We start from the raw sequence: 258,196 nt of genomic DNA on the forward strand, positions 1-258,196 counted from the left end.
ACACTAGTGTCGTGCTAGTGAAAATATCATTTGCTACTTTACTAAAAAACAGGCCAATACAGTAAAGTTCACAGCCATTGTCCTGGCTCTCAGTCAGGGTCAGCTCTTCAAAGCACCATTCTCAATGTGCCAGATGCAGCCCACTTTCAGATCTCTTCCTTACAAACAGGTCGATACTGTAAGACCGCGGGAGAGCGGACGAACGCCCGCTCTCCCGGCGCGCGCACCGGCCCCTCGCCGGTGCGGGCGATTCAGTATTTAAATGAGGTGACGCGGGAAAAACGGGGAAAAGGAGGCGCTAGGGACACTAGCGCATCCCTAGCGCCTCCTTTTTGTCAGGAGCGGCGGCTGTCAGCGGGTTTGACAGCCGACGCTCAATTTTGCCGGCGTCGGTTCTCGAGCCCGCTGACAGCCACGGGCTCGGAAACCGGACGCCGGCAAAATTGAGCGTCCGGTTTTCAACCCGACAGCCGCGGGCCGAATTCAATTTTTTTATTTTTTTTTTACTTTTTTTTACTTTTGGGGACCTCCGACTTAATATCGCCATGATATTAAGTCGGAGGGTGCACAGAAAAGCAGTTTTTACTGCTTTTCTGTGCACTTTCCTGGCGCCGGAAGAAATTAGCGCCGACCTTTGGGTCGGCGCTAATTTCTTAGAGTAAAATGTGTGGCTTGGCTGCACATTTTACTTACTGAATCGCATGCGAATACCTAATAGGGCCATCAACATGCATTTGCATGTTGAGGGCGCTATTAGGTGCCGCGGGTGGGCCGCGTGTTTTCCTCCCCTTACTGAATAAGGGGTAAGGGAAAACACGCGTCCAGAGCAGGCTGACAGTGCGCTCCGACGGAGCACACTTTACTGTATCGACCTGTAAGTATTGCATTTATATATAAATATTTGTTTGTTTTGGCCTTGCAGTTTCCTCCTGCTGCTTTGAGCTTCCAGCTCCGTCTGGCCTTTGTTGGGTTACAGCTACACACCTCCCCTGGGGATTTTCCTCCTATTTTCATATCCCCTCCCAACGCACCCAGCCCAGTCCTTGCAGGGACAGTTCTGAGCCAGGGGCCATTCAGCAGGGCTCCTTCCACAACCCTTCGATCATGGGCCCTGAATCTGGCCACTAGGTGTCGATGTTGAGCAATGACCAGGATTCCCAGCGCCTGTGGGCGCTGCCTCTGCACCATCCCCAGACGCAGCTGGCCTAGGGATTGGAAGCTGGACCTGGGGGGGGGGGGAGTCACACCTCGGTCATTCATATGGCAGTGCACAGCACACACATATTTCTTAAGCATTTTTCCATCTCATCATATATTGGCAAGGCATATTTATATACCCTTGCCGACTGCTATAATGTTGAGATTCCCATACAACGTATTTGTAGTTCAGATCCGGCAACGCTAAGGTGCTAAGGGGTGATTCTCCTCACCGTCCTGGAGATCTGAAATCTTTTTAGTGCATGAGAGCCTGCTGGGGAGAGGTGACAGGGAACGAGCAGGTGGGGTAGGAGGAGAGAAACGTATAGAGGAGGGAGCACAGGAGGAAGGAAAAGAACCAGTGCAGAACAAAGCTTTACCCCTTATTCAGTAAGGGGTAATAGCGTGTCGAAAACACGCGTCCAACCCCCCGAAACTAATAGCGCCTGCAATATGCAAATGCATGTTGATGGCCCTATTAGTTATTCCCGCGCGATACAGTAAGTAAAATGTGCAGCCAAGCTGCACATTTTACTTTCAGAAATTAGCACCTACCCAAAGGTAAGTGTTAATTTCTGCCGGCATCGGGAAAGTGCACAGAAAAGCAGTAAAAATTGCTTTTCTGTGCACCCTCCAACTTAATATCATGGCAATATTAAGTCGGAGGTCCCAAAAGTTAAAAATAATCAAAAATTAAAAAAAAATAAAAATTTAAAATCGGCCCGCAGCTCGCAGGTTGAAACCGGACACTCGATTTTGCTTGCATCCTTTTTCTGAACCTGCGGCTGTCAGAGGGTTTGAGAACCGACGCTGGCAAAATTGAGCGTCAGCTGTCAAAACTCGCTGACAGCCGCCATTCCTGTCCAAAAAGAGGTGCTAGGGACGCGCTAGTGTCCCTAGCACCTCTTTTTACCGCGGGCCCTAATTTAAATATTTTGTTTTAGTGAATCGCATGCACAGGAGAGCGGGCGCTTGCCCGCTCTCCCGCGAACTTTACTGTATCGGCCTGATAGTGAGAAACAGACAGACCGGACGTTTTCCCAATTTGTGCCTAAGGAAAAGCTCTTTGTAGAATACGGCCCAAATAATGGGGTGGAAGAGTCCCAGGTGCTGGGTCACCCGCGTGCGTAAAGTCTGACCCTCGCTGCCTGTTGCTGGCCCGGGTTCACAAAGAGCTGGCGCTAGGGTGGCAGGGCCCAGGCCCAGCAGGAGAAGCTACCACCGCTTCCGCGCACCCAGACCCAAAGGAAGGAGCCACCTCCTCCACGGTGGACGTGAAAGAAGCAGCCAGTGCGGCTGCGGACTGGGACTGCTTCTTACCCGCACAGGAAGGGGGAGAAATAAAATCCAAACCCAGCTGAAAAGGAGAATCAAATATTAGACAAAACAAAACAAACACATTCATAAGGAAACCGAAAAGCAAAACAGACAAGCGCAAAAATTAAAAAAAAGAAATCCAAAATACAGGCAAAAAAACTCCTTAAGAGAAACAACAAACAAAACAAAAAGAAAGATTAAAAAGTGACAGTACCAACAATTGTTGTGCCCTGGCTCCTAAAAGGTTTGGGTGGAGGCCACGTTTTCTACTTATATTTCAACCCCTGACCAAACTGAAATGGATTAAAAAAAAAAAAAAAAAGCTGAAATGAAACCAGAGAGAAGGCAGAAATAAAAGAGACAGAAGAGGAACAGAGAAGTGCAGCAGAAAATCAAGTCAGAAACACCAGTGGTGGAAACATTATTCTATTTTCAGAAAGAGAATTAACCAGTCAATGGCAAATACGCTCCAAGCCACTTCCAGATACTGAGGTCTACTTCTTATATGCTGGAAGAGGATGAAAGTGATTGGCAGTTTTGGCTTTTTCTGAGGGTTTGTGCCCGCCTCTTCCACCCTTCCTAATGGCCTGAACTAGATCACTAATATTTTGCAGTAGGAAGCCGTACAATTATGGTTCTTGGACATTGCAACATTCCAGATTTTGAGAGAGGGTTGGTAAACGTTTTCCCAGAAGAAGCACTCCCAGAAACTTAGACATTGCTCACTGGCCGTTAGTATCTCAGGGACAAGGGTCCTGGACGTTGCCACCACAAATCTGGTAACCTCAACCTGTGCAAGCATGAACTTGGGCATATATGTCCGCACATCTGCATACTGAAACACACGTGCGTGCATGGGAGTTCAGCGCGTGCACAGAATCCTCCCTCGGTGTTGGCGATTAAAACCACTCAGGAGCAACAGCTCCTAATTATTCTGTGTTCTGCCTGCAGTAATGTGCATACACAACTAAAGGAAAAAAAACAAGTGCTTTTAATTAGTAAGATAGGCAATGAGACATTGCTGTCACTGCCATTGCCACGGCAACAATTTAAGACATCTCCCCTCCATTTATTTTAGTTTTTGCTCTGCATTAATGGGTAAAGCAAGATTCCCCTCCCCCCCCCTACACAGACCCAATGGGATGTGCCAAATTCATGCAAGTGTCTGTTTGTCCTATGCAAAGAAATCTGGGGAAAATGTTCCTGGTGGGATTGCTCCCTCACCCCAGATTGTTTATGTGGGTCTGGATGTGTCCTGCGAGGCTCAGGGAGAAATCTGGACCATCTGCAAGGGGAGGGGCAGGGGGGGGCGAAGAGTCTATTCCCCCCGGTGGTGTCCCCGGTGCTGCTTTCAGAGTGCCTGGCCGTGCCCTAAACGGAGCCACATTCTGGTGTGAGTCCAGTTCCTCTCAGCAGGAGCTCTTTAAGACTCGGTCCCTGTCTTGCAAAAACCTTACCTGAAATCCTAAAGCAGAGAAGCTGCTGCAGAGAATAGAACTTTGGCATTTTCCTGGGGTTTTTTGGATGTCGAATCCTCCACCTTTTCCTTGCTGTACAACCATATCATGCAAAATCTCAAACAAGAGAGAAGTAAAACACAGAGGTCAATCTTTTCCTAGAAATACTGAGAGGTGGCAGGCTTTCAAACAAAGACCAAGCTTTCCCCGGGGAGCGACTCAACATAGCTGGGTGGGTGGGCAGATATGGGCTTCAAAAGCACCCTGTTTAAATTTCCATCGGGTTTTGTGCAGGATAGATCCAGAAGATGAAAGCTGATCGCAGGACAGGAGCGGCAGTTGTCAGCGGGTTTGACAGCCGACGCTCAATTTTGCCGGCGTCGGTTCTCAAACCCGCTGACAGCCACGGGTTCGGAAACCGGACGCCGGCAAAATTGAGCGTCTGTTTTCCGACCTGCGGGCCGATTTTAAATATATTATTTTTACTTTTTTTTTTACTTTTGGGGCCTCCGACTTAATATCGCTATGATATTAAGTCGGAGGGTATACAGAAAAGCAGTTTTACTGCTTTTCTGTGCACTTCCCCGGTGCCGGCTGAAATTAACGCCAGCCTTTGGGCAGGCGTTAATTTCTGAAAGTAAAATGTACGGCTTGGCTGCACAGTTTACTTTCTGTATCGCGCGGGAATACCTAATAGGGCCATCAACATGCATTTGCATGTTGTGGGTGCTATTAGTTTCGGGGGGGTTAGACGCGTGTTTTCGACGCGCTATTACCCCTTACTGTATAAGGGATAAAAAGCTAGCACGTCGAAAACGCTTGTCCAAACCTGGGCTAACAGTGCGCTGTTTGGGCCTTATTCACTAAGGCATTCCTCCCATTCTGTGTCTATGGGGAAAATGCCTTGATGAACCAGTCTGGTTTTCTGGATAGCCATAATGAATATGCATGAGGTAAATTTGCATGTACCAAGTCTCCATTGTATGCAGATTTATCCCATGCATATTCATTGTGGATATCCTGAAAACCCGACTGGCTGTGATTTCCCCCCCCCCCCCCCCCCCCCGGGACAGATTTGGGAAGCCCTGCCCTATCTTATGACATGGTCCCCTTGAGTTTCTGTGAGTGGCAAGGCCTGAGGTGCAATAAGAGGGTTTCTTCCCTGCACATACAGGGATGCACTCTATGCCAGAACAGCCCCAGATAAAACTTCCAGCTGCTAGCAAGATTTGACGGCAAGGGCCAGATTACCTGGTGTGAAACAAAGCCTCACATACCGTGTGCCGTTCCGGTTGCTGCATCTCAAAATAGATACGGCAGAACTAGAAGAGGGCAACAAACATGATAAAGGGGATGGACTGGCTTCTCTGTGAAAAGGGGCTACACGGGTCAGGGCTTTACAACTTGGAGAAGGGATGACGGAAAGGAGACGTAGTAGAGTTTTACAAAATGATGAGTGGTGTGGAACCAGTTGATAGGCAGTGGCTATTTACTCTTCCCAGCAGCAGTACTAGGAATAGGCAGGGCTTAATCTGTGAGGGAACAGGGTTGGACAGCGGTTTCCGCCCTTCTTTTCAGGCTTAAGAGGCAGAGCAGGAGGGGTTGTTCTGCTCCAGCCCCCTCCCCTCCAGGCAGCCTGCAGGGCAGAGGAGAGGAGGGGGAGAGCTGGGGCGGGCAAAGCAGAGAACAGCCACTATGCTCCCTTGCGGGCCGATACAGTACAGTAAGGGGTAATAGCGCGTCCAAAACGCATGTCCAACCCCCCCCAAACCTAATAGCGCCCGCAACATGCAAATGCATGTTGATGGCCCTATTAGGTATTCCCGCGCAATTCAGAAAGCAAAATGTGCAGCCAAGCCACACATTTTGCTTTCAGAAATTAGCGCCTAGCCAAAGGTAGGCGCTAGTTTCTGCTGGCACCAGGAAAGTGCACAGAAAAGCAGTAAAAACTGCTTTTCTGTGCACCCTCCGACTTAATATCATGGCGATATTAAGTCGGAGGCCCCAAAAATTAAAGTAAAAAATAAAAAATTTAAAATGGGCCCGCGGCTGGCGGGTCAAAAACCGGACGCTCAATTTTGCCAGCGTCCGGTTTCCGAACCCATGGCTGTCAGTGGGCTTGAGAACCGACGCCGGCAAAATTGAGCGTCGGCTGTCAAACCTGCTGACAGCCACCGCTCCTGTCAAAAAAGAGGACTTGGGACGCGCTAGTGTCCCTAGCGCCTCTTTTTACCGCCGGCCCTAATTAAAATAAATTAAAATACTGAATCACGTGCACAGGAGAGTGGGCTGTGCCCGCGATTTTACTGTATCGGCCCGTAATTCAGGCCCTCTCCTCCTATTCTGCAAGGCACAGGAGAGGAATGGGCGTTTGAATTAGCAGACTTCCGAAACGTACGGGCAATAAACAGTGCCAGCCATAAAAGCTTCATCCCTGGCCTTGATGACGGGCATTACAGCTCACAAGCTTCAGGCTCAGGCTAATTCAACCCCCCTTGTAGTGTCTGTTGCCCAGGGCTTAATTTCCGGTGATCAACCCAGGACGGCGTTCTGCCACCTTTTTTTCTGGGACCCAAGGAAGCGGAGTAGAGCCAGTGGTGTAAATCAGTTCCAACATCCCTGCAGAAATGGAGCAGAGCCGGTGGCATCATTTCTTACCCTCCAGGCAGCAAAGCAGACTGTGTTGGAGCTACTTACCCTGAGAGGGGGCAGCCGCATGGCCTTTTTTTCCTGCTATTTCCTCCTACAATTGACAATGACTTGTCAGCCCCCACTGCTTCTGCTGCTCCTGGGTGTGTGGTGTCATCTTTCTGACCAGGTTGCTGTTTACCTTGCTGGCCTTCCCGGGATCTCCTTGCCGCTGCCTGCTGGTGAGAGGGGGAAGGGCCAAGAGAGTGAGTGAGGCGACAGTGAGGAGTGAATGAAGGGGTCAGAGGAAAGCAGAATGAGGGTGGGGAAAGAGAAAGACAATGAGTGAGAGGATGAGAAGGGGGCAAGAGTGAGTAAGGAGATTGGAGGGAGGAGAGGAAATGGGGGATGCTAAAAAGAGTGAGCGAGGGGATTGATGCGGCTGTGAGAAATTGGGGGGGAAGAGTGAACGAGGGGATCAAAGTTGTGGAGTGTGAGTGAGGGGATTGGAGGGATTGTGAGATATGAGCGAGATAAGAATGGGGGGGGCAGTCTGTGAGTGAGGTAACTGGAAGGGGAAGGGAGAGAGTGAATAAGGGAAGGGAAAAGGGTAGGAGGGTGTGTGATGGAGGGGGAGGGAAAGAGTGAAGAGAGTACATGGTGATCTTCCCTTATTTCTTCCCTCGAGGCAAAAGAACAGGGTGCACTTTTGAATTCCAGCTCCTCCGCTCCCCTTCTGAGGAAGCTGAGAAGAGCGGGTGGTGCACGCCAGTCTGCCTCCATCCCCAAGGCAGAGGATAGCCAGCGGATTCAGGCTCACAGTGGAGGAGGTCCGGGCCTTACTGGCTAAGGAAGGAGAGGACGAAAGTTGCTGGAAAGGATAATTTTCCAGGATGGGGGAATTAGTGATCATCGGGGGAGAACTCAAGAACCGCTACGGACTGGGGGGGGGGGGTGAGGTGGAGGCTTTAGGACCACTGGGGAGGGAGATAAGGACCACTGGAGGAATCATGAGGAGATTGATGGGGGTGTGCTTGAGATGGCGAACCAAGATCTACTGGGCAGAGATGAGGAGGAGGGAAAGAGAAAAGGCCCTTCAGGCGAGGAACAAGTGTGTGCCCCCAACCCGGTGCAGGTCAAATCAGCGAGAAAGTAAAAAAGGGGGAATCCCCTTTGGCGAATATCCCTTTTGGCTATTTGAAATGCTAGGGAAGGGAGGATGCGGGATCAGGACTCCCAGAAGAGTGGCTGATAAGAGTACTAATGATATTTCGAGGAAGCAGGCAGGAACCCTACCACCTGCCTCCCAAATTCCCCGGCATTTACCCCCTAGGGAAATTGGAGATGAGTGAATGATGTGGCTCTGTGTCTGACTCTCAGGGCTGGTGCAAGGGTTATTAGGTGCCCCGGGTGAACCTTACAGCCCTGCACACAAACCCTGCCCCCACCCCTTGGCCCTCCCCATATACAATTAAAAATTATGCAACAGATATTCAAAAGCTACTAAGTAGGACTTATCCGGCTAAGTGGCAGCTGCTGAATATCCAGCTATGTGCAGTGGCCGCCATTTAGCAGGATAAGTATTTATCCAGTTAGGTAGATAGCCGGATATCTTGGGGGCAGGCAATGGGCAGATCAGGGCAGGACAACTTATCTGGTTATCAGAACCGGATAAGTGCCTATATTCAGACTTATCTGGTTAAATTAACCGAATAAGTTAGCCCAGCTCGACACACGTCTAACATTATCCGGATATAACTTATCCGGTTAACTGGCGCTTACCGGTTATATTCAGCAGCATGCTGCTGAATATCAATTCTAAATTAACCGTATAATTACTATCCGGATAACTTAGGTAACCGGATATCTTTGAATGTTGGGCCCTATGCATTTATAATAACAGATTTTACATGAAACAGGACAAAGTACAGTCCCTGAGGTAAAAACATCACTTACAATATATAGACAAAAAAGACACATGGAACCCATATGCTATTAGGCCTGTTGTGATATGTAATTGGTGTAGGCTTGGCCTTCAGAAAGCCATGAGAAAACAATTACAATATAGTATGCCTCCCATACCAAAACAGCACTAAATGCCAGCACTCAAACTACAACTACCAATGAAAAGGCAACACTGCAAAGATTACATCAGACTTTAAAATACCAATATGCCTCCTATTTAGAAAACTGAACAAACCAGGCTGCCTAAAATACCTGTAAAATACAAGTATCTAAAAATATTGTGCAAAAGCTACATAAACTACATAAGTCCCTTCTTCAGATGTCAGCTTAGAGACAGTCACATCTAAAGATGGGTCCTATACTGTCTCAATATCTCATATACATTAGTTTTGGGTAATACTTACATAGCATCAATAAAAACTATCGCAGCCTGCAAAGAATCCAGTTTATCCCAAAAGACAAATCTGCCATATCAAAACAATACTAACTCCCGAAACTCAAACAGTAAGAACCCCACCCAGGAAAAGCAGCATTGCAAATATGACATCAGGCCTTAGAAGACCAATATACCTCCTATTGAAAATAGAACAAGACAGACTGCTAACGACCCCTACACATAAACTATACACAGCAAAATCCCTCAACTCAAACCACACATGCCAAACACAGACCTTTACCAAAGGCAAAATAACACCAACAAATGGTAATTAATAAGCAATAGTAGTTTGTGATCTATCTCATGTTTGGGTACTTGCCAGGTACTTGTGACTTGGATTGGTCACTGTTGGAAACAGGATGCTGGGCTTGATGGACCCTCAGTTTGACCCAGTATGGCATGTTCTTATGTTCTTATGTTCTAAAATAAAGAAATATAATGTATCAATCATAAAAGTAAAACCATACTAATATACAGAATAAATATTAAAAAAAACTGATGAGTACAACATCCAATAATTAAAACCTCATAAAAATGTTTATAACATTTCTCAAAATACTGTTATACTATTTCAAAACAGAAGACATACCAATTAACATCCAATGATAAAACTAATAAGGATTTTTAAAACATCCTGTTCTTCATACCTGGGATGTTTTGATTTCCATTCACTCTGAGATTGTTGTGGATTGGGGGAGGGAGAAGATGTACAAACTTTATCCTCTCTCACGCACACGCAGGCTCTCACTCCCTTGCAAACATGCACCCACACACAGGCTCTCCTCCACATACACCCACTGGCTCTCACCCACACCCACACAATAGCAGTCACACATACACACACATCCACACATACAGGCTTTCACCCACGCACACACAGATTCTCAACCCCCCCACGCACACACAGCCTCTTGCCCCTCATCCCCACACAGAGCTTCTCTCCATACACACAGACACATACACAGAATCTAACTCACCTGCCCACGTAGTCATCCACATGCCCATATAGATTCTCCCCTCCCCTCACACAAACACAGGCAGTCACAAATACACACACTCCTACACTCAGGCTCTTATCCAGCCACCCACTCATATACACATACACAGACTCCCACCCACCTATCCCCATTACACAGAACCTCTCAAACCCACCCCCATAGAGCTCTCACCCACCCACCCAAGAAGTCATCCACTTACAGGCAGTCAGCAACCCATAAACAATTACACATACACACATAGGCAGTCACACATACACACACACAGCCTCTCCCACCCACCCACCCACTGACATACACACAGGCTTTCACCCCCACACACACTCACTCACCCCCCACACAGGCTCTCACCCCCCCCCCCACACACACACACACATATGGCCCCTCACCACACACACACACACACACACACACACACACACACACTCAAATACAAAGGTTCTCACCCCCCCAAGCAGTCACCCACCCATCCAAGCAAGCAGTCAGTCACCAACTCACACACCCATAGGCATACATATACACACACCCACACAGCCAGTCACCCACACTCATCTATAGGGCCTGGGCCTATTCTTCAGCTGTCAGCAGAATGGGGTCCGCTGGGGACCTCTGTGTCCTCCTCTCTTGCCTCCAGCGGGATAGGGTCCACTGGTGGCCGCCAGCAGGATGGGGTCTACTGATGACCTCTGCATCATCTCTCTCTTTCTTTTGCCGCCAGCAGGATGGGGTCCGCTGGTGGCCTCTGCATCCTCTTTTTTTCTTTGGCGCCAGCAGGATGGGATCCGCTGGCAGCCTCTGTGTCCTTCTTCTCTCTTCTTCCGCCAGCAGGATGGGGTCCACTGGTGGCCATCACATCCTTCTTGTCTCTTAGGCTGCCAGCAGGATGGGCTCCATGGCAGCCTGCCAGGTGGTGGGGTAGGTGGCTGCAGGAGTCCCATTTATCCCAACGTCATCTCCTGCTGCCACAGGGCCAGTCTTGCAGTAAAAATAGCTGCCCGGGGTTAGGGCTGTGTGTTGCCTCTGAGCACTGTTGGGCAGAGAATAGTAAGGGTTGAGCACTGTTGCAGGCTCATTGGAATGAGGAGGAGAGGTGTGAAGAGGTTGCATATACATGAGTGAGTGTCTGTGTGTCTAGGAGAACGAGCGAGTTCTCACCAGCCCTGGTCCTAGTCCCAGCCACCACCTCCCATTTTGCCCCCTGCTCTACAGTTCCACTTCCTTTTTCTCTACAAATTAAGTCCTGGGAACAAGAGACACTCCATAAAACTAAACTAGTAGCAGATTTAAAACAAATTCTAAAAATAATTTTTTTTCATTCAAAGCATAATTATGGAATTTGCTGCCAGAAAATGTAATAAAGGTTGGTAATATGGCTGAGTTAAAAAAAAAAAAAAAAAGCTTTGGAGGGCAGCTCTCCATTAACCAGATAGCCTTAGATTTCTCCATCGCCCGCTTCCGGGAAGGAGCAACATAGAAAGGACCTTCCTGTTTGGAATTTGATGGGCACTTCCAAGTGATCCAGATTGTCCACTCTTGGTGACAGGCTGCTGGGCTCGAAGGACTATTGGCCTGACCCATCATTGGCACTTCTTATGTTCAAGAGAAATGTCAGTCGGAGCTGGTTCCTGACCAAGTCCTCCAGGTGGTGCCAAAGGATAATAAACCAACCATCATCACAGCCTGTCAGAGAGCTTTCCAACTGAATGCTTTAAACATATGTTACATCTTACTTTATTTTTCACATTTTCATTCTCATCTATATGCGCTCTAAACCTGCTCATACAGAGCTTCTGAAGACCTGCATTCCATATGCCTGGAGTATCACGACCTCCTGCTCCTTGGTGAGACTCGCCTGGAATACTGTGTTCAGTTCTAGAGACCACATCTCAAAAGGGACAGAGACAGGATGGAGGCGGTCCAGAGAAGGGAGGCCAAAATGGTGTGGGAGTCTACATGGGAAGGCTTATGAGGAGAGGCTGAAGGAGATTGGCCTGTAATTGGACATGATGTTAGAGCAAGCCTCAAAAACGAGTCTTTGGACCCTAACTCTAGCATTTTTTTCAACTGATTTGGGAAATAACTTGTGGAAAGTGAGGTATTAACGATTTGAGGAATTGGCTCTAACAGTGAGAGGGGTTGGATTTTTTAAAAGCTTAGAGGGAAAAGGGTCTAATTTTGAAGTGGTAAGATGTAAGGTCTTCCAGAGAGGTCTTCCAGTATTGTTGGTCAAACTGAATGAAGCAAACTGTGAGACAGCAGAAAAACTGGGAGAAACTGGTGAAGAGTTACAGGACAATGATTTGCCAATAGTTTTCGCTTTGTCTGAAAAAAAAAGAAGCAAATGAGTTAGCAGAGAAGTTAGAATGATCAGGAAGTATTAAAGAAGGTTGACTTGATAGTCGGGCTTAGGTTGATTCTCAGCAGATTGAATGCTGTTGGAAAAGAACTTCATTTTAGCAGAGATTACACTCAGCATAATAGTGTTTGTAAGCATCTGACAATTTCTTTTTATTGACTAATATCTTAACCTTCCGCCATATGCGTTCATGATGGCGAATCTGCCTTTTTAGGGTCCTAACACCCAGATGATACCATGGATGGAAAGAAATATGGTGGTTTTTACAATAACTAAGTGAAGCGGTATAGTCAATTGCAGACTACATAATGTTATTCCAGATATCTACCTTTCTTCCGGGTATCACATCTCTGTGACAGCCACTACTTCCAGGTCAGTTTCTTCCAGTCCTGGTTTTGGCTTCATGGCATGCAAGGAGTTGAAGTTTTGATTTTTTTTCATTATGAAAAGCAAGAGAGATCTACATCTTCCTGAAAGCCATGCACATAACTGGAGCTGGGTGCAGCCTGAACGGCAGCCATGCAGCCAGCTGGCAAGCCAAATATACACAGAGGGGTAGCCATGTTAGCAGGTGATAGTATAAATGTCACTGCAGCATTTACTGAACCCTATATCCTCCAGAAGAAAAGTCCAGATGTACTTTGTAAGTTGTGTCTGACAAAGTGCATCTGGTCCTCGAGCAGGCAACATCCAGGCTGGGGCGAAGACCCCATGCAGCTTTGCCATTTTCAAAGCAAAACTTGCCACGGTTAGAAACTGCGCACTGGTCCCTTCCACCTGCTCTTCCTGCGGGGAGAATGATGTGGGGAAAAAGTGCACGTGAAGATTAAAAAAATGCCACCCTATCAGTCTACTTTTCCTTCCCTTAAGCTAACCAGGCTCCTCCTGGAACAGCTCCTCCCAGTGTGGCCCAAAGCAACTATTAGCTGCATGGAGGAATGGTGATTTTCAGACAGCTGACTACTGAGGGTAAAACACTTTAAAAAGCTTGTGCCTGGCTAAATCTGTTCAACAGTGAGGGACCCACCAGCCTCTGTCATTATTCAAACACACACACACTCTCCTCTGCCTTCTGGCTAATCACATTATGTAACAGAGGGTAATAAAGCGGTATTAATTCCAGCTCTATCAGTGGCAATTTTCGAACTATAAAAACTATATTCAGCGGCAGCTTCCACCTTTCAATTTTTCCAAATGGGACAAAGGAAGCGAGATCAAAAAGATTTCGGGTTGGTAATCTGGCTTGACCTAGCAGGAAATCATCAGTGGTCTCTATTCATCATTTCTCTCCCTCTCACACACACACACGCACACACACACACACACAGACATTAATACTATTTCCACCTCCCTTCATTCTTCTGTCCCTTGCAGGTCAGTCTCTTTATCGTCTCACCTCCTACCTCTCTCTCTCTCTCCCTCTCTTTCCGCAGCCCCTCCAGCCATTTTTATCCCACCACAGCAGTGGCAGCTGGGCCCGTCTCTAGGAGAAAAACTATGTCAGGGCCCAGGACTGCCAGGAGAGAGAGCTGGCATCCGAAACATTATCCAAGACCCCCTTCCATCCCCACCCTCTCTCAGAATAGCATCCCCGCCACCGCATTCCTGCAAAGAGAGAGCGGCACAAACAGAGAGAGAGAGAGAAACAACTGGACTGACAGGAAGGGGAAAAAGCAGAAAGGAGGACGTGAATGAAAAGTTAGCGAGCAGCAGGGACGGCCAGGTGGGGAAGGGGAGAGTCAAAACTCTGTTTCAACTACTCCCTCCCTTTCCTTTCTTCCTCGCATTTGGGATTCACCTCCCCTGGTTGGGGGCCACGCTCACTACCTCAACCCACACCCCTGAGCACCCTCAGGATGATTGGCGATGACTACCTGACTGAGTGCAAGATTGACCCTGGGACCTTCCCTCCATACCAGGCGGATGCCCCGCTGAAGCTGGACCTCAGGGACCCCAGGGGCATTAACAGCCATCTCAAGGTAAGATCACCAGAAAGGGAGGGGCGCAGCAGCAAAAACACAGAGAATACGACCTGTGTACTGGGGCCAACAAAATGATCATTATAGCCTGTCCTTAATATAAAGTAGTTATCAAGGGCATAGAATGTCTTGGGGTGCTTCTGTCTCCTGCCCTGAGGTCTCTTTTCAGCTAAGCTCACACTTTGGATTGAGGACTTTCTTCTTTATACTAGTGCTAAGAGCACATTAAAGTCTGCCTTCTGTCCACGCCACTTATCTGAGACTGTGCGCCTGCTTCCTTTTAAAACATTTTCACCCAGGCATGGCCTCTCACCAAGCCACCCTTCTCATTCTGCTCAGTCCATCAGCCGCCTTCGAAACTGTGCAATCCCGCATTCTTTTAACCGCCCTTGGCTCTATTGGCTTCTGCAGCTCTGCCCTTACCTGGTCCACCTCCTTTTGTCCAATCGTTCCTCTACTATCCTCCTCTCTTCATACTCTTCTCCATTCTGAGTCCTTCACGATCCTCAGTCTACACTTAGTCTCTGGGTGCTCTCATCACTCTGATATTGATAATATTCAAATCTGTTTCTCTTTCTGTAGTCTAATCTGTCTCCTGCAGTCTCCTTACAACTCCCATCCTGCCTTTTGGCAGTATCTGACTGGATGTGCTCACACTATCAACTGCTTAGGGGGTAATTTTCAAAAGGAGTTACATGCGTAAATGTAGCTACTATTGTAGCAATTTTCAAAAGCCATTTACTCAAGTAAAGTGCACTTATGTGAGTAAATCCTATAGACAAGTCAATGGCATATATTGAAGCAATTTTCAAAAACCCACTTACTCAAGTAAAGTGAATTTACTCCAGTAAACCTGGTTTTTACTCCAGTAAATGCTTTTTAAAATCAGGCCCTTAATTTATTTATATTCTGCCTTTCAGGCACTTTCAAAGTGCACTATATTCAAGTACTATAGGTATTTTCCTATCCCCAGAGCGCTCACAACCAGAGATGGTAACTTTCAAAGGCGTGAATGGGCACACATTTGTTGCATGTGTGTCGGTGCGTGCCCAGGGATGCGACGATTTTATAACATATGTGCACCTATGCACATACTGTTGCGGATGACGTGAGCGGGAGCCCCTCTTGTCGTAGCTCAATTGGCTCATCCTCGTGGGCAGGGCCCTAAGGTGTGTGCCGATGGCGGGCAAGCGAGTCTTGCATGGGCCGGGTTTTGACAAAGTCCAAGAGTTTATACGATGACAAGGCTAAGGCTGGAGAATTGGCTTGAGACAAGGCTGATGACCTGCAAGGTGCGAGGTAGAAGGCTGAAGTGGAGCTGAAGACTGAAACAGGCTGAAGACTGGAGCAAGACTGCAACTGGAACCAGGACAAGACAGGAACCAGGACACCTTGCTAAGGCAAAGCTAAAGATTCAGAAGAGCCCTTTTATAGGGAAACCTGCAGGAACATCATCCAGGGCCCTTCAAGAGAAGCGCTGTCGCGTGCCTAGGGAGGCACTGAGCAGGATCGGCGGCATCCGCTGCAAGTTGGCAGCATTTCCATGCCGCGAAGACAGCAGTGGCAGCATTGGGGTGACTGAAGCCGCAAATGGTGAACATAACACACACGTTAATAAAATAGCCTTGGCGCGTGTATGTGTGTGCAAATCCTGTTTCCGCCACGTTAAGTCAGGGAATTTTATAACCGGCACATGTCCACACCAAGACCAGTTTCACCAGTTGGTCCACCAGTTTCTCTAGTGTAGCGCTAGCTCCTCCAAACCCACCTGGTTTAATAGCCGCACTCCCCCCAGTTACCCCACACTCATTAAACACCTCAGGAATAGCTTTTTTTGTTGTTTTTTTACACTTACACCACCTCCACAGCAGAAGTAAAGTTCCACGGCACTAGATCTGAGTGTGCACCCAGGCACGTAAGTATTTGCACGCCCATCTCTTCGCCCGTGCCCCATTCACACCACACCTCTTTTCATTTCTGAGATGCGTATGTAGCAGGAGACATATGCACACACAGGCAGCTTTTAAGATATGGTGGGTGCGTGTAAGCCCTACATGTGCACCCATCTCCCGATTTTGGTGCGCACCGGGCTTTTGAAATTCACCTTTAAGTTTGTACCTGAGGCAATGGAAGGACCATCTAAAACTGCCCACCCTGACTAGGGTTGCCCAACTTTCAACTATGAAAATTCCGAACACTTGGACGCACGGAGTAAAATTTTCACCTTTGTCCTTTTATACGACTATTTTATTAAAAAGAAAAACTTATTACTTGCCTTATTACTAGAAAACTGTGTATAACTTAAGGTACAGACCCCAAATATAAAACCACCAATAACATTCCATTAGAATAGTCATGAAAATTACAATTACTTAATAACTGCAACCCCCACCATTAGGAAAAACATGCACTTGATTTGAAAAAGAATCACAAGTACTTGTTATTTATCAGGTCTCACAAACTTTCTAATAACTCATTAAATCTATTTTGCCCCATTACGGTTGCTTATCCCTTGAGGCAGCATTCAGTCTCACAGTAAGATACAGATGATGGCAGATAAAGTCCAAACTGGTCCATCCAGTCTGCCCAGCTACGATTCCTCTGCTTTGGGTAGATGAGCATACATTCTCCCACATGCAACTCAACATCAACTTCCCCCACTCTCTCATCTTTTTCACCTATCACACCCATTCATCCACCATTGCCATCACAGGGCTGGTACAAGGGCATTAGGTGCCCTAGGTCGGGACACACCTGACAGATAGTGTTCACATGCATGACACACTGTGCACATGAGCGCCACAGGGCTAAATGTAAGCATATACTCTGCACCCACAGGAACCCCTCCCAACCATCAACAATGGGTGCACAGCAGAACTAGAATATTTCCCCATATAACTTGCCATACAAAAAAAGATATCCTGATTCATCTCAGTAGCAGCAACATAAACTCCCTCTCCTTCCAGTTTCATTGTAAAATACAAAACCTGAAAAAAAAACAACATTCAGCACGTGTGTAGCAAACCTGCCACACCATAGCAGCACTAACTCCAAAAACTCAAACAGCAAGAGCCCTACTTATGAAAAGGCAGCAGTGAACCACCAATGCTTGTCCTATTGAGAAAACAACAAAGACTGTTACAAATTCCTACATGCTAGTAAAATACCTCACCTTGGTCACACACAAAACTAACCTTCCCCAAATATAGAATAAGAGAACACAAATTACAAATGTGGAGACAAAAACTGGAATGGAAATCCCAAAAAGGTACTCTGCATGCAGTGCAAAACTGGAGAACTAGAAACAGAAATACACTATGGAAAGTACAAAGATAGAAGAAATGCACGTTCCCAAAGCTGACATATAAAGGTTCTTAACACTCTCTTTCCATGCCCCCATCATCCCTCATTTCTCCCAGTTGCTCCTTTTAAATCATCCCCTCACGCTTGCATCTCTGCCCAGCATTCCCGACATGTCCTCCCCGCATCCTCTTCCCTGTGCTCCATCTTTCCCCTGCTCGACTCTTCCTGCCCCCTTTCTGCCCTCTCCCCTCCCTGCTCAGATACCCCTGACTCCCTCGTTCCTTCTCCTTTCTGCTCAGCATCTACCACACTCGTTCTCTCATCCACCTCTCCCTGCCCAGCAGCCCAATCTCCTTCCCCCCCCCACCTCCTCCCCACAGCATCACTTCCAGGCCCAGCAGGGGAAGATAAAGTTGGTGTCCCCTCAGGCTCAGAAGAGCAGGAGTTGGCGATGTCTTGCTCTGATCTGGTGAAGAAGGAAACAGCCTCCCACTGAGCTAGAAAGAGAAGAAGGAAGCAGGATTAGCTTTCTGCCAGGCCTGATAAATGAGAAGTCAGCTGACTCCCACCCGGACTGATGAGAAGGCAGCAGCCTCTTGTTGGCCCTGCGACATCACCCAGGACCTCGCAGCAGACCAGTGTGTCCTGACGCACCTGTTGAGAACCACTGCCCTAGGCAAAGCTTGCAGCCTTGTGCGACCCCACCTCCCTCACACACAATTAAAAATTATGCAATTATATCAGATTTTTCCATGGAAAAGGACATTCAACGTACAGTCTTCGGAGGTAAAAATATAATGTACAACATGTATAATATATTTGCATGTACTGCTATGGTGCCTAACAGAAAAACCTGCGAAAAAGGTACTTGGAATCCATATGGTATTAAGCCTATTGTAACAATACAAAAAGAGCATGAACCTCTACTCCAAGCTACAGAGAACAATACAAAGGTTCCAAAAAATCTAATGCTTCTTAAAAATTCAATCTGCATATTCAAGCACACACACACACACACACACACTCAGATGTATATACAGGTGCCTTGAATGCAATCTACCGTCTCTTGCCACACAATGGACTGCAAACGGTGTCAAAAACATGCACCAAAATTTAATTCATTTGCTGGTTCCAATGCTTAGCTTCAAAAACTGTCCATCATAGTAAGCTAATTCAGAACTACTGTGCTCAAAACATAACGCCCCAACCAACACAGGCCCATGTTTCGGCATCTCAACGCCTACCTCAGGGATTCAAATTACCCCTCTATCAAACAGACACGCTCACAAAAAAATGAGCTAGCCACCATTTTTAAATAAAATCTTCTTGTGAAGTGTTAAGTAGTAGTAATAATAGTAAAACAGCAGATATATCAAATAAAACCCAATAATTACAAATAATAAGGATTTTAAAAACTACTGCTCTCCATGTCATCTTGAGGTTGATGTGGACTGGGGGGTGCACACATACATATTCACAGGTGGATTTTCAAAGGAGTTATGCATATAAACGTAACATACTATCGTAGCAATTTTCAAAAGTCCACTCTCACAGGTAAAATGAGAGACATAGGGCATATAAATGGACTTTACCTTTGAAAATTCACCTGAGAATAATCACATCTATGTATGTGTATGCTTCCTATCTCTTTCATACACACTTATCTCTCTCACATACACATGCATGCTTCTTCTGTCTATCTCAAACCCACATACTTCCTCTGCCTCTTTCATACATGCATACACATGCTTCCTGTTTCTCTCACTTACGCACACATGCTTCCTGTCTGTCTTTTTATAAATACACTTCCTGTCTCTCTCACATACACATACATACATACTTCCTCTGTCTCTCACATACACACACACGCTTCTTGTTTCTCTCACATACATACACACCCTTCCTCTTTCTCTCATACACACTTCCTGTCTTTCTCAAATACACTCACATACATACTTCCTCTTTCTCTCATACACACTTCCTGTCTTTCTCAAATACACTCACATACACCCTTCCTCTTTCTCTTATACACACTTCCTGTCTTTCTCAAATACACACACATACATACTTCCTCTGTGTCTCTCACATACATACACATGCTTTCTCCATCTCTAATGCACACATACACTCTCGGGCGCTTCCTCCGTCTTTCACACAAACACATGCTTCCTGTCTCTCTCACATACACACATGCTTCCTCTATCTCACATACACACATGCTTCTTCCTCTGTCTCACTCACACACACACACACACACACACACACACACACTCCCATGGCTTTCTCTGTCATTCACACACGCATTTACCCTTCCTCTGTCTCTGTCTCTCTCTCTCTCATTTTACAGGGCCCCACGGGACCGAAATAGTTTGAGGAGGGAGGCAGGCATTTTGAAGCCACAGCCGGCAGCACTAGAAAACACATAATATTTTACCAAGGCTGGACACATGCAAAAACTAGCAACCTTAGTTTTTGAGCGCTGCACCGGCAGCACCGCCTGCGTGGGACTTAGGGATAGCTGGAAACAGGGGAGAAGTGGACGCAGAGAGATGGCCGAGCCAGCCCAAGAGCCACCCCACCCAGGAGCTAAGGAGAAAAACTGATCCCAGCAAGGGCAGGCAGTGAAGCAGGATTGAGGCCCAACTTAAGGGAGGGGATGGAAGGAGGATGGTTAAGTGAGGGAGAGTTGGAAATGCTCCTAGCTGCAGCAGGAAACACAGTCCTCTCACTTCTGTGGCTCAGCCGCCAAAAAGGAAACAGCAAGCAGCCGATTGGTGCAAAGACACTACTTCTGATTGGCTACTGGCCTGAGAGCTACCATAGGGGGCACTTCACAACGTGGCAGTGCCTCCTTGCGTGTCTCTTCACAGATCCTCCCGGCGCAACGCTGCAACTTTTTCTAACTGCTGCTGGCAGCCCACTGGAAGCTCATTCGTGCCCCCCCGTTTGTGCACTCCTGTGTTAGGAGATGTGAAAGAGAAAACAGCTGCGCCCGATGGAGGGTTAAAATCCTGACAATTTCAAGACATTTTAGCCCTCTGTCTAGTTTCCAGACAGTACCTTGAAATGCCGTATTGTCTGGAGAAAATCCAGACAGTTGGCAACCCTATCCCTGACTGTTTCTTCTTCGATCCCCTTTATGAACCTACTACCTACCTCCTCTGTGGCCCTCACACCAAGCATGCTATTGTCAGGGTCTTCTCCTTCCTGGGCCTCTCTCTGTGCTACCAGCTTCCTGTAAAGTTCCAAGATGCCCTCTTTCTCACTACTTCCAGGTCCAAACAGGGGAACATGATTTGCACATATGCTCCGAAATCATTTGTTCCAGTCACCTCTTAAGTTATACTGTTGCAGGGCTTCCCAAACCTGTCCTGGGGACCCCACAGCCAATCTGGTTTCAGGATATCTGCAATGAACATGCATGAAATAAATTCACATTTACTAGGTTTCCAATGCATGCAAATTTATCCATAGAGACGATAATTTTAAAATGAGCACGCGGGCGCCCATACACCTGCATATCGACGAGCAAGCGAAGGTACGCTGGAATTTTAAATCATGAGCGCACTTATGCTCATAGGTTTTTAAATATAGCAACCATGCATGTGTCTTCCATAAGACTCTGGCAACTTTTATGTTGCCAGAGTCTTATGGAAGACACATGCATGGTTGTATGTATGCGGATTTTAAAACATGCTCATGTGAGGCACTTTCCCAGTTTTCCAACTAGTCCACCAGTTTGTCCAGTTAATATCGAGGTCTTTCAGCCCCTTCAGTTCTTCATTCTGTACACTACCCAGTTGACCCAGACCCCTCATCCTGTTCTATAAGCCCTAAAACTCAAGATCTACAGACGTGCTTCTAATCAAGAGCAGCAGTAAAGTTACGCAGATATCTAGCCTATGCATTCTGCTGTTTTTGTTTTTAAAATATGGAGTTACATGTGTGTTAGCCCTGCCCCGGAATGCCCATGCCCTACCCATACCCTGTCCCTTTACTACCCCTTTATTTTTCACGCACACACAGGTACATACACTCGTAATTTGTGGCTTTTTAAAATTCACGTTGCTCGCACGTGGCGCACATATGCGTGTCTGTGAGTATTTTTGCACAAGCAACACTTTTAAAATCGACTTCAGAACAGGAAATAAACAAATACTTTGTGAATTTGCTGTTCCCTCTTTCTGAGATTTTTCCTCAGCTCGCAATACTACATTTGAGAATCTTAGGTGCTCATGGTTACCACTGGCTCCAGTTTATGGAGGCCAGTTAGATCCATTCCTGATTTTATCCCATTGCCTGCATGGACGTCTCTTCTCATTTCCTGGGACAGTAATGTAAAAATAAGAACAAGTTCATGCAAGCAATGGGATAAAATCAGAACTGGATCAACCTGTCTTCCACAAATAAAGCCAGATTCTAACCCTTCTCTATACGGTCTATGTTGGATTTAAAGTGATGATTCAGAGGAACTGAAGCAAATAACTATGAAACTGGAAGGTGTAATAGAACAACTTGACAAACTAAAGACTAACAAATCACTAGGCCCGGATGGTATTCATCCTAGAGTTCTAAAACAACTCAAATTTGAAATTAGAGTCCTGTAACCTGTCATTAAAATCAGACACTGTACCTAAAGACTCAAGGATGGCCAATATAACACCAGTTTTTAAAAAGGGCTTCATGAGTGATCTGGGAAACTATAGACCAGTAAGCTTGGCACTGATGCCAAACAAAATTGTAGAAGTTATTGTTAAGAACATAATTACTAGTCAAATGGCTACACATGGCCTAATGGAAAAGAGCCAACACCGATTCAGCAAAAGGATGTCTTGCCTTACCAATCTGTTAGAATTTTTTGAAGATGTAAATAAACATGTATATTAAAGCCTGGATTTTCAGAAGGCATTTGATAAAGTCCCTCATAAGAGGCTCCTAAAGAAATTAAAAAGTCACGGGCTTGGAGGCAATGTCCTTCTGTGTTTTGGTATCTGGTTAAAAAGATTGGAAACAGAGAATTGGACTAAATGGTCAGTTTTTCCAATGGAGAGAATAGAGAGAAGTGAGAGAAGCAGAGTAACTTAGGGATCTGTACTGGGATTGATGCTGTTTAATATTTGCATAAATAACCTGGAAAAGGGAGCTATGAATGAGGCAGTCAAAAACATTTGTCAATAAAGCAAAATTATTTAAAGTTGTTAAAACAGGAGCAAACAGTGAGAAACTGCAGAAGGACCTTGCTGGACTGGGGTTAATGAGCATCTAAATAATACTATATTTTTACTTCAGAAGACTGTGAGTTTCATGAAATTTAATGTGGAGAAGTGCACATAGGGAATAACAATCCTAATTACAAGTAACACAAAGCTGGATTTCATATTAGGAGGCACCATCCAAGAACAGGACCATGGAGTCCTTGTGGAGAATACCCTGAAATCTTCAGTGTGCAGCTGTGGTCAAAAAGCATTTCATTTCATTTATAACCCGCTTTCACATGCAGCACTAAGCAAAGTATATAAAACACTCAAACTCGTTAGAAATGAACAGATAAGACAAGACATTACAGCATTTAAAAGGCGATACAATCAGTAGATATCTAGTGTACAGGTAAAACTATTATAAATGAATATAAAACTGTTAATAAGATTCAATAAAAACTATAAAAGCATATAGGATGTTAGGAGTTATTCAAAAAGGAATGTAAAATAAAATGGAGTCCATCATACTATCTCTGTATCGCTCCATGGCACCACTGCATCTTGAGTATTGTGTGCAGGTCTGGTCGTCCTCATCTCAAAAATGATACTAGAAAAATGTTTGAAGAGCTCTCCTGTGATTAGAGAGGCTATGAAGATTAGGGGTCTTCAGCTTGGAGAAGAGATGACTGAGAGGGGACATGATAGAGCGTCATAAAATCTTGAGTGGAGTAGAACAGGTAAATAGGGAACAATTATTTACCCTTTCAAACAGTGCTAGGAGTAGGGGACATTCCATGAAACTCACATATAGCTAGGGTCCTTCGTTTTCAGTTTAAACCGATTTTTACCCACAAATTCCCGGATTTTTCCAAAGGTGACAATCGGTTTATACCGATATTCACCCTAATTTTAGGCTGATTAAAAAGCTGCTCCAGATGCAGCATTTCAAGGCCTCCCGCCACTGCTGGAAACCAGTGTGGATCAAAGCACGTGCTGTGTTTCAAGTGTTACCCCTCCCCACCCCCCCGACCAGTGAAAGCAGTCACCCTCCAACGCTGCCCATGCTGTATTGTAGGTCCCACTTCTCCACACCCCCCCCCCCCCCCCCCACCTTGGTGCCTCAAATGCATTTGAAGCAGGCCCCGTCCACCAGAAGCACTTCCCGGCTCTGGACAAAAGCAGAAGTGCAGTGCTACAGAGCATGGGAGTAAGCAGGCTGCTGAAGGAGAGGGGAAAAGCCTGGAGCCACTACCAGCAAGGATTAATGCTCTTGCAGTGCAGGGGAATGCGTGGGAAAGGGAGATTCTTGGCAGGGGAGGAGGGTTGAGATGCTGCTGAGTAGATGGGAGGGAGAATATGCTTAATATTGTTTTTATGGTCCTGGCTTCTGTTCACCAAAATAAGCTCTGATATTTACCCAGAAAAATAATGGGTCACATTTTTCCACTGATTTTCTCCTGGTTTTGTTCTTGCATAATAATCCCTGATAAATTCCCGAGAAAAATAAAGAAAAAGAGAAATAAAAAATGAAGGTCCCTTCACATAGATTTCAAATAAATCGGAGATACCGTAGTATTTTTTCACTCAAAACTCAATCAACCTGTGGATTTTGTTGCCGCAGAATGTGGTCCAGGCATCTAGCATACCAGGGTTTGTAAGGCTACAGAACAACTTCCTGAAGGAAAAGTCCATAAACAATTATTAGCCAGGTAGACTTGGGAAAAACCACTGCTTATCTCTGGGGCTGAGAAACAAGGAATGGATCAACTCCTTGGGATTTGCTGCGTACTTCCTAGTGACCCAAACTGACCGCTGTTGGGCAGGATGCTAGGCTTGATGGAACTTTGGTCTGATCCAGCATGGCATATCTCATGATTTTATGTTCTTAACCTTTTTTATGCCTGTGGTTTTAGATGGATTTCTCTGATGTGCTGGCTGAGCCTTCCTCCTTTCACAGCTTTGACAAAGTCTGGACTTGGAGTGATATTCTATTCGAGTCATCTAAACTCTGGTGCTATAGAATCATCTCACTACTCTGTGCTGTTCCTGTCTCCCTCATCACTGGATTCCTCTTTGCCTGCCTTGGCTGCCTGCACATCTGGTATGCATCTGTTTTCCATCCGCATCAGACAACCGATGCCCCTGTCCCTGTGTCACCTGTACAGTCCCCTTTCACATACCCAAAGTCTCTGCTCCCAATTTTATGTCGTTCTGTAGCTTGATATCCTGTTTCTGTGTCACCTTCAATGTTCTCCTCTCTGACCTGATGCCCCTTCTCCCAGATTAATGTGCTCTGTAGACTGATCCCCTGTCTCTGTGTCACCTGAACAGTCCCTCTCTCACAAACCCAATGTCCCTGCTCCCATATTAATGTACCTCTGTAGACTGATCCACATTAACTAAACCAAACTAAAGATTAACAAATCATCAGGCCCAGATGGTACTCATCTTAGAGTTCTAAAAAAGCTGAAATTTGAAATTGCAGGCCTGTTACTAGCAGTCAGTAACACATCATTAATATCAGCCTCTGTGCCTGAACACTCGAGGGTGGCCAACATAACCTGTTTTTAAAAAGGACTGTCACCAGCATGTGAGACCTTATTTGGTATTCCTTTTACAGTTCTGGATACCGCATCTTCAAAAGGATATAAACCAAATGGAGTCAGTCCAAAAGGCGGCTGCTAAAATGATCTGCACTCTTTGTTATAAAAGCATTGCCAGGGGTGGGCACTGTCTCCATTGTATGCAAATCTGTCTAATGCATATTCATTGTGGATATTCTGAAAACCAGGCCAATTTGTGGCTCTTGAGGACCGGAGTTGTTTACCACTGGCATATGGGGACGGACTTAAAGATTTAAACATGTCTACCCTAGAAGAAGTGTGGGATAGGGGAAATATGATAGAGACATTTAAATACCTCCAAGGTTTCCATGCACAGGAGGTGAGCCTCTTTCAAAGGAAAGGAGGCTCTAGAATGAGGGGGCCATTGAATGAGGGTGAAAGGGGTTAGACTGACTCAAGAGTAATCTAAGGAAATATTTCTTTAACGAGAGGGTACTGACTGCATGGGACAGCCTTCCCGTGGAGGTGGTGGAGACAAGGACAGTATCTGAATTCAAGAAATCATGGGATAAACACAAAGAATCCGAGAGAGTGGTAGGGATTACAAAGCTGAATTGTTGTGGATGGGCAGACTAGATAGACCATATGGTCTTTTTGTGCCTTCATGTTTCTATGATCCCCTCTCCCTATGTCCCTGCTCCCAGATTAATGTCACTCTGTAGAATGATCCCCCCTGTCCCTGTGTGTCACCTGCAGAGTTTCTCTCGGACATCCAGTGCCCCAGATTACATGTTCTCAGTTGTCTGATGGTTCTTTCCTCAGGTGTGTGATGCCCTGCTCCCAGTTCTGTACTCTGTGTATGCCCCCCATCCGTACTCTCTGGGCCAGCATCCTGGACATCCTTCTGGCCCCTCTCTGTTCCAGCATTGGCCGCTGCTGTGGCTCCATCTACCTCACCGTCTCCCGAAAGTGAGCAGTCGCCCTTATTTTCCCCGGGAGAGGAAACCACCCATGCTCCGGCCTCCATCTGGCAATACAACTCTTGTAAATTCTGTCCGTCCTTTCTTTGTGTTTATAATTAAACCTGTGACACAGGCAGAAATAGCTTTGAGTGTTGTCTGTGTGTGTGTATAAGTGTGCATGCGTGTGTGTGTGTGTGTATGTATGTGTGTGTGTGTGAGAGAGAGAGAGATGTGTGCGTGCTGAGGCACAGGGGAGGGGAGGGATGAACCTGTCTCTGGGAGATGGGGGGGTATATTTGTCACTGAAACATCCCAGGGAGGTGCAGGAGAACAGTTGTAGCTCCTGCGGTGGAGCGGTGTTGCCTTTAGAGGGTGACGGTGCACTCTGAGGCAATTCCCTGGACATCAGCCACCGGGACAAAAATGTCAAGTAGACACCCTCATGACTGTTGCGGCCGGGTTCTGCGGCTGAATAGTGGACCCTTGGGCCAACCCACCCCGAGGGGCGGAGCAGGTTGGGAGGCAGAGCCAAGACTCAGAGGGCGAGGTGTAGCGGCAGGAGTCTGAATAAGCTCTTCACCCGGGTACACAGAACCCCCCAGGTGGAGCCCGTAGGGTTCTGGCACCTTGGGAATTGGGCCCCAGTGAGAGAGTCCAGCAACAGAGAACTAGATAATCCACAGACGACAGGGACAGGCACAAGCTCTTCACCCGGGCACCCGAGAACCCCCAGGAGGAGCCCGTAGGGTTCTGGTACCTTGGGACTTGGGCCCCAGAGAAGCGAGAGTCCAGTAACAATGAGGCAGGTACCCCTGGGAGTACTAGCACAAGCTCTTCACCCGGACACCTAGCAACCCCCCAGGAGGAGCCCGTAGGGTTCTGGCACCTTGGGACTTGGGTGCTAGAGAGGAAAGCCAGCAGTTCGAGGCTAGATAGTTCAGGAGACTAGAGTATAAACCAAGAGCTTCACCCGGACGCCTGGAACCCCCCAGGAGGAGCCCGTAGGGTTCCGACGCCTTGGGACTTAGGAGAACAGCGAACACTCTATCTCTCAGAAGGGGTACAGGATACCTGGCGTAGGGTCCGGAGTAATGGCAAGGCAAGGCGAAGCAGGCACTCGGGTAGGCCAACCTGGACGCAGGACCAGAAGCAGGCTGGGCGCGCTCCGGAGAATCGGAATCAAGGCAGGTAGCCAAGGAAGCATGGTCTGGCAGTCCGAGGTCAAGGCAGGCGGCAGGCAAAGCGTGGTCAGGCAATCCGAGGTCAAGACAGGCGGCAGGCGAAGCGTGGTCAGGCAATCCGAGGTCAAGGCAGGCGGCAGGCGAAGCGTGGTCAGGCAATCCGAGGTCAAGGCAGGCGGCAGGCGAAGCGTGGTCAGGCAATCCGAGGTCAAGACAGGCGGCAGGCGAAGCGTGGTCAGGCAATCCGAGGTCAAGGCAGGCGGCAGGCGAAGCGTGGTCAGGCAATCCGAGGTCAAGGCAGGCGGCAGGCGAAGCGTGGTCAGGCAATCCGAGGTCAAGGCAGGCGGCAGGCGAAGCGTGGTCAGGCAATCCGAGGTCAAGGCAGGCGGCAAGCAAAGCGTGGTCAGGCAATCCGAGGTCAAGGCAGGAATCAGGCAAGGCGTAGTCAGGCAAACCGGAGTCAGGCAGGAAGCAGGCAAGCAAGGAACGCAACTCAGAGCTACAAGACTGTAGTGAACCTCGTTGCAAGGCGAAGAGGAACACTCTGAGCGCCGGTTATATTGGGATGGCGGGTGACGTCATCAGTGCGGGCGGAGCCGGACCTCCGGGGTCTGGGCGCACAAGACATCCGCACTCGCGGGCGCGCGAGGCTGCAGGAATCAGAGCGTGGAAATGGCGGAGGCCACATGGGCCTATGCGCGGCCCCGGAGGCTGGAAGGTGGAACCCATGGCGTTTGTTGAGCTGAAGGTAGGCGCTATTCACTGGAAAAAGAGGGGAAGCGGCACAGACCGCAACACATGACCACAGAAAAGTAGAGTTGAAGCAGTTGAAGAACAAACAGAAGGAGATCTCTGTTACTGAGGCCTGTAGGAAGACTGATATCCTGGAGATAAATCAAAAACTGTTACTGGAGAAAGCTCATGACCTGGAGAACAGAAGCAGATGAAACAACATCAGGATTGCGGGTGCAACCCTTAGTGGGGTGTTTTAAGTCCCAGGGGCACACAATCCAATTTATATCTTCTGGGGCTGCTCCAGCTAACCATTCACTCCCACGCTGACTCTTAATCCCTGGGGGGACTCTTTTTACAGGAGGGAAGCTCTCGCTTATGGCCCAGACGATGAAAGAAGGTCGTCAGTGTGAGTGCTGTTCTTTAGGTGAGAGGCTTTAAGAATTGGACAGGACCAGGTCTGGGTGTTAAAATAAAGTTTACTGATTCAGAGTTAAAGTCCATTGTCCAAAATGCTGAGTGTACATCTGACTGTACTTACAGGGTCTCTTTCGGCGTAGGTAGGTGTCCTTATTACAGACATCTGGGTAGAGCCCGTGGTGATTATAAATGCGCAGACTCTCCCAGTGTGCGTCCCGTGGAATCCTAGTGAGGGGTCCCCTTTACATTGCAAAAATCCTACCTTTAGACCTCTTCCTCCCCTTAGACACCCAGCCTGTCCTGCTTCCTTGATGTGCACAGATCCAGATGGAGTCTCCTCCTCTTGCTCTTTCTTCCTTTGGCTATGCTGTCCTTTATTCCTTATCTGTTACTTCAGGTGATTTCTCTGGTGGAAAAATCTGTGGCCCAGTAGGGAAGGGGGATCCAAAAATCTCCCCACTTCTCTTAAGTTCGAAAAAATACTTTAACTCAGCGGTGGATTCATGATGTTGGACCGGCCCGGGTATTCGCCGCCCAGACCGGCCCAGGACACATCACGTGGTCTGCCGAGCGCGGCTCTGTCACGGCCACGCACGGCAGACCACGTGACTGGAGCGATCAGCCCACCGAGGGATGCCCGATCCCCCGACAGGCCAATCTGCCCCTGCTTTAACTCCTAACCTAGATACCTTCTCTGGCCTCACTGTCTCTCGCAGCAGGATCCATCACTGGTGCTTGCCTCCCTAGTGAGTAGAGTAGGCTCACAGGTCTTTGGTCCTCTGAAGAGAGCCCCTTGCCCCAAAGGGGCATCAGGTTTAAAAGTTTATCTCACTGTAAATTGTAAGCAGGTCCCTCTGGCAGGGAGTGCACGGTGAGGTATCTCTTCTAAAAGAAAACTCCTTTGGGCAAGGCTGGGAGGCCCAACCAGAGTGTGGAAAAATACAAGTTTACTCTGCAGCTGCTCTCTCTAACTTTAACCCATGAGGGTTAAAATGACCGGGCTATATAGGACTGAGTCACCCAATCCAGAGCCTCCAGGTGGGAGGGTCTGAAGGGTATGGATGGCTCCCACTGTGTTCTAAGTACAGGGATAGTGACATCTAGTGGTCAGACCAGGAGGGTCTGCCACATGGGTTTTCCTGAAAAAAATGAAAAGAACAGACTGGTTGACATTTTTTCTTCAGATGGCTGCCTGACTTATCTCACTACTGGGCCCGATGGGATCAAAACTGATCGTATGTACATGACTCTGGTGCCCAAACCAGGAGGCAATGAGAAACCAAGAACAATTATTCTAAAAGTCCATAAGTTGGGTGATAAGGTAAAAAAAATGGCGGCAACAAGGAAAAGGAGCATGTCTTCTTTCAGAATACCCAAATTTATATATTTCAGGATTTTTCTGCAGAGCTGCAGCAGTAGAGACAAGGCTTTAATGCCATTTAAAAAGAACTAAAAGCCCTGAACATTCATTATACTGTGCTATATCCGACCAGGCTTAGCGTTACCAATAAGGGACAACTATACATTTCCTCTTCATCCAGTCAGACCAATCCAGATGAATGGGTTATGCCCACCAACCAGCAGGTGGAGACAGAGATCAATGGGCTTTCTGATATCACTCCTTATAGGCACCCGTGCTGACATCAGCCTGACAGTATCTCTGTCTCCAGCAGATGGTAGGCGAGCAACCCTTGCTGTAAGTTAAGACCTGGTTAGGCTGGGTGAACGGAAAGAAATTTTTGTTGGTTGATCCTGAGGTGGAAGACTAGTTTTCCCTCTCTCAGCTGAGCATAGCCCTGGATCAGTGTTGACTAGAGTTTGGGAGAAGTTCCTGAGGTGATAACTTAAGGCTGCCTCCCTCAGTTGAGCACTGCAGGGGACTACTAGTCAGTCTCAGTACTTGGTTACTTCTTTGTCAACTCCTGCCGCTTTAAGAAAAAAAAATAGAAAGAGCAGCAAAGCAGCCTTGTCTGAGTCATAAATGTAACTCCTTGTTCGGCTGTACCGGAATGCAGGGGCCACACAAAGTGCCCAGGACCAATATCAGTGTCCTGGATCTCTCAACTTTCTTTCCATTCACCCACTGAGAGCCACCGGAGTACCAGGGCTCCACATGTAGGGAGGAGGACAAGCCTCTGGGGCCCTAAGGTCTTGGGGAGGGTACTCTGTACAATCTCTTTCTTATTCCAGTCACTCTGTTAAAAGTACTACCTTGTGTGGTTCTCAGCAGGCTGGATCTCAGTTAGAAAAAAAACAGGCAGAGAGTTGGAGTGGTGTTCAGCTAAAAATTTACTGTAACTTAAAATAATAGAATCCAGGCCAAAGCAGCAAAAATCACGAGGATACATAGCAAAATGAAAACTCCAAGTGCCACAAACTCCTTCACCATCTTCAGCCTCTGAGTCAATAACTCAAATCCCTTCCTGGGAGATGGTGGAGGGAAAAAATAACTCCTTCCTTCCAATGGGTAAAGAAAATCTTCTCAAAACCCAGTTCTCACTCTTATGCAACCACAGTCCCCCACGGTTAACTGGACACAAGACAAATGTAGTTCCCAATCCCCTTAGGCAGGGGGTGTTTGTCCTCCTGAGCGGAGAGCAGGGCAAGAAAATAGCAAACTCCCTTAAAAGACAAAAAAAAATCTTCTCTTCTTGTCTTCTCAAACTGGACAGTCCCTGTTCTAGGTCTGTGAAGGCCAAGAGCAGCAGAGCCAATTCCTTTCCCCTGAGGTACAGGCTTGTGGCTGCCATGGGGGGGGATCCATAGAAATCACTCCTATCCTTCCCAAAAAGCAAACTACATCCAACCACACTGCTTATACTCAGCCGACAATTTTATAGCCTGAACTGGACCAAATCCAGCACCCAGGGTGGGAAAACGAAAATCTTAGGGATGGTCTCCAATGACGGAAAAGATCCCCTAATGTTAACCAGAGGAAATTTAATAAGAGATGCAAAGTCCCCCTTGCATAAAGTTTAAAAAAAAAAAAAGATAACAGGCTCCTGAGAGTGAAGTGGTTGATTTTCAGTGCAAGAATCAAGGCAGCAGCTGCAGGTGCCTGGGAGTAACAAGGGGCAGAATTTGGGTGAGTTTTCTTGGACCCGGGGATTGGCTTTGACTGTTGCAGTAGGATTTCTGTTCAGCAATGGGAGGATGGCTGCTCCTGTAGTGGGCAGGAAAAAGCCACCCTCTGCATTTCCTGTGGAGTTCATAAGCAGCTCCTGCAGGGAGGACAGTAAAGTTGTGCCACGTTTGTGAAGAGGCAGTGGAGCAAGGCGTTCCGTTTGCAGTCCTCCGAAGAGCAACGTGTCTGTGGGGCCATTTAAGTTGCCGGCTCCTATCATGGAGGACAGTTCCGTGGTGAGAACAGTGATCATCTTGGGACTGCAGGAAGCCAACAGGAGATCAGGATTCACGTCGCTCAGTCCCGCAGACCTGGAAATCTGCAGGGCTGCAGGAATGCAAGCTAATTGGGTAGCAAATTTGTTTTCTTCTCCCTTGGAAGTCTCTTTCTTGGTATGGGATTCCATGTCCAAGGAATTTGCTAAATGCGTGCAGTAAGCTCTTCCATGGGGCAGAGTTCGGTCCAGAAATCCGCCCCAGATTTTGTCTCTCCAAAGGCCTCTGACAGGAAGAGATTTAAGTAGATGAGGATGTTACTGAGGATTTTTTTTCAGGGTCCTTAAGGGCCACAAACAGGCAAGCTTTTTAGGCTTTTCACAATGAATATATATGAGATAGATTTGCATGCACTGCCTCCATTGTATGCAAATATATCTCATGCATATTCATTGTGGATAGCCTGAAAATCTGGCTCTCCAGGACTGAATTTGGTCACCCCTGCCCTAGGGGTATTCAGGGACTTGAAGGATTCTGACCTGTTATGAAAAAAAAAAAGTTACAAACAGCACAACAAGCAAGAGACTGGAATTTCTTTTACTGTTAACCCTTTATTGATTCATGTGCGCTTGGAGAGCCAGTAAGCAATACCTACCTACTGATTCCGAATTAACATGGCATATGCAAGATTTAAGTAAACTTTCTTACCAAGATAAGATGTTAAAAAAAAAGACTTTTAATTAAAGATGAAAAGGGTGAAGACGTGCACATTCCTAATCCCCTCTCTGGGAAAACTAAACTAACCTTGAAAACATTTGCAGGGAGGCTAGGTTCACAGCCTTCCTTAATCACACAGAGGAAACGAAACATTTGTTCGTATCTTTGTACCATGCTTCTCGCCGTTTCCTGGGCTCCACAATTTGTAAATGCTCGAGTCAACATTATATTTTACCCTGGCATCCTTTATACAAAGAGGATCTTAACCATTTTAACTATTTCAGTCTCTCCTTGGAGCCCAGAATAGCAAGAAGAGACCTGAGGACTAAGGGGTATCTAAGATTATGGTCACTCATAGCACATAATTTACCAAATTCGTCATCTAGGGAGGTGTCCTGAGGCGCTGCAAGGGTTGCTGAGAGCATTATTTTAGGGATGCTTGTTTTACATAGCACTAATATAAACTGAACTGATACACACAGCATGAGAAGAAATACAATCACAGTAATAAGCATCATTAATAACCTTTGACCCCAGATTCCCAAGAGTTTCCCTAAGTCCTAGGAGGAGTTTTCAGTGTGAGTTAAACGAGACAGTAAAGAATCTATGGCCTGCATGTGGCTTCTAATGTTCTCATCATTATTATGTTTAACAATTTTTATTGCTTTTTCCAAAATAACACCGATAACAGCACATCATGTTGAACACAGTGTTCCTTATGCATTCAACATATTAATGCAATAACATGTAAGGTTACTTAGCAACATACCTCTGAACACAGACCCGATCGCTCTGCCCGATCCCCACCCCCAACCAGGATAATGCCATGCTGTGACTATGAGTGTCTGAGCATCCAAGACGAATCATAATGATGCCCTTTGAAGTTCAATCATTCAGTCATTCAGAATCTGACTGCGTGCTGTATGTGGTAGAGCTTGAATATAAGGGTCCCATCTCTGCAGGAACTTTCGTCGAAGTCATGGGGAAGCACGAGCCGTCAAATTCTCCATTTGCATCATGTGATGCAAGTGGTTTCGCCAAGCCCAAAAGGAGGGTGCTGTTGGTTCCTTCCAATTAAGGAGTATTCATTTTTTTCCCCACAAAGCAGGCTTTCATAAACAATAGGTGGGGGCCCGCTTCACGAATTCGCAGGGGGGGGGGGGGAATACATTCAAAGAGAAGCAATAAAGGTGACGCTTGTAAAGGGACGCCCAACAGACCAGCTAGGTAGCATACGATGCGCCCCCAAAACCGCTTAATTAAGAAGCATCCCCAGAACAAATGTGAGAGGGTGCCAACTTCACGTTTACATTTCTCACACGTTGCCACCGGTACCAAGGTAGCATGAAATGCCACTTGCGTGGAAATGTACGCTCTCCAGAGGAATTTGTATTGCATTTCTCGATAATATGAATTGGGGGAGACCACCGCTATACACCTAAAGCAGGCACCCAGTTGGGCTTCTGTAACCCAGAATACTCCATCCTTGTTCCATCGTTCCGCTAATACAGAATACGGATTCTGATAGGCAGCGTTCCTTAACTTTTTATAGTAGTGCGAAAGTGAAAGCATTGTCACCTTCTCCAAAAGGAAAAAGTCTGCCATGGCTTGGAACACGGTTGGTAGTATACTGGCCCTTGGTACCGATTTAACACAGTGTAGGATTTGGAGGTATGAAAACACTGAAAAGTTCTGCAGACCATAGAGTCCTGACATCCTTTGAGGAGTAGTAACTGCCCTGTGTCATCTAAGATATGTCCCAATTGTGTGATACCCTTTACCGCCCATGTTCTAAAAAGTGCAGAAAAGGAGCCCAGAGAAAAGTCTAAATTGCCTCTCAGAGGCAGAAAATATGCACACACCTTGGGTAACAACAGCAATTTAGTAAACTGAAGCCATGCTTGTTGGATCGGAGAGACCAGGCCAGCTAAATGCTCAGGTAAGTTCAGTTTATCCATCGTGGTCTGTAAGGCAAAGCACAAGTCCAGGGAGCCAAGAAGGATACGCTCAACCTGAAGGCTGGTGTAAAAAGCTTCCCCCACCAGCCATTCCTTCACCAGCCTTAGATTACTAGCCAGATTGTATAAACGAAAATCCGGGACGCTAAGACCTCCTACTCCCCATTTTTCCTTCAGCCTTCGGAACGCCATTCTAGATTTTTTACCCTTCCAAAAGAACCTCCACATCCCCTATTCCAGTTTTTTAACATCCATGTTCTCATCATTATTAATATAGGAGCAGCAAGAAGAGTTAAGAAATTGACAGACCCCCTCCTTTGTCAGCAAGTAACATATCTAAAGCCATATTACCTAAAACTACTTAGTGACTTCCACAGGGGCAGAAAGATTTTTAAAAGTACAAAAAAGTACAAAAAGTACAAAAACTCCTAAACCAGGAAAAAAGTCCTTAAAATACAATGAAAGGGGTTCATTATCCAATTGAAAGTCCAGCAAAGCCCGCCGTCTTCTCTTAGAAGTAAGCCAGTTCTGATGATTTTGGTCAGGGAAAACAGAGGAACAACATATTCAGAGGAAAGTTAAGCAGTAGTATTAAAGGAAATAGTCTTTACTGCTCCCCAGTGTTATAAACTAGAGATGTGAATCGGTTGCAGAATCGTTTCCAGAATCGTGTTCGTAGAACCATGGGAAATCTTCGTTTCCCGCGGTTCTGACCGCTTTTTTTTTTCGGCTGTCCCGAGCTGAAAAAACAAACAAACCACCTCGACCCTTTAAATCTAATTATTTAGAATCCCCCACCCTCCTGACCCCCCAAAACTTTCCTAAAGTACCTGGTGGTCCAGCAGGGTTCCCGGGAGCGATCTCCCACTCTCGGGCCATCGGCTGCCAGTAAACAAAATGGCGCAGATGGCCCTTTGCCCTTACCATGTGACAGGGGCCGGCCAATGGCACCGATAGCCCCTGTCACATGGTAGGAGCAATGGACGGCCGGCGCCATCTTAAAAAATGGCGCAGGTCATCCATTGCTCCTGCCATATGACAGGGGCCGGCCAATGGCACCAATAGCACCTGTCACATGGTAAGGGCAAAGGGCCATCTGCCCCATTTTGTTTACTGGCAGCCGATGGCCCGAGAGCGGGAGATCACTCCCGGGAACCCCGCTGGACCACCAGGTAATTTAGGAAAGTTTTGGGGGGGTGGGGAGGGTGGGGGATTCTAAATAATTAGATTTAAAGGGCCGGGGTGGGTTTGGGTTTTTCTGTGTGCCCTTTCTTCCCGCCACCGCCCCCCAAAATGATAAGAAAACCGCACAAAACTTTTGTGGGGTTTTCCTATCGCTTTCGGGGACCCCAGATACTTGACGGATTAGAAAATATCGTACAATATTTTCATCTGACAGAAAAACAATGCACAATCCTATTATAAACAGATAACTTGCTGTTATTTACTTCCCTCCCCTCTGCCCGCCCACCACCGAGGGAAAAGAAGAAGTGAGGCAGAAACGCTGGAGGAACAAGCAGCCGGCTCTCTCCTTGCCAGACCCAACAACTGCTCCTCCAGCCCAGCAGAGAGATACCAACAGGGCAAGCATGTGAGGAGCGTGCTCCCTCCCCCCGCCGGTTAGAGGAATCAGCAACACTGGCGCCAGCTGGCCTGCACCCACCAAAGGCCACCCCTCTGCCTGCCCACCACTGAGGGAGGAGAAGGAGCGAGGTAGCAACGCCCGAGGCGCTTGTGCCGAGGGGCACGCGCCCTTGGCATGCGCACAAAGGATCACAACAAAGGAGCCTGTCCCTTTATGTGCCCCTTTGTGCGCGCCTGAAGTGTAGGATGATTAAAGATTCTATCGCTCTGATTTATCACTCCCTCACCAAAGGACTCCATCTGATTACATCGCCTGAAGACACCACCACCACCTGAGGAAACCACTCCCTGCACCGAGAGACAACAACCAGAGGAGACTACCCACGGTAACAACACTCCCTACCCTGAGAGTCACCACCCACAATCCCCATCGTATACCCAGTACCGAGAGACAGCTGAGATCTCCCACCTCACCACCTCCGAAACTAACCCACGAACCTCCTCCAGACCTTACCACCTGCGGATCTCACCCCTCCACTTGCAGCCCATTTCCCACCTGAGACAGCCAGCAGAGACCGCTGACCTTACCGCCTGATGTCTGTACAACCTGCTGTCCTTACCACCTGCGGACCGTACCTCTTGCAAACTTCACCTACTGCGGAACTGCAGTCCTTTCACCTGCCATCCTCACAACCTAAAGACACTACTACTTCAAGCAACTAATCACAGTTAGACATGGAATTAGAAAGCAAGATTCAACCAATAACAGGTCAAAAGAAAAAAGTTGACATAATGAGCAACAAAAACAAAAATCCTGCCACAACTAATACATCTATACAGCATTCTATAAACAACAAATGCCAAAACATCAGAACAGACCTTTTGTTCACCCTTCTACTACTAAACACGCTATTTCAAGAAAAATCCCGCTAATAAATTATATCATTAATGACCAATAACCAACTAAACGACAAGGACAACTATCACATCCAAACTACAATCTATTCCACATACCAAGACAAAAAAGAAAAGGTGGAGGCTTACTAATAATCTGCAAAAAGAATTCAATTTAACACTAAAGGAAACTGATATCTTCTCGTCATATGAAGTAGCCTTCTCCTTAAAGACTGCTCATCTATAATCGAACTTTTCACAAAAGAATTCCCTAACCCTGAGACAACAATAATCTTAGGAGATTTTAATCTTCATATAAATGAGTCACCAAGATCCGTCTCATGCGACATGTTCCTAGAAACAATGGAAACCTTAGGATGGACCCAACATGTCTCTGAAGCCACCCACAAAGCTGTCAATACACTCGATCTCATTTTCGCAAATCCCACTAATTAATGTATAAAGACTAAACAAACATACCAAGTCCCCTCTGTGTCCTCACTGCCTGCTCCAAGGAGGCTGGTGTGATTCACGACATTTTTATTAATGTAGGCATGCCATGAACTTGAAATAGTTGGGTAAAACTGCCCTGGATTAGCTTCCTTGAATATCTGGTACCAGGTTGTTTGCTTAATGAAACCTGTTCGCTGAGACACAAAATGGATGGTTCTGCCCATCCATTTTGTGAATGGAGGAGTACAGTAACCTTGGAGCAATGAAGCATGGTTAAAGTATCTGAAGAGCACAAGACAAACTCAGTTGTGTTCTGATAGTTTTTAAATTTTAACCTTTACTTACTGGGTCAGGAGAAGTAAACTTGGAAAAGGGGAAGGGATGGAGAGGGAGGGGGGTATGTTGTTATTGGGTTGGAGTGGGGTTAGATAAGCTTTGTAGGAGAAAATTCTTTTTCACTCAACGCACAATAAAGCTCTGGAATTTGTTGCCAGAGGATGTGGTTAGTGCAGTTAGAGTAGCTGTGTTTAAAAAAGGTTTGGATAAGTTCTTGGAGGAGAAGTCCATTAACGGCTATTAATCAAGTTTACTTAGGGAATAGCCACTGCTATTAATTGCATCAGTAGCAGGGGATCTTCTTAGTGTTTGGGTAATTGCCAGGTTCTTGTGGCCTGGTTTGGCCTCTGTTGGAAACAGGATGCTGGGCTTGATGGACCCTTGGTCTGACCCAGCATGGCAATTTCTTATGTTCTTATCAATGCAGTCGGGGCTAGGGTATTAAATTCTGTGCTGCTTGAGACTGGGAATGGGGTGAGGAGTTTGCTGCTGTATGGGGATGACAGGGGGAAGGCATTTCATTTTATGTAATCAGTTTGGAGAGAGATGGTGGAACTGTTTTTTCTTGGTTGGTTGTGGCATTATGGGGGCGAGTTATCCAGGTTGTGATTTTTCTCCCACCCAGAACTCACTGGGGTGGTGGTTGATTAGGGAAGTTGGCAGTGGCTTTTTGTTTGTTTCTGTTTTTGTTGATCACTGTCAGGGATTGGGGGTTATTTGAGCTTAATCTGAGATAGCCGAAACAAATTTGTTCTCTAGGTTGATAAGGGATGAAGCATTATCAGGCGGGTTCCCTTGTTGGGCATTTAGGAAGGACTTCATTTGGAGTTTGGGGGAAAAGAACGACAACCTCACAGTTATTAATAGTTATTTTACGAGACATACTAGTGTAAAGAAGGTGAAGGAATGACAGTGCTACGAATTTAATCACACGGGCTGCAATCCGGTCATGAAATGGATATGCGTATGAGGAACACAGGACAGCAGCATCTATCCCACAGACACACCTGATACATGTTCTCCAAGTATCAGGTGTGTCTGTGGGATAGATGTAACTTTTGATAATATGACCACCATCATATTATCAAAAGTTATAATGTAAACCGATGTGATACCCATGGGTGAACGTCGGTATATAAAAGCAAATAAATAAATGAAAATAAATAAATATGCTTTTAATACACATCCCTATGGACATGCGTTCTACACTCTTTCTGCATACAAATGCATTTAACATGCATCCAAAAATGACACACATCTCATGCATGCAGTGTACATTGCATACAGCTATATGCACACAACATTGATATACTAATGGGTTTTTCCTCTTTCATACCTTGGGGGAAAATGCTCAGTGCGTAGTTCCAAACTGCATGGATGCAACATACATTTTGCACAACCACATGCATGCAACCACAAGCATGCAACATGCATGTCACAACTAATCTACATGTGGTGTTTGTCACCAGTGCAGTTATATTTCTGGATATTGGGGGAAAAATCCATAAATTAGAGATTATTGTCTCCCAGCTACTCCTATACTGAAGAAATAAATCTCTTACTGCCTGCAACATGCAGCCCTGGTGACTCCTTATAAACCCTAGTGCATGAAACATGCTAAGCCCCATGACCTCTGAATCCCAAACCTAGTACTTCAGAGCATCTCAGAGTTGGAAAAATGGCATCTACGGTTTCCCCTTCTCCCCTGCACCTTCCCTGCCCCCATCCCCCATCATCAACTATAACTCATCTCAATGAAAGCAAGAAGCTAGCCTGGTGGTCCCTTAGACAAGCTGGCAGCTGGTGATATAGATGGTCATGCTCGGAGCTCCCCTAGGACATCCTCTCTCCCCTCACGCCCCCAGAGTGTATCAGCTCACCAGAGTCATTCTCCTGTCCCACTACCCCGCCCCCAAACATCCTATCCCTCCTAACATACAGGTCGATACAGTTATGCCGCGTTAGAAAGAGTGTGGCAGTGCCAGGCGCACCCTCGTTCCCCGCACGCACAGTTCTCTTCACCTACCGCTCGATACTCTCTTCAAATTGCATGCAAATGCATGCCACGGCTGCAAAGCGTTAGGCGAAGGTTAGGCCCGCGCAACCCATTTTACTGTATAGAGCGCCTATACAGTATCCTGGGTGCGCTGGCCTAACGCTTCACGGCCACGCTGGTATCTGTCATTTCAAATGTCATTTCAAATGACATTTGAAATGACAGGTACCACGAAGTGGACAGTTATGTTCTCCGATGCTCGGCAAACTTTCCCCCAGCCCCCGCTCACCTGCCCTGGCTGCGTCCGGTCTCCGGTGCAGCCCCAGTCCTGTCCCCTCCTCCCGAAGCAAAAAAAACAAAACCGAAAAAGTAGCAAGAGAGCGAGGGGAGAGACGGGCAATCCTAGGCTCGGGCCTGCTAGTCCCTTCTCCTCTCCTCCCGAAGCAGGGTGCGAAAAGCAGCCTTGCTCCGGGAGGAGGGGGGGGCAGTTTAAAGCGACGAAGCGACTTACTTTTGCAGCCCCCCTCCGGACATCGGCGACGACCGCGGCTCCTGTCTCCAGCCTCCAGCTGTCAGACAGACGCATCACACGTGGGAAAGCGGCCCCTATGCGTGCAATTGGCTGCTCAAGACGTGACGCCACATGCCGTGACGCCAAACGTCGTGACGTCACGTCTTGAGCAGCCAATTGCACGCATAGGGGCCGCTTTCTCACGTGCGATGCGTCTGTCTGACAGCTGGAGGCTGGAGCCGCGGTCGTCGCCGATGTCCGGAGGGGGGGGGGGGGGGGGGGCTGCGGCGCAAGGAGAGAAGACACAACTTACTCCAGCCAGCCCCCACTTCGGCAGCCCCCCTACGGCGGAGACGGCAGTGTAAAGCGAGACGGACCTTCGGCAGAGATGGCACTGTAAAGCGAGACAGACCGCGGCGCAAGGAGAGGAGAAGAGAGAAGATGCAACTTACTCCAGCCAGCCCTCCTCCGGATAGCGGCTCCTCTGCCTCCCAGCTGCCGGCGAAGATAGACACCCGAACGGGTAGGCCGCGGTCGTCGCCGATGTCTGGAGGGGTAGGCCCCTCGTGCAATTTGACCTCAAGGCGTGACGTTGCATGCCGTGACGCCAAACGTCATGACGTCACGCCTTGAGGTCAAATTGCACGAGGGGCCTACCCATTCAGGCGTCTATCTTCGCCGGCAGCTGGGAGGCAGAGGAGCCGCTGTCCGGAGGAGGGCTGGCTGGAGTAAGTTGCATCTTCTCTCTCCTCGCGCCGCGGTCTATCTCGCTTTACAGTGCCGTCTCCGCCGAAGGTCCGCCGTGGTCCATCTCGCTTTACACTGCCGTCTCCGCCGAAGGGGGGCTGCCGAAGGGGAGCTGCCGAAGTGGGGCCGCATTGGATTTTTTTTTTTCGCTTTTTTTTTTGCTTCGGGAGGAGGGAGAGGACTGGGGCTACCCCGGAGACCGGCACCCATGGACGCGACCAGGGCAGGTGAGCGGGGGCTGGGGGGAAAGTTTGCCGCTTACCCTTACTCCTGCCTCTAACGCAGGGGTAGGGGGTAGGCGGTAAACTAACAGGTTAAACGCGCGGCAAATCGGCAGGGAAAAAAAGCGATAGTCGGAGCGCGCGTCACAGTATCGGAGGGAATAGCTAATTCGTTCATTAAATAGCTAATTCGTTCATTTACATATCATTTACATGCTGCGTGCGGGAAAGGTTACGGGCCGGTTTCAAGAAGCGCTAAGGACGCGTGAAACTGGAGACTGTATCGCAGGATCGCCTTACGCGTCCCAATTGTGCGCCCACAGCGAGTTAATCTCCAACCGCACCTTACAGTATCGAGCTGATAGACAGATCGATACTCTAAGGCCGCGGTGGAAAGAGTGCGGCAGTGTCAGGCGCACCCTCGTTCCCCGCACGCACAGTTCTCTTCACTTACCGCTCGTAACTGGAAGATATCAGATTCGCTTGATGTCCTTCTCCCCCCACCCCATTTCTCCCTTTTTCCCCCATTTCCCCTTCACAAATGACAGGAATCTTTGTTTGGAACAATAAAGGCCGCACTTTATTAACCTTACCCGAGCCCTCAACCAATTCATACAATACTTAACCCCCTTTTCCATATCTCCATAATGCCCCCCAGCTCTTCCAGTGGTAGAGCTTAATTGATACAATCCTCTGAGCATCGGCCCCCCTCCTGCTCATTGTCAATCACCACACGAGATTCCCCCCTTTCTGCCAACTTTTAACCATTACATAAATTCAGAACCTTATGGGCTCGGGTATTACCGCCACTGCAACAACATCTCTTCTACAAACGAACAACCCTAGAACGCTGCCCTCTTATCGGGTGGGAGGGAGGAAAAGCCTCTGCCCGCTGCCTCAGCCATTCCTCTCAGACTGAGGCGCAAAACCGTTTTCCCTTTATATCCTCCCCCTTCCACCAATCGCTGTCTCTCCATTCAAAATATTCTTCTTCTATTGGCTAACTTCACCCTTCCCCCTTTTGTCCCTTCATTGACCTTTTCATCTCCTCTTTTAACCCCTACCGCTCACTTTACTTCCGTTACCAGCGTGGAGCTAGGCAAGCTAACTCCACTTCATATACTCTCTTCTAATCGCATGCAAATGCATGCCCCACGGCTGCGAAGCCTTAGGCAAGCGTTAGGCCCGCGCAACCCATTTTACTGGATAGAGCGCCTATACAGTATCCTGGGTTTGCGGGCCTAACGCTTCACGGCCGCACTGGTATCTGTCATTTCAAATGACATTTGAAATGACAGGTACCAGGAAGTGGACAGTTATGTTCCCCGATGCTCGGCAAACTTTCCCCCAGCCCCCGCTCACCTGCCCTGGCCCCGTCCGGTCTCCGGTGCAGCCCCAGTCCTGTCCCCTCCTCCCGAAGCAAAAAAAAAACAAAAAACGAAAAAGTAGCAAGGCTCGGGCCCTGCTACGGTAGTCCCTTCTCCCTTCCTCCCGATTTCGGCGCTCAAGGTGGGCCGTGCATTCATCAGGCAGAGGGGAGCGGAGGCCGCTTTCGCCGCCGGCTCTCTCTGCCTGGATGAATGCACGGCCCACCCGGCCGCGGCCTGGATCCAACGCGCGCCCACCCGCTCGCCGGCTCCCGCCGCCGCCGCCTGGATGAACAGGCGCCCATCCGCCTGGCTCCCGCCGCCGCCTCGATGACCGCACGCCTGGGGGATTCGGAAAGTAACAAGTATTTATACATATATATAAACAACTTACGCTGCAATGTTTTTTACACTTTACTCCCTTTGGTTTTACCCCCATTTTTTACACTTTATTCCTGTTTTAATTTTCGAACACCACACTAACACCAAGTAGAGGGTAGGCGGTAAACTAACTGGTTAAGGACGCAGCAAAATAGCGGGTTACAAAGGAGATAATCTGAGCGCGCGTCACAGTATCGGAGGGGAATAGCTAATTCCTTCAATAAACAGCTAATTCGTTCATTTACATATCATATACATGCTGCGTGCGGAAAGGGTTATGCGTCTGTTTTAAGAAGCGCTAAGGACGCGTGAAACTGGAGACTGTATCGCTGGATCGCCTTATGCGTCCGAATTGTGCGCTCCCAGCACGTTACAGACGGGAAATCTTCAACCGCACGTTACAGTATCGACCTGAGAGAGAGGAATCCTGGGGCTTCTGTGAGCTGCGGAGAGTAGACAGAAGGAACGGGGAGTAGGGAGCGGGTATTTGATTTCACATTCTTTAAGGGCTTGAGATAACTGAGGTGCTATTTAGAGTACATGCAGCGAAAATAGAAAGGCACAGGGATTAAAAGAATAGCTTTCTGCAACAGAAGGGTGTGGCCTGCACAGTTAAAATGTTTGATGTCCTAGATTATTTTTCTAATATTTTTCTAGTGCTGAACTTTCATCTGCCTGGTACAGACGGGAGCCATTCTACCTGCGCAGCTGTAACATTGTCACTGACTTCAGTGCCTTTTACTCAAAGCACCAGCTTTTTAGCTTCCTTCCTTTGCTCATGGTGCCTATTTTCCCCGTTTTGTTTTTTGTTTTGAGGGGGGGGGGGGGGGGAGATGGAAGGGTGCTGGGAAGGAGGTAGTTGTGTCATTTCACCCATCACATCTACTACAATCAGGTTAAACACATACTTAGCTTTGTAATCCATGTTCTTTATGCAGTAGCTGTATGTGTGCCAAAAACACCCAAAAAATGTAACCAGTGAATTGTACAGATATGAACATGGAAACCCAGGACAAGCAGATTATGTGGCCCTGGGAAAATACTGAATGGAGTTCTATATATTAATCCAGGGGTGGATGCATGCATGTTCATCCATAATGAACATGCATGCAGAAAATTTGCATGCATATTCTATATGGATATCTTGAAAACCAAGCCTGTTTGTGGTTTTTGAGGATCAGAGTTGGCCACCCTTGTATTAATGCATTTGGGTACATTTGTGTTTTTAATGGAATGGGGGGGGGCCTCAAATATTCTTTGTATTCAGTGTCCCATTAAATCTTAATCTCCTCTGAGCGACACGCTCCCTTCTCTATGCTAATCTCCACCTCACAGACAACACATGCCTTTTTTTTTATTGCCATTTGTTCCCGAGACTGAGATCCCTCACGGCACATGGGACTTGCCCCTCTCCTGTGCTGATCACCACCACATAACTAAATAAGCACGGCTGCCTCTCCCAGCACGGGGCTCCATGTCTGGAAATAACTGCTCATATCTTGGAGCCTGCCACCCCCCCCCCCCCCCCCCGGGCCCTCAGAGGGCGGGACTCTGGATAGGAGAAGCGAGTGGGTGTGAATCCTTTGATGGGGCACAGGGAAAGGCTTAAACTGGGGGGGGGGGGGGGGGAGGAAACTTTGCCATGTCTGGAAGCAGCAGCTTGACAATCAGATCCGAGTCGTGTAGAGAAACCAGTCCAGCAGATAAGTCCAGAAGTGGGACAAGAGGCAGCCCCCCCCTCCTCCTCCTCCCTCCACCCCAGGGGGAACACAGTGAGAGCCATGGCCCAGCAGGAACAGCCCCCGGTAATTGGCAAGAGCTTCCAGGAGTTGCTGACCAAAGAGATTGACCTGGTGGACAGAGACCCCAAGAAGATCAATGAGGAGGTGGTGCAGGTAAGGAGGGGATGGACCTTAATGCTTAGCCCCCCCCCCTCCCCCACTCTAATCCCTGGCAACCAGACAGGGGGGGGGGGCGAGGTATCACAGAGAATGAATGTGTGTGAGGGTGGGCGAGCTCCAAAGGGAATGTTTGTGAGAGAATCAATGTGCCTACGTGACTTGTGTGTGTGTGTGTGTGTGTGTGTGTGTGTTTATGTAAGCATCTTTGTGTATGTGGGAGTCAGTGAGTTTGTGTGTGAAGGGGTGAGAGCGAACAGGATCTGGAACTGCATGCCCGCCCTCTCGGGTCAGTGATTATTGGGTATCGCACCGCTGTACCCTCAGGCTAGTCTGAGAAGTTGGTAGCCAGGTCAGTTTTAAATTTGCCAGAGGCCACCAGAAGTGAGGCGGTGGTGGCCTGGTGTAGCACTTCATTCCTTCCCATCCTTACAGGCTCGGGGGGGATGGGGGTGGGGGAAAGCTACCAGCCTCTCCACATTTGCAAGGAAAGCAGGGGGGAGGGGGTTACAAGTTACAAAAAAATTGCAGAGCTGATGCCTTACCCTCGGAGACTTCACTGTACATCCTTCCTAGACTGTTAGCAAGGGAAGCCCAGGCCAGTTATATAAATAACATGCACACAAGGGGGTGCAGAGCTAGCAGGGCACAGCTGTGTGGATCATGGCAGGGATGGAAAGAGAGAGGAAGGACAGGGGCTATATTTAACTTTACTATATTGCTCCTGCCCCCAGAAGAAGCAACACACCCTTTAACCCCTTCCTGCTCCAGTGCCGGCGCAGTGCTGGCAGAGCTTTTCCCTCCGGAGTGGAGGAGGGGCAGGAGCATGAAGGCTGGACAGGTAGCAGCTGGGAGGGGGCATCCTAACCCATCACCACATTTATCCTCTGGCTTTACCCGTATTGATATCACCAAGCTGAAAGTACAACCCCACTTTTGTTTGTCTAAGTCCACAAACTTCTCCTGGGCACATTTTCATCAACATAGAAACGATGGCAGAAAAAGACCAAATGGCCCATCCAGTCTGCCCAGCAAGCTCCCACACTTATTTTCCCATACTTATCTGCTCAGGGCCCTTGTTGGTAACTGTTTGATTCGAATTTCCTGCCACCCACTGCCGTTGATGCAGAGAGTAATGTTGGAGTTGCATCAAAGGTGAAGCATAAGGCTTAATGGTATAGGGCCGGATTTTTAAATCTACATGCGCGGGGTACATTTGTGTGCGCTACCCGGCGCGCACAAATGTACGCCTGATTTTATATCATGCGCACGCAGCCGCACGCATGTTATAAAATCCAGGGTCGGCGCGCGCGCAAGGAGGTGCACGCCAAGCCCTAGGGAAGCCAAGATGCTTTCCCCATTCCCTCCAAGGCTGTTCCGAAATCGGAGCGACCTCAGAGGGAACTTTCCTTCGGCCCCCCCCCCCCCCCCACCTTCCCCTCCCTTCCCCTACCTAACCATCCCCCAGCCCGAAAATAAAAATAACCCTTATCTTTGTTGCAGAAGCCTCTGGTCACGCCTCCGCCCCACCCCTGCCCCTTTTTTCGAGCCCCTGGGGCTTGCGTGCGTCACCAGGCCTATGCAAAATAGGTTCGGCGTGCGCAGGAGCGGGTTTAAAAGGGTTACGCACATATATTACGTGTGTAACCCTTTTAAAATCCGCCCCTAAAGGTAGTAACCACCGCATCAAGCAAGTTACCCCGATGCTTGTTTACCCAGACTGCACAGATCAATGCCTTGTTGGATGTTGTCTGAATGTAAATCCTCTTTTCCACATTTCCCCCTGCCGTTGAAGCAAAGAGCAGTGCTGTGTATGCATTCAAATTGCAGTATCAGGCTTAGGGGCAGATTTTAATACCTATGCGCGGGCATAGATTTGTGCACGCAACCCAGCGCACACAAATCTATGCCCAATTTTATAACATGCGCACACTTGTGCACGCCGAGCTCTAGGGGTGCCCCGATGGCTTTCCCTGTTCCCTCTGAGGCCGCTCCGAAGGCGAAGCATAAGGATTAATGGTACATGACCAGAGGCCTCCATAAGGCCTCTAGGCCGGAGGATCACTCGGCGCAACTTGCAAAACAAAGATAAGGGGGGGGGGGGGTTAGGTAGGGCACAAGCCCCAGGACGTGTGCACCCCCTTGCGCGCGCCGACCCCAGATTTTATAACATGTGCGCGGCTGCGTGTGCATGTTATAAAATCGAGCGTACATTTGTGCGCGCCGGGTAGTGCACACAAATGTACCCCGCGCACGTAGATTTAAAAATCCGGCCCTATACCATTAAGCCTTATGCTTCACCTTTGGAGTGGCCTCGGAGGGAACTTTCCTTCCGCCCCCCACCTTCCCTTCCCCTACCTAACCCGCCCTACCTAAAACCCCCCCTTACCTTTGTTTTGCAAGTTGCGCCTGACTCTGGGCAGGCGTAGGTTTGCGTGTGCTGGCCGAGTGCCGGCGCGCAATCCCCTGGCCTAGAAGCCCTACGGAGGCCTCTGGCCACGCCCACTCCCCGCCCCTTTTTTCAAGCCCCGGGACATACGCGCGTCGCCAGGCCTATCCAAAATAAACTCAGCACGTGTACAGCTTTTAAAATCTGTTCCTTAATTGGTTTAGGGTAGTAACCACCGCAACAAGCAAGTTACCCCCCATCTCAAGGGAGATGTCAAAGGAAAGTTCAGAGCAAGGAAATGTTAGCAAACGGGTCTCAAATCAAACAAAAACATACTTTGATTTTTGTTTGGAAGGGATGAAGTTTATTTCCTCAGCAGATAGCTTTAGTTTGGCTACACTTGTATGCCTGGGAGGCTGTGCTATATTTTCAGGAATGCCATGCTGTGTCTCATTTCTACAGGGTGTTGCAATTCTGCATTTACATAATTTCCACTTTTCTTTACTCTCAGACACTGCCCCAGGAACATCGGTGCATAAGTCTAGATCAGGGCTTCCCAAACCTGTCCTGGGGACCTCCCCTCCTTGGGTTTTCAGGACATCCCTAATAAATGTGCAGGAGATTCATTTATTTCCCGCCTGCTACCTTCCTTCTCTTGAATATTCATGGTGGATATCTTGAAACCCCACTTAGCTGTGAGGTCACCAGGATAGGCATGGGAAGCCCTGCACCAATATTCAAACTTGCAGCTACCACCTGGGTGCATCCTCAGCCACACTGAAGGGGCGGCGGGGGGGGGGGAACCGATATAATTAGTTGAGTGTTAAACCTTTACACCGAAATTCAGTGCACAGTTTCTTAATATACAAGCTAATGTTTGGGGGGGTTTTTGCCTCCCGCTGCAATAAGCTAGTAGGGAGTTTAAAAAAAGCACCCATACCAGAAAATGTGCACAAAGAAAAGGCTTAGTGCACAGAAAAACATAATTTATATAATTAAATACTATTTTATGAACATAATTTTTTTTTTTTTAATGCACAAAGCATATTTTTCTGTGCATAAAATACTGACCAAAGCTCCTGGCACTGGATCTCTTGCTTCTGCCCATAGACTAACATTAAAACTTCCAGCATTAGGATAATATGAGTTAAGCCAGAGCACCTTTCTGCACTGGGGAGAGGGGGTAGTAGCTAAAGTCTTCATTTGCATGGGATTTCCATGCGAGGGTGCTAAGCGGTGCCTGCAGTCCCACACACACATCCTTTGTGCGCAAAACTCCTTGCTGCATGGGGAGCAAAGTTTGCCCTCAAAAACTGTGCACACAACTGCGGGTAAAACCGTGCGCACTGCTGAGCTTATTACATCCGTCCCTGGGGAAAGTAGATTTAGCAACACCGAGCCATTCATTCTCCCACCCCAGCCCCACCACACTGCACATTTAGAGCATTCTGTCAAAAATAGTTTGCTTTTTTTTTTAAGTGGTGTGATTACTGAGTTTGTCCACTTCAAGAGGGCAAAATAAAGATCCACAAATAAGCTGTAGGTGACATCTTTTTATTGCACTCACTTAATAATCTGTAGCTCGTTCTGCTCTATTTAAAGGCAGCAATGCATGGTGTGGGCCCCCCCGAAGGCAGCCTCTGCCACTTGAGATGGCTGTGGATTCTCTTCCGCCCCCCTCACAGAAGGGACGGGCCAAAAAGAAACTTTAAATTAGGGTCAGACATTCAACTGAGGGGCCGATGTAATAAAAGTGCATATACAACGGGCGCTCGTATTGAGCGCCTGTTTTCCTAACGCGCGCCCATCCACCTCTCCTGGGCAGGCGATGCAGTATGGTAATGAGGTGCCGCTCTAAAAAGGATACACTAGGGATCAATTGTGCAAGCCTAGCGCATATTTGGCATCGAGTGCCCAGGGGTGGCTTTTTTTTTCATGTTGCTGCTTTCTGTGCTTCCTCCTACTTAGTATTCGAGATGACGTTAAATCAGAGGAACCACAGAAAAGCAGTATTTTTTGCATTTTTGTTGATGGCTTGGGGCACATCAAGACTTAACTCCAGTTCTGGGGCTGGTGTTAAGTTTTGCAGGTTAAAACGTGCACGTCGAGCACTCGGTGTTTCGGTTTTTTTTTTTTTTTGCAATGCGGGAATTCGCTAGTAGCCTCATTAACATAGCGCTCATCACCTGTAAATGCCATTAGCTAAGTGCTGCTTGGATGCGCACTTTGGACAGGCTAATCCCATTATTGCATTGGGAGTTGTTCAAGGGCATCCAAAACACGCGCCCAACCGCATGTCAAGCTGTACGATTCGCTGAGCACACTATATTGCATCGGCCTGCATGTGAGGTGCCAGAAACTTAGGAAGGATTCACGGCGCCATAAACAAAGTAAAGGAAGAGGATACTATCATCCTGGCAAGGAGGGCTTTGCCAAGTTGTCACCCCCCTCCAGGCTAGCAGCAGAGGGTGGAAATGTCTCACTTCTCCTGTTCAGACCTGTCAGGCTTGCCCACTGCCCAAAGAAAGGGGCAAGGAAAACCCAAGAGTGATGAGAATCAAGTGGAGCTCTCTGTCCAGTACCCTCCTGACCGCAGACTCCTGAAGGGAACCAAAGCACACAGCGTGATAGTGATTTGCTTGAATAGAAACATGTGTCATTGCCCTAAACCGGGTCCTACAGGCCAGTGGCCTTTCCCCAGTCAGTTTCTGCCAGGAGTGATCAGCCAAAAAGGTGTTGTTTCAATTTTTTTTGGGGAGGGGGGGAGGGGTTGTTTCTTTAACATTTTGGGGCTTATGCAATAAAGTGTGCTCAGCTTAGCGCATAACTTAACGAGAGATTGGACGCACGTTTTGGACATGCTAGGCTAACCCCCGATGCAATAAGGTGATTAGTGCATCCAAAACACGTGTCCAAACTCACGCATAACTAATAGTGCTCATCACATATAAATGCCACGTAGATGAGGTTATTACCCCCAATGCAGAAAATCACCGCTCTCTAACTCACCCTTGTTAACGCGGCAAATTTAACACCATCCCCTGAGCTGGTCTTAAGTCATGCCAAGAGTCAAGGACCAGTTAGCTGAGCGACAATTTTCTGCTTCCTCCTATTGGCTGCCTGCCTGGTTGGTAAAACCCAAGACCAGATTACCCCAGTACTGCTTGAACTGCATTGGCTTCCTGCTGTAAAAATGTTTACGTTTTGTGAGGTTGCCCGGCTGCTCTTTGCATTGCAGGGGATTTCACAGGCCAGCTTTTCTTTTGTGGGGCAAGAAAACGGACACTCATATTGAGCATCCGTCTTCTGGGTGCCGAATGCAGAGCGCTAGGGTATCGCATAATTGATCCCCAGCACATCCTTTTTAACATGGCAGCTCATTATAATACTGCATTGGGTGCCTAGGAGAGGTGTTTGTGTGCCCGTTCAGAAAACGGGCACTCAATAGGAGAACCCATTTTACCATGCATCATATTGCATTGTCCCCTTTGTGTTTCATTTTACGTTGCATGCTAGCACTCACTAAGGGCCGGATTTTAAATGCCCTGCGCGCGTAAATCCAGCCGGATTTACGCACGCAGGGCCCTCGCACACCGGCGCGCCTATTTTGCATAGACCGCCGGCACGCGCACAGCCCCGGGACGCGCGTAAGTCCCGGGGCTTCGTAAAAGGGGCGGGGAGGGGGCATGTCTGGGGCGGAACCGGGGGCATGGCGCCAGCCCGGGGGCGTGGTCGAGGCCTCCGTTCCAGCCTCCGGGTCGGGTGATGGCGCGCCAGCAGCCCGCTGGCGCGCGCAGATTTACGCCTGCTGAAAGCAGGCGTAAATCTGGCAACAAAGGTAGGTGGGGGGAGGGCGAAGGAAAGTTCCCTCCGAGGCTGCTCCGATTTCGGAAAGACCTCGGAGGGAACTTTACTTTAATTATGTATGTTCATTTGTAAACCGCTTAGACGGTTAAGGTCCTGCCCAGTTTGTGGTATATAAAAACTTTTAAATAAATAAATACCCTGCTAAGCATACTGGGGGTTCTTGATAAGGGTTTTTTGACACTAAAACCCACATTCAGAGTTAGGATAGTGCTGAAAAACCTATGCTAAAACCGGAGTAAGAACCCGTGGTAGGCTCAGCATGGCTTATTACATTGACACATAGTGAAGTAACACAAATCCCTGTAAAACAAAAGCCATTCAGAAGCTATTGTATGTAGCAAACCTGCCATACCAAAACAGCACTAACTGCTGGAACTCAAACAGCAACAATCTTACCTATGAAAAGGCAGCAATGCAAATATTATACCAGGCCTTAGAACAGCACCACTATTCTTCCCAGCAGGGAAAAGGAGTGGCCTAATGGTTAGACGAGCAATGGGCTGGAAAACCAGGGTAACCACTTCCACTACTGACACCCCTTGTAACCCTGAGCAAGTCGTTTTGTCTCCTGTTGCCTCAGGTACCTATTTAGCTGCACACTTTATGAAATACCGTATCTCTCTGCCCTGAAAGTATGCAGGTATATTTCAGTACGCACTCATTTTTTGAATGCATGGAGACCCCTCCTTTCTATGCCTATTTTATAAAAGTACAGACATATATTTTACAAGCAAAATAATTGAAACGTGCACATATTTACCGCAGAGAATGCACAGAGGCCAGCAGTTTATAAAGTATGCACACACTCCACTTATACACATACTTGAGGGCATACTTTTAATCGCCAGTCCCTGACATCTCCACCAGTTCACCCAGACTGCCACCAGTTTATCTCCATTCTCTACCAGGGTGAACTCCCCTCCCCCCCCCCCCCCCCCCCCCCCCCCCCCCAACCCCCCCCCCCCCCCCCCCCCCCCCACACACACCACACACACACCACTTTACCCAGATCTCTCGCCCAAAAGCCATAGACAAAAGACAAGTGCTATTTCATTGCCGTGACTACATCAGCAGTTGTATGTTTGGTAATGTATGCCCGCGCACCGCTTAAAAATACTAACTTGTACGCAGGCTACCGCACCCCAACCCGCAACATGCCAAAACCATTCCCTTTTTTTTTTTTTGTTTGTTTCTGTTTATGCACAATGCTACTAGAATACAAATACTTCAGGCTTATACAAAATATAATTTACACACTTACGTGCTACTTACATGTGCAACTTTCAATGGTACTCTCTGAAACCTTTTGAAAATTTACCCCTTAGACTGTAAGCTTCTTATAGCAGGGACTTTTTATACCTGAATTCTACAAACACTGCAAGACGCCTTCAGCATTATTTGGAAAGGCAGGCTAAAAATCCAAAATTTATTATTAGCAATACGCCTCCTATTGGGAAAAATAGAACAAGCTGGAGTACACAGAAAGTACACATCAGCAGAATATTTCATGTTCGTCCCACACACAGAAGACATCACACTAAATACAGAATAAGTTACCACAAATTAAAAATAGCAATGTGAAGACAAAAACTGAGCTATTGTCTGCTCTAGCCTCACTCCCCGCCCATCCTGTTCCCTGCAGGACAAGAGGGAAGATAGAAGCAAAAGAAAGGGAAGGGCTGGGTTAGGGAGCAGAGTGGCTTTTCCTTGCTCTGCTCTGTGCTCAGTCCCATCCAGGGCTTCACCCCCTCCTCTCCTGCTCCATGCATGCTACCTGGGAGGTGAGGAAAGGAGCTGGAGGAGGAAGCAGAGGGCGATTCTCTGCTGCCAGACTGGCCCGTGCATTGAGGTTTGGCCAGCCCTCGCTGGTTTACTTGTGGTTGAGTGTGTTTCATGTGCCCCATAATAGCCCCCGATGCTGTAAGGAGATTTAGCGTGTCCACGACGCGCGTCCTAACAAACGCTTACTGGATAGTGCCCAGCGCATTTAAATTCCATGTAAATAAAGACATTAGCTATTACCGCCCGATGCAGGAAAGCGCTCCCAAGCACCCAACGCACATTTTTTTTTACGCGGGGAAAATTAACCCCAGCTCTGGATGTGGAGTAAAGTTTACTCACAGTCAAGGGCTCATGAGAAACATGAAAAATGTGGTCTTCTGCATTGCGATAAATCTGCCCCTTGTAGGGTAGGGTTGTTTACAGGGATTAGTATAAGATTTAGTTATTTGGGGTTAGAACAAAAAATATAAAAAACGTATGTAGGGAGCAGTGGAGCGGAGCACGATGATTAGCTAAAGGACACCTTAAAAAAACCTTGGGTGATTTCTTTCCTTTTGGTAAACAACAGAATTGCAGATTTCCATAACTTCATGTAAACCATGCATTTTTGTTAGGAATGCACAATTTAGACAGCCATGTACCTGATGCAATAAACTTTTGAGTGCCAGAGACACTCATTCCTCTGTTAGCGTGCCCTTTTTTACGCCGTTCCGATTTTATGCTCATTTGAATACTGCATTGGGTGCACAGGCTTGTGGTTGTGCGCGCATTACGAAAACGGGCACCTGTTTTTTGCGTGTATCTTATTGCATCGGCCTGTGAGATTCAGAGCATTAACTAAGAGCATCATCAGATAGAGCCCTGTGTGCTCAGGCATTGAAGCCACTGGTGCCACCCTCACATTTTCTCTAGGTAATTACCTAATTCTGCCTAATATGCCTAAATATTATATATAACTCTGCATTTTTTAAGATACACCAATGTTATCCTGTAAATATCATATATATCTTTGCATTTTCTAGTTTAGGCTCATATATTTATCCACCACATTCTTTGTCAAGCGCTACTTCAGCGTAATGTTTTTGTTTAATGTACACCGATGTGATGTCTCTGATGAATGTCGGTATATAAAACCGTTAAATAAACAATAAATAAATAAATAAATAAACAGAAAAGCCGAGCATGCATAATCTTCCAGCTTAAATTCTTGGTAAGTGTTGAAATCAGGGCTGAGTTTAATTCCCACTGAGGACCCTCATTTTCCAGAACATTCCATCAGACAGCGTCAAGGCAAGATACAAGGGTGAGGTAATGCAAGGCATGCAGGGGCAGATAGCCTTATCAGGGCATCAGGCTTCCCCGAGTGGGCCGGTCGCTCTCATCATGTGTTTCTTTTTTTTTTTTTAAACTTCCTGGACAAAGAGAAGAAGAGGGGCTGCTGCTGCCTGAAAAGAAACCTGCGGGGCGGCGGCAGAGCTATCCTGTCGTGGCCAGAAGACTGCCATAGCTGGAAGATAGGTTGCAAAGCCCCTTGACCCTACCCCTCCCCCCCCCCCCCCCAACTTTGCAGGAGACACGCAGTAGCAGTGGTCTCCTTCCACCTCCCTTCTGACAGTAAGGAGCAGCGCTGCCATCCAACAGTGGCAAAGACAAGGCCCAGAAGAAAGGGAGAGGCCTGAAAGCTGTAGGTGTGTGTGAAAAAGAAAGTGCCTGCGTGTATATATGAGATAGCCTGCATGTGTGTTTGTATGTCTGTATATGTATAAAGGAGCAAGAGAGCCTACATATGTGTGAGACTGTGTATGTATGAGAGAGCGAGAGAGACTGCATACGACTGTGAGAGTCTGTGTATATGTGAAAACGAGAGAGAAAACGTGTGGGTGTGTGAGAGCAAGAGAGCCTGTGTATGTGACTGCCTATATGTGAGTGAGAGAGAGCCTCTGTGTGTGATAGCATGTGTATGGGAGGGGAGGAGAGAGAGGATAAAGATTGTGATACCCTCTTTCCTCAATCCACATATCTGTGAGTGACTGGAAATCAAAAGATTCCAGGTATGGAAAACTGGAGATTTTTAATCCTATTATTTTAAATTTTGGGATGTTATTTCATGTGTCTGTTGTTTGAAATATTTGGTGTTTGGGAAATACTAGAAAAAATGTGAGTCCTTTTAATTACTGAAAGTTCATTTATTCTTTTGATTAGTATGGTTTTAATATTATGATGTTTTATATTTTTTGACTTTATTGCTTAATGTTTTATGAGGAATGATGATGTTTCTGGTTCTCCATTATTGCACTGCATAATGGTTCTGTGGTTTCCAGAGCATGTGTATGAGAGAGAGAAAGAGAGTGAGAAAGCCAGTGAGCATGTGTGCCAGCAATAGCGAGTTAGTGAACATGTGTGTGAGCCAGAGTTTGTGAGACAGTCAGCTTGTATGAGAGAATATAAGGGAGTTTGTGTAAGAATTAACATGTTTGTTAGAGAGTGAAATAGGAGAAAGTTTGTGCACACTTCCTATCCCTGACTAATCCATGACAATCTAAGGGTGACTGGAGTCTATAGTTCCCAGGTATGAAGAACAGGGGATGTTTTTTAGCTTTAGTTTTAATTGTTGGGTGTTATTTGATATGTCTGCTGTTTTGAAATATTTTATTGATGTTTGGAAAATTTAAAAAAACAATGTTATATGAGGTGCTTTGAGTTATTTATTCTTTTTATGAGTATGGTTTTACTATTATGATTGATGGTTTATATATCTTGATTTTATTGTATGAGGAATGGTGATGTTTCTGTTTTTTCATTGTTGCACTGCATATGGAGTCTGACTTGTTACAGTTTCCAATTTAGTTTTTGTCTGCATGTTTCTAGCTACAACCCAGGGAAACCAGGGTTCAAATCCTGCTGTTGCTCCTTGTGACCTGGGGCAAGTCACTTCACCCTCCATTGCCTCAGGTACAAACTTAGATTGTAAGCCCTGTGGGGATAGGGAAATGCCTACAGCGCCAGAGTGTAATCCACTTTGATGAACACTTTGAAAAAGTGGAACATAAAATTCTAAATCTAAATAAATAAATATTTGGTGAGGGTGTGTGATCTGCATGTGTGACTGAAGTGAGGTATTCTGCTAGAATGTAGTTTCTATGTCAGGCTCTAAAGCGTGGCTTGTTCTTTTTTCCTAATATTAGGTGTATTGGTGTTTTAGCACCTGGTATAATATTTGCAGTGTTGCCTTTTCATAGATAGGGTTGCTACTGTTTGAGTGCTGACAGTTAGTGCTGTTTTTGTATGGGAAGTTTACTGTAGTGTGAGTCAGTTTACTTAAAGCTTTCTGATGGCCGACATGTTTTACAATAGTCTGAATAACATATGGCTGTAAGTGTCTTTTTTTTTTTTTGTAGTTTTCTGGTTGGTACCACAATGGTGTGTGTAAATAATACACATATTATACGTGATATTTTTACCTTAGAATACTGAATATTCTTTTTCATGTAAAATCTGTTACTATAAATGCATATTTTTTAATTATTTGTGGGAAGGGTGGGGCTAGGAGTGTGTGAAAGGCTGTAAGATTTGCCTGTGATACCTAACACCCTTGCACCAACCCTGGCTGCACTGGCTCCATAAGAGAAAGCAGGATTCCATCTGGAGCTGTGCTGCTTTGGGTTAGTGGCTCTCCCCACTCTGAGCCAGGGCTTCATTTTCTCTTTTTATAAGCCCAGGGAAAAGTGTGGATCACTTCTGGTCCCCCTCTCCCCTGGAGTTGGTAGGCAAGAGCATGGCCTGGGAACCATAAAAGCAGCAGACTGTGTAGCCTGCAGCCATTGGGAATGCACCAGAGTGGTGGGAGGGTTGCAGAGAAGTGGAGGCAAGCTATGTGCGCAGGAAGAAAGGGGGTAAGCCTGGAGGAAGTGTCTATGCAGTGTTGGGGAGGCTTCTGTCTGAGGTGACTGCACTGAGCTCTGAGAGAAGCAGCTGGCTCTGGACCCAGTGAGTCTCCTAGAGAATGAGATTGGGAAAGGGAGGGGGCTGCTGCAGAATGGGGAAGAGCTGGCAGCAAGCAAGCACTTTACACCATGTAGTATAATCAGAGAGTGCGTGTGCGTCTGTTTCAGAGAAAGTGAGAGAGAGACACACACCCATACACACTTTGTGAGAGAGAGTTTGTGTGTGGGTATCTTTCTCTCTAACTTAGACACACCACACACACTTTCTCAGTGTATGTGTGTGTGTGTGTGTTTGTGTCTGAGAAAGAGTATGTGTCTTCGTGGGTGTCAGTATGTATACGCCAATAAAGTTTCTGCAGTCTAAAAATCTGTTTTTGATTGAGCGTCTGTGTGTCCAACACTGGCTGGCAGTGTCATTGCTTGCAACTGGTTCAAGAACCAATTTGTATGGATGGAACAGGGACTGCAACTCTGCTCACCCTTGGTCTAGAATGTACTCAACTTCTTCGTTATTTAGGAAAGATGAAGTTGATTTTGGAGATATTTTGGTTCAATTCTACCAGATTCCAGGGTTGAAATGGCTTGCTTTTGGGAACTGTTGACACATATGGTGCAGGGAAAGCGCATGAGGGCATCAGATACCCCATGGGCCAGTTTTGAAAAATTTTCCCGGGCCAATATTTTCCTGCAATCTGCCCCTGAAGGCATGGGTCAAGACTGAGGATAGGACCTACCTTGACATGGAGCAGAATCAAGCCAAGGACGAGTGAGGCAATTTGTCCAGCTCTGGAGTATCTCACCTTTTCTCTTGAACATAGGTAGGACATGGGGCTCGTAATGAGAAATGTGAATTATTTTTTAATTTATATATACAGGGAAATACAGTAATGCTTCAAATAGAACTGTTTAGGAAAAAAATTCCTTTGAACTAAAGATGCAGCCCTTGCTTCTTTCCTTTGTGGATGTTAAGACCTAGCCTGGCTTCTTCAGCTGCTATTCTGGTGAGAGTCTCCACTCTCTTAGAGACCCTGCACCTTTGAACAGGTTGTCCCCACTGATAAAAGCTTCTCATCCAGGGCCTACAACAGGAAGGGTGTCAGGTGGATGTTGACAGCTAATCCCATTTATGAGTCAATAAGAAAGTGGTGTTGTGCAACATAAAAGAAAAGCAGTGCCATCTTGTTCTTGTGCAGTCTGAGGAATAGAAGTTACAGTGAGTCTGCGGGGTTTCAGGTCTGACAAAAGCCTAAGCGTTGCCATGGTGCTATGAGCCACTTGAGTGGAGGTGGCTAGAGGCCCTGCAAAGGTTTTGTTCTTCAGCCGGTAAGAAGATGAGCAGCAATGGAGCTTAAATGCACGCAGAATCATACTGGGATTTGAAAGAGGTAGAGTAGCCATCCAGTTACTGTGCGGCAATTGTGGACTGTGTTGCCGTTCCTCTGGCCTGGTCTTGGCATGTGCCAGCTGCCATGGACCACATAACTAGCCATGAAGCAGTGAGAGGAGAGAGATATTGGTGAAGGCCAAGGAGGCCTATCAACCCCTGGGCTTGGGAGATGTGGCTACAATGCAAGCGGTGAGGAGATGGAGTGGCCTCCATCTTATGAGGAGACCTGTTTGGTTTAAAAAGGCAACCAAAGTCAGTGGAATTTGTGGTGAGCAAAAGCTGTGTAGTGGAAGATGTAAGGCCTAACCCAGTGAGTACCCAGAGTGGCAAGTTGTCAGTCAGCAGAGAAAAGTCAAGGGTGCAATCAAGGTCTAGTATGGAAGTGATGTCGGCTGTGGAAACTTTGGGTTTGCAGCATAATAGTGCAGTTCTTGCTGAAGAGGAGCAAGTATTCAAGCCTATGGAGAGGTCGAGGCCTGCGATCATGGCTAGTGCCAACGGGGAAGTGGTCATATGACCAAAGTCAAGGCATTGTCATCGGTTGCCTAAGGACCCAAGTACAGGATAGTCAGCCTGGTGTGGGAGACCAAACCCCATCCGATATAACTATGGTTTAGGTGAGCAACCTTTCAGAGGCCTGGGCATTTTGTGAGTTGTGTATCAAAGAGGTCTGGGATGCCATGAGGGGAAAATTAAATGAGCTGCTAAATACTCAAAAATTGTATACGATGAACATTTATATGCCCACTAAATGATTTAGATCTAGACCCATGTAGTCCACCTTATACATGATGGAGCCTGCTTCAGTTGAGTCTCTATTGGGAAGAGATTTCCTCAAAGGAGCCTAGCCAGTTAGACTATCAGCTGGTGGTAACACAGCAACATGTAGTAAGGAAGTTGCCTGGTGTTGTTTCTCAATAGGAGGGCAGAATACACTGCCCCAATCCACCTACTGCCTGCCCATAAAGTTCTCTGGCTAAGAGATAGTCAGATAAGTGACCTATCCGCTTATCTAGTGGCCACTGAATATAACTGGATATTCAGCAGCCATTAGATAGCTGGATAAGTCCTACCTATTCAGCTATCGAGCACTGAAAGCACTTTGAATATCTGGCCCCTAATGTTTAATGTCTTGTTTGAGGTCCTGAGGATTAAGACTGAGTGATGCCATCTACCTTACGTCTGTAAAACCCTAGGGTCTAATTTTCCCTCTCAGGGAGAGAGCTCTCTGCAGAAGTATCTCCCGGACTGGACCTGTAGAGCCTAGGATTTGAAATGTGAGCAGAGGAATAGCTCAAAGGCAGGATGGTTGCCTGTTGTTGCATTTCATCCAGAGACATTGCCTTACCATTCTTCTATGTAACCTGTAAGAAGAAATTTAATTAGCCATCCTAATGTAGAAGTGTATTCATAGACGCCAACTTTTCAAAATGAGTGGGGATGCTAAACTCAACACAAACTATCCCTCCCAGGGCTGGTGCAAGGGGATTAGGCACCCTAGGCACCTTCTGCCTTGTGCCCGCCTTCCCCTGGTGATGCTGCCCCCCCCCCTGGTTGCACCCCCTAGTGCTGCCACCCTGATCTTGGCCCTGATCGTGCTGGGCAGCGAGCAGCTGAAACTCTACTCCTCCTCGCTGCCGCTTGCAGCCGGCGGCCCCACAAAGCTCACACCCCCTAATGGTTGGAGCACTAGGCCCAGGCCTAGTGCTTCTGCTGGCCCTGATCCCTCCCTGGACACAGTAAAGGAGTTCATTCAATATTGGGTACTCAAGCACTGACAGAGCTGGCTTCCCTTGAGTTGCAATTTTTTTCTCTCTGTATTTTTTATGAAAAGAAGAAAAAAGAAAAATTTCTCACTTGTTTTTATGTTGTGCACCTATGATAAATATTGCACTTTTTTTGTTATCTATTTCAGCTCCAGAAAGAAACAAATTATTGCAGCCTACTCATTATTTTCCCTTTCTTTTTTGTCTGTTATCTATTGTATCTTGTAGGATGGACAGTGTAACAGAGAAGTATGAAGAATGGAGAGTTACTAACCTTAATAATTTACTTTACAGTGTCAAACAGGAACTACAGGTGGATAGAATGTGAGGAGGTGACCTGTCTAAGGAGCAGGATGTGTCTTCATTAATCCAATGAATTCATTAAATGGTATTTTCAATGAAGATACTCAAGGAGTGAAGTGGAAGGTGCTGTGGGTTTTTATATATTTCAGGGACCTAACTGTGGGTATTGATGGGATCTGATTCTACAAATAGTTATCCTCTTAAGGAGGAAGGAGTGCATCTTGGTATTGATGTTCTCATATTAGTTCACTAGAGGTGCCTAACTTCTGAAGTATCAAATGATTTCTTTCTCATAAGAAGTGCATTTCTTGTATTCAAGAGGATTCCTGATGTTAGTTTGCCTTGTGAGGTGCCTAACACGAAATGTGTAGTTTTCTTGTCCATCATCACAGATGCCTATTCTCTTGTATCTGTAAAGAAATTATCTACCGCAGTAGAGTAATGCTGTAAGGCAGGGCTTCCCAAACCTGTCCTGAGGACCCCACAGCCAGTCGGGTTTTCAGGATATTCACAATGAATATGCATGAGATATATTTGCATACCATGGAGGCTCAGTATATGCAAATGTATCTCATGCATATTCATTGTGGATATCCTGAAAACCCAACTGGCTGTGGGGTCCACAGGACAGGTTTGGGAAGCCCTTCTGTAAAATATGGATTTCGTAGTTCCGAAGAGGTGAAGCTTTAGTCTAAATTTGGAGACCTCAGGTGTCCTTTAATTTCACTTCACCTTTACTAATTAGCCTCTATTATTATTCTTATTGGATAGGTGATTCTGCAGCACAGTATAGCATTGTATTTTCTATTTCTTTAAGTGAGGGTGATAGGAGAGATAACCTCTAGAAGGTGTATAGCTTCGTTTATATAAGTCTTGAGTTTCTGAGTATGAGGTGGCTCTAAAAGAGTCCAAGGGAGCAGGATCTGTCCTTAGGTTCGGTTTTTCTCAGTTCAGAAGTGGCTTCACCTGGTACAACGGAGGCTGGTGTGATAAAGCCTACAGTCTTTTCAAGAGCCCTAAGGGAAGACTGGACACCGTTATCGGCAAGAACAAGTTTAGTCTGGAAAAATCCTGTACTGATGGACTCCGGGCTCACTTATCAGAGTTCAAACTGGAGAATATTGTAGGTGTTTTCTAGAGCTGGGGGAGCTCTATCTTTTTTGGCTGCTATCAAGAGTTGGGGGTCTACGTATCTAAGGCTGTCGGTGTCTGTTAATATTTCTGCTGTTAGAATACTGTGACTCATCATTTCGTTTCTGATTACTGCTGATACCCCAAAAGTAAATAAAAGTTTTCAAAGTAGGGACCATAAAACCATAATGTGAGACTTCCTTTGCTGAATCTCCGGGTCAAGGGTTCAATGCAGAAGAAGCAACCAAAGGAATGTTTGAGGAGGAGGACAAGAGTTCCACTAGGGGAGGCAGTTAGATGGTCACAGAGTGGATACCTGTTTTTTTCTATTCCCTGTCCAGCAAGAGATCCCCATTCCCTAGACCTCTGAGCCTGATTCAATTCAATTGAACCTATAGTCATGTTACAAAGATCAGAACCCCTGAACACCTGGTCTTTATTTTATGTGCCCTATGCAGAGGTTACATAGGGAGAAACCTCTCTGATATCCTTCCCAGTAGATGCCTCGACTCTGCTTTCTCTGGCCAAGTCTGGGGTGTGCACTTCCTGTAGGAAATCCAAGCTTTCTCTTTCGTACCTGGAGTCTGCCATTTTGAGTTCCTATTAGTTTCTGACCTGCACGGCCTCTTAGGAACTATAGTTTTTTCTTCTTCTCCCCCCATAAAGACTTTCTTTTAACTTTCTCTGAGGTTTAACCCTTGCTGTTAGTCATAGGGAGCATATACTTCTCACATGCCCTCCTCAGCTGAAAAGCATGGCTCTGTCTGCTACTAGAGCCTTCTGGGACAGAAAGGCAGCATATCTGTTGTCTGCTGAGTCAGTGTTCTGTTTGAAAGTTGTAAGGCTGTAATGTCATCAACCACCTCATTATCATACATACTCTCCGGATCTGGCCGGGTCTCTGGGCCAATACCGGAAATCTCCAGGCGCTGCAGCCAAACCAATCTGCTTGGACCCGGAAAGAAGAAAGGAACATCATTGGTCTTGCACGGCTGAAAAAGGAGGAACTCGACAGTGATTTCTACCATCTCCGGACCTTTTTAACTCTTAACTTTGCTTCCTCGTGACACCACCTGCTCCTGCACAGCCTGTTTCCTGTATCCAACCACTTGCCCGCCCAATCCTGTTTGCCTTGGCCAATCGACATTGTGATTTCCTGCCCGTGCATTAAACGAGGGGTAAGAAACAGGCAGCGTCCACTTCCGCAGCACAGGAGAAGGAAGAGGCTGCTGCTGCTCCAGGAGCCCAAGTTAGAGTCTGCTGTTGCTAGTGCGTTTTGAAAGGGGGGAGGGGGAGAGAGAATGAATGAGCATGTCTGTGAGAGTGAGTGAGTGTGTATTTGTGTAGGAAGAAGAGATCTGAGAGTGTATGTAGGTGAGTAGGAGAGAGATGAGTGCAAGTGAGCATGAGTGTGAAAGTGAGTGGGCATGTGTGTATGTAAGAGGGAGAGACGTGAGTGAGTGTGTGTGTGTGTTGGTGGGAGAATGGCAGAAGTAAAGGTGTAAATGGACATGTGAGAATGTGAGAGAATGAACAGTGAAAGTAAGTGTGAACATGTAAGAGTGTTCATGAGAGCAAATTTGTGAGCATCCGATCCCTCCCCCCGGCTAATCCTCGGTAATCTCAGGGTAACTGGAAGTCAAAAGTTCCCAGATATGCTCACTATTCTCACATTGGACTCCTTGGTCCAATATATCCATTTGAGTGGCTTGTGGTCAGTGACTAGCTTAAACTTTCTTCCAAGAGTTAGTAACACAGAGCCTTGAGAGCCTACTTAATAGAAAGAGCTTCCTTCTCTTTGACCTATGGTCAATTTTTTTTTAATGAGGATGTGGATAAGTTTCCAACTAATATATAAATTTAAGTGATCTTCATTGTCCTTTCTCTGTACCAACACTGCTCCTAGTACTATATCAGAGACATCCATTTGAATGAAAAATGAGTAGACTTCTGGAGTTGGGGCTTTGAAAAACTGAGTCTGAGCAGATCACTGACTTAAGATCTTTCAATGCTCTAGCATTTTTTTTTCCCATTTCATTTTCAGATTGTTTCGTTTTTAGGGCCATTTCATTGGTAAAATGGGTCGGGACGATCTTATTTCATTGTTTTACAATTTTGGAGTTAGTGTGCACTAACTCCCGGATAGTGCGCACTAACTAGGACCTACTGCGCACTAACGAATTTAGTGCATACTATATTGAGCATGCTCATTAGTGTTTCTTAGTGCACAATAACTCAAAGTAGGATGCGTTAACTAGGAATTAGTGCACACTAACAAATTTAGAGGCCAATTAAGACCCATGGCAAAATAGGTCTGGCGCTTCCGTAGAATGTAAAAATAATGGAAATGATTTGCGCACAGACATCCACGCACACACGAAGATATGCATGTACCTAAGCACGGTAATGTCCTATGTAATAAGTGGCTGCACCCGCAGTGAAAATCCACGCATAAAAGTAAGAGTGAAAGTATGACCCTGCAATGTATTTTTAATTTTTTGAATAACTAAAAAATTGCAAATATTTTTCATGGGTGATAACTGCATGGCAGAGAGATAGGCACTCAACTGAGCACAAATTTAGATGCTCGTGCACCTAGATAGGCGCTCAACTGGGTGCGAATCTGGACGCTCGTGAGCCCAGAAAGGCACCTAATTACAAATCTTTGCTGCTCAGGGCTCTGCTGGCCATCTATTTGGCCACTTGGGTGCGGTCGGATATAAGTGCTCAGTTGGGCGCAAATCTGGATGATCAGGTGCCTAGAAAGGCGCCTAGGTAATCACCCATCTGGACGCTCTTCTGGCCATGTATCTGGCAGCTTGGGTGAGAATTAGGATTGGATGCCCAGAAAGGTGCCTAGATAACCACCAATCTGGATGCTAGGGCACCCAGAAAAATGCCTAGGTAATCATGAATCTGGCTGTGAACACGTATCCATGTTCAGTAAAAACATAGAATGTTTACATACCTGGAATGTATTTTTATTATTTTGAATAATTGTGTGCTGCACAAAACATGGCTAGTATTTTTATGGGTGATAAGTCACACTGCATGGCAAATATAATGGCGGGTCTTTTAAGAGTGGGAAAAGTAGTGTTACTCTTATTGACTGCATTGGTGAACGCAGGAAATGTAGCATCACCTGTACAGAGGAGTACGGGAAATTGTAGCACGTTTTATTGGTTTTGTACAATGGCATGATCTTCAATAGTTTTCATTGATGTACATGCATGTCAATACAGGACACACCCCTTTCCTGCTAAAAAGGAAATCCTTACATTAGCCTGGCATGGGTGTAATTTGGAGTTGGTGGGAATAGGAGGTGTCTAGAGACTAGCAGCAGGTTTAGGAGTTATTTTTGCGATTGTTGATTGCTGTATTTTTGAGCTAATTGTTTATTCATTGTTCTTTCCCTTTGTCTATTGTCTGTGATTGTAGTTTGGCAGAGCATTTTGTTATTGTCTTGCTGTCTTGTGTTTTTGTCCTCTAGGCAAGAAAGAGTGGAGTGGGAGTTTTTGAGAATGGAGTGTGACAGAGGGGGCAGTCTGAGGGTGAGGATGTGCAAGACAGGTGAACGAGAAGTGTGGCGTCTGTCTCAGGTGAGTGTAGTCAGGGAGGGCAGATGGGGCAGGAGGAGAGGGGTGTGCAAGAGTTTGAGGCTGCAGCTTGGGGTGGAAGTGCAGGGAAAAGAAGGTGGGTGGAGGAGTATGGGGTGGGGGAGGGGGAGGGGTAGAGGGAGTTGGGAGAGGGTTACTTGCAAGAGGACACTGATAATGTCCAGCTTAGTTTAACATGCATCGAGACAACACCGAACTCTGGGGACGGAGGATCACCTCTTGTTGAAGAGACCTCTGCTGCCAATCAGGAGGGGAACAACATTTGAAACTCCAGGGACATCCATGGATGCATTTGCAGAGAACCTGGCAGCTGAACTCGCTAGGCAGGAACAAATTTAAGCCAATATGACATCAGGATGGAAGGCTATGCAGAATGAACTTAAGTAGCTGTGCAAAGACGTGAGAAAAATATGAAGGCTAGATACTCAGGACCTGTGTGCTGCAATCAGGGAGTTGAATGCAACTTTACAAACTCAGCAAAACTTAGCAAGTGAACATTCAACCACCCAAAAAACACCTCTCACAGAGGTAAAGGCAAATTGAAATGTCCAGCTATTTTGCAACACTTATCAACTGCTTCAGGACTTGTCTACCACCTTCCTTGCCGCAAAGCCCCAAAGGATCCTTCACTACCGGGTGCAACGTATGGGCAAAGCATTAGATGCCCTTGAATCCACCATCAGCCAGAGCCTTAATAGTACTGGCACCATTGTCAGTAATGAAATATCCATTTAAATATTCCATGCCATCCTTCCATCATCCCCCTGGATTACCTGTAAGATATTTTCTGAAGTGTGGCTCTTGTCTAGTACTTGAGTGTACGGTAAAGCCCACCAGTATCCTAATGATGGTGAACCCTTTTTTGAGCTGCTGCTAGTGCTACTGTTGTTACATCTAATGCCTCATCCAGCTACTAGTCCAAATGTCAATACTGAGATGGATGCTCCTCCTCTTTGCCCTTGCCAGTACAGTCTTCATTTGAGCACAGCATTGTGTGTATAGGGAAAGGATCACCTGATGGCTAAATGTAGTTCTTGAAGGAATTTGTAATAAGGGGCAAAAAAAAAAATGGATCAGCTGCTTAAATCCAACATTCTCTATGATCTGCAGTGGCTGATCATCCACAGTAATCATTTCAGCAATCTGTCGTGTAGCCACTTTGGATACTGCCTGCTTCCTGCTCTGGGACAGTGCAATAGGACACCACCTCACCTGCTCAATGGTAACTTGCTGCTGCTGCTGGGGAAGAGACTGCTGCACATGCAGTAAGAGGGCTGTGGGGTAACACTAGAAGAAGAAAAATTACCATAATCTTCTGCACTACTTTCCTCCTGTGGCTTCCCTGTTGCTTTAGTTGAAGCCTGGGCAACCACAATGGTGGGACCAGCTTCTTCTGCAAGCAACGATGCTCTATGTTGCTTTCCAGGTGATATCTCATACTCTATTAGAAAGATGTCCAATAATCCTTCCCTGGCTCACTGTCTTTTTATAATGGATGCATTCAGCAAATCCCTGATCAACCAGAGCATGAAAATGATTCGAAATCTTAGATTTCTTTCTAGTGTCCCTTATTGTAGACTGGACACTTGTCGTCAATATCATACTAGTAGTAGTTGTTACGGCTGTGGCTGCTGTGCAACCGCCTCACCACCAGGGGTCCCTCTAGAGCTGGCTTTCCTGACAGGCCCAGTCCATCTCCTCTGTCCACTCTATGCTCTGGGTGTGCCCTTATAACCCTGCCTGACAGTTGCCTCGGTGCTTCGGCATCGAGCTCACTTGGGCCTTCTGTCTTGCCTTGCGCGGCCTTTGGGCCTTCTGTCTTGCCTTGCGCGGCCTTTGGGCCTTCTGTCTTGTCTTGCCTTGCCTTGCGCGGCCTCCGGGCCTTCTGTCTTGCCTTGCCTTGCGCGGCCTTCGGGCCTTCTGTCTTGCCTTGCCTTGCGCGGCCTCCGGGCCTTCTGTCTTGCCTTGCCTTGTGTGGCCTTTGGGCCTTCTGTCTTGCCTTACCTTGCGCGGCCTTCGGGCCTTCTGTCTTGCCTTGCCTTGCGCGGCCTCCGGGCCTTCTGTCTTGCCTTGCCTTGCGCGGCCTTTGGGCCTTCTGTCTTGCCTTGCCTTGTGTGGCCTTTGGGCCTTCTGTCTTTCCTTGCCTTGCGCGGCCTTCGGGCCTTTTACCTTGTCTTGTCTTGCCTTGCCCTGAGCGGCCTTCGGGCCTTCTACCTTGTGCTGTGTATGGTCTTCGGACCTTCTGCCCTACCCTGCCTTGCTTACTGTGCATGCGGTCCTACGGGCCCTCTGCTCTATTGTCTGTGTGTGTTTGGCCTACGGGCTCTCTGCCCTGCTTACTGTGTGTGGCCTACGGGCCTTCTGTGTGTGTGTGGCCTACGGGCCTACTGACCTGCCTTGCCCCGCTTACGGTGTGTGGTCTACGGGCCTTCTGTGTGTGTGTGTGGCCTACGGGCCTACTGACCTGCCTTGCCCCGCTTACGGTGTGTGGCCTACGGGCCTTCTGTGTGTGTGTGTGGCCTACGGGCCTTCTGACCTGCCTTGCCCCGCTTACAGGTGTGTGGCCTACGGGCCTTCTGTGTGGGTGTGGCCTACGGGCCTTCTGGCCTGCCTTGCCCCGCTCACGGTGTGTGGCCTACGGGCCTTCTGACCTGCCTTGCCCCGCTTACGGTGTCTGGCCTACGGGCCGTCTGTGTGTGTGTGGCCTACGGGCCTTCTGACCTGCCTTGCTCTGCCGCCTGCCCTGACCCAGCCTAGACCCAGACACTGCTTCTTGCTGTCTGCCCTGACCCAGCCACGGTTTCCAGCCATCCCTGTCTCTCTCCACCTGGAGCCACCCCTTTGGGTGGTGTTCACTACCCCTGAACTCAGCCCAAGCGTAACAGTATGCCGAAGCCATAAATTTCCAGGGGAAGAGATAGCTCTGTGTGCTAAACCGGTGAGTCAACCTTTTTTTTTTTCCCTATTACAAGATGCCTCCTTCAAAGTTTTATACCTGCAATTCCTGTCAGACCTTGAATTACCTAAGCTATCAGAACTGTCTAGCCTGTCAACTTGCTGGTCAGGAACACTGGTTGTGCAGTAACTGCAATAAGAGAAATGTCTCTGTTTATCAAGAGTGTTTAAACTGTTCTACTCCACAGCCAGGATGGTGGAAATGTTCCTGTCTTCCGTGCCTTTTGCCTCCAGGCGAACCCTGCTCCCGCTGCAAAGCTAACGGGCCATCTGTTTCTCCCAAAAGCTCAGCTAGTTCTACTACCGGGCGTTCAGCTTCTGGCCCAGTTAGCAACATTATTTCATGTAGCAGTTTGTGGATTAAGCATTCTAGCACTTCATCTCTGGACACTTTTGAAAAAACTTGCTACCAGGAAACAAGTATTAATTCTGAAAATCTTAGAACTCACCGGGTTAAGAAGCCTTCTATAACTTCCACGCTAGAGCCTCAGAAACGAAAGCTGAGAGAAGTAATTAACTCTAGCAGAGCTCTGCTTCCCACAGCTGCACTTAAGACACTAACGAGCACCTTCCCGAGACGTCCTAGAACTGCCTGTGCCCTCTCTAAGCAGCCCCTCCAGAAACAAAAGCAGGAGCTTCTGGCTCAAAGTATCAAGCCCACGGCAGTACAATCTTTGTCCTCCCTGCGCCTTAATTCTAACCTTGTTGCTCTGCCTTCCAAGCGTGCTGCATTACCCCATGAGAGGCCTGAACCTGTTCCATCACCCCGCGAGGGGTCCAAGTCTGCTGCATCTCCCCGCAAGGGGTCCACGCCTGTTTCATCATCCCGAGAGGGGCCTGAACCTGTTTCATCACCCCAAGAGGGGTCCAAGCCTGTTTCATCACCCCAAGAGGGGTCCAAGCCTGTTTCATCACCCCGCGAGGGGCCTGAACCTGTTTCATCACCCCGAGAGGGTTCCAAGTCTGTTTCATCACCCCGAGAGGGGCCTGAACCTGTTTCATCACCCCAAGAGGGGTCCAACTCTGCTGCATCACCCTGCGAGGGGTCCAAGCCTGTTTCATCACCCCGAGAGGGGCCTGAACCTGTTTCATCGCCCCAAGAGGGATCCAAGCCTGCTGTCTCACCCCAAGAGGGGGCCAAGCCTGCTTCATCGCCCCGAGAGGGGTCCGAACCTGCTACAACGCCCGGAGAGGTGTGCGAGCCTGCTTCATCGCCCCGAGAAGGCGCCGAGCCTGCTTCATCGCCCCGAGAAGGCGCCGAGCCTGCTTCATCGCCCCGAGAGGGGTCCGAACCTGCTACAACGCCCGGAGAGGTGTTCGAGCCTGCTTCATCGCTTCGAGTGGAGTCCGAGCCCGCTGCTTCGCCCCCGGAGGGGCTCGAACCGGCCTTGCTGCCGTCCTCGGAGGGGTCCGAACCGGTTTTGCTGCTGCCCCTGGAGGGGTCTGAACCAGTCCTGCTTCCGCCCCCGGAGGGGCTCGAACCGGCCCTGTTGCAGTCCCCGGAGGGGTCCGAACCGGTCCTACTGACAGACTTTCTGACTCAGCCATCCGAGCCTACTGAACTGGCCCTGTTGCAGTCCCCGGAGGGGTCCAAACCGGCCCTGTTGCAGTCCCCGGAGGGGTCCGAAACCGGTCCTGCCAACAGACTTTTTGATTCAGCCATCTGAGCCTACTGAACCGGTCCTGCTGCCGTCCCCGGAGGGGTCTGAACCGGTCCTACTGACAGACTTTCTGACTCAGCCATCCGAGCCTACTGAACTGGCCCTGTTGCAGTCCCCGGAGGGGTCCAAACCGGCCCTGTTGCAGTCCCCGGAGGGGCCCGAACCGGTCCTGCCAACAGACTTTTTGATTCAGCCATCTGAGCCTACTGAACCGGTCCTGCTGCCGTCCCCGGAGGGGTCTGAACCGGTCCTACTGACAGACTTTCTGACTCAGCCATCCGAGCCTACTGAACTGGCCCTGTTGCAGTCCCCGGAGGGGTCCAAACCGGCCCTGTTGCAGTCCCCGGAGGGGTCCAAACCGGTCCTGCCAACAGACTTTGTTGTTCAACCATCTGAGCCTGCTGTACCGATCCAGCTGCCGACTCGGGAGGAGTCTGTGCCGGCCCTGATGCCGACCCTGGAAGGGTCCGGACCGTCCCTGCTGTCGTCACAGGAGGGGTTAGCACCTGCCTTGTCGTCTCAAGAGGGGTTATGGACTATTTCACTGCCCCAGGTGGGGTTTGTGTTCCCCTTGTCACCCCAGAAGGGGTTATGGACTGTTTTGTTGCCTCAGGAAGGAATGGAACCTGCCACCTTGCCCCAGAAGAGGTCTAACTCTGCCGCCTTGTCCCAGGAGGGGTTATGGATGATTTTGCTGCCCCAGGTTGGGGTTGTGCCTGCCTTATCATCCCAGGAGGGGTTATGGACTGCCTTGCTGCCTCAGAAAGGAGTTGAACCTGCTGCATCGCCCCCGGAGGGGTCTGACTTTATTATTGAGTACCCCCTGCAAAAATGGGACCCTGGAGGAGGGGGAGGCCTTGAGGGGGGGGTACTGTTACGGCTGTGGCTGCTGTGCAACCGCCTCACCACCAGGGGTCCCTCTAGAGCTGGCTTTCCTGACAGGCCCAGTCCATCTCCTCTGTCCACTCTATGCTCTGGGTGTGCCCTTATAACCCTGCCTGACAGTTGCCTCGGTGCTTCGGCATCGAGCTCACTTGGGCCTTCTGTCTTGCCTTGCGCGGCCTTTGGGCCTTCTGTCTTGCCTTGCCTTGCGCGGCCTTTGGGCCTTCTGTCTTGTCTTGCCTTGCGCGGCCTCCGGGCCTTCTGTCTTGCCTTGCGCGGCCTCCGGGCCTTCTGTCTTGCCTTGCCTTGCGCGGCCTCCGGGCCTTCTGTCTTGCCTTGCCTTGTGTGGCCTCCGGGCCTTCTGTCTTGCCTTGCCTTGTGTGGCCTTTGGGCCTTCTGTCTTGCCTTGCCTTGCGCGGCCTTCGGGCCTTCTGTCTTGCCTTGCGCGGCCTCCGGGCCTTCTGTCTTGCCTTGCCTTGCGCGGCCTCCGGGCCTTCTGTCTTGCCTTGCCTTGCGCGGCCTTTGGGCCTTCTGTCTTGCCTTGCCTTGCGTGGCCTTTGGGCCTTCTGTCTTTCCTTGCCTTGCGCGGCCTTCGGGCCTTTTACCTTGTCTTGTCTTGCCTTGCCCTGCGCGGCCTTCGGGCCTTCTACCTTGTGCTGTGTATGGTCTTCGGACCTTCTGCCCTACCCTGCCTTGCTTACTGTGCATGCGGTCCTACGGGCCCTCTGCTCTATTGTCTGTGTGTGTTTGGCCTACGGGCTCTCTGCCCTGCTTACTGTGTGTGGCCTACGGGCCTTCTGTGTGTGTGTGGCCTACGGGCCTACTGACCTGCCTTGCCCCGCTTACGGTGTGTGGTCTACGGGCCTTCTGTGTGTGTGTGTGGCCTACGGGCCTACTGACCTGCCTTGCCCCGCTTACGGTGTGTGGCCTACGGGCCTTCTGTGTGTGTGTGTGGCCTACGGGCCTTCTGACCTGCCTTGCCCCGCTTACAGGTGTGTGGCCTACGGGCCTTCTGTGTGGGTGTGGCCTACGGGCCTTCTGGCCTGCCTTGCCCCGCTCACGGTGTGTGGCCTACGGGCCTTCTGACCTGCCTTGCCCCGCTTACGGTGTCTGGCCTACGGGCCGTCTGTGTGTGTGTGGCCTACGGGCCTTCTGACCTGCCTTGCTCTGCCGCCTGCCCTGACCCAGCCTAGACCCAGACACTGCTTCTTGCTGTCTGCCCTGACCCAGCCACGGTTTCCAGCCATCCCTGTCTCTCTCCACCTGGAGCCACCCCTTTGGGTGGTGTTCACTACCCCTGAACTCAGCCCAAGCGTAACAGTAGTCACTTGTTGATGTTCAAATGGTATAGGGGTGATGCTGGCAGTGGTTATTGCACTCTGACAAATATTACTACTACCACCATCTGCAAATACATTGTCATTGGTAGTATTCTCCTCCTCCTCACCAGAAATTTGACTAGTCAAGAAACCCTGAGATCCTTCCACAGATGTTCCCTTCACCTTGCTAGCAGATAATTAAGAACATAATAACATAAGAAAATGCCATACTAGGTCAGACCAAGGGTCCATCAAGCCCAGCATCCTGTTTCCAACAGTGGCCAATCCAGGCCATAAGAACCTGGCAAGTACCCAAAAACTAAGTCTATTCCATGTTACCATTGCTAATGGCAGTGGCTATTCTCTAAGGGGTAGATTTTTAAAATTTGCGTGATTGCGTACTTTAGTTCGCGCACTAGGCGCGAACAAAAGTACGATGGATTTTATAAGATATGTGCGTAGCCGTGCGTATCTTATAAAATCCGGGGTCGGCGCGTGCAAGGGGGTGCACATTTGTGCAACATGCGCGCGCCGAGCCCAGCGCGCGCTGCCTGTTCCCTCCGAAGCCGCTCCGATTTCGGAGCGGCCTCGGAGGGAACTTTCCTTTGCTCTCCCCCCACCTTCCCCTCCCTAACCCCCCCCCCCCCCCGGGCCCTATCTAAAACCCCCCTTACCTTTGTTGGCAGATTTACGCCTGCTAAAAGCAGATGTAAATCTGCGCGCGCCAGCAGGCTGTTGGCGCGCCGTCACCCAACCCGGGGGCTGGTCCGGAGGCCTCGACCACGCCCCCGGGCCTGCCCCTGAAATGCCATGGCACGCCCCTGAAACACCGCGTCGTTTCGGGAACGCCCCTGACACGCCCCCTCCCCACCCTTTTACAAAGCCCTGGGACTTACGCGCGTCCCGGGGCTCTGCGGACACCGGGGGCCTATGCAAAATAGGCACTCCAGGGCCCTGCGCGCGTAAATCCGGCCGGATTTACGTGTGCAGGGCATTTAAAATCCGCCCCAAATGAACTTAATAGCAGGTAATGGACTTCTCCTCCAAGAACTTATCCAATCCTTTTTTAAACACAGCTACACTGACTGCACTAACCACATCCTCTGGCAACAAATTCCAGAGTTTAATTGTGCGTTGAGTATAAAAGAACTTTCTCCGATTAGCTTTAAATGTGCCCCATGCTAACTTCATGGAGTGCCCCCTAGTCTTTCTACTATCCGAAAGAGTAAATAACCGATTCACATCTACCCGTTTCTAGACCTCTCATGATTTTAAATATCTCTATCATATCCCCCCTCAGCCGTCTCTTCTCCAAGCTGAAAAGTCCTAACCTCTTTAGTCTTTCCTCATAGGGGAGCTGTTTCCATTCCCCTTATCATTTTGGTAGCCCTTCTCTGTACCTTCTCCATCGCAATTATATCTTTTTTGAGATGCGGCGACCAGAATTGTACACAGTATTCAAGGTGCGGTCTCACCATGGAGCGATATAGAGGCATTATGACATTTTCCGTTTTATTCCCTATTCCCTTTCTAATTATTCCCAACATTCTGTTTGCTTTTTTGACTGCCGCTGCACACTGAACCGACGATTTCAATGTGTTATCCACTATGACACTTAGATCTCTTTCTTGGGTTGTAGCACCTAATATGGAACCCAACAGTGTGTAATTATAGCATGGGTTATTTTTCCCTATATGCATCACCTTGCACTTATCCACATTAAATTTCATCTGCCATTTGGATGCCCAATTTTTCCAGTCTCACAAGGTCTTCCTGCAATTTATCACAATCTGCTTGTGATTTAACTACTCTGAACAATTTTGTGTCATCTGCAAATTTGATTATCTCACTCGTCGTATTTCTTTCCAGATCATTTATAAATATATTGAAAAGTAAGGGTCCCAATACAGATCCCTGAGGCACTCCACTGTCCACTCCCTTCCACTGAGAAAATTGTCCATTTAATCCTACTCTCTGTTTCCTGTCTTTTAGCCAGTTTGCAATCCACGAAAGGACATCGCCACCTATCCCATGACTTTTTACTTTTCCTAGAAGACTCTCATGAGGAACTTTGTCAAACGCCTTCTGAAAATTCAAGTATACTACATCTACCAGTTCACCTTTATCCACATGTTTAATAACTCCTTCAAAAAAGTGAAGCAGATTTGTGAGGCAAGACTTGCCCTGGGTAAAGCCATGCTGACTTTGTTCCATTAAACCATGTCTTTCTATATGTTCTGTGATTTTGATGTTTAGAACACTTTCCACTATTTTTCCTGGCACTGAAGTCAGGCTAACCGGTCTGTAGTTTCCTGGATCGCCCCTGGAGCCCTTTTTAGATATTGGGGTTACATTTGTTATCCTCCAGTCTTCAGGTACAATGGATGATTTTAATGATAGGTTACAAATGTTTACTAATAGGTCTGAAATTTCATTTTTTAGTTCCTTCAGAACTCTGGGTGTATACCATCCGGTCCAGGTGATTTACTACTCTTCAGTTTGTCAATCAGGTCTACCACATCTTCTAGGTTCACCGTGATTTGATTCAGTCCATCTGAATCATTACCCATGAAAACCTTCTCCATTACGGGTACCTCCCCAACATCCTCTTCAGTAAACACCGAAGCAAAGAAATGATTTAATCTTTCCGCGATGGCCTTATCTTCTCTAAGTGCCCCTTTAACCTCTTGATCATCTAACGGTCCAACTGACTCCCTCACAGGCTTTCTGCTTTGGATATATTTAAATCCACATCAGATTGATGATCACCATCATCATCAATATATGAATAATCAGATTCATCATGCAAGACCTTATCTAGCACTGTTCTTTCAACTAAGAATAAAGTGCATGGCACAGATTTGGCCTTTCCCTCACATTGTTCAGATTTTCCTCCTTCCTTGGCCTGCAAGAAACCTTGATCTTCTACATCTTCACAAGTATTAGGATTATCATTCTTATTCTTCTCAAAAATTTGCTGTTTTTTTTTCCCTAGGAACTGGCAGACTGCTCTTTCTGGAAGTATTAACCATACCTTGTACAGGCCCTCTACCAGTGCCAATACTCTTGGCTGCTACCACCATATTTAAACATTTGCCAGCCACTATCTGTACTTGAAGTGCTAGTAGTACCACGTTTTCTTCCAGAGGGAAATGATATGATGATTATTTCACTTCTTTTAGAGATCAACATACACAATTAGCACACAGACTCTAAGATCAATACTTAAGTTGGCTGCACGCAGTGAGGGCACACAGACAGAACACACAACACACACAGTGCACTACAGAGACTTTCTCTAATGCTCAAGTTGGCTGCACTGTGCACACACACACACAGTTAATGAAAGTGGTCAGGTGGTACTCGCTGTGACCACCAGTGAGTCAGTGAATGGCCAGTGCTTTACTGTCTGCCTGCTTGGCTTGCCTGCCAGCCATACACAGTCAAAGCCACAAGTGCAACACTAATATCGTCAAAATGTGACATCACTCACTGATGTGATGTGTGTCATCCTAATACTATACAAGAGCACTTGAGATGCTGCTCTAGTCCTCTCACTACTATTACAATGTTTTATTAAATTTGAAAATTTGGCACTGATGTTATTGGTCCAGTTGCCTCAGACCAGTGGCAACTGGACAGATTGCAGAGCACAGACCACAGGACAGAGGACAGGATAAATAATAACAAGCAAGCACACACCTTAGAAAGACAGCTGCCACGGCAGTGCTATAGTAGTAGTAAGAGACTACTAGTAGTAGTTACTTTTGAAATATACTACTAGTTTACTTAGCTACCAAAAAACAGTGTATGTGTGTGTCACTCTCACCACCAGATCAAATGATTAGCAAGCAAATCAGAATATTATATTTTTATTTGGACTGTGTGGACTGGACAGTCTGGCTGTGGACACACTGGAAATAGAGAAACACTAGGGCAATATACAGGCAGCTCACTCTCTCACACACACACACACACACACACACACACACAGAATAAAGTGGCTACTGCTAGCCTGCCCCAAGTGTGTCCCACAAGTAGTTCTAAAGAAAAAATGCAGGAGGAGTTCTGCTCTTCACTTGAATTTATAGAAATATAAATCAGTGGTTTTAGTGTGTGGCTATTGGCTAGCTGTAACTAATTAAATGGTGCCACCACTAGTGCTGAAAATTAAATCAACTCCAGTCTAGGGCACAACTGACAGAAATGTTAACTGAACTGTGTAGCAGCAGCAGCAGCACTCTTTCATTGAAATCAGATCACCAGTCTGCCACTGCACTTTAGTCAATGCACAGAAGTACAGATACCGTCTCTTAGGTCAATACTCAAGTTGGCTACACACACACAGAGTTAGTGAAAGTGGTCAGGTGGCTCTCGCAGTGACCACCAGTGAGTCACTGATTGACCAGTGCTTTACTATCTGCTTGCGTGCCATCCAGACACAGTCAAAGCCAGAAGTACACTATTATCGTCAAAAAGAGACATCACTCACTGATGTGACGTGTGTGTCTTCTTGATACTGTACAAGAACACCTGAGTTGCTGCTCTAGTCCTCTCACTCACTGCTCTTAAAATCTTTTATTAAATTTGAAAATTTGGCACTGATGTTATTGGTCCAGGTACCTTAGACCAGTGGCAACTTGACAAATTGCAGAACCCAGGCCACAGGACAGAGAACAGAATAACAAGTTAGATAGATACTGTGTGGCTAGTGATTAGCTAGCTAGCACCTCCAGTCCAGCACACTAATGCCTGAAAGATATTAGCTCTGCACCAAGTCTCTGCAGCACTCACTCACTGAGATCACAGATCAGAGAGATCATCAGTATTACTGCACTGCACAGAAAGTGCCTACCTTACAAGCACTGGTGGTGTGGCACTGGTGGCTAAGCTAGGCTACTGCTTCAGTGGCAGGCTAGTGGCTACTAGTCTACTAGCTAGCTAGCTACACGTCAGGACTGCTATAGTAAATTAATCAATCACCAGCTGCACTAACACTGATTGACTGATATAAATATAATTTTTCTGCTCTAGAAAATCAAATGAATGGAATGTTGTTTTCTGTTTCTGTTGTTTTCTCCTCTTACCCCACAAAACAAAGCAGCACACAAGCAGAGAATCCCAATTCAAAAAGACACTTAACCAATTACCATGTACCTCATAAAAAAATGAAGCAGAATTGAAAAATTAAAAGTATGTGTGCGGCATACGCATACATATTCCAAAATGCCAGGACCACCTTTTATAAAATGCACAAGGATTGGCAAATTCAAAATATGCACTAGGAATTTGACCTCCCAATGCCAGGTAACAAGAATAAACATAAAGAAACAAGTTCTAGTCACGTGACATCAGTCATCAGTCACATGATTAGAACTTGTTTATGTTCACTCTTCTTACCAGGCCCTGTCAGGTCATGCTACCCCAGTCCCCCAATAACATCATCTCAGTGGGAACCTTGGTAACAGAAATAACTAACAAGAAGACAGCTAATGAGAATACAGATTCATATCTTTTGCCAATGAACTGTTCCCTTGAATGACTAAAAGTGTCAATATAAGTAACATTTTTTGTTACTATGCACTAACAGTTGCTAGTGCACCGTAATACAGAGTTTTCAAAATAGTTTCTACTGAACATGCATACACGTTCGCAAGCTTCCAGATGGGTGATTACCTCAGTTGTCGGATTCCATTTTGTTAAAAATGAATGCACACCTCTACATTAGAAGGTTCTTCTTTCTCCAGTAGACTGGTTAGAGGTTCTACCCAGGTGGTGATCAACCAGTCGCTGGAACATTGCAAGAGCTTTGTGTAGGCCAAAAGTCAGTACAGTAAATTGGAACCATCTTCTCAGTGTTGAAAAGGCTGTCTTTTCTTTGGCTTCAGGACTGAGAGTTACCTGCCAATATCCACTGATAAAGTTGACAGTGGACACTAAATGAACCATTCTAGGCATTGGATAGATATTCAGTTTAGACATTTCATACCTCTTTCAGACGTCAGGCAAAAACATGTGGTATTGTTTGTTTTTTTGTACCATGATGATAGATGAAAACCAGTCACTATCTGACTCTTTGCAACACTTCAGCTACTTCTTGGAAGATGGCTTCCTATTGAATGTCTAGAATCCAGTAAGGTCTTTGGTTTTACTATTACATCCAGTGGAATATTTATGGAATAGGTTATTAGTGAGGTCCATCTGAGAAGTTACAAAAAAAACCACTAGTACTGGTGAACTACCTGCTAGACAGGTTTGTTTTTTTTTGTGGGAGATAGGTGATCTCCAAAGTTCACAGATACACTTTGATCTCATTGGGGTACCTCTTCAGAGAGTTTAGCTTAGTTAAGGCTATAAGTTGGCAGAGTTTACTTCTTCAGAAGATTGACATTGAGATTCTGGAACTTTCTTCTCTTCTCGGATTGAGCGATCTTATAATTCACTGGTTCAAGCCATTTGACTACATCATAGTGCCCTTGTCAGGGAGCCAATAGTTTTCTCTCTTAGGAGGGCAATAACACTAACACACAGTCTCCAATCTGGAAGATGTGGGATTCAGCTCTCTGATCATAGCTTAGGTTTAGCTCTTTCAGGTTCTTGGTAATGGGCTGGCTAATTCTCTACAAGCAATTTTGCATTTCTGTAACATATTCAACCAGATTCTTTCCGCTGTCCGATTCCTCTTCCCAAAATTCTTGAACAACATCTAGACAACCTCAGGATCAATGGCCATGTAGCAATTCAAAAAGGGCAAAGCTGGGTTTCTCCTGGATGGCACAGAATATGTAAAGGCAAAAATCAGTCCCAGTCTTTCCCTTCATTGTTCATGAACCTTCTCAGCATTTGTTTCACAATTTTATTGACTCATTTGATCAATTAGTTTGCAGATGTTATCTGAAGTTCATATGTTCTTGAATCTTCAGAAAGCATAAACGTGCTTCATAACCCAGGAAATTAACGGGGTGCCTTGCTCCATTAGGACTTCTTTCAGAAGTCCCACTCTTGAAAAAACCTCAATTAGTTGTGGCATTCTGTTTCTTAAGGCAATGGCTTATGGATAGCAGGTCATTTGGCAGGTAGGGCAGGAGCTGCAGAAGTCCTTGATATTGGGGTGGGGGTGGGGAGGGGGGGTTTACAGTGAAAAAAGTTTGTTTTCTTTTTTATTTCGTTAGTGATTTGTTTCATTTATTCAAAATAACATACATAAAATGAAATGAAAAATAATGCTGGGTACAAGCTGTCCCTCCTCCCCGCCACTGCCAATTAAAAAAGCGCATCCCCCAGGCTTGCTCCCATCCTCCTGGCCCCTCCTGGATCCTCTTACCACATTTCTTGGGTCTGGATTGGTGGCATTTGCTCCTGCCTTCCCGGTGCCATAATCCCAAATAGCTCCAGACCCAAGCTTATTTCTATCTTAACTACTCCCTGTGAGTGTAAGGTTATTTACAATCAGCAGTCATACTTGTTTTTAATTCTGGTCAATTGTTTGTCTGAAATCACATGAAAGTCAAGCTGAATTAGTTTTCAGTGATCCTCTACTTTCTTCCGACGCTTCTATTATTGAAGCTTAGCCCTGCCAAGAAGTGTGTTCTATAGTTACACAATGTTAGGTTCCATATTATGCGCTACCACCCAAGAAAGCGATCTAGGTGTCATAGTGGATAACACATTGAAATCGTCGGCTCAGTGTGCTGCGGCAGTCAAAAAAGCAAACAGAATGTTAGGAATTATTAGGAAGGGAATGGTGAATAAAACGGAAAATGTCATAATGCCTCTGTATCGCTCCATGGTGAGACCGCACCCTGAATACTGTGTACAATTCTGGTCGCCGCATCTCAAAAAAAGATATAGTTGCGATGGAGAAGGTACAGAGAAGGGGTACCAAAATGATAAAGGGGATGGAACAGCTCCCCTATGAGGAAAGACTAAAGAGGTTAGGACTTTTCAGCTTGCAGAAGAGACGGCTGAGGGGGGATATGATAGAGGTCTTTAAAATCATGAGAGTCCTAGAATGGGTAGATGTGAACCGGTTATTTACTCTTTCAGATAATAGAAGGTCTAGGGGGCACTCCATGAAGTTAGTATGTGGCACATTTAAAACTAATCAGAGAAAATTCTTTTTCACTCAATGCACAATTAAACTCTGGAATTTGTTGCCAGGGGATGTGGTTAGTGCAGCTGGGTTTAAAAAAGGTTTGGATAAGTTCTTGGAGAAGTCCATTAACTGCTATTAATCAAGTTAACTTAGAAAATAGCCATTGCTATTACTAGCAACAGTAGCATGGGATAGATTTAGTTTTTGGATACTTGCCAGGTTTTTATGGTCTGGATTGGCCACTGTTGGAAACAGGATCCTGGGCTTGATGGACCCTTGGTCTGACAAATCATCTTGACAAATTTTTATGTTTTATCCAAAAATAAATCTCTTTTTATGTGTTGGATTTGTCTGTCTACACATTATCTAAAAACCCATTCAGTCTACAGTGACCCACATTTCCTACATAAAAGCTAGAAACTGATGCTGAAAATACTGTGGAATTAGCTTTTACCGTCTCTGGGGCGAAAGGAGCCTTGGTCATTGCCCAACAGTGACTCCTAATGGTCAGATTCAAGGACCCATGATTACAGGTTTATGACCGTCCTGGTGCCTAGGCCCTGGGGTCCAGGGCATTACTGCAATAGCTTAGACTAAAACATAAGTTGGGAGGGAACATAAAATTAAGGAAAAACCTCCTTGGATTGTTATGAATGAAGGCTTGTGGCACCAGGATCCCAGCCCTGGGATCTGAACTCAAATCCCAAAAGCTGCCTAGTCAAATAAATAAATAAAATAAAATAAAAACAAAGCTAGAGACTTAAAAAGAAAAAAAAAGTTTCCCCATAAAACGTATGGATCTAGAGCAAAATCAGAAAACAAAATTATTTTTTTCAATTAAACTTATGGATCTAGTACTAAATTGTTTTAAGAAAAAAAAAAGCTTATACAAATCGCTCTGCAATTCTTACCTGCTCTTTATGTATTTTGCCCTCAGTAACCCCCTCCCACCACTCCCTATGTTTGTGGTCTTACAATTCATTAGGAAAATGTTGCTGTATTTCAATTTTGTGGCGTATCTTTATGTAAGAATGAATATTATAAAAAGTTTTTAAAAAAAAACAAATCTCAGGGAAGCTTTGCAGATCCCGAATGAATCATGTCCACCGATCATGAAGGCTCATTATCTTCCAGAGAGATAACAAGGAAGACAAAGCAACAGATGTTGCAACAATTGTCATGACCACAATTGCTTAATAAATTTTACATTTTAGTATTTTGGGTAATTTGTCACCTTTGCAAGTTGTAATATAAAACCTTCTTTACATGTTACCTTCGTACCAGTATCTGACAAGGACTGGATTTTTAAAAAAACCTTTTTTTTTTTAATGTAGGAATTTAAAGGTTTCCAGCTTAGGATACGTACTGATGTGCCTAACAGGAAAAGGGAAGGTTTTTAAACCTCCATCAAGGTGCTGTGAAGTTAGGAGCAGAGTTTGCATCATATCAAAGTTACATACATATAATCAGAAAATGTTTGTCTTTTGCCACCTTGATCAACTGTTCAGTGATTCTGTGCCCATATTTCCATAATGTGAACACAGATCAGCACGTTAATCAGCATGTTGATCTTCTTTCTCTAATATTTCATTTTAGTAATGGGATAACTGACAAGCTGGGCACTTTTGTAATGGTTTTTTTTTCTGTAAGAGGCAATCTTGCTTTTGTTTTTTTTTTTGTAGGTCTGCTTAGCAAAGTAGTTTCTTTATTAATACTCTACTTCTGGGATTTCTCTGACTTTATTTTCTTCTTCCAATCTCATAGTGGACTTAGAATGATTTTATGGTTTTTTTTTTGCTTTTTTCATACTACTTTTGACTTATGGAATAATCTATCTTGTGTGTCGCTATGTCCACTAGATGGCACACTGGTAATACAAAATACGGTGTCCTAGGTTCACCCATAAGAGTTTACGGCAGAAGCTGGACAATGAGTGCAAAGGTTTGTGCTATTCTTTATAATGGAGGTTTTCTAGAAAAGGAAGTTCACTAAAAGGACAAGGGGTGAGAGCCATTAAGTTGAGTGATAATGTGGTCCAGCCCATTAAGGGGTATGTGCTAACGAGAAGTATAAAATATGCTTTCCATGAGGATATGGGATTTCTTGTCGATAGGAAGCAACTGAGATGGGAGACATGTAGCAGGTACCATCCACAGTGGTGCCACTGATGCTGAGTAACTGAGGTGTTCCACAAGGCCCTCCTGGAGTTGGAGAAAATAGGAGTCTGAGGAAGAGGAACTGTGACAGAGAAGAGAAGAAATTAGAGCTTGAGTCAAAGAACAGGAACTGTGTTGGAGGCCTACAGGACCAGAGGAAGAGTGGTGGCGACTGTCTGGAGCTTCAGTGCAGGTTTGAGGAAGCTGCATCTGCCTAAGGGACCAGGGAGTGAATTGGCCTGGAGCCAACCCTGGTGTTGGTAACTGAACTTTTGAAAGAGACAGTGGGAATATTAAAGCGAGGCTTTGAGTTGTTCCTGGAACCGCAAAAGATCTGGGAGAGTAGCAGAGAAGGTCTGCTGGGATTTCTGCTTAGCGAGTAAGGCCTGTGACTAGTACCTGGGGAGGCAAGGAAAAACAGACCTTTTGAGGAAGTGGTTTGCTGGTGAGAGAGTGAACTGTGATTTGGTGAACTTTGAACTATATTTCTGTGGGGTTCTTTGTTGCTGTACTTGTGGATTTGGAACATGTTTTTCTTTGCTGAACTGTTTTTTGTTTTTTTTCCAGTAAACTATTTTTTGTTTGGAACACAACTTTGTTGTGGACATTGTGTTTTTGAGGAAGTGTCCTCTGCCCAGTTTGGGCCTGGCTGGTTGTCCTGTCCCCCAAATCCACGGGGAGACCTGGCGGGGGGGGGGGGGGGCAGGACGAGGGGGAAGCCCTCCCTTTCTACCCAGAGAGACTAAACTTTTCCCCACCCTGGATGAACAAAACCGATGCTCTCCAGGGCTAGGAAGGTGACCTCTGGCTGAGGAGGGGTTACACGTATATGAATTAAATGTAAATTTGATAAATATAAAAGTTTTACATTTTTCTTCTGCTTAGCTGCTCCTGTGAATCTAAGTAAAGAGCAAGGGGTGCTGTTGTGCTGATTGCCATCATAGCCATACCCCAGCGTCACACTTAAAGGATGAATACGGCACAGACAGCTGAAGGGTCGATCTAAGGCACATTTTAAATGTATACACATACGCAAATGCAGCATGGGTATTAGAAAAGGTGCACATACCTTTAATTACTAAAGAGAATTGTAAAAAATAAAATATGAAGACAAAAAAGAAAGGTGACTTGGGAGCAAGACTAAAAGATGACACAACAGAGCCCAGATGCAGGCAGCCTGATATGATGAGCTGGTCCTAAGTCTCTCTCTGTCTCTCTCTCTCTCTTCCCCCCACAGGTTGATTTTGAAGACGTTATTGCAGAGCCTGACGGCATCCACAGCTTTGATGGAGTCTGGAGGACGAGCAACACCGTTTTCACAGTCACAAAATACTGGTGCTACCGGCTGCTGTCAGCACTGCTGGGGGCCCCCCTGGCCCTGATCTGGGGCTTCCTCTTTGCCTGCCTCTCCTTCTGCCACATCTGGGCGGTAGTGCCCTGCGTGAAGAGCTACCTGATAGAGGTGCAGTGCGTGAGCCGCTTCTACGCGCTGTGCGTGGCGACCTTCTGCGACCCTGTCTTCGAGGCTCTCGGAAAGGTCTTCAGCGGCATCCGTGTGGCCCTCAGGAAGGAAGTCTAGGGAAGGAAGTCTGTCAGCACACAGAGAAAGGGAACCTGGCGGGGGGGGGGGGGGGGCAGGACGAGGGAGAAGCCCTCCCTTTCCACCCCCAAAATCCACTTACATAATCCCACACGGACTCTGCTGTGAGGCGAAGAATACACGTGTCGCCCTGTTGTTTCCTTCTTTTATTTACTGTGTGGAGGATCCACCTCCTTGCCCATGGGTAGAAGAAGAGAAAGTTTGGGGATGAGGGGGAGCTCCAGGTGCCCTCTTTCCCCTCTCGGTTCAGCACAGAATGACCGGCTAGCTTCAGGTCATCATGGGCAGGCTGACCCAATCTTGGTTCTTATCCCCGCAGAGCATCTATGGACTTGTAATGCTGGATCAGCTTATCCCTGATGAACTGGGGGCTCTCTGGTCCCTGGTGTAAGTGTGGGGAAGGAGACCCCCCCATGTACAAGGGCAGAAGTTTCACTGGATGACTGACTATGTTTACAGTACACTAATTCTCTTCTTCTGACCCTCTTAAAACAATCCCTGCAGACAGAGGATGAGAAGGGGAGGGGGGGGGGGAGGGCTAAACTGGCAATGAAACTGTAAATACAAAATAAATTACATGTCTACCTGAATCCTCTGGGGATGAGTTTCTTTTGTGCTCCTGCGTTTAGCTCCAGAAATAATTGTGAATTCTCTGGCCTGCTTGTCATGCCAATGTTCCTGGGGAGCAGAGGTGGGGGTGTATCTCAAGCCCCAGCCTCCCCTTGCACTCGCACAATCTAATCATACACCTTCCCCCCCCACCCCACCACATGTACCTCCTTCTCCAGAGACCCCCCAGCCAGTCCTGTCCCCCTATTCAAGTAAAGGAGCATGGCTGAGCTCAAAGAGACCTTACAGCCTTCAAGGGAGAGTAAGGGAAAGGCCTGGGCACTCCCTGCTACGTTTTTTTTCTCCGCACTTCCTGTAAACTTTCAAAAGCTGTCAGCTGTTTGGGGGGGGTCAGCGATGGAAAAGGGGTTAAGGATCAGAGGAAAGTGGAGGGATGTTATTTATTGTGCACAAAGAAACAAACCGGAAACCGATCCAATATTGCAGGTAGCGACCAAACGAAGAAGAAAATCGGTAAACACCATGGAGTTTATTAATAAAGAGCCCGACTCAGGCCGAGTTTCGCTCTGTTTGAGCTGCTCCAGGGGCTGTTGAATAATGATAGCGGTGTTTGCCTGTATGCAGCAACTCATGCGGATACAAAGTCCTTAAATTCCATATTTTGTGCTAAAAAAAACCCTTAAATTCCTGTGAAAAAAGCGTCCTGTACCAAATACATATTCGGTTGGTTTGCAGTGGTACGGGACGCTTTTTTCACAGGAATTTAAGTTTTTTTTAGCACATAATATGGAATTTAAGGACTTTGTATCCGCATGAGTTGCTGCATACAGGCAAACACCGCTATCATTATTCAACAGCCCCTGGAGCAGCTCAAACAGAGCGAAACTCGGCCTGAGTCGGGCTCTTTATTAATAAACTCCTTGGTGTTTACCGATCTTCTTCTTCGTTTGGTCGCTACCTGCATTCACTGTGCACATGCAGAACTGGTGGTGGCAGTGGAATACTTCACACGTTAGCACAGCGCCCCCTACTCTTCCTTTGGTGAACTCACCTCATGAAAAATCCCCCTTACTGCCATTTTGGGTTGGGGGGATGGGGAGTTCCTCACAACCTCTCTCCCTTTCTTTCCCACCAAGTACTGTCTCCATCTGAGTGAGATATTCAGTGCTAAACCCGGGATGTTTCAGAATCAAGAAATCACCAAAATGGAGGCGTCGGAGATGGCCAACTACACATTCACCCTGAGTTTTTCTTTATACATGTTACCATAAGAAGTTAACCCCCAGCCCTCCCCCCCCCCCCATCAAAAAGTTCAGTCCCCCTTCACAAAAAAAAGCTGTGCAGGGAATGGCTTGGGACCTTTGCAGGAAACAGTATACATTCGTGGCCTGAAATGAGAGTTAACGTTTTGGTTATTCTGGCTGTGGGCCATTATTGGCCTGGGTCCCTCCACTGGGCCTGACGGGACCTTTACTTCTCAATCCAAAGACCATCCTGCTGCCCCCTACTCCTGCCCCCTTCCTGCTGTTGGGGGGCTGTCGAGCATCCGTTCCAGAGGGTTCAGGGGGTCGATCCGTCTCCTCCTCGGCCTTTTGCTTTCTCACAGCTGTTTTTCCCAGGAGCTCCTTGAATACGGAGTTCATGTTTTTAGTCACATCCTGTCCATAGGAGAGAGAGAGAGAAAGGAAGAGACAGATAAGAGATATGAGAGAAGGGACACTCAGTCCTTCTGCACAGTCCCTGCTGTCACATGCCAGGATATTACAGGGACACCCCGTCCTTTTACATAATCCCTGCTGTCACAAGACGGGACATTGCAGGGACACTCAGCCCAGCTGCAGAGTCCTTGCTGTCTCGTGACCCAATGAGTTACAGTGACCGCCCTTCCGCACGGTCCATAATGGAGTTGGACAGAGGCATTACAGAAACATTAGCCACCTAACAGGGTCGTTTTAAAAGGAATGCGCATGCGCCCATAAACCCGCGTTATCAGCGCACGAGCAGAGAGACGCTGCAGTTTTAAACCGTGATCACAAGAAACACGCGTATCATTTAAAGTACCCCTTCCACACGTATTTCGACTAGGGTTTTAGTGGCTTTTTACGTGTGCATGCAGGCGGATTTTAGAATACGCCCGCACCAGGGACAAAGCAGTAGATGGTTTACCCAGCATGAACTGGGTAAACCATCAGTTTACCCAGTTCATGCTGAGGTCCTCAAGAAACCCTCCGGTTCTTCATCCTGCAAACCCTCCACTTGACCCCTCACCCTCACCCTGTGCTAAACGCCCTAAGGCTCGAGATCTGCAGGCTTGCTCCTCATCAGGACCAGACGTAGAGTTACGCGGATGACAAGCAGAGACGCGCCGGGGTCAGATTTTTTTTTTTTTTTAAATGCGGACTTGCGCCCTCAAGTCTTGGCCCTGCCCTGAAACTCCCGTGGCCCGCCCCTCTTCCACCCCCTTTCTTCTTGACGTGTGCACGGGTAGCGTACGCGCGCACTTCGCGCGCTTCTTAAAATGCACGTAAGCTCGCACGGGGCCCGCTTGTGGCCGTTTTCGCGCGAGCAAAATCAACCCGCTGAGTCCTTAATTAAATACCTTGTCGACGTCCCCTGCGGCACATTTCTCTGCCCCCTGATGCTCTGTGTTGACCCCGTGCTGAAGTTTAGGGGACCCGTGTCCCTTCGTAGGCGTCTCCGACGTGTATCGCTTCTCCTGGCTCCCGGCGTAAGCCGGAGATTGTCTGTAATTTTAAAAACATTATCATTCAAAGCGAGCAGGCTCTTGTTAATGAAAGAAACCAAGATACCCTGGCACCACTAATATTTTTACTGGAATATTAATTAACAAACAACTCCATAAATATCCTGTATTAATATTCTTAAATTGTATCTTATGATTTCTCACTATGAAACACGTGGTTCCTTTTTATTATTTCTACAAAAAAAAATTATTTATTTTTTTTTTTTTTTTAAAGTTTCAAAAAACCAAAGCAATTTTTTTTAAGGAGAAGGTGGAACGTTTCATGGATTGTTCATGATTAAAAATTGATACATTACATGGTGGTAATGATACCAGAAAATTTATGAAACGTTCCAACTTTTCCTTAAAAAATTGCTTTGGTTTTTTGAAACTTTAAAATATATATATATATATTTTTGTAGAAATAATAAAAAGGAACCATGTGTTTCATAGTGAGTAATCATAAGATACAATTTAAGCTTGTTAATGAAAGGGCATTCGGTAAGAGAGCAGACACGGCACTTGGAATGGGGAATGTGTCATGGACCCAGTTACCTGTCCGCTGTCAGCAGTCTCTGAGGTCCTGGGTGTGTCATGGGAAAGGGGAGCTTTCCAGCGTCTGGGAAAGGGGAAACCAGTTTACGGACTGGACTGTTCCCTGCACGCTTTTTATGCATAACAGCACCATCTGAGTTTACACGCAGCCTGAGAGAGAGAGAGAAAAAAATCAGCGACAAAGAGAAGACAGAGGCAAAGAAAGAGGGAGAAGAAAGTAGACTGTGAGAGACAGCTCTGAGAGACTCGCTTACATCACACAATCAAACCCAGACCACCACAAAGGTTCATAATGCAAAAATAAAAAGCACAACAGTGACCGGGGAAAAATAGTGAGCAACAATGGAGGGCTGGCCTCATGGTTAGAGCAGTGGGCTAACAACCATGGAAGCCAGCCTTCAAATCCCCCTTCTACCACTACTGTGACCTTGAGCAGGTCACTTTACCCTCCATTGTCTCAGGTACCAACTTACATTATGAGCTCTCTGGGGCAGGGACCTACCTATAACTCACGTGGAGCACAGGTTCGAAAAGAAGGGTAATTAAATCCAAATCCTGCACAGGGTCACATGGTATACAGCTTGAGGGAATCACTGATTACCCTCCTGCTGAGGTCATATTTCCTTCCGGGGGGGAGGGGGGGGAGAATATACTTTTCCTGCTATGGGGTGGAGGGGGAGTGGTGGTGGCAGGGGAGGGTTATGGTTCCTATTTCCATCACCAGCCACCATGGTGATTCTGTATTGCCAGCAGGGATGCCCCAGGATCTGATAAGGGCCGTACTGCAGGACCAGCCCCCTAAGCCGCCGAACTCACCTGCTGGCAAGTTCCGTCGCCTGCTCCTCCAAAGCGTTGGTGTCCCTGCTGAACCCCACCTCTGTCTCCGCCTTGGAGTTCTGCTGCTCCGTTCTGCAAGGAAGAGGAGGAAAACACCCTGTAATCACGCAACCTGCACCAGGGTTCCTTTATCCTCACTGCTGAACTTTTTTTTTTATTTTTCACATTCACATATTCTAAGAGCAGGAGGAGGGGTAAAGCTTGTGCGACAGACATCCAGGTTTTTCACTGGCGAAAGAGCCGGAGGTCAGAAGTGAAGCACCGGGTCACAAAGGGGGTCAACAGCCCATGTAAAGGAAAAGTATGTGTGGACTTTTAGAGGATGTTTTTCAAAAACCTTTTATGTGGGTGGTTTACCCACCTGGAAAGGGCTTCTGAAAATTGCCCCTCTCTCCCCAAGGTACGTTAAGGTACCCTCACTGTACTCAGTGTGTGCACTTTTATTTTACATGTGGCAAAAACAGGGGCGGGGTTAGGTCAGGGGAGAGGAAGCACGCACGGGGCTTTTCAATGTGTTACCCTTGAACCTGCTTCAAAGCAGCTGACTTAGGTGCCTTTCTGTGCATCACTGGCTCGATTTTTCAAAGAGAAACCCCCAAATGGGGTTTTCCTCTGAAAATTAGATTTCAATCCCTTGGGTCCAAAGTATCCGCAGGCTTAAAATCCCTGCAACCATTCAGAAAATTGTCCTGTTAAGGTGAGTACTTTGTAGCTAATATTCAAAAGGCAATTAGCTAATGTAAACTCTCTGTGTCTTAAAAGTGCCTGCTATTCTAGCACCTGTCCTTTGTGCGGGAAGCCATCTGGAAGTAAAATGATACATGGACATTTAAAAAAATGGAATGTGCACAGGCTGGTTTCCTCTTCTGATCTAAACACACTTTTTTTTTTTTTTTTTTTTTTTAATTTGGCCTGCTAGTTCCTGCTTTTTCAGTTTTCTTCTAGCTCAGTGGGAACCTAGTGCTGGAATTCTGGTGCCATGGGTCTTCATTTGCAACTACCCAGGGATTTTACCCCTCCCCTCTTTATTTTAATAGTCCCTCCCCTCACACTTTTCCCAGTCTGGTCATTGCAGTAGGGGCCCTGAGACCAGAAGCCATGCACTGGTGCTTCTTGCAGGAGCCCTGTATCATGAGCTCTACATCCTGCCACTGGGTGTCACTCTTATTGATCATCATAACTCCCTTCCTCCCCAGCACCCAGGCTGTGAGTGCAAGCTTAGCAGCAGCATCCCTCAGCCCTGGCTGGCCCTGGGTACCAGGAATTGAATTGGGGACCTTCTGCATGGCAGTGCATAGTACTGCCACTGAGCCACCAGACCCACCCATAATGCCTCTGTTTTTTCAATGTAAGTATTTCTGGTTTGTTTGTTTTGGTTTTTTTTTTACAATTTAAAGTTTATTAACTTCATATATAACTCATTAAGAAATATCCACAATTCATAAAAGTATAATTCAAGGTTACATCCCATCCAAGATTTAAGTATTTTTTTACTGGCAAAAAAAAGTCAATAATAAGGACACATCAAGTGACATTTACAGAACAGCCAAAAGTTAAATATAAATGATTTTCTCATAGTCTTAATTTTCCAATTTAAAATTTACATTACACCTCATCAACTCATTCCCCATCTAATTGTTGGGTAATTAATTTAAATTACAGATCAAATACAGAAAACAATGCCATTAACTAATACGGGATAACATAAATGGACAAATATTATTCTTTCATCTCTTTAAATTTCTCATCAGAAATTTTCATCATCTGCTCTGTTAAAGGTGCTCCAGTTTAAGAGAAGACTATAGATTGCTTCTACTGTTTCCAAATGCTCATGCCTTAATGCAGTCATTATGTCCATTAAACAGACAGACAATGTTCTTCTTATCCACATCTGGATTAAAGGGGCATTAATTCCCTTCCAACTTGCAACAATTTAACATCTAGCTGCAACCAGTAGCTAAGTGACTAGTCTGTGTTTTTAGCAAGGGATATTTTTGTTCTAACACAAATACCCCAAGGTCCCCAGTTAAGCTTTAATTGAACTGCTTTCAAAATAATTTCCTGGACACTCTTCCAAAAGGGTACTATTTTATCATAACTCTACTATTTTGGTAGCACGGTTTCCACTCCTCCGCATTCATGCCAGCTTTCATGCTTAAAGTTTTTATATAATTTTACTCAACCTATGTGGAAGTAAACACCTCCACATCGGGGTAATAAATCCTGCAGCTGCTCTCTATCTGTAGAAATGATATAAATGTTTTATGCAGCCTTTCACCAGTGGTTTCTCATTGGTCCTCAGGTAACTAACTGCCTAATTCTTGCTCCCAAGCCTGTATATGCCTGGGTTTATTTTTGAGGAGATTGGCCAACAAATCCCATAAAGCCAAACAAAGTAGGTGGAACCCAAAATCACTGGTATACCTCAGTGACAATAATAGTGAATGAGAGCTGTCCTTGCCCCTACTCTGTTAAACTGTGTTGCAGAGATCTCCTCCCTGGATCTATATGAGAACGGTATGGCGCCTGCCCATCGAAGTTATTTGCTGCCAATAATCTGTGCTCTAACCTCACCAATAAACCCCTGCACTAACTATACTAAGATCTGGTTCCTCCCGACGCAGTTAATCGAAATACGGTCCGTGTCGGGAGTCCGTGAACATGATTCATTAAGATGTTAGTTTCCATAAATGAATAAAACATTTTTTTGAACAGCTTTTTGAGTTCTTATGGACTTTCAAGTTTTGTCCCAATCACTATTATCGTCTCACAAATCCCAGGGGCAGGAAAGGAAAAGGCCAAACAAAGGGGAACCAGCGAGATTTAAGCCTCCCGACGGTCCCTCCCTTTTGTTGACACACTTTGTCGCTCCCCCCGGCCAATCCTGTGGCCTAGCTTCGGTGGCGCACTCTGATGACGTCACCACACCCGACACTGGACCGGCCGGGGAAAGCGACATCAGCAGAAGTGCCCCCAGCACAACAGAGGAGCACCCACTCGTGGTGCCAGCCGGATGCTGACGGCGCCATGACTTCCAGCCACCACAAAAGGGGGGGGGAACCAGGCTCCCCCTTCCTACACGCACGCAAGGTAAGCCTGGCCCAGGTGCGGCGGAGGCAGGGCCCGCACGGATGCAGTGGACGCCCGGTTATTCCCAGCGCCCACACATACATGCTGGTTCACCTTCCATTAACCGAGCAGCCCGGACACCCGTGGTTCTATCCCGCCCCTGCCCATCTGGGCCAGACACCCGATGTTACACACACACACACACACACACACAAGAAAAACATGAGACATAACCGGGATGCAAATAGTTTATTAGAGTACTCTAACAGGGGAGTCTAATTTAGGTGCCGAGTCCTGCAACCACTGCCTAATCTCAACCGCAGGGCAGGTGTCAATATCTCCGATTCATTCTACCCAAGCGGAAACCGGAGGGAGAGTAGTCTCGCTTACCGCGAACCCCCCGACCAGCGGAGCACTGTCACTGGAGGGGTCCAAGCAGGCCGCCATGCAGCAGGCCCCACCAGAGCCCCTTGCAAACGTGCCTGGCCATTGATTTATCAAGGCCCCATCCTGAGCCTGACCTTCGTCATCCGTGGCCAGGTGCCGAGTTGGGGCCCCAAAATCACTCTTCTTACCGACACCTCCCTGCTTTGTTTTACAGCCTCTAGCATTACAATAGTCTTTCCAGAACTCGGTCGCTGCTGCCACAAGGATCCCATCTTGCACTAGCTTCCTGCACATGGAGCATCCGCAGTAAGGAAGCAAATCACCATCTCCTGCACACTGCAGGAACATATCTCGCTTGCGCCACAATGCTCGTGAGCAAGTAGCCCAGCAAGGACTCTCTCAGGAACTCTGACACCAGGAAACCCCTGGAGGCCTGCCCGTCTATTGACTGGGCTGCCACTGCACCATCACACTATGATACCGCACCTCGCCCTGATGTGCATATCGAAGACCATGAGAATCAGCACAAGAAGTGCGATGTTGCTGGTCAGGCCGCCTGCCATCCAGTGGTTTAGTCAAAATGCTGCAGAGCAAACTTCCCCGAAGCCAACACCACAACCAATGTCTCCCGTCTGAGCGTAGATGAAGGCCACTGCTACTGACCATTCTGGAAAGTCACGCCGATCACCGCCAAAGTCCCTGAGGAGTCTGGACCATGAAGCTTGATCTTCTCCAATTGGTCTGCCCTTCCCGGAGCGGCGGTGGTTGCAACCCAACCCACCATAGACTGTATTAAGCAGCACAGAGAATCCTGCCTTTAAGAACAACTCACACAGCAAAGGCCAGGCTGTTGTAAAGGACCCTAACGTGCCCCAGCGTGGCCCTCCCTCCGCGAATGGTGACAGACACTCACCTGGGAATTCAGGCTCTGCTTGCGCGGAACTCAGTTCAATCCCCAGGAAATCAAGGACCACCACCATGCCATAAGACTTGTCCTCAACTAAAGGGGAACCCAAGCCTGTGAGCCAGCTCGTGAAACATACTATACAACTCAGCACATTCGGGTGCGCCCCCTTCTCTCATAAACAAGAAACAGACTAAATAGCGAACCAGTGAAGCAAGTCCCGCCTCTTCGGTTGCCCAACATAGGAATGCTACAAAGGAGGCCGAGCATCCCATTGGCGGACACACATCGCAATAGACTACATCCTTGAAATGGAAAACGGGTGGTGTAAAACTCCTAGGATGTGCCGGCAACAACTGAGACGTAGACTCTATATCCGCCCTTGCCATGAGGGTGCCCTTATCCAACAGGATCCTAACATATTCTATGCAGTATCAACAGACACATACTGTACTGAGAAGTACTCCGATGTAACATGGCCATCAACGGAAGCCCCCAGAGAGTGAGATAGGCTATGTATCGGCCCATATTTCCTAGGCTCCATTTCTTTTAGGTTTATACTGCACCGAAGGGGCATTGCCACTCCGACGGACTACAGCTGACCTGTGCCGGGGGAACACTTAGGGAAGAATAACCCAAATTATGACTACATAATGTAAAGGTTCCCCATTAGGAGTCACAACTCAGGGAAGGATCTAGGTGTCATCATTGAAAATATGTTGAAATCTTCTGCTCAGTGTGCAGCAATAGCCGAGAAAACAAACAGAATGCTAGGGATTAAGAAAGAAATGAAGACTAAAACAGAATATCATAACGTCTCTGTATCACTCCATGGTGTGACCTCATCTTGAACATAGTGTGACATTCTGGTCACCACATCTCAAAAAAAAAAAAAAAAGACATAGCAGAATCAGAAAAGGTTCAGAGATGGGCAACCAAAATGATAAAGGGGCTGGAATGATTCCCCTGTGAGGAAAGGTAAAGGACTCTTCAGCTTGGAGAAGAGAGAGCTAAGGGGAAATCTGACAGGTTTGTTGAAAAATACATGGCTCAGGTATCTTCTCTAAAAGCCAGCTCTCAAGCCAGTTTTGGTTCAAGCTCAGAGGTGTGGTTTGCAGTCCAAGATGCGTCTGCCAACTTCAAGAATATTCAGCCTCTAAGAGGGAAAGCGCTGCACCCCTGGCCCATGGGCCCTATTTCTGCTCTCTGTATCTAATCGCACTGCTTGCTGACAGGGGGGCTGGCACCGTTCTGCACGGACTTGGGTTTTATTTGCTCACTCTGCCTCTAATTTTGTACAGCGACCCGTACACTTATGGCAGGCCATGAACCTTAGGCAAGCCCTCCGCGGCTGCTACTGTCATGGGATGCGAGAGACCAGCAGCTCCCCGGCCCCAAACCCCATCCTACAGAGCCCTTGCTACAGGCGGGTGGACAGGCGGAGACCGGCCCAAGGCTCCTGGCATGCAGTGGGATTGAGGAAGAAGTGAGGGAGATCCCGCTCCCCTGTGGCCCAGAGACTCACCAACCGCCGGCTCCGGTCCACTGCCCCTCTACCTCCAGCTTCCCCTTCACGACGCCTCAGGGGCCGCTGCAGGTCCCAGCCTCCCGCTCTCCTCGGTTACCGTGTGCACCGAATCAAAAGCTCGATGTCCAGGGCCGCCACCACCACACCGGTAGCCTGAATCGCCCTGAAAAGCACGACTCTGGTGGAACCTGAAAACGCAGCCTTTGAGTCTCTTCAACCTACTAGAAGTCGAATTGCACCGTGTCGGGGGCAGGGAAGGAAAAGGCTGAACAAAGGGGAGCCGGTGGGTTTTAAGTCTTCCGCCAGTCCCTCCCCCTTGTCGATGTCACCGCGTCGCTCCCCCCCCCCAACCAAACCTGTGGCCAGGCGTCAGTGGCGCACTCTGATAACGTCATCGCGCCGAACGCCGGACCAGCCGAGGAGAGCAACGCCAGCAGCAATGCCCCCCAGCACAACGGAGGAGCACCCGCTTGTGGCGATGGCCAGACGCTGCCGGTGCCATGGCTGCCAGCTACCGCAAAAGGGGGAGGGGAGCCGGGCTCCCCCTCCCTCCGCGCACGCGAGGTAAGCCTGGCCCCGGGTGCAGCGGAGGCGGCGCCCGCAAGGATGCAGCAGGCGCCCGGTTATTCCCGGCGCCTGCACATCCGTGCTGGGGCGCCTTCCATAAGTTTGGTTTCTTTGTATTGATTATAAATAGCCTCACGCTGGCTACAGCTTTTCATCAATGTAATTTAATCTATTTTTGTTTATGATAGTGTGTGACATAAATATATTGATAACAATTGGATTAGTGTATACCAGATTCATTCCCTGAGTTCTAAAAAAATTGATTAGGTCTTTATTTGAAATAAACTGGGCCTCGTTATATAGCTACGTACTCCACCCACACACATGTTTCCATCTATTAAATACTCCCCAGTTGCAATCCTGAAGCAAATGCCTTATTGAACCTGATCGATGTGTGGAGGGATCTATTCCTTGATAACTCCAAAAGTTGTTTTAATGTAATCTGAAACTGTGGATTGCCTCGATTATCTCGTCTCCTTTAGTAACTCATATTAGATATCTTAAAGGCATCTCTCCTAAGTAGTGCTGTTCTAATTTAATCTAGGAGCTCTCAATATACAATATTTTCCACTCTGTTACTGCCCTAAACTGTACAGTGTACCAGTATCTTTGAAAGCCGAGTACCCCCAATCCTCCCTGATTTTTGGGTTTATACAATCAGGGCCGGATTTAAGATTATGGCGCCCTTAGGCAGAAGAGTAGGGGTGAAGGTTTTTTGCCCCCCCCCCCCCCAAAAAAAAAACAAAAGAGCAGCAAGGGGGAACCCCAGATTTTGGACGCCTTCAGAATTTGGCGCCCTGAGATACGTGCCTAAGTTGCCTCTGCCTAAATCCGGCCCTGCATAGTGTAGCTCTCGCCACTCGTGGTGACTTGAAACGCATCTTTTTAACCCGGCCAAAAGTAAGTCCACTGTGGAATCGTACACAGACTGGAGGGGAGCAATTTTCAGCCAGGCCAATTTACTTGAGTAAATACCTATTTGCTTAGGTAAACAGCTTTGAAATTGCTCCTCCAAGTGATTTGCTGGAGGTCACATGCAGAGAGGCAGTGGCAGAGCCAGGAATTAAAACTGAGGGACAGAGAGATAAAGTGATGCCCCCAAAGTCACACACAGCAAGTTAACAGCAAAGTGGAATTTTTTTTTTTTATTTGTCTGAATTGAAGTCCATGGGAGTCCTTCCTACTCTTTTTTTATTTTTGCCTTGGCATTTTCCTACTGGTTTGGGATTCCAGCTCAGCTGGAACTGACCTCTATTGGGCTTCAACACTATTTGCCTTAATGAGCAACTACCCAGGGATTTCCCCCAGTTTTAGACCTCACACCCCACTAGCCCAGCCATTGCAGTGACAGCTCTTGGTCAGGGACCACAGGCCAAAGCTCCCTCTGGAATCCAGTACGTCACACGCTGCTAGTAGTGCAATGGTTGAGACTCTATCCCTGCCTCACAAAAAATGCTGTCCCAGCCAGCAGAAGCCAGGGCTGAGAATCGAACCTGGAGCCTTCCTACAATTCACTCTCTGCTCTCACCACCTGCCCACAGCTTTCCCACAATCCCATTGATACTGCTTCTCAGTACATGCCAGAGAATATTCACAGTCGGCCAGATTTTAAAACCTCGGCGCGCGTAAATCTCGGGCATTATGCGTGCCGGTCCAATTTTCAAACGGGCCCAGCCACTCGCGTAAACCCCGGGTCGCAAATAAGTACCAGGGCCTCAAAAGGGGGCGGTCCGGGGGGGGGCGGAGCGGGGCAGCCCGGGACAGCGCCTTTGTTCACTGACACGGAGCGGAAGTAAGTTGGCGGATAAAGGTAAAAAACCCAAAAAATTTAAAATTGGGGGTTGGGGAAGGGAGGGAAGGGGGGTATGGAAGTTCCCTCCCCGTCCGCTCCTTAATTGGAGCGGACGGGGAGGGAACTGGGGAAAGCAGTGATGCATCGCTGCGCGAAAGTAGCTGAAATGTACCCCCTTGCGCGTGTGCTACCCTTGATTTTATAACATGCATGCACCGGCACGCGAATGTTTATAAAATCGTGCATATTTTTAAAAATCTACCCCAGTGTGTTTCTAGTCAAAACCATCCGAGGACAAGGAGGGTTACTGCACAGTTCATGCCCACCACATGCTCATCAGACAGGCCTGGGGCTGAATTTAACAATCCATTTACGGAAGAACATCTGTGAGCTGAACCATCCTTTGTGGTCATAAAACAGATTTTAAAATACATAAACTGATAAAAGAAATGGGGTATATTCAGCTCCCCGGAAGACAATATATGTCCTTAAAGAACAGTGGGGAACAGAGTGAGAAAAATCCCAGCGCAACAGTACAGGGGACAGACAGACGCAAAAGTGCAATGTTCACCTGTCAGGAAGTATGACATATTTGTGGGGAATGAGCCCTTTCACCCCTCCATGCTCTCCTCTCCACCAGTTAGCAGAGGCTCTCTCTTGCAGAAACAGTGTCTCCCCCTTCTTAAAAGACAACTCCTGGGGTGTGCGCCCTGTATAATCAAACCTGGCCACGGCCTCCACAGCGTCAGGCTCTGGAAGGGAATAGGGATGAGAGAGTCAGTCAGCTGCCACATACCATAAACATAAAACTAATTAGCATCTACTGTGATGGTATTTTTTTTAAATATAGCACATGACTGAGCACTGGAAACAGGATCGAAAATTCTAACTTGTCTCCAACAGCCTCCGTAAAGTCACAGGGGCATTCAAAGCAAACCAAAAGAAGGGTTTGCCTTAGCTGCTAAAAAAAAAAAAATAATAATAATAAAAGCCTATATCTATTTCAGTAGGTGGCACTGAGCACTACTGATGGTGAGATAGCAATGTCTTTCCTTTCCTCCTTTCTATCAGCATTCCAAAATATAAATAAATCCTCTTACCCTCCTCACTGACTTGTGTCTCCAGTTCCCCCTCTTCAATGGTGGGTTCCAGTTGTATTATGTCACTAGATTTAGGAAAGGACAAGACAAAAATAACTAGCCAGGCTCAGAAGAATGTGGCAGGAGAATTCCTCACTCTCTTTTTTTGGGACAGGGTGTTGCAGCTTTGTTTTACGCACTGCATCTATATGAGGCTGTAGGTTCCCACTTTCCTTTGAGAATAAAGCAGTTGCTTACCTGTAACAGGTGTTCTCTGTGGATAGCAGAACAAACAGCTATACAAGTTGGGTGATGTCATCTGATGGCAATGATTTAGCCTTTATTCTCTCCAAGCCCAGAAACATTTTTAGTCTTTTCTGGGCATGTGCGGGAATTCCCGTACTAACGTTTCTGTGCACCCTTCCTCAGGCCATCCTCTTAGGGCTGTTTTAAGCCTCTATGAGGCCCTGGGCAAACTTTACTAGGATGGGCCCCTCCTCACTCCTCACCATATAAAATTTCTGCGCAATTTACGAACCATGGAATCGGCTGATCCTTAAGATCTAAAGAAAATAATATGGTATGTTAGTTAGCTATCTTATTTTACCTTATTTATTTATTTATTTATTTATTTAAAAGTATTTCTATACCGTCTTTTACAAACAATGTTTAGTCAAAACGGTTTACATGTATTCAAATAATAGAAATAAATAATAAAATAATAAAAAGACAGAAGATTAATTAAGAGTAAATTAACTTATAAAGAATATAAAATTACAAAAATTTTCATTAATATAAAATAATAAAATTGTTTAAAATAAAATAGGTAACAAACAAATCAGTAATTAGGTAAAAAGAATCGGGTGCCAAACTAAATTTGTGAGTATTCTGGGAATGTAATGTGATTATTTGGTAGATGGTATATGAAATGCAGTTTGAAATAAGTGAGTTTTTAAAAGATTTTTTGAAGTGTTTGGAGTTGGATATGGATCTGATGGAGTCTGGTAATGCATTCCACAGAATGGGACCTATGACTGAAAAAGCTCTTTTTCTAGTAATATTGAGGCGGGCTTGTCGAGGTGAGGGAATGTCTAGAAGATTTTTTTCCAGTGACCTTAAATGTCTGGTTGGTTTGTAAATTCGAAGAATGGAGCATACAGTGACCGAATTGGGAGTATAAATGAGAGAGTGTATAATGGATAAAATTTTGAATTGTATTCTGTATTTGACTGGTAACCAATGTAAGGATTGAAGTATTGGAGTAATGTGATTTTTTATTGAAGAATTTGTTAGGATACGTGCTGCTGCATTTTGAATTAGTTGGAGTGAGTGAAGTGTGTTTTCTGGAAGACCTATATATAGAGAATTACAATAATCCAGTCCGGAAAAGATGAGTGATTGAAGAAAAGTCCGAAAGTCGTGGAAGAAAAGTAAAGGACGTAACCGTTTTAAGAGCTAAAGTTTATAGAAAGAGTTCCTAGTTATCATGGATATGTGCTGTTTTAATGAGAGGTCTGTGTTGATGGTTATGCCTAAGTTTTTTGCAGATTTTGATATGGGAATGGTTATTCCATTGAATATAAGTTGAGGAGGGGGGCCTATAGATGAATCAGCGATTGATGAGAGATGAACTATTTCTGGTTTTTTTTTTATTTAATTTCAAACGATTATGAGAAAGCCAAGTGTCAATAGTTGTGAGATATAGTGATACTAAAGATAGTGTATGGGTCCAAGAGGTGTTATATGGTACCATGAACTGTATATCGTCAGCATAGATTTTGAATTTTATGTTTAATGAGGCTAATATGCGGCAGAGAGGTAACAAATAGATATTGAAAAGAATAGGAGATAAAGAAGAACCCTGTGGAACACCTGATGCAATGGGAGTATGGATCGGAGGAGTAGTTATTTATATTGACTTGTTGAATACGGTCAGATAGAAATGAGATGAACCATTGTAATACAGTACCTGTAATACCTATAGATTTAAGAATGGAAATAAGAATTTGGTGGTCAATGGTATCGAAAGCTGCTGATATATCCAAGAAAACAATGATGTGATCCGTGTAAGAGTCAAAAGCCCGGAATATAGAGTCTAAGGAAGTCAGAAGAAGGGTTTCAGTGGAGTGACCTTTGTGAAATCTATGTTGATTTGTGTGTAATATGTCATTTTCTGATAGATAGTCTGATAGTTGGGATAATACTGCTGATTCAATTAACTTAGCTAAGGATGTTAATGTGGCAATAGGTCTGAAATTACTAAGGTCGAAATCTTCCTTAGACTTGTTTTTTATGATGGGAAGTATGGAGGTTTTTTTGAGAGAAGATGGAAAGGAGCCAGTTTCTAAAGATTGGTTCACTAATTGCGCTAAGAAATTGCTAGCATGTGGGCCTAATGCTTTAGAGAAAGCACCAGAACAAGGGTTATTAGGGGAGTTGGAGGGGTTTTGTTTTCCAATGATGGTTTGTATAGTATTTTCTGTGACCAAGGTAAATTCTGACCATGTGTAGGTGGGTTCAAAATCATTATATGACGGTAGTGGGAGTTTGGAAAGTTGATTTGAGATATCTGTAACTTTTGATTTAAAATAGTTAGCGATTTTATTACATAAGGCAGTATCAAACTTAGTGGGACATTCTTTCTGAGTGGTTGTTAAGGTTTTTACTATGTTGAATAATATATTGGGATTTCCATTTGCTTTGGATATTTGGTTTGCATAGTAGGATTTTTTTGCTAAGTTTATATTTTTATTATACTGACGTAGTATGGAATAGTAAGCATTTTTTGTTTCAGGGTTTTTTTTTCTTTCTCCATTTACGCTCGAGTTTTCTAAGTGAAGTTTTTAATGAATGTAATGCTTTAGTGTACCAGGGGGCGTTCGGTTTGGTTTTACTTGAATGTATATTTATTGTTTTTAATGGAGCAATTGAGTCTAATGAGGAGGAAATAGCTGAATTCCATTTATCAATAGTTTCTTGAGTACTTTGTTATTTTTTTTTCACCATTTTATTCTCTCTTTCATTTTTTTTGGGATCGAGTTGGGCCTCTCGGGGTAAGTAACCATTTGCACTATGTATAAAGCATCTCTGCATCTTCTAGTCTGCCTTCAACTTCTCGGGGTGGAGAGAGATTATGTGGCTGTTTGTTTTGCTGTCCATGGAAAACATCTGTTATAGGTAAGCAACTTTGCTTTTGCCGTGGACAAGCATAACAAAGCAGCTAGCCACATAAGATGGGACTCCCAAACTAAGAGCTGTTTTATTGTGTTGGGTTTTTTTCTGCAACCTGATGTTATTGAATGGAAGTTGGATTATTCATTTTAAAATGTTAGAGGTCAATTTTGAAAGTGTTGCTTGCACAAAAATGTTCTCAAATGCATGTATGTGGGCTGTGCGGGAGCAACACAGATTTTAAAAAGCCGCGAAGTACGTGCATATATACCCATGCATATGTAAAAAATAAAAGTATGGAAAATGGGGCGGGGAATGGGCGGAGCATAGGCATTCCGGAGCGGAGCCAACAGTTACATGCATAACTCTGTATTTTAAAACCAGAGACTGTGGCGCATGTTGGCTTGTTATCCAAGTAACTTTACTGCTGCTCAGATGAGGAGAAAATCTGTAGATCTCGAGTTTTAGGGCTTACAGGACAGGGAGATGAATCTGGGTCAACTGGGGGGCATGCAGATGAAGAACCAGAGGAGTCTTGAAGACCTTGATATTAACTGGGCAAAACTGGTGGACTAACTGGAAAAACTGGTTGTCCCTCACAGAAGCATGTTTTAAAATCCACCTACATATGCGAGTAAAATCCAGCAAAATCCTAAGAAAGATGTGCAAAGTACGTTTTCTTGAGCAATCTCTTAAGATTAGGCACATACTTATGTGCGGGAGGTGTATTTTAAAATGTGTGCACACAATTTAAAACTGAAGTGTATTTCCTCTCGCACGCTGATATGCACATGTATGAGTACATGTGCGCTCCTTTTAAAATTAGCCTGCAACTGTGCACACATTGTCCAAATTTACTGTCTACTTGAGACTCCAGTTCCAAATAATAGCACTGGGCAAAGGTGTGTATCGATGACCATATTGCTGCTTTGCAAATGTTCGGCATCGAAGTGGAGTTTAGATGAGTTAATGTTGTGGCAACAGCAATTAGCTCATGGCTTTTATCAAGTGAGGAATTTGATAGTTTTTTGTTTTATATCAATGTTTTATACATTGGAAAAGTCATCTAGACAATGTTTGTTTTGTTACTGCATTTCCTTTTGACTTTCGTTGAATGATATGAATAGTTGTGTCGACTTCCTAAGTGATTTAGTTCTCTCTAGTTATAACAAGCGTGCCCTTCTACAGTCCATTGTATGGAATGTCTGTTTCTCTGATGTTGGATGTGGCTTTGGAAAAAAAATCATTTGTTTTAGATGGAATTGGGATACTATCTTCAGTAGAAATTTGGGATGAGTAGGTAGACAGCATTGGTATTCTTCTGCAAGGCTCTTCTGCCATCGGGAGCCCTTTTCACTAATTACCATCGGGCTGCCAGGAGAAGGAATTCTCCTTCATGACTTCATCTCCCGGGGACTTAAAGTGAGGCACGCAGTGGTGTGCCGAAGCCACGCACCAATGGGGCGTGCCCCTTATTGCGTTTTTGCAGTCTGACATTCAACATAAGTTTTATTGATTTATTCCAATAATGGGCAAGAAGAGGAAAGGATCTGTTAGGGCCTTCTCAACCTCCCCTCACATCTCAGCCCACATTGGAAGCATTTCAATTACAAGTCAAGTTAATTTCGGGCAATGAACTTGGACCGGATGGTTCTGTTCTCTCACAGGTTTTGACCTCCCTTAATCCCGATGGACCTAACCCACCAAGGATTAGGAGCCCTACCCAGATAGGGTTGCTGGACATTGGTTCAGTTCAAGATGATTCTGTTTCAATTGTCCAGAGAAGGGCATCCCTTCAAGGTTTACCAGGCTCCTCTACTCCTTTTAGCCATCCTGATATGCCAGCCCCTATAACGCTGGATTTCTTGTGGGTTGCTATTACCAAGTTGGAAGCTCCTATATCGTCTAGAACAAACTCTATTCTGAATTCTGATGGAAATATGTTTATTACTATTAATGATCATTCTCAGAAGTTATAGGATCACGCAGATAAATTGGAAAGTTTAGGGAACAAGTTTCAGCAATTTTGGAGCAGTGTAATAATATGATGATTTAACCTTACTTAGAAGATTGGAAAATTTAGGAAATTTTGCTAGAAGATGTAATCTGCGATTTTTGAATTTTCCTAGATGTTCTATTATATCTCCTATGGAAATGCTAGGGAGATTCTTTCAGGAACTCCTTGGCCTTTCCAAGGAAACTTTTCCCACTATTGTCCAAAGCTTATTATTTATCTTCTTCTTCTAAGTTAATGGAGGGAATCCAGAAGAATGAATCCTTCGACCTAACTGGATTCCTGGAAAATTCAGATTTTGTTATTGCAGATAGAGCTACTCTATTAGTGGAATTTTTAAAAGAATCTGACAAACAACTTATAATGAAACTTTTTTTCAATTTAAAAGAATGCATGTTTTTTGGTCATAAGGTTTCAATGTTTTGCAATGTTACTCGAGACACTCAATTGCGTCGTAAAGCATTTCTTGCTAGAAAACAGAACATTTTGGCTTTAGTGGGGGTTTTTCAATTGAAATTTCCCTGTAAATGTATTCTTAAATATCATGGTAATCGGTACATATTCCATGATGTAGTTCGGCTGGACAATTTCCTGAGTAACAAGGTTTCCAATATTAGAAGTGGTAATAGCCATGTAGCAACTTAGGTCTTTAAATGGAAATGGCTTATTGTGAGTCTAATTATTTCTGCTGTTTTGTCTCTCCCAATTTGTGGTTTGATTTGGATTCTTTGTTTTACTATACCTAAGTAAGAATTTGTTTTCTATTATATATTTGTGACTAAAGGATGATTCTTGGATGATTTGATTTAAAACTAATGAAGAAATAATCATAAAAAGAAATTTGGGATGAGTAATACGATCAGTTTTTTAAAAAAAAATATTTGGGTATATGGAGGGTTGGTCACTAGAGCTTGTAGCTCACTTATTCTCCAGGCTGAAGTCATGGCAATTAGAAGAGGTTTTCCATTATATAAATTTAAAATCTGCTTTTGCCATAGACTCATATGGCAGCTTCATTAACTGCTGGAGCACTGTACTGAGATCCTATTGCAGTGGTAGTATTTTAATTGGAGGTTTTCAATTGTAAAGACCCTTAACAAATTTTGAAATTATTGGATGATGGGAAATTGGTTGGCCTCCTTCATGCTGATGATAAGCTGCAATGGTACTCAGATGTACTCAATGAATTAGACTTTTTAAGCTGGTTTTAACATGATGCATTAAATAATCAAACAGGGACAGCACAGAAAGGGTCTATCCTGTGTGTTTGAAACCAGTGACTAAACATTATCCATTTACAGGTATATGATTTCCTTATGCTTAGATTCCTTGCTGCCAATTCTTTTGGCAGCTGAAGTCACTGAATTAATTCGCTTTCAACATTCATGCTGTTAGTGCTAGTGATTGGAGGTTGGGATGAAGAATTGTCTCTCTGTGCTGTCTCAGGAGAATTGGTATTAATGATAACCTGATAGGTGGAGCTACTACAAGTCTGTATAGCCATGGGAACCAATTTTGAATGGGCCAAAATGGAACTATCAGAATCATTCTTTCCTAGTCCTTCCTTGATTTGAGAATTGTTCTTAAGGGTATCGAAGAGAAAGCATATAGTAGGCCTTCGCTCTATGTTATGGTAAATGCATCCATCACCAGTGCTTGGTTGGTTGGTCTCTTGGAACAATTCTGCTGTAGTTTTATGATTGAATGACAATGCAAAGAGGTCTATGGTCTGTGTTCTACAAATGACAGCATGCAATGTGTCATTGTTAAGTGACCACCTGTGTCCTTGTTGAGTGACCACTTGTTTGGTTGGAGTTGACAGCTCGATCTATTTACTAGAATATTATCTTTCCCTGGGAGATAAACCATTGAGAACCAAATTCTCCTTTTTGCTGCTAATCTCCAAATGCTTTGCTCTTTTTTACAAAGTAGGTAAGAGCCTTTTCCCCTTTGCTTGTTTATATAAAATATTGCAATCTGATTGTACATTTGAATTTGAACAGTTTTGTCCTTCGAACAATTGAGTGTTGTAGATCGCTTTCATTTCTAAAATATTGATGTGAATTGTTGACTCTTGCTTTGTTCAAAGACCTTGTATGCAGACTGAATCGATACACGTTCCCCAGCCATGCTTTGATGCATATGTTGTCATTATTTTCTGTATATGAATGGGATATATGTGTAAGATGTGTGGACCCTTGATGCTGTGATAGGGTTGGCTTGACCTAAGGGGAGAGCCATGTTGGCCCTCTCCTACAGTGGGCAGATCTAGGCAGGAAAGATACTGAACTAGGGCTTCATCCATGTGATCTAAGATTGGACAAAGATCTCCTGTTTTCTTTGGGATTAGGAAGTATCTGGAGTAAAATCTCTTCCCTTGTTGACTTTGTGGGACTGGTTGAACTCTTTTGGATTACAAGAGAGAATATTCTTCTTGGGTTAGTACTTTTAGCTATAGTTTTGAAAGTTGTTGATGGCAGGGGGAGGGAGGTTGAGGTAGTAAAGTCTTGAAATTGAGGAAATATCCTTGTTGGATGATTTTCAAAATCCATGTGTCTGTGGTAATAACATTAACATTCTATTGAAGAATCTTAGCCTCTCCCCATTTATAAATCTGAACATGGGTTTTGTATGAATTCTTTTTGTGGGTCAAAAACCAGTAGCTAGCCTTTGTGAAGGCTGCTGCATTTGTCTCTGTTGTTGTTGACCATGACCTCCTCTGTCTTGAATGTGGATGTTATAGTTGCTACTGAGGCTGCTAAAGCTGTGGCTATATTATTAGTTGTTGCCTACAATATGACTACATGTTGTACCTTCTTCTCATAGAAAAGTAATAAGATCTTCTGTATGCATCCTGTTGATATCTCACAAGAACATGCCATATTGGGTCAGATCGAGGGTCCATCAAGCCCAGCATCCAATTTCCAACAGTGACTAATCCAGGAAACAAGCATTTGGCAAGTACCCAAACATTAAATAGATCCCAAACTACTAATGCCAGTAATAAGCAGTGGCTATTCCCTAAGTCAACTTGACTAATAGCAGTTTATAGACTTCTCTTCTAGGAACTTGTCCAACCCTTTTTTTTTTACAATCTGTATATTGGTTTTATCAGAACAAAGATTAACAAGTATAAAACAGCTTTAACAAAACTCCAATTGAACATTTTACCGAAATCAATAGAAATACATACACAGATCAGGGTTTTGCCTCATAATCTTTGAATCCATACCCCTTCCCACCCAATCCTCCCCATCTCTACCTGGAAATTTTAGAATATCAACCAATCATAAAGGAAGCTATTAAGACCTATAGATTCAAAATAGTGTTCTTTATCATAGGATGTAGAACGTGGTAAGTTTTTCATAACTGTCTATTACTTAATTCTCAGAATTTACTCCTCACCAGGGCTATATACAGTGTCAAGCCAATTATCCGTTAGCACTCTGTCCCAGTGCTAAGCCAAGTGTCGATATCAAAACAATCCAATTATACTGCTGTGATGTTGCTGGAAATTATCAAAACTGAATCTGGACAAGAATAACAAAGTATTTTCTTCTATGACTCGGTCTCGTTTACCAAAAGCAAAGGTCTCCGACACGAACACTTGTGAGCCTTGAAGCACTGCAATCATTTTTTTACTTTTTTTTTTTTACGGTCTACCACTCACAACCTCATTGAAAGGTGACTGATTTAACGAAGAGCCTTAAAATAAGGAAAGGCCATGCTTCCCGCCAACACAGGAGAAAAATAATTTAATTCTTCTCATATGATCTGCTGCATCTCATCCTATGCCGGGTTGTTAAGTGAACTCACAAATTTCTGTGCATCCTCTGCATGGACAAATACTTGTACCGACTCTTCATACCAGACTCGCAAATGAGCCAGGGACTGGAGCATAAAACGGATCTGATTTCTACTAAAACTCGGCAAATCGGTGTAAATCTTTTCTTTGTAAAGAAACCTGAGACGAGAAGTCTTGGAATATGCGCACATTATTTTCATGGAAGTTCAATTCTCAGCGTTTCCTAAAGGCTTGTAGAAAAGCTTGTTTATGTGCAAAATTTAAAATTTTTGCTATCACTAGCCGAGGTCTAGTTTCTCCCTCCTTAAGGGTTCCCAACCAGTGTGCTCTCTCAATCACCAGGCCGCCCACTAGGTTAGCCTAGCCTAGCGCATCGGGTAGCCATTTTTCTAACATCTCGGGAAAATTGCTCTCTTCTATTGATTCAGGTAAGCCGACAATTGTAATATTACTCTGGTGGGAGCGGTTCTCCAAATCATCCAGTTTATCTCCCTGAATTTTAACTTGTTTCTCTAGAATTGCCACATTTGTAGCCAGCCTCACCATCTCATCTTCCACTACAGAAATTCTTTCTTCTGCTTGCTCGTGTCCTGGACTAATTTCCATGATAGAATTTTTAATTTCTTTAATCTGTTCTACTACAGAATTCAGTTTGTTCGACAAAGCAGTGACCACCACTGTAGTCAAGTCAGCAATAGCGTCACTAGTGAGAGCAGGCCCTGAGGCCGTATTTACTGTCGCCACCTTCTTTTCCTCCCTACCTTTCAGTTTTTCTCTCTCTTTTTGCCACTTTAGGAGGCTTAAGACCCGGCAATTTGTTTATAAAATTCTCAATGGACATAAGTCTGTCTCGCCCCAATAGGTTTAAAGCAGTATTTCTCATTTAAATCAGCAATGGAGGGGGATTTCATAGGGTCAGTGCTTGGAGCTTGGATACACACATTTATCTGAGCTTAGCACATAACGTGACTTCCTGCAATAACTACTTTAACCACATCCTCTGGCAGCAAATTCCAGAGCTTAATTGTGCATAGAGTGAAATAATTTTCTCTGATTTGTTTTAAATGTGCTACTTGCTAATTCATGGAGGACCCCCTACTCGTTCTATTATCTGAAAGAATAAACAACCAATTCACATTTAACCGTTCTAATCCTCTCTTGATTTTGTAAACCTCCATCAAATCCCCCCTCAGCCATCTCTTCTCCAAGCTGAACAGCCCTAACTTCTTTAGCCTTTCCTCATAGGAGAGCCATTCCATCCCCTTTATCATTTTGGTTGCCCTTCTCTGTTCCTTCTCCAGTGCATCTATATCTTTTTTGAGATGTGGCGACCAGAATGAACACAGTACCCAAGGTGCGGTCTCACCATGGAGCAAAACAGAGGCATTATGACATTCTCTGTTTTATTCACCTTTCCCTCCTAATAATTCCTAACATTCTGTTTGCTTTTTTTCACTGCTACAGCACACTGAGCCAATGATTTCAATGCATTGTCCACTATGACGCCTAGAATCTCTTTCCTGGGTGGTAGCTCCACCATGAAACCTAACATTGTGTAACTACAGCATGGGTTATTTTTCCCTATATGTATCACCTTGCACTTGTCCACATTAAATTTCATCTGCCATTTGGATGTCCAGTCTTCCAGTCTTGCAAAGTCCTTCTGTAATTTATCACTATCCGCTGTGATTTAACTACCCTGAATATTTTTGAGTCATCTGCAAACTTGATCACCTCACTCATCATTCCCCTTTCCAGATCATTTATAAATATATTAAAAAGCCCTGGTTCAAGTACAGATCTCTGAGGCACGCCACTGTTTTATTTCTCATCACTGAGAAAAACTGACCATTTAATCCTACAGTTTCTTCTGTGAAGAAGTACCCATTTTTGATGCAGATAACTGGAATGCGGAGCTTTGATTGATCTTATTCCAAATAACTTGTTACCTCTGCATGGTGTGTCTGCCAATCTCTCATGGATTTCTTCCCTGAGCCCGGAAGCATGCAGCCTTGCTAATCTTCTCACTCCTATTCTCAATGCAGAAACTCTCAAAGATGTTTCAAAAAAAGTTGTAACTGGAACACATAATATGTCTCGCATAGACTTCTGTGTCTTTCATTATTTCAGTAAATTGCTTCAACTCCTGTTCTGGTTGTTTTGTTTACCTGCATGATCTTTAAGTTCTTGCAGGTTATTGAATAGGTATTGGTTTAATGGGACACAGCCAGCAAGGATTTACCCGAGGGAAGTCTTGCCTCACAAATCTGCTTCATTTTTTTGAAGGAGTGAAGAAACATGTGGACAAAGGTGAACCGGTAGATGTGGTGTATTTGGATTTTCAGAAGGCATTCGACAAAGTCCCGCATGAGAGGCTTCTAAGAAAACTAAAAAGTCATGGGATAGGAGGCAATGACCTTTTGTGGATTGCAAGTTAGTTAAAAGACAGGAAACAGAGAGTAGGATTAAATGGTCGATTTTCTCAGTGGAGAGAGGTAAACAGTGGGGTGCCTCAGGGATCTGTACTTGGACCGGTGTTTTTTAATATATTTACAAATAATCTGGAAAAGGGTACGGATGAGTGACGTGATCAAATTTGCGGATGACACAAAATTATGCAGAGTAGTTAAATCTCAAGAGGATTGTGATAAATTGCAGGAGGACCTTGTGAGACTGGGAGATTGGGCTTCCAAATGGTAGATGAAATTAATGTGGACAAGTGCAAAGAAATGCGTATAGGGAAAATAAATTACACAATGTTAGGTTCTATCTTAGGAGTTAACATCCAGGAAAGAGATCTTGGCTTCATAGTGGATAATATATTGAAATTATCGGCTCAGTGTGCTGTGGCGATGAAAAAAGCAAAGAGAATGTTAGGAATTATTAGGAAGGGAATGACAAATAAAACGATGGATGTGATAATGCCTCTGTATCTCTCCATGGTGAGACCACATATTGAAACTGTGTGCAATTCTGATCACCGCATCTCAAAAAAGATTTAGTTGCACTGGAGAAAGTTCAGAGAAGAGCGACCAAAATGATATGGGGCATGGAATGGCTGCCCTATGAGGAAAGGCTAAAGAAGTTAGGGCTGTTCAGTTTGGAGAAGAGACAACTGAGGGGGTATATGATAGAAGTCTACAAAATCATGAAAGGACTTGAACAAGTTAATGTAAATCAATTATTTACTCTCTCAGACAATAAAAGGACTAGGGAGCACTCCATGAAGTTAGCAAATAGCTCATTTTAAAAAAAATTGAAGAAAATTCTTTTTTCACTCAGCGCATAGTTAAGCTCTGGAATTCATTGCCAGAGGATTTGGTTACAGAAGTTAGTGTAGCTGGGTTTAAAAAAGATTTTGATAAGTTCCTAGAGAGAAAATCCATGAACTGCTATTAATTAATAAGCAATAGTAGCTTGAGATTTATTTAATGTTTGGGTACTTGTGACTTGGATTGGCCACTGTTGGAATAGGGTTACTGGGCTTGATGGACCCTTGGTCTGACCCAGCATGGCATATCTTATGTTCTTATCTACAACTGGTGCACTTCGATTCTAGATTGTAATGTTGCATTATGGAATACTCCCTTGCCTACTGAATGATTCCTTGGTCTTCCGGAGGAGTATTTGGAAATGTTTTGGCTTTTTGGCTTTTCTTAATGCTGATTCGAAAATAAGTGAATCATGTGACAATTAGACTTTATTAATTCCTGGACATTTTTTATATTCTATATTTGATATCCATATTTTTTTTGCCACTGGTATAATGGAATATGGGGTTTTTTTTCTATATTTTCATTTGTACATCTAGTAGCGCTCTATGCATAGAAGCAGCCTTAAATTGCCTTGGCAGTTGTAAGCCTTGAAGAATTCTTTGTAATTCAGTGACACTTTCCTCTTCTTCTTAAAGATTGAAAGGTATGGAAGAAGACATCTTTGTATAAATGATGGATCGGTAATATCCTCTGGTGGTGCTGATGCTGTATTCAGCTCTGAAGATGAGTCTGATGGAGGATCTGGCAAATGGCCTCCAGGTGTATAGTCTAGGGAGACATCAGAATGTTGAGAATCTTCTGAATGACAAAATATACGATGGTGAATGTGATTTTATACCTTCTTCTGAAGATATCTCAATAGTTTCTTCTATTGGTTCACTGTCTGGTAATTCCTTCACATAAGCCTTAACAAAATCCATCTAGAGTTTCTGACAATCACATGACAGTATAAACAACTGTGGAAAAGGACGTTTGTGTTAGTTTGCTCCTCAAAGGAAACCCCTCTGGTTGTAACAAAGGTGGTGATGACATGGCACCTACAGATGCAGATGATTCTGCAGCATGCTTATGTTTAGCAGATTTTTTTTCAGCATTGATGCTCTTGCATTGTTCTCTCTCAGTGCCGGTGCTTCGGTGCTGCACGTTGTTTGCACAAAAGCTCTTGCGCTACTCGTTGCTGGAATGCCAATGCCATTGCTTGTCTGTGCAGCTGACGCTGCCCCATCTTTCTTCAGTGTCGACTCTGCTTCGAGGTCTCTGCACCAACACTTCTTGGTGCCGATAGCTCAGCGCTATTGTTAAATGGTACTGACTATCTGTCACGACACCTTGATACAGGGGATCTAGGTCCTTGATCTCTATGTGACAATGACCTACCTCCTGACCTTTTTCAACTGGAAGTGTCTGTTGATGGGCATCGTTCTATTTTGTTATGATGTTTAGACTTCTTGGACTCCAGGGAGCCTTTAAGCTTATGTTTCAGCTTGGGGTCTTGATATACTAGTGCCCTTGAGGACATTCTGACACAGATGCCGCAAGTCGTGCTATCATGATCTCAGCCTAAGCATTGAAGGCATCAGTCGTGCTGGTCTGCTAAAGCCATTGATCTGGCTTTTATGTGGAAACTTTTTTTTTTTTTTAAAGAAGAGATGTGACTGATGTGAGAGGAGAGAGATAATCTGATCATTCACGAAGACTGAGGGAAGTGCACAGCAACATTAGCGCGGGAACTCCAGCACATGCCTGGAAGTTCTGGGCTAGGAGAGAATAAAGGGTGACTTGGCGCCATCTGATAATGTCACCCATCTTGTGTGGCTGCTGTGTTATGCTTGACCATTGAGAAATACCTACACATCCATAGATGCAATGTGACAGGGAAAAACCAGGACTAGATTAGACTGCCCCTAATGACCTGAAAAGCTGCATGGTAAAGCAGGTTGTTCAGGCCTCAGGGAAGGGTGCTTCTATGCAGTCTGGTTGCTGCCCTGCAACTGGGTGACAATAAAAACGTCACAAGTTATAATATAGTATAGGTGCCAGAAATCTGCTGGCAACCCTTGCATCCCAGAGATGCCTGCACACTTGCTTCTGAATTCTTGTAAACATGACACACACAAACATATTATTAATATTATTATTATGTTTTCTCCTTTGCACCTGTATTCGTCCTCTGCAACAGTCATACACTTCTCATAGACAGGTCCTTCCAGCTCTGTCTGCCCTGGAAAAACTTGCTCCTGGTGGATGATGATGGTCTTCACCAACTCATTGACTTGAGCTTGAATTGAGACAGGGTCCTGATCCTGGGGTATGGAGACCAGGGTAGGCCCAAAGCATACAGAGAGATTGTAGGGGTCCATCATATTTTCATCACTGTACTGTGACAGGCTGCCAAGTGCAATGAGAACAACACGGTTAGGACCATGGTTAAGACCCCAAACAGACATTACACCAATGCACGTACAGCACAAATACAGCTCGCATAGGTGAGGAGCAGATCTTCATCAGAGCCCCATACAGGCATCACTCTGATATACTGAGAGGGTGGATTTCAAAAGCCATTTACCTGTCTAAAAAAGCGGTCTGAAAATTATGCATTCTGTTTGCGGATAAAGGTACAAGTGGGAATCAACAATATGCACACTTTTATCTCTGGAAAAGTAGGTGGGATCAGAGGCAGGGGTTAGGGAGCATTTTCAAAACTATGCAAGTTGTTTTTCAAGGAAAAAGTATCCATGGAACAAGCAGGTGAAAATCTCCTTGGGGTTAGATATTCAAACATATGCGGCTAAGTAAGTCAGCCAGATAAGATTTTCCCAGCTAACTTACGAGGGATATTCAGCAGCACAGTTATGCTGTTGAATATCCTTGAATAAGTCACTAGTTAGCCGGATAAGTCTTATTCGGCTAATTTGAGACCTGCTATTGAACAGGTCAAACTTATTCCGTTAACATAAGTGGATAAGTAGCTCCTCCCTGGAACGCCCACAACAGATCTGGCTAAGTAGTGCTGAATATCGCCCTCTATGAGTACTTTTTCTATAGGCAGTTTTCAAAGAGAATGGGTGGAAAGCCCACAAGGGAAAGTATGTATAGTCTTGAAAGTTGTATGTATAGTCTATATATATATATACTGTATGTATACTGTATGTATATATACACATACAGTATACACATACAGTATATACAGGTGTATAGTTTTGAAAATATGCATATACATACAGTATACACAGTACTGTATGTGTATAGTTTTGAAAATTGATTTCTTGATTGCAACTTTCAAAACTATGCAGACTGTATATATACATACAGTATATACATACAGTATATATAGAGCAATTTTCAAAAGCCATTTACCTTGTAAATAACTATTTACCCATATAAACAGGCTGTCCAGAAACCATCCACCCTTTACCTGGGTAAAAATACGCACAGGGGATCAACAAGGCACATAGTTTATCTATGAGGAAAGCAGGTGAACTCAGATGCGGAGTCAGGTTAGGGGAGGCAGCAGCGCATGTACCTTTGCATTTTCAGAATTACGTGCATTGCTTTTCAGGGAAAAAAATATTATCTGCAGAAAAAGCAGGAACAAACTTTGTGGGTACTTTTTTCTGAGGCAATTTTCAAAGGGAAAGTCCGCATGTACTTTCCCTTTCAGAACTGGTGCAACTCCAAAGGTAAAAGTACCCTTGGGCTTTGCACCTATCCGCAGAGTTGGGTTTTGCATGTGTAAATGCACTTTACTCGTCTAAGTGGGTTTTTGAAAATTGCAACAATATAGGGCATTGAATTGTCCATAGGATATTCAGGTGTAAGGGCACTTTATGCACAAAAATGGCTTTTTAAATTACTACAAGAGTATGTTACATTTACACATTTATTTATTTTTATATACCGGTGTTCGATTTTACATATCACATCTGTTTACATTCCAACAAAAAATGTAACTCCTTTTTAAAATTACCCCCTTAATGCAGCAGAAACAGCTAAGTGCAGATCCCCATACACAGAGCCACACTTACTGGTTTAAAAAGGCAAAAAGGTATCGGAGAACTACCAGAACCTGTGCCGGGAGTCTTAGGATCACCTTCTTAATGCCACATGCCCTCTCCAGCATGTTGTCAGTTTCTAGGAAGCAACAAAAACATAAACCATTCAAGGAAATGGAACTGGATCATTCTTGACGCGACTTGTCCCCCAACTCAGCTTTCCTCATGCCACCTACAATCTTCTCAGTAACACAGAAAGAACATCTATCTCTGCCTCTACCCCCCCCCCCCCCAAAAAAAAAATTATCAACAACATCATCTGCTTCCCCATCTAAGCATCATGTGGTAAGGTCACTCACGGACACAGGTTAGCAGGTCACTGAACAGCTCCTCGGGAAAAAGGGGCTTCTGAAGGCCACGGAGGTACAGTTTCAGGACCCCAGCCACAGAATCCACATCATGCTCTGAGAAGCCATTAAGAAGGGGATCTTCACCTGCCAAGCCACACAGAATTCATTGGTTATGTCAACAGGCACGGATCCAAGGGAGTATCAGAGGGGGCTACAGAGCAGGAGAACTATGGGAGATTACAGTGTCTGTAGGCAAGGAGAATTATAGCAAATTAAAGACAATAGGGCTACAGGACTACTACAGATTATAGGAACGATAAAAGAGAAGGATGATAAGAAGTAACAGAAACTAAATGGCAGTAAGAGTATAGGAGACTACAAAACCATTGAAATCATCCAGCATTCTATCCTTTTTGGCCTCCTGTCTCCCTTCTCCACATGTTATGTTTATCTATCACCTTCTTTAGACACAGGCCAACCTCAAGCAGATCACAAAACATAAAAATAAAGCAATGAATAGGCCCTGCATCTGCCCTGAAAGCCCCCTGCACCACTTAGTTCTCGACTGAGAGAGAAGTGCACTCTTAGGCCCATTGCCCCAGGAGATCTTTAAACCCTCTTTGTCACTTTCTTTTCCATCCGGCCTCATCAGTCAAACCTCTCGGAGTTGCACAGGTATTGCTTGCCTACCACTTGCTGGAGACAGAGAATACTGGAGAGCTGAGTCCTGCATGAGACCCCCATGGGGGGTGAAGTCAGAAAACTAATTGTTCTCTGACTCCATCTGCCAGTAGGGGGGAGGGGACATAAACCCAGGTGTTTGAACTGATCTGGCAGACGAAAAGGAAAAGACAAATAACAATTTAAATCAAAATTACAAATGCCTCCAAAATACAATAAATATTAATAGCTAGGGCCATAGCTCAAACCTGCCTCTCTCTGAAGACCCAATGTAATAAGGTGTGCTCAGCAGAATGTACTTCTACCCGCAGTTGTCTACATAATTTTGTGCACATATTATACTCCTGATGCAGCAAAAGGTTTTGTGTACAAAAACATGTATGCATAAAATGTGCGTATTCATTAGTGCACGTGCATGGAACTCCGATGCTAATGACGGCATTAGTTATTACCCACCCAATGCAAAGAGATGCATAGGCTTTATCCAGGTTTTGCTAACACTCAAAAATGTAACTCTTGGTCAGAGGTGAAATAAAGTTCTTGTGGCCAATGTTAGTCTAAGGGGTTGAACCTGGGGTTCGTGGTATGGAGGGTCTTGTACTCTAGATTTCTGCACAGAACAGGTATTCCGCACATAAATCAGAATACAGCGTTTGTGGGCAGAAATGATTAGAGGTGTGCAGCCCCAAAATTTTCGATTCAGTTCATTTATACACTTTGGTGGGTGGTTCATTTAATGTTTTTTTCAGTTCAGTTTGTTTGCCAAACCAAACAAGAAAAAACACCAGAAACAAAAAAAAATAAAATATCAAAACATTTAAAAAAAGCAAAAAAAAAAACAGGCCTCCAGTGGCCCTGACAAGGCCTAAGCCTACCACGGTGTTGAGTCCCGAGAATGGTGCAGAGGCCTAGGCCCACGTCACGGCCTCCAGCTGCTCCTGTCCAGGTACCAATGCTTGAAAAATGACACCATTTGCCTGGAGGATGGCACCGAAGTGATATCATTTTGGCATCTTCCAACATTGTAGCTGGTACCATTTTGGAATGAAATAAAATAGCTTCATTTGCTGCATTTTTGGCATTTGTTAATGAATACACATATCTACAAATGCTTTGTGCAAAAGTTAGTTTTTGGTGCATAAATCTTATTTTATGTGCAGAAAACAGGATTTGTGCACAATGCATAAATTCTGCACACAAATCACTCTCCTTTCTTGAGTTAAATTATGCACCCCCAGGGGGATCCAAGATGGCCGCCATGTGAATGGGTCGGTGAAGCTGCTCTCTCCTTCTCTGATTTCCTTGAACTATATTTCTTGTGTAATGCCGCACGCAAAGCGGAAGGCAAATTAAGGGAAGCAATTGCCTCATCATCGCCAACTATAGAATACTTTCAGACGCGGATTGAGTCTTTCTTCACCACTGCATCAGCAAGGGAAACGCCGGTAGAGGAAGCCGCTACGAATGTCGGCACAGGGCAGGCGTCGGCATCGCTGGCTGCGGAGATCACATTAAGTCCCGGCGCACCAATGACCCCCCCATCTCCTGTTCCACCCGAGACTGCGATTGGAAGGGTAAGTCCCCAAATATTGTTTTCATCACTGGGATGTACTAAACTTAAAAACTCTAAAATGGGGGACTTACCCAGGTGCAGCAAAGAGGGGGAAATTGAAGCCATCGAGGAGATGGTAAAAGGGAGCACTGCAGGAAGGGAATTGCTGATCCAGAAACAAGCAATGGAAATTTTAGTTCCAATGGAAAAACCTGGGGCTATAACTATGGAGTCTCTCTGGAATGCAATGAAAGGACTTGAAACTGCTATCTTGAAATTAACAAAAATAATACTTGAATCAAATCAAAGGTTTTTGAATCTAGAGAAGATTTCTGCACAAAATACTAAAATACACCAAGTGGAGACCCGAGTGGAGAAGTTAGAAACTACACAATTGGAAATACTCAGAGTTGAAGATGTTAACCTGAAAAGGCTTGAAAATATTGAAAATCAAACAAAATATTTGAACTTACGCATACTTAATTTTCCTTTTATTAAAGAAATCTCCCTGTATGATATGGTTAGGACCTATATGCTTAAAATATTGAAAATACCCGAGGAAGGTCTTCCAGTAATCTCCAGAGTATACTATTTGCCTATGAAAGGGGGAAAGGTCGAGGAGAATTTGGATAATCAGCTAAATCTGACACAGATATTAGAAATGTCTCTGGAATCTGAGATTCAAACTAGAATGACTATTTTTGTCATGTACTTGCGGACATAGAACTGATAATGAGAAGGTTAATGCGGAATCGCTCTGAGTTATTCCATGGGAAAAGAATTTGGATATACCCGGATATCTCTCGGATAACTCAAGAGAGGCGGAGAAAGTTTATGAGTTTGAGATCGGAAGTGATTGCGAGAGGGGCTAGTTTTAGTCTCAGATATCCTTGTAAATGTAACATAAAATATATGAATTCAAAATATATTTTCTTGGAACCTAACCAATTACAAAGATTTCTGGAGTCAGCTGTTCCATAGGATCCTGATGTGTTTTGGTGCAAATTAAGGTTCCAGCTGAATTCACGTGATGTTCCAATATATTGAACTGAATTAAATTTGTAAATTTCTTTATACTGCCTATAAAAGATCCCCCATGGATTGCTTAGAAAATTAGATATGATTTTTGTTATGAAGAATTATGTAGTAATGTTTTCTTCTTGTTTGTTTATTTTCTTGGAAATTAATATACTGCATAATGTTAATTAATGGCAAAGTTGAAAATTGAATAAAAAGTAAATTACAAAAAAAAAAAATTATGCACCCAGCTTATGCAAAAGGCTGAACGCACATTTTAACTTGTTTTCAGGTCAGCACACTTTTTTTTACTTCCTGATGCATTAGCATACAATTAGCTTACTGCATTAGGAGTTAAAAAGTTTTTTGAGCACAGAACGCAGTTTTAACACATGGCTTATTATATATCAGTCCCTGAGGCAAGACAGATCTACTTCTTCAACCACTGAAACATTAACTAGAGTTCTTTCATTTCTCCTGCACTCACCCATCTCAAAAGTGTCACGTATCTCGTTAACCTGTATCTGTGACCCAGATACCCGGAAAATCCCCTCATGCTGCAGACCTTAAATAAAAGAGGGAGGGGTAGCAAGTGAAAGTTAGACCACAGGAACCAGAACTGTCAGCTAATGAGATACAGCACAGTTGGCAAGAATTCAGTTATTTAAAATAGCTCCAATAAAAGGTGCGTGTACCGTGTAGGTTAATGAAACGGATGCAGCTTTCCATCACTAGGGGGATCCTTTGCCCAGAACTCTGGGGGGTAGAAGAAAGAAGAACAAAGTATCAGGATAAGGAAAGGAAAATTTGCTTCTTACCCGCTAATTTTCGTTCCTGTAGTACCACGGATCAGTCCAGAATCCACACCTTCCAACTACCCTTTCAGCACAATGACAATATCCACACATGCAGACAGTCACTCTTCTAATCAAGTAATAATCTTTCATACACTTCTATAACATCACCCTCTTAAATATTTCTTTCCCTCATCATTCACCTCTAGAGATTTTGGTGGCATTACCCTCTTAAATACATTTTCCCTTTATTATTCACCACCAGAGATTTCAGTGACATCACCCTCTTAAATATTTCTTCCCTGTGTCATTCACCTCCATAGACTCCAATGGCGTCATCAGATGCAAGTTTCTAAAGCTTGGTTGGTTTATATGTGGCTATAATAGGGGATATGCTTACTGTATACGTCAGTGCAATCTGCACATCATAGATTTTCAAACTGTAAAAAGAATCTGCATATTACCATTCAGTAGCTAAGTCCATTTGCATTTATAAGTGGCGCATTGGGGGCAATACTTAAGTACATACATATGTTATACTTAAACATACAGATCACCTACATCATCTCGCTGACATGCATTCTTTGACATCAAGTATTTAACTGAATAAATACAAGTAAACCTTTTTTTCTTTAACATGTTGGCTGGTAGTGAGGTGTTTTGTGACTTGTGTGTTCCAACAATTAGTTTTAACGTGTAAGTTGTCAGACATGAGCAGAGGAGAAAGAGATAAAAACAAAAAATTTGCTATACTGGGTCAGACCAAAAGTCCATCAAGCCCAGTATCCTGTTTCCAACAGTGGCCAATCCAGGTCACAAGTACCTGGCAAGATCCTAAAAGGTTGATAGATGGAATCTATGCCACTTAGTGCTTTATGCACAAGTGGGTTATAAATAAATACATGAATAAATAAACTCTGGAATTTGTTGCCAGAGAATGTGGTTAGTGCAGTTAGTATAGCTGTGTTTAAAAAAGGATTGGATAAGTTCTTGGAGGAGAAGTCCATTACCTGCTATTAAGTTCACTTAGAGAATAGCCACTGCCATTAGCAATGGTTACATAGAATAGACTTAGTTTTTGGGTACTTGCCAGGTTCTTATGGCCTGGATTGGCCACTGTTGGAAACAGGATGCTGGGCTTGATGGACCCTTGGTCTGACCCAGTATGGCATTTTCTTATGTTCTTAAATGGTTTATTGACATTTCTTCCAAGAATTTGTCTAAACCTTTCTTAAACCCAGCTGCACTAACAGCTTTCGCCACATCCTCCAGCAACGAATTCCAAATTTTAATTAAGCGTTGAGTATAAAAATATTTTCTCCTATTTGTCTTAACTGTATCACCTAGTAACTTCATTGAATGTCGCCTAGTCTTTGCACTTTTTGAAAAAGTAAACAACTGATTTGCGCTTACCCGTTCCACTACAATCATTATTTTGTAGCCCTCTATTGTATCTCCCCCTCAGCCATCTCTTCTCCAAACTTTAGCCTTTCCTCGTTGGGGAATCATTCCATCCTGTTTATCATCTTGGTCACCCTTCTCTGTACCTTTTTCTATTTCTAATTTTTTGAGATGCACTGATCAGAACTGCACACAATACTCAAAGTGCAGTTGCACCATGGAGTGATACAGAGACATTATGATGTTCTCTGTTTTATTCTCCATTCCTTTCCTGACACTTCCTAGTATTCTATTTGCTTTCTCGGCTACCATGGCACATTAACACCTAGATCCTTTTCCTGGTTGGTGACTCCCAAAATGGAACCTTGCATTGTGTAGCTATAATTTGGGTTGCTCTTCCCTACATTCATCACATTGCACTTATCCACATTAAATGTCATCTGCAATTTGGATGTCCAGTCTCCCAGTCTTGTAAGGGCTTCTTGCAATTTCTCACAATCTTTTTGTGATTTAACAATTTGGAATAATTTTATATTATCAGCAAATCTGATCACCTCACATGTTGTTCCCATCTTTAGGTCATTTATGAATATGTTAAAAAGCAGCGGTCCTAGTACAGATCCCTGGGGCACTCCACTATTCACCTTTCTCCATTGAGAAAATTGACCATTTAGTCCACTCTCTGTTTTCTATCTTTTAAAAAGTTCTCAATTCACATTGCCTCCTATCCAATGATTTTTAAAATTTCCTTGAGTCTCTCATGAGATACTTTGTGAAATGCTTTCTGAAAATCCAGATATGTTATATCAACTGGCTCACCTTTATGCACGCTTATTCATGCCTTAAAAAAATGTAGCAAATTGGTGAGGCAAGTCTTCCCTTGGTTAAATCCATGTTGACTTTGTCCCATTAAACTATGTCTATCTATATGTTCAGTTCTCCTAGGACAAGCAGGATGGTACTCCTCACACATGGGTGACATCATTGGATGAAGCCCGGCACGGAACTTTGATCTAAAAAATTTTAGAGCTTTCAGCATGCTCTACTGAGCATGTGCAGCTATAGTCATCACCCTGCCTCCTAGGCAGAGTTCTTCAGTCTCTTCTTTTCCGCGGAGATGTCAATTTCAGCTTTGCTCTCTTCTTACAGTTTTGGAAGTGATTTTTCTAGAGCTACAGCTTTTCTTTCTTATAGTTTATAAACCCTGCTCCTGCAGGTTTTTGTATTTGTGTCCTCTCTTTGCTCTTTCTGTTTTTCTTTTTTCCCACAGTGCTGACAGGACTGGACTATGCAGTCCGGTGATCTGTGTAGGCTGCTGAGCCTGGGGACTCGCCCACGTTCTACCCAGGCTGGAGTTCCATGGTGATTCACCAATCACTCGGCATCGGTGTGGAGAGGAGAGCTCATCCTTCCCACCTCTCGAGGAACTAGTCTCCATGGGCGGGAGGGCCTTGGATGACACTACCTACCCTCCAGGGCCGGCAGAATCACTAGGCGAGCTAGGCCTGGGCTTACGGCGCCGACCATTAGGGGGGCACAAGCAGCAGTGGCAAAGAGGAGTGGGGATTCAAATCTCCACTCGTCTTTGCCGCCACTGCTTGCAAGAGGTAGGAATCGGGGTTGCGACAGTGGGGTGTCAGCGCAACCGGGGGGGGGCACAAGACAGAAGGTACCTAGGGCGTCTAATCCCCTTGTATGGGCCCTGCTCCCCTCCTGCTTGCCAGCCTTGGCAATGCAATCTCCATGGGACAGAGGGTGAGCGGAGCCTGGGCTAGCAGCTTCCTGCTGCACTTCGGTGCCATGCCCATGAATGTCTGCAAGTGCACAGCTGTGACTGGTGCACCGTTTGTCCGACACATCAATGTCGGGACCATGTCGGGGATGGGGTTCTTCGCCTCTTATGGATCGAGTTCAGGAGTCACCACCTACTTGAGGCACCCTGGTGCGCTGAGGCATCTGTACGCAGTGGCCCGGTGCCCTCAGGGTTCCTGGGTGGTGCCACTACAGAACACTGAGAAGCGTAGAACTTCCCCTTCAACCAACGATCCTAATGTTGGGGGCCCTGCCAAGATGCACACACCATCAATATTAATGGGTGCTAGCAAGGCTCTCATCAGCCGTAAAGCTTGTTAGGTCATCGAGCTCGCAGCATCAACATCACTGGACGAATCAGTGAGCTGAGGGAAATTTCTCTCGGCACTAGCGCTCAACGGTTCCTTTTGATATCAATGACCCATCGGGGGGGTGCAGGGCCTCTCCCTCCAGATGCCCATGGCTTCTTTGGTCCATACCTTCAGGCATCAGGACTCCCAGGGAATTGACATCTGTGGGCACCTGTGGCGCCAGGAATGGCACTATTTATCGGCAAACTACTTATAGATCACAGGACATGTTCGCAGTCCTCCATAAGCGCTTGTGCTCACCAGGAACTTCTCTGCAGTTGTTCTCCATGGGTCTCACAGGTGAGCCGGTTCCACCACAGCTTCCATGGCCTACCTCCCAGAGCATTCTCTGGTACTGAAGGGGGCTACACCATAGACCACCACCCTCCACCAGGCCTTACCCAAAGCACCAATGGTGCTGGGGATGCCATCGTCACACTGCCCTCTCCACTCCACTGGAGTTATGGTGGCGATGACAAGCAGCTTGTGCGGTTCAGACAGATTAGGCATCTGTTCCAAGGGCCTCTGTTGCTGCATTCTGCCATCTTTCGGCATAGTCTCAGCCTCTGCGTCAGTCCATACCGCATAGCGCTGAGGAGCATTGGTGGGGGAGGTGTCATTACACACTCTATGATTGGTCGTGGGGTGGCGTGTAGCCACCGACTCAGGCACATGGTTTTCGGTCCTCGCTGGGGCGAGGGATTTCTCCCACAAGCTCGGCGCTCAGGATCATGGGTATGCCACCATTCGTGGATGGGTTACCATGGCACGAATCTGCCCAGCACTCTTTTGCAGTGGAGGGCTTCCAATTGTCCTCTGTCACCTGGGCATTGGTGAGTGTGTGTGTAGCTTATTCTCTCCGGGGGGTCATAACAGATTGTACTCCACAATCGCAAGGCTGGCCTAGGCCTGCACTCCTGGTCAGATTCTGACGTGAGTGGACATCGCGAGAGTGGCTCCAGCGTCCTCTCCTTTCTCAGCAGAGGCATATGTCTTTGCCCTCTACCATGTTCTTGTAGAACAATCCCTGGGGCTCTATCCCTGATAAATGTTTTTTCTCTTCTCCGGAGCCCCGAGCCTCTGAATTAGCGCGTCTCCTTGGAGGACAGGGCCGGGAAGTGGCATCGGCGGTCACTGGACCATCTTCAGCTGGGGTCTCACTGGGGATTGCAGTGTTGACCTATCCGAGGCTGGCTGCCTGTGCTGGATTGGTCATGTTGGCGCCTCAGCGATTGGTGATTGTGCCTCAACTCTCCTTTTCGAGGTTGCTAGGCCCCGATCCCACTGCTTCCCTCTCCCCTCTGGAGGGGGAGACTAGACTGGGTTCCAGGGCAACCCTTTTGATTTACCCTCTCGATGCCTGACTATGCAGCCCTTCGAGGGGTGTCCTTCGTTTTCTGTTCCCGGACAAGGGATGGCACTTCTCTGACTGGCACCAGCCCCCGAGAATAGTTGAGAATACTACTTTCACTTGGGCGCTCTAAGATGCAGCAGGTCTATCCATGAGGGAGCCTCTCCAATGTTGCTCCCTGGTGACCCTCCAGGTTTCCCCTTGTTCGGTAGTCACTTTGGAATCTGCTGGACTCGGTAAGCGTTTTCCTTATGGATCGCTATCAATCAATCATTCTTGCCTGCGGAACCCTCCTCTGAGAAGAGTTTCAGTCCATCAGCGGGGCGATTGTGCCTTTCATCCTTTTGCCATGTCCATGGCTGAGGGAGTTGGGGGCCAAGTACCCCGCAACAGAGGTGCTGCCCTTTGCTCGCAGTAGCGTGCAAGCTGTTTTTCCCCTTTTTCAGGTTCACCCTTGTCTGCCATCAGAGGAGTCCTGGGTCATGCAGCATTGTCAATTGCTGGGCCACATGCTTTCTTAGGAGCAGTTTCTCCCCTAGGGTAATCGCTCTCAGTCTCCGCTGTTTCAAGAAGACTGAGTGCTCCAAATCAGTGGGTTACTCCCTGCTGTTTTCAGCAGTGAGTTGTTTGCTTGGGGTTGACAGACAATCAGGCGACTTGTGCTTGCCCCAGCAGTCCTCCGGTCTGCCTCCTTGTGTTTGTCACTCCTTCCAGCTTCTGATTGAATTGTCGTGGGGAGGGGAAGTAAAGCTAAGAGGCCCATGGTATATCTCCTTAGACAGGTAAGGATACACCACGTTTTTCCACTTATTTTTGCCATTCTCTGGCCAATACTGCCTTTATTTTTTTTCTCATCATCTAGGCCCAAAGGACCTTCCTGTTCCCCTTGCAATCCTGTGCCAGGACAGATGAACCTATTCTGACAGGTGCTCTTGAGTGAGCTTCAGGCCTATTTCATCTCCCTGCTCGGGAAGTTTTGGGCTACAGGTTGGTTTTGTGGATTGTCTCTCATCCGCTAAACCCTTGACGCTGTCCTGTGCAGACAGCTATGCCTGATGCTTCGGCACGCAGTGTCTGTCCCAGGCCCTGCTATGGTTTGCTGCTTGTTCTTTAAAGCGTGGCATAGGTTTCTTCTGTCCATTCGGCCTACCAGCCCTACTTGGACACCCTTCTCCAGACCTTTTGCTGTCAGTGGTCTCTTCTGGAGGGCTCTCAGACCCCAGTTTGTTTTCACACTGAAGGAAACATATCACATAGAAACATAGAAATGATAGCAGAAAAAGACCATACGTCCCATCCAGTCTGCCCAGCAAGCTCCCACACTTATTTTCCTATACTTATCTGTTTCACCAACCACCAAGTTCAGGGCCCTTGTTGGTAACTGTTTGATTCGAATTTCCTGCCACCCCCTGCCATTGATGCAGAGAGTAATGTTTTAGTTGCATCAAAGGTGAAGCATAAGGCTTAATGGTTAAGGATAGTAATCGCCACATCAAGCAAGTTACCCCGATGCTTGTTTATCCAGACTGCATATCTATGCGGTTTTCCTCCTAGAGTCTCTCGTTTACATCTCTGGGTCCCTTCCTATATCCAGGAGGATCTAGATGTACTGTTTTTTTCAGAAACCCTGTTTGTACTGTCTTCTGTTATGTGCAGTTGCTTCTGTTTGCACTTGCATCACTTCCCTGCTTCAGGCATCCCTGCTACACATGGGATTTGTGTCTCAGTCTTTTTCTTGGCTTTCTTTGTAGAACCCAACTCTTCTCCAGCCTGGTGGGTTGGCTGCCTTGCAAGCAAAGGACAGAGGTGGTGCTCCAGCACTGTGCGGTTTACCGCTTTGTCCTGCTCGTTCAGCCTCTAGCTTGGTATTCACCCATGTGTGAGGACTCCCATCCTGCTTGTCCTAGGAGAAAGCAGAGTCGCCTACCTGCAACATGTGTTCTCCTAGGACAGCAGGATGGTAGTCCTCATGAAATCCTCCCGCCTCCTCTGGGAGTTGGTTTCTCCATGCATTAGCTGTATCATGGACTGAGGAACTCTGCCTAGGGGGCAGATTGATGACTATAGCTGCACATTCTCAGTAGGGCATGCTGAAAGCCCTAGAATCTTTGAGATCACAGTTCCGTGCCAGACTATATCTGATGATGTCACCCATATGTGAAGACTAACATCCTGCTGTCCTAAGAGAACACCTGTTACAGGTAAGCAACTCTGCTTAATTTTGTTCTTTAGAATACTTTCAACTATTTTTCCCAGTACTGAAGTCAGGCTCACAATTCTGTAGTTTCTCAGATCAGCCTGAAACCCTTCTTAAAAGCTGGCATTACACTGGCCACCCTCCAAGGTACCATAGTTAATTTTAATGATAGTTTACAGATTACCAACAGTAGGTTTGCAATTTTATTTTTCTAGAAAAAGTTTATAGGGTCAAAATCTGCTGTTTGGATTCATCTGATGAATTGGACATAGATATGAAAAACAAACTACTTTATATTTCTCACAGGAGTTAAAGGGGGATTTAGAGAGTCCAATACTGAGAAGTCATGCAATCCCTCTGGATTTAAAAGTCACCAAAGCTTTATCTTTCTAACGGGCCTATACAGAAAAACCCGCAGGAGAGCCGGCAAGCGCCCGCTCTCCCGACAAGCGCCCAGGCCACACTCCTGGGCGCGCGATTCAGAAAGAAAAAAATATGCAAATGAGGGCCCGTGGTAAAAGGAGGCGCTAGGGACACTAGCGCGTCCCTAGCGCCTCCTTTTTGACAGAAGCGGCGGCTGTCAGCGGGTTTGACAGCTGACGCTCAATTTTACTGGCGTCGGTTCTCGAACCCGCTGACAGCCACGGGTTCTGAAAACAGACGCCGGCAAAATTGAACATCCGTCTTCCAACCCGCGGGCCACAGGCAGATTTTAAATTTTTTTAAAAATGTTTTTTTATTTTTGGGGCCTCCGACTTAATATCGCTATGATATTAAGTCGGAGGGTGTACAGAAAAGCAGTATTTTCTGCTTTTCTGTACACTTTCCCAGTGCTGGCCAAAATTAACTCCTGCCTTTGGGTAGGCGTTAATTTCTGAAAGTAAAATGTGCGGCTTGGCTGCACAATTTACTTTCTGTATCGCGCGGGAATAACTAATAGGCCCATAAACATGCATTTGCATGTTGCGGGCGCTATTAGTTTCGGGGGGTTGGCCGCATGTTTTCCACGTGCTATTACCCCTTACTGAATAAGGGGTAAAAATAGCACGTGGAAAACGCACGTCCAACCGGGGGCTAACAGTGCGCTCGGCCTGAGCGCACTTTACTGCATTGGCCCGTAAGTTACAAGTAACTTCAAACTATTGTTGGTAACATTACAGGGATTAGCCAGTCAGCCACTTCTCAATATATTGAACAGTTTGTTGATGTCCTTCTTAGGAAAACTAATCAATATACTATATGTATTTTCCTCCAGATACACAGCACCAACAGCAAACCATGAGAGGCTTTCATAAGTGCTTTTAGTTTTGGGGGCAACTGATTGTGTTCATATTGCAATCAAGTCACCAGGTGCTATTAAGAAGAGCTACCAAAACAGAAAATCCTTCCATGCCCTCAATACACAGGTGATGTACAATGCCAAAGATCTTATTATGGATTTGGCATTTAGGTATTCTAGATCATGTCATGATTCTTTCATTCTCAGACAGTCTAGGCTACATCAACTCTTGAAGAGTGCCTAATTAAAGGTGGATGGCTTATAGGTAAATACATTCTTTCAAATCAATATCTTGTAACGCTCAGAGCTTTTGTTAACCTATTTGTATGCATAATCTACTTAGCTAATAACTATGACTAATATAATAAAACTAATTTACAAGAGCATGTAGTTGACAGCTGTAAGGATTATTACCAGAGAGGAAGCTAGAGATAGGAATCCTGCAAAGAAATAAAGCAGTAAGGGAGGGAAATTGCACTAGAATGGCGTTGAGGTGTTGTTTGTGTTATAGATGCAGTCTGAGAAACAATCCCATGGTGTCTTATTGAATGTGGTGCACAAAGTATCCCTCATCTACGGTTAAGTACTCATATTTCATATCAGTTTAGTGTTCACTGGAATAGAAAAAAAAAGTAACAGTATTATTTCCATTGAATCATCTAACCAAGATTCTCCTTCAGCTCTAGGACAACATCAATGCATTTGATGCTGTTTTTAATAGGAGAGTCCAGTTCCCACATGAATCCACTAGAACCATCTGCAGACGAGGGGCTTTCGCTATTGTTGCTGTACTCCTTCAGCAAGACAGACTTTATTTAACAATAAAAACCCAGTGCTTATTTTCCAAAATGAGAGCATAACGCTACTATATACCAGTACAGCCAAATGAGATTCTTGCTTCAGTCATGGGTCACTTCCTTTGGATCAGGATTGAAGGGTAAGAGCGAGGTGCAAGAGTGAGGGTGACATGACTGATGCTATATAGCAAAGCATGGGCTGCAAGAAACAGGGGCAAGAGGAAAGGGGCAGCGAAGGTACCTGGATAAATTTCTCTAGGTCTCCATTAAAAAGTTTTTGGAGATATTGGGAACTGGAACGTTTTCGGAGCCGCTGTGATTTGCCAGAGCTGGACTGCAGTCTGCAACCAAGCAGGGGAAAAAAAACATGTGACTTGCTAAAATCATATCAGGAAAGAAAAAGAAACAATGGTCCCTCCCATCCCCAACCCCAATGCATGAATCAATGAAAAATGGCCTGCTTTAAAAAGATTATGTCCGAACCAACCATTTCTACACGTGATTAGATCTGTATCCTTAGGGGCATCCCCTGAGCCATCCAGTCCTAGAGGGGATAATCTCTTGTCCCTGTGCTACTCTCTTAATCCATCCAGTCCTACGGGGTGACAGGCTCTGTATGACTGTTTCCAACATTTGAGCTCACCAAGTCCAAGAGATGAGAGGTTCAGTGTCCTGGTGCCTATTCCCCAAGCCATCCTGGAGGGAACAAGCTCTTATCCCCTCTGCCCCTTCCCTGAACTAATCAGTTCAAGAGGTGACAGGCTCTATATCCCTATTTCCATCTCTTGAGCTATCCCGTCCAGCCCTCTGTATTCCTGTACTTCTTACCTGGACACCTCTTGATTCCCCACATGTCCTACAAATCAAGAAGAAAAAAGCCATGTGTGATAGCCAGATTAATCATTGCCTTTTCTTTTTCTCTGTTAAAGTATATAGTCAAGCCCATTTTTCCAAGAATGAAGCATATTTTATCCCTTTAAAAAAGTTGATATTTAAGGCCTGATTCATCAAGGATTTTCCCCCTAGACAAAGGAAAGCCTTAATGCCCTTCCACTATATTTCTCATGGTGGATTCCAATACCCTATCATCTTTTTTGCTCAATGATCTTTTTTGTTTTTGTTTTTTTATATATATGTTTTCAACACTTACTATATATGACCTTCCTTCCCTTCTGTAAGAGCATAAGAAATTGCCATGCTGGGTCAGACCAAGGGTCCATCAAGCCCAGCATCCTGTTTCCAACAGAGGCCAAACCAGGCCACAAGAACCTGGCAAGTACCCAAACATTAAGAAGATCCAATGCCACTGATGCAATTAATAGCAGAGGCAATTCCCTAAGTCAACTTGATTAATAGCAGTTAATGGACATCTCCTCCAAGAATTTATCCAAACCTTTTTTAAAACGCAGCTACACTAACTGCACTAACCACATCCCCTGGCAACAAATTCCAGAGCTTAATTGTGCATTGAGTGAAAAAGAATTTTCTCCGATTAGTCTTAAATATGCTACTTGCGAACTTCATGGACTGCCCCCTACTCCTTCTATTATCCGAAAGTGTAAATAACTGATTCACATCTACTCGTTCAAGACCTCTCATGATTTTAAAGACCTCTATCATATTCCCTCTCAGTCATCTCTTCGCCAAGCTAAATAGCCCTAACCTCTTCAGCCTTTCCTCATAGGGGAGCTGTTCCATCCCCTTTATCATTCTGGTCGCTCTTCTCTGTACCTTCTCCATCGCTACTATATCTCTTTTGAGATGCAGCGAACAGAACTGTATACAGTATTCAAGGTGCGGTCTCACCATGGAGCAATACAGAGGCAATATGACATTTTCTGTTTTGTTAACCATTCCCTTCCTAAAATTCCTAACATTCTGTTTTCTTTTTTGACTGCTGCAGTACACTGAGCCGACGATTTTAAAGTATTATCTACTATGATGCCTAGATCTTTTCCTGGGTGGTAGCTCCTAATATGGAACCTAACATCGTGTAACTACAGCAAGGGTTATTTTTCCCTATATGCAACACCTTGCACTTGTCCACATTAAATTACATCTGCCATCTGTATGCCCAATCTTCTATTCTCGCAAGGTCCTCCTGCAAAGTATCACAAGCCGCTTGTGATTTAACTACTCTGAATAATTTTGTATCAACTGCAGATTTGATAACCTCACTCATCGTATTCCTTTCCAGATCATTTATAAATATATTGAAAAGCACTGGTCCATGTACAGATCCCTGAGGCACTCCACTGTTTACCCTTTTCCACTGAGAAAATTGATCATTTAATCCTAGTATCTGTTTCCTGTCTTTTAACCAGTTTGTAATCCACGAAAGGACATTGCCTCCTATCCCATGACTTTTTAGTTTTCTTAGAAGCCTCTCATGAGGGACTTTGTCAAATGCCTTCTGAAAATCCAAATACACTACATCTACTGGTTCACCTTTATCCACATGTCTGTTAACCCCTTCAAATAAATGAAGCAGATTTGTTAGGCAAGACTTCCCTTGGGTAAATCCATGTTGACTGTGTTCCATTAAACCATGTCTTTCTATGTGCTCTGTGATTTTGATTTTTATAACAGTTTCCACTATTTTCCCTGGCACTGAAGTCAGGCTCACTGGTCTATAGTTTCCCGGATCACCCCTGGAGCCCTTTTTAAATTTTGGGGTGAAATTACTACTTATCTGAATATTTCCTTTCCTCTAGGACAGGTAGGTTATGCATTCCAATCAGCAGATGGAGAAGGAGATCAGCGAGTCAGATGATGTTAAACTCATATAGCACTGCACTGACATCAGCCTGCCTGTATTCCTGGAAAAGCAAACTGTGGATAACTGAATAAACACTTGAACTTCAACACTATATATTTTCTCCCCCAATCATTTACTGGGTTTTTTTTTTGTTTTTTGGGTTTTTTTTACTTCCAGTGAGGAAAAGCACTGGACTCAGAAGAGAAGGAAATACAATAACCATAACAGGTAAAGAAGTACTCACTTACTAGATCCCTCAGTGGCTGCAATGGCCTTCGATTTCTGCCTCTGAGAACATCCCTGAGAAGGACAAAGACAATATAGTACAGCACAGCACAAGACAGTACAGGCTTCCTGAGGTGGGAATGTGGACTGGCCTGCCTATACTAGATGAAAGGAAATTATCTGGTAAGCAGTAATTTCACTTTCCTCAGGCAGGCCAGTCCACACAAATGGGATGCACCAAAGATACTTCTTTCTCAGGTGGGAGGCTGCCTGTGCTCCCTGCAACACTGATCTGGCAAAAGACGTGTCTTCTTGAACCCTAACATCTAAACAATAATGCTTGGAGAAGGCATGCAACAGACTATGTCTCCGCTCTACAGATCTCTGACCAAGATATCAACTGTAACTTCGCCCAAGACATCTACATAGTCCACTGTGACCACATCCTTAACCCAACAGACCACTGTGGCTCGAGAAGCTGCTTCTCCCTTATTTACTCCCACATGCAATACGAAGAGACGGTCAAGTTTCAAAAGGTCTCGGTAACCTTAAGACAATGCAACAAATGTCTCCTCACATTCAAAGGATGCAACCTCTGAAATTTGTCCTTCTCAGCCACTCTCTCCAACGATGGGAATGACATAGACTGATTCAAATGAAAATCCAACTTTAGGCAAAAAGGACGGTACAGTCTTAATTTGCATCCTATTTAGCATAATCACTAGAAAGGACTCTTGACAAGAGAGCTTGAAATTCTGAAATCTGCCATGCTGAACATATAGCAACTAAGAACACAGTGTTTATGGTTAACAAACAGAAAGGGGAATGCCAAAGAGAACGAAATGTAGGACTCACCAAAAAGGTCAGTACCAGATTTAGGTCTCAAAGTGGTAAAAGGTATTTGTAGTGGCGGTCGAATATGCTTAATACATCTGGATGTGAAGAGAGAGGTCGTACTTAAACTCGATTCCTGTAACAAGCCAAAGCTACCACCTGCACCTTTGGCATACTAAGGGCCAACCCCTTACATAAACCTTCCTGCAGAAATTCCAGAATCAAGGGACTTACCACTCTGTCAGGGCCACTCCAGTCACCAATGGTCAAAACTTTACCAGACATAAATGGATGCCAATGATGTAGAAAGTCTTTGAGCTTGCGACATAGTGCTCACCACCACCATGGAATTATCCCACTTCAACAGTCTAACCCTCTCAAGGGCCAAATCGTAAGACAAAACTGATCTGGATTCACATGGAGAACTGGTTCCTGTCGCAGAAGTTCCAGAGGTCCACAATTCATGGTCTCTAAGGCCAGTTTGGGACCACCAGAAGGACTAAGCACAGAAGATGGGCTATCTTCTGCAGCAATCTGCTGATTATTGGCCATGAAGGAAATAACCACAAAATTTGGTCTCGCAGCCAACCTGGGACGAGAATATTAAGTCCAAGTACCTGAGGATCCTGCCTGCAACTGTAAAATTGCTGCACCTTTGTATTCTCGCAGCTTGTCATCAGATCCAAAAAGGGCTGACCCCATCAGGAGATGATGAGCTGAAAGGCCTTGATTGCCAGCTCCCATTCCCCCGGGTCTAGGATGCGATGGCTGACATAATCCGCCTGAACATTGACAACTCCCGCAATGTGAGATGCCGACAACGCCCAGAGATGCTGTTTCGTCCACGGCAACAGAACATCTGAGAAACCTGTTGATTCTGGGTTCCCCTTTAATGATGTATGTAAGCCACCACTGTGGCATTGTTGGACATCACTTTCACAGCTCCTCCAAGTAAATGAAGCACGAACTTGAAATGCCAGATGAATTGCCCGAACCTTCAGACAGCTGATGGGTCACTTCACCTCTACACTGAAACACCATCCTTGCACTGTGACCTCCTGACAGTGAGCTACCCATCCACTGAGGCTCGCATCCATGGTCACTACTGACCAAACGGGCGACATAAAATTCATCCCCCTGATCAAATGCTCTCGATCCAGCCACCACTGAAGACTCTTCACCACTTTTACCTCACCTAATAATCATGACTCTCAGGAGAATCTATCACACCAGCAAGGCTCTCTGTAAAGGGCGCAAGGGCGCTCTTGCCCAGGGAATCAAGACTAATGCTGCTGCCATGGAACCCAGGGCCCAAAGGTAAAGCCATACCGACGCAGCCCGAAGCATCTATGGCCTACCATGTGACGTGTAAGAAAAAAGCCTAAATGCGGGGCCTAGCCCACCGGGGGCCACTGAATCCGCCAGGCTGCCCAGTACCCCAACCCCAATGGAAGCAGTAACGAATGTTGGCACGGTGTACCAAGAACGGAGAAAGTCCTGAAACCCCACTAACTGTATCTGATTCAGCTAAAACTTTCTCCTTTTTTTTTTTTTTTTTAAACCTTACCTGAGCTCAGTGCTTACCGGCTGAGTACAGAGACTGTCTGCGGCTGTGGGGGAGAGGGCATCTGCCGTCACCGCCGCACTTGGCCTCCTGCACCCGCTGCCTTTCAGCTGAATTAGCAGCTAAGTCCACGCCGGGAAACCCAGCTACCCGACCAAGGCACTCCTCTGAGGGACCACGGAAATTGCCTCAGGAATTCTCAACTGAGGGAGGGACCTTTAGGTTTCGCCGCAGGAGAGCGGGGGCTTTCTTTTCCTGAATTTAGAATCTCAAATTTCTTCTTTCAAAAAGCTCAAAGCAATACCCATAGGGAGGTACGCGTCCACCATCTGCTGGAGACGGAGAATACTGGCAGGCTGGGCTCACTGCAGAGTTATATATACTTTGATGTCAGCTTACTCCATCTCCATCTGCTGGCAGGGGAGCATAAACCACTGGTCCTGAGTCCATCTGTCTACAAGATAGGACTGACTTCAGTGCCAGGAAAAACAGTGGAAAGTGTTCTAAATATCAATATCACAGAACATATAGAAAGACATGGTTTAATGGAACAAAGTCAGCATGGCTTTACCCAAGGCAAGTCTTGCCTCACAAATCTGCTTCACTTTTTTGAAGGAGTTAATAAACATGTGGATAAAGGTGAACCGGTAGAGGATGTATATTTGGATTTTCAGAAGGCATTTGATAAAGTTCCTCATGAGAGGCTTCTAGGAAAAGTAAAAAGTCATGGGATAGGTGGTGATGTCCTTTCGTGGATTACAAACTGGCTAAAAGACAGGAAACAGAGAGTAGGATTAAATGGACAATTTTCTCAGTGGAAGGGAGTGGGCAGTGGAGTGCCTCAGGGATCTGAATTGGGTCCCATACTTTTCAATATATTTATAAATGATCTGGAAAGAAATATGACAAGTGAGGTAATCAAATTTGCAGATGATACAAAATTGTTCAGAGTAGTTAAATCACAAGCGGATTGTGATAAATTGCAGGAAGACCTTGTGAGACTGGAGAATTGGGCATCCAAATGGCAGATGAAATTTAATGTGGATAAGTGCAAGGTGATGCATATAGGGAAAAATAACCCATGCTATAATTACACAATGTTAGGTACCATATTAGGTGCTACAACCCAAGAAAGAGATCCAGGCATCACAGTTGATAACACATTGAAATCATCGGTTCAGTGTACTGCGGTAGTCAAAAAAGCAAACAGAATGTTAGGAATTATTAGAAAGGGAAAGGTAAATAAAACGGAAAATGTCATAATGCCTCTGTATTGCTCCATGGTAAGACCGCACCTTGAATACTGTGTACAATTCTGGTTGCCGCATCTCAAAAAAGATACAGTTGCGATGGAGAAGGTACAGAGAAGGACTTTTCAGCTTGGAGAAGAGACGGCTGAGGGGGGATATAGAGGTGTTTAAAATCATGAGAGGTCTAGAACGGGTTAATGTGAATCAGTTTACTCTTTCAGATAATAGAAAGACTAGGGGGCATTCCATGAAGTTAGGATGTGGCACATTTAAAACTAATCGGAGAAAATTCTTTTTCACTCAATGCACAATTAAACTCTGGAATTTGTTGCCAGAGGATGTGGTTAGTGCAGTTAGTGTAGCTGTGTTTAAAAAAGGTTTGGATAAGTTCTTGGAGGAGAAGTCCATTACCTGCTATTAATTAAGTTGGCTTAGAAAATAGCCACTGCTATTACTAGCAACAGTAACATGGAATAGACTTAGTTTTTGGGTACTTGCCAGGTTCTTATGGCCTGGATTGGCCACAGTTGGAAACAGGATGCTGGGCTTGATGGACCCTTGGTCTGACCCAGTATGGCATGTTCTTATGTTCTTAAATATCATATTGCCTCTACATCGAGCACATGAGTACTGTTTGCAGTTCTGGGCCCTCCACATCTCAAGAAAGACATAGTGGAACTAAAAAAGGTGCAGAGGTGGGTGACAAAAATTATAAACGGAATGGAACATCTCTGCTATGGTGAGAGGCTATGCAGGCTATGGCTCTTTAGTTACAAAAGAAACAACGGAGAGGAGACATGATAGAATTAAAAAAAAAATCATGAGTGGGTTGGAATGGGTAAATAAAGGGAAGTTACTTACCCTTTCAAATAATACTAAAACAAGAGGGACACTTCATGAAACTAAAAACCAGCAGATTCAAAACAAATAATAGAAAGTACTTTTTCACTCAGTGCACTATCAAGCTGTGGAATCTGTTGCCAGAGGACGAGGTCAAGGCGACTAGCATAGGGGGGTTTAAAAGAGGGTTGAACAACTTACTGGAGGAAAGGTGCATAATACATTATTAGCCAGGTAGATTAAAGAAAGCCATTGCTATCCCTAGGAGTTAGTAAAAGGAATTAGATCCACTTTATGGGATCTGCCAGGTACTTGTGACTTGAACTGACCGCTGTCGGAGACAGGATGCTGGGCTCGATGGACCTTAGTCTGACTCAGCATGCAATTCTTATGCTCTAAGATCTCCATTTCAGGTTTTGCATATCACAAACTGAAGGCTGTCGATCCCTCCTTTATTTTTAGACTACTTTAGCTTTTCTGCAGTTTATGAGTTCCCATGACATGTTTGGCCAAGCTACTATGTTTTGGTAAATCTGCACATTCCCTGTTCTATTTTGACACCTCAACCATCTCTCTCTATGACAAGGACAAGATTCTTACAATGGCATTCATACATTTATACATCGAATCTGAGTTTCCTATAAGTATAAAGAGAGCAGTGGATAGTGGAATATGAATTCTGACAGCAGCACATCAGAACGCAGCACCTTTAAGATCTATAAGCGTGTTTTATTAAAAAATCATACTTTTACGATAGAGATATATATATACACAATTAAAACTGAGATGCGATGAAAAGGACAAGATCTTTAAATTTTGCAAATAGTCTTTATTATGGAACTATGTTACCGGAACTTAATGGCACTTCCTATAGATTGAATTAATTTATACAACTTTCAAAGATGTATATATGTGCCTCACTGTAAACCGTTGTGATGGTATACTACTTAACGACGGTATAGAAAAGATTTTAAATAAATAAATAAAAATAGTAGGTGTGGGGATTAACAATACAACATAAAACAAGACAAAGCAAATATAGAATAGATTTATAAAGATATGAAGAACGCTTTTTAATAGCTATTCAACAAACTTGGAAACAAAGTCATAGTTAATGAAGGGAAGGAAGAAGGGAGCAGGAGAACAGAGGCATGCAGGTGCAGAGGCTGAGGAAAGAAAGGAAGAGGGCCTAAGGACTCAAGATGGGATGACAGAAAATGCAGGCACTGAGAGAGGGCGAGAAGGAGGCAGGGCCAAGGAAGGAATGGGTGAAGAAGAATCAAGGGAGGTAAGAGGGAGTAGGTGCTAGGAATGGGATATGAGGCAGAAGAAGTGGGAGAGACCTGCAGAGAAATGCCTCTTCAAACTTCAGCCACCCATTTCCCACCACGTCCACAAAATAAACTTCCCGTTTCTGCTAGGACCCCATTCTATCTCTTTTGAAGAACAGTGAGAGCAAGGGCTGATTACTGCACCCGAGGAAGGCGGCATGGTCAGTGCGGAGGGAGAATGTGACTATATGATGACATTATCGGCTGATGAGGCTAATTCCATTCTCCCAGCAGCAGCCCCCTATCCACTGGGCCACTTACCCTTCTTGATGGCCTCTTTCAGCAGATCATGTTTAGCTTCTAGTTTGGAGAGGAGGCTCCGGCCATTCAGGTATTCATGAAATTTCTGAACAAATGAACACATTTGGTAACCACCTTGTGGAGTCTACATATCCACCCTGATACCATCCAACTGATAATTCTATTAAATCTTTAAGACTCATCCATTTGTACACCCGCTTCTCCTACCTATCCTTCCATCGATAATATTCATCCATTTCCTCATTCACCCTTCTATCACTATCCTTCATTCATTTGTTTCCTCACATTATCAGGCTGGTGACAGTCCACTCCCACCGCCCTTTTTACATGACACTCTGCTCTCCACACACATCCTACATGGCACCCACCACCAATCTAAGGACACATCTAAGCCCCTCCCCTCCCTTCCTCCACCCCATCCCCTCCTTTACCATCAGGTAAAAGTTCTCTGTCTCCTGTTGGTTGGCACGGCGCTTGGCGATGCTCTGCTTGCTGCCTGGATCAGAGCCTGTGGACTTCAGTGATTCTGTGGACCGGCTAGACTGGAAGGCTTCCATGACATCCCAATCATCTGATGCCATGATGTCCAGGAGAGGTTGTAGGGTGGCTTTCAGCGTCTTGTTCACCTGAGGATGGGGAAATGGCGTGATGGATATGAGGAGGTCAGAGATTTATCTAATCCTAACGGGGCGGAGACATGAATCCATCCCCACATCAGGTGTATCTCCTGACTATCTGCTGATGTATCATAAATCACAGCAGAAAGCAGATGCTCCCCCCCCCCCCACTCCAACACCTACAAGAACTATGATAATGCCTACCTCCAAATTCTTCCCCTACACAGAACTGTGATGTCAGGAAACCAAGCCAAGACGCCCTCATAAGAAAATGACAAAATGTTGGCCCTATCAATCCATGTGGACCTCGAACTGGTTGAAGATTCCAAGGGTTCCCCATCCAGGCTGCACATTATCTTCCTTTACATAGTAACACAGTAATGACGGCAGAAAAAGACCAAATGGTCCATCCAGTCTCCCCAGCAAGCTTCTTATGGTAGTATCTGCCACTCTGTGTAGGTTACCCCCTTGTTTCTCTTTTACTGGGTGATGAGCCTTCATGAAAATTCAGACAGTGCTGCTTGATGTGCATTGCTTATGGACTTGGCCATTGAAGCAGTTCTGTGCTTTTTCCTTTATGTCTGTGTAGCAGTACCCCAGACAAGGGGTAAAAGTCAGGGCCCATGTTGGTTATCATCTGAATCTTAAATTCTTTTTCCCCCTCCCACTTTGTCTCATTTTCACCTGCTAAAATTCCATAAGGGTGCAGGGGGCATCTTTAACCCCAATTTCAGAGCGTTTTCCTCTCCCTTGCCCTCCACCCTTTAGAAAACATATAAAGACCCCTGAAATACCTCCTCTGTCTCGATGCTCACGGAGGAAAGCCTGGACTGGATCTGCTGGAAGCGGGTTAGCAGCTCATTCTGGAAGGCAGACTGCACCCTCACATCGCACATCTGATGGGTAGGCCAAGGCAACAAAGGGAAAGATTTTAGATATAATAATACAATTCTAAAATATGCAGTCCTGGTTCCTGCAGCCTCAGACACTTAGAAACATAGAAATGACGGCAGAAAAGGATCAAATGGTGCATCCAGTCTGCTCAGCAAGCTTATGGAAGTATCTGCTGTGCCAAGTAGGCTACCCCCATGCTTATCAGTTTCCCAGACCATAAAAGTCAAGGCCCTCATTGGTTGCTGTACAAATCTAATTCCTCTTTTCCCCCTGCCGTAAGACTTAGAACATTTTTCCTTTTAGAGATTTAATTCTTCTGTTGGGAAACAAATCCTTTTTTTCCCCCTTGACTTTTTCTTTTAAAAGACGAACATTTATTCCTGGTGGCTCTAACTCACGAGGTGATCAAATATGATGTTCTTAAAGGTTACAATTAATATACTGAGAGATGAGTTCTTATTAATGGGTGTTGTAACGAAGGCACCCAATGTCCCGTGGAGCTTATGGGTTGGAAAGTTCTGCAGTACAGTGGTTGAGATTCTACAGCAATTACTGGCATATTGCATGTATTTGCATATACTTGCATATAAAAAAAGCTAATTTTTATTGTTATATTATCATTTTAAAAATATTTCTCCAACTTTTTGTGAGTCATTTTCCTGTTTCACTTCAGTTCTCTTTTTCTTCTCACTTCCCTTCCTCGTTTTTTCTTTTTACTTCACTTTCTCTCACTATTTTTTCTCTTCTTCTATAAGATTAGGTTTTTCCTTTCAACTATCTCTGCTCTCACGCTCTCCCCTTTTCACTCCTCCTTCCAATTTTTCACTGCTTCTTCCTCTCACCACTTCATCCTTCTCCCCAATCTCTCACTATATCCTCCCCGAAAGGTATCCCTCCCTTTCTCTCACCCTTTATCCCTCCTTCCAATCCCTGTCTTCCTCTCCATCCCTCCTCCCTAATCTCACCCTTCTTTCCTCTCACCCCTTCATCCTCTCCCTCCTCCTTCATACCATCTCTCCCTAATCATTTCCATTCCTGCCATCATCCATCCTTTCAGCTCTTGCTCCTCTCACCCCTCTTTACTTCTACTCTTCCAGGTCTGGATTTAGGCCGAAGCAACATAGGCAACTGCTTTCAAATTCAGATAAGCACCAGACCATGGGCCCCACTGCTATGCCTCTACCCGGGCATGTCTCCAAATCACCAATTGCTATGTGGAGCAGTGGCACTCACAGCAGCAGCAGCAACATGTTCACTATGGAAACTCAGCCAGGGTCTCCGAGATATGTGTCGCTTGCTCATAGGCCCTGCAGTGGTCCTACACCTCACACAGGTTTCCATCGTAGCAGCAAGCCTTTGTGGAAGGAGGGAGGGCTGGGCCACAGCAAGGCCTGTGAGCGCAGACTGCTCTACATAAAGCAGAGTTGCTTACCTGTAACAGGTCCTCACACATGGGTGACATCATCGGATGGAGCCCGGCATGGAAAACTTATTTCAGAGTTTCTGGAACTTTGACTAAGCACACTGAGCATGCCCAGCATGCCCTATACCACGCAGCCACATGAGGTCCCTCTTCAGTCTTATTACATAGAATTATATAAAAATGAAAATATAAGGAGAAACCCAGCTCCGCAGGGTGACAGGCAGGTTTTGTGAGGATTAACATCCTGCTGTCCTATGAGAACATCTATTACAGATAAGCAACTGTGTTTTCTTCTAGGACAAGCAGGATACTAGACCTCACACATGGGTGAATCCCTAGCTACAGGCTGCTCCCTAACACAAAAGGGGACCAACAGACACCAACCAGGTGCCAACGGGCCTAACAACCACAGAGCTGTTGGCAACAGAAGGAGAGACGGCCTGAACCCAAACAATGGGCCCTAGGTAGGGAGAGTTGGGTTCTATACCTCGAAGAGATTCCTGAGGACAGACTGGCTGAACCTAGTATCACATTGGTCATCCTTGTCCAGACAGTAATGGTATGTGAATGTGTGAAGAGAACTCCATGCCGCAGCCTTGCAGATCTCCTCCGCCGGAACTGCTAGCAAATGGGCCACCGACATTGCCATGGCTCTGACAGAATGACCCTTGACATGACCCCCAAGATGCAGTCCCTCCTGGGAATAACAGAAGGAGACGAAATCTGCTAGCCAATTGGATAGTGTCTGTTTGGCAATGGCAACTCCCAACCTATTCCTATCAAAAGAAATAAAAAGTTGGATGGACTGTCTATGGGCTTCTGTCCGCTCCAGATAGAAAGCTAAGGCTCTCTTGCAGCACACACTGTGCAGTGCTTGTTCACCTTGGTGGCAGGATGATGGACTGGTTAAATTGGAAATCCATCACCACCTTAGGCAGGAACTTAGGGTGTATACTTAAGATCACCCTGTCATAAAAGAATTTAGTGTAAGATTGATAAGTCACTAAGGCCTAGAGCTCACTGACCCTGCACGGTGAGGTGACTGCCACCAAAAATATGACCTTCCAGGTCAGATACTTCAGGTCACAGGAGTGCAGCGGCTTAAAAGGAGCTTTCATCAGCTGAGCTAGCACCATGATGAAGTCCCAAGTCACAGCAGGAGGCCTTTGAGGAGGCTTCAATTGAAGCAGGCCCCGCTTGAAACATACAACTATAGGTTGTACAGAGATGGGCATACCATTCACACCATGATGGTAAGTGCCAATTGCATTCAGATGAACTCTATCAGAGTTGGTTTTCAAGCCAGCCTCCGATAGGTGTAGAAGGTAATCAAACAGTTTTTGTGTGAGGCAGGAGAATGGATCCAGGGCCTTCTTCTCACACTACATGGAAAACCTCCTCCACTTCAGTCTGTAGGACTTTTTAGTGGAAGACTTTCTGGAAGTCACCAGGATCCAAGAGACATTCTCTGAGAGATCAAGTGGTTGCAAAATTAACCTCTCAACATCCAGGCTGTGAGAGACAGAGCCTGGAGGTTGGGATGCCGCAAACTGCCTCGGTTTTGCGTGATGAGCTCTAAGGAAGTCCCCAGACTGATCAGTTTCCAAATGGACAACTCCCAAAGGAGTGGAAACCAGACCTGTCTCGGCCAATGAGGGGCTATAAGAATCCCAGTCCCTCTATCCTTGCAAAGCTTCAAGAGAGTCTTCACCACTTAGGGAATCGGAGGATACACTTACAGAAAACCCTTGCCCCAATAGTGGGCAAAGGTGTCCAAGGCTGGTTTGCTGTCTGTCCTGTACAGGGAGCAGAACTGAGTTACCTTTCTGTTGCAGGGAGACGTGAATAGATCCACATCTGGGCTCCCCTAGAGGCAGAAGAGGCGGAAGATCCGGATCGCTACCCCCTGGGCCAGAGTCCACTCGTGAGGTCTGAAGGTACGACTCAGTCTGCCTGCTATCACGTTCTCCATTCCAGCTAGATACAGGGCCCTGAGCACCATTCCGTGAGTTTAGGGCCAGGACCAGATCTGGACAGCTTCCTGACATAGGAAGTACAACCCCATGCCTCACTGCTGGTTGACATACCACATAGGTACTTGGTTGTCTGTTTGGATCAGGACAACTGAATTGGACAGCCGATCTATGAAAGTCCACAGCGTATCCCTGATTGCCCGGTGCTCCAGGAAATTGAATTGACAACTTGTTTCCTGGGAGCCCTGGGTGCCTAGCCCCTGTACATGAGCTCCCCACCCCAGGGTGGACGCATCAGTGGTTAGGACAATTTGGGTAAGAGGCCTTTGGAAGAAAAAAAAGACTCTCGATTCAACAGTGTTAAACAATTATCGTCCTATATCTAATCTTTCATTTATTGCTAAATTAATAGAGAAAGTGGTACTTAAACAACTCATGGAACACATTGAAAACAACCATGTGTCATATTCGACCCAATTCGGTTTTCGTAAACACTTTAGCACGGAAACACTTTTACTTTCTCTCTCAGATCCAGTTTTAAAAGGTTTCGATAGCGGTCAACGTTATTTATTAGTGCTGCTGGATTTGTCAGCAGCATTTGATACAGTTAATCACAGCATTCTTATCAAAAGACTCTCAGAAATTGGACTTAAAGAAAAAACACTACACTGGTTTTCTTCTTATCTCAATAATCGTTCATATCAGGTATACATTAATAATACCTTTTCTGAAACTATTTTGCTAGAAACAGGAGTTCCCCAAGATCATCACTTTCCGCTACACTTTTCAATATTTTCATGTTACCACTCTGTTACTTATTATCTGGTTTACAGCTTAATTACTAAATATTCGCAGATGACATTCAGATTCTTATCCCAGTAAATGACTCATTAGATAAAGCATTCCAAATCACTATCATGTACCTAAATACCATAAGAACATAAGAAAATGCCATACTGGGTCAGACCAAGGGTCCATCAAGCCCAGCATCCTGTTTCCAACAGTGGCCAATCCAGGCCATAAGAACCTGGCAAGTACCTAAAAACTAAGTCTATTCCATGTTACCATTGCTAATGGCAATGGCTATTCTCTAAGTGAACTTAATAGCAGGTAAAACAAATGAAGCTTAGTTTAAACATCGAGAAAACCGAAATAATGCTACTTGAACGAAAACTTTCACCAACTGATCAATGTAAAACATGTGTCTTAGAAATTTCTACTATTACATTAGGGAATAAAGTACGGGATCTAGGTATTTGGCTTCATCCAGAACTTAGTCTTAAAAAACACATCTCCATGAAAATACAGGAAGGGTACTATAAACTTCTAATACTGCAACGTTTAAAACCTCTCTTGAACCATAACGAATTTAGAACAGTTCTGCAATCCCTAATATTTATCAATTTTGATTACTGTAATTCATTATTTCTTGGTCTTCCTCAAATAACAATTCGTCCACTTCAAATACTTCAGAATTCTTCTGTGAGAATCCTTACTGGAGTCAATAAAAAAGATCACATAACTCCTGTCTTGATTGCCCTTTACTGGTTGCCAGTCGAATATAGTATTAAATACAAAACATTATGCTTAATACACAAAGCAATTCTTGCTGATTACGTTGATTGGATGAATGCAGTTATTCGTATTCATACCCCACAAGGAAACTTGCGTTCAGCCAATAAAGGTCTCCTTACCATTCCGTCTGTTGCATCTGCTAAACTTACATCTGTCAGAGAAAGAGCTGTTTCATTAGCTGGACCAAAATTGTGGAACACTTTACCTATCAAGCTCAGACTACAGAAGGATTTGAAACTTTTTAAAAAAGCATTGAAAACATGGCTTTTTGAACAGGCGTACGCAACTGATGTTAGCCAGTAATGTTAACTTTAATCTTATTTAATTTTAATTTAATTTTTAATTTTATTCTCTTATTTTACTTTATTTCAATTCTATTTAATCTAATTTATTTACTAATGAATTGATTAATTATTTTAGCTATTTTATTATTATTGCTATTTGTTTTACCTTTACTTTTAGTCCTTTGATCTGTTTAATTATTTTAAATATTATTATGATCGTATTTTCTTCTTACTGATTATATATAGAAATTGTGAACCATTGTGAAGGTAAGCACCAAACAAACATCGGTATAAAAAACTGAGTAAATAAAATAAATAAATAAATATTCCCTATTCCAAATTTGAAAGTACCCACCACCAGGTCAAAGAGACGGGGTGATTCAATGCGATCCTAGAGGCTCTGTGTGGCCTGGTGCCACTGTGACTTCAGGGTACACTGGGCTCTACACATCTGCAAATATGCCAAGGGAGTAACATGGACGGTTGCAGCCATGTGGCCCAACAGCCTGAACATGTGCTGAGCTGACACTTGCTGCCTCTGTTAAATTACTGCCACTATGGACATCAAGGTGACCTTCCTGGAATGTGGCAGGAAGGCTTTTGACTGAGCCATGTCTAGCAGGGCTCTTATGAAGTCCAATTGAGGTGACGGGATGAGATGGGACTTCAGGTAGTTGATGATGACCTCTAGTGACTCCAGTACCCAAATGGTCAAGTGCATTTGGATTCCTGCCTGAGATGTGCTCTTGACCAGCCTATCATTCAGATAAGGAAAACATGCACTCCCAGCCTGTGTAGGTGCACCCCGATGCACCCCCACTACAGCCAGACATTTTGTGAAGACATGAGGGGTCGATGGTGGCTCAAACAGCAACACTCTGTACCGGAAGTGCTGTTTTCCCACCACAAATCTGAGATACTTCCTGTGACTTGGGAAGATCTTGATGTGAGTATATGCATCCCTCAAATCGAGGGAGTATAGCCAATCCCCTTTTTGTAAGAGGGGAATCAAGGTGCCCAGGGAAACCATCTTGAACTTTTCTCTTTTTAGAAATGTTTTCAAGGCCTATGATGGGACGGAGACCTCCTGTGCTCTTTGGAATCAGGAAGTACTGGGAGTAGAATCTCTGCCCTCTTTGCCTTGGTGGGACAGGTTTGACCACTCTGGTCATTAAGAGGGCGGAGAGCTCCCTTATCAGTACCTCCTGATGCACTACTGGCCCCCAAAACGGGCACAGAGCGCAATTTGGAAGGACATCCAATAGATTTAATTTGTACCCTTGATGGGCGATGGACAGAACCCATTCGTCCGAGGTTATTCTGGGCCAATGATTTGTGAAGAATCGCAGCCTGCCCCTGACAAGGGGGTCCAGCATCTTGGGTACAGGTGGTTAGCTTATGCTCCCCATAATCCAGTCAAAACCCCGTCTTGGGATTTGACTTGGGCGCCAGCTGGGGCTTGGGAGCCTCCGCTGCCTGGGATGGCTGAAGGAGCTCACCCACTGTGAATGGGAGTGAGGGGCCGGAAGATAGTACTTCCTCTGGTGCTAGAAAGACTTCCTCTGACCCTGTCTCACTGACCTCCTGGCTGAGGAGGGCAGGTCGGAAGTGCTTGCGGAGGGTTATTGGAGGGTTTCTTAGTGGTCCTGTAACTGGGCTACCGCATCCCTCAACTTATCTCCGAAGAGATTCTCTCCCGTACATGACAATTCAGCGTGTCTTTCCTGTACCACCAGTCGGAGATCCAAGGCCCACAGCCATGCTATTCTGCGGAGGCCAATTCCTGCTGCAGAGAATCTCGATGCTGTTTCGAAAACATCGTAGGTTGTATGAACCTCATGTTTTCCACACTCTAGGCCCTTATGTACCAGCGACATGAGGATGGCCTGCTGCTGTTGAGGCAGCTGCTCGGCCACCTCCTGCACCTGTTTCCAGAGGTTCCGTGAGTATTGGCTCCTGTACAGCTGGTAAGAGACGATGCGGGCAATGAGCATGGCTCCCTGGAATATTTACCTCCCAAGAGCATCCATCGCTCTATGATCCTTCCCTGGGGGCGCCAAGGAGCGGGTTTGAGAGCGCTTGGCCCCCTTGAGGGTGGATTTGACTACCACTGATTGGTGCGGCAGCTGATGCTTATTGAATCCGGTAGCCTTCTGGTCAAGGTAAACCCCATCTGCCTTCTTGTTCACGGGAGGTACCTTGAGGGGGTGTTCCCAGATCCTCAGCAGCAACTCCTTAAGGATCTCGTGCACTGGGAGAGACATGATCTCCTTAAGAGCATCCACAAACTGGAGGATTTCCAGCATTTTGTGCCTGGCATCCTCCTCTGTCAACAACTGAAAAGGGATGGCTTTGACCATCATCTGTACAAAACTTGCAAAGGTTAAGTCCTTGGTGGAGACTTCCTTCATTTCTCTGGAGGAGATAGCTCTGAGGGGAGTCCCTCCAAGTCCTCGGAGGAGGAATCTACAATATCATCCCCCAGGAGCCATAAGGAACCTCATCCTCACTGTAGTCTACAGGGGATGGGACCCTAGGTGCCTGGCCTTTGTTCAGGGGCATAGGCACAGGTAGCACCAGTGATGGACCCGGCAAAACTGAATGGGGGACTACAGGCCTCAGCAACCCTGCCAGCCTTGGTGGAGCTTTCTCCTTGGAAGAACCAGCAATGATCACCGTAACAGTTGGGGAAAACATCGGTGCCCTGCCAGGCATCGATGGCATCCTGGGAATCAATGCCAGCTGGGTCGGTAAAGCATCAATGAGCACATTGAGCCGTTCCAGCAGCACTTCCAGAACGGATAGTGCTGGCATAGATACTGTTGGCACCATAGGCCCGATTCCCTGCTCCACTGCCAGCTGGACTCGCAGCTCCAGCAACTTCTCCAAAGTTGCAGCATCCTCCGATTATTTCTGTAGAGGAATCTCACCCCGCCTCTGCCCCCATCGCCTATGGATGTCCAGCATTTAATTCTGGCCCTGAATTCTTCGCCACTTTCATCCATCAGATTCCCCCTTTCCCTATTCTTTCCTTCCTTCATTTATTTGATTTATACTCTGCCTTTCAGGAACTTCAGAATAGATAAGTAGCACTGGAAGCATAAACTACCTATAGTGTACACTTCCAGTGCTGGAAATGTCTTATGCTTCCTTTGCTGGAAGCATAAACTGAGTGTAGTTTACATCCAGCACTACTCCTCCCTGTAGCAATGCAGGAGCACCAGGCGCAGCAGTAAGTGTTACACTCCCAGAAGGGCAGAAGCTTATCATGGGGATCGGGAGGGGTCCGGGGGTTCTGCTCACAGCTGAAGACTATGGAGCCCAGTAGCTGCAAGCAGAGCCTTTCCCGCTTATGGATAAAGATAATGGAGGCCCCAGTGGCCGCGAGCGGAGCTCATCCTGTTCGCAGCTGAAGACTATGGAGGCCCTGTGTGTGTGTGTGTGTGTGTGTGTATGTGTGTAAATCTGTGTGTCTGTGATTTGGAGCCTGATTGAGGGTGTGTGTGTGTGTGAAAGAGCAATTTTGTGAGGGTGTGCTTGTGTGTCAGAAAGGGAACCCATGTGAAGATGGGTGAGAGTATGCAAGAAAGAAAATAAACCTGTGTGAGTGTGTATTTGTAAGAGAAAGATGAAGCTTGTGAGAAGGTATGTGGGTTTGTCTGCAAGAGAGAGAGTGCCTGTGTAAGGTTGTGTGTCTGCTTTCCATAGTGAGAGCAAGCATGTGTAGTAGTGCTTGAGAGAGGGAGCCAGCATATTTGTGCGTGTGTGTGTGTGCGCGAATGCATGCCTGAGAGAGAGGAGCCTGTATTTGTGTGTGTGTGCCTGAAAGAGAAGGAGCCAGCATGAGTGTGTGCCTGAGAGAGAACATGTGAGTGTGTGAGTGTGTGCCTGAGAGAGAGCATGTGTGTGTGCCTGCATACATGCCTGAGAGAGAGAGAAAGTGTGTTTGAGTGCATGAGAGAGAGAGGGAGGGAGGGAGCCAGTGTGTATGTGTGAAAGCATGTGAATGTGTGAGTTTTGAAAGAGCGTTTGTGTATGTTTGTGTGAGCAAGAGAATAAACCCTGTGTGTAAATGAGAAAGGAGAAAGTTTGTGCACCTCCCTTACCCTCCCATTAATCCATGACAATCTCAGGGTGACCGGAAGTGAAATGTTCCCAGGTATGGAGAGTAAGTGATTTTTTTTATTCTTATTGATTTTAATTAATTGGATGTTACTTGATCTGCATGTTTTGAAATATTTTATTAGTGTTTGGGAAATTTAAAAAAATTTTGAGTTTTTAATTATTGGATGTTATACTATTCATCAGCTGTTTTGAAATATTATTTCTTTTTATGAGTAAGATAGTACTATAATGATTGATGCTTAATATTTCTTTATTTTATTGCTTGATATTTTCTAAGGAATGGTGATGTTTCTGTTTTTCCATTGGTGTATTACACATAGTGTCTGACTTGTTGCAGCTTTTAGTGCAGTTTTTGTTTGCACTTTTCCATTTATACTTTATGGTCACTTTATTCTGTGTTTGGTGAGGGTCTCTCTGTATTCTGCATATGTAACATATCTTTTTTTTTCTTTTTAATAACACTTTATTGTTATCAATCAAAACAAGAACACCAGCTCCATATTGTGAACAGAAAGAAAAACAAAGAGATAAGTACAAATCAAATGTTTGAGAGCAAAAATACATTTACAAATATGATTCCCCCCACCAAAAAAAAAAAATCCGCAAATATACAAATGCTGCAACACGGTGTTGCAATATACTGTGAAATTAAGCAAGAAATCAAAGGAATAACATAACAAAGAAAGGGCTGTGTACCTTATCAGGCGTATAATACTATCAATACAATAGTTTATAACTATTTTCCAAAATTAAGAAAGAGATAGACAATTTGCTAATTTTAAGAAAAACACACATCCCATTCCTTCCCTGAAAGAGAACAACCCAGATCTATCTCCCAAGCTTGAATATACAAGGGTTTACCATACGGTTGAGAATTCAGCAACAGTAGTAAGGATTCAATATTGGAATTACTCTAGATATTAAGGATCTCTGACTTCTCCCAATTAACTTAAAGCCAGACACTTTACTAAAGTATCCCAAATCTTTTCTATAGAGGTCAAGGAAGTATGGGGGTCACTAACAGTAAACATAATATCATCAGCAAAGAGGGAAAGCTTAAATGTTTGCGAGCTCAGCTGAAACCCTGAGATAAGTTGATCATTGTGGATTTTAATAGCGAGGTGTTAGAGGACAACCTTGTTGGGTACCTCTCCCCACCAGAAAGAAGTCGGAGTAGCTCTCATTTACCTTAATACAAGCTCTAGGCTGATCATACAGTTTAAAGATCCAAGAGCAAAAGAATACACCAAAACCCATTTGTTCAAGGGTAAAAAATAAAAAGGGCCACTGTAGCAGGGCAAAGGCTTTTTCAGCATCGATAGAGAGGAAGATAGAAGGGATACTCTCTTTATGGGCCCACCACATAATATCCACTATCTTACGTACATTATCTCCGCCATCCTCCCAGGGATGAACCCTACCTGGTCCTGATGGACAAGCTGCCCAATAATGTATTGAGGCCAGCAGCTAATATTTTAGCCAATATTTTGAGGTCAAGCTTTAATACAGAAATGGAATGATAGGATCCACAGACTGTAGGATGCCGGCTGGGTTTAATAATAATGGTAATACCGGCCACATTAGAATCTAGAAGTAAAGATTCCCCCGAGCACAAAAAATTAGATACTCTTTGCCAATGGGCTACTAAAAAGGGAGCAAACTGTTTATAGAATTGAACCAACAATCCATCAGGACCAGGCGCCTTACCACTTTGAGATTCTTAATAGCTAACAAAATCTCTGGACTAGAGATTTCCTTGTCCAACGCCTCCTTCATTTCCTCTGTCAACCTAGGTAAGGAAAGATCCTGAAAAAAAGCCTCAATGGAAGCCAAGGGTATAAAAGCATCAGAACTATATATGTCCCCATAAAATTTAAGGAACCTGTTCCGAATATCAGTAGTATCTATCTACAGCAATACAATAAAGCTTTCCATCTACAAGTGTCTGCTCTCTGAGTTTAGCCTATCGCTGTGGTTCCCCATGGGGCCCCTCCCCATGGGAGGAGTCATCTCCTCTGCAACTAAGGGTCCACACGATGCCACAAACACAACACTCATGTCCTGTAGAGAACTGGGTGGGTCGAGGGAGAGAAAGATGAAGTAGGGAGTGGAACCAGAAAGCAGTCTGAATGCTTCATTCCTCAAAGTTCTCTCAAATCCTTATCTAACCGAAGATGATGTCCCTATAGAAGAATTTCATCATGTGACCAATCATAGAAAGACCTAGATGTGTTTTGGAAGTCTGCAATTGTTGCTATCTGATAGTTGGCAGGGAGGGCATTAATTTCAATTCATAGAAGCCTTGATGATTGACACTACTGTTGACAAGTTTCAACTTGTGCTAATTCAACCCATTTTTTTATTTTTGGTTTAATACCTTTCAGGCCCTGTAGGTATTCTTTGTATCTGTTACCATGTGTCCAATATACAAGTGTGCACATATTTTTCTATGTAGTTAACAGCATGACACACTGCTGAGGTTGAGGGCATTTTTAGTGTACAGAAGCTCAAACACTTGGAAAGACAATGACTTTCTCAAGAAAACATAAAAAGGATAGTTGAACTATTTCAATTCAAATAAAAATTGACATTTCACAGTGAAAACTTTGTAACATATCTTAACTTGATAAATTGTTGAATTTTGTACGTGGTATATTTTTTTATTTGCATATAGTTTAAATATTGTTTAGAACCAAACAATATGAATGGCTTTCAATAACAAAAATTGACTTGTTTTGCATAGTTTGAGGTGTGACCATTAATACAAAATTATGAAATGTATCAAATAATTGCAGTAGAATTTAAAAAATCTGTCACAGAACTTGCTAACTCTTGCTGCAGAATCTAGAAAAATCTGCCGCAGAAAGCCAGGGACTCTGATTTGGGATTTATTTCAAACAGTGGCAGTGGAAACCTGGAGAGGTGCATAGCTCAGTCTACAGTGATTAAGCCCTTCCATGTCTGCCTGGAGAACAGCTTGAACTCCCTTCTAGTTTCTGAGCTTTTTGTCCTGTCCTCTCTTTTCTCCCCTTAAGGCTGCCCCACCCCTCCAGCCCACCTTGCTCTCTCCTGTTCCTTTTCTCTTCTCTTTCTCTATCCCTTGCCCCCCTCCTCATTCCCCCTCCCTCCTCCCAGCAAGCAACCACGGTGAGTTTCCAGCGTCTCCCACAGAGGAACCAGTGAGCTCCAGTTTTAAAGAGACTTCAGCTCTAGAACACCGGTAAGAGTTCTGAACCCTGCCCTGGACTCCCCCCACCACCAGCTGCAGCAGCTTCCTGCAGGCCCGCACAGCAAATTAGGACTCTTTTTTTTCTCCTTCTTCAGCTGACGCCGCCTCTGGGTCTGCACCTTCTTTCGGTCACGCAGGCTGACGGGACTCTTCTTCCTTCTTCCCACCTACCTGCGCAGCCGACGCCCCCTCCTCCTTTCTGCCTACGTGGGCCCAAATGATGTCCTCTTCCGGGGACCACGCAGGCAGTTGTTTCTTTGCTACACCCGGAGTTTTCCAGCGTTGGTCCGGAGACCTGGAAATTCTTTCAGAATTCTGAGAGTTTCTGGACCAAATCTGGAAAGTACCTGGGTATGTCCCTCTCTAATCCTCTGCCCAGCATCCCTGTTCTCTCTTCCCTCTGCCCTGCATCTCCTTGGCCTACTCTCTCCCCCATCCTCTATCCGGCATCCTCATCTCTGTCCCTCCTTCCCTGCATTCCCCTGACCCTCTCTCTGCTCCCTACCCTCTGCCCAGTATCCCTTGCTCTCACTACCCTCCTCTCATCAACATTCCCATTCCCCTTCTCTCTTTCCCCTCGTCTTCCCCTCACTTATTCTCCCCACTCTCTCCTAACATCCCCTACCCTTGTCCACCCCCTTCCTTGCCCAGTAGAAACCCCCCCCCCCCCCTCTACTGGTTCCCCCTTGCTTCCCTGCCTAGAAGCAGCAGAAGCACTGGACATGTTTTTCCACACCTTACCTCATCTCCTTCATGAGGCTGGAACTCGAACCTCAGAGGTGGGCAGAAGGCAGTGCTGTTGGCTTCCATGACCTTTGCCTTGTCCCCAAGGGCATCCAGACCTTCCATGGCTCTCTGCACGGCCCCTATGCCCTCCTGTTGTGAGGCCTGCACCTGTGCTTCTGCAGACAGATATACCCGCAGCACCCGGCCCAAGGAGAGGTGGAAGCCCAGATCGCAGCACTGAGAAAGAGAAAGACGGACAGAGATGGTGACTGATCATTACAAGTCACCGGTACTCAACAATGCTCACAAGCATGGGCACAAATTTTTGTTTATCTTATGTTAATTGGGGGAAATATTAATAGTGTGAAATTTGAATTTGACTGGGAAATACCAGAAAGGAAGGTTTATAAATAATCTCTCTGCTTCCTTCCTGCTTTCTGTATACCAGATTCACATTCAAGAAAACTTTATCAGCAGGACAATTTGCACATGCGTTGCCAAAGTCATACATTAAGGAGGTTATTTTTACAAAGATTTATGCCATTAGCATAGCCTGGGGAGGAAGAGAGGCCAGTACCCCTCCCACTTTTGGCTCTTGCCCCCACCTCTAGCAGCAAAGTCATGTCCCATCTGCGTTGACAGTTATAGGTGCAGCAGTTAGAGGGTCTGGAGGCACTGGAATCACTGACAGTCAATGATTCTCTGCTCCTTTAAGAGGGATAACCTGAAGGGGAATAGACAAAGTCTTTCTGTTCACTCTCTCCTCTCAGCCCTTAAAAAGTTCAGGAATGGCTGGCCTAGGTGGAAGGCTGGAAGCCGATTTTATATAATTCCTCTTCAGCAGCCTGAGAGATTTATCAGTATATAAAGTTACCTTATATTAACCACAGAGGGAGCCTGAGAAAGAGCAGAGACAGGGCAGGGAGAGGGTGAAGAAATAGGAGATACAGCGTGTTGCCAGAAATTAAAAGGTTTTGCGCTACTGTCATAAAAACCATATAGGATGGGGTAAAGGATGGAGATGGGAGCAGAAGGAGGGAGGGCTGGCCATAGGGCCCACCCATGTTAACCTTAGGCTACCCCAAAAATGTAGTTCTGGCTATGCCCTGATTTATGCGCACAGATCCTGGTTTTATACACATAAATGGCCCTTTTAAAATTACCCGGGGGGGGGGGGGGAGCACAAAAGCAAATGTAAATGTGATTAAGTGTGCATTTTTACAAGCACTCCAAAGAGTTGTTCTGGTGGGTGGGAGCGGGAGAGGCTGGAGTTAGGGTAGGGACATGACTGGCATGTATAATTTTGATTTTCAAAATTATGCGCGTACATACCCATGCAGGAAGTTACACCTGCTCCCAAGCAGCTGCGAAATTTCAAAGTGGATGTATGCGCATAAACCCACTTTTAAAGCTGGCTGGTAAAAAGTACCTGCAGACTTGAGCCTTATGCAGGCTATATGAAAATTACCCTCTAAACGGGACAGATGAACTAGGCATTTTTTTCCCTCATAGATACAAAATGGGAAAAATGCTACAATGCTTTGAGTGCTAAGTGATAAAAGGAAAAGAATTATAGAATACAGAAGAGAAATCAGAAAGCCAATCCCCGAGTTCTGGTGATGCTTAGTAATATTCTCTCCTGGTTAGATAATGTTCCTGGCCTGGTGGCGGGATACAACATATTTGTAGCTGCTAATCCTTTTGTTTCCCCCAGAATTATTAAACAGATTTTTTTTCCTGCTCATTCTTTTGTGGGAAGTCTTTTAATTTCTCAGTCAGCTTTAGGAAATCTGCATCTCTGATATCTTTGGATTTTGCACAGTACAGGAGGAAATAAAACGTCTGTTTCTATTTCTCTAGCGCTGCACTACCTGCAGGGTGTGGCTTCTCGCGGGATTCCAATTCGGCCTTTGTCTGCACATTGGAGTCACTTAAGGCCTGACGTACATATCCAGGAACTTTTGAGCACTTTTTACCCTGAGGCTGGTATAGATTAGTGGGTGGGGGAATATATGTGAGCTCTCTATCTTTCATACCTCCAATCTCCCTGCCCTTCCAAGACAGACTCACCCCCCACCCCCTGCAGCCTCCACCTTCCTAAACCCCCAGACCGGAGTTGTCCCTGAAGGTCTCCTCTATGTAGCTCTCTGTCTGCCTCAACTACTCCATGTGTGCCACTCTGGCCTCCAGAGACTGGACTCGTCATCTGACAGCCAGGAGTTCCTTGCACCAGGTGCATACATACAAGCTCTCATCCACAGGGCAGATCATCATACATGCTGTGGTGCTCGGTGCAAAAGACTGGATAACCCCTCCCATCTCACTGCTGGACTTCTGGCTGCATCTTAAGTTTGGCTGAGTTGTTTAAGTTGCTAAAGCTGTTTAAGGAATGGGTATGTTTAAATCTAAGAGCTTTTAAATGTGATCATTAGGTATGTTTTATGTTGGTTTGCCAATGACCAGCAGCAGGACTAACGTTAGTCAGTCGCTAAAATTGGGGTTAACTAGGCGTTCTAAATCCTCCTAATGCGGCTGCGCCCGGGATGGGTGGGAATCAAACACCAGAAACTGCTTGCCCAGGAACCAACCAGGTGTTAAACTTTCCCAGATCAAGTAAGTGATCTTTGCAAACTCACAGTTTCAAACTTTGAAACTCTCCATCTCTCTGTGCTTCTCTGACTCTCCATCGCTCTCTTTCTCCTTCTCCACTTGAGTTACATATCTTCAGCTGTCTCCACCTCCGCACCCCCACCCTCTACATTTTCTGGGTTTTAATCCAGTTAAAGCAACATTTCTTTTCCCCTGAGAAGCCACAAATAAGAAGGGTGATGGGGTGGGCAGGTGCATTACCATTAGTATGCCCCCGGCTTCCTCTTTAGCTTCCTGCTAATATGTTCTAGCTCTCTCTTTCCGGCTCCTCTGTTTCTGATTTATCACCTGACAGAATGGCTTTCCCCTACACACACACACACACACAGATACAGCACAAAATAGATACATGCAAGGATATGAACACAGATACAAATACAAACTCACACACTGTCGTACCCTATGCAAACATCATAGCCCTGGCTTTCAGTTCCCTGCCTCACCCACACTGAACTGCTTATACCCGAGGAGCACTGAAATATGAGGACAGTTAAAGGCTTCCAGACCCATCCACTCTAAGCTGTAGCTGGGTTCAAAAAAGGTTTGGATAAGTTCTTGGAGGAGAAGTCCATTAATGGCTATTAATCAATTATACTTAGGGAATAGCCACTGCTATTAATTGCATCAGTAGCTTGGGTTCTTCTTAGTGTTTGGGTAATTGCCAGGTTCTTGTGGCCTGGTTTTTGGCCTCTGTTGGAAACAGGATGCTGGGCTTGATGGACCCTTGGTCTGTCCCAGCATGGCAATTTCTTATGTTCTTATGTTCCCTTCCTTCTGCAACAATCTCTAATTTACCCCTCATTCTCCTACTGCTGAGGATCCTCTCTGCCTGGCTCCAGGCTTTACCCCTCATTCCCCCACCACTGAGGATCCTCCGTGCCTGCTCCAGGCTTTACCCCCTCACTCCCCCCACCGCTGAAAATGCGCTGTGCCTGCCCCAGGTTTTATCCTTCCCCCTCCCCCCACCGTGCCGTACATTATTCCTAAGTCTACCGCTTAGTCCCTTGATACAGAGCATCCTTTGCACTAAAAATGTTTGCCTTGCACATTATTTACACTGCAAGAAAAGAGAAAGGGAACTAAAACTGAGGATCCGCGCTGCGGCACGTCTCACTCACATCAATGAGGTCGCCCACGTCCCGGATGTAGTATTTATTCACGGAGGCGTTCACAGCAGATAAGTTGAGGAGGTAGTCATTGCGGGCCTTGGTGCATTTCAGCCGGCTGTCCTGAAACTTCACTTGCCTCTGTGAAGGATGGAAGGGAAGGGGGGGAGGAGGAAGAGGGTAAAGAGCAAAACAGGGAGGGAGGAGTGACAGGGAGGGTGTAAAGAGAGCCCAGGAGGAGAAGAGCAAAGGGCAGAAGATGGCAAAAGGATAAAAATGAAGAGGCATGAAATACAGGGAGAGAAAGGACCAAGCACCGAAAATGAATTATTCCATTCCTTCATTTAAAATACGTTTTTCTGTTTACTCTTACTGAGAGAGTACAGGCAAAACTATAACAATAGCAATTTTATTATTATTATTATTAAGCTGCTTTCTTAATTTTTAGATCAGGAGTCAGTACATGCGCATCTTCTTTTCCTTCAGGGGCCGAGTGCCATCTCCCTCTTTTCAGAACCAAAACTGACCCCTCTCCAAAGCACAGAACGCACGGTTTGTCAGTTATCTGCCTGGAGGGAGACTAAAGCCCACTGTTTGGATGACTGTAGAGAGCAAGGCAGGCGTTCTTCATAGCACCTTTAGAAATGAGAAAGCACAGGGCGGCCCCGCTGGGCTTGATGCTGCTTCTCTCCCCGGGCTGAGCCTTTCCTGAGGACTGCACGCAGGACACCTCCCGACTGCTGACATGCTGTGCTCCTTTTACGCCCTTATACCCCTTTTGTTGAGACAATACTCGGTCTTGCAGAATGTTAATGGAGAAATTTGTAAATGTTTGTCACATGGGTACTATTTTAACATCTCGTCTGGAAATGGCCACTGTCATGGCACGTCGACACGATCTACGCATAACCCTTTTCTCACGACCCCGCTTGTCTGAGCAATCATGCCAAATATTACTCTTAAAACATGCAAGCTTAAACTGGGAATAACAGTGTGCGTTCTGTAAGGAGGAAAGGAGCTCAAATCCTTAAAGGAAAATTAGTTTCTTACCTGATAATTTTCGTTCCTGTAGTACCAAGGATCAGTCCAGGACACCTGGGTTGTGACTCCGCACCAGTAGATGGAGACAGACTAAAACTTGTGGGCGGAGCATATATGCCCCTGTGCCAGTCACAGCCCCTCAGTCATACGTAATGTCAAAGTAGACAAAAGCCAAAAGGCAACCATAGCTAACCATACAACTTGGTAGGGAAAAGAAAACCAACACCCCTACAGGAACCAGACTCCCCAACCGGGAGAGCGAATGGATCAGCGTACTGAAAAACACAATAATGAGCGGACTCTCCGTTACTATAACGCAACACTGCGGGCGGGATCCTGGACTGATCCTTGGTACTACAGGAACGAAAATTATCAGGTAAGAAACTAATTTTCCTTTCCCTGTACGTACCAGGATCAGTCCAGGACACCTGGGATGTACCAGAGCTAACTTACCGAGGGTGGGAAGCAGAGAGTCCCGCTCGGAGTACCCTCTCTCCAAAACCCCCAGCTTCAGTAGCCTGAACATCCAACCGGCAATGTTTAATGAAGGTATGCAACGACTTCCAGGTATCCGCCCTGCAAAGCGTGTCGAATGAGCCCGAAGACCCACCGGCGGCGATTTTCCGCGCAGAATGTACGCAGAACCAATGGCTTCCTTGAGCCAACGGGCAATTGTCGTGCGGGACGCCGCAGCACCTTTCTTTGGACCCGAAGTTAACACAAACAGAAGATCCGTCACCCGAAACGGATTAGTAACCTCCAGATAGCGAAGCCGGGACCTCCGCACATCCAGTTTTCTCAAGTCTTTTGTTTTCGGGTCCGAAGACTCCGCAACCGAGAAAGCGGGAAGTTCAATTGACTGATTCAAATGGAACGACGACACGACCTTAGGAAGGAAGGAGGTAACCGTCCGCAAGGAGACCACCGAATCGGAGATGCGCAAGAAGGTCTCCCTACAGGACAGCGCCTGTAATTCTGAAAACACGACGGGCCGATGCAATCGCCACTAGGAATACGGTCTTCAAGGTGAAATCCTTGAGCGTAGAACGTTTCAGGGGCTCAAAACGGCACTGAGCATAAGGCTGAGAGTACCCAGTTGAGGTTCCAAGACGGGCAAGGGGGCCGCAACGGAGGACGGAGGTGCTTAGCCCCCCTAAGAAAGCGGGAGATATCCGGGTGGAGAGCCAGAGAGATCCCCCAGACCTTACCACGCAAACAGCCAAGCGCCGCCACTTGAACCCGAAGGGAATTACACGCTAAACCTTCGGCGAGCCCCGCCTGGAAAAAAAGCCAGAATATCGGGAATAGAAGCGGAAGTGGGGTCTAGGCCCCACTCCATGCACCATTCCTCAAAAAACTACCCAGACCCGAACATAAGCTAGGGACGTAGACTGTTTTCTGGATCTCAGCAACGTAGCAACGACCGCATCCGAATAGCCTTTTCTCTTCAACCGATACCTCTCAAAAACCATGCTGCGAGACAAAAGTGAGCCACATCCTCCAAACAGACGGGGCCCTGACGAAGGAACCCCGGGAATCCCTGTAGACGAAGGGGTGCGGCCACTGACAGCTGAACCAGGTCCGCAAACCACGGACGGCGTGGCCACTCCGGCGCCACCATGATCACATTGGATGGATGCAATTCTATGCGCCGTAGGATCTTTCCGATCATGGGCCACGGTGGGAACACATAGAGAAGCACATCCACCGGCCAGGGAAGCACCAACGCGTCGACTCCTTCTGTTCCCCTTTCGCGACGTCGACTGTAAAATCGCGGAGCCTTCGCGTCGTGCCAGGTGGCCATCAGATCCATGTGGGGCATTCCCCAAGTCCGGCGAATGAAGAGAAACGCCTCGTCCGCCAACTCCCACTCTCCGGGATCCAAGCGGTGACGACTGAGAAAATCCGCCTGGACGTTGTCGATTCCCACTATGTGGGAAGCCACGAGATGGCTGAGATGCCGTTCTGCCCAGAGCATCCAGAGCCGCGCCTCCTCCGCCACTAGAGGACTTCTTGTCCCTCCCTGGCGATTGATGTAAGCCACGGTGGTAGCGTTGTCCGACCATACCCGGACCGCCTGTCCGCGCACGAGGGGTAGAAAAGCTTGCAGCGCCAGACGGACCGCTCTGGTCTCCAGCCGGTTGATAGACCACCGGGTCTGCGACTGACCACAGACCCTGAACCGACTTCCAGCTCAGGCTGGATCGCGCCTGCCCCTCGAGAGGTAGATGTAGATAGAAATCCTCGGAAACCGGTTTCCAGAGGGAAAGCAATGAGGACTGCAGCGGCCATAGATGAGCGAACGCCCAAGGGACTAACGCCAGCTTGGATGCCATAGACCCCAGAACCGTCAGGTAATCGCAGACTCGTGGCCGGTGTAGCAACAAAAACGTAGCACCTGAGACTGCAGTTTGCATATCCGGTCCTGCGAGAGAATCACACTGCCTCGCTACGTGTCGAACAGGGCTCCAAGATATTCCAAGGACTGAGAGGTTCGAGATAACTCTTGTTGAAGTTGACCACCCAGCCCAGGGACTGCAAGAGCTGTAACACCCTGGCCACCGCCTGCCGACACAGACTCTGAGACTTCGCCCGGCTCAGCCAATCGTCGAGGTAAGGGTGAACCAGCAGGCCTTCCCGCCGCAACTGCGCCGCCACGACCACCATCACTTTCGTGAATGTCCGAGGCGCTGTCGCCAGGCCGAACGGAAGCGCCCGGAACTGGAAGTGCCTGCCCAGAATGCCAAACCTCAGAAACCGCTGAAACGCTGGTTGAATTTCCACATGAAGGTATGCTTCTGTGAGATCTAGGGACGCCAGGAATTCGCCGGGACGCACTGACGCGATCACTGACCGAATGGTCTCCATTTTGAAGTGAGGGACTCGAAGGCATCTGTTGACTCCTTTCAGATCCAGAATTGGGCGGAAAGTGCCGTCTCTCTTGGAGACTAAGAAGTAAATGGAGTACCGGCCCTTGCCGTACTGAGCGGCCGGAACCGGCGAGATGGCTCCCAGTCTTTCTAGTCTTTGGATGGTATCTAGCACCGCCGCCTTCTTCTTGGGATCCTTGCAGGGTGAGACCAGGAATTTGTCCGTTGGGATGCGAGCCAAATCTAACTCGTAGCCATGTTTTATCACGTCGAGGACCCATTGATCCGATGTCACGCTGGCCCATTCCTCGAGGAATAAGGATAGACGCGTCCCCACGTTTGGAACAGCGTGCCGAGGACGCGACGAGGGATGGGCCGGCCGAACTTCATTGCGAAGGCTTGGACCCCGCACCCGACGGGTCCCCTCCTTGCCGGCCAAAACGTTTGCCCCGAAAGGACTGCTGCCACTGGGTGTACCGAGAGGAAGACGGCCTAGGGTCCAGAGGATCTTTGTGGCCTAGACTTCCTGGGCCCCCTGAACCGGGCTCTGCCTGAAAAGGAAAATCTCAACCGGGTCCTATCCTCCGGCAGCTTAAACGCTCGGTTCTCCCCCAGGTAAACCATCAAATCGTCCAACTCCTTGCCGAACAGCAATGTCCCCTTAAAAGGCAAAGCCCCGAGGCGAGCCTTGGAAGAGCCATCCGCTGCCCAATTGCGCAGCCAAAGGAGACGACGTGCCGACACCGCTGCCACCATGGACCTAGCTGAGGTGCGCAAAAGATCATGGAATGCATCCGCGCCATAGGCAATGGCCGCCTCCAATCTGTCAGCTTGGGAAGCCTCCTCTGAAGAGAGACCCCGCATTCGCCTGCAGGACTTGAGTCCAGCGCAGACTAGCACGCATAGCAAAATTTGTGCAACTGGCGGCACGCACCCCTAGGGCAGAAACCTCAAAAATATTTTGAGTTGAACCTCCAACGTACGGTCTTGAATATCCCGGAGGGCTGTCGCTCCCGTGACCGGGATGGTAGACCTCTTCGTGACAGCTGACACTGCCGAATCCACCTTTGGGAGTCGGAGGAGCTCTAGCGCGTCCTCCGGCAAAGGGTAAAGTTTGTCCATGGCCTTGCTGACCTTCAGACCTAACTCCGGAGTATCCCATTCCTTGAAGAGGATATCCGTGGACGAAAAAATGAAAAACGACCGCCGGCCCTGTGAACCCAATCAGAACAGGATCCATATTTGCCTCCTGGCGGACCACCACCGGAGGAGCCTCAATCCCCAGCTCCTGGAGAATGGCCGGAATGAGTGGCGACAGTTCCTCTCTGCGGAATAGACGCACCACCTTGGGGTCATCCCCGTCGACGGCCTGCGCTCCTTTACCTGTACTGGGCTGCGCCGAGCCATCTGCTGCTGCCGTCCCGGCCCCAGGCAGGGGCTCCTCGGAGGCCTCTGTGTCCGCCCCGGAGGTATCTTCGGAATCCGAGTTCTGCGGCACCCCTCGGGGAAGCCGTTTGCCCCAGGCCGCTCTCTGGGTGGTCTTCGCCACCCTCCTTGCCATCTTCTTCTGCGGCGGGGACCGGTGGACCCTTGAACGCGAGGCGTCCCCCCGTCTGCGCTTGCTGCGCTTAGAACGGCGCAGCAAAAGCGCCAAATCTTCAGAAAACTTGCCCGAATCCGTTGCGTCGCTTTCCGAATGCCCCCGGGACTGGGGCCCCTCTGAAGGGACCTCCACCGCTGCACCCCGCTGCGGGGAAAGCGTAGGAGGTAAAACCGAGGCCCCCACCGTTTCCCGCGAAGCTACCCGGCCGGTAGACAAAATGGCCGCCATTCCCGCGCTGACCAGGAACGGGTCAGGAGGCCTATCAGGGGGACCCCCCCCTTGCGACGGCGATCGCGCGACCCGGGAACGGGCCCCCCGAGGAGCCGCCGACGATCCCTCGTCTCCCGGGACGCAGGCCGAGCAAAGCCCGTCCCGGGAGAGACGCGCGCGCGCCGAGTCGCAGGCCCTGCACTGCGAGCCGCGCGGCCCTGCAAAAAACCGCGGGAAAACAAAGACGCGCCGAAAAGCACTGAGGGACGCCGAATAAACACAAAAATTCAACGCGGCGAAAATCGGCGACCTCCCCCCTGCCGAAGACGCCCCCCCTCGAGCGGAACGGAGCGCAACGCCAGGGAACGGAGAGCCGACTGAAAACAAAAGTAAAAACACTTTTTTTTTTTTTTTTTTTTTTTTTTTTTAAATAAGAAAAAACGCTGTCCCAGGTGCTGAAAAGCCCTATGTCCTGCAGGGGTGAGTGAACCGGGCTCCCCGGTGTCACCCCTGACGCTGCTACTAGTCCAGCCGGGTCCTCAACCCTGGCAGCGGCCTCAACCTGGGGAGGGTAGTCCCCTCAGGACCTCTCAACTCCCCAGGGAGGCAGGGCAACTGGGACTAGAATTAAACAAGATTAAATAAAACCCAATTTGAAGAAAAAACCAAGTTAGGCCTAATAAAATCAACCACAAAAGCGAACCTGACTAACCACACAGAATCAGGCCCGACAGGGCTGTGACCAGACCTGCACCACCTACTGGAGACAGAGTAAGACTGAGGGGCTGTGACTGGCACAGGGGCATATATGCTCCGCCCACAAGTTTTAGTCTGTCTCCATCTACTGGTGCGGAGTCACAACCCAGGTGTCCTGGACTGATCCTGGTACGTACAGGGAATGATAATTTAAATGTGGTTGATACATTAGCGGTATTACAGATCCAATATCAACAGCTTGTTCTCGGAGACCTTAAGCTCCATGTAGACGATGTTAAGTCAGAATGTGCAGCTGATTTACTGGGTCTCTACGGCGGTAACAGGACTCATCCAACTTGTTCAAGTGTGATCCCCCATCAACAAGGACCTACACTAGATTTATTCTTCTGCCAAGATTTCACCAGCTTAGAAGCCTTCCTGTACCAGGGTCAGATCACGTCTTATTGTTGTGTAACATGAAATACGATAGATTTAGATGAACAACATAAAACTGTGAGGACAAAAGTTGACTTAGATACGTTTCTGTCCTACTGGACTCCTTTGCTAGAACAAACTCCATCCAATGGCACCACCAGTTTGATAAATTGGTGTATATGTTTAACTTTGTCTGAAACCTATGAAACTATAGCCTCAACTAAAACCATTTGTATCAGAGATTCACAATTAAATTTTCCTCGGCTCTTATTACAAGAAAAGCACATGCTTTGTAAATTAGAGCAATATTGGCGAAAATGACAGCAACCAGCTGAAAAACAGCATTGTGCTAATGTGGCTTTCAAAAGCTATCAGAAACAGGATCAAGCTGCTAAAAGCCTATTATTCTGAACATACGAAGGTGTTCCTTAACCAGTCTCCTGAACTTTTTCATGTGGTTACAGATCTGTAAATCCCTTCTGAAGATGCTGGCACCAGCTATGAAGTATTAACAACACTTTCTCAGTATAAGGTGGAAGCTCTTCATGCTTAAGTTATTTTCTACTGAAACCAGTCTTCCTGAGAAGCTGAAACAGACTAATCTTGCAGCTTGAACACAATTTAAATTTGTTACACCAGCTGATATCTCAAAACTATCTTCATGGTTGAAAACAACTTGTGTCCCAAAAGACCCATGGTCCTTTCTGTGCAAATCAAACTTTAAAAGAAACTACACATGATCCCCGGCAAAAAAATTATTAATGCTTCTCTCATAGAGGGATTTCTGCTGGAGATTTGAAAGATCTTTCAGCTGCGCCTTTAGAACCCTCAAACCACGTGCCGTCTCAAATTCAATAAGTTACATTTTTAGAATAATGGGCCCTAATGCAAATAAGATTTTAGACTCATCACAGACTGGTTTCAGAAAGGCCCATGGTATGGAGACATCATTACTATATTTAGCTGACTCCATCCGTGGTGAACTGGAGAAAGGAACCTCTGCACTATCTCAGCTGATGCTTGATCTCAGCTGCATTCGATACCGTTTCGCATGAAATTTGGGTATCACGACTTCAATCCGTCAAGCTAAGGTATTAGCATGGGTCTGGGTTTGGGGTTTTTTTTCTGGAGAAAAGATCACAAGAGGTGAGGCTGGGACATAAACGTTCCACCTGGAATGTAGCTAGATCAGGCATCCTTCAAGGGTCAGCCTTGCCAGCCATCTTAATGTTTATTTACAAACCCTCAGAAAGATGCTTTCATTTTTAGGTATTTACCAGAAAATGTATGCTGCCAACATTCAATTATTTCTCCCTTGCTCTCCTGACGGCGGTCCTCCCTTGTCAGCAATGTCAAACTGTTTTGGTGCTGTCAGCCACTGGATGTCTGCTAATAAATTGACCTTGAATTTACAGGAAACTGTTGTGCTCTTGTTAGGTGAACCTCCTCCTTTATCTGTTTCATCACAACTAATAGTTGGCAATTTAATGTTGCCCATCAATATGGAAGCACGTGATTTGGGTGTTTAACCTGACTCCAGACTGACCTTAAAGTCAAGAGAAGTTGCCTGCTACAGTTTATAAACCGGGGAGTGCTTTTTTATTTCACTCACTGACTTTAGGGCAGGGCTCCAGGCGCTGGTGCTTAGGGCGCCTGACTTATTGCAGTTCATTATATTTGGGGCTGCCAAAGACATTACTGAGAGTACCACAGACTGGTCCAGCACTCACCACTGTCTCTCGCGTTTCTGAGAGAATCACCCCGCTCTGGAAGGAACTGCATTGGTTGTCTATTTATCAGTGGAATACCGTTCACGGTATTAACGCTGACTCACAAAAATAGTTTGTAGTGATGGGTTTCACAGTTTGGCCACCATTCTGGCAGCTTATGCCAGTTCACAGCCTCTGCGTTCTTCAAATAAGAATTTACTTGTGATTCCACTTTTCAGAGAATTTAAATTACAAGAGAAACAAACCAGGGCCTCTTCTATCGCAGGTCCGAGTTTATGGCGTGCCTTACCAGATGGACTGCAAGACGAAGCAGATAATCTTGTTTAAAAAAAAAAAAAAAGTTATGGCTTTGCTTTTCACTCAAGGTTTAAGGTGAATTTTTAGCTGTTTTATATCTTATCCTTTCATTATAACTTGCAGATGCTGTTATTAATGTTAAATTGGTCATATATTTGAATGTGTGATGTTTTATCATTTTAATTATTTAATTTGTAGTATGTCATTTATATTTATGAATGTTGCTTGTTATCTACATTGGACTATTTAATGGATATACTGTGAAATACAAGACCGAACAAATGCGTAAATAAAATAAAGAGATAAACAGCAGCATCAAAGGAAAAATAACCAGCAATTTTACTGCCGGTCACTATGAGGCACCTTCCCTTCTTAACAAAAGAAAAAAAACAAAAAACCGTTTTATATACATGATGGAATAAACTTGCCTTTTCCACAAGCCTCTCTCCTTTCTTCAGGGAACCGCGCTTCTGGGCTTTGGAGGCATCAGCCCCCGAGGCATTCCCTCCTTGTTCCACTGACCGACCCGTGCGCTTCTCCTCCTGCCTCTCCGCATCTCGCAGCTTATGCTCTGCGGTCAGACTCTCCGCATGGTAGGTTTGGTATGTCTTCATGGCCTGAGGGGGGGGGGGGGAGGGGGCAGAAGTTGGCAAATGTTAGCAGAAAGCATTTTAGCGGGGAGGGGGGGGGGGGTTACAATTTTTTTCATGAGCACTGGTGGTTCTGCAAGCTTTGTTAACATTTTGCTGCCATTTGCTAAGTTGTTTAGAACGAGGGAGACCTCTTTTTCCATAGCAGCTCCTACTCAGTGGAATCTCATTCCTGTGGAATTGAGGTCTTTGGGTGATGTTAAAAGATTTAAATTAGAATTTAAAGAGTTTTACTCCGCCATGCTTATAATATGTAACAGCCTGGAGTATGTGTAATTCAGTTTTCAGTGAAAAGAATGTGAGAATATGGTTATTAGAAAAATGAGAATAATGTGAGTAGAGTAATGGCTATGAGCTTTCGTTAATGTCAACTGACAAATAATAAAAAACTTGATCTAGGGACATAAATACCATTATTTGGTAGTATTTTTCCCCCAGTTTCTGTGAAACTAAAAATTTTTGTCTGAAGTGTGTGTTTATTATTGTTTTTATTATGTATGTATTTTTTGTTCATCGCCTAGGCCTATTTTGTGTTAGGCGATCAATAAATTTTAATAAATGAAAAAAAAAAAAGAAATTTGCATGGATCTTCTTTTGGCTACAAATCCCAGCCCTATTCCCTTCCCCCCTCTCCACCTCTACCCACATCTTGCCACTGTTTCCTTCCTCTCTCTGCCCACACCTCCCCATTATTCCTCTTCCTCCCCGCCATCCACATCTTGCCACTATTTCTTTCCCTTCCCTGCTCCACCTCCTCACTATTCCCTTCCCCCTCTCTCCAGCCTTACCTCACCAGTATTCCCTCCCCCCCTATCTCACCACTATTCCCCCCTACCCTTTCCACTATACTTCCCCACCATTCCCTTCCTCCTCTCTACAGCTTTCACTGCCCCACCATTCCCTCCTCTCCCTTAAACCTCTATCTTGTCACCATTTCCTTCCCTTTCCATCCTAGCATTTTTCTTCTCCCTTTCTGCCCTCGCCTCATCAGCATCCCCCTTTCCCTTCTCTTCTTTACTCCCATCTTACCACTCCTCCCTTCCTCCTCTTCACCCCACCTCATCACCATTCTTTCCCCCCCCCCCCCACTCCCATCTTGTCCCATTCAGGACCAGTGCAAGGGTATTGGTTGCCCTAGGTGACCCTTCAGTCTTGTGCTCCCTCCCTTTACACACCTTAACCTACTGTTCAGCATCCCCTTCTCTCTCACCTTGCCCTCTGCATCCCCCTCCCTTTGTACAAAGTACCCAGCATCTTCTCTCTTTCTCCCCTCACCCAGTATATGTGCTCTCTCCTTCTCTTCCCCATCGTACTGTTTTCTGCCCCCCTCTCCACTCACTATCCGGAACACCAGTATTACCCCAATCTCTCTGCCCCCTTTTCACAGCACCTTAGCATCCTCTCTCTTTCTCTCTCCACTCTGCCCTCACCCGTCCAGCACCCTCTCTCTCTCTCCCCATCCCCCACCCCCCTCCATTCGGCGCCCTCTTTTTCTCCACAGGTCTCTGTGCACATTTTTAAAACTCGCGGGCCGGCATGCCAAATGTCCTGTCTGCTGATCTCGCATGATCACGAGATCAGCAGTCTGGAGCAGTCAGGAAGTGCTGTCTCGGGAGTTTTAAAAATGCTTGCAGTGCTGTATATTAAAAATGGGTAAGCAGCACCCAAAGATTTCCATGTTTTTTGCCGCAATCCCTAATGTTGGTAACTTAGGCAACTGCCAAGTTTGCTTAATGGAAGAACCAGACCTGCCACCATTCCCTTCCTCCTCTCTGCTCCCAACCTGGACAAACAATGCATACGAGCACCAGACACACAGGAATATATATATACATATATACACACACACAAATATAGAGACATGCACACTCACCACAAATACACACAAACAGAAAAACCATAGGTTTAGTTTGGGAGGACATGGGGAGGCGTGCTCTGCGGGCTAGTGCTGCATTGGCCATCTTCCCCCCCATCAGTAAGACCCCCTTGCCCACCCTCCATACTAAAGAAACAAACTACACCCATGAGAAAAATACAAAACACACACACACACATAGCACTAAGACATGCAGTGCTATGAAACAAAAGCAGAACTGACCCAGTTTCTATGCGGAGATATTTTGGGACAATCTGGTTCCCTAAGCAAGGATTTTGGTAGGCAGCCCGCAAGCTCAGTTTAGCTCACGGCCCTTTATTCGCATTGACATCAGAGAACAGGTGCAGTCAGTGCGTACACGTTATTTAGCAGGGAAAGGGATGGGTACAAAGCACGTCTTGACCATCCGTTTACAATGCCACTCTGCAGTTGTACAGACAGTTGAAAAGAGGCATCGAGACCAACTTTTTGATGGCCTAACCAGCTCTCACCATGCAGTAATACAAAGGAACGTGAATAAAAAAGCCCAAACAAACCGTGTGCTCCATAGTCAGTTCTGCAGCAGTGAATAATATTCCTCCCCCACCCCCAGACACGGTGAACAGCTCAGAAGTGTTGGATTGGCACTTCTAGAGCGCGGCTGTTTATATCATATCAACCAACGTCTTTTACCTTTAAATACTTGCCTGAATTACTTTTGATTTAGTCTGATAGCCATAACTACTTCTGCAGGCAAAATGCAGAATCTAAGTGTAAAAAAAAACCAACCAAAACAACCCATGATTTGAAAAAAAAAAAAAAAAAAAAAAGTTTATCAGTAAGTTGAAACTGAAAGGCGCAGAGCACTCACAGACATTGTGACACAGATGACTGAGGACAGAAAAGTGAGAAAGGGATGTTTACAAAGCACACACCAGCTGCAACTCCAAAGCCACATTCAGCAGGTCCTCCTGCACCTGCAGGCCCACGTCTTTGCTCTGTAGGAAAGGATAAGAAAAAAAAAAAAAAAGTCATTAAACCCTCCTCAGGAAAACAAGAAAAAAAGATTTTTAAAAAAAAGGGGGAAATTTAATTCATCGGCCACTTGAAATATCTGAAAGATTTAGTGCGTCATCTTCTATTAGCTGCCCGGTTTACTGTTGCCTCCTTTTGGAAACGTACTCCCTGCTTTGACTATTGGAAGAGGCAGGTTCGCAATATTGCAGACCCGGAAAAACTCAGATTACAGTCTTAGGCATGAATTGTTTAAATACGATGTAATACGGGGGACCCTACTACACGTTTATAGATGCACATGCCTCTGTAACCTAGCCCTGCTAGATAATTTATGTTAAGTTATATGCCGGGTAATTTATGCTTTAATTTTTGCTGGCACCTTGGCTTATACTGCTGCATGCTATTGAGTTCTCTTCTACTTTGCTACTGTCGGGCTGGATCCTCTTTTTATGTTTCGATGCGACGTATATGCTATATGATGCATATGTTGAAAAAAATATAAATAAAGAGTTTAAAAATATATATATATATCTGAAATAGTCCTTTGCTGGCACTGTTGGCGTTGACGTTTTTTGCAAGCTCCCCCCTTGCTCAGCCGCTTCTGCCGTTACGAATCTGAGCAAACCACGAGGGTGCTGCTGTGCTGATCTTCATCAGAGCCCCATGCAGGCATCACACTGATGCGCCGTCTCCGATGGCTGAGTGCCGGGGTCCAGCCCTGCCCCTCCTCTCAAAGGGACTCTGCTCAAACAAATGGTGAAAGGAACCCGTGAGAGGAGGGACGATGCTGGACCTGGCAGTCCCAAACGGAGACGGTGTCTCTCTAATGTCCAGATGGTGCAGGGTTTGATAGAATGGCCCAAGGCGCAGAGAAGCTCACAAAGACCATAGTCCCGGATTTCAAAAATCAGTGACTTTAGTAAAACGGGGAAGCAGCTTGAGGAGGAGCTGGCAGGTGAAGTGGAAGAACAAGGGGGCCAAATTAAAAGAAGCCATGATAACGGCAACAAATCTTTATGCAAGAAAAGCAAACAAAAGACGAAAAGGAAACCAATACGATTCTCCCAAGTAGATGAAAAAAAAAAAAAATAAGGGCAAAAAAGAGCATCATTCAAAAAGTACAAAGAGTCTGAAAAAAGAGGAACTCAGGGGAGAAGACTTGATGAAGCTGAAAGAGGCAAGGAAAGACATCAGGAGAGCAAAAGCGCACGTGGAAGAAAGGCTTGCCAAAGAGGCAGAGCGAGGTGGCAAAACACTCCTCACGTATCTGAGAGGATGGAACTGCAAGACTGAAAGGAGACGAGGGGCAATGCCTGGCGAGACGAGATAAGAAAAAGCAGAAATGCTAAACAGATACTTGTTTGGTGTTTCCTGGAGAGGATCCTGGAGAAGGGCCGCTGAGCGTGGGGGGGTAGGGGGAACCGCACCATTTATGGAAGAGGGCGCTTGTGTGAAACTAGCGAAAGTGAAAGTGGACAAAGCCGTGGGGCTGGATGGGGGGGGGTATCTCAGACTATGAGGGGAACTAAGAGAGGTGTTAGCGGGTTTTGCTAAAGGGGACGTGTTCGGTAGATCCTCGGACACGGGCATGGAGCTTGCTGCAAGATCGGGGAAGGCGGGTTGTGGTGATTTGCAGAGAGAAGGCTGGAAGCTAGAGGCCGGTCGGCCTTACCTCAGTGTTGGGAAAATAACAGAGACTCTGCAAAAGGAAAGGATAATGAACTATGTGCAATCCACTGGGCAGCATGGTTTTACCAGAGGATGACTGTGTCAAACCAATCTATTGATTTTTTTATTATTTTTTTTGATTGGGTGACTAGAGAATTAGATCAAGGGCATGCACTGGATGTGGTTTACTTGGATTTCAGCAAAGCTTTTGATACTCTCAAACATAGGAAGCTCATTCATAAACTGCACAGCCTGGGAGTGGATCCCAAGATAGTGGACTGGATTAGAAATTGGTTGACTGATAGACAACAGAGGATAGTGGTAAATGGAAGTCACTCGAGGAGAGAATGATAGCATGTCCGAGGGACCTTGAGGTACCTCAATGGGTGATAGTTACCACGGACGCCAGCCTCTCCGGCTGGGGAGCAGTCTGTCAATCACAGTCAGCTCAGAGACAATGGTCAATGAAGGAAGCACAGTGGTCCATCAATCGCCTGGAGACGAGGGCCATACGGCTGGCATTACAGAGTTTTCTTCCACTCCTTCGCAACCAGGCTGTGCAAGTTCTCTCAGACAATGCGATGGCAGTGGCCTACATCAACTGCCAGGGGAGAACCAAGAATCATCCAGTAGCTCTTGAAGCGGAACGGCTGATGACCTGGGCGGAACAACATTTAACCTTACTGACGGCATCCCACATAGCAGGGATCGACAACATACAAGCGGATTTTCTCAGCCGCCAGAAACTAGACCCCAGGGAGTGGGAGCTGTCATTGGAAGTGATGTGTCTCATCTCCCGCAGATGGGGTGTTCCTCATCTTGATTTGATGGCAACTAGGATGAATGCCAAGGCGCCCCATTTCTTCAGTTGCAGACGAGAACATGGAGTGGAAGGGGTCGACGCTCTAGTACTCCCGTGGCCGCAAGGTGTGCTGCTTTGTGTGTTCCCTCCATGGCCCCTGATAGGCAAGCTTCTAAGGAGGATAGATATTCACCCAGGATGGGTAACTCTCGTGGCTCCAGAGTGGCCTCGGAGGCCCTGGTTCGCTGATCTAGTCAACCTTGCAGTGGATGGACCTCTACGTCTGAGCCATCTTCCAAACTTACCACGTCAAGGCCCTATATTTTGCGACCAGGCGGATCGCTTTTGTCTAGTGGCCTGGCTTTTGAAAGGAGACACCTAAGAAAAAAGGGCTATTCAGAAGATGTTGTTGCCATCCTGCTACGAGCATGGAAGATTTCTACCTCTCTGACTTATGTTCGGGTCTAGAAGATCTTCTAATCATGGTGTCGCGAGCATGGTACTTTTCCTTGGCATGGTACTTTTCTGTGGCGCAGATTCTGGCGTTTTTGCAAAACTTCCTCAGCAAAAGATTGTCATTTAATTCACTTTGTGTGCAGGTTGCAACGTTTGGGTGTCTGAGAGGTAAGCTTCTAGGAGCAAATCTGGCGGCACATCCAGATGTGGTTCGTTTCCTCCGGGAGGGGCGAAGCATTTGAATCCTCCAGCTCATCCGGTATGCCCATCCTGGGACCTTTGGTCCTCAAAGTTTTGTGTGACACGCCTTTTGAACCTCTCAGGAAGTCCATCCTGAAGGATTTGACTCTGAAAACGGTCTTTTTGGTGGCAATCTGTTCGGCTCGGAGGGTTTCTGAATTTCAAGCCCTCTTGTGCAGGGAACCTTTTTTACGTATTTCAGATTCCGGGGTTTCTCTACGGATGGTGCCCTCCTTTTTGCCCAAAGTGGTCTCTGCCTTTCACTTGAACCAATCGATGGAGCTCCCAGCCTTTCCCAACGTCGAGAGGGATGCGCCTCTCGCCAAAGATTTGAGACTGCTGATGTCAGGAGGGTCCTGTTGAGTTACCTAGAGGTCACTAATTCGTTCCAATTGTCAGATCATCTCTTTGTTCTATGGTGTGGCGCTAAAAGAGGGCATAAGGCGTCCAAAGCAACCATAGCCCGTTGGTTCCGCTTCCACTTATATATGTTGTGGTCGGCCTGTTCCAGAGAGTATTAAGGCGCATTTGATTCGGTCTCAGGACACTTTCTGGGCAGAATGTCAGTTAAGTCTCACCGCAAGAAATTTGCAGAGCAGCAACCTGGAAGTCCTTACATGCCTTTACCAGGCACTACAGATTGGATGTCCAGGCTCCGGATGTTCTTTTCGGAGACAGTGTCATTCGAGCGGAACTCTCCAGGTCCCACCCCAGTTAGGGAAAGCAAATGTTGCTTACCTGTAACAGGTGTTCTCACAGGACAGCAGGATGTTAGTCCTCAGATATAGGTGACATCACAGGATGGAGCCCAATCATGGAACACTTTTGTCAAAGTTTCTAGAACTTTGACTGGCACCTACTGGCATGCCCAGCATGGCACTAACCCTGCAGCCAGCAGGGGTCCCCCTTCAGGTTTATTTAAAAGCTACAGGAAGTGCTGAAAAATAAAATAAGAAATGTAATGAACCCAACACCGCGGGGTTGCAGGCGGGTTTCGTGAGGACTAACATCCTGCTGTCCTGTGAAAACACCTGTTACAGGTAAGCAACATTTGCTTTCTCACAGGACAAGCAGGATGGTAGTCCTCACTTATGGATGAGTACCGAGCTGAGGATGTCCGAATATGCACCAAATATACCCAGTTGTGCAAAGGCACTAGGACTGGGGTGGAATTTGGCGGAATGCATTCTGAACCCTAACGGGCAGGCGGAAGGGTGTTGGTACGTCAAGTTGTAAATAGGTTGTGCAAGACAGACTGGCCGAAGATGGAATCTTGTCTTCCGGCCTTGTCTAAGCAATAATGGGCTGTAAAGGTATGGAGAGAACTCCAGGTGGCAGCCCTGCAAATGTCAGGAAGCGGCACCGAGCGTAGGTGTGCTACTGAAGTCGCCATGGCCCTCACAGAGTGTGCTTTAACATGGTCTTGAAGTGGAATGCCCACTCACTGATAGCAAAAGGATATGCAGTCCGCTAACCAGGAGGAGAGAGTCTGCTTACCCACAGGCTGCCCTAATTTGATGGAATGTAAAGAGACAAACAATTGAGTGCTTTTCCTGTGGGCAGCTGTACGGTCTAGGTAGAACGCTAGAGCCCGTTTATAGTCAAGAGTATGCAGAGCCTGCTCTCCTGGATTGAAATGGGGCCTGGGAAAAAAGGTAGGTAGTATAATGGATTGATTGAGATGAAACTCCAATACTACCTTAGGTAAGAACTTAGGGTGAGTGTGGAGTACTGCCCGGTCCTGCAGAAGTTTAGTGTAAGGCGGATAGGTAACTAGAGCCTGTAACTCACTAACTCTGCGAGCAGAAGTGATTGCCAAAAGGAAAATCACTTTCCATGTGAGATAGCGAAGTTCACAGGAATGGAGAGGCTCGAATGGTGGTTTCATGAGCTGACCCAAAACCAGGTTGAGGTCCCAAGAAGGGGCCGGAGGGCGTAATGGAGGCTTGAGGTGAAGCAAACCCTTCAGAAAACGTGTTACAAGGGGCTGTACTGAAATAGGAATGTCCCCGATACCTTTATTGAAGGCGGCTACTGCACTGTCATGCATTCTGATGGAAGAAGCTTTTAGACCGGATTCTGACAAGTGCCAGAGATAGTCTAGAAACTTCGTGGTGGGACAGGTAAAGGTAGGATTTTCTCGTGGAAGGCTTCCGCGAAGCAATCAGGACACGGGAAACTGATTCCGAAAGGTTAAGTGGCTGAAGAATTAACCTTTCAACATCCAGGCCGTCAGGGACAAGGCTTGAAGATTGGGGTGGCATAGGCACCCGTCATTTTGAGTGATCAGAAGCGGGTCCTTTCCCAAGGGAATATGCCTGCGAATGGAGAGATCCTGAAGTATTGGAAACCACATTTGGCTTGGCCAGTGAGGTGCTATCAGGATCATGGTTCCCTTGTCCTGAAGTAACTTCATGAGAGTCTTTGAGAGTAGTGGAAGTGGAGGGAATGCATATAGGAGACCGGTTGCCCATGAGAGGCTGAGAGTGTTAGCTGCAAGTGAGAGAGCAAAAGTTCTCTACTTTGCGGTTTTGAAATGTCGCAAAGAGATCTATATGAGGATAACCCCATCGTTGGAAGATCGAGTTCACCACTGAGGGGTTGAGAGACCACTCGTGCGGCTGAAAGGTGCGACTCAGCTTGTCTGCCAACACATTGTCCATTCCCGGCAAGTAGGTGGCCCTGAGGTACATCGAATGGGAGAGGGCCTCCGCCCATATCCATGCAGCTTCCTGACACAGAAGGTAGGAGCCCGTCCCTCCCTGTTTGTTGATGTACCACAAGGCCACCTGGTTGCCCATTTGAATCAGGATGACTCGATTGGACAGGCGATCCTGAAATACCCTGAGAGCATATCTGCTTGCTCGAAGTTCCAGGAAATTTATTTGGTGTTTGGCTTCCTCTGGAGACCAAGATCCTTGTATCTGCAGTTCGGCCACATTGGCTTCCCAGCCAAGGTTGGAAGTATCGGTGGTGAGAATTATTTGAGGGTCTGCATCCTGGAAGGGCAAGCCTTGGCGTAAATTGATGTGATTTTTCCACCAAGCTAGAGACTGACGGAGTGAGTCGATGATGTGGACAATGGTCAACAGGGGCTGAATGGATAGAGTCCATTGTGACCTTAGAGTCCACTGCATGACTCTCATGGCCAAGCAGGCCATTGGGGTAACCTGAACTGAGGACGCCAGGTGTCCCAGCAGGATGAGGAAGTGGTGTGCAATCGTGCGGTGCTGCGACTGTAGCTGGTGTGCGAGAGAGACGAGAGTGAGAGCTTGCTGTCGAGGCAGAAAAACTTTTGCTTGCAAGGTGTCCAAGTTTGCCCTTATGAATGATAAAGTTTGAGATGGGACTAAGTAGGATTTGTTGTAGTTGACGAGAAATCCTAGCGAAATCAGAGTATGTAGAGTAAGATGTAGGGATGACAGAGCAGTTTGCTGAATGGGAGCCCTGATCAACCAATAGTCTAGATAGGGGTAGATGTGAACACCTTGAGTCCTGAGGAAGGCTGCAACTACTACGAGGCATTTTGTGAAGACTTGTGGTGCAGATGCGAGGCCAAATGGAAGCACTCGATATTGATAGTGCTTGGGGCCTACCAGAAATCTCAGGTACCTGCGATGAGATGGAGTTATCGCAATATGTGTGTATGCGTCCTGGAGGTCTAGAGAGCAGAGCCAGTCTCCTCTTTGCAAAAGAGGAAGAAGAGAACCCAAGGTTACCATTTTGAACTTTTCTCGATGGAGGTACTTGTTGAGGGCACGTAGGTCCAGAATTGGACGAACGCCTCCCGATTTTTTGGGGATTAGAAAGTACCGGGAATAGAACCCTAGGCCGTGCTGAGAGTAGGGTACTGGTTCTATTGCTTTGGCCTGGAGGAGGAGGGAGACCTCCTGTTCCAGGATGATGGAGTGGTCGGATGTTCTCCACATCGGTAGAGGTGGGGAGTCCGGTGGAATGGAGAGAAAGTTCAGATGATAACCTTGAGCGATTATCGCCAGGACCTACTGGTCTGAGGTGATTGAATGCCACCTGTTGTTGAAATGGCACAATCGACCTCCCACTGGTATCTGTGGCAGTGGAAGCTGGCTGCTGCTCCCTATGCAGGAGTCAAAAACCGGAAGCAGGGCCCTGCTGAGGAGCTGCTTGAGGCTTTTGTTTTCGTAGTTGACGAGACTGGGTTTTTTGGAAAGGTCTCGTAGAATGAGTTCTAGATGGTGGTGGGTAGGATTTCTTCAGACGGAAGTATGACTTCTTAGTGTCCTTTCAGAGAGTCTGTTTTGAGGAATACTCAGAAAGCATCAGAGAGAGCTGCCTCAGGGTCTCATGATGGTCCTTGAGTTCCGTCACCATCCGTTGAATCTGCTCGCCAAACAGATTGTCTCCTACACATGGCAGGTAGGATAATCTGTCCTGTACTTCAGGGCGCAGGTCCGAAGACTTGAGCCAGGCCTATCTTCTTGCCGAAATAGCAGCTGCAGATACCCTGCTGGCAGTGTCAAAGATATTGTAAGATGATCTTATCTCATGCTTGCCTGCCTCAAAGCCCTTGTTCACTAGGGTTTGAAGTTGATCTTGGAACTGTTGAGGCAGGGAGTCTGTCAATTCTTGTATCTGCTTAAATAAGACCCTGTTGTATTGGGTCATATAGAGCTGATAAGAGGCAATTCGGGAGATGAGCATTGAGCCCTGGAAGACATGGCGACCAATGGCATCTAGAAATTTCTGCTCCTTCCCTGGGGGAAAGGAAGAGTGGGGTTTCGATCTCCTTGCCCTCTTTTGGGCCGATTCTACAACCACAGATTGGTGATCCAACTGAGGTTTTTGAAAACCTGGGGCTGACTGTACCAAATAAATGGTGTCAGCCTTCCTGTTGACTGGAGCAACAGAGCCAGGGTGTTCCCAGTTCTTCTTGAGGAGATCCAGAAGAACCTGGTGAATAGGGATAGAGGTTATTTCCTTGGGAGCATCCAGGAATTGCAATAGCTCCATCATTTGATGCCTGTCATCTTGTTCGGTCTGCAATTGGAAGGGAACCAATTCAGACATCTCCTTCACAAAATTTATGAAGGAAAGGTCCACTGGAGGAGAACGCTTCCTACTTTCAGTAGGAGAAGGTGGTGAAGGCAAGTCATCGGTGTCTGGTGAAGAATCATCAGTCCAGGTATCATCGGGATCAGCACCTGCCCCTCTAGGAAACAGAGAGGGATGGGGTGGAATTCCTGAAGATCCAAGTCTAGGCTCTGAAGGAACTGAAGGAAGAACTGCAGGCACTGATGAAGGCATCAAAGGCACCAATGGATGGATTGGTGGAGTCGGACGCATCGGCATCGATGGTTGAGGCATCGGTAAGACTCCCGATGGAGGGGTGCGGAACGGTGTTTCTCCTCCCGATGACAAAGTAAGCGGGGAAGGCACCGGAGCCATCGGTGACCCGGGACCCATCAGTGGAAAAGTGGCAATAAGCGCTTCCATCCTCGAGAGCAGCGGAGCCAACGCTGCCTGAATCGGGTCGGTGGTCGGCTCCACAACTGGCACCGGTGTCAGAGGAACTTGTAGTCGATGCATCGCCTTGTCAATGGCCTCCTGAACCATCCGGTCCAGTTCTTCATGGAAACCTGGAGCAATCAGCTCCGGCTCCGGAAGGGGAGAAAGAGGCAGAGGCATAGTCGGAGGGACCACCGTTAAAGGCAGCGTTGCGGCTCCCGATACCCATCCAGGTGAGGGTTGCCTCGGTGACCCGGTCGCAGAAAAGGTCGGTGCCTTTTGTGGATGGGGTTTCTTCGATGGCGGGGTCGATGATTTCGCTCCCTCGATGATCCGAGACTTCCGATGTCGATGTCTGTCTCTACGATCCCCTCGGTCCTGAGGGGGAGTAGAGGGAGTTGAAGGCCGAGAAGTCGTCGATGCCGGATGGTCACCGGGCGGTGGTCAATATTGGCGCGAAGTGGACAGTGCCAGTTCTGACGATGTTGATGCAATAGACGGCATCGGGGTTTGAGCACGGAAGAGAAGTTCCAACTTCTCCATTCTGGCCTTGCACCTTTTGGTGTCATTAGGGCACATTTGGTACAGGTCAGGACATCGTGCTCACATCTGAGACACATTACACAGACCTTATGAGGGTCTGTTATGGACATGGTGTGGTTACAATCCGGGCACCGTCGGAACCCCAAAGCCATGGCCTTGAAATATTTAAGCCGCGGTACGGTCGACGGCCAGTAGGCCACGAGGGCCAAACTCGACGGGAATTGACCGAAAACGGGTAAAAAAAAAAACTTACCGGAGTACCGCAGCTTGAAAAGTTGAAGGAGGGACCCCTGTGGGATATGAACATTTTTAGTAATTCCGTTAGGAAAATTCCTATCAGGAATCTCCGCGGAGCTCCTTAACCACGTGGCTACAGCTGTACGGAAAAAAGAAGACTGAAGGGGGACCCCTGCTGGCTGCAGGGTTAGTGCCATGCTGGGCATGCCCAGTAGGTGCCAGTCAAAGTTCTAGAAAAACTTTGACAAAAGTGTTCCGTGATTGGGCTCCATCCTGTGATGTCACCCATATGTGAGGACTACCATCCTGCTTGTCCTGTGAGAAGCTTTGGTATATCCCAAAGCTGTCTGGAATAATCAGTCTGGAGAGTCTGCTCGGTCTATACTGGTTGTTGTTGCAGTATTTGTCAGCAGGTACCTTACTGGCTGTCGAAAAGTACAGGTTGTCTCCTTTATCCTCTTCACAGTTTTTCACATGTACATAGTTACTTGGGTTATTTCTTCTTGTCCATTGCTGGTTTATTCTCAGACTGTTTGCTTTCTTCTGCTTTGATAATTTTTATACTGAAGAGAATCAGGTAACACTCTGGCTTAAGGAGGGGGTGCTCTCAAAGTTTTTCTCTGTCTCCATCTCCTGGAAGGGAGGCAAAACCCAGCAGCCTGGACTGAGCCGTGGTACTACAGGAACGAAAATTAGCAGGCAAGAACCAATTTTCCTATCTTCAACAGAGTTCTATGTGGACATCATTCTGTTAAGCATACATAATGAATACAGCATGGATGGCTGAAGAGAGGATTTCCTCAAAGCCACAGGCAAGTGTCACATTGATACAAAAAAAAAGCATGACTACAGCATGGACAGCTGAGCAGTGGATCTTCATCAGAGCCACATGTGAGTGTCACACTGATACATGTAAAGTATAAGTGGGCTCTGCACTCAGGTTCCTACCTTGCAAGAGACTGCTCAGAGACAAAAAGAGGGGCAGAAGAGATGCAACTCTGATTACTGTAGAATTGCTTGAGAGACATATGAACATGATTGATAAGAACATAAGAAATTGCCATGCTGGGTCAGACCAAGGGTCCATCAAGCCCAGCATCCTGTTTCCAACAGAGGCCAAACCAGGTTACAAGAACCTGGCAATTATCCAAACACTAAGATCTCATGCTACTGATGCAATTAATAGCAGTGGCTATTCCCTAAGTAAACTTGATTAATAGCCGTTAATGGACTTCTCCTCCAAAAACTTCTCCAAACCTTTTTTAAACCCAGCTACACTAACTGCACTAACCACATCCTCTGGCAACAAATTCCAGAGCTTTATTGTGCGTTGAGTGAAAAAGAATTTTCTCCGATTAGTCTTAAATGTGCTACTTTCTAACTTCATGGAATGCCCCCTAGTCCTTCTATTATTCAAAAGTGTAAATAACCGAGTCACATCTACTCGTTCAAGACTTCTCATGATCTTAAAGACCTCTATCATATCCCTCCTCAGCCATCTCTTCTCCAAGCTGAACAGCCCTAACCTCTTCAGCCTTTCCTCATAGGGGAGCTGTTCCATCCCCTTTATCATTTTGGTTGCCCTTCTCTGTACCTTCTCCATTGCAACTATATCTTTTTTGAGATGCGGTGACCAGAATTGTACACAGTATTCAAGGTGTGATCTCACCATGGAGCGATATAGAGGCATTATGACATTTTCCGTTTTATTAACCATTCCCTTCCTAATAATTCCTACTTTTTGCTTTTTTGACTGCTGCAGCACACTGAGCCGATGATTTTAAAGTATTATCCACTATGATGCCTAGATCATTTTCCTGGGTGGTAGCTCCTAATATGGAACCTAACATCGTGTAACTACAGCAAGGGTTATTTTTCCCTATATGCAACACCCTGCACTTGTCCACATTAAATTTCATCTGCCATTTGGATGCCCAATCTTCCAGTCTTGCAAGGTCCTCCTGTAATGTATCACAGTCTGCTTGTGATTTAACTACTCTGAATAGTTTTGTATCATCCGCAAATTTGATAACGTCACTCGTCGTATTCCTTTCCAGATCATTTATAAATATATTGAAAAGCACCGGTCCAAGTACAGATCCCTGAGGCACTCCACTGTTTACCCTTTTCCACTGAGAAAATTGACCATTTAATCCTACTCTCTGTTTCCTGGGGGCAGTGGAGGCGATGCCAGTCTTATTGTGACAAAAATGCATTTTGGCGCATAGGGGCATGATAGTGAGGGGCAGCAAAGGGGTCGCCCACCTTGTGATTGTAAGAGCATATAAGGTAGGGTCTGGGGGAGCAAATGGTGCCTCACTTTCTTAGCCAGCCGGATCACGTCCTCGCTAAGATGTGTCAGGCGCTGGGTGAGGTGGCCGGCATAGACCTCACTGAGGGCTGCCCGATTCCGACTCTCCTGCCGTGTCTGGTTGAGGATCATGTACCAGCAGTTCACAGAAGACAGCAGACTCTGGTCCTTCCTGAACGAGAGAGAGAGAGAGAGAGAGAGACAGGTAAGAGGAGCCTGGCTCAGTGACTCCTGGTAGACCTGCTCTGAAAGGGCTTTGTGTTGGCAGAGCTAATAAGAGCTTTGGAGTTGTGGGTAGAACAAACAAACACTTAGGACAAGGCCTGTGCTAGCTTTTTTGCTGCCCTGTGCAAAAAATTACTGTGCTGCCCCCCCCCCCCCACCCTCATTCATTCTCTGTCCCAGGCCCACCAAAAAAAGCACCCAGCTCCCTTCAGTGATATAAACTTTAAAAACTGATACCATCCCCCCTCCCCCCAAACTCATGGCTGGTGCAAGGGTATTAGGTGCCCCAGGAGAACCTTATAGTCTTGTACAATGCCCCCCCCCCCCCCCCCATTCCATTACACACACACAGTTAAAGAGTTATGCATTTATATTATAAATGAAAAATATCGAAGTACAGTGTTCTGAGGTAAAAATATCACAGACATATTTTCATGCACTGCTGTGATGCCAACCAGAAATCCCTGCAAAAAAGACACTTGGAACCCATACGGTATTAGGCCTATTGTGATGTGTGTTGGGTGTGGGCTTGACCCTCTGAAAGCCCAAATACACTATTACACTTCCTATTAGGAAAATGCCTCACCTCAGTCACACATGCAGAACATAAACAGACCCTCACCAAATACAGAACAGAGCAACCATGAAGTAGAAATACAAGCACGCAGATAAAAACTGAACTGGAAACCACAAGCAGCCTGACTCTCTATGCAGTACAATAATGAAGAAACAGAACCATCACCATTCCTCAAACATCAAACAATAAAATCAAGAAATAAAAAAATACATAATCATAATACTAAAAACATAATAATAATATTATTTAAAAACTGATGAATAAAAGATCAAATAATTAAAAACTCATTTACAAGTTTTTTTAAATGTCCCAAACACCAATAAAATAGTTCAAAACAGCAGACACAGCAAATAGCACCTGAAAAATAAAACTAAAAAGAATTTTAAAAATTCACGTTTTCCATACCTGGGAACTTTTGATTTCCAGATGCCCTGAAATTGTCATGGATTATCAGGCAGAGAGCAACTGGGGTAGTTATGCACACGCATGCTCCCTCTCATACACACACATGCTTTCTCTCACTCCCCACATACATACAGACATGCTCTCTCTCATTTTTCCACACACAAACTCACATGCTTTCTCTCACTTTCCCAAACACAAGCACATATGTTCTCTCACTCTCCCACACACAAGCACATATGTTCTCTCTCACTCTTACTGTCCTACACACAAACACACATGCTCCCCTCTCACACATTTCCCTTGACTTAGCAGGCAGCAGCAGCAGCAGAGTCTCATTCTTCAGCCCCCATGGCCAAGGAAACGACTTCCAGCCATGGGGCACTGGATTATTTCCTGCAGGGCGTGCTCCTCTTCCTGCTGGCAACGTTGCTGATTCTGGCGGGGCCGTGCTGCTTCTCCACTTACTAAGGCAGCACTTACCACGCTGTCGATTTTGGCAGGGCCGCACTGTTTTTTCTTGGCAGCACGGACCTCTTTCTTCTCCCACCGGTGGGTTCGGGTCCACCAGTGGCACCACGGGCATCCTCTTCTGCTACCAGTGGGATCGGATCCACTGGTGGCACCACAGACCTCCTTCTCCCTGCTCCTGATGCCGCCCCCCAAGTGTGCCGCCCCGTGCAACTGCACAGTTTGCACACCCGGTGGCACCGGGCCTGACTGAAGAGGAAGCCACCCTGTCACTGCACAACACAGCCCCCCTTCTCAAACATTCTTACCTGAAGCTGAGATGCTCCTTGGAGCCACGAGTCCTAGCAGAGAAACGATCTGCGAGCTTCTCCAGGCCACGTGAGTATTCCAGTTCCACCTCCGCCCGGCGGCGCAGAAAATCAGAAAGGTCCTGCAGCAGCTGCAGCCGCACCTCCACCTGCGTGTCCAAGCAGCGCAGCTGCTCTGCCAGCTGCCCACGCATCTCTGAGTGGGGAAAGAGAAAGAGCTGGGATGAGTGGGATAAGGAGTGACTGGCTGAGAAGCATACCCTGCACTTTGTACAACTGGGACACCTCTCTGTCCGGGACATGGCGGCATTGTGCCATGTCTCCAGAAAGCTTCTCCTGCATGCATTCAATTCAAGGGAATGGGCATAGAGTTAATCGTAAGAGGCAGGGCTCAAGGACACTGTTCTAGAGCTTTTATCCAGCAAACATGCATTTGTGAGGAAAAAGAAAAGAGCACGATAATTATTCTTTAAACAGTCTCCTAATTAAATTTAATCTTGTTAATGTTTGCTTCTATTGCAGTCAAAAAAAATCCCTGGCACAACTTTAAGAGGCATCATCCTACATAGAAGTTAAAATCCCCAGCGATAATCAGCTGTGTGTAGCCTGGGCGTATATCTGAGTGCTGATGAGATCTTGAATTAATCCTGTGTGTAGTTTTTAAAGTTTTAAATGTAATTCTGAGTGTGTATTGTGAATTTTGGGAAAGTATTGTGAAATCTTAAATTAATCTTGTACTTTTTTTTAACTTTTTATTTAACTTGGCAGTCAACAAAAACAAAGCCATCATAGACAGATATTACTATCATCAAACATTAACAAGATTAAATTTAATTAGGAGACTGTTTAAAGAATAATTATCGTGCTCTTTTCTTTTTCCTCACAAATGCATGTTTGCTGGATAAAAGCTCTAGATGAGATGACCCCCCCAACAAGGCATGGTAGGGGTCAAATCACCAAGAGGGGGCAAGGGGGTCTCTTTGTAGTCTGGCCTTTTCAGTGATTTTAAGTGCTGCGGTAGATGGAAAACAGGGGTCAGATTTCCCAAAGGAGAGGCAGACAGAGTGTCAGCGAGAATGTTTCTAGGACGCTGGCAACCCTGCCATACTGCCCGGAACCCCAAGACCTGCCTCCCATCCGTTCAATCAGCATTTTCCCCTGCAGAAGTGGGAAGTGGTTGAATGGTGGGGGTCTTTATGTGGCACACAGTCTCCAGGCCGATGCAAGGGTATTAGGCACTCGAAGCGAGCTCAGTAGCCTTGTGCTCGTGTTCCCCTACCCTCATCTCGCATAGTTAAAAATTCTGCATTTATAAATAAATAAATTTTACATGAAAAAGGAGACAGAGTACAGTCTTCTGAGATAAAGATATCATAACCCTGCAAAAAACACACTTGGAATGCATATGGGATTAAGCCTATAGTAATGCATGTTGGGTGTGGGCTTTGCCCTCAGAAAGCTCAGAATAAACTGAATTACAATTACAATATTTGTAACCTCCCATATTAAAAGAACACTAATTGCCAGCCCTCAAACAGTAAAAATCCTAACTATAAAAAGGCAATGCTGCAAAGTTTACACCAGACGCGAAACACCAATACATCTCCTATTAGGAAAACAGCACAAGCCGAGCTGCTATAGATCCGTATACCTATGCCTTACCTCAGTCACACATGCAGAACACGGACAGACCCTCACCAAATATAGAATAAAGAGGCCATAAACTATAAACAGAAATGAACTGGAAACCTCAACAATCCAGACTGTATGCCAAGCAATAATGGACAAACAGAAATGCCATTCCACAAAACAATAAAATCAAGGAATATAAAACATAAATCATAATAGTAAAAACATACTAATAAAAAGAATATTTCAAAACAGCTGATGAATATTTTTATTTATTTATTTAGCATTTTTCTATACAGACTTTCCAATAACAGAATTATTGATCAATTCGGTTTACATTCTCAACAATAACAATGACAATAACAATGAATAGAACGACAACCAACAATTAAAAACTCATCAAAATTATAAAGTTTCCCAAACATCAATAATATTTAAAGTAGCAGACATCAAATAACACCTAATAATTAAAACTAATAAGGATTTTAAAAATCCCCATTTTTCCATTCCTGGGAACTTTTGATTTCCAGTCACCCTGAGATTTCTGAGGAATATTGGGGGGAGGGGCAGAGGGGGAGAACTTTCTCCTCTTATACACACACACACATTCTTGCGCTCTCTCACACACACACACACACACACACATGCTCTTACACACACAGGCACACACAGATGCTCTCACACACTCTCACATATGCTCTTATACATGCACTTTCAAACACATGCACAAAGATGATCTCACACATGCTGTCTCTCACACACATATGCATGCATGCCCACATGCCCACACACATACACTCCCTCTACCTCACTCACCTGTGCTGCTGGAAACCGCTGACCTTTTTGGCTGCCAGAAGCTGCTGACCTTTTTCTTCTTCGGCCAGTGGTGGGACCCCCCCTCCACTGTTTTTTTGGCCACCAGCGACACAGAGCCTCCTCTCCTTCTTCTGCCACGGCATGCAGAGCTTCCTCTTCTTCTTGGCTGCTGGCGGGTTGGGCTCTACCAGCAGCCCTCAGCCACAGGGCATCCTCTTCTTTTTTTCAGCTGCCGGCAGGTTGGGCTTTGCTGGCTGCATGCAGAGCCTGCTTATTTTTTGGCATTCGGCAGGGGGTGGGAACCCTGCCAGCATGTAGCTAAATATATATTCTGGTGGTAGGGGTGAGGCAGCCGCTGGGCATTTTGGGGGGCACATTTTGCTGCTCCAAGATTTTGCTGCCTGAGGCGGCCGCTTCACTCTGCCCCATTCTGGTCTGAGACCTTATAATATGTTGCCATCCCACCGGGAAGTCACTCCAAGGAGCAGTTGTAAATGTGCATCCTGGTTCTCACAGAAGTTTAGTTGCACAGAGAAAAGATCAAAGGAAAGCTGAAATCCGCTGGAGGAAGAAGTGTGATGAATACTCCAAAGGGATTTATAAGACTTTACTATTGGAGTATAAAATCAGCTGTCAGGATGCTAAGCAAAATTATTTTTCTATGTCACTGGAAAGGTTATTATACCGCCTTCTACAACTATTTTTTCCTGGTTAGGAAGTTCACTTCTAGATTACAGCAGAAGATGGTGACTACTCCAGTTGGGATGCACTGGCTACCTCATTTCAAGAAAAAAATTATTAAAATTTAAACAGCTTAATGTCCCCAAACTGGATAATATTCATGTTAATCAGATATCAGCAAAATGGATTAGCTTTAGGCCAATCTCATCGCAGGACCTTACCTCAGTAGTTGGACAATTAAAATCTTACACTTCTCCACTAGATCCCTGTCCGTTTGTCATAATCAAGAACATGAAGGAGAATTCATTTAACGTTATTCGGGTATTGACTAATAAAGCCGTAGCTGAAGGCATTGTGCCTGAGCAACTTAAACTGGCAGCGGTCAGGCCAGTTTAAAAAAAAAAAGACATTATATATCTGCAAGGGAACTGACTAACTTTTGTCCTATTTGTAACTTTCAGATGATAACAAACATTCTTGAGAAACGTGTCCTCCTGCAGTTAGATGATTATCTTAATGAAAACAATGTCCTAGGCTAGAGGCACAACAGTTCAGCTTCAGAAAAGCCTGTAACACTGCACTGTTTGTTGCTTTCTCTTACGGACACTCTATATTGCAGGCATTCTGGTGCAGTTAGATGTTTCTGCTGCGTTTGATACTGTCCCCCATGAATTGTTAATTGGTAGACTGTGTAATACCGGGTTGCGGGGGGGGGGGGGGGGGGGGAAATCGCCCTGTCCTGGTTCAAATCTTTTTTGCAGGGAAAAATACAGCGGGTGCAGCTAGGGACTACCTATTCGTCAGGAGTTCCTCTGCTTTATTTAATAAATAATTTATCTGGCACTTTTAGGGAACTTTTAAAAAATATTTTTATTGAGTTTTATACAACAAAGAAAACAAAGTGAACAAACATTGACAATACAAAGGTTATCAGCAATCAATTGTAGCACTGAATCTCTTTGATTCCTTGTCTCTTTAAAATCCCCCCAACCCATATCTACACCCCCCCCCCCCTCCATCTGCTTCATCCTGATTTGTTCAATGTTTAAATTCTCCAAGAACTTATATATATATTTGAAAGAACAGAGGCAACAAAGCAAACGTGTCCCCAGGCATTCGAGACTATAAATTCAATATTACATTTTTTACAACTGGGGATAAACCATCAATAAATGATTGCCAGATTGCAAACATGAACTCTTGTTTAACGGAAGATTGAAATTGCTCAGGGTTTTGAAAGTGAATAACGGAATCATTCTTTTCTCCCACTGGGCCAGGGTGGGAGATGTTTTCTCTATCCAATTCATCAGACTTGTTTAATTTGCTCCACACCTGCTTTATCTAAAAACAATTTGGGGGGGGGGGGGTTTATTAATTTGCAGATCATTGTCATAGATCCCAAGTAGCCATACCCTTGGATTCCTTAAGAAAGACTTTGTGGCAGTGGCGTAGCCACGGGTGGGCCTGGGTGGGCAGGTGCCCACCCAACTTAGACCCAGGCCCACCCAACTGGCACCGGAACTGCAAGGCTGTCGCGGGATCCCATCCCCGCGACAGCGAACAAGAGAAACCCACGCCTCGCGCGCCATCACGGCACACGTGGGGAAGCGCTGCTGCGGCCGTAGGGCCAACCGGTCTTCTGTTCGGGGGGGGGGGAGTGGAAGCGCCGCGCGCAGCTTCCGCTTCCTCCCCCCAATGCAGGAAGATCAGCTGCTTCTCCTGCTGCCACCCGTTCTCCTGCTATCTTCGGGCGTCGGGCCGTACTGCCCGCCGAACGTCCTGCTTGGGGGGGGGGGGGGGGGGGGGGGGGGAGGAAGCGGACGTTGTGCGCTGCGCTTCCGCTCCCCCCACCAGGAAGTTCGGCGGGCAGTAGGGCCCGACGCCCGAAGATAGCAGGAGGCCGGTGGCAGCAGGAGAGGCAGCTGATCTTCCTGCTCTGGGGGAGAAAGCGGAAGCTGTGCACGTGCTTGAATGTGTATGTGTGGATGAGAATGGGAGTGTGTGTGGGTGAAAACTGGAGCCTGGGTGTGTATGTGGGTGAGAATGGAAGCTTGAATATGTGGGTGAATGGGAGCTCCAATGTGTGTATGTGTGGTTGAGAATGGGAGCCTGGGTTTGTGGGTGGGTGAGAATGGGAGCTTGAATGTGTGTATATATGGGTGAGAATGAGAGCCTGGGTTTGTGTGGGTGGGTGAGAATGGAAGCTTGAATATGTGGATAAGAATGGGTGCTTGAATGTGTGTATGTGTGGGTGAGAATAGTACCTTAAATGTGTATATGTATGGATGAGAATGGGAGCTTGAATATGTGTGGGTGAGACTGGGAGTCTGGGTTTATGTGTGTGGGTGAGAATGGGTGCCTGGATGTGCGTCTGTGTGTGCATAAGAATATAAGCCTGGGGAGGGGTGAGAAAGTGAGAACTTGAATGTGAGCTTGGGGGGGGGGGGGGGGGGGGAGAGCATATGAGAGTGAGAGCTTGAGTGTGTGAGAGGGAGTCTGTGAGAGAAAGCATGTGTGTGTGTGTGTGTGTGTGTGTAAGGGAAGAAGACAGTAATAGAAGAAAGACACTGAAAAGGAATTAGGAAATGAGCTATAAGGGAAAAAATGGGAAAAAGTGACCAGGACCAACTGATTAGAAAAATACAAAGATCAGACAACAAAGGTAAAAATATATATCTATATTTTGAGATGTTAGCAATTTAAATATAAGCAACACAACCGCTCTCTCAAAATTTATGGACAGGTAGGAGCCGTGTATAAAATCGTAATAATAAGAAGGCTAAAGTACCACAAATCACCGTGAATTATGTTTGTATCATTAAGTAAACCTCATACTTAGGCGTAGATGTGAATGCTATGCTGCATAATTTGGCATTATTTATCAGTAAAAAAACAACTAGTAGACCTGCATGCCTACAGTCCACCCATGTTAACCTTGTGCCCACCCAAAAAATCAATTCTGGCTACGCCACTGCTTTGTGGAATGGCAGAGTAGCCTACTGGTTAGAGCAATGGGCTTTGAACCAGAGAGACTAGTGTTTAAAGCCCACTGCCACTACTTGTGACCTTGGGCAAGTCACTTTACTCTCCATTGCCTCAGGTACAAACTTAGGGGGTCATTTATCAAACTACTATATGGTGTTTTCGCATGCAAAAAATGCCTTTAATGCATGTGAAAATGCCATAATGTGATGCAAATTTGAAAAAGGGGAGGAGTTTGGGGCCAAGTGGGCTGGCTTCATGATTTGCCATATTGCACATTTTCATTAAGTCATGTAATAGGGCTTTATCACACTTTGTGATATGAGAGAGAGAGAGAGAGAAACTAGCCATAATGCCCTCATACTAGGTAAGTATTTATAACTCTATATGAGGCCTACCTAGTCACTCAAGGTGAGGCTTAGGTATTAGTGTAGGGGCTTAGGGACCACTTTGACATTCAAAGTGAGATGTACGAACATAGCACTCTCTTACGAAGATTTGATGACCTTCGGAGTGAGGAAACTCACCCAAAGATGAGATTTGTGCAATGTTCTCTCAACCTAGCTTGATGTTACCCAGGTAGAGAGTCCATCAAGCTAGACTGAGGGCATTAAGGCTAGGCTCTCTCTCTCTCTCTCTCTGCTCCTGATAGCTAGGCTGGATTTCCAGCAGCTTAAAATGATCCCCCCAGTGGTTGTACGTAGGAAATACAATTCTGGCAGTTTGCAGTAATACCTATGCGAAGCGCTAAGATAGCAGTTTATCGCAAAGTGCACTATTACCATAAAACACGCCCCTTTTCCTATCGCAGGCGATATTTAATGCATTTTGATAAATCCAGGCCTTAGACTGTGAGCCCTCTGGGGATAGGGAAATACCTACAGTACCTGAAAGTAATCCAATTTGAAGCACTGAAAAGTGGAATATAAAAATCAGATAAATAAGTCCCTAACAGTGACAAGCAATGTTTTCCTACATCTTGCCAAAAGGGATACATTTTAAAGCATTTCCAAAACCCATGTATGAAATCCCTATGTTCTGTTCCACATTTGGAACAGGAAGGGGACTGACAAAGTTTTGCTTTGAAAGCCCTTTCTTGGAAAATGTAATTTTGCTAAAGTTGTATTGAGTTTCCTTCAATATCACATTTTCTGTAATTTCAGGAATAAGTTTAAAGTAATACTGAAGGTCTTTGTGGGACAACTTTAATTCTACCCAGCTGGACCATTGGGTATGCTGACTCAGGTTCAAGGTTTGCAAGTTCCTTAACCAAATAAGCACAAAAGGATTTCCTTAATTTTCCTCCCAGGACCACCTCCTCCATCTTATCTCTTTGGTCCACATATGGATTTTTAGCCACAACTTATGTAACATACAGGGTCATTTATCACATGATAAATAGCACAATGCATATTAGTATGCAAAAGGTTTTTGGGTTTTTTTTAATCACAGATGGGAAAGAGAGATACCTAGCTTGATGTAATGTCTACCTAGCTTCAATCAAGCTAGGTAGAGAGTACACTGTACGAATCAACTCCTCTTTTCATCACTCCAAATGACAGAAATCTTCACTGATGTCAACTCTGCTGTTCGTATCTCTGTGATGTAAAACTGCCCCACAAAACCGACCCCACCCTCCAAACCTCACCCCGAGTTAATAGTTCCCCCTCTTACAGTGGTATAAATAGTAAGCTTACATGTTGGCATCTTTCTCTCTCTCTCTCTCTCTCAATAAAAACCTTTTCGGTTGGTAACATACCTGCAGTGGATTAATCAGTTTGCGATGTAAAAAATAGTACAGGTATGATAAATGTATCGTGCATTACGGAAAATACCTATGCAATGCATGAGCAGGGAAATTAGCCTAACCATGCCTTTTTGTTTGTTTGTTTGTTTTTATTGCGGCTGCTATTTCCACTATATTTATAGCATTTTGATGAATACAGGGGACAGTGTCTTAATTGCAAACAGGCAAAAAAGTCTTTTTTGAGGCAAATTAAACTTTCTTTGTAATTCCTGGAAACTGTGTAAAGTAGTTGTCCTTTCAATAGAGTTGTTTTATAACCTGTGAGACCTTTTCTTTGCTATTCTTTAAACATGTTTTCCATACCTGATGGAAATTGAGGATTCCCACATATATATTGGCATGTAAAGTGTTACATTCCTTCCCTGGCCCAAGTGCCTACAGAGCAATGATCATGCTTGTCTGCATGAGTTTATCAACAAATAAGGCCTAAGGTCACTTGAAATCTCTTTCGCTTCTAATTGCAGAATGACTAAAAGCAATCAATCTCCAAACCAACTTTGTATATGCTGTAAGGGAGAGAAGAAGGAAGTACTGCGGAATCAATATGCCTCAACATACAAGCTAAGTTATAACGTAACAAGTTAGGACACTTTAGGCCCCCCTGCAGGAGTGGTTTCATTAAAGTTAGTAGGAGTAACCTGGCTTTTTTCCCTTTCCATAAAAATTTCCTAAATCTTTTGTGTATCTCCTTTAAATCCCTTTTAGTTAACCAAACAGGCAACATCTAGATGAGATACAGTCATTTGGGAATTTCCATTATTTTCAATAAGTGACTCCTACCCGTTAGAGACAAAGGAAGATTAGACCAACAGTTTAAATTCCTATTCATACTCTAGATTATAGTGACACGTTCACTATATGCTGGAATTTTGATACCCAGATATTTCATTTCAGTTTGTACCTATCTAAGTGGAAATTTCCACACACACACACACACACACACACATACACACACACCCTGAGTTTTCAAGTCGCCACTCACTTCTAAAGCTTCAAACTTATCACGATTAATCTTTAGTCCCGCAAACTTTCCAAAACTTAATTAATGTTCTAGGACTTTGGGCAAGGAATCTACTGGATTAGTCAAGAAAATCAAGATGTCATCTGCAAAAGCTGCGATTTTAAACGACATACCTCTGACCTCTAGGCCTGTAACTAAATTATCTGCTCCTATTTTTCTTAACAATGGGGGTTAAAAGAAATTAAATACAATAAATGGGAGAGAGGACAGCCTTGCCATACTCCTCTGTTGATTCTGAAAGGAGATGATCTGCCTCTATTCGCCAATATATGAGACATCGGTTTATCATACAATAAGGAAATACCCTTGATAATATTTCCTTGGAAGCCAAACCTATGTAGTGCAGAGAACATATACAACCATGATACCCGATCAAAAGCTTTTTCAGAATCAAAGCCAATGGTCACAACTGGAATACTTTTAAACTTACAATAGGCCATGGCTGCAGTTAATTTAACAATATGAGTTCATGCAGTTCTCCCTTTTACAAGACCCACTTGATTGGAAGAGATAATGGAAGGAAATATAAGGCTCAATCTATCTCCAAAAATCTTAGCGTAAATCTTTAAATCACAATTTAGCAAGGAAATGGCCTGTAAGAAGCTGGAGAAACAGGATCTTTCCCTGGTTTGACCAAAACTGTTATATAAGCTTTATTAAAATCTTTAGGAAATGCCCCTTTGTATAATGCAACTTCAAAGAATTTACCCATGGGACTAACTATAAATTTCTTCAGTATCTTACAGTAATCATAGGAAAAGCCATCTGGCCCTGGTGTCTTATTCTGTTTACTCATACCTATCACATTCAATATCTCAAAATGTTTGAATTGGCCTATTAAGAAATTCCACTGATTGTCTGTAATTTTTGGGATGTGGAGGTTCTGGAAAAACTTTTCTTTGTCTATTAAATCCCCCATAGTGTCATGATTTTATGCTTTTATTCTTGATTTCTTTTATGCTTTCTTAGCGACTATATATTTATGTAATTACGTTTTTTTAAGTTTTATCCTTTGACGTTATTATTTTACTTGAATTTTTAGTAATATTTTTGAATTATAATCTTGTTATTCTATATTTTTACTGTGCGATTTGTAAACCATTGTGATGGTGTCTCCAAACAACGGTATAGAAAAACTGTTAAATAAATAAATCTGTATACAGAGACTCATAAAATAATCTCACTGTCTCGCAGATATCCTCTCTCTTTGTGGCCCATGTACCTTGGGTTGTTTTGAGTTTCTCTGTGTATATGTTCCCTCTCCATATCCTAGCTGCATTAGGTGAGAGTCTACCGGCCTTATTGCCATATCTGAAGAAACTATGATCTGAATATTGGAGTAATTTTTGCACTCTGTTTTAAGCAAGCATTCAAACTTTCTAAAATATTACAATATCCATCTTTAGATGTCTATGTGTTTTTAGTTGTCTATATGTTTGAGAACTGTAATTCAGTATGTTGAGTTCTGGAGCAGCCGCTTTACTTTGAAAAAATGAAAAAATAATAAATGACAACTTGAGAAAAGATTAACTTTATTCCTTGTTTGGACCATTACTTCTTTTGCATCTCCCTCATGTTATGTGGATAATTTTTTGGAGTGCAAATCTCTTCTCCTTTTTCTGTGTTGGATTATATTTTCTTTGGCAATTTTCTTTTTTTTTTTTTGTAGTTGCAGGATCATATTATTCAAGCAGGTGCATCTCCCTTTTAAATATGAAATTATTTCCTCTCATAACACAACTTTGCTTGTTTCCCAGAATAAACCGGGGGTTGAGATATGTTGAGCAACAAATGTAGCATATTCCTTTCATTTATTTTATAAAAACCCTTGAAACTCCTTATCCTTTCTGAGATAAGATGGGAATTTCCATAATGATACATCCCCTTCTTTTCCTCTATCCCCAAATCTATCCAAATGGGAGCATGGTCTGATACACTTATGTTTCCAATCTTTGTAGAACTAATTCTTGAGAACATCTCCTACATCCCTAAAATGTAATTGATCCTTCAGAATGAGGTGTGCGCTCTTGAGACATGTGTAAAATTTTTCACCTCTGGATTCAATACCCTCCAAAAATCTAAACATTGCAGGCTATTACCTAAGAAAGCAATTACTTTCCGTTCTGTGGAGCCAGTCCTATATGATGGGATTGGTGATCTATCTATCTGTGGATGATGCACACAGATAAAGTGCCCCCTTCTCTCTGTTGCACTCAGCAGACCAGCTCCCCGCGTCCCCCAACGCTGCGCCACCGACCTGCCAATCCCCGGACCCTCTTTGAGGCTTCCCAACTGCTCAGCCCCCATATCGCCTGCACCGGGCCTCCCTCAGCACGCAGGACGCCGCCGGCGTCCCAGCCTGCCGGACTCTTCTCCTATGGCCGAGATCTTCTCTTATGGCCGAGATTTAAAGGCCCAATGGCAGTAAATTCCCGCGGATCCTGCCGGATGACATCACTAGCCCTGGCCTATTTAGGCCTGGCTCCACAGGACTTCCCTGACTTGGCAACGAGTCTCCTGCCTCTCTAAGTGGAAGTACCAGCGTTCCTTCAGCCCAGTTCCTGCCTTCAGTTCCTGTTCCTGCTCCCGTGCTCGTTCCTGCCTTCTGTTCCAAGCCTCGCCCTCCGTACCTGCTCCTGGCTCCCCGCTCCTAGTTCCTTCTCCCCTCAGACGGACCTCCCTGGCTTTGGACTTCGGATCGGACTCCACGCTGCTTGTACGCCACCTGCCCAGGACTTCGGATCGGACTTCTTCCTGCCAGGCCTTAGCCACCCTTTGGATCTCGCTCCCGACACCACATTGGAGTTGCTACTCAGGGGCCCACCTAAGTCCAGCCGGCCCTAGCACCCAAGGGAATGGGGTTGGTAGTGGTGAAGCTCCAGCCGGCCCTTGTCTTCTCCCAGCCTCGCCTCCTGACGTGGGTATTCCTCCCAGGTTGCGTCAATCCCAACTCAGGCCAGGGATCCACATTCTTCTTGAAAGTTCCAACACTCTCCAAAAGGTTTGTGGCGAAAACTGCCTTTATCTCTGCTGCCAGGGTCGGCCCTGTAGGTGGCGTAGTGCGAATAAAAATATATTAGAACAACTTCATGTAGACTATTTAGCAGATAATAATAAAGGGTCAGATTTTCAAAAGGTTACGCGCGTAACCCCTGAAAAGCTGCCTCTTCCACCCCATGCGCGCGCCGAGCCTTTCTTGCATAGGCTTGGTGGTGCGCGCAAGCCCCAGGACGCGCGTAAGTCCCGGGGCTTTCCTGGGGGGCGTGTTGGGGCCGGCACGTCATCGGGGGCATTCCGGGAGTGGGAACATTTTTTATAACATGCGGCAGCGCGCGCATGTTATAAAATCGGGAGTAGATTTGTTCACGCTGGGTTGCGCGAACAAATCTACTCCTGCGCGCACCTTTTAAAATCTACCCCAAAGTATAACTCTGTGTTCCAGTGCAATTTAAAGGAACCTGAAGGTAAATACCCTTTAGGGCAACTCGCCTCCCAGCCTAAAGCAATTTACCACAAAAGTTTTAGCTAGTGCCAGATCGTCGAAAACGTGCATTTCCGAAGCTTGGCTGGGAACTGAAATGAGAATTTGATTTGTTTCTTGACTAGTGTTGCACAAAGAGGATTAAATTCATTGTGACGTTCGGAAACTTTTATCAAGAAATCCTGGAAGATGCGAATCTATTTTTCCTGATACACAGCTCTTGCCATTTATGATAGGTCTGCATTATTTGCTGTTTATGTGCTCAATTTAAAACTTTGGCAATTAATATGCGCTGGCGGTTTTCTCCATATCTTTTAGTACCCAAACGATGTGCTCTCTCGATTTTCATTATCCCCATATCATCTGGTAATTCCAGAATCTCGGGTAACCATTTCTCTAGAAAATCTTCCAAATTCCATTCTTCAATACTTTCCGGAAGCCCCACCAATCTTATATTGCTCCTTCTGGACCTATTTTCTAGGTCTTCAAGTTTGTCTTCCTGAGATCTCACCTTTTTTTCTAATTCTGAAATTTTGGTTGTAAGGTAGTTCAAATAATTTTTCATCTGAGATATTCTACCTTCATTCGCTTCAATTCTCAGGTTAAGATCAGAAATTGTATTTTTAAATTCAATAATTTGATCTGAAATAGTCAATCTTCCATCTAAGGCTGCCACAACTGCTGATGTTACTTTAGAAGTTAATCGGCAATTACCTCGCTGTTCCAGGGAGAGTTCATTTTGTTTCTCCGGTTCGATGGCCATCTATTCTTGAATCCTCTTTGGTTTTTCCTTCTCCTTTTTTCCCCTCTTTTAAGGGCATAATAATCAGGGATTTTTGCATGTATTTATCAATAGACATCAACCCCTCTCTTTTATCGAAAAATTTGGTGTTCACTTCTTCAGATGCCGTTGAAATCTAGAAATGATTGGGGGATGAGCCTGGAGCCTGAACAAGCACATCTGCCCAGACTCACCACATCACATGACCTCCAGGGAATGTTTTTACTGAAAGAGTTGGGAATAAATTATTTCATATATGCGGATGACATTCAGTTTTATATTCTCTGCAATGGGAAGGGCGTTTTCCATAAGCAGATTTTTTAAAAGTGCATGATACAGATTAAGAGCTGGCTTTTCTCAAATGGGTTGTCTTTAAATGTGCAGTAGACTAAACTTTTATGGGCTGCCTATACCTATCAGTAGAAAATACTGTACTGCCTGCACTGAATGAGGTCAGAAATCTTGGGGGTCATTCTCGATTCTAGCTTAACTATGAAATCTCACATTTGACAGGTCGCAAAAATAGCCTTTTATAAATCAAAATTATTTACCAGTATTTGATTTATATTTCACTTTTTCAGACACTACTGAGACCACTCTAATTTTTACTTCCTTCCCATGTGTTTAAGACTGGTTTACAGACCCTGGTATTAGGACATTTAGACTATTGTAATGCGCTGTAGGTTGGGCTTCCTAACAATCTTATTTGCGCTTTGCAACTAGTGCAGCATACTGCGGCTAGACTGCTGAGTGGAGTTGGGTTAACTGAACACATTTCCCTAGTATTAATGTGTCCTTGTGAGCCCTTGTGCTGTGGCGAGGTTGATGCAACCAAGAAGGCAGACCTACCAGGCCCATGCCGACACCTGGCAAACCCGTCCTTGTTGAGTTGGAACAGGAATTTCACCTATACCAGCCCTGTTCTCTTCAGGTTGAGCCTTTGGATTCCAGGGGCCAGCAGGTCTTAGGTGCATGTCCCTTAAAGAGCGAATACAGAAAGTCTAGCGTGCAGTCATAACACTGGGTTTATTACATCAGTCCCAGAATGAGGAAATTACAAAGAAACTAAAGAAGCAGTTGCCAAAGTAAGGCATGGACAATGTTTAAAAATACCATCTTGGAAGCCCAGACAAGATGTATTCCATGCATTAAAAAGGGTCAAAGGAAGACCAAAGGAATGCTAGCATGGTTTAATGGTGATGTCAAAAAGACAGTTAAAGCCAGAAGGGTCTCTTTCAAAAAATGGAAAGCAGCTGCTAATGTAGAAGAAAATAGACAAGAGCTTGTAAAATAGGCAACTTTAATGTAAAAGAGTAGTAAGATAGGCCAAGAGAGAATCTGAAAAGAAGCTTGCTACAGAGGCAAAAACTAATAATAAAAACTTCTTCAAGTACATTTGAAGCAAAAAAAAAAAAACCAAACTGTGAGGGAGCCAGTTGGGCTGCTAGATGATCAAGGGGTAAAAGGGATGCTCAGGGAGAACAAGGAAATAGCAGAAAAACTAAATGAATTCTTTGCCTCCATCTTTACTGAGGAAGATGGAGGCATTTAAAACATTCTTTGATGGTGATGATTCTGAATAACTAAAGTAAATCACTGTGATAACATAAGGTGTAAGATCAAATGGATAAACTCAAAAGTAACAAAGCACCAATATCAGATGGTTATTCACTCAAAAATGAAATTGCAGATCTGCTACTAGTAATCTATACCCTTTCAATTAAAGCAACCATATTTCCTTTGGACTTGAGGACAATGGCATACTGAGAGGGATCCAAAGGCCCCTGGGCACCAGGATGTGGGGGTCCACCAGGGGCTGGGGATCCCATCTTGCCCAGCCAAGAAAAAGCTCCATGGCTATCAGGGGATCCCATCCCACCCGGTAGCCCAACTGGAGGAAGCCTACGGCTACCAGGGAATCCTATTCCCCCCAGCGGCTGAACTGGAGAAGGAGTGGAGCCAGAGTGTGTGTGTGTGTGTGTGTGTGTGTGTTTGAGAGAGAGGGAGCCCCTAGGTGTGTGCCTGGGAGAGATGGAGCCAGTGAATGTATGTGTGTATGTGTGTGTGTGTGTGTGTGTGCGCCTCAGAAAGAGGAGGGCAGCGTGTGTGTGTACCTGAGAGATAGGATACCAGTGTGTGTATGACTGAGAGAGAGGGAGCCAGTGTATGTATGTGTGCTTGAGACACAGGGAGCCAGTTTGTGTGTGTGTGTGCCTGAGAGAGAGGAAGCAGTGTGTGTGTGTGTGCCTGAGAGAGAGGGAAGTAGGCTGTGTGTGTGTGTCTATGAGAATGTATGAGTTTTGAAAGGGCATTTGTGTGTGTCTGTGTGAGCATGAGGATGAACGTGTGTGTATATGAGAGAGAATGTTTGAGCACCTCCCTTCCCTTCTCACTACTCCACGACAATCTCAGAGTGACCAGAAGTCCAAAGATCCCAGGTATAGAAAGCAATTTTTTAATCCTTATTGATTTTAATTGATTTTAATTGATTTTAATTAATCAATAAGGATTAATCAATAAGGATTATATTTTATTGGTGTTTGGGAAATTTTAAAAATATATTAATTGAGTTTTTAAACTTTGGATGTTATTTTCTTCATCCGCTGTGTTGAAATATTAATTATTTTTATTAGTATATTTTTACTATTATGATTGATACTTTATATTTCTTGATTTTGTTTGATATTTTCTGGGGAATGATGATGTTTCTGTTTTTCCATTGGTACGCTACATATTTGTTGCAGTTTCCAGTTCAGTTTTTGTCTGCACTTTTCCATTTATACTCTATTCTGTATTTGGTGACGGTCTGTCTGTGTTCTGCATGTGTGATTGAGGTTAAGTATTCTGTTAATGTGTCATTTCTATGTAGGAATCTATAGCAGCCTGGTTTGTTCTATTTTCTTAATAGGAGGTGTATTGATGTTTTAGGTCCTGGTGTAATGTTTGCAAAGTCACATTTTCAAAGGGAGGGCTGTAACTGAGTGCTAGCTATTAGTGCTGTTTTGGAATAGAAGTTTTATTATATTGTATTGTTATTTATAACTAGATTTACTAAGCCGCGATAAGGCGATATTGCAAATTAAACAGCATGTAACATGTTAAATTCTGTTTATTGCATGAGATTGCCATATCACAGCACTATTGCATGATATAACAACAGATTTCCTCCCCCTATGGAAATAAGCTGCTTTGCATGCATATGCATGCATAAATTGCCTAATGCATGCAAAGCATCTTATGCATAGGCAAACCTATGTAAAAGTCATAAGAACATAAGAACATAAGAAATTGCCATGCTGGGTCAGACCAAGGGTCCATCAAGCCCAGCATCCTGTTTCCAACAGAGGCCAAAAACCAGGCCACAAGAACCTGGCAATTACCCAAACACTAAGAAGAACCCATGCTACTGATGCAATTAATTGCAGTGGCTATTCCCTAAGTAAACTTGATTAATAGCCATTAATGGACTTCTCCTCCAGTCATGGGATAGGAGGCAATATCCTTTTGTGGATTGCAAGCTGGTTAAAAAATAGTAAATAGAGAGTAGGATTAAATGGCCTGTTTTCAGAAAAAAGTAAACGGTGGACTGCCTCAGGAATCTGAACTTCGTCTGGTGCTTTATAATATATTTATAAATGATCTGGAAAGAGGTACAATGAGTGAGGTGATCAAATTTGCGGATGACACAAAATTATGGAGAGTAGTTTAATCTCAAGTGGATTGTGATAAATTGCAGGAGGACCTTGCAAGACAGGAAGATTGGGCTTCCAAATGCAGATGAAATTTAACGTGGACAAATGCAAAATGATGCATATAGGGAAAAATAACCCTTGCCGTAGTTACACAATGTTAAGTTCTATCTTAGGAGTTACCACCCAGGAAAGATAATACATTGAAATCGTCGGCTCAGTGTGCTGTGGCGATCAAACAAGCAAACAGAATGCTAGGAATTATTAAAAAGGGAACGGCAAATAAAACAATGGATGTCATAATGCCTCTGTATAGCTCCATGGTGAGACCATATCTTGAATACTGTGTGCAATTCTGGTTGCCACATCTCAAAAAAGATATAGTTGCACTGGAGAATGTGCAGTGAAGGACGACCAAAATGATAAAGGGGATAGAGCGGCTCCCCTATGAGGAAAGGCTAAGGAAGTTAGGGCTATTCAGTTTGGAAAAGAAACGACTGAGAGAGGTTATGATAAAAGTCTACAAAATCATGAGAGGATTTGAACAAGTTAATGTAAATCTGTTATTTACTCTCTGAGATAACAGAAGGACCAGGGGGGGACTCCATGAAGTTAGCAAGTAGCTCATTTAAAACAAATCGAAGAAAATTCTTTTTCACTCACCCAAAGTTAAGTTCTGGAATTCATTGCCAGAGAATGTGGTTACAGCAGTTAGTGTAACTGGGTTTAAAAAAGATTTGGATAAGTTCTTAGAGGAAAACTCCATAAACTGCTATTAATTATTAAGCAACAGTAGCTTGAGATTTATTTAATGTTTGGTTATTTGCCAGGTACCTGTGACTTGGATTGGCCACTGTTGGAAACAGGATGCTGGGCTTGATAGACCCTTGGTCTGACCCAGTATGGCAATTCTTATGTTCTTAATAAAATAAAACGGCTGATTTAAAAAAAAGTCAGACCCATTATTTTATCTCCTTCGAGGGAGTTGTAGATATTTTTCTGAGGGAGCATCGGCACGCTAACTCAAGTCCCTGATGTTCTCATGGGAAAATTAAAAATCCAGCGGGCTGAAAAATGGCTCTGCCCAAATAAGAAAAATCACCTGAGGGTCAATGGCGATTCCCGCCTCCCCCCTCCCCCCACTGAGGTAGCACTGGCCTCTCGAAATTTAAATAAAACAATACCATACGCGCAGCAGCAGCAGTGCATGCAAACATAATATACATGCTGTGGTGATATATTTTTTCAAAAGACTGGGCATGGTGTCTTTTTTCATGAATATGCATAATTTTAAATTGTGTGTGCAAAGGGCCATAGAGGGGGAAGGCTGGGCACAAGCTTTAAGATTCATGCAGAGGTAGATTTAAGGAACGGCGCGCACCGATTTTATAACATGCGCACGTAATCGCGAGCATGTTATAAAATCGACTACCCGTGCGCACATGCATACGTGATTTTACATAGACGCTCAGATGTGCGTGCGAATCCGGTTTCGATCGCCTAAGGGGGGAGGGGGGTATTTTAGTAGGTACGCGCAGCAACGCAATAGGCCCGATTCCTTCTTCCCTCCCAGTTCGCTCCTCTAAAAGAACAAACTTCTTAAACCCCCTACCTAACCTGCCTCCCTTTAACCCTACCCGCTCCACCCCCTAATGCCCTGCTAACGACCCTAGTTTTTTTTGTTTTCATGCTTACCCGTGGTCCCCAGCAGCAGCAAGTTACGCGAGTCCGTTGTTCCTGGCACGGGCTTCAGCAGGACTGTGCCTTAATGGAGCTGTCCCGGCCCCTCCCCCGACCCGTCCATTTCTCCTTTAGCCCTTCCACGGCTGAGGGCCTCCAAAAATCCGCGTGGCACGCGCACAGTCCAGCCACGCGCGAAGGGCTTTGAAAATTTGGCCTTTGAGATGCCTAATACCCTTGTACTGATTATATGCAAAAAACAAACAAACAGACAGAATAAGGAGTGGCCAGCACAGTAATTGTTAGGAGCAGCAAAAAGCACTGGCTCTGTGCAGTGCAGTGCACCCTATGATGACAGGCTGGTGGATTTCCCATCCCTTCCCTGTGAAAAGAGACCCCTCCCTCCCTCCCGCAGTAGTACCATGTGGTGATGCGCTGGCAAAATTCCTACCCCTGCCAGCAAGAAGAGGTCGTGACGAGGTGCTGGGCTGGACTCGAGGTTCACCACCCGAGGAGTGGTACAGAACAACACGGGCCAGTATTCCACCTAGCCAGCCCCCTCCCTTGCAGATTGAGCCCTTGGGGGTCTGGGGGCCAATAGGGCTTTGCTGCAGTGGTAGTACATCATTGTGAGTCTTGTTTAAGCAAGGCTTGGATAGGCTGGACAAGGTGAGTCTGGAGTAGGCTGGACCAGGCGAGACTATGGACAACCTGGATCAGGTGAGGCTGCGGACAGGCTGGATAACCTGGAGCAAGGCTTGGACTGGTGCACAAACTGGAAGCTTGGACATGGTGTGCAGGCTGGGCTGTGGCAAAGGATGGTACAGACAGGTTGAGGTAAGGCTTGGTATAGGGTTGGACAGAACAGAGGAGCTAGACACAGGACAAGGACTGGGGCTGCATAAAGACAGGGACAAGTCTAGAATACATAAAGGCTGGGACAAGACAAGACACTGATAACATACAAGACTTGACAGAGACAAGACTGGACATGACAGATCAGGACAGGGCCAGACATGGACAAAGCAAGACAACAAGGAACAAGAAACTTGGAAGTCCAAAGGCGGCAAGGCAGGAGGCCCGTAGACCACTATATTATAGACCCGAAGGCCTCTAGGTACAAAGAAATGTCTGGATAGACCACAAGGCAAGAGGTAGGCCAAAACAGGCTCAAGGCAAGGAGCAAGAAGGCCCAGAGGCCATAAGGCAAGAGGTAGGCCTAGATAGGTCGCAAGGCAAGGAGCAAGAAGGCCTGGCAGGCCACAAGGCAAGAGGTAGACCTAAACTGAATGCAAGGCAAAGGTAACAGAGGCCAGGACAAGGAGCTAAAGGTAACTCCATGAGAAGGCAAGGGTAGAATGGCAGAGCTGGGTTATATAGGGCTGGAGTTTGGGTGTGGTACAAGTAGCGAGGAGGAGCTGGCAAGGCTGGAGGGTAAGCTCGCTGAGGACCCCTGGAGGAATGGAGGCTGTAAGACAGGCTGAGTCAGCAGATCATTGAGGGGATGACTTGGATAGCTTACAATGGAGTTCACTGGAGACCTCTGCTAGTGAGCAGGTGTCATAGGCAGACTCAGAGCAGGGTGAGCCTGTGAAACAGGCAAAATCCTACAGAGGGCCACACAAAGGCCCTGCATGCCTAGCGGTGGGCTAGATGGTGACCTGCCAGTGGACTTCCTGCACCTAGCTGGCAGGAAGATGAGAACCATTGGGTGAGGGGGGAGGAGTGAATCATATGGCTCGTGGCGGGTTATGACAGAGGGAAGGGAAGGGCGTAAGAACTGTCCATTTGAGAGAAAGTCAACGAAGCAGTGCCTACAGGCTGCATTGGTGTAGGGAAAAGTCCATGCTGACAACTAAACTTGGATCAGGCTTGGTGGTCTGGAGGTAAAGTGCTTCGTTGGTGTTTCCTGCCTGTAAATGGGAAATTGGTTGCCAATATGAGAGATTTTGTATGCATGCATTTATAGAAGCCCCACTGTCACTGGATTTCAGCTGCTGCTGATTGCTTCAATAAGCTCTTATAATTCAACTGCGGCAATGAAAAAACATTTAATTCACAAGCAGAAGTTTGTAGCAATCTCACCAATATTTTTTTTTTTCATTGCCGCAGTTGAATTATGAGAGCCATCTTCTTTGTGTCCATCTGCACACGTTATACTCTTGTATACACATGGTGACTACAAAACGTTGTTTATAATGCCATTTTTTAGCTCGTGAGCAATGGATGTGTAAGGATTTCATGATAATAAAGGGCTGTGGGAACCCTAATTAGAATCTTTGAACATGCCAGATGTCATGCTCTGCTTTGTACAGCATTACAGACATGATAGCTCCTTAATAATACAGAGGCATAACTGATTTTTCAATGAGAGATTGTTATGGGATTATTTCTAACTGTTGATTAACTCGGAGTCATAAACAAACAGAATGTACATAGGCATATAGAAAACTAATTCTGGGCCTGGCCAACTCAGAACCGATTAACTTAATTTATCCATGTGCAGGCACATAGAACTGTTTCCGATATCTAATCCTCCACACAATTACTGTTTGCATATTACCCACCGCTTCCATAATTACTTACTGTTTGTGCATCCCCCAAACAATTGATAGGGACGGTAACTTTCAAACCGACACGCGGCACACTTCAACGCATGTGCATCGGTGCACACCCAGACACACAGCCATTTTATAAATTTGCGCACACGTATGCATGCATGTTATAAAATAGAATGGCTGAGCGCACATGTGCGCCCAACTTTAAATGGGCACACGCCTAGGTGCACTAAGCCCACGTCTACCACGTAAGTCAGGGTAGTTGGCAACGGGTGCACCTCAACACCGTTGCCAGTTTCACCAGTTCACCCAGTTAAGAGTTAGGTCCTCCAAATCCCCCTGGTTTGATAGCCTGTATTCCCTCCAGTTATCCCAGACCCTTTAAACCCAGAAGAATTGGCTGGTTTTAATTTTATTTTTTTTTTAAACATACATCTCCTTCCTAGCAGAAGTAAACTTAAGTGGCAGTGGACCTGGACGCACGCAAGGGCGGGTAAGTATCTGCATACACATCTCGTGACCAGGCTCCTCCTAGACCGCGCCCCTTTTCAAACTCAAGTGGGATGTGCGTGCAGCGGGAGCTATTCACGCATCTGGGCGGCTTTTAAATTCGGTTGGCACGCACAAGCTCGATGTATGCATGCATCCCTTAATGAATGCACACGCCAGGCTTTTAGAGTTTAATGGGCCTCTTTGCTAATGTTTACAGCAGAAGGGAGGTGTCTCTCAGGCAAAAAGGAAAAACCATTCCAAATTTGTCCTTTTTTTCCAGACTCGCACACATCACTGCAGCCTCTTTACAGCACATTGCCTATCCCCTCACCAAATACAGAATAACTGACCACAAATTAGAAAGAGAAACATGAAGCCAAAAACTGAACCCAAAAATGACACAGAGGAAATAAAATTCTTTCCACTTCTCATTTCAGAGAAACAGAAGCAATGGCAGTCTCACTTTCCTACTCTCCTAGGCCCCAGGAGCCTTGCTCTCCAGGCCCCTCTCTCCCTCCAGCCAGACTCTTATGCAGAGCAATAATGCAAAAACAGACACATCACTATTCCTCATAAAACAAACTCAAGAAATATAAATCAATTACAATAGTAAACCATACTAATAAAAACAGTATTTCAAAACAGAAGGCAAATAGAGGATCTAATAAATAAGGATAAAATAATTTTAAACATTTCCAAAAAATAAAATATTTTAATAGATAAAACACTCTATACCTGGGAACTTTTCATATTCAGTCACCCTGAGATTGTCATGAAATAGTGGAGAGGAGGTGAGGGAGTAGGGAAGGAAGGAACACACAAACTTTCTCTTCTCTCTGTCATTTACACACACACCACTCTTCCACCCTTGCTTCTTCTTACTCCCCTCTTCCACTTCCACAGTCCACCTTCCCCTTCACTCTCACTCACTCAACCATCTTCCCTTCCCTCACCTCACCTTCCTTCACTCCCAATCACTCACCCCCCGTTCCTTCCATCTCATTCACTCCCTCTCATACGTACCACACCAGGTCTAACAATGGATATCCAGAACACCAGCATTATCAACCAGTCCAACCACACACTAAGCCAGCCAGAGAAAGCTGTCCTTGCATGGGGGACTCTCCTTCTGCCCCACCAAATCTACACAGATAATACAATTTTGCGGTGACCTGGAAATCTTACTTCTGCTGTCTCAGACTCAAGAAATACTTCTATACCAACCAGCACACTGACCCAGCCACAATAGGAAGAAGACGCTGACACACCCTCCTCACCTCCTCAGAACATCAGAAACAGAAACTCCCAATAGACATCCTCAAATGGGCATAACACTGGCCTGGGTTTATACATAAAATGCTTCTGATGACTTGCCCAATCTGAGATAATTAATAAACAGCACTGCTTGCTGCTTTGGAGGAGCAGGGTCACCTGACAGGAGACCATCACCTTAGTGTAGCAGGGAGTGATCCTCTAGCTAGGACCTGCCCTCCAGGTGATGCCTTATCTTCTCGCACTGAGGATGTGTCTCCAGGGCCGTATGCCCAGGAGGGAAAAGTTAGAACAGCCATTACAGTGAGTGATTTGAACATTAGAAATATAGATAGCTGAGTGGCTGCTGGGCATGAAGATCGCTTGGTAACTTGCCTGCCTGGTGTGAAGATAACAGATATCACATGCCACCTAGATAAGATCTTAGAATGTGCTGAGGAAGAGCCAATTGTCATTTGTACGTGTGGGTACCAATGAGACAGGAAGGTGCAAAAGGGAGGTTCTCGATGCTAAATTTAGGCACTTAGAAACAGAATTGCAGAACCTCCAGGGCTGTATTCTCAGAAACAAGATCTGTTTCACGCATAGGACTCCAGAGGCAGGCTGAGCTCCAGACTTTAAAGGGTGAATTAGACTATGATGCAGGGAAGTGGATTTTAGATTTGTTAGGAACCAAGAAACATTCTAGGGAAGGGGGAGCCTATTCGGACAGGATGGGCTCCACCTTAGCCAGAGTGGAACCAGGCTGCTAGCACTAATCTTTAAAAAAGGAGATAGAGCAGCTTTTCAACTAGATGATGGAGGAAAGCCAGCAGTCGCTCAGAAGCGCATGTTCAGAATGATGTATCTTTAAAGGATTCTAACAAAAAGGAAAATTGGTTCTTATCTGCTAATTTTCGTTCCTGGAATACCACAGATCAGTCCAGACAAGTGGGTTTTGCATCCCTACAAGCAGATGGCATCAGTTTAACAAAAACATTTCTGAAACTGCTACATAAGCTAGAGGGTCACCCCAGTCCCTCAGTACGGACCTGTACCTAAGCCAAAAATGTAGACAAATTGAAAAGCTAACCTAACACCCTCCTATAAGTGAGCAGGGGAATAAAGGTAAAACCCTTCAATATGAGCCCTTATGTCCACAGCAGGGATCGAAACCCATGCAAGTTAAACAATGATGACAAGACTTTTTAGTCTTCCTTATGATACTCATAGCCAAGATATCGGTCTTTCAATAGCGTGGGGCTCTGGACTGATCTGTGATATTCCAGGAATGAAAGGTAGCAGGTACGGAAAGGAAAATTGGTTCTATTCATATCCCAGATCCATCCAGACAAGAGGGATGTACCCAAACTCCCCTAAACTGGGTGGGAACCTGAAAGACCAATTCGCAACACATGCTCCCCAAACAGCACTTCATTGGGCACCTGAACATCTGTTCTGTAATCTCTGGTGAAAATGTGAAGCGACGACCAAGTTGCCACACGGTAGATCTCTTGTGGAGAAACCAATTGACACTCGTCCAGAAAGCTGCCTACACTCTGGCCCCTTCAGGAAGCACCCTTCCCTTTCAAATATAATCCAAAATTAGGGCCTCTTTCAGCCATCATGCAATCATAACTTTCAAAGCCTTGCACCCCTGAACAGCACAAAAAGATGATCAGACCTTCAAAATCATTTGGTAACCTTCAAACACCAAAGTAAACACCAATGGACATCCAACAAATGTAACTCTCTGGGTCCGTCGCATCCAGATGCTGGACTGCAGTAAGTTCAATCGGCTGACTCAGATAGAACAACAAAAATTGGCTCTCTGCAAAAATGATAGAACCATCTGCCATGAAACCCCATTCACTGAAATTTGAAGAAAGGGGTTCTCTACACAACAAGTTCCGAAACAGATAGCCAACTAGAAACATCACATTCAGAAAAAGATCCTTCAGGGACGTCTCCCGTAATGGCTCAAAAGGTGAACTACAAAGAGCCTTAAGCACCAAATAGAGGGTTCAAGAGGGATACACCAAACTAAAAGGAGGTCGTAAACGCTTAGTGCCCATCAGAAAACCACATCTAGATGGCCTGCCAAAGAAACTCCAACCACCTTACCTTGACAAAAACAGCCTAAGACTGCTATCTGAATATGAACAGAGTTATATGCCAACCCCTTCTCAAAGCATTTCTGCAGTAAGGCCCAATTTTGAGGACTGACCCCGCATCGGTTCAAGCCCTTCTTCAACACACCAGATCTCAAAAACGCCTTCACACCCTGACATAAGCCCAGGAAGTGAACAGTTGTCTGGTCTGAAGTAAGTCAGTAATAACTGCTTCTGAATACCCCTTCAATCGCAAAGGTCAGGCCATGAGACAAAAAGCAATCCATCCGATCTGAAAAGATTGGACCCTGCTGGATCAGCCCTTGAAGATGACCTAACTTCAGAGGACCACAGACTGCGAGAATTACCAAGTCTGCAAACCAGTGTCAACGCAGCCCCTCTGACGCCACTAGTATATAACAGAACTCTCATTGGCCACAGAAGAACCAACACTTTTATGCCTTCTGAGCTGCACTCTCAACTTCTTGCCTTGGCATTCTTCCTTGTCACCATGAGATCCCATTGAGGAATTCATCTGGCCTGAATTAGCTCCTTTGCTTTTTGCAATAATTCCCATTTTCCTAAGTCCAACTGCTACCGGCTGAGATCGTCCACTTGCACATTAGGACGCTGCCAGTGCTGCCAAGTACGTTTCTGCTCAAGCATATAGCTGCTGAGACTACTGTTGCTGCATTGTCTGACAAAATTTGAACCACACGACTGATACCATAATGCTTGTATGGATGACTACCGACCCTGAGCTGTCTGTCCTTGTCAGGCTGGCGTCGGTGGTCACCACTTCCCTATCAGGGATCCCCAACTCTACTCCTCGCTCTAAATTGGCCCAAGAAAGCCAGCATGAAGGACTGGACCTGGCCATCCTTTGAAGTGGTGTTAGGAGCTGAAATTCCTCAGAGGACAAATTCGGGAGAGACTGTATATGTACGAATATCCATGAAACTAAATCCAGCACAGAAGCCAAAGCACCCAGGACTTGCAAATAACCCCACATTTTGGGTACCAAAGCCACAATAGACGATGGACCTGAGCCTACAACTTCGTCACCTTCTCCGCTATGAGGAACACTCTTCCCAACCTGGTATCAAACCTTGCCCCCAGATACTCCAGGGACTGTAAGGGAATAAGGTTGCTCTGTGCTAGGTTCACCACCCAGCCCAGAGACTGCAACTTTTGCATCACCTGCACAGAATGATGTCTTCTGATTTTGCCTCGAGGAGCTGTACCAAGAACTCTTCTCTTCGCATGGCTGCAGCTACCACCTCGGCTACCACCACCATCACCTTGGTGAAGGTCTGAGCAGCAGTCGCCAATCCTAACTGTAGAGCTCCTGGAACTAAAAATGCTCGCCTAGGGCTAAGCACAGAAGCTTCTGATGTCCTGAGAAGCCTCTGTCAGACCGATGCCAGAAACTCCCCTTTGCAAACCGCCATTTTTACTGATTGTAATGTTTCCATGCAACAACAAGGTACCTGGAACGCCACACTGATCTTCTTCAGATCCAGAATGGGCTGTAAAGTGTCTTCTTTCTTTGACACTCCGAAACTGATTGAATATCTGCCTTTCCCCAATTCCTCCGGAGGCACAGTCACCATCGGCTCTAGATGCTGTAAACGCTTCTAGTGTGGTGTGCACGGCGTCTCTCTTTACTCACAACATGCATGGGGAACTCTTGAGTCTTTTCGGACTGGATGAGCAAAATCTTAGGTGAAGCCACCTCTCATCACGTCCAGATCCAAAGACTTGGTCCATTCCTCATAACAAAAGGCCAATCTCCCTCTGACCGCCCTTTTTTTTTTTTTTTTTTTAGAAGAGTGGACCAACTTCCCTTCATTGAACGGCCTTGTTGCCTCCGGCCCTTTGACCATAGTTATCCCGGGTGGAATTACACAGACTCCAAAAGGACTACTGCAGCCCTGATCCTTGCTTCTGAGATGAGAAAGCCCCCGTGTTGGAGCAACACCCTCTCTTTGGCTTATCTTCAGTCAACCTTGGCCCTTTGGACTCCCCCAAAAGGTTTACTAGTTTGTTTCAGATCTAGCAGCACACTAATCTCCCCTTAAAGAGGAGATCACCGAGCTGGGACTTGGACCAGATATCCATTGACAAATTGCGTAACCAAAGAAAACGTCTAGCCGATACCGCTGACACCATAATCCCACTGATGTCCAAAACAGATCATAGGGCACATACACCACATAAGCCTCGGCTGCCTCCAGACGTGCCGCTTGCCTAGCGGAGGCCGAGGAAACCTGTCCTTTTGCCTGCACTTACCGCAGCCAGTCCTGCATGCCTAAGGTCAAAACCTCAAACATCCTTTTTAGGTAGATCAGCAGCTTCTGATCCCTGAGCAACTTCCAGCATGGCTGAATGCTCCGCCCAGGTGGTTTTCTTCGTAATCACGCAGAGCGAGGTATCAGCCTCCGGCAGGGGACAGAGCTTAGCCATAGTTCTCCCCACCTTCAGTCCCGCTTGTGGAGTATCCCACTCCTGGAGAACCAATTTCTTTACTTTTGTATGGAACAGAAAGGCTTTGGGGGTCCCCGGAGGCCTTCCCTAATGGGGTCCCTCCCTTCATGGTCAGACTCCAGCTGAGAAAGTTCAACTCCCAACTGTTCCAGCACATGCGGGATCAAAGGCCATAGCTCGTCCTTCCTGAACCACCTTAACCTTGGCTGCCCCCAAAGGGTTCCCTCCAGGGCCATCATCTTGACCCCCGAACCCCTCTGAGGGATCCACGTCATCAGCGTCACCGCTCCGATGACCTTGAAGGTCTAGCATACGGAAAAAAGCGCTCAACCTTCCCCGAGAGACTTGCTTGCTCACCTTAGCCTGTCGCTGGGGCCCCAGTGGAGGAGCACACTTGCCTGCTGCTCCCCTTTTTGGCTAAATAAGCTTTGTGCCTCAAGAAGACAAAGTCCGAGGAAATTCCTGCCAAACTGCTGGAATCTTCCCTCATGGGCTCCCCGGCCTCATCACCGCCACCGTTCTGCTTTTGTCAGCCGAGCCCTCTCGCCTGCCGCGACCAATCGGGAGACAGTTTTAGCCCACGCTGTCTCAACAGCTGCCCCCACAAGCTTCTCCTCCTGAGGCACACTTTAGGCCCGTACACCTCTCTCTGCAGGCCTTGTAGCCCTTGCTGCGCCATGTGGGCCGCCACCATTATGTGTGCACCTGCCATATCATGCACTTACACTTAAGTGCCTACTCCTCTCCCCGCCGGCCTTGCAGCGTCTCACGGCTGCCATTACGCTCGTGCTCTGTGCTTGTCCAAGCTAGATGCACCTCACGCTCGACAGGAAGCTGTCTGCCAACAGGTCACTCTGAAGCCCGTCCTGGCCCGGGTGCCTTGACTGCTTGCTCTCTTTCTTCTCCCCTGGCTGTCTCGCAACCAGCTGGTAAGTGTCTGCACCCGCATAGCCTTTTTTTTTTTTTTTTTTTTTTTTTTTTAAGAAGACAGGCCTGCAAAAATATCCCCCAGAATGATGGTGATTCAGATGCCGGAGGGCCAGCGGGAACAGTCCAAGGGGAAGGGGGGAGCCAGAACCACTGACTTTCAGTCCCCTCGTTGACTTCAGGCTGAGCTAAACCAGGGATTCCAACCCCATGCTCACCCTGCTCCACCTGAGGGATGACCACGAAGCTGCCTAATACCTCAGGGAGCCCACATGAGAATCCTGTTCTGTCTCTTCTTTTTTTTTTTTTTAATCTAATTCTCCAAACAGCAGGATTTTCGCCTCTACCATCTGCTGATGTCAGAGAAATACTGAGGAACTGCATTGTTCTCTGAATCCATCTGCTGGTAGGGATGCAAAACCCACTTGTTTGGACTGATCTGGGGTATGAACAGGAACAAGGAAGTTAGAGTGTCCTGATAGAGAGGATGCAATAAATGCTAAAGTAACCCAGGGGCCTTTAATTAAAGAGCACGGAGCAATAAAGATCCCAAATTATCCATGTCAACTGATAAGCAGATTATTATAAACAAAAACACATACTTTGAAATATTTGTATACAAATGCTAGAAGTCTGAAAAATAAGATGGGAGAATTAGAATATTTAGTGCTGAATGAAGCAGTAGATTTAATTGGTATCTCAAAGACTTGTAATAAGGAGGATAACCAATGGGACACTGTGATACAAATTATTTTGCAATGGTAGGATGATTCAAATTGGGGAGGAGTAGTACTATATGTTAAAGAGAGCATAGAGTCAAACAAGATAAAGTTCTGCAAGAACCAAAATATAATGTGGAGCCTTTATGGATTGAAATTCCATATAAGAAGGGGAATGAAATAGCTGTGGGGATGCACTACAGTTCACGTGAGCAGAATGAACAAACAGACAATGAAATGCTAAAAGAAATTAGGGAAGCTAGCAAAATTAGCAGCACAGTAATAATGGGTGATTTGAATTATCCTGGCATTGACTGGGTAAATGTCACATCAGAACATGCCAAATAAGTTTTTAGATTAAATAAATGATTGCTTTATGGAGCAACTAGTAAAAGAACTGATAAGAGGGGGGAGTTATTTTATAGCTAAGACTGAGGGCCCAGAATGCTGTTTCCAACAGTGGCCAATCCAGGTCACAAGTACCCAGCAAGATACCAAACAGTAAATAGATACCATGCAGTAATAAGTAGTGGCTATTCCAAGTCTACTTGATTAGTAATTTGACTACTCCAGGAACTAGTCCACCCCTCTTCAAACCCAGTTACACCAATGGCCCCAACCACATCCTCCAGCAATGAATTCCAGAGCTTGCGTACTGCATAAAAAACATGATTTGTGTGATATATAATAATGTTGGAGCCACCTGGCAATACTGATCATAACATGATCAAATTTAGCTTAATAACTGGAGACATTAAGGAAATCTACTGTGATAGCATTTAATTTTCAAAAGAGAAATTATGAGAAAATGGGAAAAATAGTTAGGAAAGCTCTGAAAGGAGCAACTGCAAAGTTAAGATTTTACATCAGGCATGTATGCTAAGAACATAAGAACATGCCATTATGGGTCAGACCAAGGGTCCATCAAGCCCAGCATCCTGTTTCCAACAGTGGCCAATCCAGGCCATAAGAACCTGGCAAGTACCCAAAAGCTAAGTCCATTCCATGTTACTGCTGCTAGTAATAGCAGTGGCTATTCTCTACGTGAACTTAATAGCAGGTAATGGACTTCTCCTCCAAGAACTTATCCAATCCTTTTTTAAACCCAGCTACACTAATTGCACTGACCACATCCTCTGGCAACAAATTCCAGAGTTTAATTGTGCATTGAGTAAAAAAACTTTCTCCCATTAGTTTTAAATGTGCCACAAGCTAACTTCATGGAGTGCCCCCTAGTCTTTCTATTATCCGAAAGAGTAAAAAACCGATTTACATCTACCCGTTCTAGACCTCTCATGATTTTAAACACCTCTATCATATCCCCCCTCAGCCGTCTCTTCTTCAAGCTGAAAAGTCCTAACCTCTAGTTTTTCCTCATAGGGGAGCTGTTCCATTCCCCTTATCATTTTGGTCGCCCTTCTCTGTACCTTCTCCATCGCAATTATATCTTTTTTGAGATGCGGCGACCAGAATTATACACAGTATTCGAGGTGCAGTCTCACCATGGAGTGATATAGAGGCATTATGACATTTTCCATTTTATTCACCATTCCCTTTCTAATAATTCCCAACATTCTGTTTGCTTTTTTGACTGCCGCAGCACACTGAACCGATTTCAATGTGTTATCCACTGTGACGCCTAGATCTCTTTCTTGCTGTTCAATACTATCTTGAAAGCCCAGAACAGATGTATTCCATGCATTAAAAAAGGTGGAAGGAAGGCAAACGACTACCAGCATGGTTTAAAGGTGAGATGAGAGAGGCTATTACAGCACAAAAAACATCTTTCAAAAATGGAAAAGGGATCCAAATGAAGAAAACAGGAAGCAACATAAGCACTGGTAACCCAGATGCAAAACACTGATAAGGAAGGCTGAGACAGAATTTGAAAAGAAGCTTGCTAAAGAAGCAAAATTCATAATAAACTTTTTCAGGTACATTCAAAGCAAAAAACCAGCAAGGGAGTCAGTTGGACAATTAGATGATCAAGGGGTAAAAGGTGCTCTAATAGAGGACAAGGCCATAACAGAGAGATTAAATGATTTCTTTGCTTCAGGTTTTACTAAGGGGGATGTACGACAGATGCCCATGCCAGAAGTGATATTGAAAGGTGATGATTCAGAGGACTTGAAACAAATCTCAGTGAACCTAGAAGATGTACTAGGACAAACTGACAAACTAAAGAGTAGCGAATCACCTGGACCGGATGGTATTAGGGTTGCCAACTGGCTCCAGGTTTTCAGGATGGGTTTTCCAGTCCTGGTTTTACCCCATTGCATGCAGGGATTTGTAGCCTTGCTTTCCTAAGGAACTGCAATAAGGAAACCAGAACTACAGTTCTGTGCATGCAATGGGGTAAAACCAGGACTGGATCAACCTGTCCTGAAAATCTGGAGTCAGCTGGCAACCCTAGTTGGTATACATCCCAGAGTACTGAAAGAAATGAAAAATGAAATTGCAGACATATTATTATTAATCTGTAATCTATCATTAAAATCAGTTATGGTACCTGACGTTTGGAGATTGGCCAATGTAATGCCAGTTTTTAAAAAGGGTTCCATTTTCTGATGATACAAAAGTAATCAAAGATCTTAAATCACAAGAGGATTGTGAGAAATTGCAAGAGGACTTTGCAAGACTGGGAGATTAGGCATCCAAATGAAAGATGACATTTAATGTGGACAAGTGCAAAGTGATGCACCTAAGGAAGAGGCAGTCACCAACCAGGAAAAATTTCTAAGCCTCATCATGGATAATACATTAAAATCCTCTGCCCTGTGTGCGTCAGTGGCCAAGAAAGCATATGGAATACTAGGAATTATGGGAAACCGTATCTTAAATATTGTGTGCAGTTCTGGTCACCGTATCGTGAAAAAAAGATATAGTGGAATTAGAAAAAGTCCAGAAAAGGCTGACAAAAATGATAAGGGGATGGAAAGATTCCCCTATGAGGAAAGGCTAAAGAGATTATGGCTCTTCAGCTTGGAAAAGAGACAACTGAGGGGAGATATGATAGATAATGAGTGGATTGGAACAGGTAAATGCGAATTGGTTATTTATACTTTTCAAAAGTACAAATGTGCTGGCTCAATAGAAAACATCCGAGTTTCCCTCATCCAGACAGCTAACTTTCCTTCCCAATCAGTCTTCGTACAAAGATCTTTTAAGTTTGAAATTATTTATTGTACAGATAATTTTTCCATTACTTACAATTGTTGCTTCCAAACGTGTAGCCCCAGGCAAAGACCTTTGTAGCTGGAGATAGGCAGAAGAAGGGAGAACAGAGTTTCTTGGGATGCAGGGTAAGAAGGCAAAGGGGTTCTGAAGCTGATTTAATCTTTAGAATTAAAGCGATAAGAAGGAATGTAAAAAAGCTAATCATATCACAGAGGTTGCAGGCACTTCTAGCTTTGAGGTAGCATGGCTGAGACTGGCTATCAGTCTTGGAGAGTGATTACAGGAAACATCCCCACAGGCTGGGACTAGGGGGCGAGATCCAATGGTAGCGAGCCTAGGATCCATGTGACACAGGGGGGAACATGAAGGGCAGTCCCTTGAGCCAATGAGGCACTTAAGAAGACTCTAGTTAGATTGAGAGGGCATACAGACCCTTCCCAAGTGAGAGAAAGCAAAGGATGAAGAGAACTTCTCTTAAGGGCAAGCTCCCTTAAAGGCAAGGCTCACAGGTTTTATCGTGGGTAACAAAAAGTGTTTCAGCACTAAGCACAGTATATACAGACACAAACATATACCCACTGCTGGGGACAGAACAACAAAGAATAGGGGAGATGCAATGAAGTTATTAGGTGATACATTTAAGAAAATAGAAGAAAATACTTATTTCCTCAATGCATAACTAACTCTGGAATTTGTTGCCAGAGGATGTGGTAAAAGCTTTCAGTGTAGCTGGGTTTAAAAAAGATTTGGACAATTTCCTGGAAGAAAAGTCCATGAATCATTATTAAGGTGGACTTGGGGAAATCCACTGCTTGTCCTTGGGATAAGCAGCCTGAAATGAACTTAGGAATCTTCCCTGGATTGGCTACTATTGAAAACAGTATGCTGGGCTTGATGGACCTTTGGTCTGACCCAGCCAGCATGGCAAAACTTATATTCTTATGTTCTCATGTGGCTCAGAGACTGAGTGTGTATCTTAGAATGAGAAAGAGTCTCAAAGAGAGAGTGTATCTCAAAAGAGTCTCAGAAATAGTGTCTCAGAAAGAGAGTGTGTTTCTCAAAGAGAAAGCGTCTCAGAGAATATTTCAGAAAGAGAGAATGTGTGTCTCTCAGAAGAGAGTCTCAGAGAGAAGAGTGTGTGTGTGTCTCAAAGCGAGAATCTCGGAGATAAAGAGAGGGAGACTGTGTATCTCAGAGACATTTTCAGAGAGCAAGAATGTATATGTGTCTCATAAAGAGTGTGTGCCTCAGAGAGAGAGAAAAAAAGAGAGTGTTGTGTGTCATGCGTATGCATCTGAGACATAAACACACACACATGCCTTACCCGGCCCCAATCTACACCAATCAATGTAATTGTAATCTAGCAACTTTTTATTCATTCTGGAGACCTTTCACCGTGGATCTAGTAACTTTCTTCAGGTGGGAGCTGGCAACATTGCTTTCAATCCCTTCCAACATTCACCCTCTCATACCCCTAGGCATTCACTCCCTTATCACCAGGGATAGATTAGGGAGCAAAGAAGCTTTTCTCTTCTCTACTTTGTCTGCTTCAGGCTCTCCGCCTCCCCTCCTATTCCTACAAATGTCAAGCAAGAAGGGGCTGGATTAGGCAGCAATGTAGCCTGTGCCCTGTCCCCTGTAATCTCACTCTTTTCCTTCCTGTTCCCTGCATACTGCCTGTGAAGAAAGGAGCTGGAGCAGTAAGCAGAACTGCTGCCCCTGCTTCTCATCTGTGGTGGGAGTGTCCCTGGCAGACTGGCTTTGTGTCTTTCCAATACAGTACCAGCAGCAAATGTCTTACAGGTGTAAAGAGCCTTTGTTTCCCCCTTACTGACTGAAGGAGTGTACCAATTGACTAAGGAGATAGTTGAGAGAGGTTTGGTTTTTGCTCCCCCATGTGGGAACATGTGGATGGCGTGTCCTAGCTGTTTATCATCCCGCAGCACAGTCTTTCCTCCTGGATTTTCTGTTAGACTTTCAAGGAAGAAGGTTGTTCTCTGTCTCCTGCTATAACTTTTCCTCATTTATGGGAAAGGAAGAAGGAAGTTTTCCCATTTAGGGGCCAGCCTCTGCTGACCCGTATGCCTGCTTTTAAAGGTTGTTTTTGGACTCTCTTAAGCCAATTTTTGAGAATTCCCTGTGAGAGCCTTGGTGCCCCTTTGCAGTGGATTGGGAAGTCTGCTATGTAAGGTTAGATCACGTGTAAGGGAACATTCCGGCAGTCTTTTGTCTCTCCTTCAGAGGATTTAAGCTGTCTGGTGACCCGATGCAGAGGAAGTACATTTTTGCACTATCTCCTCTGTTCCTTGGAGGCAATGAAGTTTTATTCCACCCTTTCTGCTTCTTTGCTTAATTGAACCCAAAAAGGGGAAAAATTAATATTTTTTCCACTTGGAGCTGACAACCCATGGTACCTGGGAGTCAGTATACCAAAGCTTTTGAAGAGGGAAGTCTTTCATCCAGAAAGATAGAGCGGGGTAGATGTTCAAAAACCATTTAGATGGATAACTGAAAAGTTATCCATCTAAATGACTAAAATGCTATTTTAACAGGTTAAGTTGGGGGCATTCTGTGAGCAGGCAATAGGCGTTACTGGGAGAGCAGAGTTAGCTGGTTAGGTTAACCAGCTAACTCAGACATTCAGAGTTATCCAGTTACCCTAACCAGCTAACTCTAGCCACGCCATACAGCTGGTCTAAAGTTAGCCGGATACACCTAACTATCTAACTTTGAAGATAAGAACATAAGATTTGCCATACTGGGTCAGACCAAGGGTCCCTCAAGCCCAGCATCCTGTTTCCAACAGTGGCCAATCCAGGCCATAAGAACCTGGCAAGTACCCAAAAACTAAGTCTATCTAGGTATATTCAGTGGTGCTGCCACACCAGTGAATATCCCAATTGCTAACCAGATAGGTGTATCCGGCTAACTTAACTAGCCACTCAACGGATGAATATGGACCCCCTTGTGTTACAAATTCCATCTAAAGTAAGGGATCCCGGTAAAGTGCAGTGCCAGGAGAAACAAAGAAGATACAACATAAAGGTAACAAGAACTTTGTTGTTATTGAGAGAAGTTTCACATATGGGTGAGAATAGAGGTGTGTTTCGTTTCCTACGTATTGGTAATCTGCAACGTATTGGGCCATATTCGTTGTATTTGTGGGGAAGCAAAACGTATCGCGATTCCCCACGAATACAACGAATCTTCTCCGAATTATTCGGCCGTCTAAAGGAGCGAATTTAAACAAACCCCCCACCCTCTTGACCCCCCCAAGACTTACCAAAACTCCCTGGGGGTCCAGCGGGGGGTCCAGGAGCCATCTCCTGCACTTGGGCCGGTGCCATCTTGTAGGGGTCAGGAGGGTCCCACAAGACTTTCCAAAAGTCCCTGGTGGTCCAGCGGGGGTCCGGGAGCAACCTCCTGCATTCGGGCCATTGGCTGCCAGTAATCAAAATGGCGCCGATAACCTTTGCCCTTACTATGTGACAGGGGCTACCGGTGCCATTGGTCAGCCCCTGTCACACGGTAGGAGCATAAGATGGCGCCGGCCATCCATTGCTCCTACCGTGTGTCAGGGGCCAACCAATGGCACCTGTAGCCCCTGTGACATAGTAAGGTCAAAGGCTATCGGCGCCATTTTGAATACCGGCAGCCGAGGGTGTGAGTGCAGGAGATGGCTCCCGGACCCCCCGCTGGACCACCATGGAGTTTTGGTAAGTCTTGAGGGGGTTAGGAGGATGGGGGGTTATAGTTAATTCAATTTTAGCCGGGAAACGAGTAAGAATTAACGCATGAACGTATCGGGGGCCCCCTTGCCGAATGTAACGTATCTGCGCCCCCCCCCCCCCGATGAATATGAATCCCAAATGCAACGTATGGCGACCCTCTGCACATCCCTAGGTGAGATGTGCCCACCAGGCACTGCCTAAGGAGTTAAGATAATCAAGAGAGAGAGAGTGAGGTAAGCCTTCTGGTGATGTCTGAGGAGTTAAAGGATGTCTAAAGGATTTCTTGGAAGACATTAAATCTGGGACTAAGTTCTGATTAAATATTGGGATTGGATACTTTCTAACCACTTTTGGTTGGAAGGAGGCTTAAACCAATTTCAACCTTCATAATCTGAGTAACTAGAGTAAGTGGGAAAAGAATAAAATTCAGTGTAAATAAGGAGCACTTCCGAAGTGATTGAGAGACTTTGCTAGAAGACATGAAGTCACATGTTTATTCTGCCTGCTGTCTTATTCCTTTTGCTGCTAATCAATCGAATGAGAGACGAGTAAATATTATTCAGTCATCTGATCAAGCTATCCGTAAAGAAGTTGGAAGCCACCATTCTTCTCCTGTGTGTTTATTAGATGCAGAGACAGTGTAATGAGCAGTGCTGTGAATTAAGAACCGCGACAGGGCTAAATTGCAAGGAAGTAGGGTATAAGAGCCATTGTTCGCCCCCACCACTTTGAAACCCTGGATATCAGATTAAAGCTTTCCAGTAGGGAGAAGGAGTTGGATAGAGACTTAGAGCAGTGGTGCAGGAAGGGTCCGTCTCTAATTTCTTTCTATGTGCTCCTGGGTGCCAAATCAAGGATCCACCCCACCCAGGGGTTACACAGGTATTGCGAACCTGACCATACCAGCCTAGTTGCAGTACTGGTTTGAACATTAAATAGCAAGCGTATGACTGCATCAGGCTTCTAAGAAGACTGAGGTGACTTGTGCAGAGTGACCATGGTTGAAACCCAAACATAAATGAGGTGGGGAAGGCCAGACATTTTGGATGACTTGATAAAAAGACGTGGAAGAGGAGCTGGTTGTTGGATTAAGGGCTGCTCTTGTAAGAATAAAAGAGGAAGATGAGAAGATTTTAGATGACCTGCAAGTGAGAGCGGAGACTAGCACTGTGGCAGATTTTGGACATGTTTGGGTCAGTTGTGGAGGACTGTGATAGGAGGAGGATTGAGGGGCAGGGTGGGAGCAGGCCCTGAGGGAGCAGGGTGGGAGCGGCCCTGAGAAGCACACAGTTTCTATTTCTCTTTGCCGCCAGCGGGTTAGGCCCCGCTCGCGGTACCACATGACTGCTCTTCGGTGCCCCCCTAGGCGGCCACCAAAATTCACCTAATAGACACACCAGCCTGGGTGGGAGATATGGGCATTGGGGGAAGTAGGTGTTTGTTTGCATATGGGGATTTGCATGCTTATTCATCCAGGATGATAAAATACCAAAGGAAGAATCTTGACTGGATAGACTAGATGGGCCAATTGATCTTTACCTGCAGTCATTTACCATATTATTATGCTCATCCTTCTGGTTTTCTGTGATTCAGCATTTATTTGCACATGCATTTCTGGGTTTTGCTGCCTTTTTTGAACTAGTCCAAGCTATGAAGCTCATCGTTATTTCCTTCTTTGCTTTCAGATCTATGCGAGATATCAAATCACCTCTTTCCCAAAACTAAGCGACACTTTTTTTTTGTTTGTTTGTTTGCTTAGGGGTTTTTTTTTTTAAGACAGTTTTAACTTGCTTCTTTGGGTTTCCAGTTCAGTCAGAACAAGGTCGGGATTCTGGTGCTATGAATCTTCATTCACAACTACCTGGGGATTTTGTCCTTATTTTATTGAAAATGATTTATTTTTATTGTGATTGCTTTATGATTGTACACCAATGTTTTTGAAGAAAAGTGAAATAAAATAAATTTGTATTCCCTCCCAGTATGATTTAGCCCAGTCATCACAGTGACAGTCCTGGGCCCTGTTGAATCCGAGCATCTGGCCTGATGACCATGGCCCCTCCCCCCCACCAGGGGCTGTGAGTGCTGTAAACGGAAGACCCTGACCCAGCTCCCTCTGCATGACAGCATGCAGCACTGTTGCTGGACCTGCCCAAAGAGAAACTGTTTAAGTTTATGGGGTTTAGTTTTGTTTTTTTGTTGGTTTGATTCTTATTTACAATTCTTTTATTTTCTGTTTTCAACCTTCTCGCCTTCAGCCGCACACCCAAGATCCTTTCACGTCTGTGGTTACAGATATAAATATACATGAATTTGAAACTTCCTTTCTGCTGATATTTATGCAAAAAACATGAAAAAAACCCCCCACATCTAATTAGACTTGTTTAAGTCTCTCCTTCCCTTCCTCTCTCTTCCACTGGTTCCATTTTTTTTTTTTTTTTGTCTCTTGATGGAGTGCATCAAGCAAGGTCGAGAGTACACATGTATCCTCATACATTGTATAGAACTTTCATTTATCTCAAGTTTATTGTTATCTCAAGTTTATTGTTATCTGTAAACACTGCTGCGATTACCTATATTGCATAGCGCTGTTGTGAGTTTTTGTTGAATGTAAACCGATGTGATGTTACTAAACGATTATCGGTATATAAAAGCCTCAAATAAATAAATAAATACACTGCACAGATCTCATCTTTGTGTATCTTTCCTCACTCCAAATCTTCACTGTGTACTGTGCTGCTCGTACCTCTGACTGTGCATGGAAACCCACCCCCCCCCCCCCCCCCCAAAACCTAGACCATCACCAAAACCTCACCTTCAGTTACTAGTTGCCCCTCCTACAGTGGTATAAAAAGTTGACTCATATGTGTGCCTCCCCAGAGATGTGCCTTCTCTCTCTCTCCTCAAAACGGGATTTGGAATTTTTAGCACAAATCCCATTTCGGGCATATCGCACAGCATAACGCCAGGAAAAAAAAGATGTAGTTATTTAGTTATTTCCCACGTTAAAACCCAAGATAACGTGCATTACGCTATCGCACGTGATGCAAAGCACCCTTCATTTTAATTTTAAAATCCGCATACGTATCTCGCGATGCATTATTTATTATGGGCGCCTGTGATAAGTCCCTAACGCGCTTTGAAAAATGACCCTGTCTGTTTTTAGCCACAACTGAATGAATTCTTCAAAGCTGCAAAGAGAAAATATTAGGTAATTTTTCTTGCATAGCTGCAGCCTGAGAGAGGAACAGAGGTCTCTTTATGCAGGTGTCGTCTGGCTGGAAACACAAGATGCTTGTGTGCAAGAAGGAAGCAGCCAAACATTGACCCATAGGCAGGAGATGCCCCTCTCATCTCAGGGAAAAGCTCAGGAATTGGATATCTGTGAAACGTCCACAAGGCTCCTGCTGGATACGGTGCAGGTACTCACTTCCCAGAAGTATAATCAGTGCTGGGACTGAGTTCCTGCTGTATAAAAAGCGCAGAGACTGAGTTTCAGCAGTTTGTGCTGTATAATAAGTGCTGGGACTGAGTTCCTGCTGTATAAAAAGCGCAGAGACTGAGTTTCAGCAGTTCGTGCTGTATAATAAGTGCTGGGACTGAGTTCTCAGGTCCTGCGTGGCAGCTTAGGGGTAGATTCTGTGGAAATTTTTAGAAAATTCAGAAGCAAATTGGCAAACATTTCCATTTTTTAGACTACATGATAAAAATAAAGTAGTTTTCCATTCTTGCTTGTGACTTTCTAATCTATTTTCTTTTTATTGGATAATGAAAATGAATCTCAAGTAACAGTACAAGGAGGAGATCTCAGACAAGGGAAGATGATGAGAGGGCGAGAGAAGCAGGAATGGGGTAAGGACCAGAGTGAGAGGTGAGAGGATGGTGAGAGGACCAGAAATGGGTGTAAGGACAGGGCGAGAGGACCAGGAATGGGGTAAGGAGAAGGCGAGAGATCTGGGGATGGGGGAGAAGGAAAGTGGACTAGGAATAGGGAGGATGGGAGATGGGGAAGATTAGGAATGTAGGATAGGAGAAGGGGAGGGAGAGAAAGGGAGGTTCTGTGATTGTGGAAGGAGTAGGAAGGGTTGGGGAATAGGTTCCAGGATTTGGAGAGAAAGGAAGAGAGGTTCCAGGATCTAGGGGATAGAAATTGAGATCAGGGGGGAGAGGATCTGAACTTCTGTATGTGGGGGTAAGAAGAAATTGACCCTACCATGCATTGGTTCTACTCCCTCTTGCATCCTCTTTCTAATCTCCCATGCAATATGACGTATACAAACACACATACCCAACACCAATCCCTTCTCTTTTTCACATGCATGAACACTGACCCCTTACCACCATTTCCCTCTCTCATATATAGACAAAAGGCCTCCCCTCATCCCCTACCCTCCATCCTCACCCTCCAATGATCTCCACTCAGCCCGCCCCCCCCCCCCCCTTCACCCAAATGATCCCCCTTGGCTCTATTTGCTGCAGGTCGTCCCCCCCCCCCCCCACACACACACACACACACACACCCCACACTGCCTGGGAGGGGAGGGGAGGGGCTGAATCAGGAAACAGAGGCCTGCTGAGTGAGATTCAGCCCAAAGGCAGCAAATCTTCAGCCAGCCTGCTGTCCCACTGATTTCTGCTGGCCTAGGCCCAGGCCTACTGTGCCTATTGAGGAATCCAGACCTGGTAAATGCAAGGACTGAGTTCAAAGGAGTTACTGAAGTAGAATTAAGTGTCCTGTTCTGTTCTTCCAAGAAGTCACTCAGTATTGCAACACCTCCGCCTGAAACCCTGCAAAAGAGGAAGTGGTTGTCAGGGGGAAGGGGGCAGATGACCCTGAAACCTTCCCTTTTTATATGCCAGTGTGCTTTAAAAAACCATCTGGTCCCCTCCCCCTTCTTGAACAAATGCCACACAGGGCACAAAGAAACACAAAATTATCTTGCTGGGTTTTCTCCATGACGGCCATGTTTGCGCATTTGTGTATCTGTGCTTGTATGTGTGTGTGTATAAATGTGTTTTCCGGGCCAGTATGTCCCTTATACACTGCCTCTGTGATATCATCAGTCACTGTTAAATCTGCTCCCTATATTAACCATGATATGATCAGTCACCATTCAGGTAACTCTATCCTTACTCTCCGGCACTGTGATATCACCAATCTTTTTCTGATGTGAGCACGCACTGTAACATTACTAACTTTGTGATGTCACCAATCACTGGCTTTATGTCATAAAAAATTATTAAGGTGGACTTGGGGAAATCCACTGCTTAACCCAGGGATAAGCAGCATGGAATCTATCGACCTTTTAGGATTGGCCACTGTTGGAAACAGGATACTGGATGTGATGGACCTTTGGTCTGACCCATTATGACAAATCGTATGTTCTTATCAGTCAGTCACTGTGATATCACCAGTAACAGAGACTTGTATCACCAAACCCTAGTAACAATTAATTCCTCAGTCCCTGAGAACCCTGACCAGGATTGCTAGTTATTACTTAACCCATCTGTTGTACAGCAGTAATTACTGAAGATATTACCTTGCAGTTAGATCACATAAAAACATAGTGAATAATGGCAGATAAAGATCAAAATGGTCATCTAATCTGTTCAGCAATCCTTCTGTTAGGGTTAGTAGCAACTGTAGGTAGAAAGCCATCAATACCACAACCTCAGAACCTCTCCCTCAGGCCTATAATTCCTTGAAAGCAAACCAGGACACCCTCCCCTAATTCCCTGGCATTCACCATAAGACCAGAACTGGTTCATCTTGTCCCTGAAGCCTTCTGGTAACTCCGCCTCTGGGAGCTGAAGGGGCCCACTGTAAGATCAACTTCCCCCAAAACTGAGAACAGGTGGATCCCAGGGACAAGTCCCCACTCCACGGTGCCTTCAGAAATCCCTGCACTAAACAAGCAGCTCGCGCTTAAAATGTACTGCAAGGGTTAATGCCCCTTAGGAGACTGAAGTTTTCCATTAAGTAATACAGTGGCTCCAGTTTCCAATCCGACCTCCAGCAGCCTCAATCCATGGCACTGGCAGAGAAGCTTCTCCTCTCTTTACCCTCCACCACAAAGACTCATACACAAATACAGAGGCATGCAGATTTGCACACTCACACAGACAAACACACACGTACATGCAGCAGTATAATGTGCTTGAGTGTGAATCACTACTGCCAAGTTCCAGTCCAGAGTGGGCTGCACATGCACTAGCAGTAACCACTTTTTGTACTATGTCCTCCTTCAGTAGTTACGGCTAGTGCAGAAATAACATTTACAAATGGCTTCCTTTCTTCACTACCTACAGATGTGAAAAGGGCTGTTTTATATTTCTCATAATGTAATGGATTGGAGTGAAAAGACTACAAATTTTCAACAGTTAGATATTAACAGATACAACACAGCATATGTGGGGGGGGGGGCGCAGAAGGAAATCTCAATACTGGGTTAGTAGAGGGGAAGGATCGAGGTGCACTGGCAGAGCTGTGTGGGTCTGTGTAGGGGGTCTCAGTACTAGAACAGCTGGGGGCGCTGCAGGGTAGGAGTAAGGTGGGGGGGGGGTCTCAGTACTGGACCAGCAAGTGGGGCTGCAGGGCAGGAGTGAGGTGCACGGTGGGGGGGGGGGGGTCTCAGTACTAGAACAGCTGGGGGCGCTGCAGGGTAGGAGTGAGGTGGGGGGGTCTCAGTACTGGACCAGCAAGTGGGGCTGCAGGGCAGGAGTGAGGTGCACGGTGGGGGGGGTCTCAGTACTAGAACAGCAGGGGGCGCTGCAGGGCAGGAGTGAGGTGGGGTGGGGGGTCTCAGTACTGGACCAGCAAGTGGGGCTGCAGGGCAGGAGTGAGGTGCACGGTGGGGGGGGTCTCAGTACTAGAACAGCTGGGGGCGCTGCAGGGTAGGAGTGAGGTGGGGGGGGTCTCAGTACTGGACCAGCAAGTGGGGCTGCAGGGCAGGAGTGAGGTGCACGGTGGGGGGGGGTCTCAGTACTAGAACAGCTGGGGGCGCTGCAGGGTAGGAGTGAGGTGGGGTGGGGGTCTCAGTACTGGACCAGCAAGTGGGGCTGCAGGGCAGGAGTGAGGTGCACGGTGGGGGGGGTGTCTCAGTACTAGAACAGGTGGGGGGCGCTGCAGGGGAGGAGTGGGGTGGGGTGGGGGTCTCAGTACTGGACCAGCAAGTGGGGCTGCAGGGCAGGAGTGAGGTGCACGGTGGGGGGGGGTGTCTCAGTACTAGAACAGCTGGGGGCGCTGCAGGGTAGGAGTGAGGTGGGGGGGGGGTCTCAGTACTAGAACAGCTGGGGGCGCTGCAGGGTAGGAGTGAGGGTGGGGGGGGGTCTCAGTACTGGACCAGCAAGTGGGGCTGCAGAGGCAGGGAGTGAGGTGCACGGTGGGGGGGGGTCTCAGTACTAGAACAGCTGGGGGCGCTGCAGGGTAGGAGTGAGGTGGGGTGGGGGTCTCAGTACTGGACCAGCAAGTGGGGCTGCAGGGCAGGAGTGAGGTGCACGGTGGGGGGGGGTCTCAGTACTAGAACAGCTGGGGGCGCTGCAGGGTAGGAGTGAGGTGGGGTGGGGGTCTCAGTACTGGACCAGCAAGTGGGGCTGCAGGGCAGGAGTGAGGTGCACGGTGGGGGGGGGTGTCTCAGTACTGGACCAGCAAGTGGGGCTGCAGAGCAGGAGTGAGATGCACGGTGGGGGGGGGTCTCAGTACTAGAACAGCTGGGGGCGCTGCAGGGTAGGAGTGAGGTGGGGGGGGGTCTCAGTACTGGACCAGCAAGTGGGGCTGCAGAGCAGGAGTGAGGTGCGTTAGGGTGGATCGCTGTACAGGAGGGTGCTGCAGAGCGTTACAGCCGGCGGGCATGAAAAGCTCCGAGACGGTCAGGAAAGCCGTGGCCTGCGGCGCTTACCTTTCACCTGGTTCTCGTACTCCAGCTGCGGCCCCCGGTCCTTGCGCAGTCTCCCATGCGAGGCCATGACTCAGGCTCCCACCTGCTGCCGCCGCCGCCCTCGGGGAGGGCGCGTTCATGTGCGGTCGCCTTGGCCAATCCTTTGCGAATTGCTTGGTGGCTCGGGCAGCCCCTCAACGACCTCTTGATGCAAAAAATGGATATATTGCACTTTTTTTTAATACTCCATAGGACAAGTTTATCTGAAGAATTCAAATGTAAAACGAATGACGAAAAGAAAACTCCGAGATTTCCTTGCAGAGTTAGCTCCCCAAGTCAACCAGGGACCTTTTTCACTTGCAAGTTTTCGGCGATACCTGTTTCACTTGGTTTTCTGCCGGTGGGGAAAAAAAAACAAAAAAACCACAGTAGCTCGGCAGAGGAGGGAGCCTGAAGGCTCGGGGGCGAGAGGCGCCGCTGCCTCACTCTCTTTCGGTCCTGACTGAGGCTACAGTGCAGCCACCCGGGCAGGGCGGGAGAAACTGCCACACGCGCGGCTGTGCTGCAGCCAAGCCAGAGGACAGGAAGCAACCAGGCTGACACACCTACACAGACACACACACACGGAAAGGCACCGAGAGCCAGCACATCCTCTCACATAGCCATGCACGAGCACTGCCACACGAGGCATTCTCTTACACACATGTAAGGACACACAGATAGATACAGAAAAGAAAGACAAACACACACACACACACACACCACACGCGCGGCTGTGCTGCAGCCAAGCCAGAGGACAGGAAGCAACCAGGCTGACACACCTACACAGACACACACACACACACACGGAAAGGCACCGAGAGCCAGCACATCCTCTCACATAGCCATGCACGAGCACTGCCACACGAGGCATTCTCTTACACACATGTAAGGACACACAGATAGATACAGAAAAGAAAGACAAACACACACCACACGCGCGGCTGTGCTGCAGCCAAGCCAGAGGACAGGAAGCAACCAGGCTGACACACCTACACAGACACAGACACACACACACACGGAAAGGCACCGAGAGCCAGCACATCCTCTCACATAGCCATGCACGAGCACTGCCACACGAGGCATTCTCTTACACACATGTAAGGACACACAGATAGATACAGAAAAGAAAGACAAACACACACACACACACACCACACGCGCGGCTGTGCTGCAGCCAAGCCAGAGGACAGGAAGCAACCAGGCTGACACACCTACACAGATACACACACACACACACACGGAAAGGCACCGAGAGCCAGCACATCCTCTCACATAGCCATGCACGAGCACTGCCACATGAGGCATTCTCTTACACACATGTAAGGACACACAGATAGATACAGAAAAGAAAGACAAACACACACACACATAAAGTCCAAGACACATACAAACACACACCCACATGGCACATATTTATTTAGTTACACTTTATATACCATGGTTCCAATTGAAGATCACAATGGTTTACAAAAGCAGCATTCATATTATAGATCAACACAAACAATAGCTCAACACAATGGGGAGTAATTTAAAGCAACGAAGACGTTCTGGTACACTTTTCACTAACGGTCTAGGGTGAAGTTCTAGTACATTTTCGCTAAAGGTCTGGGACATTAGGTCTGGTAGTACGGAAAATCTGTTTCAGTAGATTTTACATAGTGTCATTGAGTTGGCATTAGATAACTTTTATCATCTCCTTACTAATTAATGTCTTTTGTCATTATTATTGCAGGCTCTGCATTCTGCTAATTTAGGTTGGGTTATACGCATTTTTTAATAGCCATGTTTTTATTTATTTACTTATTTACTTAAAAGCTTTTATATACCGATGTTCATGTACTGGTACATATCACGTCAGTTTAATTAAAACCAAAGTTGGAAATTACATCGAACAATCGAAATTACATCAAACAAGAGGGTACAAACAACAGGTCTAACATCATGAGAACTTACAGCTAACGCTGAGAACTTATAGATAGAGCTGAAGACGATTTAGGATTAAAATTAACCTTATTATTACAAATAATAAATAAATAAATAAACAACCAACAATCAAGAAAGTCGGAATTACAACCAACTTAATAAACATGGGTGAAGATTGAAGTAAGTGGAGCCAACGTTTGAATCTCTTGCCTTCTGATATCAGTCGTATTGTCTCAGGTAGAGAATTCCAACTTTTGGGCCCGCTATGGAAAACACACGCTCTCTTATTTCCCTGTTGTAGGCACAGACACAACATATGCATAAGATACTCTCACACTCAAGCAGGCACAGATACAGAAGTCTTTCTCAATATACAGGCGCACATAGATTTTCTCTCCCACACAAAATTTTTCTTTAACTGCCAAACAACAACAAAGATCGCTGTCATTGTGTGTGTATACTTTCGTAGGGCTCTCAAGTTCTATGTTTTGGGCCAGCAGAATATACTATGAATACGATACCTCCTGCGATCCTCTGACCCAAAATGCAGAGTGCCAGAGCAAGAGAACTGTAGCGGTTCTTGGCAGTGTTCCCCCCTAACCTACGCAGGGGACTTCTGACTATTTTCCCAATCTGGTGCTGCTCCAGCCTGGGCTGGTGCAAGATTATTTGGCACCCCAGTCAAAACTTCAGTTGTGCATTCCCCCTCCTCCAATTCACCTCCAGTACAGCAGTTCCTCCTGTCGGTGGCAGTAGTTTCAGCATAGCACTCTTTTCTTTGGCAGTATTAACTCTGGCATAGCACTCCTTTGGGCCTCGTGCTGCCTGGATTTTGGCCACCCCCAAAATTCTGGCACTCTAGGCAACCGCCTAGCTTGTCTAATGGAAGCACTGGTCCTGGCTCCAGCTGTTTTGTGCTTTGAACGGAGCAAGGTGCTGTAGTCTTATGGAAGCCCTGCACGGTTCAAACCATTACAGCTGGAGTGGGTGGTGGAGTCCCCCCCCCCCGTGCACCTTCACAGGAATATTGGTCCACAAGGGCCTCAGGCTGGTCTGCTGCTAGGCATGGTTACGTTAGGCAAATGATCGCGGTTCATGAAACAAATGTATGTAACTAAACATACCTCACGTGTCGTGTATGTGGACACTTGGGCTAAGGCGAGATTGATGCTACCTGCAGGGAGGAGAGCCCTGCGGTTTCTCACCGTCTGCAGGCAGACCCAGGCGAAGCAGTGACCGGTCAGGACCTTCACCTGTACCATCCCACGTTCCCCCCTCAGTTTCACCTTTGGGTGCTGGAGCTGGAAGGACTTAGGTGGGCTCTCTGCTGAAGAGAAGGTCCGATAGCTAGGGTCATAGGCAGGTGGCAGTCAGGCGTCTCCAAAGTCCAGGCAGAGGTCAAAGGCAGGCAGCAGTCAGGTGTAAGCAAAGTCCAGGCAGAGGTCAGACCAGGTATCCACCCGAAGGAGAGGAGGAGGGACGGGAAGGGCCGAGGCAGGCAGGCAGGCAACAAAGGATGGCACCGACTGGAACAAAGGCTGGAGACAGCCTGGACCAAAGACAGGAACGCTGGGAAGCAATACGCACTACTAGGCGGTAGCTGGACCTGTTGCTGAGGCAAGTTGTGTCTGGAACGCTGCTTTTTTTTTTTTTATAGGGCCGTGGAGCTGACGTCATCATTAGGGGCCTCGGGGATTTTTCCCGCCGCGGCCCCTTTACATGCCGGCAAGAGGCGCGCATGCCTAGGGAAGAAGCGGCGTGTTGCTGGCGGTGGTGTCCTGCTGCCTGGATGGCTGGCGGCCTTCACTGCGCCAGGAGGCGGCATGGTGCGCTGGCGGTGTTTCCTGGTGTCGGGACACGGCACGGCCAGCCCAGACCCGGAGGTGAGAGCGGAGGTTCGCGGGAGAGGGCCCGTGGAGCGCCGAGTGTAACGCTGTGGACGTTTAATTGTGGAAATCCTATAAAACCATTACCTAATTGTGGCAGAGTATGCCATCCCACCCCTACGCACATCTTTAAAAGCCCCACCTGGTCACCCCCTCCTATTTCCTAATTATCCATGCATATCCTGCAGAGGGCAGGCAGTTTGTCATAAGCCACAGTGAGACACAGGGAGGTTAGGGGAGCAGTGCAGATAGGGGTAGGGAAGCAAGACACTCTCTCACCTCCAGAGATCTAGCAACTTTAGCTTTCTTAAAAAAAAACACAAAAAAAAAAGTAATTCTCAGAACAGGGAGATTCTGAATCATAAGTGTCACAATCACCACCAAAAGGATTCTGCCTCTCCTAGACTTTATCCCATCTCCTCTCTGCCCTTGCTAGAATTATTCTCACTGCTTTGGTGCAAGGTCCAGCTCCCCAAGTGGATTTATGACATGGCAATCACCTGGAACTTAGCACAACACCCAGCAGGGAGGGAGGCTGAAATACGCCCTGGTGGGAAAAGGAGACCCCCATATTTAACACACTGATGTAAGATTATCACAGGCAGTGCTGGATTTAGGCACAAAATACCTAAACTACAGTTTAGGGCCTCAGATTACGAGGGGGCCTCTAAATACCCAAAATTTAGTAAATATATAGTTTTACTTTGTTTCTGGTAATGCTATGGGGGGGGGGGGGGCCTCTTAAACTTGACAGAGACTAGGGCCTCAGCATGTCTTAATCTGGCCCTGATTATAAGAAACCCTCACCCCCATCAAGCCAAGTTAGAACAGGTATTAGAACTCTTAGCTATGTTCAGAGAAACCTGCATCTCTGCTGCATGCTTATCATGTTAGGGCCTGCTCCCTGTCAATTCACAAATTCTTATTTTTTGTTTCTGAAGTCTCTCTGGTTACGGGTCCATAAGTGTGGTGCAGAGTATGGGCATTACTGTCCTAAAGAGCAACCATCCTTGACACATGGGAGTTCAAATTGCCACAGCGGCTACACCTTGCCCCACATGCCATGAACCAGCAGCATGGTTGCCTCCAGCATGGTGCACAAGGGCTGATCGGGAAGGTGGCTTTGCATGAGGTGTGCTCGTATCTCTCAGACACAGGGAGGAGGGGGAGAACAGGTAAACATGGATTTCTAAAAAAAAAAAAAAAAAAAAAAAAATGCACTGGATAACTGGGTGAAAGCTAATGCCGCTTAGTTGGTTTTAAGTTCTCACAGGGCATCTTGGGTACTCAAGGAGGACCCAAGCAGAACACAGGGGCACAATCATCAGGACTTCTCGGCAGGACCCCCCAAGGTTACTTCACAAGCCCACACTGAGTGATTTTATCATATTTATAAAACCACCTGCATACGTGGTCTCCAGGCAAAAAAAAAACAAAACAACTTACAGTCCATTGTTTTCATTTTGTGGTACAGTTTTATATACTGTGTGTTTTTGTTATCTTTTATTATGTAGGTGTGTTCTCTGCTGAGATTTGTAGATCAGCAGATTATACATTGTATAAATAAATAATTAGAATAAAATGCAGTGCTCTATTTTCTTTTTTTAAAAATTTGGTTGCCGAATTAAAAAATTGAAAATATTGTTAAGTTCGTCCTCTCTCTTCTGGCACACCCCAGTACTTTTTTTTTCATTCTGAATTTTAATTTAATCATGATGAGGTGATTATTAACACTGGAGCCTCCCAGGAGTGTAACCGTCTCTTTTTAGTCAGTAAGGAGGTCCAGACAACTGATCCGTAAAGATAGACTTTTATTGCCAGCAAGAGCAGCTAAGACAAAGGCTCAGTACAACTGCATGCCCCTCCCCTCCAGGAGCAGACTCTTATGCACTTTACAGTTCTTATCTTTTACACATGCGTTCTAAGCATTGCTGAGCAAGCATATTCCGGCTGAAGGGGCTACTGACCCCCTCCCTAGACACCCGGGAACTTTCGTGAAACTTCTCCCATGTTCTGCAGGAGAGGCTGCTGGGACTTGCAGTTCTGGAAAGGAATTCGCGAGTCTGCAGTAATACAGCCCATCACATAATACATCCATTGTTCTAATCTAGGTTACAGCAGTGAAAGCTTATCAGAGAATAAGAACAGCGAAGCCAAAAAATGAAAATGTGCAATGTGCTGACAGAGAGTTTCTCAATGTCCTAATTACAGCTGTATTGCAGACTGTAAGTAAACCCGTCATGAAGCAGGGAATTCTGGTACATGAAGTCCTTTGTCAGGTTGAAGCGTTCAGACCCCTTCATTCCCCCCTTTGATACTTATCATTATTTATGAAAAGTATCACACCATCACAACGCAACTGTGGAGCTGAAAGAAACAGAAACAAGAAAAATTAGCAATTTGAGTTCTCAGCGGGCCCTAATTTCCCAAACAGTCCGATGGTTTCTTCACGGGTTTGAGACGGATGGGCCCTAATGGCTCCACCCCCCTTTGTAGCCCGAACTTGTCATGTATGGGAAGATGGCCCAGGATAAAACATGAGGATGGTTAAACAGGTTCTATAGGCTCAGAGGAATACATGTACAGTGACAGAAGCTGCGTGGCTGTTTTGCGTTCAGCAATGTCCTTCATCACCCGACGAAGGCGGTTTGAGCAAGAAAGGAATAATTCAGGGTCCTAAAAGACAAAACAGAATTAAACTGGCTGGGATAACAAACAAGCTCTTAAATCCACCGATCATGGAAAACCAACCACGGAATCCATTGGTCCAGTCCCAAGCACTATTCCATTGCTGGACAGGGACGTGTGCCATCTTGACCATGCGATCAGTGATGTCTTGGATAACCTTGTTTTGGTCATCTACCTGTAAACAACAATTGGAGAGGTTAAATGTTCCACAAACCCTCTGTTACGGCTGTGGCTGCTGTGCTACCGCCTCACCACCAGGGGTCCCTCTAGTGCTGGCTTTCCTGACAGGCCCAGTCCATCTCCTATGTCCACTCTATGCTCTGGGTGTGCCCTCTTAACCCTGCCTGACAGTTGCCTCGGTGCTTCGGCATCGAGCTCACCTGGGCTCCCTGCTCTAGCCTGCCTTGCGTGGCCTTCGGGCCTATCCTTGCCTTGCCTTGCCTTGCGTGGCCTTCGGGCCTATCCTTGCCTTGCCTTGCCTTGCGCGGCCTTCGGGCCTATCCTTGCCTTGCCTTGCCTTGCGCGGCCTTCGGGCCTATCCTTGCCTTGCCTTGCCTTGCGCGGCCTTCGGGCCTATCCTTGCCTTGCCTTGCCTTGCGCGGCCTTCGGGCCTATCCTTGCCTTGCCTTGCCTTGCGTGGCCTTCGGGCCTATCCTTTCCTTGCCTTGCCTTGTGCGGCCTTTTGGCCTTCTTCCTTGATTTCCATACCTGGCCTACGGGCCTTCCGTGTGTGTGTGTGTGGCCTACGGGCCTTCTGACCTGCCTTGCCCCACTATTGGTGTGTGGCCTACGGGCCTTCCGTGTGTGTGTGTGTGGCCTACGGGCCTTCTGACCTGCCTTGCCCCGCTATTGGTGTGTGGCCTACGGGCCTTCCGTGTGTGTGTGTGTGGCCTACGGGCCTTCTGACCTGCCTTGCCCCGCTATTGGTGTGTGGCCTACGGGCCTTCCGTGTGTGTGTGTGTGGCCTACGGGCCTTCTGACCTGCCTTGCCCCGCTATTGGTGTGTGGCCTACGGGCCTTCCGTGTGTGTGTGTGTGTGGCCTACGGGCCTTCTGACCTGCCCTGCCCTGCTTACTGTGCCCTGACCCAGCCTGGACCCAGACACTGCTGACTGCCGCCTGCCCTGACCCAGCCTGTACTTGACACTGCCACTTGCCGCCTGCCCTGACCCAGCCTGTACTTAGACACTGCCACTTGCCGCCTGCCCTGACCCAGCCTGAACCCAGACTCTGATTATTGCTGCCTGCCCTGACCCAGCCTGGTACCTGACTCTGTTCGAGCTTCCTGTCTCTCTCCACCTGGAGCCACCCTGCTGGGTGGTGTGCACGACTCCTGTCCGGAGCCCAAGCGTAACACCCTCCTTCCTGGGCCAGAGGATAATCTAAAACCAATCTATTCTGGTACACTGCAGTCATAATTTTGGTATTTTGTTTTGCCCAGAGTTTAAGAGCGAAAGCAGTCGTTGGTGATGAGCTCCAGGACTGCCTGAAGCCTGATGATTCGATGCAATTAATACTGCTTGGAAGGGTTCCCGAGTTGCCCCTTTTTGCTGCTTCATCTGCTCTCTGATTTCCTTGACAATAGGGTTTGATTTCCTGGTGTGTGCTTTGCAATGCATTACAGCCACCTTGCGAGGTAGCCAAACTGCGTCTAGTAATTCACGTACTTCTGATGCATTGTTCAATTGTTTTCCCTCTATAATGCTCCATGCACTTGAATTGTAAGGAAGGCATATTTAGAGTCTGTATAGATATTTACAGTTTTCCTTCTGCCAACTGCAGAGCTCGAGTAAGGGCAATTAGTTCAGCTTTTTGTGCAGACGTTCCTGGGGGAAGAGGTTGAGCCTCAACGATTTCATCTTCGGATACAACAGCATATCCAGCAGAACGTATCTCATGAATGATTTGGCTGCTCCCATCAGTTAATAAAGTCCAAGCTCCTTGCCAGGGTTGATCCCTCAGGTCTGGTCTACTGGAATGTATTGTAGTCATGACTTCTTCACAATCATGGGCAACTGGTTCAGGTGCCGGCATAAGAGTGGCCGGGCTCAAGTTTTTGCTGTCCTGTATTTGAATTTCAGGAGTTTCACATAACAGAGCTTGATACTTTACAAGACGTGAATTAGTCATCCATTTTGGACCATGAGTTTCTAGTAGTCCTTGGATAGTATGAGGAGTTGTTACTTGTAAAGTTTGTCCAAATGTTAGCTTAACAGCTTCGGGTATCAGTAGACATGCAGCAGCAATGCTTCGGAGGCATCCCGGCCATCCTTTTGACACATTGTCCATTCCTTTTGACAGATATGCAACAGGTCGTTCCCATGAGCCTAGAGTTTGAGTCAATACCCCAATGGCCATTCCTTTCTTTTCATCGACGAATAGATGGAATGGTTTCATTACATCTGGCAATCCTAAAGCAGGTGGTTCAATTAAGGCTTCTTTTAGTTGACGTAAGCTTGCCAGTTCGTTTCCTTCCCATTGGAAGGGTTGAGATTCTGCCTCTTTACCCCGCAGCTTGTTGTACAGGGGTTGGGCAATAACTGCATAGTTAGCAATCCACAGCCTACAGTATCCTGCAGCTCCAAGGAACGCTCGGAGCTCTTTCTTGCAAGTGGGTACAGGTTGATCTCTTATAGAACTGGTGCGAGAAACTCCCAGACAACGGGTTCCTCCACGTATTTGGAAGCCTAAATACTCTACTTCCAATTCACAGATTTGCGCTTTCTTTTTACTTGCACGATACCCTTTTGAGTACAACGTCTTTAGCAGCTGAAGAGTGGATACCGCACATTCGAGGTACGTCTCTCGAAACAACAGAAGGTCATCCACGTATTGTATGACTGGCCCATACTTTACTTGATACATCTTTAAGTCTTTTGCCAGTTGCTCACCGAACAGCGTAGGTGAGTGCCTAAACCCTTGAGGCAACCGAGTCCATGTGTACTGCTGCTTTACTCCAGTATCTGCATCTTCCCATGTGAAAGCAAAAATCTTTTGACATTCCTCCGCCACCGGGACGGAGAAGAAGGCATCTTTGAGATCAATGACACTGTACCACTTTGATGCAGGAGAGACTTGAGCCAAGATTGAATAATGAATTTGGCACGAGGGCTACTAGATCTTCTACTTGACTATTCACTTTTCTTAAGTCTTGTACTGGTCGATAGTCATTAGATCCAGGCTTCTTTACTGGCAACAAAGGGGTGTTCCAAGCAGATCGGATTCGCCGAAGAATGCCCAAATCATACAGTCTTTGCAGATGTATCTGGATTCCTTGCCTGGCCATATATGGAATGGGGTATTGAGGTTGATTAATCACCTGTGCATTCTGTTTCATCTCTATCCATATGGGGGTAGCGTCGATAGCTATTCCTCCCGGGTTCTGTTCGAACCATACTTGGGGTACACTATCCATCAGTTGTCTTCGTTTTTGTTGAGGGGGGTGTTGTTTTCATATCGATGTTCGATGGTTCGTTCGACTATGGGAAGATGTAGTCTCCATTCTTCTTGGAGGGGACAGATGAGTATCACTGGATGGTCCCCGAAGGAGGCTTTAACTTCCCCTGTTGGTTGAAATCTCAATGTGGTCTGTAGCTTACACAGCAGGTTCCATCCGATAAGGGATACCATGGTCCCGCCTACTTGTATAGTTCATTCTTTCTGCAGAGGGGCAGTGAGTACCTGACCTGAGGCACCCACTATAGAAACAGTCTCTTTCGTCAGGGGGGCCGATTGGTGCAGTCATGACAGATCGTTGGCCTCTGAGTCCAACAGGCCCCTGATTTTTGTTGTGTTACCTCGTGGATCTCCACCAGAGGGTCAGTGGGGATTCTTCCCTCCCGGTCTCTTCAGGCTGTATGCTCCTTGTCGCCTCCCCCGCCATCTGCCAGTGGGGGTTGTCCAATCTCCTTCCTCCTCGGCCCCTTTGTGTCGGTGCAGGTCCATTTTTGTCGTTAGTATTCACTGCAGGGCTCCCGTATTTATTTTGCCATTCTTCACAGTCTCTCTTCCAATGGCCTTCATTTTTGCAGTACGCACACTGATTCTTTCCCAAAGGGGGGTCTTGTTCCCCCTCCTCTTCGCGGTCTGCCATTGTCTTGGCTCCTTCCCGTCCGCGTGTCCTCGAGAGCGGCGGCTAACAGTCACTTTCTCCTTCATGTCTCTACTTGCTTCTCTCTTTTCTCTTCCACTTCTCTATTTCCACATACCTGGGCTGCTATAGCTTTTAACTGGCTGAGGCTCATGCCCTCAAAGCCTTCGGCCTTCTGCAGCTTCTTTCGGATGTCGGGTCTCTATTATTAAGTTCCTGGTTGCAGGGGCGGGCCCTTTTCTTCTCTTCCTGATCCCTGTTCCCATACATCTCAAAATACGATGAAAAGATCACAGTCCATCTGGAAACTGAATAGGTGACCTGCGCCTGGAGGCAAATCAATTCTGACGAGGCTGAGAAGCTGCAAAACATTGCTTCCTTCATACTTGTAAGTTTGGCATTGGGTTAATTCAATAAAGTCAACCTGGATCTGCAGGCAAGGATCCAGGGGGGGCGCTTTAGGTGTGCAGGAGTGATGATCAAACCCTTGGAAGCCTTGTATCAATTACATTGCAAACACTAAGAACATATGGTAATAGCCAGAGCCCAGCCCCCACCAGTGGTCAAAGAACATAATTGCAATATATATATATATATATATATATATGTGTGTGGGGGGGGGCTACTACTTTATCATTTGGGCCGACTCATATTTGCTCTTGTTCCTAATCTTGCATAGTGGCCCCTTCTCTTGCCCACAACTTCCAATAATCCTTATCTTGCGCCTGCCACTGAATCAAAATTTTTAATATTAAGTCTTTGTTTTCTCCGTTTTTTTTTTTGTTTTTTTTTTTACAAACGGCATCCTGTAATTCCCACAGTCAGCGCTGCACATGCTTGGCTGTCTTATCTTGCCAGTTCCTTAAAACAGGGAGTAGCTCTGCATATTTAACTACTGCTAGCCAAAGAAGCAACAAGAAAAACTTTAACAAAGAACCCATTCTTAATCATTTCTCTAAATTTCCCAGAGACAGCTTCAAAATAAACTGCGTCAGCAAAAGGGAGTTCATACTTTATCATGCGTTCCAATGTAACTTTTAAATAACAGATAATATATAGGAGACAAGTAAGAACAATAATTAACATGGTATTAGAGAATAGAAAGATAAGCATAGGGAGGACACTGGGATAGAAGATATGAGAAAACTAAAAACTTTTGATTAGCAACGCCAGCATTGAAACGCACAGCCATATTGAATGCCTACGCACTACGTACTGACACGCAGTGGGACGCACCACCATTCCACTTTGTACTGTAACAATTAATTTGCTGCTATAAAATGTCTTAAAAATAGCCCGCATCATAAGGCACTAAATGATTTGTAAGGGACCCTTGGTTCTGGTATTTCTTTGCAAGTAGCAATCCTTTGTCAGATTACAGACAGTTTTAGCAAGGACCTTGGAGAATAAATTTAATCAGCAGAAACTCGGAGCTACAATCTTCCTTTCTTTTAATTAACATACCACAATTCTATCTTTATTCACATACGCACACCATCAACTAACTTTCAATAATGTTCTGTTAAAACAAACGAAACAATTTTCATTCACCCAGACTAGCCCAATGTCCCCTTTTTTTTTTTTTTTTTTTCTTTCTCTTCTCTCTCTGGCTCGATCCCCTCCTCTCTCCTGTAATTATCTCTGCCGTTAACCCTTAACTGCCATCAAGTTCTAAACTTCAACACCAGTAAATGCATTCTCAGTAATCAAATCAGTATTTTAACTTAACACTGTAAATTAATTTGTTGTATAGTAGTCTTGTGCAGCATCTGTAAACCAAAATCTCTTCTTATTAGGGTTTAAAACAATTAAAAATCCCTGGTACATGTGCTTGCAATTCACAGATAGCAGTTACATACATTACAATCCTTAATTAATAATTTGAAAACCCAAATGTACCAGAGAAATGTTATAGGGGTTAAACTGTCCCACTGCCCAGCCAAATTAATTAACTCTCAAGCTCCCAGCAGCAGCTAACTGCCGCTGTTCAGCACACATATACAGATAAATAATTCACAATCACTTTTAATAAGTTTTCCTTAAGTAAAAATAGTCTGCATCACCAGAGTAGATCAAAAGAAATAATGCATTTGATCACAAAAAGAAATTTGTCTAACCGATCTACCACAGTAGAATTTTTTTTTTTTTTTTTTTTTTTTACAGGTACCTTACAGACAGACAGACACTGGGGACTTCCGGTTCCCCATTTTGCGTACTTGAGTTACCATTACGAGGGCGGCTCCCTCTACTAGCTTCTTTGCCCACGACGGAGGATTTTCAATAACTGCAATCCAAGCGGTTATGTACGGTATATCCTCAGGGCAACCCGGATTCCCTTCTTGTATAACTATATTCTGGACCCTTGTGGCCGTTTGGAAATCGAAAGTTCCTACCGGAGGCCAATTTACACACAAACTGGGCCACCTATGGGTGCATCGTTGAATCATTCCGGGTTTAGTACATTTATGTCTATCGAACACTTCCCTATAGTGTTCCGTCATGACTTTTAATGGAGTCGAACCGCCCCCTCCCATCAGGATAGAATTCACAGACAAAGGAGGGAAGGGAAGACGGATAGGTAAGGGGTCCGTACCCGTCAGACACAAAAGGGTCACAATCGCCCCGACTAGGACGCGGTCAGCCCGGCCTAGAACTGCGAGGCCATTCACTCTCTTTCACACAACAAGAAACCTATTCCCACTATCGTATGCGTTACTTCTTTTTCCTCTTTTTATGTGCGTGGCTTTCGGAATGCAATTCCTACCAAACCACCGCTTGGGGTGTGATCAAAGCCCCCTCGGTCCCCTCACGGATGGACCGGTTATTTGCTACTCTTTTAGCTATTCTTCACTTTTCCCATCATTCCCATAATACTCGCCTGCAGGGTTCTTCCGAACGTCATGAAAGCCTTCTTCCCGGATCACCAGCCCAAAGGTCTCAGAGGATCTCCGTGGAATGACCCCCTCAGATACCTGATCACTGAACTCAGCGGTGGCCACTCACCAGGCAAGTCTGGGGGATCACTCCGCCACAAAATCTCCTGGACCAACTGGGGGGCTAAAATAGCGTCCCCGGTACCTCCTGGCTGGCTCGCCAAATGTAACCGTCTCTTTTTAGTCAGTAAGGAGGTCCAGACAACTGATCCGTAAAGATAGACTTTTATTGCCAGCAAGATGCAGCTAAGACAAAGGCTCAGTACAACTGCATGCCCCTCCCCTCCAGGAGCAGACTCTTATGCACTTTACAGTTCTTATCTTTTACACATGCGTTCTAAGCATTGCTGAGCAAGCATATTCCGGCTGAAGGGGCTACTGACCCCCTCCCTAGACACCCGGGAACTTTCGTGAAACTTCTCCCATGTTCTGCAGGAGAGGCTGCTGGGACTTGCAGTTCTGGAAAGCAATTCGCGAGTCTGCAGTAATACAGCCCATCACATAATACATCCATTGTTCTAATCTAGGTTACAGCAGTGAAAGCTTATCAGAGAATAAGAACAGCGAAGCCAAAAAATGAAAATGTGCAATGTGCTGACAGAGAGTTTCTCAATGTCCTAATTACAGCTGTATTGCAGACTGTAAGTAAACCCGTCATGAAGCAGGGAATTCTGGTACATGAAGTCCTTTGTCAGGTTGAAGCGTTCAGACCCCTTCAGGAGGATGGGGGGGTAGCACTGAGGGACTGTCCAGGTCCTGCCCGGGGATGCCAGTCTTTCACGTCTCATGAGCTGACAGGTGGGGGATTCCTCCAGCGGAGCAGCACTGGCTGCCAGAAACAGGTTCCCCTTTTCCGTTTCCTTATTTGGTTTCAACGATTGCCCGTTTCAGATGCCCTCTTTCTTAAAGTAATTATAGCAATGCAGGCCAGTGCGCATTAAACAGATCCAGTGACCCAGGCCCCAACCAGCCTTACACCTCCTGAGTAACTGTGAATGAAGTAACACACATCCTGTCTGTTATCCCGCTCCTTTTAGTCTAAGGTGAAAAGCATAAGCCTGCTACAGAAAACCACAAAGAACAGAAGCAGTGTCAGATATCTGCTCTAATTCTCTGAGAGACATGTGACCAGAATAAGGGGTTTCTCCAACCTAAGATGTTAAGAGACAGGACTGCATTTTTTATTTTTTTTTGCTATGAACTCATTTCAGAGCCAGGAAAGTGAGTGCCACCTGGTGGTAGACCAAAACATTTTCCTTCATCAGCAACCAAATTAAAAAAAAAAAAGAGGAGACAGGATCAGAAATGTCAAAGGTCCAACATAGGGTAACTAAACACCCACAGAACCTGGGTATACAAAGAAAATGATCATTTTCATTTAATTACACCCTTTGAGGAAGAAGTGAGGTCACACTTGCCGATGGCTGCTGGCGGTGCTCCTGTCCTAGATTTAGCAAATCCCCCTGAAATCGCAACAATTCGTCGTTGTAAGCAGACCCAACAAGCCGAAGTGAGTGCGGCAAAGATCAGCTATGTCAGTGAGGAATAAAACAGTGAGTCTGAAGCTGGTGTGACGCTGAGGGCCAAGTTGCCATCAGGGGAGGAGGTGGGAGAAGATGTTGCTACAGAAGTAGGCCCCGGCCCGGCACCACCGGGTGTGCAAACCATGCAATTGCACAGGATGGCACACCCATTGGGGCAGCGTTGGGAGCAGGGAGAGGACTGTGTTACTGCTGGTGGACCTGATCCCACTGGCGGTGGAAAAGCAGGAGGCCCTTGGTGCCGCCAGTGGACCTGATCCCACTGGTGGCAGAAGAAGCAAGAGGCCACAGCAGAAGAGGAAGCCTGTCTGGCAACTGCTTCTTGTGCTGGCCCTGCAGTATTCAACACTGGAGGTGCTAGAACTTCTTGCGTTCTCATCTCACCATGCATGAGATAAGAATATAAGAACTACTAGCACTGTGAGTGTTGAATTACCTCAGGGCCAGTATATGAAGAAGAGCTGCAGAACAGCTGCTTTCACCCACAAAGAAGGTACAGGCTGAAAGCAGCAGTGGAGGAGGAATGACCTGTGGACCCTAACTGCCTGGTCTGCATGTGAGTGTGTGTGAATGGGAGGCTGCCTGGGATGGGTGGATGTATGAATGGAAGCCTGCCTGGGTTGCATATGTGTATTGTGTATGTGTGAATGGGAGGCTGCCTGTGATGTGTTTGTCTGTGTGTGTGTGTGTGTGTATGTGTGTAAGAATGGGAGCCTGCCTGGGATTTGGGTGGATGTGAATGGGAGCCTGTCTGGGGTGTGTGGGTGTAAATGGGAGCTTATCTGGGGTGTGTGTGTGTGTGTGTGTATGAGAGAGAGAGAAAGAGAAAGAATGGGTGCTGCAGGTGGATTCCAACCTGCCAGCAGCTGAAATGAAGATGAGGACCTGAGGCTGCTGGCAGATCCCAACCAAAGAAGAGCCAGAGATGCCTGCAAGTTTATCTGAGAGGGAGCATATGTGTGTAAGAGCTTAAGTGTATGTATATAAGAGAGAGAGGAGAAAGTTTTGCATCCCACTCCAACTAATCCACGACAATCTCAGGGTGATTGGAAATCAAAGTTCCCAAGTATGGAGAGTGTAAACTTTCAGTTTTATTTTTCAGGATTTATATGATGTGTCTGCTGTTTTTAAATATTTTATTGGTGTTTGGGACATTTAAAAAAAAACAAAACTTGTATATGAGTTTGCAATTATTTGATTTTTTTTTTTTTTTGCATAAAGTTTTTATTGAATTTTTCATAACACAAAACCAACCCCCCCCCCCCAGCTGGGGCTATGAAACATTAGAAACGCCCAACTCACAATTACAAAATAAGTCCCCAATGAACCCCCTCCCTTCCCAGCTACCCCCCAGTGCCCGAGTCTCTAGCTTAAAACTCTGATACAACCCAATTCACAGAAGGATCCTGAAACTGTCTGGTACAAGAGGCATAATCTCCATTTATACCTTATGTATGCAATCCTGGACTTAGCCAAATAATAATAAACCCCATATACATAAACAATAAAGAAAAACTTACTTTTGTGTTGATGAGACTTTATTTTTAAATCTGCTTTTGCAGCTTCATGGGTTTGAATTGACTTTATTTTACTTTAAAGGATTCTTAGGAGTATTTTAAGGACTGTTTTGTTCTTTAAAGGACTAATCTATGACCAACGGAAGTATTATTTAGTAGCTGTATATTTCAATTAGATAGGTTACTAAGTTAGTTAATTATTAGTTTTGTTTTCTTTATTAGTGATAAATTTTAGAAATCATGTATCTATTTGTTTTTAAAGCACCTCACATTTCGGAAAACCATCCCTTGGATCTCCGCTGGAAGTGATCCAATGAATGGTTTCCAGACATCTAGGAAGAACTTCACCCTAGATGGTGGTTTCAACCTAAGAGACTTGGACTTCAGACACAGCAAGGTTACCAATTGTTTGTGCCACATGCCAATCGAGGGAGCAGAGGGTTCTAACCAATGCGATAAGATGCGATGTTTCCCAACCAAGCAGCTCTGGTAAAGAAATAAATTACCTGCCTTACTCACTAGTGGCGAATCCACTGATTTGCCCAGTAAACACACCTCAGCTGACCCCTCCAAGTTTATGGACCACCAATGGCCTACCTTCGCAAAAACCACCGACCAAAATTTTTGGATTAAAGGGCAATGCCACATTACATGACTTAGTGTCGCATCCAAATGGCCACACTTAACGTGACTGGCAATCTCAGCCCAAAAGGCCTGTAGAGGGGAGTAAAACAACCTATGTAAGAGTTTAAATTGCATCTTCCGGTAAGTAACCCCTTCTATTGACCTATACAAATCATGTACCCAGACGAACAGGTCATCTTCATCAATTGTAATGCGCAAATCACTTCCCCAAGCAGAAGCCATTGTTGCTAAAAACTTATATGAGGTAATTGAATGCAGATACTTATATAGGGGCGAAAGAGCATGTTTCTCTCCTGGGCATAACCCATAAAATCTTTGAAAGGGCCTGGACGAATATTGGACCAATTGTAGCTGAAAAGTGGCCATAATATAGCTTTTAATTTGAGAAAATGCTAAGTAATGATCTTCTTGCAACCCCAGGTGGGAGATACAATAGGTAAATGAGTGTACTTTTCTGGATTGTAAATCAATAAACAGTAAAACTGATCCCTTATGTGTCACCTCCCATTTCCTATATATCTCCAACTCATTCCCCGGTGGGAAATCCAGGTTCCCCTGCCATGGTAACACAAAGGATTTCTCCCATGGTAAAGAAAGATGAGTTCTCAAGAACTTCCATGCTGCCCTAGCCGCCTGGATCCATGTGGAGGTTGCTAAATATTTGGGGAGGGCTGATCTTGTCATATGTAAAATATAGGGCAAAGAAAGTGGAGCCGCCAGTGCCCTCTCTAGCTCCTTACCAGAATATAAACCCTTGTTCCCCAAACAGTCTCCCACCTGACGAAGATTGCACGCCAAGTTATAAAAACAAATATTAGGGAAGTTACTCCCCAACTTCCTTGGGAGTCATGAGTTTAGCTACGGACATTCTAGGTTTCCACCTTTTCCAAATAAAAGCTAGCCAAATCCAAGAGAGAGAGTAACAGAATATCTTTCCGGGAGAATATGATAGGTATCATCTGCAGCAAAAAAAAGAGTTTGGGAAGTAACATCATTTTTATGAGCGCTATACGTCCCATAAATGAAACTGGGAAATGCATCCATTGCTCACATGAGTTCTGATTTCCGGTAATTTAGGAGGAACATTGACCTCATACCACTGTTTGGGGTCCTTATGTATGTAAATCCCTAAGTATTTTAATTTATCCACTGCCCACCTCAAGGGGAAATTAACCCAATCACCTTGTAAGGTACCAGAGAGAGATCTAAAACCTCTGATTTGTCCAGGTTGAGTTTCAGTCCGGAGAAGCTGCCATACCACCTGAACAAATCTGAGGTCCTCGGTAAAAATTCTCTCGCTTTAGGAAGGAATAATAAAATATCATCCACAAAAAGCAGAACTTTGGAGAAGGGAATATTCCCCAGTTTACCTGCTTCATCTGTCTACTTTGTCAAAAGATGGACCAGAGGTTCAAGTGTTAATATAAATAACATTGGGGAGAGTGGGCACCCCTGTCTAGTATCTCTAGTAAGTGAGAAGAACTTAGAGAAACAACTATTTACCCGTACTCTGGCGGCAGGGTTAGAGTATAAGATGTAGATGGCATCAGGAATATGGCCTTCTGTACCGAATTTAGGAAGAATAGTCTGTAAGAACTTCCAGGAGACCCTATCAAAAGCCTTTTCGGTATCAAAACTGATGAGCACAGGGTCTTGAATCCCCAGTCTCCTCCAACTTTCTAACAACATTAAAACCCTTCTAACATTTAGTCTAGCCCATCTCCCAGGAACAAATCTCACTTGCCCCTTGGCTATAAGACAAGGAAGAAACATCTTAAGCCTGTTAGCAATCACCTTAGCATTGTTACGCCTGTCGGTCGCAGATGGCTGTGACCTCTCATGCTCACCTCTTTTCTCCATACACCGTAAGGCTGGGAAGAATGGCGGTCTCTGCTAATCCCCGCCGACCTCTCTGGCGTTCCCAGGACAGCTTGGGCGCTGCCGACTGCCATCTTGGATCCAGAATTACTTGGGCGCGCTTGCAGAAGGGCCTCCTTTGTACACGTCATGGTGTCCCCTCCCGATGACGTCAATCTGCTATTGTATTTAACCTGACCGGCCCTTGCCTTCTACGAGTTAGCAAGGAGTTCCATCTTGCTGAATCCACCTCATTCTAGGATGTCCTGTTCCTGACTTTGGTCTTGGCATCCAACGCTCTGAGTACCTGCTCCTCGGGTGCTCCCCTGTGTTCCTGGCTATCTGCTCTTCGGAGGGTCTATCAACCTGACTGCTTCCAGACCTGCTTCTTAGGTCTCTCTCTCTCTTGGAACCATCTCTTGTGAGTACCTCTTCTGACTACTACTATATGAGCTGTATTGAGGATTTCCCGCGGTGTACCCCGTGCCTCGGGCCACTGCCACCTTTCCTTCAGTAGAAGCTATTCAGCATTTCCTGCCCTGCAGAGTATTGACACACCAACTACGGGAGCCACTTCCGGGTTGCGGCATCTCTACCAGTTCTTCAACATCTACTGTACAGACATCCTCGACATACCCCGCTCCGTGGGCCACTACTAGATCTGTATTCCTGAGGTGCCTACACTCGTCAGAGGGGATCCCCGAGGTACTCCGCTTCGCGGGTCACTACAGGATCTTCTCATCTGTGGCTTCGCTCTAGGTATTCCCCATTGCTCATAACTGTACTATTACATCCCCAGCTCTGTGGACATTACTTTTTCCTTCCTTCATAATAAAGTCTCTACTTCTAGCTGTGTCCCACTGAGATTATGCCTGCTGACGGTGAGGCTCACAGGACTTCTCCCTGTGGACAGAGACACCGCTCATCTCAGCCCAGGGTTCACATTGTTACAAAAAACATAACAGATTGCGAAGTCCATGGACCCAGCTCAGGTCTCAGCCATCCGGGCTATCCCTGGCCTGGTCCATCATCTGGCTGAACAGCAAAGGACATTAGAGACTCTGGCTAACACCTTCAATCAGCTAAGTTCTCGACTGAACGCTGCATCTCTGCCTGACAAGGCTACCGCCTCTTCAACTGCTGGACCTATAAGTATTTCTATGCCCTTGCCTGCACCCACACGTTTTACAGGTGATCCCCTATTATGCAGAGGCTTCCTGAATCAGTGCTGTATGCACTCTCCTTACAGCCTACCTACTTCCCAGACGTAGTGTCCAAAACTACATACATCCTGTCTCTTTTAGATAGGAAAGCCCTGGCTTCTTCTCTCTGGGAGCGTAATGATCCAATCCTCAGTGATTTGATGGGCTTCCTTACTCTCTTTCGTTCTATGTTTGATGACCCCGCTCGTAAGACCGTTGCTGGATCTGCACTCCTACACCTCCAACAAGGTACCAAACCTCTGACTGACTATGTTATTGAGTTTAAAACCTTGGCCTCTGAGTTACATTGGGATCTGGGTTGTCTGCGGACTATTTTTCTGGAAGGTCTTAACTTTAGAATCAAAGACGAATTAGCAGCCCGTGAGCTCCCTGATACCTTGGACTCCCTCATTGATCTTGCGGGACGAATTGATCGTTGTCTGTGTGAGCGGTCGCAAAAGGTAAAGGGTCCTAAGATAATAACACCTGGAGTCCCACGCTCTCCTCCAGCACCGGTGTCTCAGACCACTTCCATATCCAGTATCAAGGAGGAAGAACCCATGCAATTAAGCCACAGTCACCTCACAGCCAAGCAGAGGCGTTATCGTAGAAGATTAGGCCTCTACATGTATTGTGGGCAACCTGGCCATGCAGTTCCCTCCTGCCTATCTGTCCAGGAAACTAGCAGACCTAGGATCCACCAGAGGACTCCTCCTAGGTCTAACTTCTCCATCTCCTCCACTGACTCTTCCAATCTCCATAATTTCAAATACTCTCGAATTCCACACATTAGCCCTAGTAGACTCCAGTGCCAGGGGAACTTCATACTCAGACAAGAACATATTCCTTTCCAGATCATATATATATATATATATATATTGAAAAGCACCGGTCCAAGTACAGATCCCTGAGGCACTCCACTGTTTACCCTTTTCCACTGAGAAAATTGACCATTTAATCCTACTCTCTGTTTCCTGTCTTTTAACCAGTTTGTAATCCATGAAAGAATATCGCCTCCTATTCCATGACTTTTTAGTTTTCTTAGAAGCCTCTTATGAGGGACTTTGTCAAACGCCTTCTGAAAATCCAAATACACAACATCTACCGGTTCACCTTTATCCACGTGTTTATTAACCCCCTTCAAAAAATGAAGCAGATGTTAGGCAAGACTTCCCTTGGGTAAATCCATGTTGACTGTGTTCCATTAAACCATGTATTTCTATATGCTCTACGATTTTGAGAATAGTTTCCACTATTTTTCCTAGCACTGAAGTCAGGCTCACTGGTCTATAGTTACCCGGATCGCCCCTGGAGCCTTTTTAAAATATTGGTAGAGCACCTACGAATCCCCACTGTCCGGACACCTACGCCACTGCTGCTATCATCCATACATGGTGAGCCACTTCCTGGTGAGGTCTCTTATTCTATTCAACCTATTCATCTCCGCACAGGGTAGCTCTACTCGGAGACCATCTCCTTCCTGGTCTTGGATAAAGCTATACACCTGATAGTACTTGGATTACCATGGTTACAGACGCACTCACCCCAGTTTGATTGGAACACTTTGGAACTATCCCAATGGGGAAGAGATTGCCATGGGAAATGCTTACAAGTGGTCACTCCCATGCCGTGCCTGACCACTACCACCTCCCTTTCATGCCTACCTCAGCAATATTCATCCTATCAAGACGTATTCTCTAAGAAGGCAGCAGATACTCTGCCCCCTCACTGATCCTTTGACTGCGCCATCAATTTAGTACCTAACTCCAAACCTCCCAGAGGAAGGGTGTACCCACTTTCTCTGTCTGAGACCCAGGTTATGTCAGCCTTTATTCAAGAGAACTTGGCGAAGGGTTTCATTCGGCCTTCTAAATCTCCAGCCAGAGCCGGATTCTTTTGGTGGTGAATATTGTGGGAAGCACTCCAGATCTGAGCTGCAGGCTCTGGAGTGTGTTACCCTTACTCTGGGGTTAGGACTGGAAGGAGAGAATAAGAGGGGGAGAAACTGGGAAAAAGAGGGGCTCAAAACTGGAAAGCAAGCAGGGGTGTAAGAGTGGCGTGTGAGGTGGATGGATAAAAAAAGGAAAGTGAGCAAGGAGACTGTATGCAGTGGCCGATGGGGATATATTATGTCATAGAACATGCGTAAACAATATTGTAAAAGCAAAACTTAGTTTACTAAATGTTGCTAATATATGGATAATGAATCAGCAAATATAAGTAATATAAAAAATGAACACAGTATCACAGTAATGTATTTAAGCCTTACATAAATCAATGCAGGTAAATAGGATTATATTAATACAGACAGAAATAATATACAAAGGACAATTCCCTCTTAAGTCTTTCTTCTACAAGCAATGTCCTTGAAAACCTGGAAGACTGCGAGCCCACAGACCCCAAAGAGAACCAGCTGTTTCGCTCTTTTCTCTCTTGGATCATCCAAAGAAAATGGGCAAATGAAATTCCTTCTATAACTTATTATCTCTGACTTTAGACCAGTGTCTGCAAGTTAGGTGTTTTAATCTGCACTTTAACAAAAGATTTACAAGCAGCTCATTAGGAAAGTATTTCAGTACTTGTCTCTGCTCTTCCCAGTAGTTAAAAGAACTAGAAGTCTTTTGAAGTTATCTTGACTCATTATCAGCTCATTGGTGCCAGGGAGTCTCATGAATGAAGGGGGAAACAAAGACTGTAATAGTATCATACCTTTCAAATATTGTACTTAAATTAAATTAAATTATTGGGGCCTGTGCTGATCCATAGCTCTCTTCACGTCAAAGTTTTCCGGGGATGTAGCTAAGCTACCTAAAATTATCTTCTTACAGAGACCTGAAATATAGCCCCAAAAAAATGCCACACCCTTAAAAAGTAGTCAAAAAAAAAATCACAACCCACAAAAGCCTCAAATTTCCCACAGCTGATCTTCAAAATTAGCCCAATTGGGCGTGAAATCCACCCAACAGGCAACACTGCACAAACGAAAACCAAAGCCAGGAGGTTTAATGAAATGAAAAAAATTCATGAACTTGCACTATTTATTGAATAACACATAAGAAAAGCAAACAAAATTATAATTCAGTTTTCTTAATTTAAATCCTAACATAGATATGGTACCCCACAAAAAAACAAAACAAAAACACATATGTACAAAAATACACAACTAATTGGGAAGATTGGTTTAAACCAGTGTTTCCCGACCCTCTCCTGGCAGCATACCTAACCAGGTGGGTTTTCAGGATTCCCACAACAAATATGCACGCTTATGGATATCCTGCCAACCCAACTGGTTAGGTATGGCTCCAAAAGGAGGCTGGGAAAAGCTGCTTTAAACTGCTCCCTCTGAACAGCTAAGTATCAGTTATACTGAGAATGTCAAAGTATCATTTTGCACAGAATGGGAGCACATTGGTCTGGTCTACACGGGCGCGTGTGTGATGTCATTTGTGATACATCAGAAATCCCAAGAGGTGGTGTGTGATGGCACCACTGTTGCTAATCTTAAGGTGGCTCCTTTTAGGGTAGGGACATATCTCTGGGGACCGGGGGAGAACTATGCATGCTGGAAGGATGGATTTATTCCCGACTGGCTTGCACAGCCTCCTGCAGCTTGTTTTGCGGCACCAATCCAAGGGATCCCAGGGCCTCCAGTAACTGCTCCTTGGCATTACCAATGAAATTATTACGCAGGAAAGCTGGCAGTCCACCAACACCATCCCGCAGGGTGTAGAGGGGTACGCGGACCAGCCCCATCACCTGTAACCAACAGAGGAAATCAATGGCACCAGGAATTATGCAAACAGAATATGATGGCAGATGACGGTCACAAAGTCATTTCGCAGAAATAAAGCTTAACAAATTAAAACTCTATATATATCTCTTATCTATCTCTTTCTATATACGGAGCACTGGAAGCGTATATTAAGTGTAGTTTGCGCTTCCAGCGCAGCTTTGACAGAGGCTGCCTGGACGTTGCCAGAAGGCAGGTAAATTCAGACCCCACTTCTGGCAGGGTTTTTAAGGGTTCGGGGGGGAGGGAATGGTGGTGGGTCCAGCAGACAGTTAAGGAAGATGATGGTGGCGAGGATGCAACAGTCATTTCAACTTGGCAAGGGGGGGAGGGGGGAGATCCACAGCGGGCCTAGGTAGATTATATCAAGGTGATATGAGGTGGGGAGTACAAGGCTGCTATGGCCTCTGTAAAAATTGATGGCATGGGAGGAAAGCAGGCCACAGCACCCTGTACCTAAATTGTTTTTTTTTTTTAAGTTTTCCAGCACTACTTACCCAGAAACCTTTTGAAGATATCCGAGTAAGTAGCTAGTTATCCGAAGTCAGCCATCTTTAGACCTGCTAAAGTTATCCGGCTAACCTAGCCAGATAAACCCGATATTCATCTAGATTAGCTGGATCTCTCAGTTTTTTCTTTATCTGGCCAGATAAGGGCTGAATATAGTCAGCTATGCTATCTAGGCTGATAACTGTTAGATTATCGTCTAAATGGCTTTTGAAAATGGATCCCATTTCAGGTCAGAATTCTCAGGTTAGTCCTAGATAGGGATATCTTTCTATTGGACTAACCTGAGATTTCTGACCTGAATAAGAGAGCTCTTGAAAGCAAAATGTATTAAGTTAAGTCCAACAAGAAGGTATCACCTACATGTTTTTTTGTTAACTTTTATTTCTGTGCTCTCAAGTGGACTAACATGACAGTCAAACTACTTTATACAAGCCATTTTAGTCCATGCTAATTTTCCCTTCCCATTTTAATGCTACAAATCCTATTTGATTTACAGACTTTACCCTTACCACTCCTGAGGATCCTCTGTGCCTATCCCAGGCTTTACCCCTCACTCCTCTGGGCTTATCTCAAGCCTTCTGTGAATTTTGTTTTATGTTATTGAGTTTGTTCATTTTCCAACAAATTAAATAAAACAAGTATAATAACAGAAGAAGAAACAAGAAAATAATAGCCATCCCATAAACTAACTACATTCTAGCCTACATTAAGGGAAACAGACATATTATCCAAAAAAGAAAACAAAACACAGGAAAATTAAGAATATTTTATATTCTACCCAACATACTTATCCATCAGCCTTGTCCTTAATAAAGGTTTCAAGATGCGATAGGTCAATAAAAACAAAATTATTTTTCTTATTTATCACAAAGTTCTTCTGTGAATTCTGATTATATTTTCACATCTATCACCTCCACTGGGAGACTGTTTCATGCATCCATCTCCCTTTCTGTAAACCTGGGAAAGAAATATTCCCTTATCTTACTTTTTGAGACTGGTACCAGCTGCACATCAAACTCCTTTTTCCAACTTCCTTTGCACCAAAAAATGCTTTGAGATATTTGAATGACTTTATATTCTTCCTCTCATAGAGCTTTTAATAGAGATTCTTCAGCATTTTGGTAACCTTTTACTGAACTGCCTATATTCTATCCTTTTGGGGGTGCAACTTCCAGAACAGGATACTCCAGATGAAGTCTCACCAATAACCTGTACTAAGCCATTATAAAACTTTTTAATTTGTGGCAATTCTTCTCCCTATGCACACTACTATTTTTTCCAGTTCTTACTATAGCCATGCCACATTGTTTGAAAAGCCAGAGATCATTAGATATGATCACCCCAAGATGCCCCTACGTTTGATTGCTATCAAGTGTTTCACCCCCATTATGGGCTGTATCCCAAATGCATAATGCACTTGTTTGCTTTAAGTCTTAATTGCCAAATTTTCTTAGACCACTCATTTTTTTCTGCTTCAAAAGGAATGGTCAGCCTGTTAATGGAACAGAGAACAAGCACACCTCCAGCCCATGCTCCTTGGCACTCAGAGCCCCTGCCTCCAGCTGCTCTAGCTGCTCCAGACTCAGCCGCTTAGCATAGAAGTACCCCACAATCTTCTGGGGATGCTCCATGACCCAGGAGCTGATGTAATCATTCTCCGTCACGCGAGCAACACCAACTCCTAGTCCCATCTCCTCAGCCAATTCACGGTTCAGACCTTCTTCCAGGGAGGAATCCCTTGGGTCCACAAACCCACCTGGGAAACCCAGGCGTCCATCAAAGCGCATCTGCATCTGTGAAAAGTGCAAAGTAAAAGAACAGAGCATTGAGGTATTTTTAGTCCTAGCTTCCGGTACTTTAAATCAGTGCTGCAGGTGCCTAAATACACCAGGATAGGAGCCATCAGAAATCGAGATCTGACCTAAAATCTTACTCCTTCAACTGAATCACTTCACCTTAGACGGTGCGGATCCCGGGGAAGAAGTGGGTTTTCCGTTCTGCCATCCCGCAAGGTAGAAGCGAGAAAGAGAGTCAGAGACAGATGGGCAACGAACCTGGAAATAGTGGTGGGAGAATAGTGCACAGCTCCTGCCGCATCAGCTCCGTCCCACCAGCTCTCCTAACTTAAATGTTGGTACGGGACCCTCCAAATTGCGAAGCCCAGGGCGATCTCCCGCCCACCAAGGACGCCTCTGATCTTAGCTCACAAACTGTAGCAATGAGAAACCGGTGACATCAAGAGCTCCCACCCCATTTTGGAGCATGCAGATACAAAGTCTCAGGCACACTTTTATATCTCTGAACAGAAAGGCGTCCCAAACATGCACTTAAGCAAATCCCGGATTCTCTATCACCAAGCTTCTCTTTATGCCCCCCACCACCAACTTTACTATCTGGGTTCTTGGCCCCGCCCATTGGCTGAAGTCCCGCCCCTGAAGGCTCGCGCCCCTCTCACCAGCACCACGTGACGGACCGGCACGCGACCGAAAACCTTGTGGGGGCTGGGCGCGTGCAGCAGTACATGACAGGCGCGCTTGTATTCCGGCCCCGGCTCCGAGCCAGGATTAGGCCCCGCTCGCCGCACAGCCGCCATCCGCTAAGACAGACAGACCGACGCACGCGGGCAGTACTTTCACCCGTCACACATTTGTTCAGCCAATCACTTCCACGCCGCTGCAGGATCCAATCAGATGCGGCGTCCCGTACGGGGCCAGGTAGAAAGAGGAAAGGGCGGGCATTATACAAGTTATCATCCAATGAAGAGGATAATGGGAACCTTATTAGCCAATCAGATGCTGTGGTCGGCAATTTCTTTCTTTCTTTTTTTTTTATTCATCCAATCCCGCGCCATTTAAAAGGACAGTGGAGTTGCTGTTTAAAGAAGCAGCATTTGTAAAAGTCCTTTCAATAACAATACATTGCTTCCTGCTGCTGTGGCTCAAACTCCTCGGTCTCCTTTTTATCCTAACATTTTTATTGATTTATTACTCACTCTCTTACTGTAGTAATACTATGACTACTACTTAACATTTCTATAGCACTACACGACATGCAGCGCTGTACAAACGTATAAAACTACAATCCCTTCTCCATAGAACTTACAAGTATTCAAAGCAAGGTACAGGCTTACTGATTGGTTTACATCATATCTTCTATTTTGATTCCAATTAAAGGTGTGCACATTTTTTTTTACTTTCTCTTTATTAATTTTCAAAGCTTACATTTCAAGAAACCTTGATACAAAAAAAAGACTGTGAATAATTATACAGAAAAATCAAACAATGAAAATATGAAAGGAAAAAAATAGAACAAAGTATAATTTCACTTCAGACCTCATATAGGGGGAGATTTAATCAGGAAATAGACTCGAAATTTTCCACCCCAAGATAATTTACTTATTTGCTTTTTTATACCGACATTCAATTCAAAATATCACATCGGTTTACACTGAATAAAATTGTCATCAAATATTATTGAGGACAGAATACAGTAAAAGTTAAAAAAACATTAAGTATGAAACTAAAAAACATCAAATTAAAAAACAACAGATTAAAAGTAGATCTATATAAAACAATAACCTATTGTTCTAAAACAAATTTAAGTATCTAACAAGAAACAAAGGAAAAACCATAGAAGAGGGATGTAATCTATTAAATTTCTTGGGGGAAAGCTTTGATAAAAAGCCATGTTTTAAGGTTTTTCTAAATGAAGGTGTAGAAGGGTCGGTTCTTAGCGGTGATGGTAGGGAGTTTCATAGAGTAGGACCAATTATAGAAGCAGCCCGGTTCATAGTAGCTGTTTCGTGAATTTTTTTAGTAGGGTGAATAGCGAGTAACCCTGTATCTGTTGAGCGTAGATTTCTAGTGGAAATACATTGATATAGGGGTTTTTGTAACCAAGAGGAGTAATCATTGTATAAAGCTTTATGAACAATAATTGAGAAAAACTCTGTTTCATCTGTTAGGAACTGCTATCCAAAATAGACTGAGGTGGATTCCTATTTTGGAGAAAACCTTCCAATTGTTCTGGTTCAAAGAAGACAAATATAGCATCGGGGAACTTAATCAAGCATCTACAAGGAAATTTAAAAAAAAAAAATGTTGCCCCAAGATAAATCACTGTGCTAGCTCAATAAAAAAAATCCAAGTTTCTCTCATCCACACAGCTAACTTTCGTTCCCAATCAGTCTTCAGGCAAAGATCTTTTACGTTTGAAATTATTTATTGTACAGATAATTTTTCCATTACTTACAATTGTTGCTTCCAAGCGTGTAGCCCCAGGCAATGACCTTTGTAGCTGGCGTAGGTAGGAGAGGGGAGAACAGAGTTTCTTGGGATTCAGGGTGAGAAGACAAAGGGTTCTGAAGCTGATTTAATCTTTAGAATTAAAGTGATAAGAAGGAATATAAAAAAGCTAATCGTATCACAGAGTTTGCAGGCACTTCTGGCTTTGAAGGCGCATGGCCGAGACTGGAGACAGTCTTGGAGAGTGATTACAGAAAACATCCCCACAAGCTGGGGACAGGGGGGGCAAGATCCAATGGTAGCGAGCCTAGGATCCATGTGACCCGGGGGGGGGGGGGGGGGGAACATGAAGGGCAGTCCTTTCAGCCAAGAAGACACTTAAGAAGACCCAAGTTAGATTGAGAGAGCATGCAGACCCTTCCCAAATGAGAGAAGCAGGGGGGAGGGAGATTCTGTTAAAGGCAAAACTCCCTTTAAAGGCAAGGCTCCCAGGCTTTCATCATGGATTACAAAAGTGTTTCAATATCAAGAGTTCTCAGAAGGGAGGGGCTGTAGTAAAACACAGTTGAGCTACAGTATATACAGACACAAACATGTACCCCACTGCTGGAGACAGAAAAATCACTCTGGTTTTTTGTGTCAGAAAAAGCTTTCCCCTCTTATGAGAAGATTTAGATACATCTGGAAATAAGGGTATTTTCTGACCAAAACATAAAACATTTCTCTGATAAAAAAAAATAATTTAAAGGTCCAAATCTTATCTGGTTCTAATGCATATGTTAGTGGCTCTAGTTGTAATTTCTTGAGATTTTTGTAAAAATTCCGTAAGATTAGATATATCCAAGGGTCTATGAGCCTGCTCTGAGACACCTGGATCAGGGCCAGACTCTCCTGAAGATGATAAATAAAATGCTTTAGTTATTAGAGGAATTGATTCAGGAGCACCCTTGAGACATTCCAAATAATACTTTAACATATCCAGAGGAGAAACATAAAGGCATAATTTGCTTGTTTAGTTTGCAGGGGTAAGTAGGTCATTTTGACAGGGGGATGTGAGGTGATTCCCCTGCCTCCCAAACTACACTTCCGTCTTCCCCTTGACAACATCCCCATAGCATATTCTTCACTCCTCCCACCAAAGAGCAGTGTCAGCGATTCTGTGAGACTACAGGGTCCTGAAGAATGCAGACTTCATTTTAAATTGGCAAAAAAAAAAGAGGAGACAGAAGCAGGTAAGAAGTGTCGTTCTCCTGGTGAAATAGAGAGAGGAGTGTGCCAGAAATATCTTACCAATGTGACATTGACGTACTGGTCCCCCAACAGCTTCAAGGCCATTGCCCCAATTTGTCCTACCCTAGGGATAACACTGAATTTGGGGCAGAGGCCTATGTGCAGGGCCTAGCAATGACCCTGATCAAGTCAGCAGAGCACAAGAACTTAAAATTCAAGCTGGCATCACTAGTCATTTGTTGAAACAGCCATTAGTAAGGGAGTCAACTATCAAAACTTCTGTTGGCTGGTTCCAGTAACATAATAAAATGTGTGCAAGTGGCTGAAAGAGTCCAGGCCCTTGAGAAAGACAGTCCCCAAGTCTCCCAACTCTTGCTATGGTCAACACCAATACCAGAACATGTAGTATGGAATAAGGACTCCCTCATGAATCAGAGACAGGCAGACATACATGGTTATACAGTATAAACAGGAGGAGAGGCTAAGGTGCCTATATGTCAGGGCCCGCACAACCAGCAGATTCCACAGGTTGATAGTGCACTGAGTAGAAAAGTACTTTCTGTGCTTTGTTTTGAATCTGCTGGTTATTAGTTTCATGAAGTGTCCCCTTGTTTTAGTATTATTTGAAAGAGTAGATAACTGACCTTTATTTACCCATTCCACCCCCCTCCTGATTTTATAAACTTTTATCCATGTCCCGTCTCAGCCGTCTCTTTTCCAAGCTGAAGAGCCCTAACATGAGCTGTTCCATCCCCTTTATTAATTATTTTTGTTACCTCCTCTGCAACTTTTCTAGGTCTATTATGTCCTTTTTTGAAAGGGGGTGACCAGCATTGCACACAATACTCAAGGTGCAATCACACCAAGGATCAACACAGAGACGATTTGATATTTTCCATTTTTTTTTCTCCATTCCTTTTCAGGTCATTCCTAAATAAACTATTTGCTTTTGGACAGCTGCTGTACACTGGAGTTGAGGATTTCATGTGTTGTCTACAACGACTCCAGGATCTTTTGTGGGTAGAGACTTCCAATCCTGAACCCAGCATTTTGTACTGTAGTTGAGATTATCTTTCCCTATGTGCATCACTTTGCACTTTTTCACCTTAAATTTTAACTGCCATTCAGATGTCTAATCTCCTACTCTTACAAGGTCCCTCTGCAGTATCTTGCAATCCCCTGTTATTTAAACAACTTTGTATAATTTCATTGTTTCCTTTTCCAGATCATTTATGAATATGTTAAACAGCACAGTTCTCAGTACAGATCCCTATGGTGTTCCACTAATAACCTTTCTCCACCTTTTCCCTATGAAGATTTTCTGATTAGCACAGAAATCTTGAAGGACGAGGAGGGGGCCACTGTGGGGACTCTGACAATGCACCAGCTCATACATGAGTCAACAAGAGTAAAAAAAAACCAACACAACAACAAATTCACACCAAAAAAACCACACTAGCAGCTACATTTATAACCCATACAATGAAACAATATATAATTCTCCTATAGACCCAAAGGGGTTTTTGGTGGTGTGAATTTTTTTTTACACTTTTTGACTTGTGTTTATGATTGGTAGAGCGAATGGCTCTGGGAAGCTTTTAAATGTTTTGGATAGGTCTCACATGACATGTTCAATGAATTATTTGTAAACATTTGTAATAATAAGAATTAAATTAGATGCTTTATTCCCTTCCATTTTTGTGTTTACCTTGTATCTATTAAAGGGTTTTTTACTGTTACTATTTATTATAAGAATGGTGCCAATTGGGCCGATACAGTACAGTGCGCTCCAACGGAGTGCACTGTTAACCCGCCATTGGACACGCGTTTTCCCATACCCCTTATTCAGTAAGGGGCCGAAAATGCGCGTCCAGCCCGCCGAACCTAATAGCGCCCTCAACATGCAAATGCATGTTGAGGGCGCTATTAGGTATTCCCGCGCGATTCAGAAAACAAAATGTGCAGCCAAGCCGCACATTTTGCTTTCAGAAATTAGCGCCTACCCAAAGGTAGGCGCTAATTTCTTCGGGCACCGGGAAAGTGCACAGAAAAGCAGTAAAAACTGCTTTTCTGTGCATCCTCAGACTTAATATCATGGCGATATTAAGTCGGAGGTCCCGAAGGGTAAAAAAAAAAGTGAAAAAAAAAAAATTGAAGTTGGCCCGCGGCTGTCTGGTCGAAAGCCTGACGCTCAATTTTGCTGGCGCCCGGTTTCCAAGCCCGTGGCTGTCAGCGGGCTCGAGAACAAACGCCAGCAAAATTGAGCGTCGGCTGTCAAACCCGCTGACAGCTGCCGCTCCAGGCCAAAAGTAGGCGCTAGAGACGCGCTAGTGTCCCTAGCACCTCCTTTTGCCTGTTTCTACCACCGGGCCTCATTTAAATACAGAATCGCACGCACAGGCGAGTGGGCGTTTGCCCGCTCTCCTGCGGACTTTACTGAACCAGCTGAATGTGAATAGTAAGTTTAGACCTAGCTAGTAGAATCCCATTTCTTCCAGCTATCTTTCAGAATAAATGCCAAAACACCATTCAGAATACTTCCTGGTAAAGTGTTGTGTGACAAGAATGAGTGAGACTAGTCCATCCTAGCGTTGAAGC

The 258,196-nt window shown here is 45.6% G+C and overlaps 4 protein-coding genes across 5 annotated transcripts; 2 read left to right on the forward strand and 2 right to left on the reverse strand.

Annotated features, from left to right (window-relative positions):
- Window positions 1-13,803: 13,803 nt before the first annotated feature.
- LOC115095602 (caveolin-2-like) lies at window positions 13,804-26,501 on the forward strand. Its single transcript, XM_029609567.1, has 3 exons — window positions 13,804-14,330; window positions 24,745-24,932; window positions 26,218-26,501. The coding sequence occupies exons 1-3, from the start codon at window positions 14,208-14,210 to the stop codon at window positions 26,366-26,368; spliced, it is 462 nt and encodes a 153-aa protein (XP_029465427.1). The 5' UTR covers window positions 13,804-14,207; the 3' UTR covers window positions 26,369-26,501.
- An 18,237-nt stretch (window positions 26,502-44,738) lies between these two features.
- On the forward strand, window positions 44,739-84,027 carry CAV3 (caveolin 3). Of its 2 annotated transcripts, XM_029609579.1 has the most exons (3): window positions 44,739-45,089; window positions 65,152-65,260; window positions 83,584-84,027. In XM_029609579.1, the coding sequence occupies exons 1-3, from the start codon at window positions 45,073-45,075 to the stop codon at window positions 83,923-83,925; spliced, it is 468 nt and encodes a 155-aa protein (XP_029465439.1). In that variant the 5' UTR covers window positions 44,739-45,072; the 3' UTR covers window positions 83,926-84,027. The 2 variants fall into 2 exon arrangements, with proteins under 2 accessions (XP_029465439.1, XP_029465449.1); XM_029609589.1 differs by lacking the exon at window positions 65,152-65,260 and having other exon boundaries at window positions 44,797-45,089.
- A 1,408-nt stretch (window positions 84,028-85,435) lies between these two features.
- ARHGAP4 (Rho GTPase activating protein 4) lies at window positions 85,436-226,451 on the reverse strand. Its single transcript, XM_029609599.1, has 24 exons — window positions 225,879-226,451; window positions 225,523-225,705; window positions 181,608-181,803; window positions 179,634-179,796; window positions 167,802-167,864; window positions 164,790-164,978; window positions 155,492-155,620; window positions 151,740-151,961; window positions 138,290-138,391; window positions 137,310-137,504; window positions 136,879-136,963; window positions 128,644-128,671; window positions 128,057-128,156; window positions 118,530-118,590; window positions 118,322-118,399; window positions 114,594-114,728; window positions 114,268-114,373; window positions 112,400-112,630; window positions 97,999-98,063; window positions 97,470-97,650; window positions 88,631-88,723; window positions 87,815-87,964; window positions 87,116-87,260; window positions 85,436-86,174 (listed from the first exon to the last, which is right to left on the reverse strand). Exons 2-24 carry the CDS (start codon window positions 225,587-225,589, stop codon window positions 85,929-85,931), a joined length of 3,030 nt encoding a protein of 1,009 aa, XP_029465459.1. The 5' UTR covers window positions 225,590-225,705; window positions 225,879-226,451; the 3' UTR covers window positions 85,436-85,928.
- Window positions 226,452-248,844: 22,393 nt separating this feature from the next.
- Window positions 248,845-252,820, reverse strand: NUDT16 (nudix hydrolase 16). Its single transcript, XM_029609613.1, has 3 exons — window positions 252,580-252,820; window positions 251,645-251,917; window positions 248,845-249,580 (listed from the first exon to the last, which is right to left on the reverse strand). Exons 1-3 carry the CDS (start codon window positions 252,715-252,717, stop codon window positions 249,401-249,403), a joined length of 591 nt encoding a protein of 196 aa, XP_029465473.1. The 5' UTR covers window positions 252,718-252,820; the 3' UTR covers window positions 248,845-249,400.
- Window positions 252,821-258,196: the final 5,376 nt, after the last annotated feature.

The sequence above is a fragment of the Rhinatrema bivittatum genome, chromosome 1 (genome assembly GCF_901001135.1).
Source record: "Rhinatrema bivittatum chromosome 1, aRhiBiv1.1, whole genome shotgun sequence".
Taxonomy (NCBI): domain Eukaryota; kingdom Metazoa; phylum Chordata; class Amphibia; order Gymnophiona; family Rhinatrematidae; genus Rhinatrema; species Rhinatrema bivittatum.

What these genes read in the sequence shown, in the direction of transcription:
- LOC115095602 (XM_029609567.1), top strand. Translation starts at nt 14,208, where the DNA reads ATGATTGGCGATGACTACCTGACTGAGTGCAAGATTGACCCTGGGACC. An exon ending in GCATTAACAGCCATCTCAAG is followed by an intron (nt 14,331 to 24,744) that starts GTAAGATCACCA and finishes CTGTGGTTTTAG; the next exon opens with ATGGATTTCTCTGATGTGCT. An exon ending in CTTGGCTGCCTGCACATCTG is followed by an intron (nt 24,933 to 26,217) that starts GTATGCATCTGT and finishes TTCTTTCCTCAG; the next exon opens with GTGTGTGATGCCCTGCTCCC.
- CAV3 (XM_029609579.1), top strand. An exon ending in AAGTGTGGCGTCTGTCTCAG is followed by an intron (nt 65,261 to 83,583) that starts GTGAGTGTAGTC and finishes TTCCCCCCACAG; the next exon opens with GTTGATTTTGAAGACGTTAT.
- ARHGAP4 (XM_029609599.1), bottom strand. Translation starts at nt 225,589, where the DNA reads ATGGCCTCGCATGGGAGACTGCGCAAGGACCGGGGGCCGCAGCTGGAG. An exon ending in AAGGAGCATCTCAGCTTCAG is followed by an intron (nt 179,797 to 181,607) that starts GTAAGAATGTTT and finishes TCTCTCGTTCAG; the next exon opens with GAAGGACCAGAGTCTGCTGT. An exon ending in GGGAATCAAGAGGTGTCCAG is followed by an intron (nt 128,157 to 128,643) that starts GTAAGAAGTACA and finishes GCTTGGTTGCAG; the next exon opens with ACTGCAGTCCAGCTCTGGCA.
- NUDT16 (XM_029609613.1), bottom strand. Translation starts at nt 252,717, where the DNA reads ATGGCGGCTGTGCGGCGAGCGGGGCCTAATCCTGGCTCGGAGCCGGGG. An exon ending in CGGTCCGTCACGTGGTGCTG is followed by an intron (nt 251,918 to 252,579) that starts GTGAGAGGGGCG and finishes CACTTTTCACAG; the next exon opens with ATGCAGATGCGCTTTGATGG. An exon ending in CCAAGGAGCATGGGCTGGAG is followed by an intron (nt 249,581 to 251,644) that starts GTGTGCTTGTTC and finishes TGTTGGTTACAG; the next exon opens with GTGATGGGGCTGGTCCGCGT.